Below are 288358 nucleotides of genomic sequence, written 5' to 3'. Positions count from 1 at the left end.
CCATTTGTAATATACCCTCATTGTGGATTATTTATGGCATACTTTAATTTCAAGGTTAACTTCCTGAAAGTTAATATACATACTTCCTCAAAAGAATGCAAATTCTAATTTTAAACAAAATGTTGATGTTAGCCAGGGTGTGTTTCAGATAGTTCAAAGACAAAGAGTTAATGGGGAAGTTACACTCATTAAATAATATCTTAATGTTAGCCTAGAAATCCAAGCTGTGTTTTGTCAAAGACCCTTGTATAACACTCTAAACCCAGACATACCTCTAAATTTGGATCATGTTTAATTTCATTTGTCTCTATAAAAAAACATTATGTTTGAATCTGTATGAGAACTGCAAAAACCACATTGAACTGGCTATCACTGGCAGCCTCCATTACACTGACTGCCTGTTTTTACATAACTGATTTAACCCTAAATTCTTTTTACAGTATCTGGAAGAGAAATATTAAAAGAAGTTATTCATTTGTTTAAAAAAAATACTTATTGAGCATGTTTTTGTACTTCTTAAAGTCAGAGATGTAGACAAATTAATTTTTGTGTAGCTCAAAAAGATAAGAGTATCAATGAGAAAGTTACAGCAAAGTAGCTTTTAGTTCAATACTAAAAATAAAATTAGGCCCTGGCCAGTTGGCTTAGTGGTAGAGCGTCAGCTCAGCGTGTAGAAGTACTGGGTTCAATTCCCGGTCAGGGTACATAGGAGAAACAACCATCTGTTTCTCCACCCCTCCACTCCACCCCTCTGTTTCTCTCTCTCTCTCCACCACTCCCACAGCCATGGCTCGAATAGTTTGGAGCAAGTTGGCCTGGGCACTGAGGATGGCTCCATGGCTTTGCCTCAGGTGCTGAAATAGCTCAGTTGCTGAGCAACAGGGCAGTGGCCCCAGATAGAGTATTGCCCTATAGGGGTTTGCCAGATGGATCCTGGTCAGGGAGCATGTGGGAGCCTGTCTCTCTGCTTCCCTGCCTCTCACTTAATAAAAATTTTTTAAAATAAATAAATATAAATAAAATTATTAGCCCTGGTTAGACAGCTTGGTTGGTTAGAGCATCATTCTGAAGCACAGAGGATGCTGGTTTGATCCCTGATCAGGGCACATACAGGAACAGATCAATGTTCTGGTCTCTCTTCCTCTCTCACTAAAATCAGTAAATTAAAATAAAAAAAATTAAAAAATAAAACATTAGTGTTATTTCCAAAACAGAACAGACAGTGAGGGAATGATTTCCATATCATGAAGATGATCAATTGATGCACAAATGGATGTTGACAAAGGGACATATGCACTAACAATCATCCCTAAATCTCTCAGCTCTAAGATTCCCTGAAACACCTCAGTAGCAAGCATTTCCCACATCAAGTATTGAGAATTTAAATAATTAGCATTAAAAGTAATTAATACTCCTATTAATACAAGTACTGTCCTCTTTTTCTGCTCTGTAGTCCCACCTTTTCCAGGTTTAATCAAAAGCTAAAACTCAACTTAATCTATAGACATCAATTACCATTTCAGTTTCCATGTTTTCATTTAAGCAGCATTTTCTGCGTGCTCCACTATATATGTAGCCCTATGTAAGATACTTGAAGGAGACAGAGTAGCAAGAAGAGATATTAGATGACCAATGATGTAGTTGTTTTTACTAGGTTGTTTTAGAAAGTGGCCTCTTGGTTTAGGCCTTTATTCTTAAGGACATCTTTGGATAAATTTCTCCCAGACTACATCAGTGGCCCTACTTATAATTTTAGGTTATAGAATATTCAAAATACCAAGCTAAACAGAAAGTCTATTCTTCTACAAGGAAGGAAAGGACCTATCCTTAAACTTGTACTTAAAGCAGTCCTCCATTAAAGAGTGACTCTTATTTAATAACTCCTCTGCTGGACAGACTTTATATCCATTTATTTAATAATTCCCTAAACTCTTTCTCCTTTCATTAGAGGTACAAGTCCGAAGTCATGTACTAGGTATTAAAAGATTTCTAGAAACACCTTTTACAGTAAGAGAATACTTAGTATCTCAAATCTCCCAAAGATGCACATAACCTTATTCCTAGTTATTGAAATACATTGTATGCAAAGGGTACTATCAATATATTCCAGGGAATCTATGCATGGGTTCCATCAATCTGTCATACATATTGAGAAATGTTTCGTTTTCTCCATTTCCAATTATAGCATAAGCTCCTTAAAAAAGAAATGCTTAAGTAAAATTTTGTGAATTTCATATCTTTTGTAAAGTGTCATGAGGAGAGAAAAAAAATCTTGTATCTATAGGTTTTATTGTGTACAAAGCGATTTTGCATGTACTACATCATTCCTAAAGTGGCCTTGTGAGTTAGGCAGGGTAAATCATATAGATAAAAGCCTGATGCTCAAGGTGGCTAAGTACCTCAACCAAGATCTTTCCACATTATGCAGCCATGTATCTCATTATCAATCCTTAAATAAAGGCCTAGTGTGAACTTGGAAAGTCTGTTTAAGACATTCTGTTATATAGTAGTTTTATAATGGTCTACAGGCTGGTATTCAACAGTCTTCAGTACATCAATTGACTTAACTCTATAATTTTTATAAATTTACCTCAAATTTTACTTTTTTTTAAGATTTTTTTAAAAATTGGATTTTACTGGAAGCAGCCCAAGTGTCCACCAATAGATGAGTGGATAAAAAAGCTGGACTACTACTCAGCCATAAAAAAGGAAATCTTACCCTAAATTTTAAAAATGAGAAATTTTTTCTTCTCCAATATAAGGGACATGCAATTAAAGCTACTGTGAGTAAAATTTCAAACATATGCTTTCTCCAAATGGTCTGGGAAGTCTGATTATAGCACTGATTACTCAAAGCATTTTTCTAAGATAGTTTATAATCTTAACACAGTAACAGAGGTTGTTCAAGGAATTAAGCACGAAGGGAACTAAACTTGAACCAGCTATACTTTATTCTAAATTGAGACTAGAGCAGTTCAAACTATAAAGCATAATCTTCTTCAATAAACCTTCAGTTAATAAATAATGATACAAGAATAAATTGTTTCACATATTCACAACTGTAAACCTACTCCCACACTGTTGTATTAAAACTAAGATTGATTGTATTGGGTCATGATTGTACTCTGCAGACCATTTAATCCATTTTAAGTGAAAGGTAAGTAAGGTAGTTTACCCATTTAAATTTCTGGGTAAGTAATTATTATATGTGAGAGTGACAGATACTTGGGAAAAATAAAAGGGCTTTGTGAGTGAATAGTTATCTGACTGAGTTACCATATATGAAGTGGCCAGTACTTAGTAGGCACTCAAGTATGTACCCTGTCTTTTCTTAACATTGCTTAATTCAATAAACAACCTATTAAGAAGATTCACTGAAACTCTGAATGAGGTATGGTTTGGGACCCTTGATGAACCAGGCTATAATCTGTACATAAAAAATAAAAAGTGGCAGGTAAGGAAAAATCAAAATCACTCTTCAGACCTGGAGTCTCTTGTGTTCTGACAGTCTTCTTTTGAGACTGGCTTAAAACAGTTTGCAGAGATGGTTCATATTCTAAATGGATATGACAATTGTCAAAAATAAAAATTTATGATCTGAGTAGAGATTATGCATATAAACATCAATACAGGGTGAGGCAAAAGTAGGTTTACACTTGTGAGTATGTGAGTTTATTCTTGTATTATTATTCATTAACTATTGTACTTAATTTTACAGAAGAACAACTGTTTTGAGTGACTACACCCTGGAGTAACTTACATATCTTTAACATAAAGTTTCCAAAATCAATATATCTTCAAATATATCAGTTCTTCATGTATGTACAGGTAAACGTGCCGGCTATTACTCTGCTCTAAGCTGAAAATCCACGTCCTCTTCATACCCATCAATGGTCTATGTAATCCCACTGTGATTCAAACCCCCTGGTTCTTACCTCCATAAGTACCTTACATGGGGCTAACGTGAAACACCACTTGTGGGAGAGGATGGATTAAGGGAATTGATTCACCTGTGACTCACGTAAAACTATAAAAACTCCCTTTGTCCACATCCTTTTGGCCCATTTAGATGAAAACTAAGAGTTCTGCTTTGTCAGGCTACTACTCAACCACTGAGATTACACTGAGGACTTCCAACGTGGCGAATTTCTTGCACAGGCCACCACCACAGTAGAGAAAGAGCAATGGGCTCTATTCTATCAAACACAGGGGGCTTCAAGTTCAGGATAACTGACTTATGCTATTTCGGTGTATGTACTTGGTTGGGGTCTCAAGACCATTCACCAACTACGCTAACCCGCAAAACACCCACTCACAAATTTCCTGCCTCTCTCCCCACGTGGAGAGTGATGGGAAAATGGGAAGGTTGGATTAGAACAATCCTTCGCAGCTGGGGACTGCAGCCTCTAAGAATTAAAGGAGGAAATGGAAGTGGCTTCAGTAGAAACAGCCTCAAGGCAGAGGAAGCCGAAATGAAACCGAGCCTGTCGCCACGCGGTGCCCCGCTTGCCGCCTAGCTCGCGGTCCTCCGCGGGGGCCTGCAGCAAGAGACGATGCGTGCACCGCTAAAGTGACGCCCAGTGATGCGCGGGGCTCCCCAGCGCTCGCTGCTCGCTGCCCCGCACGACTGCCTTCCCGGTCCTCCCAACCGTGCGTCTTCCCGGCCGCGGTCAGGGGGCCCCGACGGGCGCACGCAACCCTGCAGGGGCGGAGGAGCCACCTGAGCCCCGGTGGGGACGTCCACCCTCCCGCTCCCGGGCTTGCAGGACTGTTACCTCCATCCGCCTTAACCTCGGACGCATGAGAGTCCCGCGGCAGAACCGGTGACGGCGTCCGTAACAGAGGCTGCTGCGAATCCTGCTGCTGGCTTCGCGCAGCACTTCGCGTCTTCATCTCCCCAGCGTCCCGGAGCCGCGGCTGCCTCCGCCGCCGAGACCGAAGGTAGTAAGCGCTTTCTCTTACTTCCTCTGTCGCAGAATGGGGCCGGAACTCTTCTAGCTGAACGCGTTTTCCCATCGGAGACTTTTCTTTTGCCACCTGGGGATCGAAGTCGCCGTACACTTCCGGCGGCTCTTCCGAAAACCTCACTTCCCGCCGGTTGTGGCGCGACGGCGAGGGGTTTCCGTCGCTGCTGCCGCCGCCATTTTGAGGGGCGAGCTGACGCCGTCCTTCACGCAGGGGGGGCCTGGGTGTGACGTTTACCCACCACCATCCTTCCATCATCGGCTCCGCCCTCCGCCCCTCTCCCGCCATAGTTGTTGACGTAGCTTGAGTCTATCGCGAAGATGATTTGGGAAACCCAAGATTCACTTGCCAGCTGGTGGTGATGGCTTTTCGGGGTGCTGGGCGGTGGTCGCGGTGGTCAGGGAGGCAGTTGAGAATCGCCAGGGATGCCGCCTGCGTCGTCGCTGCTGTGCTCCAAACCCGCCTCTGGGCCCATGGTGTGTCCGAGGGCTTTGAGAGAGGCAGTGCCTGTGCTGGGTCAGCTGCTGCGGGTCACTCCCGCCTCCTGGCTGAAGGCACCAAAGAGGAGGAGAAGAGGGAGGAGGACGTCGCTGCCCTTGGCCTTGGGGGACAGGGAGGGAGGGGACGACGGAGAAGGGACAACTGGCTGGGCAAATTGCATGTCCTAAACCAGGGGAAACACCACCCATCTGCCAAAGAGTTACCCTGATGTATGAAGATTACAGACCCAATGAGTATAGATTCTATAATGTTCATACAACATCAGGATGCTTAACTCTTTCGCCACCGGCAGTTGAAAAACAACTGTCCTAAACCCCGCTGCTCCTGGCAACCATTGCGAACACAGACTGCTGGCTCCCAGCACCGAGTGTGGAAACGGGGAGTGAGACGGGGATGGAGAGGTTTTGGTTCCCATTCCCAGGTTGTTGCGCAGTTTTTCTGGGACCTTTATGATCGACTGCTACCTTAGCCATACCTGGAAATGTCCCCAGCAGGAGTGAGGATGATAAAGATACTTTCGCAGGTGTCATCTTTCCTTATGAGAGCAGTTAACCAGTTTTAGATTTTAAGTCACCTGTTGAGAAGTGTACGACAGCGAAACTACAGGCATAGTCGGGTGGACTTCCACTTGCAAAATATATGCACAGCAAACGTAGTCATCCCTGGCTTTTGTGTAAAAGCTCTATTCCAGCAGCACTGTTCAGGAAGGTCATTAGTGCTGTATTATGGACAAAGAGAAAAGAGCAAATACATGGATTAAAGATAGCTGTAATTTTAATTTGTGGTCCGTTATTTTTACTTTGATACAGAGTATGACTTGGTATTAAGCATTTGATTTAGGGTTTTCTGCGTTTAGTCTACTTAATAAAAAGCAAGAATAAAAAGCAGTTTTAAGTTAGTGTAAAGTATGACTACTTATTGACAGAAAGATTAATGTGCACTTGGAGGGTTTTTTAATTTAAAAATATTTATTGATTGGTTTTAGGGAACAAGGACAGGAGGGAGGGAGAGACAGACAGGAATATCAATCTGTTCCATATGTGCCCTGACCGGGGATCTAATCAGCAACCTCTGCACTTTGGCAGGATGCTCAATGGAGCTATCCGGCCAGGGCTGAAGGGTTTTTTATAATTGATTTTAGTGAATAGATGTAAACAAATGAATTGGAATATGACTTATAATGAATGAAAATTTTGAAGGTATGTTTTATTTCATGTATTTTAAGTCATCTTAATATGCTTTTGAGCAATTCGTTTATTCAAACTGGGCACAAATTTCAATTTAATGTAATCTTAACATGCACTGTTTTCACTAAATATATATTTGGTCACAGACACAAGGACACGCATGCTAGTCACCTAGGTTTTTGCCTTTTAGTTTAGCTTTGTTTACTATATACAACATAGCCAATGAAACTGTAGGGATAGTCACAAGGGAAATGCTTTTAAAAAAATGTTCTAAGGGAAAATTAAAAACATGTTCTCCCTTGTCAGCTTGGGTTAGATAGTATGTTTGGAAAATTTGTTGGACTTCTTTAACAACAAAATGCTGAAAATTATGGGCACTTGATTAATACTTGGCTTTTATTTAAGTAATGCTTTTTCTATAAGGTACCTATTACATTACTCACTAAAATATAAAGTTCTGTAATATAATTTTTAAAGGATATAAAACTTTATAATATTGTTCATATTATGAAAATTACTGCATATATTAAAAACCTCTTTGAAACATTTACCAGGACAGGTGGCTATACAGAAACTTGGATATAGACCTGTAAAACTTAGGTATGGGGAACATTAAAAAAGAAAGGATAAGAGGTTCTGCATATTATTAACTAATCAGTCCCTGTTTTATTTTGTAATTAAAAATGCTTGTAAAGGCTTAGGAATGGCTTCCCAGAGAAACAAATCATGAGACTCTTATTAAAGTAAAATTAGAGACATGGTAACTAACATGAGCACATATTTGCTTAGGATTTTCCCTATTTTGTCTAAGTAATATGAATACATACATAATCCTAGTTCTGCCATACCTGCCTCTACACCTAGCAACCTGACAAATACCAACTTTGATCATGACTGTGAGGTGAAGCTAAACCCTAGACAAACCAGATACTCTGCTGTAGGTGTTTTCTAAACTGCAGTTGTCCAAAGGGAATTGGTGGGCCACCAATACCAAGAGGAGGCGTGAACTCTGGATGTTAAGACAGTTACTTTGGAAATTTGAAATATGTGGAGAAACTCAGTGGATCAAAGGAGAAGACAGGTAATAGAAAATTAGAACATACAGAAGTGGGGGAAAAAGTTTCCAGTTGTTCATATGGAGAAAAGATTCAGGTTATGATTATATAACAACCCAAAAGAATGTCACATTGGTACAGTACACTTAGGTACACTCTTGTGGGTGTTCAGATTGCTGGCCTTTATTATTTACACATTCTTGTAGTCTTTGAAATTCGGTAAACAAACCTGAATTTTAGGACCTGCTTGGGTTAGCCTCACTACCTCCTGTGGTGGTTGTATCTAAACCTACTTTTGCTCACCCCTTACTCATTGATTCATATATTTATTAAATGTCTATGTTGGCACATGATGTTTAATAAATACATGAATTAAATTAATGTATCTATTCTTTATCCTTAGGGAATTTGCCTTGTATTAGGGAAGACATATAAAAAATTATAATTCAGATAAAATATCTGGCATTAATATATGTACTTAGGTGTTAGTTCTAGGTCTAGAAATCCAATGTCAAGAAAATGTTTTAAATGAAACATTTTATCTTAAAATTAGAATTTTTGTACATGAGTTTTTTATAGGGTAAGCAGAAATCTAGTTTTGTACTGAGAAAGCCTCTATCCATTTGTGCATGATGTTCACATTTGTGCTCAGGCAAATAACTTTAAGGTTATATCTTGGTAGAAAGAAGCAACATTGTTATTTTTAATAAGGAAATAGTGATTAAAATATTAAGAGGAAGGGAATTAAAGACATAGTAGCTGGTTCCATTTATTCCCCATTCTCACAATAGACAAAATATTTTAAAGACTGTAATACAAATGAAAATGTCTAGCTGGAAATGTTATACAGTGTACCTTGAGATATGAACAGACCAACATACGAATTTTTTTTAAAGATATAAGCTGTGACTTGGTTCGTATTTTTGTTTGCGATCCAAGGGAAATTCTGAGATATGAGTTGTGATTTGGGAAGCTGCTGCTAGTTGGCGCGTTGGCACACTGGTCCAGTATCAGCAGTTTGATATATGAGTTGACTGACTTATGAGCTCCGGTACAGAACAAATTAAATTGATATCTCAAGGTACCACTGTACTGAAATTAAAATTTAAACCCAGTGAAGTGAATAGAATATTCTTTCATTTATTCTTTGTTGATTTAGAAATTATAGTCAATTATTAAACAGCATATACATGTGTTTCTTTTATTTACTGATGTTTTTAGAGAGAGATAGAAACATTGGCCTGTTCTTCCTGTATGTGCCCTGAGCAGGGATTAAACCCACAACCTCTGCATATCAGGACAATGTTCCAACCAACTAAATCATCTAGCCAGGGCTAAGACAGTTCTTTTTTTAAAAAATTCATTAATTTTTTGTGGCAGAGACCGAGAGAGTCAGAGAGAGGAACAGATTGGGACAGACAGGCAGGAAGGGAGAGAGATGAGAAACATCAATTCTTCGTTGAGGCTCCTCAGTTCATTGATTGATTTCTCATATGTGCCTTGACCGGGGGCTACAGCAGACCGAGTGACACCCCCCCACACACTCGAGCCAGCAACCTTGGGCTCAAGCTGGTGAGCCTTGCCCAAACCAGATGAGGCCACACTCAAGCTGGCGACCTCGGGGTTTCCAACCTGGGTCCTCCACATCCTAGTCCGACGCTCTATTCACTGCACCACCGCCTGGTCTGGCAGGGCTAAAACTGTTCTTTTTTTTTTTTTTTTGTATTTTTCTGAAGCTGGAAATGGGGAGAGACAGACAGACTTCCGCATGCGCCCAACTGGGATCCACCCGGCACGCCCACCAAGGGGCGATGCTCTGCCCCTCTCGGGCGTCGCTCTGCCCCAACCAGAGCCACTCTAGCGCCTGGGGCAGAGGCCAAGGAGCCATCCCCAGCGCCCGGGCCATCTTTGCTCCAATGGAGCCTTGCTGCGGGAGGGGAAGAGAGACAGAGAGGAAGGAGAGGGGGAGGGGTGGAGAAGCAAATGGGCGCTTTTCCTATGTGCCCTGGCCGGGAATCGAACCTGGTCCCCCGCACGCCAGGCCGACGCTCTACCGCTGAGCCAGCCAGCCAGGGCTAAAACTGTTCTTTAATCCTGTGACTTCTGCCAAAAGAGGATGATTGACAGATGAAGACACAAAAATCACTTCCTCTAAGTATCATTGAGCCAATAAGTATTTGAGCCTCTGTGTACTAGCTGGATCCTGTTCAAGGTGGTGGGAGGGGATGTAACAGTGAAAGAATAGACAAAAAGGCAACCCTCCCTGCCTACTTAGAGTGTATATTCTTTGGAAGTCAGATAAAAATAAAAATAACTAAAATAGGATGTTTTGGGGGGAAATGAGACATGGAGAAGTGAGATTTACCTGAGTCGATTTCTTCTGTTATCTTGAATTGGTGGTGTAGGTCAGGAACAGTTGTCCCTTGAACAAGGCTGGGGTTAGAGACCCTGACCCTAGCCCAGTGGAAAAAGTTAACTACAAACTTTCCTCCATATGTAAGGGGAGTTGTTTGCAGGACCACTGCCAATGTCAAAATCCACACATGTGCAAGTTCATTCCTCTGTGTGTGTGGATTCCCAACTGCAAATGGGAAGTCCTGTTTTCCACTTGTGGTTGGTTGAATCTGCAGAGGCCAAACTCCTGTAGGGAGAGTCAGACTGTATATTTATTGGGGGTGGGGGGGGGGAAAAGAACCCAGGTATCAGTGGACAGGCACAGTTCAAACTTGTGTTGTTCTAGTCAACTGTGCTCGACTTTGCCCCTAGCCAATTATGTGTGTCTTGGATTAATTGCTTTCCATGAAAAAATTTTCATATTTATAAAATTAATAGGTCCAAGGATAGCTATTTTTATTCATCACTTTCTGACCATCTAGCAGACACCATTACTACCTTCCCTCTTTTACTCACAACCAACCCCATTGGACATGAGCAAACTGAATTTGAAGAGATGCATCTTGTAATGACAAAGACTGGCTCCAAGTCACCTCTTACTGGTGCTGGCCCTCATCATTGGGGTAGTGCCTCTCACTGTGTTGGCTCAATGGGTTCTTCTTGCCTATGAATTGGGGGTCATTATGAGTGTTAGGGTCGTCTTGCGGAGAAGCCCGCCTTCTCGGTCACCTAAGCAGCGGGAGAACACGGGGAATGTCTGCGCTTCTGTTGCGCGCAGTCACCACTGCCTGGCGCTGGCGGCTCGCTGGGCGGTGGAGAGGAGGTGGGGATTATGGGGGGGGGGGGGGCGGAGGGGCAGGGCTGCAGACTGCGGGGGAGGGGCAGGGCGACTACCAGTCCCAGCATTCCGCGGGCCCTCCCCTCCCGGCCGAGGTCACCATCACGTGGACCAGGACCGGGCGACATTCTCTTCGGCCGTGTGTGTTGGAGAGGTGCAGCCCGTTTTCGCAGACCAGAACAACAAAGAGGCCCCCGACCTTGACCATAGACCATTTAAAACGCCTCTGGAATTTGTAAGTAAATAGAATGTGTATACAACTTTTTCATGTTTTAATTTTGATCTGATGTCTTTATGAAAGCTCTTTCAGAAACGATCCCTCCCCGCCCCCACCTGCCTACCACAAAAACCTTAAAATGAATCAAGTAGGGGGTATTTTTGTTTTGGAGTGAAAAAGAGAAGCAACCTTACAAATATTAACTAGGGAAAGGTAGGGATAAATGTTTACTTTGAACTTGGAGACGAGAAGCAGGATTTCTGTAAGGCTCAAAAGGAAGATGGGAAATTACCTGTGGTGGGCGATTACTCCCTCTCCTTCCGCGGGCGGGGTCCCGCTATTTGTCATCTTCCTCCTTATGAGATAGTGACCCCCCACTCTTCTTTTTTGTAACCTTACTGATGCTAAAAAAAGAGCAAAGTTTGAAGTTTTAGTGAGACCTGACAGTTACCATTCTGCTTACATATTATACCTATTTTCCCAATTGTATTCCCTAGCGGATGAGGAAGTTTACTCTTTTTCCATCCTTCGAGAAAGTATATAGTATCCTCTATTCTATCAGCAGTACTTAATTACTCGACTTCATACAAAAACACAGAAATGAGTTATCTTAACCTGAATCAGTTTACTTGCATTTTATTGAATCTATGAGAGATCCTTCCCTTGTCCCTTCTTTAAGAATTAGGGCTGTGGCAGTTAAGCAGTATGATGATCGGTATGAATATCAATGGACAGTTGAAAATCATTTAATTTAAAAAGAGACTTTATGGTGGAGGGACTAAAAACGTTCTGGGCAGTCTTTGTGGGAGTTAGAACAGTTTGAAAAACTGATAATTTGCTGTGAAAACCTTGAGAGCCTCTCTCCTCACTAACGTTTATGGTGCTGAAAACAGAGTCCATAACTTGATAACCAGTGTTGCTGCTGGTTTATCATGGAACTGTAAATGACTCATTTAAGCCCCGTTTCACTTATTTTCCTTTCTACTGTAGAGATGCTAATACTAGGCTGAGAGCTTCTATAACTCTCAAATAAAGTTACTTAAAAATTTGCTTAATTATTTGAGGATTATAGGGTACTTTAATAATGTATTGTGTCTCATATATAAAATTTATTTTTGCCTATGAGGTCATTTTAAACTGCATTCCTTGGAAATCCCCATTTCCACCTGAGTTTTCTGAAGACAAGTAGGCTCAGAGAGGGCCTCATCTGCTTTATGCGGTTTTTCATTTTGAATTTCAGTTGTGTTAAAACTTTATCACTATTCTACATCTTATGACTACTACTGTGTCCTACAAGAGAGAATTCAATATAGTGACTATACTTCATCCTCACTTTTGCATGGCAAATCCAGCATTTCCTGAGTAAAGAAGAATGATTCTAACATTGATTTTGAGCTTAGACCTGAGTTGGATTCCTGTTCTATCTCTGTGTGGCTTGGGCAGGCGGCTTTAGCAGTCAGAGTCCCTTTCCTCATCTGTGAAGTGGAGATGTGGCAGGTTATTTCTAGTATTAAATGAGCTAGACTCAATAAATGGAAACTTAATTACTAATTGGGCTACTTTCCTCTTTACTAATATGAAAGGAGTTGTTGCCACATGATTCTGATAAAGTAGAAAGGAGGAGAGTTCACCCATAATTCTATTACCTTAACAGATCAAATTGTTTTAATTTTTTATACTCTCCTTTAGCCCTTGACCATAAGTATACATAATGTGAATGTCATAACCTCTTTACAAAATATCAAATTTAAAACATTGGTTTGTTAACTTCTGAGGGTTTTGTTTTAATGATATAAGAAGAGCTCTGGTCCTGTCTTTATTCTGATCTACTGGTGAAGATACAGCAGGACTTCCTCGTGGCACAATTTCCTTGCTTTCCCTGTTCCAAAAAAGAAAACCTCCCATTGCATTCTTATTTGATAATTCAAATAATAATAAGTTTTTGAGGACTTCTTCTGTACCCCATTGTGGTAAATGCTGTACATTATCTGCTTAACTTTCGCAATGCCTCTTTCATCTAGGTAGTATTATTCCATTTTGTGGTTAAGAAAACCAAGGCATAGAGAAGAGGTCAGCAGGTCACGTGCTGGAGCAAGTCAGTCGGTCCCAGGCAGTCTGACCTTAGAGGACAGTGCTGCCAAGAGTTATGTTTGTACATTCACTGTGACTGTTAGGTCATACCTAGAGGCAGGAGTTGACTGGGGCTAACTTATAACTTCTTTGTATAAAAGTAACAGGGAACCAGGATTTTTTTCTTTTTCTTTTCTTTTTTTTTGAGTAGTTGATTCCAGGGCTGGAGCAGGGAAAGTATAAGATCAGACTGGCACACCTGTGGTGCTTGAAATGAAGTATATGCTCAAAAAACATTTGGGGGCTTGTTGGAAAGACTCTGGAGCCAACCTAAAGGAGCTCCTCACGGCCAAGGTTGAAACAATTTGAGCAACAAATGAAAACGATAGTATTGAATTTTAATGCATAGAGTAAAAGCAAGTGTCCATGAGTCCATACTGATATAGATAATTAAACAAATAGGGGAGAAGAGTCAACCCTTTCTTAGGAAAGAATTCCAATGAATAACCGTGGAAGGCAGGAAATAGAAACTCACCATTAGGCAAACAATACTGTAATTACTGCAGACAAATCCATTTCTGGTGCCAAGGGGAAAATCAGGACATTTGCTTAGTCTCAAATGTCTCCCCCAAGACAATTAATTATTAGCTACAAAGGAAAAATGTAACTTAACAGTGGAGGTGCCATGTTAACCAGCTGATGGAGATTAACATCACCAGTGGACTTCAGGAACCCAGTGATAGAATGCAGTTAGAAGGACACATAATTTCTGTGGTGTTATTCTTTTCAAAAATGTATAACCTCTTTTTGTAATAATCAGGAAACATAATACAAACCCAAATTGAAGGATATTCTACAAAATAATTGACCAGTGCTTTAAAAAATGGCAAGGTGACAGACACCAGGGGAAGCCACAAAAGACCAAAAAACCAGAAACTCAGATTGCAGACTCAGGAGAATTAACAACTAACTGGAATGTGGGATCCCGCATTGGACCCTGGAACAAAAAAAGACATTAGTGGAGAAACAGGTGAAATTTGAACAGTCTGTAGTTAATTGTACTCTTGTACCAATGTTAATTTCTTGGTTTTTTTTTTTTTTGGTTTTTTTTTTTATAATTGTACTTTAATGAAACGTTGACTTTAGGAGAAACTGGATAAAGGTATAAGGGAACTCTGCCCTATTTTTGCAACTTTTCAGATTACAGTCATGCGTCACTTAAGAACAGAGATATGTTCTGAGAACTTTGTCATTAGGCGTTTTGTTGTGCGAATACCATAGAGTGCACTTACACAAACCTACATGGCACAGCCTGCTACACCTAGGCTACACGGTCTAGCCTATTGCTTCTAGGCTACAAGCCCGGATAGTACGTTACTTACCCAAAGCAATCTGAGATTAAATCAAGCACGAGAAAATGATGCAATCAAGAGATTTGGTAAACACGAGAATGTTTTACAGCAAACTTTTTTTTTATGAGTAGAATGATTACACTCTAAAGATGAAATAAAGATGAAAAGCGTAGTATAGTAAATACATAAATCAGTAACATAGTATTATGTACTGTACATAAGTGTATGTGTTGTACTTTTACACAGTTGGCAGTGCAGTAGGTTTGTTTACACCAGCTCACCATAGACATATGACCGTTGTGTTGGGCTATGATGTCACTAGGTGAAAGGAATTTTTCAACTCTTGTTTATAACCTTATGGAACCATAGGCCTATATGTGGTCCTGTATGCCTTCCGTAGTTGACCTAAATATCGTTATGCAGCCCATGGCTGTAGTTCAAAATAAAAAGTTTAATAAAAATGTATTGGCGTGATGTAGATAATAAAGGTGATTAGGGGAGTTGAGCTAAAACTGGAAATCAGTTATGCCTCCCATTATTGAAAATCTTAGCAAACTCTTTGATCCTTCGTTCATTGCTTTGTGCCTCTACTGGTCAACCTAAACCTGAGATGTAAGTCAAGGGAGTTGGGAGGGAGTAAGAGGGTAAGAAGGAAAGACTTTCCTTACTCAGAAAATATATAAAGTATCTGGAAAATTGTGAAAATAATAATAGTGGCATCTTATGACAGTGATATGGCAAGAGGAAGAGGGCCAGACTTAGGGACTAGTTGTAGACACAGACACAAACAGCTGGTACAAGTCTAAGCCGGCACCACGGCTCACTGTGGAAAGCTACATATTAACAAAAGGTTTAGCTGCAGGTATTTTAAATCGAAACTGTGGACAGAATTTGAACCCTGGACTTTTGAACCTATCAGGGCAAGGTAGATGGCAGTGTATCAGTCACACACACACACACACACACACACACACACACACACCTGTTTTGTCAGTTCCTGGGGTGAGGGGTGAGGGGAGAACATTCTGCAGCTGTTGTCTGAGTCAGGGTCATATTTTTCCTTTGGCTTATCTGTTCTTCAGAAGAGGGAACAGTGTGCGTACTAAATAGTGCTGAAGATTGTCATTCGTGTACCTTCTCTTGGTGACCTCAAGATTTGGCCAAATTAAAAGTAATGCTTCAGAAAACTTAGGCTGAAGACTTTTTCAGGAGCATTTATTTTCATAATATATTTTTAAAAAAACATTTAGTTTATGTGAATGTAAAAAGAAGACTGTTTGAGCCCTTTTCTTTCAATACTCCCTAATCTCCCATCATTTAAATTCCAAACTGGTTGTGAAATATGAAACTAAAGATTTCACTTTAGAGTTTTAGAAACTTAGAGAAACTGTCTTGTACAAAAAGAAATGTAGTTTTGATTATTGATGTGGAAGAAAATATTTTAAATGGGAACTCAAGATGGTTTGAAGCATTTACATTCTTTTTATGTGCCTGTCTTTTGATTTTATATATAGCATGCAAGGAGTTGGCTGAGATTAAAGTCTAAGGGATATATTTGTCCGAAGACACCTAATCCTGATTCATTCTGAAACTTTTATTAACTGACCACCAAAAAGAACAAAGGAATAGCATTTGTCAAGGGCAGATTTGAGTTTGCTTATTAACATCCATTCAGGAAATAGCAAAGAGTGAAATATCAGAATACTTAGAGAAGGTAATTATTTAATTTGTTTTAAAATGCCATCATTAGTATATATGTAAATTTCAGTGGATTAAATAAAACTGCATTTTCTATTTTGGTGTTAAAGTACTGTTTTCTAATCTATAAAGTTTCAGGAAGACTCTTAAATTGACTTTAGTTCTCACACAAAAACCTGACTTGTGGTGGGGGTTTTTTGTGTGTGTAGTGTAGTATTTTTGCAGTAGGTAAGTTCTTTAGACTTTGGGTTTTGTCCACTGTTGTTGGTTAGATTTGTTGGAAAATAAAGGCATTCCAGGTTCTCATATGGGCTTCTGAATTTCCGAGGATCTTTGTAGGCAGTCTTTTTATATCCATCTAAAAGCCTTGAGCCTTTACCTAAAATGGCTTCCAATCTGGGTTCCCTTGTCACCTGAAGTCCTATAAGATTTTTCTCTATAGCCATAGAACTTGACATTGGGCCTAGTACATGATGGTTTTCTTAATAATTTAAACCATTGTGTTTAATAATCACGAGACTAATGGTGGTCCTCTCGGTGTTGTTGGTATTTCTACAAGCCTGATAGTAATTATATATTTACCTCAAGTCAACCTCTTTTGACTTAAGCTAATAGAATTGATGAAGGAAGCAACACCTAATGGTTCTCTTTCAATTCCTTTGGGATCTAAAAGTATGTAGTACTCTACCTTCCCGAAAAAAAAAATGTGTATGTATGCATATAAAATTTTATATGTAATTTCAGAGGGTTCAGGATTCCCTGAAACCTATCCTCAGTCTTTTTGTGTGGAAGTGAAAATGATGAAAGATAATTTCCCCCCACGTCCACCTCAATCAATTGTATACATACAATTGAAGAGTATCCTTTTAACTGCAAATAGTTTATGAAGGCTTTTTGAGCTCAACTGTCATTGCTTCAGAAAGGTGATATTTCATAGTGGCTGAGTGTACAGGCTCTGGAGCCAGTCTGCCTGGATTCAACTACTAGTTACTCTTTGACCCGTGTGACCTTGGGCAAGTTGCTCAACCTTTATGTTTCTTCAAATGGATTATCGTAAAGATTACATGAGTTAATACATGTGAAGTACTCAGAGCAGATAGTGGTACTCAATAAATGTTAGCTATTGTTACTAAGTATCATTGTCTCACAGACAGGATTACTGTTGAATATCTGGCCAGGTGAGGTTCTCTGGGCTTTTACCTGAATAGAGGATGCCTTTTTCTGATTTGCACGAAAACACCGTGTGTGCTGGTATCCTCCCTGCCAACAGATGCATGCCTTTATGGAGCATGCGAAAATAAACTGTCTTTTCCTTGTTGGTATTATATAGGTAGGCCTGTTTTACCTTATTTCTATGAACGTAGTTGCTTACAATTCTGTGAGAAAAGCAAAGAGCCAAACCCTCCTATAGGACTCCTCTTTCCCTAAGAACTCTCAACCACCCAGCCGCTTCTCCGAGCCGAGCCCCTGCTGCTGACCCTGCCCACGGTGCGAGAGTTCGGTTTTGTCTGTTCATTTCATTTTTTAGCCCATGACTATTTCCACTTTTTTTTTTAATTAAAAAAGTTTGAATAGAGATTATGTAAGCTGTTAGGATTTATGGTGAACCTCCATTGCATTCCCTTCTCTCTCGTTAAAAGTAATAGTTATTCTTGTACTTATCTCTTTTTTTTAACATTGTATATCTATTCCTAAACAATAACATTATAATTGCAACCTTATGTAAATGGAAACTGTGTGTGTGTGTATTTTACTTGCTTTTTATTTTTCAGCTCAATGTCACATTCTTGAGTTTCATCTCTGTCTGCATGCACAGTATTCCATGGTATGGCAGTGCTCCAGTTTACGTATTCATTCTACTGTTCATGGACAGTTGGCTGTTATTTGGTACTATTCACAATACTATCATGAATAAATATTTTTATTCATGTTTTTCAGTGCACATGTGCAAATTCCTCTAGGGTATAAAAGCTATAAGTGGAATTACTGAAATGTGTGTGAGAAATGCACATCTTCAGCTTTATTAGATAACGCTCAATTAATTCCAAAAGTAGTTACACTAATTTATGCCCCTGTGTTAGGGTGTAAGGATTCAAGTTGCTATTTATTCACTCAAGAAATGTTAATTGGGCATGTACAGCAGCAAATAAAAAGACAAAGAGTCCTAATCTCAAGGAGTTAATATTTTATCAGGGACTAAATAGCCAAAATATTTAAGATATATCAAAATGGCCCATGTTTTATGGGGAACAATTGACAAAGCAAGGGGAGAGGATGATTCCCTCGCTGCGCTTGGCGTCGGGATCAGAGATGAAGGAGATGAACTGCGACCAGGAAGCCCTGGGCTCTGTGCAGAGATGACATTAAAAGATACAGGGGTGATGGGATTGCTTGGTCCTGATGCTTTCCAGCAGATAATGGTGGTGAAGTCATGGGTGTGGGGTCACTGGAGTTTGCAGATCTTGCCAGGAGCATTTTCTGAGGCCCTCTTGACTCAGCCAGTAGTGATAAGGCTAAGGAATGAGCCCGGAGGCTGGTGATCTGGTGATGGGTGATCTGATTCTGAGCACTACGTGCTTTGGGGCCCACTTTTGACTCTTGCTCATAGTTTAAAGCACAAGGGGAGGGTGGCTTGTCTGAGCTTATGGAACACTAGTGTTCTCTCTTTTTTGTGTGTGTGTGTGAGAGAGAGAGAGAGAGAGAGGGACAGATAGTGACAGACAGTCAGGTAGGGAGAGAGATGAGAAGCATCAGTTCTTCGTTCCGGCACCTTAGTTGTTTATTGACTGCTTTCTCATGTGTGCCTTGACTGAGGGGCTACAGCAGAGTGAGTGAGCTTCCCTTGCTCAGGGAAGCTACCTTGGGCTTCAGGCCAGCGAACTCAGGGTTTCAGACCTGGGTCCTCAGCATCCCAGGCCAATGCTCTATCCACTGCGCCACCACCTGGTCAGGCAGGAACACTAGTGTTCTCTTGACTCAGGAATACTTGGAGCTCTAGTGCTTGCTTGACTGTGAAGTTGGGGAAATATAGGTTGGGGTAAGGTAGATTTATTCTGAGCATTTGGAGCTTTAGGGCTTGCTCTTGACCCTGCCAATGGAGATACCCTGTGGAAGGGGTGTGGTTTTGTCTAGAGTCTGTAGAGCCCCCATTGTCAAACTTGTTAATTATTGCCAGTCTGGTGGATGTGAAATAGGATCTTGTGATATTCATTGCATTTCCCCTTTTCACTCTAAAAATTCAAAATTCTCTCTTTTCAATGTCAGGCGTGGTTGTATAATTTTACTGCTAACTTCTAAGTTAACCCCGTGATTTGTGGGTTCGGCACCATGTATGTGTTGCAAGTACTCTACACCCCACGTTTCCCAGTACACAGCTGAACTTTCTACTTGGTGGCTCTTGTCAGTAGACCCTCAGGGAAATCCATTATGCTCTGTGCTGTCCCACAGAGGTCCTTGAGCCAGGAACCCTACCCCTCTCTTCACTCTGCCCGAGGAGTTGAATTGGTAGCTCTCACCCATACATTGTTACCTAACCTCAGAAAACACATCCCTGTATCTACACTGATGCTTTCTGTACCTCACCTGGGCTTCTGTCAAAATACTGGCCTGTGTGACTGTGCTTCAGTTGCCTTTTAAATTTGCCATTTTAAAACCTGAGAATCATAGCTGCTGTAGAGAAGATGCTTTGGCTACCACTTCCCAGGTTGTAACCTCCCCTGCTTTTTAGGCCAGCTCTTTATATGGTTTGAGTGTTCATCCCTCGCTGTGTCCCTCAGTGCTCTGACTGCATCAAGCCTCAAAATGCATGAAAACCCCAGAGAAAGTCAGGGTGTACATTGTACTCTGATCCTGGTGGCTTTCTGGTTGTTCCATGCACCCTCCTGCCCTGCCTAGTTTACTTGTTACAGTCATGCCATGAAGGATTGCAAAGATGATAGCATCTGCAAATTCCAACTGGTTTACTATACATTTCCTAAGAATAGCTCAGGATCTTCGCTCAGGACCATGCCTTACTTACCTTCTTAAATTTACAGGGCACACAACCCTATGAACACTGAGGTGGGCACTGATACATACCCCTCTTGGTTTCTTTTTCAGCCTTCAAAGGATTTCACCCAACTTATTATTGTTTGTTATTAAGAATATTATTTAATAATTTGGTAAACTTTTTCCTGGGTGGAATGAAGTCTGTTATAGAAAGGCTGTCACCATCGGTAATGTTCTCACACATTATGGGGATACCATATATGGCACCCAGTTCACAAAAGAGATATACAAGAAGTCTCCAAGTTCTAGCAGGTTAAACATGATTATACCGACCTTATTCCCAAAGAGCAAAAGGAGAAGAAAAAGAAAACATAGTCCTAAAAGAAGTTAAGTAGTACAGGCCCTGGCCGGTTGGCTCAGCGGTAGAGCGTCGGCCTGGTGTGCAGGGGACCTGGGTTCGATTCCCGGCCAGGGCACATAGGAGAAGCGCCCATTTGCTTCTCCACCCCCACCCCCTCCTTCCTCTCTGTCTCTCTCTTCCCCTCCCGCAGCCAAGGCTCCATTGGAGCAAAGATGGCCCGGGCGCTGGGGATGGCTCCTTGGCCTCTGCCCCAGGCGCTAGAGTGGCTCTGGTCTCGGCAGAGCGACGCCCCGGAGGGGCAGAGCATCGCCCCTGGTGGGCGTGCCGGGTGGATCCCGGTCGGGCGCATGCGGGAGTCTGTCTGACTGTCTCTCCCCGTTTCCAGCTTCAGAAAAATACAAAAAAAAAAGCAGAAAAAAAAAAAGAAAAAAGAAATTAAGTAGTACAAATCTTAAATGAACCAAAACCCTTCCTAGTACCCAAATAAGCAGATGTATAATTTCCAACAGATAAATTGGTTTGAACCCAGATGAAATTATTATGGGGAAACCCGTGAGGCAATACTCCATCGCCTTGACTGATCCACATGATTTCCTAATGCATGTTTCTAATAATATTGTGAGCCACTCAAAACCCATTATGAGTCGTCTGAAGTATTATCATTTACAGGTATATGAAGCATTCCCAGACCCTCCAACCAACTCACCATCAGCTCCTTCTCTGACGGGGTCCTGGTTAAGGTCCTCCCAAGAAAGACTTCATTGGATCCACGCTCAAGAGGACTCCCCAGGTCTTCCTGACCCCCCTACACCACTGTAAAGTGCCAAGACCTTAGGACTTGGGTACGTGTATCACAACGGCAAGAGTGCCAGCACCCACAAAGAGCCATTGGACCTGTCAGCTCCTCTCTTTGGCCAAGCAGACATACTAGCTAACCAGCAAAGCAGAGTAAGCCAAGCACCTCTGCATGAGAACATCATCTGATTAACACACAAGAGAAAAATAACTAATTTAGACCAGAGCCCTCTCTTTTCTTGAGAAGCTGGGATTTGAAGGAACTATTCTGAGACCTGTGCTCCTAGCAAGTGACTGATAACAATAGAGACTGGGTCGGTCACTGAGTTGAGACTGAGTTGCAAGTGAGTGAAAAATAGACAACGAAATCTTGAAGAATTGCACGGAGGTGCAAGCCAAATTTAACTCTGTCCAAGTAGTATTGGTCGGACTGAGAAATTGCTAAGCCAGACCTGTGATAGGACTGGTTATTTGGCTGTCTCTCTTTTGTCACTGTTTTCTCTTCCTGTTAAGTTTCTTTCTGTGTTCCCCCTGGAGTCCGAGGAGTTCTCCCTGGAGGCCGATATGTTCTCAGATAATTCGCATTGCCCTGACTGTGGGCAACAGTGGTTCCCTAGTTTAGAACTGGGCCACTGGTTGTACCAGACTGAACTTATTGAAAACGAATGTTACCAAGTATTCTTAGACCGGATTAATAGAGCTGATTATTGTCCCGAGTGCTATCCTGATAATCCTGCCAATAGAAGCCTTGTTCTTCCTTGGTCTTTCCCACTTGAGTGGGCTCCCCAAAATCTTACCAGGTGGACCTTTGAAAAAGCTTGCCACCCATTTCTGCTGGGTCCTCCACTGGTTAGAAAAAGGATACATGACTCTCGAGTAGCTGGTTTTAACCCTGCGTTACAGTTAATCTTGACCAGAACAGACATAACCTTAAACAAAAAACTTGGCCAAAGCAAATAACTTCTTAAACAGTCAGAATCATGGAGCCTCTAGGGGGTTTTGTACTAGTAACCCAAGGAAGATGGAAAAATGACTCTTTTTAATCTGATCCAGATTGTCATCACTTTGGGAAACTGCTTAAGGTTGTTGAATCTGCTACCATGGTCAACACCTGTAAGGTTCAGTATTAATTTAATCAGTATTCCAGCCAGACTGTTTACCTAGAACCAAACTATTTCATGTTCCCTGTGTTTTGGAATTAGCTTACCCCTCCTAAAAAGCTCCACAGCCTAATAATTGACCTATGACAAGGTAGTCCTGGAGGAGATGCCCACACTGTGTATACCACAATGATATTTCTGGTGATAACTTTTGTGGGAGGGCATCTTCATTGGAGCTGGAATCTTGTTTATTTTGGTAAAAGAACTAGCCATTAATAAGACACTACATTGCTCTAAATTCCACCTCTTATTCATTAATCTGTGAATTTATATATGTATATAATTTATTCGTATATAATCAGTTATTCCTCATTGTCTCTACTGGGCCTCAGTGTGGGTTTGACATTATCCGTAACTGGTCACTGTCAGAGAAATCATATTCTATCAGGCAACACCTGCCTAGGTTACATGAAAACATGCAGAGATACCACTGTCCACACTTATGTGGCGCTACATAAACAGACTGTCCTGTCCGTGTGGTGACTGAACTTAGAATGTCCTACCTAGGAGATGGAAAAGTGCCTGTATGAAATAGGTGACGAAAGGAATTATCAAGCTTGACTCCTTATGTGTTTGAACAGTCAAAGGGAAGCATCTTTGTAGGTCTTGCTGGACACGAGCCACATTCTGGTCTTCATGTATTCGTGAGAATCATGGAACCAGAGTCCAGGTTAAGAAACGCAGAAAAAACTGTTGAAAACATCTCAAAGGCTACTGAACAAGTTTGAAATTCCACTTAAGATGCTAGATAATCTCGTGCTTGTGTAGCAACTCAACAATTTCTCAAGGTCCCAGGTTCTTTCTGTTTTCCCCCTCTGGGATCCTTATCACATTGGCCTTTGTCCTCATAGTGTCAGTGATTACAATGTGACCTGTTGGCTGCTCCAGACATTTCCGTCCCAAAGGTTGGAAGTAGTGAGCAAAAAGCTTTCTCCTTTCAAAACTGTCTTATTTGGAAAGAAAATCTTTCTCTAAAGGCCCTGACCAATTTCTTCTTACACCTCATTAGAAGGCACTGGTTCCCGAGGGAGCCTGGGAAGCCGGGCAGAGGGGTAAGGCTGGCAGTGTCTGAGTGGGCACCTTGTCTCCCCTGATACAACCAGGGCTCTTTTGGGAAGGAAGAAGTGAGGAATGAATAGCTGTTTTTATGTGAGGACTCATGCCTGCCACATGTTGTGAAAGCTCAAGTTATTTGTTCATCTGTATAAAGAATGTTCCCCAGAGATCTATCCTGTATCTGCCTTATGTCTGTCATGGTGGAAGTTCTCTCCTGTTATATTGCTGAATAAACTATATGGACTCCCAAACCGAGTGAAGACTAGCAGTTTATCATTAACCCTTGGTTAATAACTCCTTCACAGTCCTAAAGCCCACCCCAAAGAGTGAACATTTACTGTGAGGTATTGCTTTTTTAAGAATATGGAATGCTTCATGAATTTGCGTGTTGTCCTTGTGCAGGGGCCGGGCTGTGCTGCCGAAGCCAGCACGAGGCATTGCTTTTGAGTGCTGTTATGATCAATATTATTGGCCCCTAAATTTTTTCAGGTATATGCTAAGAAACACTACATATGTGCAATTTTAATTATCAGCAAAATAGAGAAAAGGTCTTTTGTTTCTGTTTTAACCAATCTCTCCTTTCAGTAGTAAAGACAACTTAAATGGATTTATACCATTGATTTTCAAATCAGTGCCTGGATGAACCTATCAAAATTTGCAGATTTCTTGAGCTTACAGAAATATTGACTCCTTAAGTTGCTCACGGGGCCCAGGAATCTGCATTTTATAAATAATGCCATGAGGACTTGTGCAAGTACTCTAGGGCAGTGGTCCCCAAACTTTTTTGGGCCATGGACTGGTTTAATGTCAGAAAATATTTTCACGGACCTGCCTGTAGGGCCGGACGGATAAATGTATCACGTGACCGAGACAAGCGTCAAGAGTGAGTCTTAAACAGATGTAACAGAGGGAATATGATCATTTTAAAAAAATAAAACATCGCCTGACCAGGTGGTGGCACAGTGGATGGAGCATCGGTCTGGGATGCGGAGGACCCAGGTTCGAGACCCCGAGGTCGCCAGCTTGAGCACGGGCTCATCTGGCTTAAGCAAATAGCTCACCAGCTTGGACCCAAGGTCACTGGCTCGAGCAGGGGTTGCTCGGTCCGCTGAAGTTCCGCGGTCAACGCACATATGAGAGGGCAATCGATGAACAACTAGGGTATTGCAACAAAAGGCTGATGATTGATGCTTCTCATCTCTCTCCATTCCTGTCTGTCCCTATCTGTCCCTCTCTCTGATTCTCTCTCTGTCCCTGAAAGAAAAATAAATAAATAAATAAAACATCGTTCAGACTTAAATATAAATAAAACGGGAAATAATGTAAGTTATTTATTCTTTCTCTGTGGACCGGTACCAAATGGCCCACGGAACTGTACCGGCCCGGGGGTTGGGGACCACTGCTCTAGGGGCCCTACTTGGAGACATAAAATAGTAGCATATCCATGGTGTTTAGTTATCTGGCTTAAAAGGATAGAACTGGGTACCCAGAATGCTGCATGGTAGTAATAGTGATTGTGTTTTGCTAATGACATAGAGATTTCCCGTCTGAAGGTCACTTGATATTTTAGGTTACAACTCAAGTCACATTTTTCTCATTAATTAAAATGATTGCACTATTGTAGTCCTCCTCACAAACAGTTCTGTATGATGTCATTATAAGCCATGTGAGAATATGGGCAAAAGAATCAAAACTATTCATTTTAATATTACATTAAGAAGGGTACTTTGCCCTCAGACACGATTATCACATACCTGTTACACGGGTCACTCTCATAAATGACATCATGTGGGAGAGGTCATAAAATTGAGCAAGGGAGAAAATTTAGAATAAAAGCTTTTTTTGCCTAGGTCATTTCAGTACGACTACATCTGGCCTGAAGAAGTGTCAATTATTCTAGATTGCTCTACTTCAGGTTTGTGAATAATGAATTTTAAAGTGCAAGTATATTCCTAAAATTAATTTTCATCACACATGATCTGGAAGGTTAGCCACACTATTTTGGATTATGTGAGCCATATCAGTCTCTGCTTCTACACTGTAGAGGATTTGATAATACTACTTACACAAAATGGTGGCCATTTAAAAAATGACTTTTCTGACTACTTCCTGTTATGTTAATTTTATGGCAGACCTGGGAACTGAAGGTTAATGGAAACATACTGAGGCAGACAAGGAAGGAATGTCTCCTCAAGAGAGAGCCGTCCCCAGTGGTGGGTGCACTGTGTTAAGATTCATCTCTAAGTCATAGGAGAAGGAACCCCAGGCAAGCGGCAAACCCAGGCAAAAAAAGAACTCGGTGGCATTCAAATAGTATGTGGCCATTAGCATGTTATAGATAATGCATGAGTCATACCCCTTCCGGGTCTTCAGTTTCCCCAGCAACCCTTGAGTGTCCGTGGAATCTTGGGAATACAACTTGAAAACAGCTTGTTATAGAGGAAAAGGATGTCCTTGTGGCAAGCTGACTTGGGTTTGCCTCCACACTGGCTACTGAATGACCTTGGGCGGCTGAACCTCTGTATCCACTTTCTTTATCTGGAAAATAGAAGGAACCGTCATAGTCCATACATCATAAGAGTGTTGTGACGACCAAATGAGTTAATACACAACGTGCTTTGAAGGCTGCCTGGCCCGAAGAACATGCTTAATAAATGTTAGCTATTGTGTGTGTGTGTTTTACGTTATTTGTCTTCACAGCAGGATTGTAAATTGTTTGAGGGCTTTTTATCTCTAGAGCCTAAAACAACAGCCTTCACTAAAATAAGCGCTTAAAAATAGAAAAAAAGATACATACTTTTTGGGCCCTGACTGCCAAACATTTGTCATGATGGCGTTTATATCTAAACCGCCATCCTGGATTGACTGATTCTCTTAACTCTTCTTAATTGCAAACTTCTAATCCCTCTCTCCTTTTTAAAAGAAATATTTATAGCTCAATTACCATTACAGGTCTTTTCTTTTAATTCTTTTCCCCCACAGAAGCTGATTTATTTTATCATTCACTTAAAAAATTATTAACTTACAGCCAACAAATAGAAAAGTGCAGAAAATAAGTCACCTGTGTACCCAGATTGTATTAACATTTTGCCACATTTATCTCTGTTCTTTCTTTTAAAAGATACTTTACAAATACAGTTGAATCCCATGCTTATTCTCAGCCTATTCTTGTCCTTCCTTCCATAGAAGCAAACACTAAATGGAAGTTGATGTCTGTCCTCTCTATTCATGTGTTTTTTATTTTATACCTATTTAAACAATGTACAGAACAGTTAAAAGAACTGGTTACTTTCAAAATTTAATTCACAGCATTTACATACAAATATGTAACATGCATCAATTTGTAGAGTTGACCTTACAGCATTTCATTTTGTATGTTGGAGTCTGCTAAACTTGCTTGTGTTACTGCAGGCAAAGGCCAGTCGGTGTATCAGACGGTGAACACCTACCAGGTCGTCGAAGCATTGCCAGTGGTACCCGGAGATGGAACACGAAGGCTAGCCACATCTGCAGAGGAAGCCGTGAGGCAAATTTGTGGACCTCTTTAGAGAAGTCCCAGGATACTGAAATGTAGGAAGGCATTCCTCATTCTACCACCTGGTGCATTCTCTGTACATGGAGAATAAGACCTTACTGCTTTAACCTGTCCAGGCCCTTCTGGAAACAAATCAAAATGATAAAAGTTTTGCTGTAGATTTCAGGGTCTCAGGGAACTGGGGATATCTCCCAGTGATGAGCCCAAGTTTACTTAAGTGGGAGAATGAATCATCACCTCCACACATAGGGCACTGAAAACCAACATTTCATGATTGAACTTGAAAAGATTTCAGTAAATGTAAATGTTTTTATGCCGTATGAAGCACATGGAGTTTTCATCAGTTCATTTTTGCTAAAGATCCCTTCAAAGGCATCTTTTTTGGGCATAATTACAGAACGGTTTTTTCTGCAGCTGCAGAAGGTTGGCCACCATCCCCATTTCCATCAGGATAAGGCTCAGCCTCCCTTCCATTGTGCAGTCTAGAGGTTCCTAATGCGCCCTCCTCCTGGTTTGGATTGGACACGTTGAAAAGATTGACCTGCTTAGTGGATTAGTGGCCACCACATCTCCCAGATACCCCAGCACGTGACTTCTTGAGAGGATGTACCAGGAACCTCCATGTTTGTACCACTTCTAGCTTGTAGCCTTAAGGAGGGAATACCATTTCAGTTAAGAACAAACACATGATACATTACAAAAGGCCGGGATGCAGTGGGCTACAGGAGTGGCGAGGGCCTTGAGACAAGAAAGGTGGTTATTGAGCATTTGTAAGATTATAGAAATACTTGTCATCAATCCTTTGCAGATTGTTTATTGGCTGCAACCTAGTAATACATTTTGTTACCAAGTAATAACATTTTGAAAGCATTCCATTATAAAGTTTATTGAGGATATTCTATATACAATAAAACGTACAGATTTAAAATTTGCTGACAATTGGAACCACCACCTAAATAAAAAGAGGAAACACTGTTTTGACCCGCTAGATGTTTTCTCATGCCCTCTTCCAGTGAGTGCTTCCTCCAGCAGGAACCGCTGATCTGATCTTATCACATAGTCTGTAGGTCCGCACCCGCAGAAAGGGGGGCCTTTCCCTAACCTAACACCTCCCTTCTCTTCCAGTTTATGATTGGCACCACTCTTCATTCACTCATTCATTCATATTTTTTTTTCAATTAAAATATGGAGGTCTTACTCTATACCAAGCACTATGCTAGGCATTTGGGATTAAAATTATAATTTTTAAAATAGAATTTTACAAAATTGTGCTATGAGAAAGATGCAAAAAGACTAGTCTCTCAAAATGGAACACTTTACAAAGCTCTTTCACATATATTTATAGGTTATCTTTTTTAGTTAAACTTGGTATAAAAACATAAATTCCAGGTGTACAACATTATAATTCAACATCTATATATACTACAAAGTGATCACCACCAAAAGTCTCATTACCATCCTTCACTGTATAATTGACCCCATGCCCCTCTGAAAACCACCAACTTGTTCTCTGTATCTGTGAGTTTTGTTTTGTTCATTTGTTTTGGTTTTCTTTTTGTTTTTTAGATTCCACATATAAGTGAAATCATACAGTATTTGTCTTTCTCCATCTGACTTATTTCACTTAGGTCCATCCATGTTGTCACAAATGGCAAGATCTCATTCTTTTTTTTTTTAGGCTGGACAGTATTCCATTGTATATATGTACCACATCTTGATCCACTCAACCATTGATGGACATGTAGGTTGCTTCCATATCTTAGCTATTGTAAATAATGCTACAATGAACATAGGGGTGCATATATCTTTTTGAGTTAGTTTTTTCTTATTCTCTTTCTATTCTTCCATATTCTTTTGAGTTAGTGTTTTCTATAACCAGAAGTGGAATGGTTGAAGCACATGGTAGTTCTATTAATTTTTTGAGGATCATATATATTTTATGTATTCAATCCTCATAGTAATCTTTAATCATTTTTACAGATAATGAAGGTTAAATAACTTTGGATAGTATTGATTTTTAACAAAAACTAAGATTTATTTATAAAATGATACAATTCTTTTTATTGCTTATAAATTGCCTCTACTTTTGATTACTTTTGTTTACAGTTTATAATAAATAATTTACTTATTAGTCTTCTTTGACTACTGCCTACAAAGGCATTGTCTAAAGATACTTCTCTATATCTTACAAAAGAATACCACTAAGGAGGCAGTAACAAAACTCCAAAAGTATATTTCCTACTCGAAATAAGGCAGCCATCTTAGTTTGTTGGTAGCCACTATGCATTGTTCCTTTTAAGGGCAAGCTCCTGACAGGTGAATTCTGAGTTTATATGGGACAGAAATTGGAGACATAAAGAAAATCTACAATGAGTAGCTCAGCAGTAACTTAAATTTCTACTCTTAGAATTACTTTTTATTTCAATTTCATAGATGTTCTCTTTAAAATTTTGGTCACATGGTCTTACTTTTTATGTCCTTTAAACTGCGCTAGAATGCACTAAGAGGTTATGGCATTCTTAGTTAATAATCTGAAGCTTTTTTCTCTTTGTGGTCCAGAATATGGAAATATGATTCTTAAGAAAGGCAGAAAACATTTTTTTCTTCACTAGAAAAAATTTCAGAGAGGAACTATTACTCAGATTTAATCTGTAAAGCTGAAATGGGCATTTCTGCCAGGCATGAATAAAAAGTCATTTAATTATCTTCCATTTTATTTTAGTGACCGTATAAATGCCTTGTTTCCTGTGTCCACGGGAAGCATGAGTCTGCTGGGACTTGGGACAAAAAGAAAACGAGACATCTTCACAAGGAAAACCAGACACTAACAAAAAGTATCCCAAAGTCTGCAGAGACAGACGCAAACATGGCGGATGGAGGACTAGGGGACCCTCCCGAGGGTAAGACGAGCTGGCACGGCGCTGGGCTTGGCGTGCAGGAGGCTGGGGCTGTGCTGAGAGCAAGTCTCTTAAGTCTCTTGTGGCTGAAACCTGAAGTTTGCAAGTTAAAAAACACATTAACTTAATTGATTAGTTTGTTGTGGTTCTTATTCTTTCATATTTACTGAATGTTACCATAATACCAGACCTTAATTATAAATAAGATTAATGTTTTAGAGACTCTAATCGTATTGGGAAAATGCAATGAAACTTAAAAAAAGATGCTAGACAAATCTTTATTAATTTAAAAAGATCAAGATGTTTTTAAAAATTAAGAAAGCAGGGTTGTGCTATATATTTAGAGGGGATCTTTCAGTGATAGGGAAAGATTAAATTTAAATTCATCCTTCCTATGTGTATATAAAGGAAAGACAAAATAGGTAAAATATGAATAGATTTTCTAGTAGAGAAGAAAGGCATATTTATTAAATCTTTTACTAAGGATGTTTGTAAAAAAAAGATACAAGTAGAACAGTATAATGAACCCCCATGTACTCAACATCTACCTTCAACTCTTAGCTGCATAATGCTGAACTTGTGGCCTGTTGGGATATTTAAATGTGAATCCAAGGCATTACACATTTTATTTATAAATCATTTTTATCTCTTAAAAATAGATTAAAAAATAACCCAAATAGCCTTATCACACCTAAAATATAAATTAATAGATATTTCTTAATATCACCATATATCCAGTGAGTGTTCACATTCACCCCGTTGTCTCAAGCCCTGTTGGGTTTTCTTTCTCCTCTTTACAGGGGGTCACATACTGTATTTGATTGATAGGTCTTTTAGAGTGCTTAATTTTTTTAAGCTTTTTTTTTTTTTTAAGGATTTTATTTATTAATTTTACAGATGAGGGAGCAAGAAGTATCAACTCATAGTTGCTTCACTTTAGTTGTTCACTGCTTGCTTGTCGTATGTGCCTTGTCTGGGCAAGCCCAGGGTTTTGAACCAGCGACCTTAGTGTTCCAAGTCAACACTCTATCCACTGTACGACCACAGGCCAGGCTTTAAAGTTTTATTATAGAAAATTTCAAACATTTAAAAGTAGAAAGAGAGAAGAAATAATCCCATGGACCCATCAAACAGCTTCATCTGCTGTCAACATATGACTAATATTGTTTCCTCCACACTTTCCTTTCCCCCATATCATTTAATCGAAGCAAATTCTAGACATATAATTTTAGCCATAAATACTTGAAGACTTATCTCTGTAAGATAAGTAAGGATTCTTTCTTAAAAACATCAGTATCCTGATACTTTTATTGTTGTAAAAGATGAACAAAAATTTCTTCATATCATCAAACATCAGGCATTCAGATTTACCTGACTGTATCATAAACACTTCCATTACAGTTGATTTTTTTTGACACTGGGTCTAAACCAGGGGTCCCCAAACTATGGCCCGTGGGCCACATGCGGCCCCCAGAGGCCATTTATCCGGCCCCCTGCCACACTTCCGGAAGGGGCACCTCTTTCATTGGTGGTCAGTGAGAGGAGCACATTGACCATCTCATTAACTAAAAGCAGGCTCATAGATCCCATTGAAATACTGGTCAGTTTGTTGATTTAAATTTTCTTGTTCTTTATTTTAAATATTATATTTGTTCCCATTTTGTTTTTTTACTTTAAAATAAGATATGTGCAGTGTGCATAGGGATTTGTTCATAGTTTTTTTTATAGTCCGGCCCTCCAACAGTCTGAGGGACAGGGAAGTGGCCCCCTGTGTAAAAAGTTTGGGGACCCCTGGTCTAAACAGTGTGGTCCACACATTGCATTTGGTTGATATGTCTCTAAAGTCTCCCTTTATCAGTAGGTCACCCTTCCTTTTCTTTTTCTTCTTGCTATTTATTTTTATTTCTTGCTGTTACTAAAGAAACAGAGTCTTTTGTCCCTTGGAATGCTCCACATTCTGGGTTTTATTGATTACATTTCTGAGGCATAATTTACTACATTCCTCTGTCCCTGTATTTCTTGGAGCCTGGTAGGTAGCTCCAGAAGCATGATTAGATACAGGTTCAGCTGTTTTGCAGGCAGACTTCCTCGGTGGTACAGTGCACTTCCCATTGCATTGAATCAGGAGGTTAGGATGTTGGGTGTTCCATCTTTATGTGATTGATCAGCTGGTTCAGCAGTTGTCCGTCTGGTCATCCATTAGAAAATTCTGCCCTGGCCGGTTGGCTCAGCGGTAGAGCGTCGGCCTAGCGTGCGGAGGACCCGGGTTCGATTCCCGGCCAGGGCACACAGGAGAAGCGCCCATTTGCTTCTCCACCCCTCCGCCGCGCTTTCCTCTCTGTCTCTCTCTTCCCCTCCCGCAGCCAAGGCTCCATTGGAGCAAAGATGGCCCGGGCGCTGGGGATGGCTCTGTGGCCTCTGCCTCAGGCGCTAGAGTGGCTCTGGTCGCAACATGGCGACGCCCAGGATGGGCAGAGCATCGCCCCCTGGTGGGCAGAGCGTCGCCCCTGGTGGGCGTGCCGGGTGGATCCCGGTCGGGCGCATGCGGGAGTCTGTCTGACTATCTCTCCCTGTTTCCAGCTTCAGAAAAATGAAAAGGAAAAAAAAAAAAAAAAAAAAAAAAAAAGAAAATTCCTCATCAGTTCTTTGCTTAGTGGTTTTAGTTGCTATTGATGATGCTTGCCTAGGTCCATTATTTCATTAGGGAAGAGGATGTGTTTAATTCAACCAAAAGTTGCTCCTGTCATTCAGAATAGTTTTACATTAATATTATTTATTAACTTCATTAACATGATGATAAATTTGTTTTGTCTTAATCTCCTTCAGTGGCTGTCAAGAGAAATAATGTTTAGGAAGAATGCCTTGTAAACTATAAAAATCTATATAGGTACTTATTAATTAGAGACCTTGTTAAAAATATAAAAAGGGAAATTTTTTTTCAATAAACTGATACATTTTTATCTCCATAGACTCTCAAAAGGATTTGGAAAGTGAACCATCAGTAAATTCTCAGGCAGAGGAGACCACTGTCACAGCAAGTACCACCGAAGCCACGCAGACCATAGGCCCTGCCTCTGGTCTCAGCAAAGACCACCAAGAAGTAGAAACAGTAGATTCAGGAAGTGCAGACATAGCTGACCAATCAGAAAGTCCAGATGAAACAAATTTTGGGAAACACCTGAAGAATAAAACAGAATGTGAGACCATTTTTATCTCCATTCAAAAGGATTTGGAAAGTGACCCATCAGTAAATTCTCAGGCAGAGGAGACCACTGTCACAGCAAGTACCTCCGAAGCCACGCAGACCCTAGGCCCTGCCTCTGGTCTCAGCAAAGACCACCAAAAAGTAGAAACGGTAGATTCAGGAAGTGCAGACACAGCTAACCCATTAGAAAGTCCAGATGAAACAAATTTTGGGAAACACCCGAAGGATAAGATGGAACGTGAGACCAACCAGAGTTTTCAGGATGGCGAACAAGGGCTCCAACTCTCTTCAGCCAGTCTGGGCGAGGAACCCTCACACCCGGAACCCGGCCCTGATCCCAGTGACCAGGCAGGAGGAGCAGGTGCACAGTTAGGGGGCAGCCCTGCGGATCTCCCTGAGGGGGCGAGCGACAGACCCAGAGCTTCACAGGAGCCACCTGCTGCAGAGCCTGTGGGGGCCCCGAGCCCTGGTTGTCCCGGTGAGGGGCTGAAGAGCCAGGGCGTGCTGAGGAAGCGGCGGGGGGAGCCAGGTGAGAGAGCCCTCCGCCCCCTGTCCTGTCCGCTTTGCTCTGTCACTGAGAACACAGCAGAGGTCAGAGTCTTTATCAGGGACACGGCTCTCCTTGGGCCTTACCCAAGGTCACAGAAAGAGATACAACCGAGCTGAGATTAGAATGAGGTTTCTTATCTCTTAAACTTGCTCATTCTATTACATTAAATAAACTGCATTTTTATACAGTGTTTTCATTAATTTACTGTTTGTATTTAATGCAGTGTGATGAAAAAAATAAAGGGGGTGTGACTTTTAAAAAATTCACCTCTGGCTTTTTATTTCTCACAGGCATATTTTCACTCACATTTTTTAAAATCTTTTCTTTTTTGGGAAACTGAATGCTACAGAAATCAAGAAATGGGAAATCTAAAAAACGAAGATCAAGGTACAGCGCCCATTAATGCAGTCATTTCAGTTTTCTAGGCATCTGAACAAATTAGTTCATTTCTCTTTCTGATTTCCCCCTGCTTGTATATTAAGGAGAACAAGCATCATGTCTTCCTTTATGAAGGTGATGGGGACAGTGTGCTAAGTCCTTACTGGAACTCAAGGGCCATGGGTTCCAGTTGTGACCCTCTCGCTTGGGTGGTGGTGCGCAGGCCTCTTAACTCCCAGTATTTCCTGTTTGCAGAATGAAGAAGCCAGACAAGATGACATCCAGCCGGTCTCTTGCAGCTCTCAGCTTCTGTGGTTGTGTGTGTGCATTTGTATTTGATAGCCCTCTGAAGAGTTCAGTCTGAAATGCCTGTTTGTCAGTGCAAAGTTATATAAAATACAAGCCACTCTGTTCATCAGGGACTTGACTGAGGGCTAGAAATTCAGGTTTCACTGTAGATCAATGACATCTCAAATGCACGTTTCATTCATGAATCATTAGCGCAGTCTGTAACTTCAGTGAAGGCAGGGAACTATGTCTCGCTCAGTCATTATGTCTCTGTGGCACCTGGCCCAGAGGAGCCACTTTATGAATATTTGTTCACTGAAGAAATGAATGGGAGTTAGATGGACCATTATGTACCATCAGAATTTCACCGGTATGCAGGTTCACTGAGTCAAGGAAGAAAATATTTGTTTTAAAACATAGTTCATTTGTGGGAAGCAACTTAATATAATGGAATGAGCTCATCTAGGAGATGAGAAACCTTATTCTAATCTCAGCTCAGCCACATCTCTTTATGTGGCCGTGGGCAAAGCCCGTACCGTCCTTCCACCTTGTGCCGCAATACATAAGATTGGGGGCTGGAGCGTAGTAATCATTATAGATCCTTTCAGTTCTTAAATTCTGTGATATATTTTTTAAACTTAGGCGTTTTTTCTTTTTGGTGTGATATGACTAAACAAACTATCCTTTGCAGGTGAAGATGATTCTTCTTTATGGTAATACAGAATGATTGAGTTATTTTTCCAGTAAGCATTCTCAGCTTTTACTGTTAGAGTGCTACAAAATACTGCCCTCTTTCTTACCCACACGTTTTAAGATTGGTACAGTGATTTCTGCTGGCTCTAAACTTAGTGTGTCTGTTACTGATATACCTGGGGGCCTGAGGAGCCATGTGGGACTTGAACACTGGAATTCGAGCATCACTGTCCTGTGATGTTGAGTCATGTGTTCAGCTGACATTTCTTAAATCACTTCGTAATTTTGTACATTTCTGGTTGAGTCACATACCTGGGTTTGGCTACAATATCTGGCTACTTGTTTCTTTGTCCTTGATGTACAGGCCAGTGAGGAATTGTGAATGTAGCAACAGTATCCTTAAATGATTTCGTAGCGTTACATTTTATTCTTCTAAGTAGAATAAAAATAATAGTGAACCTTCAGGAAAAGACAGGAGAAAAGCCTTGTATAAAACAAAATTTTACAAAGTTAGAAATCCTCTCAAATAAATCTTTGGTTTGGTAAGAGATGTACATCCTCTCATTAGTGTCCAGTCTAAAAAAGAATGTTCTTTTTTTTCCCCCAGAAGCTGAAAGTCATCAACAAGAAACACAAACATTGAAAGAAAACAAAGAGAATGCACCGGATACCAGAAGAAAGATCAATAAAATTGATTTTGTGAGATATGGTGAGAACAAAACTGGTACAGTTGATTCATATTCAGAATTCTCAAAGAAAATACCTAGAAAACCTGCAGATTTAAATAGTTTAACCATGTTTTTATAAAAATGTTTGAAAGCAGGTAACAGTAAAATAGAGCTTAAGGAGTTTTAGGGATTTTTCTTTAGAGGTGCTGGCTGATATTTTGTGATCCTTAATGAAATGGGAAATCCTATAGGAGGAAAGACATTTCATGATCAAGACACTAAAATAGCCTTTTCAGTCAGAGTGTGTTAACCTCGCAGGCAGAGTTTTTGCTCTTTGACCTTAAAAAAACAAACAAAAAACCAGCCTGTAACCTGTACTGTAGGTATTTGGAGAAGGTGGAATATCTGGATAGTTCATTTCTAAATCACATCTTTTTTTTTTTTTTTTTTTTTTTATTTATTTTTTAGTGAGGATGGGAGGCAGAGACAGACTCCTGCATGCACCCCAACTGGAATCCACCCAGAAAGCCCACTAGGGAGTGATGTTCTGCCCATCTGGGGCCCTTGCTCCATTGCAACCTGAGCCATTTTTTTAGCACCTGAGGTGGAGGCCATGGAGCCATCCTCAGCACCTGGGCCAACTCGCTCTAATCAAACCATGGCTTCAGGAGGGGAGGAGAAGAGAGACAGAGAAGCTAGAGGGGGAGGGTGGAGAAGCAGAAGGGCACTTCTCCTGTGTGCCCTGACCAGGAATCGAACCCGATACTTCCACACACCAGGCCAATGCTCTACCACTGAGCCAACCGGCCAGGGCCCCCTACATCACATCTTTCTATTATAATGTAACAACATGTTATAGCAACAAGCACATACACTTAGCTTTGCCCTTTTAACAAAGTAATTGCACCTTCATAAAATTCAATCTAAGAAGTCAGAGAAGAGGTATCTCTCTGGTAGATTTTTAAGAGCAAGAAGTAGAAGGGATTTTGGACAGACACTTACCACCACCAGTGAAGTCTGACAGCATCTCTGCCCCATGTCAGGTGACCACGGGCTGTTTCTGACTCACGTCTCTCATTTTGTCGTTATTCTTTCCCGTTCTCTGACAGGCTTCATCCTTGGCTTGCTGGTTGTGGCTGTTGCTAGTCTAGGCTGTGCTCATAAGTACTATTCCTCTTCAGCACAGAAAGTGTCCCCAAATCCAGCCTTGGAGGCCTTCTTGGCTCAGTTCAGCCAGTTGAAGGATGCATTTCCAGGGCAGAGTCCCTTTCTGTGGCAGAGGGGACGGAAGTTCCTCCAGAAGCACCTCAATGCTTCCAAGCCCACCGAGCCGGCCACCATCATATTCACGGCGGCTCGCCGGGGAAGGGAGACCCTGAAGTGCCTGAGCCTCCGCGTGGCGGATGCATACACCTCCTACCAGCAAGTCTCCGCCATTCAGATCGACGGGGCTGGCCGGGCCTTGCAAGACAGCGACACGGTCAAGCTGTTGGTGGACATGGCCCTGAGCTCCGGCTTTGAGAACGGCCAGAAGGCCGCCGTGGTGCACCGCTTCGAGTCGCTGCCCGCGGGCTCCACCTTGATCTTCTACAAGTACTGTGACCATGAGAACGCGGCCTTCAAAGACGTGGCCCTGGTCCTGACCGTGCTGTTGGAGGAGGAGACGCTGGAAGCCGGTGTCGGCCCACGGGAGACGGAGGAGAAAGTGAGAGATCTGCTCTGGGCCCGCTTCACCGACTCGGACACGCCCCGCTCCTTCAACCGCATGGACTCGGACAAGCTGAGCGGGCTGTGGAGCCGGATCTCGCACCTGGTGCTGCCCGTGCAGCCCGTGGGGGACATCGAGGAGCAGGGCTGCCGCCTGTGAGTGCCGCAGGCATCGTGGGGCCGTCAGGGTCGGTTTCAGGGCCGCCGCTTCTCTGCCGGGAGGGCGATGAATATGAGGAAAGCCCCCGAAAACCACAAGTGACCTTATTTTTGGAAGAAAAAACAACTTTTATTTTTTACTTTTTGTAAAATTTTTTTAATCTAAGCTTGATAAACCTAAAAGCTGACCCGACTTTATTTTTCCTTGCCTTTCAGTCAAATCAAGTTTGAAATAGAGGATGGTTTATAACTGAATATATATTTTTAAAATCTAAAAATGTATATAGCAGCAGAATTATTGCACAGAAACAATCCTCTCAGAGTAACAACAGAATGGCTTTTGTTTTCTTGAGACACAAAGTATTTGGACTAAAGCAATTACAATTATGAAACAATGATAATTAAAAAATTTTTTTCTATCCTATATTATATATTTAAAATACATTTTAATAGCCTTAGTATGGGATTACATTTTATACTGACTTGCACTTCTGAATATAGTAGTAGGAAAAAAGGAAGTTTGTATTCAAATACCTAAATACTATATATATAAGACACTGTCCTCTTTTTTTGTTTTGTTTTGTTAATGAGCTGAGGTAAAAGCAGTTTTACTGAGCTGATATGCCAAGGTTGCAGGTTCGATCCCCAGTCAGGGCATGTACAAGAATCAACCAATGAATGCATAGATAAGTGAACAAGTTGATGTTTCTCTATCTCTTTAAAAATCAATAAAAATAATGCACTGGCTCGTTGGCTCAGCAGTAGAGCATTGTCGGCCTGGTGTGTGGAAGTCCCAGGTTCGATTACCGGTCAGGGCACATAAGAGAAGCGCCCATCTGCTTCTCCACCCTTCCCCCTCTCCTTTCTCTGTATCTCTCTCTTCCCCTCCCGCAGCCAAGACTCCATTGCAGCAAAGTTGGCCCGGTTGTTGAGGACAGTTCCATGGCCTCTTCCTCAGGTGCTAGAATGGCTCTGATTGCAGCAGAGCAATGCACCAGATGGGCAGAACCTCAGCCCCTGTTGGTCATGCCGGGTGGATCCTGGTCGGGCACATGTGGGAGTCTGTCTGACTGTCTCCCCACTTCTAACTTCAGAAAAATACCCCCCCAAAATCAATAAAGTTAAAAAATTTAAAAAGCAGCTGTACTAAAAAAATTCCTAAAAATTGGGAACATTGGAAAAATTGTTTATAATCATTGGGAATAAAGACATTCTAATTGGCTGTATCTTTACCTCAGCTTTTTGGAATTATTTAGAGCAGTGATTTCACAGCATGTCTACCGCGTGCCCTCTGCCTTAATATTAGAGCAGTCCTGCTTTGACTGTTTCACTGGGATTTTTCATAAAATTTAATTGGAAGAGTTCTGCTGATACTAAAGTTTAAAAACCACTAAATGAGAAAACATCTTAGAAAACAGAAATGGGTAGAAAAAAATGAATATTAAAGTTCATGAATAGGAAGAGGACAAAATATAAATTTTATTGTATACACATGCTTTTTATGAAAGTTAAAGATCTATAGGTGAATGGCAGAATGCTTAAAGTAGTGTTTACTATTAATAGTATATTTCTGATGCTTTTGTTAATTTCTGTTAATTTCTGTCTCTGGAGTGGAATTTTATAATTGACTAGGATGAGAGTGTGAGTATCTTAAGAAGAAAAGATTTTAATAACCAATTGATTTTATGTAGGTACATTAGCATAACTTTACCATACTCTACTTGTTAAGTACCTCGTTTCTTTATCTGCTAGTTAGAAGTACCATTAGGTTATCAATTAGAGAAATGCAAGAGGTGTATACTTAGTGAGAGGAAGCAAAAATGGAAGTTTCTAAGAGGTTCTAGAGGTCAGTATTAATTGTTGGACCATGTTCTGTGTTTGTAAGAAAGATTGAGACAGTGGTTATGGAGACTAGTTGTGATTTGTGTTTACATCTCAGCTCGGAAAGCAGAACTCTGGTAAATGACTCTGACCTCCTGAAGGATCTGTCCCATTACATGGCAGTCCTAGAACTGTCGCCATGCTCCTGGACTACTTCAGCTACTCTTAGAGTCTATCAACTAGGTTGTGGCCTCTCTGCTGCTATGAGAGCAGAGAAGTTGCGTGATTCAAGTATGGAATGAGTTTCAGAAATAATAAGAAGGCCCTGCTGGTGGCTGAGGGGATAGAGTATCAGCCTGGCATGTAGATGTCCCAGGTTTTTTTAAAAAATTTTTTTTTAAGATTTTATTTATTCATTTTAGAGAGAGGAGACAGAGAGAGAGAGAGAAGGGAGGGAGGAGCAGAAAGCATCAACTCCCATATGTGCCTTGACCAGGGAAGCCTGGAGTTTCGAACCAGAGACCTCAGTGTTCCAGGTCGACGCTTTTATCCACTGCGCCACCGCAGGTCAGGCGACGTCCCAGGTTTGATTCCCAGTCGGCACACAGGAGACGTGACCATCTGCTTCTCCCCTCCTCCCTCTCCCCCTGCTCTCCCTCTTACCCTCCCACAGCCAGTGGCTTGATTGGTTTGAATGTGGCCCCAGTCACTGAGGATGGCTTTGTCAGAGCTCAACAGCCTCAGGTGCTAAAAATAGCTCAGTACTTGAGCCTTGGCCCTAGTTGGGGTTGCCACCCAGTCGAGTGCATGTGGGAGTCTGCCTCACTATTTCCCTTCCTCTCATAAAAAACAAAAAAAACAAACCAGTAAGAAGATACAGATATCTTTATTGATACCTAAAAAGTCATCATAGAGGAGGAAGAATCTATTTGGAAACATCAGTCATAGGAAAAACAAGGTTCTAACCAAGGTCTTATTTGTGCTCAGTTGAGGTATACCTAAAGGAACTATTTTCATTTGGGACTTTCTGAAGCAATCTTCCAACAGAGTTGAGGAGAGATCTACCCACGTAACATGTTAAAGCATAGTGAATGTAGTATCAATCCAGTGTACACTCAGGGAACTGAAGAAAAATCTTAATACCATATTCAACTTCTGTTCTGTACTTCTAGATCTCAGCTGCTAGCATTACGTTGCACAAACCGATGTGCCTTGTAGAACTTAGTTGGCCTGCGGACCTGCACACCTAGATCTGTAAAGGATCAGTGTGAAGTGTGTGTCTGATGTCGGAGACTCGGGTCACGGTTAAAACAAAGATTCTTGTTTTTCCCTCAGTCAAATATAGTTTTTCATCATTTTCTTTCGACATAATTTAGAAAAGGAAACTTCAAAAAGTAACTTTTTCTTTTTTTTTACTGTTTAGCCTTTGTTGAAAAACACTTTCTTCCATGTGTAAGTGCAATCAACCAGAACTATTGTCAGTTTTCTGTCTGCTGCTCAGAAATCACTTTGAAAAGCAGTAGGATTATTAGCTCTGGGTGTTCTCATAAAAAATATATCTATTTTTAAACAATTTATTATCTAATAGTCTCTTAGGTTAATGTGTACTCAACTATTTCTATTTTTTACATTTTTTAAGTCTCCAAACTTTCTTTTGTGTGTCTAATAGTTCATCTTCCATTACTATAATAGATGTTTTGCTTATTTGACTTAGAACAATGACATTTGTGGGCATGTGACACCATACATAATACCCAAACATCACCATTTGATTATTATCACAGAACAACTCTTATCACATCTATTAACATAAATTAGTTTTTGATTGATACCAGAGTTCTAGAAGCAACTGGTGAAATCAGAAATTGTCTCTAGACTTGAGATTTCTTTTTCCCTGTGGGATAAATTTTAGCTTTCCCTGTTGGTTTCTAAGGCTTGGCAGAGAAATTTCAGGGGATTTATATCATCACTAAAGATAGTAATGTTATTGTTTCTATTTTTTCAATCAATAAAATAATTTAAACATGTTTCATTGGAAAGCCTCCAAGCTCACAGCGAAGGCTCATATGCCAGTGGCCCTCCATACCCTAGCTGAGGGCCCTGTGTGACAATGCCAGCTGCTGCGGTGGCTTTGACCCTTTCATAGTGTTTGCGTGTCTGGTTTATACTTTCACCTGTTAAAGACAGGCAGCGTAAGGAGCACTGACATTAAAACAATGACAACTACAGCATGTGAAAGTGATAATTCAGCAACATGATCTTCACCAGGACCGTATTGATTGATCTCTGACCAAAATTTTTATGCAGCTTCTATAGGTTCTAGCACTTCAAAAACTAATATTAAATGGAAAATACAATGATCATATGATTAGGGTGATCATTCATCTAATGGGAATAAAATTTATATCCATGCATCTTATTTGTAAAGATGTACTTTCAAATAGCGACATGAGAACTATTTTACCATTTGAAAATAAAACAACAATTAGAAAAATAAACCAGTACTTCTTTGTAAAGTGCTCAACATAGCATTTTATAAAAACTGTTTTAAATCTGTTTTTCAAATTGAATATGTAGTTAAATATTGGTATTCATTTTAATACTTTGTTTAACAATCTGAGCATAATATATTTCATTTTAAAATTTGTTGAGATGTTATAGTGGTTTTGTTTTTTCAAAATTAAAGTACCTTGAACACTGTGTATCACTGTTGATATTTGTCTTTATATATATTTTGAATATTAGTGATTACAAATCCTTTCATAATCCAAGAAAATACAAACTGATTATTTTAAAACTTTTCTAAAGGTCTCTAGTAAATGATCAAATACTGAGCCTTAAGAGTCACATACTTGTGAATAATAATATATTTTCAAATTGATGTTACCAATTCTAGAGAGAACTATATTGATTTCCATGTAAAACAGTTTCTCCAGATAACTTTAAAATGTGCCTATTCCAACTTATTAACAGTTTGGTGTTAGGTTGTGGTCTAAATTTGCCTCACTGAGACTGAGATTGGGCTGTTGAAACTTATTTCTAACTAATAAAGTGCTCTACCCAAACGGTGGCCTTGCTTCTCTGTTTTTAAATTATATATATATATTATGAAAGAGCACTAGCCAAATGGCCTGAGAATGTAACCAGCACCCCTTAATCTGAAAATAATCTGTTAAGATAAATAATTTAGTCTTCAATGCTTTCCCTTCCAGTAATACATGTGATATCTATTTCAGTTTGTTCTGATGTCTTTAAAAATCCAGAGATTGGTTCCTGTCCTGGGAAATGATCTCCCACTTTTCCGCAATGGGGCTCATAAACTAACTCTGCCCTTGGCTAAGAGCACTTACCTGAATTAAAAAGAACATTTTGGACTTGGGAAGCCGCAGACTGAGTAACGTCGCGGTAGGGTCGAGTTGGCAAGCTGTCAGGCCCCAGCAATCGCGGCCTTCCTTCCCCTGGGCCCAAACTGGGCCTCAACGTCATCGTCATCGACACAGAGCTCCAGGCAGCTGCTCCCAGATCCTCCGATTACACATGTGCAAATCTATTTGCCACCCCTGTCAGAGAGAGAGGCATCACACTGACTTTCAAACAACTGCATTTTGCTTTTTTTTCCTACTGAACAAGAATGAATGGCCCTGCCAGCACCTGTGTCAACGTTCTTGGCATTCCCCTTCATTCCCCGCTGTGACTGCATCTGTCCCTCATGGGTGTTGAAGAATGTGCCTTATAGTAATGCGTTGTCTGGGTTTACCAAAAATAAATCTCCTTAATTCTTCTCAGTTGACTGATTCTTGATTATATTTCCCAAAAATGTATAGAGATGGGCAGGTGGTCATCAATGGTGGGAAAGAAAACGGCCCTCCCTTGGCAAATTCAAGAGCCAAAGGACGCTGTGTGGGTCAGGTGGCTTGGTGGCCGTAAGTGAAGTCACATGTGCAGATTCTGGGTATAAAACCTACTGTTCTCATTGAGCCTTCTTCTGGTGCTGGTCCTACTTAACGAGGCCTTTGGGGTTGGAGAGAATGGGGTTGTAAGTAGAGCCTTGGGGATTGCTCCTACTCTGGGGTGTGCAGATAGGAAATGTGTTCTTAAGCGTGGACATTGTTCAGTTGTGGGGTGAAAATGGGAGGGTCCAGACAGTGTTAATTTCTGCCTCAGAATGTTGCCAAATGAGACTCAGCAGCAGAAGCCCCCAAGCACCCATCTCAGCCCCTTCTCCTGGCTTTCTGCCTCCTATATGCTATCCTCAGCTAAAAACAACCACCTACTGACATAGTTCATAGAACAGTTTTCTACCACATCTGAATGCAGTGTTGAAAGTCTGATTTGTTTCTTGCAGATTAGATAAATGGGAATTCTTGGGAGTCTGCATGTCTAAAAAGAACGAGCTTTCGGTGAGACAGGCTCACATCCGAGGGATAAGATGAACGTGAGGAAGAGGAACCAAGATTTTCCCGATGCTCACGGCCAGCAGCCACCTCGTTTGCAGCAGCAGCTGCTTCCTTTGCAGGCCAGCTGGCGGCAAACCGCAGGGCCCTGTGCTGGGGCTGGGCAGGGCAGTAGTGAGCCACCCTCCACAGACAGCCTGTCTACCCACGAGGATGGGGGACTCTCCAAACACCAGGGACCCAACCCAGAACTCCACGGACAGGTGGGAAGAGGATGCTCTGGTTATCCAGAAAGGGGAGTGGTCACTTCTAGGAGGTGGCCAAGGAACAAATCAGTGTGTTGGTCAAATAAGTTTGTAAATATGATATATAGGTTTGCTCGCTTATAGTTTGCATTGGGTGTGGGGGACAGGCTGTAAGCAGGCAGGGTCATTATAGCCTAAGGCTTAATTTTAAGATTAAGCCTTTCCCACCCTAAGTGACTTTGTATCAGAGACTTCCATGTTTGTATATTGGGTTAAAGGTTTTGATTTCTATACTATAAAATGGGGCAGACCGGGAGCTTGCTCTCTCTTGGTTCCTGAGATTAGCATTAGAGAGGAGAGCCCGTGGAGGAGAGGAGAAGCAGCCAAGATGGTGGAGAGCTGAAGTAGAAGCCAGTTTGTGCAGAGAGAAGGGGATGGGGAACAGAGGTGAATAAGGCTGGTGAGGTACAAACCTTTGATTCTAGGAAACTCAGGTAAGTCAGTGGCTTTGGGAGCCCTGAATGGAAAGGGAAGTGTTTTCCCATTGTGTGTATTTCTTGCCTGCTGGGTGCAAGCTAGGATTAAAAGGTAATGGCCCAGCAGTTCTAGGCTCTGTTGTTTCATTACCGTCTGTCCGAATCAAGTGTAAACCTGCACAGGCCAGGCGGCTGTCCTTTTGGCCGTGGCTACTGAGGCCCTACACAGTGAATCAGGGAGCAGGTTTCAAGAGCATGCTAAATTTGGGTTGGTGAAGATTGGTGTGGGGGAGTCAGAGTTGTAATTGAAAAGTCATCCCAGGTGGGATGAATAGGATCAGGAAAATTCCTATTTTTTTAAAAACTTTATTCCTTTTTTGACAGGGAGGAGGCATGGGCCCACTCTGGATATCTGATACACGTGCATTTACACTGTGGGTTCACAGACCTGGGCGCATTCCAACATCAGTTTGGTTGAAGTCCTTGTGCAGACTCTGGGGTGCAGCTGGCTGGCTCTCCTTCTGCTCCCTCCCTCTTCCCTCTCTGTGGCCAGTGCTCCCCCACTGTGGCAGGCTGGGGATGGTGAGGGGACGGTGGCTGCTCAGTGGAGCAGGCCCAGTGCAGGGAAGTCTGCCACTGAGACGGCTCCCGGGCTGCCCTAGAGGATGGCTTCTGCCTGGGGAAGCTTGAGTGTCTGCCCAAGCTTCGGCCATCCATCCTGTTGACTGGCACGGCCAGGACCTGACCATGCTGACAGCCAGGGAAGTAGGACCCCTGGCTCCATGCTGCCCACCCCCACTCTCACCCCCACTGGGAGCAGGCCCAGAGAGCCTGGTACCTCCCAGTTGGTTCATTCTATTGTCCAAATCCTCTCCCTTTTGTTTTCAAATACGTGCCTTCCCAGGCCTCCCTCTCCCTCCCCCTCAGGACAGGCTGCAAGGCTACATTCCAACCCTGTTATCTGTGGAGTTTGCCTGACGCCAGTCTTGGCTTGAGAAATTTCGTCAGGGGAGAAGGGGAGAGGTCCCAGCTCCCAGCCTCCCTGCACATGAGCCCCTCCTGCCGGCTCACGGCACACTGGCAGGGTGAGTCTCCCTCAAAATGTTGTTTTTATACAAAATTAAAACATAGCTGTTAAAAATAATCCAAGCATAAATGGTTACAGAGTTTGTTTGGAGTGATGGAAAAGCTTTGGAAACAGCTAGTGGTGATGGTTATACAACATTGTGACTGAAACTAATGTCAACTCAAAATGGTTAAAATTGTAAATTTTATGTTATATATATATATATATGTTGGGGGGGAGATGAGAAGCATCAACTCGTAGTTGCGGCACCTTAGTTGTTCATTGATTTCTTTCTCATACATGCCTTGACGGGTGGGGGAGGGCTCCAGCTGAGCCAGTGACCCCTTGCTCAGGCCACTGACCTTGGGCTCAAGTCAGCGATCTTGGGCTCAAGCCAGAGAGAATGGGCTTCAAGCCAGTGACCTTTGGGCTCAAGTCAGTAACCTTGGGATCCAGTCAATGATACTGCGCTCAAGCCAGAGACCCCGCACTCAAGCTGGCAAGCCCATGCTCAAGTTGGCGATCTTGGGGTTTCAAACCAGGGCCCTCAGTGTCCTGGGCCGACACTTAATCCACTGCCACCATGGGTCATGCATATGTTATGTATTTTTTAGCACAACAACAAAAAATTGTTTTTTTACATTTATATAATATGAACCCATGTTGGCTGACACTGTCTTTCCCTCTAGTCTTCTGCCTTGTGGGGAAGAAAACTGCTCACATGTGTATCCCAGAAGACCCTTCACCTGTGGAGAATCCCCTGAGAGCCCCATAGCAGCTGTGTCCAGGCCTCAGAGCTGGAAGGATTCAAATGTGGCCGCACTCAAGGGCTTGTGACATGCCCGGGCAGCCGCTCTCAGACAAACCGGCGTCTCTTCGAGTTAAGGATCAGAGCCCAGGCCTCCGCAGGCATCCCCCAAGGGCCTGCTCACAGCCGGGCATGTGTACCTCATATGACCTCTGGAATGCGCTCTGTACCCTCAGGTGCAGGTTTGGTATAACTTGACTCAGAAAAATATCTCTTTGAAATGTAGAGTCGTAGACAACAAAATAACATAACCAGGCATACACTGATACGCTTGGTTTCTGCCCCCAGCTTATCGACCACCCGCCTCTTCCTCAGAGGAAACCATTTTCCCCTGTGTTTTATGTATCCGTCCAATGCCTCTCTCAGGCACATTTTATATTACCACTTTCTACCCTTAATTAAGATGATCGATCCTTAATTATTTTCTTTTGGTTTCCTCCTTATTCACTGTCACCAGCTCGTGACTCAGATAGGGTCCTAGGGCATGGGAGGGTGGAGGGAGGCAAGGAAGGGGAGGGCGAGGGGCTTGTGAGACCCTCAGCACGCAGGGGCCTGGGGTTTGGAGTCGCCCAGTCACTCTGATCCCTTTGGTCAGGATCCTAATGTTGGGGAAAAAGAATTCAGAGGATGCTGTCAGGAGGGTCAGGCCTGTGTTTTAATTTTATATTTAATTAGACCCAGAACACACATCCTCTCAAGGGAGTGGTCCTTTGTTAGGATGCGATTCCCAATGGATAGGAAGTCTCTGGCCCAAGGCGGAACTCAGCCCAGGAGGGTACCCTGGTGTCAGGATGGTTCAGAGCGGAGCCAGGACGTGGCTTTACCTGCAGGTTAGCGCTGGAGCCTCGCATTCCTCCTGGTGGTCAGGTGTCTGTGTCAGGGCCCATGAGCCTTGTCGCTTCTCTGCAGACCTGGAGGGAAGATCTCTCAGATGCCCGGTGTGGCCAGCCACCAAACCTCTGAACATTGCTTCCTTTGATGACCCAAACTGGACTGTCCCCCAGGTAGAGCAGGCCTGGAGGCCAGTGAGTCAGGGGTAGAGGGCTGCACCCCCTGCCCTCTAAGTCCCAGCTGTGGCTGGGGCTCCTTGCTGGTGGTGGTGGTGGTGGTGTGTGTGTGTGTGTAGAACAGGGACAGGTGCCAGGGTGATCAATGACAGGATAGATGGGAAGCACGGGAACCAAGTGTTTCCCCTGCGGCCTGGACAAATCCTCCCCGAGGACTAGCCGCCTCGAAAAAGGCCTTCCCAGGGGAGAGCTCACCTGTGACTGTGAGGGGTCTTCTGCACAGAGGGGTGCGGACGGTGTAGGCCAGCTGCCCACTGCCCGCAGTCAGTCAGGGCTCTCGGTGGCCCTGAGCTGGGCAGACAGCGTCCCTCTCTCACACATACTCCCAGGCACACATGGACTCACATGCCCCTCCCCCTCCCCGAGTCCCCCCACAAACAAACTCGTTTCTGGCTCCCTGGCCTGCACCCCACACTGCTCCTGCTCTTGCAGTCTCTGCTGGGGGCAGAGCTGAGGATCTGGTCCCCCTCTTCTCTTCCCTTCCTCCCCAACATGCAAGGGCTGGTCATGTGACACTCTGGGGCTCCTCAGACTCCGTGAGTGAACCCAGAGCTACAGGTGGGGACACCACGGGCCTGGGCACTGAGGGTGGGGCTGACGCCTCGGTTGCCCCGGGTGAGGGGCCCAGTCATTGGTAGGGCCACTCGACCCCAGGGGACAGCAGCTACATTTCAAGTCCCCTTTCCCACAAACAATAGAGCTCCCTGGATGTGAGCGAGGACCGAGGCAGTGGTGGCTGGGCAAGGGCAGGCGCCCTGGGCAGGGGACCCAGTGTGGAGGCGGGAGGGGAGAGGAAGGTGGTAGGGGACTTTGGGGTTGAACGTGGACATTCTGCGAGATGGAAAGGAGTACCCACGGTTAAATCCATGCCCGGCTGCCCTCCCCGGGCGAAGAACGGAGGACCCTGTGGGATTTCTATTTCAAACTCCTCATTTATTGACATTCACTTGGCCATGACTCCAAGTGACCAGAGATGCCGGAGAGAAATCTGCAGCAGGAGCAGTGAGGCGACGATTGAGACTGGGGGGCGGGGAGGACGGAGTGTTCCCAGCCTCTCTTCCCACTTAGGGTGCAGTTTGGGAGATGTCCAGGTAGTGTCCCACGGCTAAAAGTGCAGTGCAGCGGAGTGGGCGGAGCTTCCTCGTGCAGCGTGAGGCCCCCGTGGCCATGGGGCCGGGAGGTGGGCAGTCCCCAGCCTGTGCCCTGAGCGGCGCCGGGGCTGTGTGCCGGACAGCCGCACCCGCCATCCCTCCAGCGCCTCCGACAGGTCTGCATGTGTGGGTGGGCAGGACTGAGGCTGGGAGAGCTAAGGAGACAGGGCTGCACAAGGTGTCTCTCATGTAGGGACCCCAACAGATCAGAGGTAAGAAGCGGGTGACAGTTGACCAGGTTGTCCTGACTTCTGCAAAGGCAAGAGGTACAATGACACTATTACCTGGGGGTGGGGGCGGGGGACACAGCCCTTGCTGGGGTTGGTGGCTATGGGATTCCAGGGCAGCAAGGCACTGGGCTGGTCATCCGGAAGCGAGGGCTGCCAGGCCCAGCAACTCCTGTCCAGGGGGTGCACTTGGCCCCATCTGGGCTGGTGGTGGCATGGGCTATATTAAAGCTGCTGTCCTATGCTGGTCCCTCTGGACGTGGAGACAGGTCTCACTGTACCCTCCTAGAGCTGCCTCCTGGTATAAGAGAAGTGTTACTAGTTGAGGTCCCTCATAGGAGGCTCAGATGAACATGTGCTTTTCATGGACAATTAACACTGTTATGTCTGCTAATCCTCTGTTTGGCAGTGGTCTCTCGTCCCTCAGCACGCAGCCCTGAGCACAGGGGTCGGCTGCCTCAGCCAGGACTGGGCACAGGAGCGCGGCTTTGCTGGCAGAGCTTGTCAGCAAGCCCCGGCTCCAGGAAGCGCTCTGGAGCCCAAGAGTCCATCTGGGCAAGTCGCTGTTCCCTAGAGAAAATAGGGTCTCAGAGAAGACAAGTGACTGGTCCTAGCACTAATGAGTGACCAGAGAGTGACCAGACCAAAGCCTCTGACTCTCAACCTAGTGTGCCTTAATTACAGAGCGAGATGCAAGGTGCCACACGTTGGAACAGAATGGATTGACACAAATGCAGGATCAGTATTTCAGCAGAGGGGCCAGCCCCGCCTCCCTCCCCGCCCCTCCCGCAGCATTCGGTGACTCAGGTGGGGATGGGGGTAAGCTCTGCCCTTAAGAGGAGGTGCAGCCATGCCCTTACTGCAGAGGTGGCTGAAAACTCATCAGATGCATTCACTCAAATGGCGAAAGGCCACACAGCTGAGTTTCAGGTGGGAAGTGGGAGCCGGACTTGGGTCTGGGCTAGATGGCAATGAACAGGCACTCACTGGAGCCTGGGAGGAGGGAAGTGGAGGGAGGGCAGTAAGCAGAATCCAGCTGCTAAGTCAGGACCCTGCAGTCCTCAGGGTTGAGGGTCGCTGTCCCTGGTGCAATCAGTGGTCTGGCTCCACTGTGTCATGGTGTGCTAGAGTAGGCTTACACCGACTAGGATGCACTAGAAGGGCTTACACGGCAGCATTGTCCCATAGGAGACTCCTCAGCCTGTTCCTGTACCACATCTATTGCTGGGGGGATAGGTCACCTTAATCACCTTTTGCTCGTGCCGTCTGAGGGTCAGACTTTCCTTTCTAGTTGCTACATCGGAGACCCTCCAACTCTGCAGCTCCTGAAGGCAGCAAAGCCTGTGTGCCAGTGCTGACAGATGTGCATGTGCACAGCTGAGAACGCACACACTCTTGCAGGACTACATCCGTGCACACTGCTCAGTGTGGGGGACCATGGCCCTAGAGACCATCAGCAGGACTCCACTCGCTAAGTGACTTGCACTATAGTAGCAAAACTTGAAAAAGGTTCTCAGCTAGGCAGCTGGTTCCCAAAGCAAAGAAAGGATCTAAGGTTTTAGGCTTTCCTAAAATCACACAAGCAGCATCTGCCTTCTGTGTACCCAGTACCTCTTGCTAAGTGACCACAGGCCTAGTACTAGTGGCAGCCCCCCTTGGTTCACAGCTTGGCCTCTCCTGGGCACCTCCAAGCCCAGCACAAGTAGCAGTCACCTGCAGATCGTTCTATAGCTCACGCCAGGTGGCCCCACGCAGGGCACAGGCAGTGGTTGACCTTGCACCCCCCAGGGGGCCCCAGAGCCAGTGCACCCAGTGGACAGCTTCAGACCATGCTGGAGTACAGCCCTGCCATCTCCATGAGCAACACACTCCAGGGGCAGACGCGGTGAGCACCAGAGCCCCCCTGTAGCAAGTCCTGCTCTGCAGCGTCGACTCCTGGACAGCATCTCCTCAGCTACAGTCACAGCTGCCTGGCCTGTGATGCCAACAGCAATCAAGGCTCAACTACAGCAGACAGCCCACACAAGGGTGCACCTGGAGCACCCAGCTCAGGCGACTGGGGAGGCTGTGCCACTGGGCCCCACAGGACACCTACTACACAAGGCCATTCTACCAAGTCTGGGAGACACAGCAGGTCTACCTAATACATAGAAACAAACACAGGGAAGCAGCTAAAATGTGGAGACAAAGAAACAGGTCCTAAATGAACAAACAGGAGAAACCACCAGAAAAAGAACTAAAGGAAATGGAGGCAAGCAAGCTACTAGATACAGAGTTTTTTTAAAAAATGGTTATAAAGATGCTCAAGGAACTTAGAACTTTAAAAGCATGAAAAAGGACATAGAAATCATAAAAAAAAGAGCCAGTCAGAAATGATAGCTACACTGATGGAAACGAAGAATAATTTATAGGGAATCAATAGTAGAGTGGATGAAGCCAAGAATCAGATCAGTGATTCGGAATACAAGGAAGCAAAAAACACCCAATTAGATAGTAAAAAGAAAAAAAATCCCCCCAAATGAAGATAGTGTAAGGAGCCTCTGGGACAGCATCAAGCATACCAACATTTGCAACATGGGGGGGGCCCGGAAGGAGAAGAGAATAGAGCAAGAAATTGAAAACCTATATGGAAAAAATAATGACAGAAAGCTTCCCTAACCTGGTAAAGGAAACAGACATACAAGTCCAAGAAATGCAGGGAATCCCAAACAAGAGGAACCCAAAGAGACCCACACCAAGACGCATCACAATTAAAATGCAAAAGGTTAAAGGCAAAGAGAATCTTAAAAGCAACAAGAGAAATGCAGTTACCTACAAGAGAGCTCCCATAAGACTGTCAGCAGATTTCCCAATGGAAACTTTACAGGCCAGAGGGAGTGGAAAGAAATAGTCAAAGTGATGAAAAGCGAGGAGCTACAACCAAGATTACTCTACCCAACAAGGCTATCATTTAAAATCAAAGACACATTAAGAGCTTCCCAGGCAAGTAAAAGCTAAAGGAATTTATCAAATCCAAACCAATATTACATGAAATGTTAAAGAGTTTTCTTGAAGAAGAAGAAGAAAAAACGATAAGAAGTATGAACAATAAAGCGGCAATGAATACATATCCAAACAATGATTAAATCCAAAAATCAAAATAAATGAACACGCAGAACAGAAACAGACGCGTAGATACAGAGAACATCTTCATGGCTGCCAGGTGGGAGGTGGGTTGGGGGACGGGTGAAAAGGTAAAGAGATGAAGAAGTACAAATTGGGTCCTGGCCAGTTAGCTCAGTTAGTTAGAGCATTGTCTCAATACGCAAAGGTTGAGGGTTCGATCCCAGGTCAGGACACACACATAGGAACAGATCTACATTTCCGTGTCTCTGTCTCCCTTCCTTTCTCTAAATCAATAAACTTTAAAAAAGTACAAATCGGCTGTTACAGAACAGTCATGGAGATAAAAAGTACAACATAGGGAATAGAAAATAGAAAACAAGAAACAACTAGATTGTGAACTGACTTTTGGATTCATTTTAGCAAGCAAGTCCAGAAGTGGCCCCTTTAACACCCCCTTCTGCCTTCTCAAATTCTGCGGTATCTTAGTTGCTCCCTGGCCCCCAGCCCTGCGCTCCCTTCCTTCTTTCACCTCTAGGCCTTTGCATAGCTTCCCTCTTCTCACAATCCGGCAAAGCAGCGGGTGGGGAGCGAGGGGAGTGAAAGGGGCCCCGGGTGCGGAAGCTGGCCAGAGGAATGTTCCAGCAGAGAAGCTGGCAGAGCTGCCAGCTCCACCTGTGGCACCCACCTCTGGGCCAGGGGGCCAGGCCTGCCCTGGTTCTCAATGCGCTCAGTGGCTTTAATCCTGGTGAACCTTCCACTGTGGGGCGGGAAGAGACAAGGAAACGGAGACGGTCCTCGTGGGGTGCTGGAGGGGTCAGCTGCCGGCCCAGCGCTCCTGCAGGGCAGCAGTGTCAGTGTGCACGGGGTCGGGGGTGAGAGGGGTTACACGTCTGTACTAATAGCCCTTGGATTGGTGAAGGCCTCGTGCGCTGAGCCGGGCCATGTCACCGGGTAACTCTGGGGTGCTGCCATTTGGAGGGACGGGGGTCCCCCCTCCTTGTAGTACGTGGGAGCGAAGGAGAGCCTCTCTCCTCCACCCCCATTGGGCACCATGTCAGCCGTCCGTATGTAGAAGGGAGAGCTGTAGGGAGAGCAGGTGGCGCAGTGGCGGGCGGCTGCCCCGCACGGCGCGCTGCAGGGCTCGCTGCTGAGAGGCGCCAGGCCGCCTCTGCCATCCCGGGCTTGGGAGCTGCAGGCATTGCAGGGGGGGCGCCCGGGGGGCGTGGGCAGGCCGCGCTCCTCCTCCTCCTCATCTGCCTCCTCCTCTTCGCTCTTCTTGCAGCAGTAATACTGAGGGGAGAGTGCGCAGGGCCCCCTTTGAGTGACGCGGGCACCCACATGCCGGCTCTGGCTCATCCAAATCGACCCCAGAGGCCAAGCTCCACAGGTACAGATAGATTCCCAGCCTTGCAAGCCTTTCCCTTCTCCTTCCCTACTCTCTGTGTGTGAACTCCAGCCGTGGCTGGGAGGCAGGAAGGCAGAGAGCGAGGGACGTACAAGCACATTGGGGACAGGGCTGCGTGGCTGGGAGCGGTTTTAGAGGTGCTGCAGAACGGGGCCCTTCCTGCCACTTCTGAAATCACAGCTGTGCAGGAGACATACCACCGTGAGCCGGCACCTTCCCAACACGCTATCTCTGTGTCCCCTGAAGTGTGCAGAGTGTGGTGGGGGGGTGGGGTTGGGGTAGAGGGTGCAGAGCCCCCTTCTGACCGTCTCCAACCTCCAGCCCCCTTGACTTGCACCTCCCCCATGCCATGGCTTTGGGCTGTGTCAGCCCAGAGTGGGACTCCAGTGTCGGTGCCCACTTGTGGAAGCGGTTTGCTGTCGGCTTCTGGCCACGGCGCAGGGGACTGACCTGGAGCCTACAGTAGCACAGGACCGCAATGATGCAGAGGAGGATGACCGCAGCTAGGATTCCGCCGGTGATCACAACCGTTCCCGCTGTCATCCGCCCGGCGCCCCATCCAACTCTGCAGAGAGAGGCGTGCAGAGGTGAGGGGTGGCGGGCGGGGCACAGCTGGAGGCAGGGAGGGCCCTAGGCCCTGGGCCACTTGGGGCCTCCTGAGGACAGAGGGTGGCAGGGGGCTGGCCAGCCTCGTAAGCGGGCTTACAGCTGACTGGGGACAGAGAGGAGGCAGAATGCCAGCTGAAGGCACAATGCTGCTTTCTGTTTCCACCCAGTTTCAAAGCTTCTTGCTGTCTTTCTCCTTGAATTCTCTTCTCCCTCTCCTGTCCTCTCTCACACCCTGCTTCAACTATACCCCCCCCCCAACTCTGTGGCTCCAAGACACAAAGAATGACAGCTTCCCGTTACAGAGAGCTTCCTCTGCGTGTGGCAGCACCCTAAGCACTAACCTTTGGCCTGGTCTTGATCCTTATTTCACGTGTGATGAATAAAGCCTTTATTGATTTGGTTGAGATGCCACCCGTCCTAGTTCCCCCAATGGGCCATGCTCTCACTGCCTTCTAGAGTTCAAACACCCAGGGGTCCCTGAGCCCTCGACCCCAGGTGGAGGGGACAGGGTCAGAATCTTAAAAGTTCTGCCTAATTCTCCCCTGGCTCAAACCCACACTCCTTTTGGGGGCATCTCTCCTCTCTTTCCAACTCTGGTGGAAAATGAGGGCCAGGCGGGCCCAGGGGAAGCCGCTCTGGCTCTGGGAGCCTGGTGCTGGCTAACGGGGGCTCACAGGACAGAACCCTGCTCAGGGTGCGAGGCTGTCTGAGCTCAGGCCAACTCCCCTTGCAGGCCACTGAGTGGCATTTCTGGGCATCCTGGGCTCGTGGGGACCAAAGATGGTTGTGCGAACAGAGCTGAGGATGGGAAGAGCCTCGGCATTTTGGGAATGGAAGAACGACCGTGAGCACTTACGTTCAGTGAGGGAACAGTGACCTGCAAGACAACAAAAGGGCCCACAGGTTAATGAGTCCCTGCACTCCGTGTCACCTCATCCTCCTTCCCTCACTGTGCGCTTCGTTGTCAGTAAGCCTCCAAGTCCCAAAGCTGGGTCTCCGGCTCTGCCTCCAACTGCTAGTGGACACGCATTCCACTCGGTGTCTCCCGGGCAGCTCAAACTCAGGCTAGGTCATCACCCCCTCTCCACAGGGGCTCCCCCACCTCCGGCATCCGTCTGGTCGAGGTTCCACCAGAGCTGCCGTAAAGGGTTTGCAGCTTGTTCGGTTACTCAAAGGGCAAGTGGGTGCGGGAGCACCAGTTGCGTTCTCACAAAGCCACGCGCCCTGCTGTGTCCACTTGGCAGAAGGGGCACCTTCTCCTTCACCCAGGGACATCATCTGCCCCTCACCATGTGCTCCTAGAGCTCAGCATGAACCTGGCCCCGCTTCTAACAGTGCAGTCCGTAGACCACAGCGTGGTCAGCGCCTTGGCAGCCGGGTAGAGAAGCAGCCCCTCAGGCCCTGCCACAGGCCCGATGAGTCAGAATCTGCATTTTCACAAGGTCCCGGATGATTAATCTGCAGAGTGGCGTTTGACAAGCCCACAGGAGGTTCCTCTAGTGGCCCAGATGGTCCAATCCTCAAATTATTCTTTGTTTCCCCACATCTTCCGTTCTCCGCATCGGGAAGAGACTTCACCTGCTGTGCCCGCCCCATGCAATGGTTTCCCAGTCGGGCTCACTGGCTCGTGTCCGAGCACCACTGACACCTGGGTTAGACTTGTCACGCCCCAGTGCCCCTCCGTCCCTCCAGAGTCTTCCCAGCGTCCCACAGCCTGTAGGACGCACCAATCTGGGCACAGACTTCAGACCAAACTTCAGAAAGCGTTGCCTGACCCACTTCCTGGCGCGCCCATCACCGATTTGTTTCCCCTCCTCAGCCCTCCTCGTGCCCCCATACAAGCCCCCTGCCCATCAAGCAGGTCCAGCTCTTAGAAGGTGTACAGCCTTGTGATGAAGAGACACTCAATGCATCTCCTGCCCCGTGTGGGACGCACAGCCAGAGACACACAGACCAGGGCTGTGGGAACACCGAGGAGGGACAATTGAGGCTGGGGGAGAGGTTCCAGGGAAGATGCTGCGTGTGGGCAGGACCGGAGAAGCTGAGCGGGAGCTTGTCAAGCAGACATGGCGGAGAGAACAGCAGCGGGAGAGAACATGGGGTTCCAGGACCTGCAAGGGATCGGAAGAGGCCTGTACAGGGCCGGGGAGGTGCAGAGCTGGGCGGCTGTAGGCCAGGCAAGGGATTTAACTCTCCTGACGATGACGTGGCTCCCAAAGGGCTTTGCAGAGGGGCGTGCATGATCTCACTTTCCCCATCGACTTAAATCCTGCCCAGCTTTCGGGGCTCTGAGAAGCCTCCCTGACTGTCCACCATAATGCACCCTCTCTTTCTGGGCTCCTTCTGCTATACCTTTTCATGTGTCCTTTTCAAACCCTGACTTACCAAGTCAACATGCGTGTGTGAACAAAGGGATGCTTGTCAACATTTATATGTGAACATCGTTTTTTTTTGGTATTTTTGCGAAGCTGGAAACAGGGAGGCAGTCAGACAGACTCCCGCATGCGCCCGACCAGGATCCACCCGGCATGCCCACCAGGGGGCGATGCTCTGCCCATCCGGGGCATTGCTCTGTTGCAACCAGAGCCATTCTAGCACCTGAGGCAGAGGCCACAGAGCCATCCTCAGTGCCCAGGCCAACTCTGCTCCAATGGAGCCTTGGCTGCGGGAGGGGAAGAGAGAGACAGAGAGGAAGGAGAGGGGGAGGGGTGGAGAAGCAGACGGGCGCTTCTTCTGTGTGCCCTGGCTGGGAATCGAACCCTGGACTCCTGCATGCCAGGCCGATGCTCTACCACTGAGCCAACTGGCCAGGGTGATATGTGAACATCTTGACTCCTCCTCTTAATTATGAGTCCTTTGGGATTAGAAGTTGTGTTTTATACTCTTTCTTATTTCCCTGCAGCATTATGCACAGAGCCTGGCACATAGCAGGTACTTAATTAAAGTCTGGTCATCGTCTCCTGGTATATAGCATTTCTTTCACAGGCATGGCAATTATGACTCTGATATACCACCAGGGGGCAGCAAGTCGCATCTCTCAGCTCACATCCTACCTGCGGACGTCAGCATCCTTGGTTAAGACCAGTAAGACTTGGCCCAGAGAGGTTTATGTACCTTCACTGAAACACTACTCTACCTTCCCCGCATGCTCACCACTGAGGGCTGCTTAAGAGACAGAGAGGCCCGTGGAGTGACCTGAACTTGGGGCAGGCAGCAGTGACCCACTCTGCTGCAGTCCTGGCCTAGTCCCCTGGGGTGTGCCCAGCCGCTGTAGGAGACAGGGAATTGTGAAGCCATGTCAGAACAGTGCCCTGCCTCCTCCTGCCCTTCATGCCTGGCCTCCCTCGCTCAGTACCGTGAAGGTTGTAGGGCAGAGATGGCCTGGACATTGTGGGGGGTGGGAGAGATGGCAGTGCAGGCGGTCAAGGGTCCAAGGGCCCATTTGAGGCCCAGTCATACCACTTACCAGACACCCCAGCTTGGAAACTGACCACCTTTCTCACTTGTAAAAGAGAGATTAGTCAAAAACTCCATTTACAGGTGTGATTGTGAGCAAAAAGTGAGATTTAAGTATGCAAGGGCCCCTTGTAAACTCAAAGGTCCTTCAAACACAGTTATTTGTGGGGCAAAGGGAGACCCAGACATTTTGTGGCTGCTAAAGCCTGGCCTTAGAATCAATAAACCGAGAAGGCTGTGTCAAGGCAGGCAGTGAGCTGGCCAGTCCCAGCCGGCCTCCCTGGGGGCCCAGAGCGCATGGCACAATTCAGCATTTAAATTCCCATGGCGTGTGGGTCTCTGACTTCAGGTGGGCTCCTTTTCTCTTTGCAACTAGAAGCAAATGGTAACAATGACTCAGTACATCTAAGCAGCACTCTATAGCTTCCAACATGCTTCCCTTTGCATCCCTGTCTGTGATGGGCAGGCTCTCAGAAGGCCCCAAACGAGCCCTGTGTGCTGGCAGCCGTGCCTGGGTACCCCCTCCCCTTGAGGCCAGGTGCGACCTGTGACCGGCTCCCACCCAAAAGCACACAGCTAAGGCGATGGGCTGTCACTTCTGGGAATAGATTATATAAGATTCTGGTTCCCTCTTGCTGGCCAACTTTCTCCCTTGCTGGTCTTGATGCAGCAAGTTGCCATGTTGGGGAGGTCTGTGTGACAAGGAACCCCCAGGTGACAAGGAGCTGAAAGTGGTTCCGTCCTGCAGTCCACTGGACAGCAGGAGGGCAGGCCCTCACTTTAGTGGCCCAAAGGAACTGAAAAATCACACAAGTGAGAGGGGAAGTGGACCCTTACCCAGTTGGGTTTTCAATGCAACTCCAGTGGACGCCTTGAATGCAACCTCATGTGAGTCCCTGAAGCAGTGCGTGCGGCTAGCCACACCTGGAGTCCTGACCCACAGGACTGTGAGGTCATCAGTGTGTGTTGTCTTAAGCTACCCAGTTGGTGGTAGCTTGTTGTGTAGCAGAAGAGAACTAACACCTCCTTTAAACTGCACAAACCCCACACACACGAGGGGAAGCCAGACCATTAAGTGATCTCCCTGGTCACACGACAGCAAGAGTCTGTTAGGACCCAAGTGCCAGTGCCGTGGAGTTCCCATCACACCGCCTCCTCCTGACTCTCCCTGAGGACAGGAGGAAGAGGTCCCCGTGCTGCCTCCCAGAGCCAGCAGATCTGGACAGAATGGACTCAGTGCTGGCCCACTCAGGGACTGAGGGCAGCCAAAGAGTACAAATCTGTAGCCAACTAAACACTCCCAGGGCCTGCCCTCTGTGACCAGGACTCCCTGGAGCTCCCCCCCACACACACCTTCCCCTTCCTTTGGCTGGGGTGGGGGGTTGGCCTGAGCCTCACACTTACGTGAAACAGCTGGGGCAGTGATGACTCAGTCACACAGGCCGAGCCGGAGCAGACAGCAGGGGAGAGTGTGTCATGGCCAAGGTCATCGGTCCCTGCCGAGGAAGAAAGGAGAGGTTGGTGAGAGCTAGAGGGGAGGCCAAGAGGCTAGACACTCATGCTGGCACCAGGATGTGACCCCAAGACTCTGGAGTGGATGTCACCAAAAGGTTTCTTTCTTGACCTCCGCAGCTGCCTTGGTTTCTGAGATCTTTGTCTAAGAACCTGAGGACAGACTCTGAGGTCACATCCTACCTCATCCTTGCGTCCTATTTTCAGTGTCATTGTCTGGAACCCTGTGCCCAAAGCAGCAGCAGACGCTGGGCAAGGGCCTCTGTCCGTTCTGGGAAGTGAGGCTCAGTGGGGGAGGGGAGTCTGGCTGCTTCTCTCGTGCTCCCCTGGAGAATTGTGCCCTGTGCCCTGGAGACGTGTCCTTGTTACCTGCACACAGATGCCTCTCTCAATGGCCCTGCGTCCCTTCTCCCATTCGTTCCCATTCCTCCCGGGCCTGTCCACATTCCCGGCGCCCAGAGCTGCAACCCCGTTCCCTTTCTCCGACACCCCAACTCCTCTCAGGCCAGCATGGCAGCTGGACAGTCGGATGAACAAGTTCGACAAGATGACAAGATCATTGTGTGATGATCATGTTGGTGTGCTCATGGAGGACGGGAGGCAGGACCCAGCCGAAACATTTAGAAACCCAGTGTGGGCCAATTAGTGGGGGTCCCTTCAGACCAAAATTCCATATCCACCCAATGTTATTTAGAAGAGTGTGAGCCTTACACTGGGAATGGGGTGTGGGGAGAGGAAGGACACCCCTGGGGGCGATGCCCACCCTGCTCATCGTTCTAAGGAGGGCAGGCCCCACTAGGTGTGTGTTTGGTTGGGGAAGGAACCCAACCATTAACGGGATCTATCAAGCTGCCCTCTGTGGGGACAGAGCTGAGGACAGAGCCTGCCTCAGGGACTGGGGGCTCGCCTGAGTTCAGCAGGTCTCAGGAGCAGAGCTCCAGGAGAAGTTGAGAAGGCAGAGGGTCCCCTACAGAGTGGTCCCATGCCCACCGCCCTGATCCGGGACTTAGTCTTATCTCCAGCCCCTGCCGTGGGTGCTGGGCATTCGGGCCTTCTTTTCTCAAAGAGGCTCTCACTGTCATTAAGACGGAAGTCAGAGTACCTGGTTGTCAGAGCAGGACTCTTCCTCCCTAAGTTCTGACTGAGATGGGAGTTTGGGTCAGGTTGCTCTTCCCAGGCCATGTGCGGAGACTGTACACAGAAAGGTCAGAGCATCTGTTTCAGGATCCATGAACCCTTCCCTTCAAGTCTGCAAAATACAGAGGGGTCAATAACCTGGAGAAGATTTGGTAAGGAAGGGTTGCTTGGCAAGAGCTGCTGCTGAGCCGTGAATGCCTGACTCCAGTCCTCAAGGGAGGAGGCTATGTGGCCGGCCCCGTGGTCCGGTTGAATCCTGTCCAACAGCGCCACCTGGAGGCCTGAGTCATCCCCCCCTCCTCCCGACCCCCAGTCCAGGAGGCTGGAGGTGGCCTCCAGACACCCAGGGGCTGAGCAAGGAGTCGCAGGGGCTCCTGGGATAAGGGATCTGCAGGAGAAAGGCGGCCCCGCAGACAGCCTCAAAAGAGCCCACAAAAACGTTCACAACAGCAAGAGCCAGCCTGAAGCTTCTCCCTGGTCTCTAAGAATTTCCCACTTCAACCCTGGCACTTAGTGACACAGCAGCTCTTGGGGGTGGTGGGAGGGAGGGTAAGAGTCAGGGTGTGCAGACAGCAGAGGAACAGGGCCCACCACCTCGCCAGCTTCCAGACTGAAGCAGACCTAGCTGGAGGACAGGAGAAGCACATCGCAGCCAGATTGGGAGTGTTTGACTCTAATTCTGAGTTGAGATTACATCTGTAATTTAGCGTGACTATAACACCAACTGATTGTGGATGAAAAAGCAATGGACTGGCCCAAGTATTTAATCTAGGGGCGGGGGAGGATTTCTCCCACTGGATATAGTTTGAAGTAAAGGAATGCTTGAAGAAAAAAAATAATCAAAGAGCTTTTTGAGGACAAACCATGCAATATGCTTGTTTAACATGCCAATGACTTATAAAAAAAAAGTGATCCCTGGAAACGGAAGAACTCTAAGAGATCTGGACCAATATCTTTCTTTCCCAGATGAGGAAATGAAGTTCAGAGATCTCAGGGGACTTGCCCAACCGCACGCAGCCAGACAGAGCAGGGAAGCTGCTGGGCGTGGAGCCTCCTGGCCCCCGGGGCCCAGCCACTGGGATGCTGCCTCTCCTTCCATGAAGGTCTGCTCGTATTTCTCTGGGAACTAAGGCGTCCTCTGGAGTAGGGTTTCGCAAGCTGGCTTGATGGAAACAATCTCCTGAGCACATGTTAAGAAACAGAGACTCCAGACTTCTTAAAGCAGCGTCTCCGGGCAGGGACCCCAAAATCTGTTTTTAACCGGGTTGAGCCTTACTATCTGGCCCTTTGGGGAAATGATGTGGGAATGAAGGTCTTTGGGGAGGATTTCAGGCTTAGAGGCGCAGGGGTCGGGGTACCTTGCAGAGCCCACTGCCCATAGTAAGACTGGCTTTGGATTCTGCGTCCATCCGTCCGTGGAGCAAATGGGCCAGAGAGCAGCAGGAGGAGGGGAGTGTGGAGAAGAACAAAGATACAGGGGTCCCTGTGCAGGATGGAGCCAATAAAGAGGCCACTATGGGGACCCTGAAGGCCATTCTTCTAGTAGAGGCTGGGGTGCAGTAACACTTTCCCTGAGGGAAAGTGTTGGGAAGTTGGTTCCCCACTCTACACAAGCCAGGGGGCAGTGCCCTCTCTGAAGGGTCCCCGCCCCCGTGACCTCACTGCACTGAGGCAGGGTCACCTCCTTCACTGTCTGGGTGAGTGCTGGAAGGCGGTGTCTGCCCCAGCTGGCGCCAGCATGTGTAATCAATGACGGCTGTCCCCTCCTCCCTGCTCGGCCCCCGTAGGAGCACAGGTAACTGAGTGGGGTGTAAGCTCCTGCTCATCGCCATTTCCTCTGAGACGATAAAGCCTTCTCCAATCATTTATTAACTCATGAAATTGACACAGGGTGTGAACAGCCCCCGGGAAGAGAGACAGGTCTTTTCCTTGGTACCTGTCTTCCCTGACAGCAAGCCTCAGGCAAGGCTGGCAGAGGGGCTGGGAGCAAGAGCTCCCTTTACTTTGACTGGACTTATGGCCATTCACACCCTGACCCCCAGGATGAGGATGTGAGGAGCGGTGGTCAAATCGGTTCCCTTGCCCCAGATGAGCAACTATAGCAGCAGAGAGGCCTGTGCCATTTGCAAAGAGGCTTCTCTATGAGAACAAGGAACCTCTGCCAATCATCAAGGGGGGAGAAAAAGAACCTCACTATAATAGTGGGCAGGGGACAGGTAGGTTAGGAAAGAGGAAACCCAGATACTAACAAGAAAATGAAGAGATGCCCAAACTCATCAGCAATCTGAGAAACGCAAATTGAAACCACAGTGAGCTATCACTGTACATAGGCAGGACTTACAAAAGTTAGGAAGCTGGATAATACCAAGTTTGATGCAGATGTGGGAATTTAGGGGCATGGCCGGTAGGGGGCTAGCTAGGGCAGCTGTTGAGGGAGACACCAGGTCCTGCTTGGTCATATTAAGTTCACACATACCCGAAGGAACAGCAGTTCTGCTCCTGCATCCGTGTCCCCCAGATTGCTCCACACACCTGAAGAATGTCCACCACTGTATATTCTATGGTGTCAGGGCGTGGAAGCAAGCTCAGTGACCATCAATAGAAGTGCAGGGGTACAACCAGGGAGATGCACATCTCAGAGGATAACACAACTGCTGAAAACAGCAAACCAGGTGGACCACAGCAACACATAGCAACAAGGTTAACCTTAGCCCAGTGCTAAGTGAAAAAACCCAACCCAACCCAGAATGAGAGGTATAATACTCCCTACATAAACTTAAATACAGCATACAGATCAACAATTCATATTTTCAAGAACACATACCAAAACTAAACTCTGCCTAAACTCATAAGTACAGTAGATTTTTGGTTGCCTGAGACAAAGAGTGGGGGTGGCAGAAATGAGCAAAGGGGGACAAAATCCCAGTTATAAAATAAACAAGTCCTGGGGAGTAATGGCTAGCATGGTGGCTTCAGTTAATAATACTGCATTGCAGCTTTGAAAGTTGCTAAGAGAGTAGATCTTAAAAGTTTTCAACACCAGAAAAAAATTTTTTTTGTAACTATGTAAGATGACAAGCATTAACTAGACTTATTGTTGGTGATCACATCCCAATGCATACAAATATCAAATCAATATGTCACACACCTGAAATATAATATTATATGTCAACTGTCCCTCAATATATAAAACAAAACAAAAACACAGACCCCCAAAAAAAAAAAAAAAAAAAAAAAAAGGATGCAGGCCATGACCGGTTGGCTCAGTGGTAGAGCATCAGCCCGGCATGTGGAAGTCCTGGGTTCGATTCTTGGCCAGGGTACACAGGAGAAACGCCCATCAGCTTCTCCACCCTTCCTCCTCTCCTTCCTCTCTGTCTCTCTCTTCCTCTCCAACAGCCAAGGCTCCATTGGAGCAAAGTTGGCCCAGACTCTGAAGACGGCTCCATGGCCTCCTCCTCAGGCACTAAAATGGCTCCGGTGGCAGCAGAGCAAAGCCCCAGATGGGCAGAGCATCGCCCCCTGGTGGGCATGCCGAGTGGATCCTGGTCGGGCAAATGCAGGAGTCTGACTGACTGACTCCCTGCTTCTCACTTCGGAAAAAAAAGAAAAAAGGATACACATGAAATATGTTAGAATGGCTGAGTAGGAACGGGGGAGTAGGAGAACAAGAGTAAGAAGAGGAAAAATAAGCAAAACAAGAGAGAGGACTTGCACAGACTAATGATGAATAACAGCGTGGAGAACCTGAGAAGTAATACTGGGGAGTTTAACTAACCTAAACTTCTGCATCTGAGGTTCAATTCAAAGGGAAAGAAGTGGGCTCTCATTTCCCCATGGAACTCCCCATCACTGACTTAATGCGGCAGTTTCATTTGACCTTCCTCTTTGTCCTCAGGTAACTCTGTTGATATGCCGCTGTCCTGTGGGTGTACTGTGCTTCCTTCATTAGATTACAGGCTGGTTGAGGGTGCACAGACCTGGCACCCTGTGCTTTGTAAGGCTCCACTCCACCTACCTGGGTGTCTGCACATTAGACCCTGGATGGCGGGTCTGACGGGGAGGGTGCTTTGTGTGCATGCTGTCCCAACATATAGGCTTTCATTATGGTCTCTTCTGCTTTGTGTAGTGGAGAGAGCACTGGGCTAGGGCACAAGATTTGAGTTTAAATGCTAATTTTTATACTCATTACTTGGGTGACTTTGGACAATTAGTGATTTCCTTGAGGTTTGTCTGCAAAACAAAGGTTAATGATATATCCTCCCTTTCAGGGTGAGAATAATAGGTAGGGAAAGGCATTATTTAAAACTAAGAGTCCTATTAATCCCTGGACAGATATCTTGGTTGATTGGAGCATTGTCCCAAAGCACAGAGGTTGCTGGTTCAATCACTGGTCAGGGCACATACAGAAATAACTTGACAGTCTTGTCTCTCTGTCTCTCTCTCCCTGCCTCTTTCTAAATTTAAAAAAAAGAGCCTGACCTGTCATGGCGCAGCAGATAAAGTGTCAACCTGGAATGCTGAGGTTGCTGGTTTGAATCCTGGGGCTTGCCCAGTCAGGGCACATATAGGAAGTAACTACTATGAGTAGATGTTTCCTGCTTCTCTCCTCTCCTCTATCTAGCTATCTTTCTCCCCCCCTCTCTCCAAAAATCAATAAATAAAATAAAAAATTAAACAAAACAAAACAGAAAAGAATTAAACACCTGTTCCAAGGACTCAGGGTCCCTGCAGTCCTCTGCACAGCAAATAGAAGAAATGGCCTCATGCTCACTCGTTCCTTGATGAGTTGTTTCTGCCCGGGTTTGGTAGCAGACCTGGTAAGAGCTGGATCAGTAGGCGGAATAGAGTGAGAAGAGTTTATCGGAGTGTAGGGTGGCAGGCATCTGGGAGGATGAGGGAGGAAGAGAGAAAAGCCAGAAAAAGTGGCCGAGGCTGGGGGCTCTGTGGAGTCCCCTAGCAGTTAGTCGGTATAAAGGGCTTTTAAGAAGATTTGGGAGGTTGCCGAGTTTTTGTGTTGTCCCATACAAAAGAACAGGACTAGAACAAGTAATTCTAGAAAGTATATGGAACTACAAATGACCGTGAATAGCCAAAACAATCTTGGGAAAGAATAACAAAGAAAGTTGGAGAAATCGAGCTACATGATATCAAACGATGCTACAAAGCTATAGTAATCAAAACAGCACGGCACTGGTGTAAAAAGAGACATATATACCAGTGGTACAGAATAGAGCCCAGAAATCAATCCATGGAAAATTAATCTATGACAAAGGAGGCAAGGATATACAATGGGGTGAAGACAGTCTCTTTGATAAACAGTGTTGGGAAAATGGACGCATCCTCCTGACCCCACAGACTTGCTCTCACAGGGGAGGTCACGGCCCGAGCAGAACCAGGGCAGGGGCTCGCTTGCCTGTGTTTCAGGGCTGCTTCCAACACGAAAGTTCCACGATGTTAAGTTCCTCGGGTTTTCCTTTCTTTGGGTGTTTATGTTACAAAGAGATAATACATTACCTGGTGAAAAGGTCAAAATCCTCTGTCTGGGACAAAGATATCCAGGCTGAGATGGGCATTAGGGGAGCTTTGCTGGGCTGTTAGACTCTGGGTGCAGTGGCCTAAAAAGGAATATTGCCGGAAAAACCCCGACTAACTAACTGGTGGGGATTCTAATTCACTTCCCTTTGTTTTCTGCTCATCGCTCCCTGCTGGTTGCCCACACACATGATGTTGGACAAAATTACTTTTACAGAAGAAAATCCTGAGAAACACATCACTTACATTTGCACAGCGTTTTGGAGCTTACAAACCCTATACATTAATTAATAAATCCCATTGCCTTCTAGAATCTCTGATCTGGAGGACACGTGGGCCAGGAGTTCCCAGGCTGGCACCAGGGTCATCTGGGGGTTTTTGTTCCTGTCCAGGTCCCCAGAGTCCATCCAGACCAATGGACCCAGAATCTCGGCAGGGGCGAAGCTGCACGGCTAAATGGTCCCGTGGGGCTCCCACAGGGAGCCGGATCTGGGCCCTGCTGATCTCAACCAGGGCAGCAACCACTGCCTCCCACGGCCCTGCTCCTGTTCCTGCCGTGGGCTCCTGCATCCAGTCCTTCTCTGCCCAGCCCCGTCAATCTGCCGCCAGACCAAGTTCCCTAAAATGCATCTCTTCAGGTCCCTCCCCTGCCTCCCTCCCTAACTCCTTTCAGCCTGGCACTTTGGGGGCTCTGTAGAGTGAATGTTGAGACCTCATTCTTACCCCCCACCACCATTTCACCCCAGACCTGTAACAGGCACTGTGCATCTTCTATTAGCACTGCTCTCAGATACGTAGTTATTTCATTACAGACACATTTAACTACAACAAAACATGAGGAAGGGAGCCTTCGGACACGGGGCTGCCTGGTCAGGGACCAGCAGCTGCTAGGGGGCTCTATAAACACCGAATGAATGAATGAACGAACGAATGAATGGATGCAGACACACATGCATGCAGGTACCCCAAGCTGTCATTCATGTTCCCTTCAAGTCTTGAGAACAGATGTGTTTAGGGTGAGCGCTCCTTGCTCAAAAGCCTAACAGCCGACTACGTGGCTCACTGTATTTACCACAAATGAAGAGGAGCCTTGGGCTAAAGAGACTGCCTAGGAGCTGGAAGACTCTGCTTTGGGTTTGATACCACTTATTCCACGGCTACTTAATGTTTCTGAAATAATCTCATTTCCAGTGTTATTAATAATACTGCTTTGTAAGTCAAAGGATGTCAAGGTTCGCCTAATGGGCTTTATCGAATTCACCCTCCCATATTGCTGATGGTCAGGGAGGTCTCGCTCCCTTTTTCTGGCAGCAGGCCTCGCGTGGCCAGCGTGCAGGCAGAGCGGGTGGCAGGGTTCCAGTGTGGGCACCGGAAGACAGCCGGCCCATCCACTTCAGGCCCTGGACAGGGACCCGGCAGCCAACCTGTGCCTGGTTCTGGATGTACCCCCTGGGGGACCCCTCGATGCTGTCTCCACCACCCTCCTGAGGGTGCGGATCTCAGAGGGGCCTAGCTGAGGGCGGGGGAAGGAGCATCCACCCAGGCTGCACTCCTGGTGGTCCTGGGAGCCTTCTGTGTGCTGTGAGGAGGTACAAGGTGGCGATTTAGATGAAAACATGACATCTTTTTTTCTTAATCCACCAAATTGGTAGACAGTTTTTGCAAGGGTGTGGGGAAATGGTCACAAGCATGAACCAGTGAGGTGTTACTAGGTCCAGCCGTCTAGAGGGCAGTGTGTCAACACATACCAGTCTGAAAAAGGACCCATCACAACCACTTCGCATAGTTACCCCAAAAAGTAATTAAGGCTATCTGCAAACTTTAAGTCAACAGTGTTTGCTGCAGCATCCTACGATTGACAGTTTGGAAGCAATGTAAATAGTTACCAGCAAGGGAAAAGTGAACAACATTATGGTACCTCCAGAACACTATGGGAAAGCAATATTAACATAAATACTGCTGAGCAAACAGGCTGCTGCAGAACAGCATTGCTAAATCACACTCTTTAAACATGTTTTTGTAAAGAAAAACAAATATGTTTACATACAGCCTGGGGTGCAGGGGGGTGACGAGGCCTGGAATAATATACAGGGGGTCCTTGGGTTACGACACAGTTCTGTTCCTATGACAGTGACATAACCTGAATTGTGGTTGAAGTCGAAACACACTCTAGCCTAAGTCACTTACCTATCCTAACACAGTCATAGAATCATAATCTAGATTCTAGACCATAAAAACACAACTAAGCCACAGAAAAAGGAAAAGAACCTAAATATACTGTACTGTCCACTGTACTGTAGTAACAGAAAAAAATGACAAAGATTGAGTAAGCCAAAACACTCATGTCTCAATTTTTTAAAAGTTTTTATGGAAGTGAGTGTTGTAGACTTGAAATGTCCTATGTCGAGACTGTGTAACCCAAGGACTCCCTGTATCCTAAAATGCTAAAAGATATATGTTTTTAAGGGGTGGGACTATATGCTCTTTCTCCCTTTTGCTTTTCGATGCGTTCCAAGTTTTTACCTTGGCCTCATATACCTTTTACACATTGTGAGAACTAACTGCTGTGAAGATATACAGAACAAAACCTGAGGCTGGGCCGGGTGTCTAAGGCACACAGCCCCCCCAGAGGCCCCAACGGCAGGCTGCATGCAGCCTGATCCTCTCAGGCCTCCAGCTGCTGGCTCTCTTATCTCACCAGAGGAAGACCTCAGCTGGAAGACGTGGGTGCGAAGGAGGGAGTGTGCTACGGGCTTCCACTCATGCTTTAGAGACGCCTTTATTAATAGCCTGTGCAGTGACCTTTCTAGTCCGCGGCAATTTATGGTTTCTTAATTGGTTTTCTTGAAATGGGCAGGGGTAAGTTATGTCCCAGGCGAGGGAAGAGCAAATCCCATCAGAGGCCTGGTGAGGGTTGGGGGTGGACGGGGAGGGGATGTGGACTTGGGGTGGGAATGGGATTCGCGGGTGGGGGGTAGGAAGAGGGGTTGGACCCTCCTCTTCACAGCCTCCCTGACACACTGAATTAGGGTGCCTGTAACCGATCTGGTAAATCACAGCAAGGAGATGTTGGCGAGGCTGGGCTCTAAGTGAATAATCTCTTGATGTTCTATATTTATTTGTCCTCCTGCAGTGACGTCCGTGGCCAATTTCTAAGGTTAGGCAGCTTTATTCCCCCCATTTGGGGCCACCTGCCTGGCAGCCAGGCAACAGAAGAGTCCAGCTTACCAGGCAGCATTAAAGGGACAGGGATGGGGAGGATTCAAGTCACTTGTTAAGTCTCTAAAAGAAAATAATCACAGGAAGGGGACTGGAAGGAATGCCCACAGCCCAGGCTCCAGCTTTTGCACACTGCAATGTGTCTCGATTCTGGGCCATCTCCTACATAAAAGAAATGAGAGGCAGCATCTTTTTTCTTTCTCTGGCATATAACAGGAATCTAGCAAACGTTAGTCTATTTTTCTTTCTGATTTTGTGTTTTATGTGTGCAGGGTTTTTGCCTTCACAGGATAAACCCCCCTAGGAACAATGCCAGATCCTGATTCCTCTGGGCTTGGGTTTGGAGGTACAGTTGACCCCTGAACAACACAGTCTGAACTGCACAGGTCCCCTTATATGCAGATTGTTTTCAATAAATACAAAGAGAACTGTAAATGTATTTCTCTTCCTTATGGTTTTCTTTTTTCTTTCTCTTTTATTGATAATTTTTAGAGTGACAGAGAGAAAGAGAGACTGAGAAAGACACAGAGAGAGAGAGAGAAGTACATATTTTTTGTTCCATTTAGTTGTGCATTAATAGGTCACTTCCCGTATGCACCCTGACCAGGGATCAAACTCACAACCTTGGTGCTATGGGACAATATTCTAGCTGACTGAGCTAACCAGCCAGGGCCCAATGTTCTTTCCTTTAGCTTACTTTATTCTAAGAATATAGTATATTACACATATAACACGAGAAACTATGTGTTCATTGACTTTGTTACTGATAAGGCTTCCTTCGGTCAACAGTAGGTTCTTACAAATTAAGTTTTGTGGAGTCAAAATCTAAGCATGGATCTTTGACTGTGCAGGGTTGGGGGGGTGGGGCTTCTAACCCTGTGCTGTTCAAGCATCACTGCATTTAGGACAATACTGCACTCAGAGAACGAAGGGAAGTGCAGGAGGTTACCCCAGAGGAATACCGTCAACACGCCAGGTACTGTGTTAACTGCAAATTGAGTTCATCCTCACGACAAAGTCTGTAACACAATTGTCTTTCTTTTCAGACAAGACAAGAGTTTCAGAGAGACCACAGTGACACGCTCAGGTCACCAACGTAAGGAGCCTGGCTTTGGGTCCCCACTCTTAGCCCCTCCACCCCTGCTCTCACAGAGGAGAGAGACATAGGCCCTAGTGGGGCACAGGGACAAGTGTAGCTGTGGCCAGGTCATTCTTAGAGAGGACAGGAGGTTCTGGAAGGCTTACGCTCTGGCAGGTGTAGGGCAGGCTGCCCAACCCTGAACTGCCCCAGCCTTCCAGAAATCCTGCAGCTCGGTCACTACAGAGCAGGGCCAGCCCTGTGCAGAGGGGCAGGCCTCTTGGGGGCCTGTAAGTGTCAGGAAGCTCACTTGTACATCTATCCTTAGGAATGTCTTCCAAATGTGCCCCCAAGGATGAAGATGGCCAGGGTTCAAACAAACTCCCGAGCCAGGAGGAATAATCAGGGAAATGTTCCTTACAGCCTCCTAGCCTCGCCCATCAGGAAGTACAATCAGGTTTTCTATGTGCTCAGTTGTAGAAAATTTGGAAAATATAGGGAAGTGGTTGTCCCACATAGTGATTAAGAGTTCACACAGACTTAGTGTCTATGTGACCTTGGGGAAAAAATTTAAACTTCTTTGTGTCCTGCTTTCCTCATAGATAAAATAAAATTATCTTTTCCTATTTCTTCTGTTACAGTATTTGAATGTAATGCTGGGGGGTGTAGAAAACATAGACATAGAGGTCCGGATTGCAACCCTGACACGGCCTCTAATAAGCTGAGTGGTCTCAGACAAGTTTCTAAATTCATTTGCAAAACAAAGATGTGGCCTCAAGACATTTAAGGATCACTCTGGCCCTAATGTTCTTCAGTTTCAAACCAGGAGGGCTGCCCGGAGGCGTAGGCCTAAAACTGTGGCTTCTAGAAAGGGGAGGAAACAGCAGTAGCTTCAAGGACATTGGGAAGGCAGATGGACACAAGAAACTGTCCAGAAACCTGGCGACGGCCCTTAAGAATCTAGGTGTCCACAAGCAAAGCCCCCCAGGCAGCCTGTCCAGGATGAAAGGAGGCTCTGCCCCACACCTGCTTGCCACGCTCCTAGGACAAATGAGAAGACATTCAAAGGCGGCCCCCTGACCACATCGCCGGGCCTCACTGTGTCCCTGCTGACAGATGCCTACCGGGCCCCCTTTGCCCCAGTCCATCTCTGCCTCAGCACCCCTCACATTAGTGCCCTTCTCGTCCCCGCTGCATTTGCTAATTCAATGAGGCCAGGGTCTGTTGAATTAAGCCCACTGCTGCCCTGCCAGAATCCTCTAACAGCCCTAATTGGAAAAACAGCCTCAACCTCTGCCCATCACAGCTGATTAGATCTGCAAGCAGAGGGGCCTGGTCCTCATCTAGGCTGCCTGCTCCACCCAGGCCCATGAGGTCATCCTGCCCGGCTCCCTGGGGCTGTCTGTGGCTGCGGGAGTCAGCCTGCAGAGGCGCCTTCTCCACACCGAGGGGCAGCCGCTGGCCTCCAGGGCTTCGCCTCTGATGGCATAAACCAATCTGTGTTCATCCCGGGGCACTGGAAGCAAGTCGTTCTCAAAGCAGCAAGTCTTTCTTCTCTGACCTGTGTTCACGCCTGCCCATCCACAATCCCAGTGGGATCCCGAACTACAGGGGAGACTTTACTCCAACAAAAGGTACCCTGGCCTCAGGGAGCCATCCTGAGGGACCGCAGTTCCAGCATGTCCTAGTTGCTGGGTGCCTGCTCATTTGAGCCCTTTTCTCCGGGTTCAGTGCAATTATCTGTTACACACCCAGCTGTACCACAGCTGGATCTGAGAGGAGGACACAGAAGTATAATCACTTCTCCTAATGAAAACACCGTTTTAAAAAACTTTCTGAGATATTCATATAACACAAAATTCAAAATTTAACCATTTAAAGGTGTACAATTCAGTGGTATTGTAGCATACTCACAATGTTGTGCAACTATCACTACCTAATTCCAAAATATTTCCATCACCCCAGAAGAAACCTGTATCCATTGAGCAGTCACTCTCCACACTCCCCCCTTCCCCGGGCCCTGGAAGACCACTAACCTCCTTTCTGCTTCTATTAAATCACAGAGTTTAAGAGTCATCCTGCATACCTACTTCCCTCCTTCCCATCCCGATCTCTTCATAACTGGGTACCAAGAGACCTTTGCTAAAGTGCATCTGATGCTCTTATTTTCAAGATTTCAAAGCCCTTAGAAATGGCAGAGTCCTCGGTCTTTGCCACACACTGTGATTGACAGGTGCCCTCAGTTCCTGCATCACCGAGATGCTGAGAAGCACACTCCTGGTTCTTTGGTTTAAGTCTGGAACTTAGCTCTAGTCTAGCTGATGTGATTAGATAGCATTACATGTTTAACCAGTGTCAGGAACTTTAGCTATTATTCAGTGAAGAATAAGGCGTTTTAAATAAACACGAGTAACCACAAAGATAGTTAATGCAAACAGTTTGGGGGCAGGTACTTGAATAGGAATCGTAAACTCTTCAGTGAGCACCAGAATCCCTTTGAGGGCCTGTTACAATGCACTGCTGGCCCCAGCCACAGAATTTCTGATTCAGCAGGTCTGGGATGGGGAGGGGTGGGGGTGCATTTCTACCAGGTCCCAGCACCACACTTGAAGAAGCACTGACACTGTGTGTGCATGGGTCCCACCCCTGAATGGACTAATGGCCACAGCACGGAAGAACAGTTACATCTCACGCATTTGGCTTTGTTTATACATCACTTCTTCAAGTAAACTGATTACAGTCATTGGTAAATAAATTGCTTGCATTTTCATAAGTATGTTTTACATTAAAATTTTTCCATTCTGCTCCAGGAGGTCAAGCTCAGCAACTCCTTAGTGTGCTTGCAAAGGGCATAATCAAATGGTCAATAATTCTCTTTCTGAAAAGGACTGTGACTATAAATTTACAGATTATATTCTACTAGTTATGGTCCCCTTTGAGATCTTTACCCATAACACAAAAATACATTTGCATAGTCCACCATTGATAGGACTCTCCTCAGAATGAGTGTGTCATGTCTTGTCTCATAATATCCGCATGAACCTGCTTGGTCCCAGCCCCCGGTGTATTGCTCCAGGGATGGAACCAAGATCAGACTCTGGGTCATGGCTAGACATTCTTCAGGGCATGCACACTTTGCAAAAACACTGTATCACTTCTGAAAAGAAATGATAATATTCACGACAGTAATTTCACACACACACACACACTCTCACACAGACACACACACTTACACATACAAATGCATATGCCTCTTTATCATTTATATAGTATTTTCATATCATCTAAAATAAAGCTCAAATCAACCCTAGGATATAAGGTGGGATGGTATTATTATTCTACTTAACACATATATCAACTGAGGCTCAGTTTGTTGAGGTGATTTTCCCAAGATCTCCCAGCCAGTGGCAGCCAGGCCTCTAACCAAGGCCACGGCCGTATATCACCACTTTATCATTCACGTGGTTCCCAGAGTTAATCCTCCCCGCCTCACCCCCATGATTCTGGAGGCCTTGGGACCTCTGCTTGAAAACAACGTAAATCTATCAGTTTACCTACAGCGGGATAAGCAAAAACCAATGAGAGGAGATAAGTAGGAAATGTGAATTCACATTAGTATTCAGTTTTTAGTCTCAAATTCCAAAATGCAAAACCACGTTTCCTGGAACATTTCAGTCTATTCATTTAGCTGGAACATCATCTTGCCGCTGCCTGGGCTCCTTCGCAGAGACCCCCTAACCAGGTCCTGCTGGGGCTCTTAACCTTGGGAGGAAGCAGCTCTCTGTGCCAGCTAAGAGCCACCCACGTCAACCAACCTCACTCGTTTTCATTCAAGTCCTGGGAGATCAGGACTGATGGGCCAGGGCACTGGGCTCTCCTGGGGCTGCTTTATCCTGAAGGAAAGGCATAACCCCACCCCTCCGTACCGCTCGGCCTAGGCTAACTCCTTCTGCAGAAAGGCTCAAACCCAATCCCTTCTTTCTACTTCTGCCTCCAGTACCCTGGGTCAGAGCCTTGTGACCCCTCGTGGACTACCAACAGTATAAAACATTTTAAATGCTTATTTTGATATGACTTTTATTGTCTCCTTCTTTAGTAACATAGACATGGCGAAGCTTTTTAAAAAAAGTCTAAGGACGATAAAAAACCACCCAATTCATTACCTAGGATAATCACTATTAATATTTTCTATTGTTTTCTAATACATGAGTGCATATATTGAAATATTTAGGTCTTTATCTCAGAGATAAAGACCTAAATATTCCTTGTGTCTCTGGATCAGTTTTATCTCTGCCTACGACCTTCCTTCCCAAGCCCTGTAATTCTAGCTTGGAAGCCTGCACACACACAGCTTTATAGGTGTATGTGTTTTACTTTTATTGTTATTGAGAGATAGAGAGAGAGAAACATCAATCTGTTGTTCCACTTATTTATGCATTCATTGGTAGATTCTTGTGTGTGCCCTGATCGGGGATCGAACTATATTGGGACGATGCTCTAAACCAGTGGTCCCCAACCCCCAGGTCGCAGACCGGTACCAGTCCATGGGCCATTTGGTACCAGTCCGCAGAGAAAGAATAAATAACTTACATTATTTCTGTTTTATTTATATTTAAGTCTGAACAATGTTTTTTATTTTTAAAAAATGACCAGATTCCCTTTGTTACATCCGTCTAAGACTCACTCTTGACGCTTGTCTCAGTCACGTGATACATTTATCTGTCCCACCCTAAAGGCTGGTCCGTGAAAATATTTTCTGACATTAAACCGGACCGTGGCCCAAAAAAGGTTGGGGACTACTGCAAACAACTGAGCGACCCAGCCAGAGTGTATGTATAGTCACAACCTCACAACCGCCAAGAAGAGAAATGTATCTTTATTTCTTACCTCAACCCACAAAGGACTGTAGGTGCTTAAGAAACACATACATTCAGTAGAATAAAAGTTAAACAGATAAAGATGTCAAGGACGGTAGCACAGCAATGCAAGGCCAGCCACAAAGCTGGTGCACAGGATGGCTGGCCATGGGCCTTGTATCTAACTCTGAGCTTCTTGGCAAGCAAAGCAAAAAGGGAAATACAGCCAGTTAGAACAGAGCCCCGTTTGGGAGGAGCTCAGTGTTGCTCTCTACTAAGCCCTGACAGGACCTCTTCCTGAGTCTCTTGAAGGGGACACTGATTTACAGAGCAAGCTTACTGCTCACAAAAATCAGGGGATATTTCAAAATGAACATGAATTGATAAAGAAAAGAAGCATTTGATTTTTTTTTATCAAATAACAACATCAGAAAAGCAAACGACAACTCAAAGAAAGTTGTTTGATTATGCAAATGAAATGTAAAACCAACTTTTATTTCATTGGTGAAAAGGCACTATACAAAAGGCTGAAAGTACTGGAGTATCTGCACGGTCCCTGGTCCCCTAATTTTTGTGAGCAGTGTACCATGTCATCACAAACGTAAAAAGGTAGCTCCTTATTGTGCCTCCCGGGGCAGCCTGAGGCCCTAACAACCAAGCACAGCTCTCTGGGAGGGAGAAGCTGTGTTCAAACCCACAGCTCTCTGACTCAGAGCTTGATCTGAAGCTTAGGGCATCTGCAGTGGTTCTGACAGCTGCTGCCTGGAGCCCAGGAGGTCTAGGGAGCTTCCTGGAGTCTTCGGGGGTAGGTTGCAGAGTGGGTGATGGTGCGGGCAGGTGGACTGCACAGAGCTTCTCGCCCAGAGCATCTCTGCTTTTCCATCTTACATATTAGAGTGTGGGGTCAGCTATTTGACAAAAGGGTTTTGCATCAAGAAACTGAAGTTCAAAAACCTGTCATGAGTAATATTCCTCTTCACTGACCTTTTGACAAGCATTTGCCAGCAGAACTTAAATTCATGTTTAAATTTTGGGGCAAAAACCTTAGGTTTCCATTACCCAGTACAGGCATGGCCAATAGTTTTTGCCCCCTGGACCAGATTAAAAAGAAAACTTTTTTCACAGGCCAGACAAAATATTAAAATTAAAAATTTTAAATACAAAAATGATTTAAGTAAGCAAAATTTTATTATGTAATTTGTTTATGAGTAAATGTGAGTGAAAAAATTTTAATATACAATATTATTTTAATAAAAATATATTTTAATAAAAATATAATTACATACCTTATAAATATCCAAACTGTATCACAATCAATCGGAACAATATTTAATTAATAAAATGAGCTTGAAGGGGTTATATCAGAAATAAAACAATTATTTCGTTTTACAAACAGCCTGGACATGTTTTCTGTTATCAACTGCAGCTATTGTCTATGTTAGAATGCCACTTGATTCAGCACACTTAGTCACAAAAATAACAAATTGTTTGACCTTGAGTGTGCACTGGCAAACTCCGCCTAAAAGAATGTGGGTTTCACATCGCTGCTAAATGTCAAACAGTTCATATTGAAGTACATAGATGAGTACAAAAGTTGTAAATCTTTATCATGGAATTTTTTTAAAAAATAAAGAAGTATCGCAAATCCATTTGACCAATTATTAGAAGTTAACCTTAGATTAGTCACATGCGGAATTCTTTTCTACGTATCACTATCTTCTTAAATATCTCGATTTCCAATAATCAAAGATGCTTGCACTTCTGAGTAGCTAAGATTTTAAAGTAGTGGAGAATACTAAAAATTTAATCGTAGGCTGCATAAACTCATTATGCGGGCTGGATCTGGCCCGCGGGCCGTGTGTTGGCCATGCTTGACCCAGTATATACCCAGAAGAACTGAAAATGGGTGCTCAAACAAGTACACACACACACACACACACGTGTTCATGGACGTATTATTCACAACAGCCAAGAGGTGGGAACACCTCACATGTTCAACAATGAATGAGTGGATCAACAATGGTGGTATATACATACAACGAAATATTATTCAACCACGAAAAGGAATGACATTCTGAAACATGCTACGACATGGATGAACCTCAACAACATTGAGTCAGACACAAAAGTTCCCATATTGCACGCTTTCATTTATACGAAATTTTCAGAATAGGCAGACTCAGAGGGACAGAACGCAGACTGGGGAGAAACTACTTACTGAGAATGGGGTTTTGTTTTGGAGAGGTGGGAATATAAAACTGGACAGAGGTGGCGACTGAACAGTGCTGTGAGTGCAGTAAAGGCCACTGTATTGTACACTTCAAAATGGTTATTTGATGCTATGTGAATAAATTAAACAGAAAAATCTGGAGGGCAAACCATCAATGTAGCCGATGAAAGGTTATGTGACAATCTGACAGTCAGCCGAGCTGAGCGTAGGGCTGACCCCCTCCTGGAAATGAAAGAGCACCATCTGGGCCATCACACACACTCCTCCTCGCAGAGCACGGCCAAGGGGCAAGCGGCCAGTAGTGGATGTTAGGGTGGGAAAGTGGGAGGCTGCATCCCTTTCATGTGATCCCTGCCAAAGACTCACATTGCTCTTACCTCTTCGGCACCTGGCCCACCATACGTGCTCCTCCAATGCTGTCTGGCTGACCAGATCACAAATAAGTGTGGGTTTCTGGCTGACCAGATCACAAATAAGTGTGGGTCTCTGTAACTTGGAATCCGTAACTCACCTGTTTCACTTGCCCTCATATGGAGCTATTTCCCTATCATTCTTCACCCCCACCAATTCATTTGGCCTCATCTGCTTTTGAATTTATAGCAAAGAATTAATGAGAATAAATCTTTCCTGCCAGGGACTCCACAGAATGCACATGGTGGGTAGGATTAGGCTTTACCTCAAAGGAGATACTCACAAAACCAGACTCACCTTTCTCCTGTTCTTTCCTGTGGATTCAAGGTCAGCCTCGGCTGCTTTTCTCAGGGGCCTCAAACTACCTATTCCCTGGGTGTGATGTGCTCACCCATAAGACAACATACTCTTTCATGTTTTCATCCATCCATCCATCATCCACGCATCCACCCATCCATTCAGTTGATATTTACTGAACAGTGAGTGTCTATCACCTGCCAGGCTCTGCACAAGCCTATTACTGGAGCTGCAACTGTGGACAAGACAGGCAGGCTCCCTGAAGAGGCAAGTGTGGACCCAAGCCACAATGACAAGTGTGCTGGGCTTTGACAGGGAAGTGCAGGGGACTATGAGTGTGTTTTCCAGTGGACCAGACAGGTGTGGGGGCTCTGAGCTTGAGGGGTTCACTAAGCTGAGATCAAGGATTAGATCAGTAGAAGCCAACATGGAGATGGGGTCCTCCAGGACCCGGGAGGGGAAATAGGCTGTCCTGGCTACCCTGGCCATGACTTCGGCCCAGTCTGAGAGCAGGTCAGGACATGGAATCCCGCAGGGAACTGGGACAGCTCATCCTACAAACCACAGCTGAGTACTTCCCCACCCACTTTTCTACTTGGGCCCTTTACCTACAGCTCCCTCCCAATCCTCTGTGTCATCAGGTACCAATCTCAGCTTTTAGGGGCCCCTTTGAGAATCTGATGTAAGCTGTGGACATTCTCCCTGAAAATTAAACCCATCCTCACAGAATTCTGCTCACAAACTCAGGGAATCCATGGAACCCCCCTGGAGCGCATCCCTGGCCCGAGCCCCGCCCCCCCCCCCCCCCCCCCCCCGGGAGTTCATGGGCTCAGGGTTGAGAGGCCTCGAGCCACCCACCCCAGGAGGGCTCTCCCACTGCACTGTCCTGGCTGGTGGCCCCTGCCCCTTAACGTGCTTGTCACCCAGGGCCCAGGGGAGCTCTGCGGGGCGGGGGAGGGGGCTGATTCTGTGCCTCCTCCTCACTCTCCCGGGTCTGTGCTTGAACCCCTTTTTCTTTCTCTAGACGCCTGTCCCTCTCTCTCTTTTGATCCTTTCTGCCCCTGAAAGGGCCTTTAGCATGGTTGAGGCTCCGCTCCAGGCCCTCAGTACCCCCCACCCAGCCCACCACAGGACCTCCCCTGCCCCTTCTGGGCCAGCTCAGCACGCTGCTGCTGGGAAGAGCCTCAGAGATAATTTGGTCCGGCAGAAGCTCCTGACAAGCAACTGACTTCCCTCCCATGGGGACACAGTCAAGTTCAGCCATGCTGCCCAGGGCTGAGGAGCAGCTGGTGCTGGGTAATGCCCCGAGGAAGGAGCACCAGGACCTGGAGGGAGATGATGGACCAGATTCTTTAAAAGTCACTTTAAAATATGCAAGGGAGAGGGAAAGGGGGAGGGGGAGGGGCACAAAGAAAACTAGATAGAAGGTGACAGAGGACAATCTGACTTTGGGTGATGGGTATGCAACATAATTGAACGACAAGATAACCTGGACTTGTTATCTTTGAATATATGTATCCTGATTTATTGATGTCGCCCCATTAAAAAAATAAAATTATTTAAAAAATTAAAAAAAAAAAAGAAAAAACAATATGCTTCAGTACTTCCTGCTAGTTGCTCATGACATCTCACCCTCCTCATTAGTAATAGGACCTTGTTTTGTTTCTTCAATTCTTTTTGGGAGAAATGTAGATTAACATGAAGTTTGTAAGAAATAATAGAGGTTCCCAGACACCCTTCACCCAGTTTCCCCCAATGGTTGCATCTTGCAGCGCTACATTGCGGTCTCACACCAGTGTCCAGCGTCCAGCGACATTCAGGTTTCACCAATTTTACAGGAGCACATGCATGTTTATGTTTTTGTATTTCGTTCTATGCAATTTTATCACATGTACAGATTTGCACGAGCACCACCATAGTCAGGATACAGAATAGTTCCGTCACAAGGATCCCCGTGGCTACCCTTTGAGAGTCACAGTCGCCTCCCTCCCCACGCCCCTAACTCTGGCATCCAGTCCTCTGTTATCCATTTCTATGATTCTGCCATTTGGAGAATGTTATATAAAATGGAATCATAGGCCCTGGCCGGTTGGTTCAGTGGTAGAGCGTCGGCCTGGAGTGCAGAAGTCCCGGGTTCGATTCCCGGCCAGGGCACACAGGAGAAGCGCCCATCTGCTTCTCCACCCCTCCCCCTCTCCTTCCTCTCTGTCTCTCTCTTCCCCTCCCGCAGCCGAGGCTCCAATGGAGCAAAGATGGCCCGGGCGCTGGGGATGGCTCCTTGGCCTCTGCCCCAGGCGCTGGAGTGGCTCTGGTCGCGACAGAGCGACGCCCCGGAAGGGCAGAGCATCGCCCCCTGGTGGGCAGAGCATCGCCCCCTGGTGGGCGTGCCGGGTGGATCCCGGTCGGGCGCATGCGGGAGTCTGTCTGACTGTCTCTCCCCGTTTCTAGCTTCAGAAAAATACCAAAAAAAAAAAAAAAAAAAAAAAAAAAAGGAATCATATTGGATGTATGGTAGTCTCTTGAGAGAACCTCAATTTTCAGCTGGGCATTTTGCCACTCCGAACAAAAAACTGTATTTCCCAGACTCCTTTGAATCTAGCGTGGCCATGTGACCAAATTCTGACCAACTGGATTTACGTAGAAGTGTTATCTGGTCTCTTAAGTAGCCTTACTTAAAGAGATCTGACTCAGAGGGAATAGTCCCCCTTTTGGCTCTTCTGCTTTTCTTCCTGGTCTATCAGGATATGATGGCTAGAGCTGCAGCAGCCATTCTGAACCATGAGGTAAACTTGATGACTGAGAGTTGCTAAGTTCTAGGAGCTGAAACAGAAATCTAGAAGCCTGTGTTCTTGATGACACCACAGAGCTGCTATATCTGCCCTGCAGGCTTCTTTTAAGTGAGAGAGAAATAGAGTTCTATCTTGTCTAAGCCACTTTTTCAGTTGTTATATCCAAATAACCTAATCCTAACTACACAGAGTGTTTTAAGTTTTTAAGCAGAGGAGAAACTTGCTTAATGCAGTGAGGTTTAGCAGAGACCAGAAGTAAGAGTTATCCAGACAAACGGTCAGGTGAACAGTATCCTAGGCAGAGGGAACAGCATGTGCAAAGGCCCGGAAACCGGAAAGCACACATGTATTTTGGGGAACCTAAAGGGTTCCAGGGTGACCAGGGCACAGGGAAAGAAAGGGGTGGGGTGCAAAATGAGTCTGGAGAAGCAAGTAGAGTCAGGTCCCCAAGGACTCTGAAGGGCACCACCGGAGCTGGGACTTCATTCCAAGGGCAGAGGGACTTTCTGGATATAATTAAGCAGGGCTGAGTGACATGGTCAGAAGAATGGATGGGAAGTAGCAGGGCGTGGTAAGAGTGGTGAGAAGGAGAGCAATTAGGAGGCACTGCAGTGACCTAAGCAAGAGACGACAGTGACTTGGCCTAGAAAAGTGATTATGACCATGGGTTAAAGTGGGTAGATATGGAGTTTTTAGAGGCGAATTCAGTCACAGTGTTGCTTGGATATGGGTGGTTAAAAAAAAAAAGGAATTAGGGATGAGTGAATGAAAAAATACATAAATAAATGAATAAACTAACATATTTACTTCATACAGTGGCCAAATGTTTGGTAAATTGAAAGTTGCTGACTTCAGACAGGAAGGTCTGGTGGATAAGTTGTCCAGGCTCAGGAAGGAAGGCCTGAGCCCAGAGCCTGTGATGCTCCCGGGAAGAAGTCTGAGCCCTCACGCCACTGACACAGGGCGACCCGCAGTCTGCAGGGCCTTTGTTTGTTTGTTTTTGCATTGTTAGCCAATGATGGCGGCATTTTATTCTCTATACCTTACAATCGATAATGGCCCAATCTGTTCTGATTTCAGGAATAATCTGCTAAATTCCTGAAGTGTGGAGATGGTGTGTGTGTGTGTGTGGGGGACACAAGTGTGGCCCTATCCAGATGTAACCTTTCAAATCTGTTTTAATTAAAACTTTTTTATTATGGAAAATTTCAAACATACAGAAAAGTAGAGAGAAGGGTATAATGAGCTCCTAGCCCTGTTTCATCCAAACCTTCTACTGATTACTGTGAAACACATTCTAGACATCACACATGAAATTTATAAACATTTTGGTATATGTTTCTAAGTTATTCTTTGTAAAAACATATAACACAATAGCCTGACTGGTGGTGGTGCAATGGCGTCTATAGCATCAACCTGGGATGCTGAGGTCCCAGGTTTGAAACCCCAAGGTCACCTGCATTAGCATGGAGTTGACACAGCTTGAGTGTGGGGTCATCAGCTTGAGCATGGGATGATCAAGATGACCTCATGGTCACTGGCTTGAACCTTAAGGTCGCTGGCTTCAGGCCAAGGTTGCTGGCTTGAGCAAAAAGTCACTGTCTCGGCTTAAGTTCCCTGGTCAAGGCATGTCTGAGAAGCAATCAATGAACAACTAAAGTGACTAACTATGAGTTGATGCTTCTAATGTCTCTCCCTTATGGTCTATCTCTCTCTCTGTCTCTCTTTTTTGCATATATATATATATATATATATGCAAGTATATATATGCAAATATATATATATAAATAAATAAAACACAATACCACTAGCACACCTCCAGAAAACAAACAGCAATTTCCTAATATAAAAAAGCCAGTGTGCATACATGTAGGACATTTGACCAACCAAAGCCAAAGTGGGATGTTCTCACAGGCAGACAGTCATCAGGACCTGCCTGGATCCTGTCCTCTGCCTTGTGGCCTGTAGAAATCTTGGTGGGCCTATCCTAGTAACTTTAGGTCAGACCAGCGCCCCCAAACGCTGATGCTGGAAATCAGAAGACAACAATAAAAATTCTGAACAAAGAGACATTTGATTGGCTCTGTGGTCTGGGGCCAGTCGCTTTGTTAATGTGGGTGACCAGCTGTGAAATAAAGGGTTAAAGAAACTGAGGAAGCAACTGCAAAGTCCATCAACAGACGAATGAATAAAGAAAATGTATGTACCACATGGAATATTATGCAGCCTTAAAATGGAAATCTTGCCACATACCATAACATCGAGGAACCTCACGGTTCATTATTATGCCAAGCAAAATAAGCCAGTCACAAAAGGACAAACACTGCATGATTCCACTCACATGAAGTACCTAAAGTAGTCAAAGTCAGAGAAACATAAGAAGAAAGGTGGTTGCTCAGGGCTGGGGGGGCAGGGGAAATTGTGTTGAGTGGATAAGAGTTTCACTGTTGCAAGATGAAAACGTTCTAGAGGTCTGTTGCACAACAATGTGAATATACTGAAAACTACTGAACTGTACGCTTAAAGTGGTTAAGACGATAATTTTGATGTTGTTTATCATCAGGTCTGTTCTAGCTGTAGGAATTGTAGGGACATAATAAAATTCTGGGATGCTGGTACTTTGATTTGTGTTAAGAGGTGCATCAGAACACCATTACTTTCCTTCAGGGAAGTGGGGCGGGAGGGAAGTTGTATTTGGAACCTTCTCCACTTTTACGGATTTCATCAGGAAGTATGAGGCTGCATACCCGCGGACTGCAGGAAGGGGGCGCCAGGGGGCTGGGCAGGCTCTCTAAGGTGGGATTTGGGGGTTGGGGCTGGGGTTCATCAAGTCAGAGAAACAAAAGAAAGTGGAAGCCTTTATCACCGCTGGGCTGTCCCCTGGGGAGCATTCTGGGAAGAAAGGAGAAGGCCCCGCTGGCCGAGCGCAGCCATGTGGGGGATCCGAAGTGACAGATACAAATGTGTAGTACACTGGGCAGACATGTGGGAGGTTCGAGTGTGCGCAGCTGACCGCGGATGTGGACGGGAGGATACTGGAAAGACTGCTCGGAATCTCTTCCCGGGGCTGCACTGGGGTCTGCAGAGTGCTTTTAGCACTCGTTATCATAAGGGCGTTTTTTCAAATGAGCAGGAGGAGCCTGGCCTAGGGGAATCCAGGCAGCAGTGGTCAGAACTGGTCCTCTGGTTCCACTTCCCTGACCCCTCCTGGGAAGGAGCCTCTTAATCTGCACCAGCTAGAGGGCCGAGAACGCGCACACTACACGGACGGGCAGTATTATTTTAGTGCCCAGGAGAGGGACAGCAAGCGAACTTGATGGTTCAAGGTTTCTACAAAGGAGTAAAGACGCCTCAAATGTGAGGGTTCTGCTGTTCATGCTTATTTGGGTACTCAGTTTGTTTGTTTGGGAGCGTTGGGTCCCTCCATCCAAAGAGGGGGGCATAAGGTCCAGACCCATGTTCTGAAGTTGCTGAGGAAGGATGAGGTCTCTCCCAGGCCCGGGCACTATGGGGAGTTAGGGGTGGGGAGTCTGGAGGCCCAGCTATGGGGCTTTTGTCCCTGCCGGCCATCTGTTCTGGCCCTTTCCACAGTCACCCTCTGGGCCGTCACGCTCACCATGTGTGATTGCTGAGCACTAGTGGGAGCACTCCACTCCACTGTCTACCACAGACACAAGTGAGCGAGAAGGGTCTGTCTGACTGAAGCAATAGTCTGGAACCAGCTCTGAAATTTAAGATAAACTGTAACACTCCTCACCACAGATCTCAACACCCACCTGGAGTCCTGGAGCCTGCTGGCTCCTCCAGGCTCTGAGCAGCTCCCCTCTAAGACTCTGAGCGACTCCCACCCTGCCCCCCAGCACTGATGCTCTAATCGAAAGAACTTCAGTTGGATATGAACTTCATACCTTTTGCTCAGACTCACACGGGCTGATACCCAGTGTGGCCTTGCTCTGAGCGTAGTCCCTGGACCAGCAGCACGGACATCACCCAGACGCTTGTCAGAAATGCAGAATCTCGGGCCCCACCCAGACCTGCTGAATCAGAACCCACTTTTAACAAGGTCCCCAGGGGAACTGGGTGCACATTCAAGTCTGAGAGGTACTCAGACATCACACCCGACCTGTCCTGCCACCAGGGGCAGTGGCATCCCCTCAGAGGCGATCAAACCACCAGCTGCAGCCGTTATCACTGGGGGAGGGGGGGGGGCAACAGGGAGCAGGAGGTGGACAAGGAAGCAGAGGTCACTATAATACGTGAAGTGCATTTAAATTTGGGGGCACTGAGATGAAATCTGTGAAGACATCCCATTTATTCTGAGATCCTGTGATCTTGTAATTCATTAACAGTCACACGCCAACAAAATAACAATCACACCTAACATTACTGAGCTCTTGTTATGAGACAGGCACTGTTTTAAATAGAAGAGCTTTAGATATGTTGATTTATATGATTTCACATAGCAACCTCTTGAGGAATAGATTATAATTATTCTTATTTTACAGATGAGGCAACTGAGGCTCAGAGGTCAAGCGACTTGTCTGCGGGTTCAGCATGGATGTGCGCCAGAGCCAGGCTCTGCATCCTGCCAGGTGCCCAAACCATGTCAGACCACCTCCAGAAGGGAAACACTCCCCACACGAGTATCTTTCAAAGCTAGGACATACCTATCGGGTGGCCAACCACCTTGGTTTGCCTGGAACTCAGAGGGTTCCTTGGATGTGAGACTTTCAGTGTTAAGACTGGAAAAATCTTAAGCAAGTTTGTTGCCCTGCAGAGACCTGACACCTTACCTCCCATGTAGAGCAAGGAAAGAAGTAGAAGGGAAGGAAATGAAATGTAATAGGAAATCCTTGGGATTACAAAATTGTACTGAATCAGAGACTGGGCAACCTGTTTCTATTTGAAGAACCGAGAACCTATCCACAGGACTTTAATGACGCTATTCTATACCTGTGGCTCAGTTTCCCTGCTCCTCGAATGCGTACACTTCTACCTGCCTCGCTGTCTTCTCTCCCTTCTGTCCCAATGTCACGAGAATAAACGGGAGCCTGTTGCTGGTGCACACAACAGCATGATGTCCAGACAGAGCCAGATAAAAATACTGGCCTGTGTTCCCCTCATCAAGGTCACCCCGCACAGGGGCCTCTTCCATCAGCTCATTTTTCTGCAGTATTGCCCGCCAGTTCTGTGCACCTTGTTTCTTTTGAGCCCCTGGGAAAATGATTTGATTGGCTTAGGTTTCATTCAGCTTGAGAGTCATTTATAATTTCCCAAATAAAATACAAAGAGATCATTATGTGTGTGTGTGTGAGATCTTTTGGAAATAATTTTAAAAGAAGCTCCCCAAACAAAATTGGATGGGGCTGGTGAGCAAGCACCAAGGGCGAAGTGTGAGGGAAGGTCGAGGAGAGGGACCCAGACGCCTTCGCACACCTGGCTAAGGCTCCTGGGAAAGGACCGCTTCTCAAGACAGTGAAAGCGGTTGTCCTGCAGCCACTGGCGGCAAGCATTAGGATTTCCCTGCTACTTGGAAAAGGAGAAGGGTCTGGCCCTCAGTCTCCACATCTGTGAAATGGGACTTGCTACACCAGAGACCATGAGTCTCCTCTCAGGCTGAGATACAGTTCTCCCAAGTGTCCCGTGACCTTTCTCAGAAGTCAGCTTCTTCAGACCTTCCCTAACTTTATTAGGCTTGTGATTAAAGAATCACACATTTTTAGAGTAGAAGGAGAATAGAAAAAAAGCGGAGAACCCAACTGCCTTCACTTTTCAGAAGGAGAAAGTAGCCAGACCAGGGTCCTGCAGCCTCTTTGCTCACAAGTTTCTCATAATTACGTCAATGGCATGATACTGCAATCTAAAGCTTGGGTCCATTCTCTTTCCAAGGAAGCTGTGAACTCCTGGAAGACAGGGAACATCATGTTGCCCCAAATATGTCTCTTCTAGGCTCCCACAGTGGTCTGGACACAATGGCCTTCATTCTTCTCGCTGGCTGACTAAGGTAGAGCTGCAAAAAGGGATAGGTGAGCTCCTCATAAGCACAGCGAGGAAGAGGGATAGGAGATAAGACATGACAACCAAAGCTTCCCTCCCTCTACTAGCTGACCCAATAACCAACCCGGAGCATTCCTAAAGCTGACAGCATGCACATGGAGAAGAACAGCTCTCCATTCGAGCTGAGAAAAGGCCATTACTTTGATGCAACCATGAAAAATAAAGCATTTCTCTCACAAGTGGCCCAGGAATTCACTGTTTGGGTCTCCCTGCTGCTTTGTGTCCCTAGACCATGGGGGTAGAGCCATGCAGGTAAAGTGTTCTAACACCTGGTAACTGATATGCGAGTGAAAATGGCAGACATCTAGCTCTGTGCTTGGGGAACAGGTTCACAAGTCTATTCCCCCAAACAGTGAGGACTGACCCACATACCCAGCAGGATCCCAGTTCTCTCCAGCACTTGAAAAGTGACTCTTCTGATGTTTATTTCCATTAAAGGCATATACTTGTAAATCTTGGGTAGGGAACAGAAAGAACTATTGGATCCTGGTCATATCCATTTGTAGCAATTATCTAGGAGATAGGTTAGTAACGTGATTATCTCTCTGTCTTTATATGATTATATGACCTTTTAAAAATCATTCTTTCTTTTGTTCATTCTTTCTCTCATTCATTCATCCATCCCTACCTCTACTTAACAATTGCATTTGGCATCTTCTCCATGATGTGTAACTTCTTAGCGAAAATTAATAAGACATTTTCCAAGCTTTAAAATTCCCTGCCTTTAAGCAGTATACCTTAAATAGGGAGGTGAGGGAGGCTGTTCAGGGAAGGAACAGCTAAGTTAAATCCTAAGCTCTGGTACTAACTAGTTATTCATGCTCTCTGAGCCTCAGTTTCAATAGCTCTAAAATAGGAATAATTCCTCATAGAACTGTTATGAGGTTTAAAAGGGGAAAAGTGTATAAAGAACAATACTCAATGCTTGGCATGAAAAAGGCCTTCTATAATTGTTAGCTTAAAGAAAGTGACCCTAGATGGAATCTAATGAACAAAATGAACTAAAAGAACAAAATAGAAATAGACTCATAGATATAGAGAACAGACTGACAGCTGTCAGAGAGAATGAGGTGGGGCTGGGTGAGAAATGTGAAGGGATTGAGCAAAGGAAAAAAACGTATAAACACAGAACACAGTGTGGGGATTGTAGGAAGGAAAGGGGATGAGCGGAAGATGAGGAGGGTAGAGTGGGGAAGAGATGGTGATGGAGGGAGACTTGACTTGGGGTGGTGAGCACACAATGCTGTATACAGATGATGTATTCTAGAACTGAACACCTGAAACCTGTATAATTTTATTAACAATGTCACCCCAATAAACTCAATAAAAAAACTAATAAAAAAGAAAGTGACCCTAGAATCCAGTTTGCTCCTCAGCCCTCTATTCATCTGACCCCTCACCCACCCCAGTCAATATTGTTTCAAGCTCATTCTGCTCCCTTGGACGGTGCTCTTGCTGCTTTAATCCTCCAGCGAGCTGGCCCTGACTTGATTCTGACCTGTTTGAGAACGTGATCTGTATCAGAGTCGCCTGCAATGGCCCTGCAGCTGCGGGAGAGCGGATACACAAAGTCTGTTCATAAATAAACACACAGACATCAAGGCTACTGGCTGTCGTAGTAACAAGACTTTATGCTTTCCTGGCTCCTGTCATCTTCAGCACTGAAGGCACTTAATGAATTAGTCTCGCTTGCAGTCCTGGAGAAAAATACTGCTGCATCTACAAGGAGCAGTCCGGGCAGCCATGCAGAAGCCCATCACTCTGGGGAGCGCGGTCAACCAGACAGGTCTCTAGAGCAGCTCTGTTTGCCACATGTTTCTTGTCATAAACATAATCATTGTATGTTAGAAAAATGTTAAAGTACAGAAGTCAAAAGATAAAGATTGAAATTCCCTGTAACTCCGTCCACTTGCTGACAAGCACTGTTAACATTCTGCTGCACTCTCGCACACATACACACACTTCCAGGGATTACGCTGTGTGCATGCCGGTTTATAATTTAACAACGGATCACAAGTATCATTTCGTGTAAAACATGTTTCTAGAGCATTTTAAGTGGCTGCTGGTTTACTAGCAAAATCCCCCATTTTTAAACATTTCAGTGGATAGTTATTTTAACCGTGAGAACAATCCTGTGATTTCTCTCTCTGGGATTTCCTTTTAGGATTTAGGGAACAGTGTGAGCGAGGACACATGGCATGGAGGAGAGGGCTGCGTCTGTGAAAGTAAATGTCGCTGGGTGTGCCAGGAGTGGAGAGGGCTGAGGACAGTCAGGGGCCAAGGTGGGGAACGTCATGGGACATACGAGAGGAACACTGAGTGGTCTTAGGCAGCTCTAGACTTTAGAAAGAACTTTGTGTTAGCAAGAGGAGGGATGCCCTGGAGAAGACCAGACTAGGAGCTCAGAGACTCCACACCTCTCCTCTGTACCTGTTTCCACAATGCTGTCACTTGCCCCTTGACACCCAAAGGTCACATCTGTTGTCATGATCGTCTTGTCTTTGCCAACCCTTTCTTCCTTTGTCCCAGCCCCAGATTTCATGCTTCTGCCCTGCACTGCTGTTGGCTCCTCTGGGTCTTTGCAGGGTCCTGCTGGGTCTGGTATGCCTGTCCGTTCTCCTTCACATCACTTGGTCAACTGATTTTTCACCTCCTCCAGTTTTCCCCTCCTCCTCTCCTCCCCCCAGGCCAGCTTAGCTCCTCTCCACGGCCTTCCACAGCATCTTGTGCTGGAGATTCATATACCTCCACACCATGCTGTTTGGTGTCTGTCTTCCTCCTAGACTTTGAGCTGCTTGCGTCAGTGTCTTACACATCAGGCATACATTGAGCACTCAATATATGCTATTGAATAAAGTAAAGGTGGTCCCAGAATCACTACTGTCAACCCTTGGGTAGGAAAGCACGCTAGGCATCAGGAACAAGGAGGCAACTCCCGAGTTCATCCACATCCCAGCTCAAACACTGCCCCTTATGAGAAGGCTTCCTTGTCTAGTCTGGGCACATCTAGGGGCTCTTCCTCTGTGTTCCCCAGCATGTGATATAGTCAGCACAACATTTATATGATCAGATTTATGTCTGAGGGCAGGAACCATTCCTTTCATCTCTGTATCTCAGCCTAGGTGCTTCAATAGACATTATGAGGAGAATAAAGGAATGAATCCCATGGATGCTCGTTCTCGATATATGAATGAGGTCAGAAGAGATTGGGCTTTTGAATTAATTGAACTTCTCTCTTCATCCTGGCCCAGTGCCCTACCCGTATGATTAAATTCCCTAATAGAATCTGTCCTGGCTGAGCACCACATACAAATCCTTCAGCACTAAATAATGGAAAAGCATCCAAGTGCTTAGAGAAGAAAGAGAAGGGTGCCTTGGTGATGGGACGCGAGACAAGTATGGATAGAGAGATGTTCATTTACTTCTTGGGTACGGACAGTCTGGGAGCATTGACGGCTACTTCATACCAAAACCAATTATGTGTTAGGCACAGTGCTGACCGTGAGGAAGGAAGTTAAAACAGCAGCCTGTGTTTGCTGATCATTTGCTGTGGGCCAGGCACAACCTGGTGGAGAAGGCGACATCGTCACCACTCCCATTTCACAGGTAAGAAAAGAGGCTCAATGCCACATAGCTAATAAGTGCTCTAATATTATCACCTTTCTCTAGTTTCTTCACCCTTTCTCTTCACTGTCCTTATCACTCCCATTAAATAAACTTCTTCCCCAACCCTGTCTCCCAGCTGTCCACCCCTTCCCTTCAATGGCTATACCCTCATCTCCCGACTGCCACATACAAACATGCTGACATCTGCCCTTATCCTGTCCTCTTTCTCTCCAGTTGGCCCAAAGAGCGGTCCCTCCACCTGCACAGGTGATGCTGTTCACATGTCTCAGGAATCTTATGTTATGAATTATCCTTCCTTTAACCTATAACTTTTCCTTCCGCTCAACTGGATCCTTTCCACTGGCATTTAAATGTGCTCAATTGCCTCCCATTGAAACATAGTGAAACCACCCTAACTTTACAACTATCACAGCCAACACTCCGGAAAGGCTTGTTTGTAGTGCAGTATCTTTTTCCTCCCACCCACTCTCTCCTCCACCCACTACAATCTCACTTTGCCTGTCACATTGCTGGAGCTCTTCCCTAAGTCACCAATGGACTTTTATTGGGCCTCATTTTCACTGACTTCTCAGCAGAACCTATGTTTTCTCTTCTCTTCAGGAAATACCCTGCTCTTGGCATTCACGTTTCCACTTCCTGTTTATTTTATTTTATTTTCCTATCTCTCATGGCCATCCTTGTCTCTTTACATCTCAGGCTTATCCTCCTCTACTCAAAGGTAACCCCGGCCTCCTCTTCTAAGCCTGTTCTCTCTCCCTAGGCAGGGTCATCCATGTCATGGTTTCAATTTCCCCTTGACATCGATGATGTACCAAGGTACATTTCCTGCCAAACCTCTTCTCCAAACATCTGTTTATATACCCACCTGCCCTCTTGACTTCCCGACTCAGACGGTTCAAAGACTCCTCAGGTACAACATGGCTGACGTTAAACTCATGATGTCTACCCCAAAGGCTGCTTCTCTCACTGTGTCCTGTCTCACAGAATGGTACCACCATCCACTGCTGCAAAGCTGGACACCTAGGATGCATCCTCAAACTTCCCGCTCAACTCGCACATCCAAACCATCACTTCCTGTCCATTGCACACTTAAAACCTTTTGAATCTACTTCTTTTCATCTCCACTACAAATGCCCCAGTCTGAACACTGTCATCTTTCACCTGGACTTCTTCAAGAGTCTCTTAATAGGTCTCCCTGGACGTACTCATGACCAACTCAAACATAAAGTTCACACTACAGAGCCAGGATCATCTTTCTGAAATGGAAAAATCTGTAGCCCTCCTGCCTAAGTACTTCAGTGACTACCCATTGCTTTGGAATCAACATCAAAATCTTTACTGTGACTGGTAAGATTCTGCAGGTTCTAACTCCTTCCCATCTTTCCTGCTCATCTCATATTCCTCCTTCTCTCTGTCTCTATGCACCACCAAATGCCATATTCTCTCTAGCCATGGCCTTTGCCTGGACTATCCTCTCCCAGCTCCCCAACCCCCTCACCTCCTTAGCTCCTACTTTCTCCAGTTTTTAGCTCAATCATCACTTCTTCAGGATGACTTCCCAAGTCCTTCTTGCATGGCCCCAGACCGCTAATTACATAGTCTTCTAGTACTGTTTATCTCTAATATATAGCTTTTATCACCACGCCACCTTCCATTTACTTTGTGACAAATCTGTTTCCCCTGAATGACTTCAAGCCCCATGAGGGCTGGGGCTTTGACTGTTTTGGTCCCCCCCCCGCCTCAATACTGTATCCCCCCTGACATTTCATAAATGTTTGTTGACATCTTGAAAAAGCAAGCCTTACTTTTCAACTCAACTCTATCTAGGTTCTGGCCTCATTACTCCTCTGAAGTTGCCCTTGCTAGAGTCATCAATGACCTGCCAATGCTGTGCTCCTACGGAGCCCTGGTGTTCCACCAGCTGGACTGTGGGTTTCCTGCACTGAAATAGAATCTTGGCAGTCTCTCCCCAATTCATAGAAAAATGAGCTGACAGAATATTCTCAATTGAAAGCTTTTGTTCTAGAAAGTTTTCTTTCTTAAAACTTGGTGCCTGCTATTCTATGTGTGTGGTAGACTCCAGTATAAAATGCTCTCCCATTTCAAAATTATTATCTATTCAGCCATTTTAATTTGTAACTATTTCATAGTGTCCTCCAGAGAACACCACGATTTCCATGGATTTCAGGACATGAACAAGTGTTTGATACTGGCCAAATCCAAAGAAATAATTTTTGGTTCTTTTATTTGTCTTTTGGGGGGTATCTGGGACTGTTTATCGTGTTATCTGTTTATTTTAGCAACCAGCACTTATTGAACACATGTTGTCCCTCAGCCCTGTGTCCACTATGGCGTTTATCTGTCCTCCTGTGATCTCTTCCGTGACAGCCATTCCTTGTTTTCTGGGGCTTCACAGATGTTGCGTTCTTTAAAAACTGAAGGTTTGTGGCAACTCTGTGTTGGGAAATGGATGCCAACTCTATTGGTCCCCATTTCCCCACAGCATTTGCTCACTCTATGTCTTTACGTCACATTTTGCTAATTCTCATAATATGTCAGGGTTTTTCATTATTAATATGTTTATTATGGTGACCAGTGATCGTTGACCTTTGGTATTGCCAGCGCGAAACCTTCCACCAGCAGAAAGAGCACAACTCACTGAAGGCTCAGATAATAATTAGCAATTTTTAGCAATAAAGTATTTTTACTTGAAGTATGTAAAATTTTTAGACATAATGGTATTGCACATTTAATAGACGAGAGTACAAATGTAACTTTTTTTTTTTATGTGCCTTGACCGCGGGCCTTCAGCAGACCAACTAACCCCTAGCTTGGGCCAGCGACATTGGGCTCAAGCTGGTGAGCTTTGCTCAAACCAGATGAGCCCGCACTCAAGCTGGCGACCTCGGGGTCTCGAACCTGGGTCTTCTGCATCCCAGTCCAATGCTCTATCTACTGCACCACTGTGCACTGGGAAACCAAACAATCTGTGTGGCTCGCTCTACTGCAGTGGTCTAGAACGGAACCTGCCAGGTCTCTGAGGGATGCCTGAGGTCCCAGGGACACAGGGTCTGTGGCTTTTCCTTTTATCTCTCCGTAGTCAGCCGAGCACTTGGCCCAGACACACGGGTCATGGTTGTTGAATGCAGGAATAAATGAGTCAGTGAATAAACAAGAATGAAATGGTGAGGCGGGTCTTGAATCCTTATCTCCAGGGCTCTACCTCCGATGCCCTGCTGTCTCCCTACTGAGAAACTCACGGTGACACAGTGGTTTGACACAAAGAAGTGTTGATTTCACATCTGTAAAGTATCATCTGTTCTTTTTTAAAAAGTAAAATGAATCTGATATAAATTTATCCTAGTTTTATACATCATGTACTTGTAGGTTACGCTTTTAAAATCTAATGTATGGTCAAACCCTGATGATTTTACCACCAAAAAAAAAAAAAAAAAAATCAAATCATAGTGATTGACTATTTTACAGGGCTATACACAGTTTCATTCTGTAAGTACCTAAAAAATACCATGTGTTATGTCTATGGCAGAAGTTGGGTAAATAATGACATTATTGATACTAATTTACCTTTAAACACTCCGTAGTCTATCATAACGTCATGCCTTTGCCCGAGCTGTTCTCTCAGCCACTTCTACCGAGCTTGTTATCAAAATCATACTTAACCTTCAAAGGCCAATGAAAAAACTCACTTCCTCCAAAAAGACCTTAATAGTCTACCAGAGTTACTTGGGCCAGCCTTTGATTCACTTTAGCCCTCCACATGTGACAGCATGGTGCTTGTACCTCTCCTACTGTGTTCTCCGGTCTGCAGAGCCCTGCTGGTGACATGAATGTCCCTCTCCCACTCCGCCTTGTGGGCAACTCAAGTCCAGGGACCATGCCATGCACACTTTTCTCTCCCCAGTGCCTTGAACAATAGATATTTCTAAATTGAAGCAGTTAAACTGATCATTCACTACTAGAATGCTATGGAAACATTTTTTGTGTGTCATTAGGTGACTTAAAAAAAAGTGTTGGGCACCTCCCTTCCCCCTCCTGGCTAGGCTCTGCAGCCGTGGCTGAGAGCCCGGTCCAGCCTCGTGCTATCGCCCCTGTGGGCAACAGCAGCACAGAAGCAGCTGCCTGTGTGCTCCAGAATTTATTTGGGGAAAGAATCAAATCTCTCTGAAGTGGAATGGGAGTCAGAGGTGAGCACTAACTGGTGCGCAGCGTAGGAGGAGGAAGTTTTGCAGTGAGCCAGACTCTCAGCTCTCAGGCTGTTCTTTCTACACAGCAGACAGACTCCAACACAGGCCTGGAGCTCAGGGGCCGCCCTGTGCACCTTCCTCCTTGGGTGCAGACCCAGGGCCTCATGAGCACATCTTCACCACCCTCCATACCGCTAGCATCTGGACCAAAGCAGAAACCATCACTCTTTGTCCTCTCTCGGTCCCCGGGGAACATCACACGCACAGTTCACTCAGCCCAGCCCAATACACACAGAGAAACAAGAGAGACGGAAATCCAAACCAAGAATGCTGCTGTGTCCCTGTGCCTTTATGAACCTATCCAGACTACAAAGGTTACAGATCATCCATCAGAGCATGAAATGCCCAGCCACCCACTGGCATAGCCCAAACTGCGCAGGTCTGTGAGCACCTGTGTGGTGCCATTGTGCCCATGTTACAGGATCCTGTGCAGAGAACGAAAAAGTCACTGAAGGGAGAGCAGAAAGGTGCTGCTTGATGGTAATGTGCCTGGGCTCTCACACATACCTGATCACAAGTGTAGATGACATAAGGCAGGCAGAGTGCCTGGCAGAATGACTGGGACATAGGAAGCTCCCAGTGAAGGCTAACCACCCATCTCGTGTGGCTGGAGCAAGTCTTTCTTCCACTGCTTTTGCTGTTCATCAGCCTGGGCTACCGAAGGAGGGAAGACAGTCCCTGATACCTGTCTGTATTCCTTTAGTACATCCGTTGGCCTCCAGGGTGATCAACAGAAGGGAAGTCTTGGGGTGGGGGACTCTTGAGGGTGGGCAGACAACTGAGTTGAGCATCTGTGCTAATAAAAAGCACCCAAAGAGGCATTCAGGGACCCATTGATTGATAGCATGACAACTCCCACAATAAATCTTCCCTCCTCCTCTGGGGCAATAGAGCCCTAGACTTTAGAATAATTTCCAAACCTTTTCTTTCAAGTGTATGATTCTTCCTCTCCAAATACAACACCAGAAATAAACCGACACACCTTTTGCCCTCTCGGATGACCGGCCACAGTGTTCCTCCGGTGCCCTTACTAAGGCCATCAAGTCACTGATGCTTTTCCCTGTGTGGGAAATACTGGGCACTGAAAAGAGGGGTAGTTTCTATTTCTCCATTTTGCTTTCAAAGCTGGAGGGTCAGATCATGCCTACCCAGCTCAGAGAGGTCTAAAAATACCGCCCCACATCCCACCCCAGTTTTCCAAGTACAACCTGCATACTGAAGTAAATTTTGGATGGCCAGATACAATGGGCTCTGTGGGGTCTCACAGCCCCGTTGGCTTTTATTCCAACGGGAACCTCTCAAGCAACCTGAGTGTGTGTTTCTGTGTGTATATGTGTGTGTGTGTGTGTGTGGGGGGGTATAGCCCCATACCACTCAGTTGGAGAAGAGCTTGAGAGAATATCAGGAACAGATCAAGAAAGGGATATTAAAAAAATAGTTAATACAATCACATGGTTCAAAATTAAAAAGATACGAAGGGTTTATAGGTCCACTCTGCCTAGAGGCAACAGATATATCATCATCAGGGTTTGTGTATATGGTTATGAACTGACCAGCAAATAGCTTGCACACTCCTCCTTCCTCCTCTTTCATAACATGAATAGTAGCATATTATAAACACTCTGCATGTTTTGCACTTAGCCATACATCTTGGAAATTACTCCATGTCAGTTTAGAGTAAGCTTCTCCTACTTTTTTTATGGATGAATAGGACAGTACTTGACTATCTGGAAGTACCACAAGGTATTTAACTGCCCCGTGACTAGCAGGTAAGTTGTTCTTTCAGAGCTCAAACAATGCTATGATGTACATATGTCTTTGTGCCCAGAGACAAGTACAACAGGAAGTTAAATTCCCAAAAACAGAAATATTGCGTCAATGTCACGGGCCCTTCGAATTTTGAGAGATGTTTCTAAGATGTCCTCCAAAGAAGTTGTACCAATTTATTCTCCCATCAACAATATACGAAAGTGCCTGGTTTTCCAGAATCTCATCAGCAGTTTACCGATCTTTCTAAAGTTTGCTAACCGAATGGTAAATAAGTATGTCATTGTAGTTTGCATTTTACATGTTAAAGAATTAAGCTTTGTCTATGAATTACACCCCCGAGTCCTGGGAGCAATGAGGAGCATGCATTTACGAGGCCAGATCTGTCCCGGAAGTCTAAGGGGGTCATAAACATCTCCTGTAACGACAGATAATGGTCTTTACTCACAATGGCTCTGGATTTTCAGCTACTGCTTGTGTGTCTGGTTCTTCGTGGGAGGAGAGTGGCCCTGTGGAGGGAACAGGGACTTGGGAACCTGATTCCAAGCACAGCTCTGACACTTACTTACTAGCTTAATGATCTTAGCATGCTATTTAACCTTCCCAAACTCAGTCTCCTCACATGAAATATGGGGATAATAATATTGATTTCACAAAGCCTTGTGTCTGGCACATAGAAGGTACTTAATGAATGGCAGCAACTTTCATTAGTGTTAATAACCATCAGGCCAGATCCTCAACCTCAGGATACTTTTCACAACTGACAAGACCTGGAACCAACCAGCCAGGGCCAAAATGCTCTTTTGTTAAGTAGCTATCCAGAGGATCCCCAACTCCTCCTCTGGACCACCCCAGCCTCCTTCCAAAGTTAGCAGGAGATATCACTAACACTCAGCCTCTGGGTGGTACGGGGGCTGCTCCTGCCAGGCTCCCTTGTTAGTAGATGATGTCTGTATTCAGACAGAGGTGCCAGAGGCACTCTCCGGACTAAGCAGAGCTCATTTCCAATTACAGACGGCAGGCTAAGACAAAACAGAGATTCCTGGGCAAAACCTGAGGGACTTGCCCTCATGAGGACCAGAGCCTCTCCTGAGCACACTTTTCCATGAGGTCATAAAATGCAGATTTCTAGATCTGGCAGGAATTCCAGTGATGCTTTGAATCTAAAGTTTCTATGGCCTCCCCACCCCACCCCAAAGGACGTCAGAAGCTTTTCCCGTTCTTGTTCCATCTTGTTCCAGGCTGGAGAAATTGTAGCCATCCATGCCCCTTATGTGAGAGGGAATCTGTGCTGCTGACTCAGCTAACGTCACAGCTGAACCCTGGGGGGCACAGTTAGGGTCCTGCCTGGATGCTAACATGACCCCCTATCTCTGCATGCTGGTTTAGGTCTTCTCAGGCACGGGAGCTGGGACCTTGGGAGAGAGCTCTGAGAAATTATAACTGTTTTCAGAGAATATTCCTTTGTTCTCTCTTCCCTTGAAGGAAAGGAGCAGGATCTGTCCTCACGAGTACTTCACTGGTACACAAAGGAAACTGCCTTTCCCTCTGAGGACTCGGAATCCCCGCCAATCTCGTGCAGAGTGAACATGCGGGGATCTACAGTGCCCCCATCCCTGTTGTCTCTTACCGCATAAAAGGCGGTCTGGCTCAGGCGCTAGAGGACGTGGCAGGGCACAGAGATCTGACCGCACAGACGTCAGTCCCTGCCAGTTACATTGCCGCCGCCTCAGAAGCCCCTAGCCTAGCAGATGCGCCCTCCCCCCAAACCGTGTCCTCCGGCCAGGCCTGAGTGTGGGCATCTCAGCCGCCTGCTGGCCCAGACTCCCGGTTGGACTCGTCCACCCAACCCCCCAAAGTTGCTAGAACAGCAAACTTCCAGCCCCCCACAAATCCACCCAGAGAAAAAGAATGTCTAAGTGTGGCAGAAAAACATGGGTGGTGTATGTAGCACAAGGCGCTGACGGGGAAGGCAGATCTCCACCCCTGCCTCCCTCTCTGCCTTGGGCCACCGTGGGCGGTCTGCGGGAGCCCCGCACTCGGTCCGCTCCACCCCGGCCATGCTTGGGCGAAGAGGACGTGAGCAGCAGAACTCGGGGGTGATCCCCACGCTTTCTGCTTGTCCCCTGGTCTCTCTACTGGGCCAACCTCCTCCAAGGCCACCGAGCCAGGGCTTGGCTGTGGTCGGCGCCTCGAGCCCAGCCGGCCCTGCGGGATGGCAGTGCGGGCTGCCGGCCCTGGGGCCTCAGTAGGACGTGCCCGGTGGCCCGCGAGAGAGGCCGGTGTCTCCGTCCCTGAGTCAGGCGGCCCGCTGCTGGCTGTTCTGGACCCGAACGCACGGACAGAGAACGTTGACCCTGCGCCGCTAATGCACATCCCCCCTCCTTATTTTGTACAACTTCAGGAGAATCACCCACAAACCGAGCCAGCCTGGCCAGGAGGGCTCAGAGGCACCCCACACTCTAGGACCAACCCCGCCCCACAGACGGACGGAGCTGCTCGCCCGACCCGAGTCCCCGCGCCTCTCACTCACACGCGCCCAGCGGTGGTGCTCCGGCCACCGCATGGTCCTTGGGTGGTGGCGGACACCGAGGCGCAGCAGCCGTGTCCGCGGGGTCCCGCCGGAGGAAGGTGCCACAGGGCAGATCTGCGAGGCGGGGCAGAAGCACGCGATAGCGGCGCACTCTGGGGCAGGCACTCCGGCGAGTCCTGCCAGGAGGCGGGGACATCGCGACCCGCAGCCTGACCACCGGCCGGAATCACCCACCTCCCCCAACGCGGCCGCGCCTCTCGCTAAGGTCCAGACCGAGATGGGCAGTGGGAGGCGGTCCCGGACGCGCTTACCCGGGTATGGCGGCACCCTCGAAACTGCTCCCTGGCCAGGCACATCCACTCGCTCGGAGCCGGCGCCCCGCGGGGACCTGGGACCGCCCCGGGCCCAGGCCCCGCCCCCCTTCTGTTCCCCTTTCTTTGGGGAACGTGTGTGCCTAGGAGAGCGCCCTGACCCCTTACCCAAGCTGAGTGGTTCTGCGCTAGTGGCGACTCCCACTGGGTCTGCGCTCGTACTTCTGGGCGTTGGGGGCTGGGTGGCGCTCCGAGTACTGGACCTGCACAGAGCCAGAACCTCGTCGCCCCTCCAGGTGGCAGGGGCTGGGGGCAGGTACTGAGCAACCTGATTGGCGCTGGCCGGGGTCCTGGGGGAATCTCCCAAGAAAGAGGCTGTTTGCACGAGGGCGAAGGGAAGGGGTAAAACAGCGTAGGCTGGTGATTTCCAAAGAGTTATCCTTTTAGCTCCACGGCTTTTGCGTAAGAAATGTCAACTCGGGAGTCAGACGCCCTAGGACGCCTCGGACAGGGAATGTGGCGTGCTATAGATCGGGTCCCCCACGGAAAATCCTGAGAGAATGAGTCTTAAGGACCAGGGTGTCGCTGTCCACTGGACTTTGCATAGTGACCGCTTGAAAGGCTCATATGTTTTCCTGTTTCTGACCCGCATGGTCCCTGGAAGTCCAGTAACACCTGATGTCCTCACCTTTGAGGGTTGCCCCATCCTGGTTGCGGGGCACATAGTGTGTAATTAGAGTCAGGATGGAGAGATCTGACAGAAAGGAGAAGCAAAGCTCCCCCGACCCCCACATCCCACACCGCCAGTTAATAGTGCTCTAGATTTCTTGTCTAAAATCAACCTTTTGTAATGTTTTAAATGTCTACCAGGTATTTCTGTGCTGTACCCCTAACGACAATTTCCGACATCAGTCTGCTCCCAGAACATGACCTGATGAGATGGAAAGAAATGGTCACTTTTTAGCACTTCCAAAGCATCTCGACATCTCAATATGGAACTTTTTCCCTGCTCTGGTCTGTTCATCTTTCTCTGACTGCTCTCCCATCCCAGCTGGACTGAAGACAGGGGAGAGGGAGGGATGGGGTCGCCCAGGTTAATGCTCAAACAGGGAAGGGAGTGTACCTCTCACATCAAATGTTTTCCTCCTCATACCCTGGACAGTCTGGGAGTATGGAGGATTCACGTCAACGGTGAATAATGCATCAATAAAAAAGTTTTAATTAAAACAGAACAAAACAAAACAAAAAACCCCTTGGTCCCTCAGCCCAGGCCCAACTGGTAAGATAGGAGGACTTGGAGCAATCTGTATTATTCCTAAGGCACTATTCTAAAAACCAACCAACCAACAAACAAACAAACCACCATCCCAAGGCAAGCCACCCACCTCATCCAAATGGAGACTCCAACACTCCATTTGTTTGCTCTCTCTCATCACAAGTTTTTAATTTGGACCTCGGGTTCTCATGTGCTGCCTTTTCTCACACAGTCAAACTTCGCACCTCCATTCCTCTTTCATCTCATTTCTTCTCAAAGGCAAAACTGAAATATGAAGAGGGGTGTTATTTGGTTACAAACAATTACACAGAAAGCAAAGACAAGGTACATGTGTAGCCTCAAGAGTCATCATAAACCAAAGCTCTGTAATCAGCACCCAGGTCATTGCCATTATCTCTTGTCTCCCAATTTCCTTTCATAGCCGTTCCCTTCCTCCCAAAGCAACAGCTATCCTTACTTTATATTAATTAGCTCCTTTATATCCTTATAGTTTTATAAAATTGTCACACATTCCTAAACATGACAGTTTAGTTTTACTTCATATATAGCATGAATTCGTGTGTGTTTTTGGTCTCCTTTCACTTAGCTACGTCTGTGAGGTCATCCATTTTTGTTACATGTAGTTATAGTTGGAGACATTACAAATAATACTGCTAATAAAGTTCTTGTGTATATCTCCAGGTGTGCAAATGTAAACTTCTTAGGGTATATACCTTGAAGTAAAATTGCTGGGCTATAGGGTATATTTATATAACTTTATTAGGTAATATCAAATTGTTTCCAAGGTGGTCATAAAATTGAAACTCTTATCAAAGATGTATGGTAGTTCCAGTTGCTTCACACCCTTGCCAAAACCTAATGGCTCTATAATGGTACCAAAATTGCAATCCTTATTTCATATCCCTAATTTCTAATAAGGTTGTGCACTTCTACATGTGTTTATAGCTTATTTGAACTTTATTTTGTGAAGTGTCTGTTCAAATCTTTACCCACTTTCCCACTGAGATGTCTCATTTTTTCTTGATCCTTAAAAGCTGTTTGTATATTCTGGTTATATGCCTTTGTCAGTTATAGGCTACAAGTATATTTTTCTACTCAATAATCTTGATCAGTTGATCAAGAATAATTTTTTAAGTCGGAATGTTTGCTTTGAGATAACTATGGATTTATAGGCAGTTTTAAGAAATAAGACAGATACCCTTCACCCAGTTTTTCCCATCCTTAACATCTTGCAAAACTTTAGTCCAGTATCACAACCAGGATATTGACATTGACACACTTAACTCACAGACCATTTCTGTCACCACAAGCATACCTCATATTTCCCTTTGACATCCCTCTCTATCTCTAACCCCTATAAACCACTTATGTGCGTATCATTTCTAAAATTGTGGAATTTTTAAAAATGTTATATTAATGAAATCATATAGTATGTAACCTTTTGGTTTTTTCTATGCAGTGTAATTTTTTTTCTTTATTCAGTGAGAGGAGGGGAGGCAGAGAGACAGACTCCCGCATACACCCTGATACAGATCCACCTGGCAAGCCCACTAGGTGGCGATGCTCTGCCAATATATATAGGGCTTTGCTTTGTTGCTCAGCCACTGAGCTCTTCTTAGCACCTGAGGTGGAGGCCATGGAGCCATCCTCAGCACCTGGGGTCAACTCGCTCTAATCGAGCCATCGTTTTAGGAGGAGGGATGGAGGGAGAGAGAGAGAGAGAGAGAGAGAGAGAGAGAGAGAAGTGAAAGGAGGAAGGATGGAGAAGCAGGTAGGCACTTCTCTTGTGTGCCCTGACCAGGAATCAAACCTGGGACATCCACCACTGAGCCAACTGGCCAGGGCCATGCAGTGTAATTTTTTGGTGATTCATCCAGGTTTATTTATTGGTTTATTAAGCCACTCACTCATCCATTAAAAGACATTTTGTTATTGTCCCCCCCCCCCCCCCCCCCCCCCCCCCCCCCACGGCTTGAGCTATCACTAATAAACCTGTTATAAACATCTGTGTACAAGTTTTGTGTAAACATGAGTTTCATATCTCTGGGATAAATGTCCGGGAGTAAAATTGCTGAATCATGTGGTAGTTGCATGCTTAGATTTTTTAAGAGACTGCCAACCTGTTTTACAAGTTAGCCTTACCATTTTGCATTCCCACACACAATGTTTCTCTACCTCCTTGCCAGCGGATGGTGTTGTCACTATTTTTTAGATTGTAACCATTTTGACAGGTGTGTTGTGATATCTCATTTTGGTTTTAATTTCCATTCCCCAATGGTTAATGATGTTGAACAACTTTTCATTTATTTATTTGGTGTCTATATTTCCATCTATATGTTCTCTTTGGTGAACTGTTTATGTCTTTTGGCCATTTTCTAATTAGATTTTTTTTTTAACTGTTGAATTTTGAGACTTTTTCATTCCAGATCCTAGTCTTTTTCAAGGTAAGTGGTTGGAAGGTGAAGGGGATTAAAAAATAAAACAACCATATATATATATATATATATAGACACAGACAACCATGTGGTGACAGCCAGAGGGAAAGGGGGCTGGAAGTAGATGTAGGTGGGCAAAGGGGGGGGGATAGGAAAGGAAAGAGACTTTGCTTGTGGCCATGGGCGCTTAATGTGGTATACAGATGATGTTTTATCGATCTGTGCACTTGAAACCTTACCCCAATAAATTCAATTTAAAAAGGGAAAAATGTTTTCTCTCAGCTTGTAACTTGTCTTTTTAGCCCTTTTACATGAACTCTGCAGAGAAAGTTTTTAATTTTAATAAGGTCAAATTTTCACTTTTTCCTACGATCCATCAAGCTTTTGGTACAAGTGTAAAAAACCCTTAGCCTAGCCCTATATCTCAAAGATTTAGCTGTTGGTATCAAGTTGAAACTTTTTCTTCTATTCCTATTTTTTTTGTGAAAGCTTCTGTCATAAATGGGTGTTGCATTTTGTTGAATGCTTTTACACCAGGTTATATAATCATGTCATTTTTCTTTTTTAGCCTGTTAATGTGGTAGATTACTGTCACTAAAAACTGAACCAGCCTTGCATTCCTGCAATAAATCCCTCTTGGTCTTGACATTTAATTATTTTTATGTATTTCTTGATATAATATGTGCTAATATATTTTAAAGCATGTTTGCATCTATATTATGAAAGATACAGTCTATAGTTTTCTTTTTGTCTAGTTTTGGTATCAGGATAACACTAGTATCATAAAATGAGTTGTGGTATGTTCCCTCATCCTATTGATGGAAGAGTTTGTGAGGGACTGGTGTTAATTCATCTTTAAACAATGTAATTCATCAGCTACCTGGGCTGGGTTTTTCTTTGTGAGTAGTTTTAAAATTACCAGTTCAATCTCTGTACTTGCTATAGATGTATTCAGAATTTTCTATTTCTTCTTGAGTCAGTTTCAGTACTTTGTATTTTTGTAGGAATTTGTCCACTGTATCTAGGTTACCTAATTTGTTGGCATAAAATTGCTTACAGTATTCCTTTAACATCCACTTTATTTCTGTATGGTTGATAGGGATTACCTCTCTTTCATTCTTAAATTTAGTAATTTGAGTATTCTCTTATTTTCTTGATTAGTCTAGCCAAAGGTTTGTCGATTTTGTTCATCTTTTCCAAGAAGCAGTTTTAGTTTCATTGATTGTCTACTGGCTTTCTAGTTTCTGTTGTACTTAGTTCTACCCTAATCTTTATTTCTGACCTTCTTGTTTTGGGTTTAGCTTGTTCTTTTTTTCTAGTTTACTATGGTAAAAGTTTAGGTAATTGAATTGAGGGTTTTCTTATTTTTTAATATTGATGTTTACAGGTATAAATTTCTCCGTAAGCATTGCTTTTGATACATTTTATAAGTTTTGGTGTGTTGTGTTTTTACTTTCATTCTCTCAAATTTTCTATTTTTCCATGTGATTTCTTCTTTGACCCAATGGTTATTTAAGGGTATGCTATTTTATTTATTCGTATTTGTGAATTTCTCAAATTTATGTTACTATGATCTAACTTTATTCCATTCTAGTAAGAGAAGATGCTTTCTATAATCCAAACCTTTAGAAATTATTGAGGCTTATTTTATGGTCTAACATATGGTCTACCCTAGAGAATGTTTCATGTTTTATTGTTGGGTAGAGTATTCTATAGCTATATATTTAGTTGTTTTATAGTGCTGTTTAATTCTTCTATATCCTTATTGATCTTCCATCTAGTATTCTACCATTGGAAGTCTCTAATTTTGTTTGTTAAATTGTCTATTTTTGTTTCATTTATTTTTGAGTTATAATGCCATTTTCAGATATGAATAGATGAATATACAAGCACAATTTTTAAAATCTTACTATAAGTATACTATCTATAGGTTTTTGTAGATGCTCTTTACATAGAAGGGAATGTCTCTCATTCCACTAGCCATGACATTTTGCCATATGACTTTGTTCTCCCATGAAGAGGTGGGTCTCTTTCTTTATTCTCTTGACTCTGTCTTTGGGACTTACCAAGAGAATATGGTGGCATATTATGCAAGTAATATCGCAAGAGTTCCAAAACCGAAGCCTCAAGAGGCATTGCAACATCCGCCATTGTCATCTTGGAGCCCTGAGACCACCTTGGTATAAAGAAACTCAGGATGAAAAACCATGTAGAGAAAGAGCATCCACCGCTTTGCCGTATACTGTTCAATAAGAGTGAGTCACTAAATCCAGCTCCCGCCCAGGTACAGGTGCTATTCCCCTTCCCGCTCATCCAGCCTGGAGCAGGGGGTGGTTTAGCAGCATCCATACCTTTGGTGACCACGGACTCCAACTTTTGACTCTAAGTAGGATCACCAAATGCTCCTCCATGGTCCCAATTGTAAGACTTATCACTTTGTACTTCTATCTTCTCTTAGGGCTTAAAGCCAGTAATTCTTAATGAATTTGTTAGCTCTTTGGTGTTTTTAAGATTTTAAACATACTTTAGTTTAACAAACAGACCTTTCACCCACCGTTTAGTTATCTTCAGCTTCTGCTTCAGGAGGATGGGTCTGAGCACTTCATCCGCCACTGTCAGAAGCATGTTCTCCAGTCGCATGTGTTCCTGTGTTGTTTTGATCTGGGAGGACATATTTGGGGTAAAATCTGCCCTTTTGCTAAAGATACCTAGGACTACATCAAGGAAAAAAGTAATTGCCCGTATCCCTTCCTCTCTTAGGTGCTTTCTAGTAAAGTAACTTGTCTATTGACTTTCATTATAAAACCAAAGGACCCTTTAGACAGCGGGCACATCACTTCACAAGAGTGAGAACATATTCAGACCTCACTCTCATCTCCTTGGCCAGTGGAAGCATCTCTTCCTCCTTTATCTGAGGAAGCTGCTTGTCTTTTTTCAAAGCAGATTTGGTGTTGTCAGTATAGCTGGGAAAAAATTATTTTGATCTAAAGCCAGGTTCTTCTGGTGAAAGTTTTCTGAGATGTCAAAAATGAGTGTTAGTATAATTTCTTCCATATTACCAACTCTGACATCTGACACTCAAGCCGTGTATTAAATCAGAGCTAGGATTTAAGTTCTTTCTTTTTAAAGATGTCAAGTACTGTTTAATCAGTAATGAAGGCCATAGACTTCTCTAGAGAGAGACCAGATTATACAGCCTAAACCACTGGTTTTCTCTTATACAGGTGTACAATCTCTTACTCACAATTTGAAATTAAAGAATCTCCAAAAGTCAGTTTCTTTCTATGGCACTGTTTTCTACTTTCAAATGTCAAGAAAGGGAATATCACCAGAGGGCATTTCTCCTTCCCAGAGGCAAGAGTTTAAGTGCTGCTTTGATCCACCAAAGCCACATCTGAGACCAAAGGTGAAGGCTGTCAGGCTGTGTCCGTTGCCGTGACCACCAGGATTGTTTGGAATGACTTGGCCTACTTTGGTGGAGTGGGGGTTTTCCTCAAGAACTGTTCCATGTTCCCCAAAAGAGGAAACCCGTCTTTTCTAAAAGTACACGAGGGTTACAGAGGCTTAGCCCTAATTCTCCACCAATGTTTTACAATCCTTTTGTGGATGCTAGCACATGGCCTTCTGCTGGCTGCCCTCATGCAGTCAGTGCCCGCGAGTGGGAGGATGCATGCTCCCCTGACTTAGGGAAGGTGTCTGGGCTGTAAGGATGGTGGGTAAAGGCTCTTTGCAATACCCATCCTGCCTTTCTTCTTGATTACTGATCACAAACACCGTCCTCATTTCTGCAGGGCTGACTGGAGGTCAGGCCCCAAAGGTAGGAGGCTGATGTTCAAATCTCCTAATGGAGCTTGACAGCGGCAGGATTAAAAGCACAAATGCAGCACCCAGAAAGCAGCGCTGGAAAGCATGTGCACCCTCTCTCCACCCGGCCTCCTGCTATCAGCTCTTTCTTTTAGAGAGCTGAACCATAAGATAAATCTTTTCATAGAAATAGAGGGGATTTTTTTTTTTTAAAGATTAGTGAGAGAGCTTGGATAGTGGGAAAAGAAGACAGAATTAAACTATGCTGTGAGATTTCTAGGGGCCAGGATCTGGGAATGTCTGTAGAATAAATTCCTGTTGGGAAGCAGAGAGATCCGTGTACAAAGGACAAAATGACAGTGGCAGTAATGCTATTATGCTAGTAAGATGCATTTGTCAAACCAACCTAACTCTGAAAGTAACTACTGACTTCTTCTCCCAGGGCAAAGTGACAACTGTTACAGGCAAAGCAGACACTTGCAGTTGGGCACTGATTTGTTGCCTTGCCCTGTTACCAAACTATTTCCTCTGGGCATCCATTGCCCATCAAGTGAGATTCTAAGGTACCTGAGGGTAAAGCGATGCATTAAAACTAACTCAAAAGTATTTATAGAATGTCTATACTCAGCTGAAAGGACTTCAAATAAATTTAAGGGGCTCATAGTTAGAGTTGGAAAAATAAGACCCACACAAAATGACTATATGTCAATACTAGGCAATGGTTGATTGAAGTCACAAATATAGGGGGTGATATCATGAGCATACACCATACTGCTTTGGGAAAAGAGACTGCTAGAGTGACAAGGGAGGGCTTTCAGAAGCAACAACTCCAGGAGGAGCAGCTGCAGGATGTTGCCTTTCAGCGGGCCAGAGGAGAAACAGAAGGGTCTATTCTGACTCTGTCAACCACAAAGATGAGGAGAAATGTTCCTCTCTTCCCAGAACAACAGTTATCCAGCTGGGAACCTGGGATTAACTAACCGATTCTTCAACAGGACTTACGTGGTGCACAGATGCCCAGGTGTTGAAACAAGTCTGGATCTACTTCTTGGGAAGTGAGCTGGGGCCTTGAAGAACAGCACTACTGTGACTTTAAGGAGGGACACCATTAGCCGGCTTTCGCTTGTGCAGGTTGCTTTGTCTGTTTATCCCTGTGGATAGTCTTTGGCCATTTAAGTGATCATAAATAGTGATCACTGGGGAAATGTGTCTTTTTGGCAGGCACTTAGGAAACAAAAGACCGAAATCAAATAAACCACAAACCTGCCAACACCACCCCTCCCAATCTGTCACAGGAAAATACGGAAATGCCAGAAAACCTGTGTAGAGACAACGAATTCCCTGGGTGCTCTCACATCTGTCCTATGATCAAGTTGAAGGTGGGACAGAGCAGTGGAGAAAAAAAGGAGAAAGATCACTTCCTGCCTGAAACCCAGTACTTCACACTATTTCAAGCTAAGATGAGCTGTTACCCAGCCTCATCCTGTCAGCACCAAATGCACTCTGACAGGCCACTTAAAACATAAAGCCCTTCCATTTACAATTTCTGGGAAGATAATTTTTGTCTACAGTGCCAGAGATACAATCATTCAAAACTTGAAATGAGCCTGACCAGGTGGTGGTGCAGTGGAAAGAGCATTGGCCTGGGATGCTGAGGACCCAGGTTTGAAACCCTGAGGTCGCCGTCTTGGGCATGAGATCTTAGACATGACCCCACTGTCGCTGGCTTGAGCCCAAAGGTCACTGGCTTGAGACCAAGTTGCTGGCTTGAGCAAGGGATCACTGGCTTGGCTGGAGCCCCCTAGTCAAGGCACATATGAGAAAGCATCAATGAACAACTAAGGTGCTGCAACAAAGAATTGATGCTTCTCATCTCTCTCCCTTCTTGTCTGTCTATCCCTGTCTGTCTCTCTGTCCCTCTCTCTCTCTCTCTCTCTCGCTAAAAACAACAACAACAAAAAAAACTCAGAATGACTCTTGAGTCACTGTACATTCCCAGGACTTAAATAAGACAATCATAAATGGAAAACATTTTTTAGGAAAAAATTAATTTTATATAGATGTAGAAAGGAGTAGGGGGGGGGGAATAGAATACTGAGAACACCTATGCACATGCACCCACTCTGCACCAAGAGCTGGGCTCAGTACTTTATTTATTTTTTAAGTGAGAGGAAGGGAGATAGCCTCCCGTATGTGTCCTGACCAGGATCCACCTGGCAACCCCCATCTGGGACCAATGCTCAGACCAACCGAGCTATCCTCAGCACTGGGGCAAACGCTCGAACCAGTTGAGCCACCAGCTGCAAGAGGGGCAGAAAAAGGGAAGGGGGAGAGGGAGGGGAAGAGAAGCAGATGGTCGCTTCTCATGTGTGCCCTGAGCGGGGATAGAGCCTGGGATGTCCATATGCTGGACCGATGCTCTATCCTCTGAGCCAACCAGCTGAGGCCTGGGCTTAGCACCTTCTGTGCACCACTTCATTAACCTGCACCAACATCCTGGCGGCTGCCCCATTGCTCAGCCCACTCACAGCAGCCCTCTCGCAGAGTCTCAACGGTCTCACTTCCTGTTCAGTCTCCGGCCCATAGAATCAAGCTCCTTTCACTGCCCTTTCACCGTCAAGGTCACCAACCATCTTCATGCTGGGAAATCTAGTGATCTAGTGGACATGTCACTACATCTTACTCCATACTTGACCTTTCGGCAGCATGTCACAGAGTCAACCATGGTTTCCTTGAGAACCTCAAAGCCTGGTCCCTCTCAGGCTATTTCATTTTTCTCATAGGATTTACTAGTACCTACAGCTCTTTTGTGTCTCTCCATACTAGAATGTAAGTTCACTGATGACAGGGCCTCTGGTTCGCTCACTGCTCTATTCCCAGGACTTAGAACAATATCTGGCACCATTGTTCCTAGGACAACACACTGGATGGTTAAGGGAAATAGATGGGAGGGAGACATTTTTCTATAGCTACTTTTGAATCTTCTCAGTTTTATACAACATGTATGCTAGTAGCAATAAAAATAATACTTGCACAAAATTTCCCAAACACTGGATTTTATACTATGGATGATTAAAGATTCTTGAGAAGTCATTCATCCCTCTCTCCCACCTTTTACAGGGCCATACCAAAAAGCCCTACATATTGTTTTAGAGGAAGAGGAATGAAGACAGATGGGAAGCAATATTCGTAGGTCACCTTAGTAGCTAAGTTTTTTTTTTTTTTGTCATCTCACTCAAACCCAGCTGTATCGGCATGTTTTATTAGACATTGTTAGTAGCCATTAATGAACCTGAGGAAACATTATACTTGGGAAGACTGGCATTCTTTTTTTTTTTTTTTTTTTGTATTTTTCTGAAGCTGGAAACGGGGAGAGACAGACAGACTCCCGCATGCGCCCAACCGGGATCCACCCGGCACGCCCACCAGGGGTGATGCTCTGCCCACCAGGGGGCGATGCTCTGCCCACCAGGGGGCGATGCTCTGCCCCTCTGAGGCATCGCTCTGCCGCGACCAGAGCCACTCTAGCGCCTGGGGCAGAGGCCAAGGAGCCATCCCCAGTGCCCGGGCCATCTTTGCTCCAATGGAGCCTTGGCTGCGGGAGGGGAAGAGAGAGACAGAGAGGAAGGAGGGGGGGGGGGGAGAAGCAAATGGGCGCTTCTCCTATGTGCCCTGGCCGGGAATCGAACCTGGGTCCCCCGCATGCCAGGCCAACGCTCTACCGCTGAGCCAAACGGCCAGGGCCAAGACTGGCATTCTTCATCAACCCCATAGTCCTGGGAAAGTTTGCAGTAGAATTCCTTGATGTTGCTTGTCCTTGGAAACTGGGAGCCAATTCGGGTTTTATCAAACCTGGTCCTGGTTTCTGGCCACAGACGCAAACTTCTCATCTGTAATTAAGCAGATGATAGCTTCACAGGGAAGAAAGGTGATTCCTGAGCCCAAGGTTGATTCAAGATGGTACATGCCCCTCTCTGTGCCAAAATGTCAGACATGACCGCTGTAGGTCTGGACCAAATTGTGGGAGTCATCACTGAGGTAAGGGGATCATCAATCATGGAAACAGATTTAGGAGCTCTGCAGGGTTCTTGTCATGAGTCATTCTTCCCTTTCTGGAACCCACTGTGTTTGGGATAACGCTAGAGAGTACGTGTTCTAATACTTGCCAAGAATGAGGTCGTGAGCAACAGACTTACATAATGCCATTTAGTGATGGCGATTTCTAATTTTTCACTAGAATTCATATTTACTTTTAAACAAAATTAATCCTTATGCAAATTATTTTTATTCCAAAGATACTCCAAGTATTATAGAAGCTATTATTCCAAATCCCACTAGGGAAAAAGCTATTCATTCCTAAAGATTTAGGGGCTCAGACATAAGTTGACATAAAGAAGAGAAAATAAATTTCATTTGAGAACCTCCAACATGGCTGAATTGGCATGAATTTGGAAAGGAAGTATCAGTGACCAATATACTTTGTAAATATTCTTCATAAAATATGAGGGGTGGACAGCAATTGCTGTTAAGAGTGTAGAACAGAAACCTTGGTATAGAACCAAAACGGCTTACAGTGACAGGCATCTGAAAGTCCAGATTCTGACTTCTAATGTTGTCCTCAAATAACTGGGCAGTCTTCAACATCTAATCCAGGAATATATAAAACCCACATTTCAGGGACAGGGTGGAGGTGGGGCATGGAAACACTGGTGTTCCCATCACAGAACCACTGAATCAGAAGACTTTAAGGTGGGCTTGTTGTCTGTACATTCTAATAGCTCTGTAGGTGATTCTGATCCATGCCTCTGTTTAAGTTCCATTATCATATAGCACTTTGTCTCACGCCTCCTCTGGAGTCTGTGAAGTCAACAGCTCCCATCCTGCTTGATCAGTTACAAGCTTTGCTCCTAACAAAATATTGGTTTTTAACTGTTTTAAAAACTGAGATATAATTCATGTCATAGAAATTCACCCTTTTTTTTTGTTTGTTTGTTTTTTTGTATTTTTCTGAAGCTGGAAACGGGGAGAGACAGTCAGACAGACTCCCGCATGCGCCCGACCGGGATCCACCCAGCACGCTCACCAGGGGCGATGCTCTGCCCACCAGGGGCGATGCTCTGCCCCTCGGGGGGGGGGGTGTCGCTCTGCCGCGACCAGAGCCACTCCAGCGCCTGGGGCAGAGGCCAAGGAGCCATCCCCAGCGCCCGGGCCATCTTTGCTCCAATGGAGCCTTGGCTGCGGGAGGGGAAGAGAGAGACAGAGTGGAAGGAGGGGGTGGGAGGAGGGGGTGGGGGTGGAGAAGCAAATGGGCGCTTCTCCTATGTGCCCTGGCCAGGAATCGAACCTGGGTCCCCCGCACGCCAGGCCGACGCTCTACTGCTGAGCCAACCGGCCAGGTCAAAAATTCACCCTTTTAAAGTGTACAATTCAGTGGATTTTAGTTTAGTCATAAAGTTGTGAAATCATTGCCATTATCTAATTCCAGAATATTTTCATTAATCCAAAAAGAAACTTCATACCCATTAGCAGTTACTCCCTGTTCCACCCTCCCCCAGGCCACTGGCAATCACTAATCTACTTCCTGTCTCTATGGATTTGCCTATTCCAGAAAGTTTATATTTGTATCATGAATCATTACTCCATTCCCTTTAAAGGCTGAATATTCCATTTATGGATACACTAGACTGTGTTTATCCACTTATCAGTAGTCATGATGCATTTGGGTTGTTTTCAGTTTTGTGGTGGTTTTTTTTTTTTTTTTTTTTGGCTATTATGAATCATGCTTCTATGAACATTCATGTCCAAGTTTTTGTAAGAACATAACTTCATTTCTCTTGGGTAAAATCTGAGAGTGAAATTGCTGGGTCATCTGGTAATTCTGTCTTTAGCCAGACTGATTTTCAATGCAGCTACATCATTTTATATTCTCACTAGAAATGTAGGAGGTTTCCAATTGCTCCACATTCTCACCAACACTTGCTATTATCTGTCTTTTTTATTCTAGTCATGATAATGAATGTGAAGGATTATATTGTGGTGTTCCTTCATATTTCCCTGATCGTTAATGATGTTTAACACCTTTTAATATGTTTATTGGCCATTTGATTGTCTTCCTTGGAGAAATGTCAACTAAGCTTCTTTGCCCATTTCTTTTTCTTCTTTTCCAAGTGAGAGGACAGGAGATAGACAGACTCCCACACACGCTTCAATGGGGATTCACCCAGCAACCCCCATCTGGGTCCGATACTCTGCCCATTTGGGCCATGCTTGCAACTAAGCTATTTTTAGCACCTGAGGTGGAGGCTCCACTTAGTCATTCTTAGTGCCCAGGCCAACGCTCAAACCAGTTGAGCCACTGGCTGTAGGAGGGGAAGAAGTAGAGGAGGAGGAGAGGAAGGGGGAAAGAAACAGATGGTTGTTTCTCCTGTGTACCTTGACTGGGAATTGAACCCAGAATGTCCATACACTAGGCTGACGCTCTATCAACTGAGCAAACTGGCCAGGGCCTATATGTGTCTTTTCAATTAGAAAGAAGAAAAATAGTTACATACAAAAAGCATATTTACCATTTTATATATTTACCTAAGTCATCACCATTTCTGGTGTTCTTTACTTTTTCAAGTGGATTTCAGTTACTGTCTACTGTCCTTTTAGCATGAAGGACTCACTATATTATTTCTTAAAGAGTAAGTCTGCTAGAATAAATTTTCTCCATTTTTAGTTTTGGAATGTCATCATTTCTCACTCATTTTTGAAGGACATTTTTTGCTGGCTATAGGATTTTGGGTTGACAGCGTTTTTCTTTCAGCAGTTTGAATATGTCATTGCACTGCCTTCTGACACCAATAGTTTCTGATGAGAAATAAGCTTTTTGAGGATTCCTTGTATGTGATGAATTAATTCTGTTGCTTTCAATATTATTTGTCTTTGGATAGTATTATGATGTGTCTAGGCGTGGATGTGTTTGGGCATATTTTATTAGAGACAATTTGGTTTTTGTTTTCTATCAAATTTGTGAAGATTTTGGACATTATTTCTATAAATATTCCTCTTAGAGCCTATTTCTCAGGTTAAAATGGGTCCTTTGACATTAGTATAGGTGTTTTTGTGAATCTGACTCCAGAGGTAAGATAAACAAAAATAAATAAATAAATAAATAAATAAATAAATAAATAAATAAATAAATGGAGCCCTGGCTGGCTGGCTCAGTAGTAGAGTATCAGGTTGGCATGTGGATGTCCCAGGTTCGATTCCTGGTCAGGGCACACAGGAGAAGTGCACTCTTGCTTCTCTCTCTCTCTTCTCATCTCCTGCAGGAATGGCTCATTTGGAGCGAGTTGGCCCAGGTGCTGAGGATGGCTCCATGGCCTCTGCCTCAGGTGCTAAAGAATGGCTCCAGTTGCAATAGAGCAAGGGCCCCAGATGGGCAGAGCATCGCCCCCTAGTGGGCTTTCCAGGTGGATCCCTGTTGGGGTGCATGCAGGAGTTTGTCTCTACCTCCTCTCCTTTCACTAAAAAAAAATAATAATAAAATAAAATAAATAAACAGAACTACATCAAACTAAAAGTTTTGCACAGCAAAGGAAACCATCAGCAAAACAAAAACGGCGACCAACTGAATGGGAGAAGATATTTACATGTTTCTAATAAGGTGTTAATAACCAAAATATATAAAGAACTCATATAAATCAACAATAAAAAACAACCAACCTGATTAAAAAATTGTCAGAGGATATGAATAGATATTTTTCCAAAAAAGACATACAACAGCCAAAATATAGAAACAACCTAAGTCGTCATCAATGGATAAATGAATAAAGATGAGGTACATGTATACAATGGAATACTACTCAGCCATAAAAAGGATGCAATATTGCCATTTGAGACAACATGAATGGATCTTGAGGGTATTATATTAAGTGGAATAAGTCAAACAGCAAAGGACAAAAATCATATGAAATCACCCATGGACTATAAAACAAAAAGGTGACAAATGAACAAACAAAATCATAGATACAGAGCAGAGGAATTCTGTGGCCAGACATGGTATACCGTGAGCACAGGTCACAAGGAGAAGAGCCAAAACTGAAAATCAAAGAATGCTGAGAATAAATACAATTCCCTTCTAGTTTTGCTGAGCTAGTCCTGCCTGACAAGAACTTCCAGGGCTAGGATTTCCCTGTGGAACCCTGAGCTGTCATTGAAGGTGCCTGAGACATCTGGTCACTTTTACAAGTTCTTGCTACTGGCATTAGTTGATCCCAAGGCCTACTTTTTACCCACGCTATACCTGGTCAGTTGCAACAGGCACCGTCTTCTTTTAGTAAAGAATGAACTCTTTTAGTGAATTTAATACCATGGAAATAAGAAGTTACACAGCTTACGTCAAATAGGCCCATAGTAAATGTTCATTGAATCAAAAGATGACAGCCCTCTCATTTAGCGCCTAGTACATGCTGAAGGTTCATCTAGAGTGAAAGGGAAAAGGGAGAAGAGAAAGCCATCTGCCACCAAAGATACTTCTCCCTCCATCTTCCAGCTTCTGCCTTTTAGCCATGTTACTACTACACTTCTGTAACCTGCCCTAGATTTTCCTGCTTAGCAAATGCATAGGAAGATGGTTAATTTCTCAAATCAGGAATTCAGGATCATAGTAGTCCAGAAATAAGGTGGATCAAAAATTTATACAAAGATATTGAGTAAACATCAACATCCCAGGCATAACAATTTTTCCCCCTCCTGGGACGTTGCAGGGAAAAATGATTTTCCGCAGCAAATCTGCTTCTCTGTAACCATGGGTACGCTCACGCATCCTCCCTCTCCCACTCCACCTTCCTGTTGGCGTCATTCGAGACTGACGCCAACAGGCTTCCTGCGCTCGCTTTAATTTATCTCTGCGGAGCTACTGCACTGGGGTCACAGGGAGGTTAGAGCAGATGTTCTTCTCACTGCCCCTGCTGAATATCCCCTTCGTTTTTCCCTTGGGGATGATCAGAGTAGGGAAAAACCTAGGGGAGATGACAAGATATAAAGGGGACTTGGAAGCTGTAGTGCTTTCTTTGGAAAGGGCAAATGTGACTAGTGAGGTCCAATCCCCTTTCATTGTGTCGCACAGGAAGTTCAACCTCACGGTGAGGTCTTTCTACGCAGTCATTATCTTGTTTATTCTTATATCCTTGGAGTCTTGCATAGGACCTGACATAAAGAAAATAAACAGTGCTGAGAGTGTGGGGACATGGTAACTGCCTGGGCAGAGAGGCATGGACAGTTCAGTGCCTTGACCCAGAATGTCCCATATGGACCCAGAAGGACCATAACAGCTTGGAGGTAAATGCACTCCCCACTGTGGCCAATACTCTCCCCCCTCCCTGGGCTATAATTCTAAGGTTCTTTACACATTTGTGATAAGACAAGTTGAAACAGAGGGAATACAACACAGTGAAAAAGAGCACAGGCTTTTGAATTCATTCATTCATTCAACAACTACTCATCAGGTACCAATGTGATAATGAACAAAATGGACAAAAATACCTGCCTTGTGGCATTTATATTCTGGTTGCTGGAGACAGGCAATAACAGTAGAAAGTTATTTTGTAGCTTAGAAGGGAGGGGCTATGGGGAAAAGTTAGAGGAGGGTGAGAGGGCTCAGGATGAGCAGTAATTTTTAAAATGGCCTCTTTGAGAGTATCATCCTGGATACTGGAAAGAGAACAGCCAAGGCAAAGCCCAAAAGTGGCAGTTGGCTGTTGGGACTCAGGGAAAGCAAGGTCAGTGTGGGTGGGAAAACTGGGCAAAGGGGAGACTTTGGGAGGTGAGCTCCGAAAGATAATGGGGGCACACGTCATTGTAGGGCCTGTAGGCAGGGTTGAAAATACAAAATCTCAGTTAAATGTGAATTTCAGATCATGAATATTTTAAAAGTATAACTGTGTCCCAAGTATTGCATGAGATATACTAAAATATTGTTTGCTGTTTATCTGAAATCTGCATTTAACTTGGCATCTTGCATTTCATCTGGCACCGGCACCTGGGGCCACGGTGGGGGCTCTGAGTAAAACCGGGAGCCCTTGGCGGGTCTGGAGCAGAGGAGGGATTTCACCTGACATAGGGATTGCTTTGGGGAAAAGAGTGAAAGAGCAATGTAGGAAGCAGAAAAACCAGATGAGGGCGCTCACGTCACCCAGGCTCAACACTGTGATTCCAACTAGGTGGCAGGAGTCAGGTGTGAAATACATTTTGAAGGTACAGCCAATAGGATGTCCTGGCTGACTGGATGCAGGGTACGAGAGAAAGAGAAGAGTTGGTAATAACTCTGAGGATTCTGGGCTGTGTAGTTAGATGCAGGGAGTTGCAATCAACTGTGTGTTGCCAAAGACCATAGATGGTGTGGTTTGGGGTGCAGAGAGGACGAGGACAATGAGTTCCATTTTGGACCTGCTAAGACAGGGGTTGGGAACCTATGGCTCTCGAGCCAGATGTGGCTCTTTTGATGGCTGCATCAGGCTCACAGACAAATCTTTAATAAAAAAATGTTAAAAATATAAAACATTCTCATGTATTACAACCCATTCATTTCCTACTGCTCATGTTCATGGTTCCGGGTGGCTGAAGCCAATCAGAGCTGTCCTCCGGGACAACACCAAATTTTTATTGGATAATGTGTAACGTACACGGGTCATTGGGGGGTCAGGAAGTAAACTTCCCTCCTTTTAATCAAGTATCAGCTAGCTAATTGCAGAAATCCTTTTGATGAAGAAGATGGCTAAAAGAAAAAAAGATGAGTATCATACCTTTCAGCAGGAATGGACAGAGGAATTTGCCTTTGTGGAGAGAGCAGTGTGTCTAATATGCAATGGTAAATTTGCATTGATGAAATGGTCAAATATAATGCGGCACTTCGACACTCGCCATACTACATTTGCATCGAAATATCCAGTGGGGGACAGCAGGAAGAAAGTATGTCAAGAGCTACTGTGCAGAGTGCAAGCTAGTCAGCAGCAACTCTGTGTTTGGACCCAACAAGGTGACTGGAATTCGGCTAGCTTTGCTGGTGCTTTAGCAATTGTGAGAAATGGAAAGCCATTAACAGATGGGGAGTATGCCAAAACATTCATGCTTGATGTTGCCAATGAACTTTTTGACGACTTTTCAGATAAAGACAAGATAATCAAATGAATAAAAGACATGCTTCTGTTGGCAAGAACTGTTCATGATCGTACCATCATGATGGCAAATCAAATTGAGGCAACACAAGTGAAGGACATAAATGCAGCATCATTCTTTTCTCTCACTTTGGATGAGTCAACAGACGTAAGTCATATATCCCAGTTCAGCGTGATTGCAAGGTATTCTGTCGGTGACACACACTATGTGAGGAAGGAAAGTTGTTGTTTTGCCTATGAAAGAGACAACAAGAGGGGAGGATTTATTCAAGTCTTTCACTGAGTTCACTAAAGAAAAAAAATCTACTGATGGATAAACTTATTTTGGTGTGTACTGATGGTGCTCCATGCATGGTGGGGAAAAACAGAGGATTCGTAGCACTTCTTCATGAACATGAAAAGAAACCCATCCTAAGTTTTCTTTTTTTTTTCATTTTTCCGAAGCTGGAAACAGGGAGAGACAGTCAGACTCCCGCATGCGACCGACCGGGATCCACCCGGCACGCACACCATGGGGCGACGCTCTGCCCACCAGGGGGCGATGCTCTGCCCATCCTGGGCGTCACCATGTTGCAACCAGAGCCACTCTAGTGCCTGAGGCAGAGGCCACAGAGCCATCCCCAGTGCCCGGGCCATCTTTGCTCCAATGGAGCCTCGGCTGCGGGAGGGGAAGAGAGAGACAGAGAGGAAAGCGCGGCGGAGGGGTGGAGAAGCAAATGGGCGCTTCTCCTGTGTGCCCTGGCCGGGAATCGAACCCGGGTCCTCCACACGCTAGGCCGACGCTCTACCGCTGAGCCAACCGGCCAGGGCCCATCCTAAGTTTTCACTGCATCCTATATCAGGAGGCGCTCTGTGCTCAGTTGTGTGGCAAGCAGCTTGGTGAGGTGATGTCGCTGGTCATTTGGGTGGTTAACTTTATTGTTGCTCGAGCTTAAATGATCGCCAGTTTAAAACACTGCTGGACGAAGTTGGGAATAATTATCATGGTCTGCTTCTGCACAGCAGTGTGCATTGGTTGTCAAGAGGGAAGGTGCTCAGCTGTTTCATGGCTTATCTGAGCGAAATCTGAACTTTTCTTGAAATGAAAACGTCCAGCATCCTGAGTTAGCTAACATTGAGTGGCTCCTGAAGTTCTACTATCTTGTGGACATGACTGAACATCTGAACCAGCTCAATGTGAAAATGCAAGGCGTTGGAAATACAGTCTTATCCCTTCAACAAGCAGTGTTTGCATTTGAAAACAAGCTGGAACTCTTCATTGCGGACATTGAAACAGATCGTTTACTACACTTTAAAAAACTGGGAGAGTTTAAAGATGCAGGCACAGCAAGTGACCCTGCTCAACATCTTGATCTCCAGCAGCTAGCGGGCTTCACATCTAAACTCCTGCAGTCATTCAAAGTACACTTTGGAGAATTTCATGAGCACACTCATCTTTTTAAGTTCATCACCCATCCACAGTAGTGTGCAGTGGACAGCACCAACCTGAGTTACATCCCCGGTGTCTCCGCCAGAGATTTTGAGCTACAAGCTGCTGACCTGAAGGCCTCAGACATGTGCGTGAATAAATTCAAGTCACTGAATGAAGATTTGGAAAGACTTGCACGACAGCAAGCAGAGTTGGTGAACAAACACAAGTGGGGAGAAATGAAAAAACTTCAACCCGCAGACCAGCTGATTGTCAAAACTTGGAATGTGCTTCCCATCACATACTACACACTGCAGTGTGAGAGTATTGCTGTACTGACAATGTTTGGCTCTATGTATGCATGTGAGCAGCCTTTCTTACATCTAAAGAACGTTAAGACCAACCTATGATCACATTTAACGGATGGAAGTCTCAATGCCTGCATGAAGCTTAACCTCACCACATATCAATCAGACTACAAAGCCATCAGCAAAACCATGCAGCCCCAGAAGTCGCATTAATGGTAAGAAGTACTTTATTCATCATTGGTTAGCAACAGCATAACAATGTTATTAAAAAAAATTCAGAAACTTATTGTACTTTAAAAGTGTTGGTCTTATGGCCCTGGCCGGTTGGCTCAGTGGTAGAACGTCGGCCTGGCATGCAGAAGTCCCAGGTTCGATTCCCGGCCAGGGCACACAGGAGAAGCGCCCATCTGCTTCTCCACCCCTCCACCCTTCCTCTCTGTCTCTCTCTTCCCCTCCCGCAGCGAGGCTCCATTGGAGCAAAGATGGCCCCGGGCGCTGGGGATGGCTCCTCGGCCTCTGCCCCAGGCACTAGAGTGGCTCTGGTTGCAACAGAGCAATGCCCAGAGGGGCAGAGCATCGCCCCGCCCCCTGGTGGGCGTGCCAGGTGGAGCCCAGTCGGGCACATGCGGGAGTCTGTCTGACTGTCTCTCCCCGTTTCCAGCTTCAGAAAAATACAGAAAAAAAAAAGTGTTGGTCTTACATAAAATACACACATTTACTTATATTGAGTGTTAAACATATTGTATGGCTCTCACGGAATTACATTTTAAAATATGTGGTGTTCATGGCTCTCTCAGCCAAAAAGGTTCCCGATCCCTGTGCTAAGACGCCAGTTAGACATCTGAGTGAAGAGATCAAATAGATATTTGAGTATGGAGTTGAGGAGCGAGGTCTGCACCGGAGATATAAATGCAGAAATCTTCAGCACAGAGATGGCAATGAAAGCCGTGAGACTGGAGAAACTTGGTGATGACACCCACTGCCCTCCAGCACTAAGGTCAGAGAAAGAGGAGGAGCCGGAAAAGGAGATGCGAAACACTGACCAACAAGTAGGAGGGAACCTTGGACCACGTGATGTCCCTGAAGGGGAGAAAGGGCAGCCCAATGCTACTGAGGTCAGGTGGGATGAAGACTCGGGGCTATTGGATTCAGTGACAAAGAGGTCACGGGAGACTCAACAGGACTGCTCTTGGTAGAGTGGAGTTGGTGAAATTGGAGTGTGTTTAAGAGGAACAGAAGCAGCAAAATGGGACACAATACAGACAACCCTTTGGAGGAAGCAGACATATTTAGTAATTTACTTCGGGTAAATCACTCAATTTTTTCATCCTTGAGTTGCTCCTCTTATAAAAAAAGGAATAGTAATAGAGATGCTATGAGAATTATATATATAAAGGGTGTTGCATCACATATAATGTATACTTGGTAAGTTGATACTATTAACAATACAAATTTGTCACAGTGTGAGCAAGATACTTAACCTTTCTGTGCCTCAATTTTCTTATCTGTAAAATGGGAGTAATAATAGTACCTACCCGACAGTGTTGTCAAGATTAAGTGAGATAATCTGCATGAAGCACTTGGAACAAGCCACTTGTGGCACATTAACTCAATAAAGCTCTTAGTATCCAAACAATTCTCTGTGAATGCCGGTCTACCTCTTTTGTAAATGCCTTGCTGCCCAGAAATCAACAGGGTACTGAGCCTACAAAATATCTTCCCATCTTAGATACTATCCTTGTGTTAATGTAATCTAAGCTAATTAACTTGTTTTTTTAACATGCTGTGTTTTCTGCTGATTGAGTTTGCATTTTCTTCTTTTAAATGGTATTTATTGGGGTGCAGGTTCCAGGTGTGCAACTCAACAAAACATCATCTGCATAAACGCATTAACTTTTGATGGCAGTGTCTCTGCTTCTTTGCAATGTGTAAAGCCTGCACAAGTGATGGTTATTGCAACTGACTTGATCTTGTTGTGAGCTAAGCCCATTGTCTGAATCACAGAAGTTGCCCGTCTTCACTTTAAAGTGAAGTCACAAAGGTTAGCAGTTTTTTTCTACCTCCCTGGGGAACCTGGGGAACATAGTTTTATCAACCCAGGATGCAGATTTCCTGCAGGCAGTCTGAATCATTTTTAAGATTCTGAGGAAGCTCATGACCAGGGGTCCCCAAACTACGGCCCGCGGGCCACATGCAGCCCCCTGAGGCCATTTATCCGACCCCCGCTGCACTTCCGGAAGAGGCACCTCTTTCATTGGTGGTCAGTGAGAGGAGCACATTGACCATCTCATTAGCCAAAAGCAGGCCTATTGTTCCCATTGAAATACTGGTCAGTTTGTTGACTTAAATTTACTTGTTCTTTATTTTAAATATTGTATTTGTTTCTGTTTTTTGTTTTTTTGTTTTTTTTTTTACTTTAAAATAAGATATGTGCAGTGTGCATAGGGATTTGTTCATAGTTTTTTTTATAGTCCGGCCCTCCAACGGTCTGAGGGACAGTGAACTGGCCCCCTGTGTAAAAAGTTTGGGGATCCCTGCTCATGACCTTACTCTAGAAAACATACAATCACAAAATTTAACACCTGGGATAAGAAAAATCCTTCTAAAGACTCAAAATATGCATACACTGTAAGAATTTCGCATTTTTTTCGACAACAAAAATTTATAAAGAAGGTCAAAACATATCTACTTGGAAAGTCTAAAAGAAAGATAAAAAGGTGATTTTTTCCCTTTGATCTTTTTCAATGGAACAAGATAGAATTAGTCGTCTTAGCTTCGAAATATGAGTGTTTCCCACTGCCTTAGGTAATATAGACAGACATACCGTGTTCAAGCCTAAGTTCTGTAAAAACAGAGAGCTCTGTGATCCTGTAGGATCACATTAGGAGAAACTTTAAATTCTCATCCTGTGAGAATTACTCTGAGACTTTTACTCCCCAGAGAATTCACTTATGTTACGTAACTTGTTCTTTTCAAGTAAAGAGAGGTTGGATGAAGTGAGTTCCGAGCTCCATTTCCAAATCTGAAACTAGTGCTATGCAACCAAGTATTTCAAAGAAAGAAATTCTAGCACAGGACTGGGCACTAGAACTCCCGTCCTAGAGCGCCACCTAGCAGTGAGGAGAGAGCAAAACCTGAACTCCAAAGAAAAACAATTTGACTTTCACATTGTGTGTGTATCTGTACTTGAAAATCTGTTTAGTGGGTAGATCTCAAGTTATATTTTATTACTACAACTAAATAAAAATTTAAACATCAGTTGCCACAGTCTATCACTACTGTTTCATTTCTTTAAAATAAAAATGACTTTCTAACACACCAGTTCTCAACTTCTTGCTCCATGCCAGTGTTTGTGAGGGATGACACGCTCCATTTGTCACAGTGGCTCAGAGACTGTGGGGTGGCCGTGGCTCTATCCAAACAGGCAGGCAGAAAGGGACAGCATGGGTACTTTGAAAAAGTTCTCCCTTCATCCAACCAGTACATTCCTCTAACCCCTCCTTGAGAATAACCAGTCTGATGTTTAAAGTTTATAGTAAGAAATGTCTAGACATGTGTGGGGTGGGAGTTTCTTGTAATTGACACAGTCCCTCCCCTCCCCCGCACCATAGTTCTTGGCCCTTGCTGCTCACTGAAACACACAGGACCAATTACATCAGAACCTTTTTAGAGGATGACAAGGTCCAAGCTGCAAGAGGTTTTGAAAGCTCCTCCAGGTCATTAAAATGCAAGACCAGGCTTGCAAATCACTTCCCCCACCTGCGGCCTCCTAAATGCTTGGTGATTGTTGGTCATAGACATTTTGTGTTTCCACTGTGAATCTGTAACTTAACCCTTGCCACTGAACAAATTTAAAGCTGGTGGTAGTTTCCCTGCTCATTTCTTTTTTTTTCTCATTTTTTAAATTAATTAATTTAATTTTTAAATAAATTAATTTTAATGAAGTGACATTGATCAATCAGGGTACATAGGTTTAGAGAAAACATCTCCAGGTTATTTTGACATTTGATTATGTTGCATACCCATCACCCTCCCTGTTCATTTCTTTAGTTACATTAGTGATTTTTTTTGAAACCACATTTCCTCACACCACACAGAATTCAAACCAGAACAACAAAAAAACCCCTCACAATATGAATCTTCAGAATAAACATATTCTTTATAAGTACAAACGGCAGAGAACTCACCAAAAAATAATAATGTGTTCCTTGGTAAGGAAAGCAAATTCTTTGCTTTCTTTCATTTTGCTTTCTGCCACTGGAGTCCATTATTTGACACCAGTCTACCTCTCAACTGAGCCCCTGACAGAGAGACCAGAACAGTTCACACCCAAAAAACCATTAAGCCTGACCTGTGGTGGCGCAGTGAATAAAGCGTCAACCTGGAAACACTGAGGTTGCCGGTTCAAAACCCTGGCTTGCCTGGTCAAGGCACATATGGGAGTTGATGCTTCCTGCTCCCCCCCCTCTGTTTCTCTCTCTCTCCCCCCTCCTCTCTAAAATGAATTAAAACAAATAAATAAATAAAATCAAAAAACCATTAACACTCAAGAGCAGCTTTTTAATGAATTTCCTCTGCTTGCCCACATACCTGGAGTCGGTAGTACTAAAAGGATTTTGGGGGAAAATAAATGGGAAGGTCAGAGGTGTGCCTCCAAGAATCAAGAATGACAAACAAACTAAAAGGAGCCAATTTGGTAAATCAAACTTTTCTAAAAGGAGGCTGAGAGGCTGACTGCTTAGAACCTACAAATACCAAGTTGCTTTGTGTGTGTGTTTGTGTGTGGCAATTTCTTTTACAAACCAAACCAGAAAAATAATCATATGCGGTTTGTGCAGAATAATAACGTTCTAGTTATGCTTCCAGTCTTTCTACTCAGTTATCTGGAGCACATACTCTTTAATTCTCAGTGCAAAGTGTAAATGGGATGTTTGCTTGTGTTTGATTATACTTTTCCCAACAAGCCTTCTGCCTTACAAACATTCAGAACATGGCATTGTAGAAAGGAGATCAATACTTCTATGGACCTTTATTTGTATCTTATTCTCTTTCTTGTTTACTCATTCATTTGCTTAATTAAGACCAAAATTCTACTACGTGCCAGAAGAGACATGAAGGTAGCTGGGCCTAAGGTGGTGGCAGCAGATCCACAAAGGAACAGGTGGACTAGTGAGGTCCTCAGGAGGTAGAACATGACAGGCCTTCAACATGGGGGTGAAGGGCAGGGAGCAGTCAAGGATTATTCTACTCCTAGGTTTCTATCTGAGGCAACTAGTTGGTGGTTGCAGGGAACACAGAGGATAGAGTTAAGGCAGGTGGAGGAGGGAAATTTTTCTGTTCAAGAAAGTGTAGGGTACGTTTCAGAAGTCATGGACTCCTAAGATTAGGGAACAATTTGCAAGAACGTGTGCTTTCTGGAAGACAGTCCTCAGTGTTTGACATTGGTTTAAAATAAAGTCAACAATCCCACAAAAGGTTAGAGATCATTCATCCATAGCATATAGAACTTTGAAATTCTTACACATTACACTGATGTCAAACAGATGGTTCTACTAAGTTGCTCAAGCACATGGTCTTTAATATTAAAGGCTCTGTCTCAAGAATGTCCTATGATAATGACTTGGTCCAAGGACTAGGTAGTACCACTGGGTGTATATTTCTTTCAACTTAGCTGAGAGACTTGACAAAAATTACACAGAACTCTAGGTTTGATACCACAAATTGATTTCTACAATATGTCGAATGACTGTAAATCTAAAAAGATACTAAGCTAAGCCAGCACAGAATGCAAGTTTACTGATAATCACATGATGTTTGCTACAACTGATTTGGCTTTTATTGTAAATGCATCTTTTTTTTTTCATTTTTCCAAAGCTGGAAACGGGGAGGCAGTCAGACAGACTCCCGCATGCGCCCAACCGGGATCCACCCGGCATGCCCACCAGGGGGCGATGCTTTGCCCCTCTGGGATGTCGCTCTGTTGCGTCCAGAGCCATTCTAGCGCCTGAGGCAGAGGCCACAGAGCCATCCCCAGCACCCGGGCCATCTTTGCTCCAATGGAGCCTCGCTGCAGGAGGAGAAGAGAGAGACAGAGAAGAAGGAGAGGGGGAGGGGTGGAGAAGCAAATGGGCACCTTCTCCTGTGTGCCCTGGCCAGGAATCGAACCCGGGACTCCTGCATGCCAAGCCGACGCTCTACCGCTGAGCCAACCGGCCAGGGCCTCATTTTTTTCTTAAGTCAGGTTTTGGAGGCAACTCTGCAGAGCCTCATGAGTCCCGATCAAGTCAACTATTGGACCAATTCCAAGTAGAAACTGGATAAAGACCAAAAATTTTGATGTTTCTGAAATTAAAAAGTTTAGCAAATACAAATCTGCATCAACTGCGGAAAGTTGTTGAAAAACCATTCTGTCTACCTGATCATGACAAATGTTCCACTGCCTAAAACATGAAATGTATAAAGGATATTATCACTTAATTAAAACCAAATGGTCTGCCCCTCTACTTGCAATGTGTTCAACTTCCCTACTCCATCAGCATAGGAATGTCATTACTCTTACAATTCAGAAAAGAAAGGCTAAGCCTTTCGCACTGGCCCATATCATATACATTTGCTTAATCCTCACCCTGCTAAGCAAAGGGGAAACAGGTATCCATTATGTGGAAGTTATCAGGAGGAGGAAACATAGAACACCCTGTGGGGATATGCTTTATCTAATAGTACCTTAAATAGTACACACAGAGTCTTATTCAACCAACAGGTATTTTCATGTGTACAGTATAAGAGGTTTTCCATCAGAACACGAGTAACAACATGACAGTAACAGGATGCTTTGTCAAGTAACTGTTCTAGTAAGAAACGAACCAAGCCATTTTTGGTTTCTACTTGAGAGTCCATTGGAAAGACAGATTAAGGGGAAGTCTGTACCACACATCACTTCAGAGGAGTCTGAGAACCACCTGGAAATAATCTGCATCAGGCAGAACCACCGCAACAAAGTCTCTGAATGTGGAGGCATCAGAAAACCCAGTCTGCGTCACCCCAAGGTGTGGCAGAACAGTCTCAAGAGAGAATTTAAGAATGGAAGATGAGTTATAAGGGGTTGATGTTTCTATAAACATGAGAAAGAAAACAAGTCTTGTGTCTGTCAGATACTTAAGAAGTGGTTCTACTGCAAATTAATTTCCAATTTCATGGAATAAAAGTATTTATAGCAAAGATTTACAAAGGCAAAAAGTACTTTAAGAATAAAGAGGTCATGCCAAAAATGAAGACAGATATTTTAGTCGAGAACATCAAATCTGTTTTCTTTACTACACAAGGTAATGGATTTTTCAAATTCTTTCAGTCACATATTTAAGTGAAATTTTAATTCTGACAGAATCATCACAACAAAAACTAATTTTAAAAAATCTATACATTTTTGACAAAACAAATTCCAACTTCCTAAGTATTTAAATAAATTAAACAAAATGTTGTTACAGCCCTGGCTGGTTGGCTCGGCTGTAGAGCATCGGCCTGGCGTGTGGAAGTCCCGGGTTTGATTCCCGGCCAGGGCACACAGGAGAAGCGCCCATCTGCTTCTCCACCCTTCCCCCTCTTCTTTCTCTCCGTCTCTCTTTTCCCCTCCCACAGCCAAGGCTCCACTGGAGCAAAGTTGTCCCGGGCGCTGAGGACGGCTCCATGGCCTCTGCCTCAGGCGCTAGAATGGCTCTGGCTGCAACGGAGCAATGCCCTAGATGGGCAGAGCATCACCCCCTGGTGGGCATGCTGGGTGGATCCCAGTTGGGCACATGTGGGAGTCTGTCTAACTGCCTCCCCGCTTCTAGTTTCAAAAAAATACAAAGAGAAAAAAAATAAAATAAAATAAAATGCAGTTACAAATTTCAAAGATTAGGCTAACCCCAATAACTACCTGTTCATTCTGTAATAAAAGTTTAGAGGGTAGAGAATCATAAATTTGGTTTCCTCATCAAATTATTTATCTAAATTACACCAAGAATGATCAGGTCAACACTTATTCATACCATCTTTTCATAAATTAAAAAAAAAACATTTAAAATATTTTCACAGAGATATAAAACAAAACAGAAAGCTAAAAGCATTTCCTGAAAACTGTTTGTAACCAAGAAAATTTAGCTATAAATAAAATACTCAGTTTTGAGGTAGATCAAAGAATTTCTTGTGAAAAGTACCCCACAACTCATCTGTGGTTCTAAATATCAGAGTAGTCCTTGACTGAGAAGCTAAAATGATTTGTCTATGTGGTTATAACAGAAAAGGCTAAGCATTCTGGTTCTGTTAGGCTGACATAAAAAACTTAGTAGGTTGACTGGTGACTGACTATATGAGACATACGAATAGGGCTAAGTGTAAAGTAAGTAGACAGATTTAATTAATATGCACCTTGGTCGGCATGTTGGAAAACATCAAGATCTGAATAGGCTACAGGAAATGAAACCTTTAAATGTCTTAGTTGTGGGTCCCACAAAATTATGAATGATGCAGTCCATGGCACTATATATTATAAATAAGATGAATTTAAATCTGAAAAGACATCGGAAGCTTGTTAGAAAAGTCTTCCTACACAAATGTAAGTAGGAAGCTTCAGGAAGATGGCTCTGTAAGATGTTACAATGTCCCATTTCGGGTTCTTCAGCAGAACTGGCCCACAGCTATTTACTTTGTGTTCAGGAATACGAGCTCTTAGTAAATCAATCCCCTTTCCCTCCAAAACCAAGGGTATGCTCAGCTATAAAGACCACCTTTCTCCTGGATGTATGTACCACACACTATGTCTTCTGGCATCAGATCATGTAAACCTGACAAGAGAGAACTGCAATATTTTCCCATGGAAAGAGCAGACATGGGAATTTAAGCTATGTGACTTAATTTCAGGCAAGTCAGTCTTTCTAGGCTTCAAATTTCCTTATCTATAGTCCATGTTGGATCAAATTTCTGTAATTCTAAGTCTCTAGGTCAGAAGTAGCCTGTCTCACATATGCTATTTATCTGTCATAATTGACTGTTTATTGACCCTCCTTATAACTCTTCAAATGTCTTCTCCAACATCAATGTCTGATTTTAAAAAAGTGACAAAAACCCAAATGAGAAACTGTTCTTTCTGTTGGGTCAACCATCTGTGACGTTTCCAGATCACATTTTTTGTTTTTGTCAATTGGTTTATCTTTATTAGAGATAAATGAAATTAAAAGTAAATCTAGATTTTTACATTTTATTCCATTACATGTTTTCTCTACGGTTTTTCCTCCCTTCTTTTCCAAGTGAGAGGAGGGGAAATAGAGACACAGACTCCCACAGGTGCCCCCCCCCACTGGGATTCATCTATCAACCCCTGTCTGGAGCCATGCTCAACTGAACTATTTTTAGTGCCTGAGGCAGAGGCTCCAAGGAGCCATCTTCAGGGCCCAGGGCTGATGTGCTAGAACCAATCAAGCCATGGCTGTGGGAGAAAAAGAGAAGTGGGGGGAGAGTGAAGAAGCAGATGGTCGCTTCTCCTGTGTACCCTGACCTGGAATTGAACCGGGAAATCCACACACTGGGCCAACGTTCTACCATTAAGCCAACCAGCCAGGGCCTTCTCTAAGTTTTTAAACCAAAAACTACTAGTATTTAAAGACTTTGGGTTTAACTTTGATTCATGATTACCTATTACTAAGAAAAAAGTTTCAGGCAGTAAGATTCTAAATTTAAATGCACCTTTAGCCCTGGCTGGGTAGGTCAGTTCATTAGAGCATTGTCTCAAAGTACAGAGGTTGCTGGTACAATCCCTGGTCAGGGCACATGCAAGAACAGATTGATGTTCCTGTCTTTTTCCCTTCCTCTCTTGCTAAAATCAACAAATAAAAAATTTTAATGTATTTTTATATCTGCTCTCATCTCACTCCCTTCCTCAGTGGACATTTTGCTGATTAAGTAGTTGAGAAGGAAAGAGGGAAGACTCCCTATTGTAGAGAAGAAAGAAAAGAACTAAGGACTAGCTATGCCTATTTATGCCAAACCAGGAGGTTGTAGGAGACAGGCTAGTAAAGTGAGAACCTAGCTACCAGCAGCACACCAGTAATCCATACCTTTCTCTGGTTTTATGTCTGAGAAATGCTTCTGTACAGGTTTTTACATTTGGGAATAAGTCTGGTATTTTACCACAAGAAACTTAATGTCACTCACAATTCTTTAATTTTACCTTTCAGGCTTTTCTTTTCTCTTGACGGTTTATACTATGAGCTTAAAAGAATGTTGTATATCTCACACAGAGACTCAGAGAACATAATGTCACATGACTGCCTAAGTACCACTGTTGAGCTACTGCTGCATTAAGCTCCTGGCACGGTGATGACTACAGAGATGGCTCATCCAAGTTCCAACAATCTGTAATTTTGTCATTAATCTCCAAGGAGTTGATGATATGAGAGACAGCTTAATTTTCTCAAATGTAGAAGTATTTATAGGACCAAAGCTTCAGGTATGGATTTTCTTATTGATCCTTGTACTTCAAAGAAATAATGATGGTAAGAATTCAGTCCCTGAATTCTTTCTCTGATATAGATGATTTCAAATGAAATAGAAAAAGCCACTTTTAAAATTCAGACTTCCGCTTTCTGGAGCTAGGGATGTGAGATACTTTTTGTCTTACTAAATACGGATCACAAAACATTCGTTTTTCAGTTTCCATTTATCGGTCATGATATGTACAAGAAACACATCTATAGTAACATAAAAAAAAGAAAATAAAACTTCATTAAACATTACATAAAGGTGAACAAAACAATACAGAATAAAAAACATCAATAAAAATTTAAAAATTAACATGAGATACCAATACTTACACAACAGAGTGGACTGCTAGCACAATAAAGGTAACATACAGTCACAAAGAAAGATAGAGGCCTCCACTACCAGAACACTATTTTTTCTGCATATGTACTCACTTTGGCCTGGGAAGTCACCAAGCCCTAAGCGGTGGGTTTTTTTCTCCCAGGCCCTCAGGCCTCCATCCTTTTCACACTGGGGTACCAGTGTAGGAAGCTCCTGGATGTGGCTAAGCGGGCAGCAGCTCCTAAGGCGGCAGTGGCTGTGCTTCGAGGAATGTAGAATTTCTGAGAAATCTGGTGCTCAGGAGACAAGATCAAAGAGAGCTGGTCCATGGTTCCAGGGCCCTCATCTTTGAACACTGTGAAAGCATGGCTACTAGAAAAATCTTCGTTCTGTATGCTCTTTGGAGAGCCTTCCACTGAAAAAGAAAGAAAGCACAGTCTTTTCAAGGAGTTCTCACACTCACTGCCATCTCTCTCCTAGTCTAGGTCTCTACGGCCATTGGTTACAACCATCTTCTGTTAGGTGGTGACAGTTACCAATGGCAAATCAGAGAAGATGAAACTAGCAACCAATCAACAAATGGAAAGGAAATGAGGATGAGGAGTCATGCCTTGAGATAAAATAAATGATTGTCTATATAAGGGGGGAAAAAAGAGAGAAAATGCACTCTGAACAAGGAAGGGAAGCTTTCTAGGACATCATAAAATGACTGGATAGAATTCCAGTTCCAGGAGAGAGCCCTTAAGTTCCCCTACTTCTTTTCCTGGGCATTCTCTACTGCCAAAGTGGGCCCAACTCCAAGCCTGTGCCAGTGTAAAAGAAAAAACAAACAAAAAAATCTGACTAAGACTGGTTGCTAAAAAGTTCTAAAAATCAGTTATCAAACATAACATGAATTCTTTAGGAATCAGTTTCAACTAAGAGAAAGAACCTTTTAGGTGATGGGAGTAGGCAGTACACATTCATAGTTGCAGGAGAGCCACAGAGATGTGGATTTCAGATGGGGAATATATAGTCAATAATGTCAAGATAACGGGTACAGGGCCAGGAGGGTGCTTGGGGCACTGGAGGAACCACTCTGTAGAGTGCATGGATTTCTGGCCACTTTGCTGTACATCTGAAATGGATGTGGCACTGAACGTAAACTGTGGTTGAAATAAGTAAGTTAAACAAAAAGAAGTTAAAATAAAAAAGGTAAAAGAACCTTTTAAGTGAAATAAATTCCTGGGAACTCATACATCTCGGAGTTCCAAACAGCCAAAGGAATGCTAGGCGTTCCCACATGTGTGCTCACAGTTCTACTAAAAGCAGCTGGTCTGGGAAGTGTTTTACTACCTGCCTACAACATGAGAATGAGAGCACACGGTTTCCTTTAAGAAAGCCTTGCTTTAGAGAAAAAACCTAGGTGAGTTAAACAATGTGCTACTGTGCTGTCCACCATCATAAACACTTCACAGACTGGCACCAGTACGTTGACTACATTTTGAAAAGCACTGCTCCGTACCTTAAAAACACAGATTTTTTAATTCAGAGAAAAAGGCATAATCCAGTATTTTCTTCATCTCTAGCACTAGCTCCTAGAGTAGAATGCATGTATATTCCACACATTTGTGATAAATTATGTTCAAGGAGATTTTAAAATTTTTTCATTGATTGAGAGAAAGGGAGAGAGGGAAATAGGGAAGGGGGAGGAGAGAAAGACAGAGGGAGAGAAGCATCAACTCGTTGCTCCCTTTAGTTGTGCACTCATTGTTTCTCACATGTGCCCTGACCGGGGATCAAACCTGTGACCTCAGTGCACAGGGACAACGCTTTATCCACTGAGTCACCTGGCTAAGGACTGTTCAAGGAGGATTTGACAGGTTATTCTAAAAAGTTAAACTCCAATCACAACACTTTAATTAATGCCCACTAGGGAGGAAAGGAGATGGTGAATTGTAATGCAATAATGTGGTTTGAAGGGAAGTCTTCAGTGAGCTCAGATTTTAAAAGGTATAAAAATACAAAAGTAGAGTCACATGATCAAAAGATTTAAAAGAGTAGCAAAACTTCTGCTTCCGGACATGATGTTAGCAAGGATTGAAAAACAATCTCTCCTGCTTTAAACAACTAGAGAGGACTGAACAAAACAGATGAAACAACAGCTTTCAGATCTGAACAAGAAGTGTGCAGGACAGAGACCCCTGAGGGGAGTGAACGACAAAGTGAGCCCCACCAGTGCCTTAGCTCCCAGGAGATCATTTCCAGGCTGCAGAACAGGAGGCAGAACCCAAATGAGCCTGGAGGTCTTCCTGGGCTCAGAAGACCAAGTCTGGACCTTGTGGGCAAGGCAGCTGCGGAGAGGGAAGGAGCAGGAGACCTGTGGAGAGGTCCTTCTGAGTCTTAGGGCTGAGGAGTCATCTAGCCAGCACTAAAACTCATACTGTCTGCCATCCAATAAAATACCAGATATGCAAAGATGCAGAAAAACACAACCTATTATCAGAAGAAAAATCAATCAATACAGGCTTATTCCAAAAATGACACAGATGGCAGAATGCAGAAACGATACATAGGCTAGAATCATAAGACGAGGGTACTATAACAGCTGTAATGAGAATACTCCAGGTTTTCAAGAGGGCAGAGGAAAAAAACATGGCTATAATGAGAAAAGAAATGGAAGACATAAAAAAGACCCAAACTGAACCTTTAGAGATGAAAAATATAGTTTCTGAGATGAAAAATAGACCGGATGGGAAAAGAACATATTACACACTGAATGAGAAAGGTTGGTATACTTAAGAGACTATAAACTACCCAAAATGAAACACTGACCACAAGGACTGGGAAAAAGAAAGTGTATTAGTGAGCGGTGGAACACCACCAAGTGGTCTCTCACATGTGTAATGTGAAATTGAAGTGAAAAGGGGAGAGGGTGACTAAAAAACCATTTAAAAGAAATTACGATGAAAATTTTCCCAAATTTAATGGTAGCTATAAATTCATAGATCCAAAAGCTCAATGAATCCCAGGCAGAACAAAAATGAAGAGAACCACACCAAGGCACCTTATAATCACATTGCTGCAAACCAGTAATGAGAAAATCTTAAAAGCATCCAGAGAATATACCATATCATAACAGTGCCTCCTTATCCACAAGGGATATGTGCCAAGACCCCCCAGTGGATGCCTGAAACCATGGATAGTACTGAACACATACTAAATATACTATTTTCCCTAAACATATATACATATCTATGATAAAGTTTGATTTATAAACTAGGCACAGTAAGAGATGAACAATAAGTTTTAATAAAGTAGAACAATCATAACCATATACTGTAATAAAGTTCTGTGACTCTGGTGTGTGTGTGTGTGTGTGTGTGTGTGTGTGTGTGTGTGTGTGTGTGTGTCCCTCTCTCAGAACCGGTCTGATAACTGGGACCACTAAAAAGTGATGGAAGGGTGGTTACTGCAGACAGCAGGATGTGCTGGACAAAGATGATTCGTATCTTGGGCTGGCGAAGCAGGATGGCACGGGTTCATCACGCTACTCAGAACAGCATGCAATTTAAAACTTATAAGTTATTTCTGCAATTTCCATTTAATATTTTCAGGCATGGTTGACCCCAGGTAACTGAAATCATAGAAAGCAAAACCACCAATGAGGGAGCACTCCTATATAGAGGAACAAAAATGAGAATGACAACAAACTTCTCGTTAGAAACAGTGACAGCAGAGTGACATCTTTTAATGCAGTGAAAAATCTGTCTACCTATAACTTTGTAGCCAGAAAAATAATCTTAAAGACTTTTTGCAATGTATGAAAGCTGACAGAATACACCAGTACCAGACCAGCACTGCAAGAAAATTTAAAGTTCTTCAAGCAAAAAGAAAATAACATTAGATGGAAAGCTAGATTTACAACAGGCACTGGCAAACTACAGCCTGTGGACCAACTCCAGCCTACAACCTGCTTTTTAAATAAAATTTTATTAGAAAAGAGCTATGCTCATTCATTTGTGTATTATCTATGGCTGCCTTGACCATATGGACTGCAAAGCTGAAAGTATTTACTTTTCTGACTCTTTTATTTTTTAAATTAATTGTGTTTACATATATTCTAGGGTCACCCTGAATGCATCCCCCCTCCCTCCTATTCCCCTCAACATCTCCCTTGCCCCCTCTCCCCTTCCCTTGAGGTTTATCCCATCCTATCATCCCCTTTCCCTCTGTCCTCTTTTCCTCTGGTCCCTTTGATCCCTCCTCTGTCTCAATTCCGTTCCTCAGTTCTCATTATTCCTTGGATTCCTCAAATGAGTGAGGTCATATGATATTTTTCTTTCTCTGCCTGGCTTATTTCAGTCAACATAATAGTTTCCAGGTCCCTCCATGTTGTTGCAAAAGGTAATATTTCCTTCTTTTTCATAGTATTTCATTGTATATATGTACCACAGCTTTTTAATTCACTCGTTCACTGACAGACACTTGGGCTGTTTGCAGATCTTCGCTATTGTGAACAATGCTGCCATAAACATGGGGGTGCATTTCTTTTTTTCAGTCGGTGATATGGTGTACTTGGGATATATTCCTATAAGTGGGATGGCTGGGTCAAAAGGCAGTTCCATTTCTAATTTTTTGAGGAATCTCCATACTGTTTTCCACAGTGGCTGCACCAGTCTGTATTCCCACCAGCAGTGCAGGAGGGTTCCCTTTTCTCCACATCCTCGCCAGCACGTATAGCGTGTTGTTTTGTCAATGAGCGCCATTCTGACTGGTGTGAGGTGGTATCTTATTGTGGTTTTAATTTGCATTTCTCTAATGATTAGTGATGTTGAACATTTTTTCATTTGTCTATTGGCCATCTGTATGTCCTCTTTGGAGAAGTGTCTATTCATTTCTTGTGCCCATTTTTTGATTGGATTGTCTGTCTTCCTGGTGTTGAGTTTTACAAGTTCTTTATAAATTTGGGTTATTAATCTCTTACCAGATGTATTGTCGAATATGTTCTCCCATTGTGTAGTTTGTCTTTTTATTCTGTTCATATTGTCTTTAGCTGTGCAAAAGCTTTTTAGTTTGATATAGTCCCATTTGTTTATCCTGTCTTTTATTTCATTTGCCTGTGGAGATAATTCAGCAAAGACATTGCTGCAATAGATGTCGGTGAGTTTACTGCCTAAGTTTTCTTCTAGGATGCTTATGGTTTCATGATTTACATTTAAGTTTTGAGTTTATTTTTGTGCATGGTGTAAGTTGGTGGTCTAGTTTCATTTTTTTGCAGGTAGCTGTCCAGTTTTCCCAACACCATTTGTTAAAGAGATTGTCTTTACTCCACTGTATGCTCTTACCTCCTTTGTCAAATATCAATTGTCCATAAAGGTGTGGGTTTATTTCTGGGTTCTCTGTTCTGTTCCATTGATCTATATGTCTGTTCTTATGCCAGTACCAAGCTGTTTTGAGTACAATGGCCTTGTAGTATAACTTGATATCAGGAAGTGTGATACCTCCCACTTTATTCTTCTTTTTCAAGATTGCTGAGGCTATTCATGTTCTTTTTTGGTTCCATATAAATTTTTGGAATATGTGTTCTATATCTTTGAAGTATATCATTGGTATTTTAATTGGTATTGCATTGCATTTATAAATTGCTTTGGGTAATATAGACATTTTAATTATGTTTATTCTTCCTAACCATGAGCACGGTATATGCTTCCACTTGTATCTTCCTTGATTTCTTTTATCAATGTTTTATAATTTTCTGAGTACAAGTCTTTAACCTCCTTGGTTAAATTTACTCCTAGGTACTTTATTTTTTGTTGTTGCAATAGTGAAGGGGATTGTTCCCTTAATTTCTCTGACAGTTCATTGTTCGTGTATAAAAATGCCTCTGATTTCTGTGTATTAATTTTATATCCTGCCACCTTGCTGAATTCGTTTATTAGGTCCAGTAGTTTTTTGACTGAGACTTTAGGGTTTTCTATATACAATATCATATCATCTGCAAATAATGATAGTTTTACTTCCTCTTTTCCAATTTGGATGCCTTTTATTTCTTCTTCTTTTCTGATTGCTGTAGCTAGGACTTCCAGTACTATGTTGAATAAGAGTGGTGAAAGGGGGCACCCCTGCCTTGTTCCTGATTTTAGAAGGGACTTGCTTTTAATTTTTGTCCGTTAATTATAATGTTGGCTGTGGGTTTGTCATAGATGGCCTTTATCATGTTGAGGTATGTTCCCTGTATTCCTACTTTGCTAAGAGTTTTTTTTTATATCATAAATGGGTGCTGGATTTTATCAAATGCTTTTTCTGCATCTATTGAAATTATCATGTGGTTTTTCTCCTTCCTTTTGTTTATGTGGTGAATCACATTAATTGATTTACGAATGTTGTACCAGCCTTGCCTCCCCAGAATAAATCCCACTTGATCATGATGTATGATTTTTTTCATGTATTGCTGGATCCGGTTTGCTAATATTTTGTTGAGGATTTTAGCATCTAAATTCATCAGGGATATTGGCCTATAATTTTCTTTCTTTGTGTTGTTTTTGCCTGGTTTTGGAATCAGAATTATGCTTGCTTCATAAAAGGAACTTGGAAGTGTTCCTTCCTCCTGAATTTTTTGAAATAGCTTGAGAAGGATAGGAATTAGTTCTTTGAATGTTTGGTAGAATTCACCAGTGAAGCCATCGGGCCCAGGAGTTTTGTTTTTTGGGAACTTTATGATAACTGTTTCAATCTCTTTTGTTGTAATCGGTCTGTTTAGGTTTTCTGATTCTTCCAGATTGATTTTTGGAAGATTATATGTTTCAAGGAATTTGTCCATTTCACCTAGGCTGTTTAATTTTTTTGGCATACAGTTCTTCATAGTATTTTCTTACAATATTTTGTATTTCTGTTGTGTCGTTTGTTATTTCTCCACTCTCATTTCTAATTTTATTTGAGTCCTCTCTCTTCTTTTCTTGGTGAGTCTTGTTAAAGGTTCCTCGATCTTGTTTACCCTTTCAAAGAACCAGCTCTTGATTTCATTGATCCTCCGTATTGTTTCTTTAGCTTCTAGATCATTTATTTCCACTCTGATCTTTATTATTTCCTTCCTTCTACTACCTCTGAGCCTTACTTGCTGTTCTCTTTCTAGTTCTTTTAGATGAAGGGTTAGGTTGTTTATTTGAGCTTTTTCAAGCTTCTTAAGGAATGCCTGTAGTGCTATGAACTTTCCTCTCAGGACTGCTTTTGCTGTGTCCCATAAATTTTGAGTTGTTGTTTGCTCAGTATCATTTGTTTCTAGGAATTTTTAAATTTCTTCTTTGATTTCATTGTTAACCCATTCATTATTTAATAACATGCTATTTAGTTTCCATGTGTTTGAGTATTTTTCAGTTTTTCTGTTGTGGTTGATTTCTATAGTTTCATGCCATTGTGATCAGAGAAAATGCTTGATATGATTTCAAACTTCTTAAATTTGTTGAGACTGCTTTTGTGTCCTAACGTGGTCTATCTTAGAGAATATACCATGAGCACTTGAAAAGAATGTATATTCTGCTGCCTTAGGGTGAAAGGTTCTAAAGATATCTATTAAATCAAGTTGATCTAGTGTCCTTTAAGTCTGCTGTTTCTTTGTTAATCTTCTTTCTTGAGGATCGATCTAGTGATGTTAGTGGGGTACTGAAATCTCCTACTATTATAGTATTGCTGTTGATCTTGCCCTTTATATCCATCAAAGTCTGCTTTATATATTTAGGTGCATAGATATTTATGATATCTGTTGGACTGCTCCCTTTATCATTATGTAGTGACCTTCTTTATCTCTTACTATAGTCTTTGTTTTAAAGTCCATTTTGTCTGATATAAATATTGCTACCCCTGGGTTTTTTTTTCATTTCCATTTGCATGAAATATTTTTTTCCATCCTTTTACCTTCAGTCTATGTGCATCTTTTGTTTTAAGGTGTGTCTCTTGTAGACAGCATATGTACGGGTCCTGTTTTCTTATCCAAGCAGCTACCCTATGTCTTTTGATTGGATCATTTAATCCATTTACATTTAAGGTTATTATTGATATGTAGTTGTTTATTGCCATTTTATTCTTTAAAGCTGTATTCTTCTTTTGCTATATTCTTTTCCCACTTTGATCTATTTACAACAGGCCCCTTACACATTTCCTGCAGCAATTGTTTGGTTGTAATGAATTCCTTGAGTTGTTTTTTTTTTGTCTGAGAAACTTTTTATTTCTCCTTCAATTTTAAATGATAGCCTTGCTGGATAAAGTAGTCTTGGTTGTAGGCTCTTGTTCTGCATTACTTTGAATATTTCTTGCCATTTCCTTCTGGCCTCAAGTGTTTCTGTTGAGAAGTGGATGTCATCCATATTATGGGGGTTTCTTTGTAGGTGATAGCCTTCTTTTCTCTAGCAGCTTTTAATATTTTCTCTTTATTGCTTAGCTTTGGTATTTTAATTATGATGTGTCTTGGTGCAGGTCTTTTTGGGTTTCTCTTTAATGGAGTTCTCTGTGCTTCTTGAACTTGTGAGACCCTTCCTTGCATCAATTTAGGGAAGTTTTCAGCTATGATTAGATTAATAAAGTTTCTATTCCTTGTTCTTTCTCTTCTTCTTCAGGAACCCCTATGATGCAGATGTTATTTCTTTTCATGTTGTCACAGAGCATTCTCAGAGTTTCCTCAGACTTTTTGAGTCTCTTTTCTTTTTTCTGTTCTGCTTTCGTGCCTTTGTTCATCTTGTCCTCCAACTCGCTGATTCGATCCTCAGCTTCATCCATCCGGCTTTTAATTCCTTCCATTGTGGTCTTCATTTCTGATATTGTATTTGTCACCTCCGACTGATTCTTTTTTAATATTTCAATGTCCTTTTTTATACTTGCTATCTCTCTATTTAGGTGTTAGTAATGACCATCCATTGTTGTTCTAAGATCTCTAAGCATCCTAACAATCATTATTCTAAACTCTGCATCCAGCAGTTTGGTTATTTCCATATCACTCAGTTCCTTTTCTGGAGATTTCTCTTGTGGTTTCATTTGGATTGCACTTCTCTGTCTCTTCATTATGTCTATGTGTTTGGGTATGTTGTCTGTAGGGCTGGTTGAGTCTAGGTTTGGTGTTGTCTGCCTTCAATTTTCAGTTGTGTTATTTCTAAGTCTTCTTGGGTTGGCATCAGCTGTTATTTGTAATCCACTTTCAGATTTGGGCTGCTTTGAAGTCTTGATTTGTTTGTTTTCTTCCCTGTTGTAGTCTTGTTTACTGATCTCAGCAGGGGATTTATTTGAAACTGTATCCAGGAATGCGGTGGGTGTAACCTGAGACTCTGAAGGCCTGATCTACCAGTTACTCTCTCTGGGGATGGGGTGCTTTCTCCTCTTCAGTAGGGGGAGGTGTATCTCAGATCTCCATGGAGACCTGAGTTACTGCCCCTCCTCCCCACTTCTTGTTTTCAGCTGTGTCTTGTTGCCCTGATTGGAGCTGGAGAGATGTCTGGAGATGTATGATCCCGAAGCACTTTAGTCTTGTGTTATGTGGAAGGATCAACCCCTCCCCCAGCTATGGCTGCCTCCAGCACTGGATGAGTCAGCTTCTCAGGTCCTCCCATGCATTCCTCTGCCAGTCATCCACTGTCTCTCTCGCCCCCCTTTCCTTTTGGAAGATAAGCCAGCCCTTTCAACACACCTCATTCCCAGGTCCCCAAGCAAGTGGCTGTGAGGGATATTTATTACTCTTTTCCTAGGAATGAGAGCCCTTCTGAGCACTCAGCCTCATACCCCCTTTGTTCCTGTAAGCAGGGGAGACTCACCAGTCCTCAGCACTCCCTACCAGGCTCAGTGTGGCTTCTTCTTTGCTCCTTTGTTTTTGAGAGCTGGTCTTGTAGTCCAGAGTTGGTTTTTCACGCTGATTGTTCCTAAATTAATTTGTAATCCATTTTGGTGGTGTGAGCTGGAAGTCTGTGTATCTGCCTACTCTGCTGCCATCTTCCTGCCTCCTCTGCTGCCATCTTCCTGAAGCTACTTTTCTGGCTCTTTACAGAATAGGTTTACTGTAAAAATCAGGTTTCCTAATTTACATAATGAAATAGAGAACACTGACCATGACAAATGAATAAACAAAAATTTTTCTCATTTTTAATTTCTTTGAAAGAAAAGTGTGTAGCAAAAACAATGAATGGACTTTAAGATTTACAACATATGAACAAATGAAATATATAATAGCTTAGAGGCTGGAGTGAGAAAAATGAAAGTGTGCTATTATAAGGTTTTCATAGTGTACATGTGATAATTTGAAGGTACTCACTTAAATATATGGACTAAATCCTAAAGCAATCATTTAAAGAAAAGTAGAAAATGAGATATAACAAGTCAATAAAAGAAATAAAACAGAATTATAAAGAAATTTAAAGAGGAAAAAAGAATAAAAGAAATAAGAATAGGAAAGAGAAAAACAGAAATGGTAGATTTAAACCCAGACACTTGATTATCACACTAAATTATATAACCACTACAACTAAAGAGATTACAAATTGAATAAAACAGAAAGACTATATGCTGCCTACAAGAATTCCCTTTAACTATAAAGATACATATAGGTTAAAAGTAAAATGACAGCAAATAATATATCATGCTAATATGAACAGAAAGAAAGCCAGAGTGGCTATATTAATATCAATAAAATAGATTTCAAAGCAATGAATGGTAATAAATGAATTGATTCATTAATAGGGCATAACAATCCTAATAACAATTCTTAGTCAATAATTGAATAAGCAAGTAAGACAGAAAATTAACAAGGCTATAGAAGACTTAACACTATCCATCAACTTGATCTAATAGGTAGCCATAAAGTACTTAAGCCAATATTAGACTACACACTGTTCTGAAGTATACAAGTAACACTTAGAAAGATAGACCACATTCTCAGCTATATAGTAAGTGTATCCTAATTTAAAAGGATGCAAAGTATATTCCTTAATCATAAAATTAAATTAAAAATCAATAATATAGACATTTAGAAAATCTCCAAGTGTTTGGAAATTACACAACAAACTCCTAGAAGAAAAAACTCGTAAGGGTAATTAGAATATATTCTTACATGAATGAAACAAAAATACAACCCAGCAAAATTCATGGGATGCTGATAAAATAGTGTTTATAGGGAAATTTATAGCATTAAATATTCTAAGGTTTTAATTTGAAAAGCTAATTACAACTAAAGCTAGCAGAAAAAATAATTTCATAAAAAATAACAGTAGAAATCAATGAAATAGAGAACAGAAGCACAACAGAGAAAAATCAATGGAACCAAAAATTAGTTTCTTCAATAAATCTCTAGGCAGACTAAGAAAAAACCCGACACAAATTACCAACATCAGAAATGAGAGGGTAGATATCACTACAGATATTTAAATCCCATAGGAATATTATGAGCCAATACTTGAACAGGTAGGTAATTCACTGCAGGAGACATACAGAGGGCACACAAGCACACGAAAAGATGGTCAACGTCACTGGCAAATAGGGAAATGTAAATTAAAGTCATAATATGATTTCACTGCATACCCACCAGAATAGCAACATTAAAAAAGACTGACAGGGGCCCTGGCCAGTTGGCTCAGCGGTAGAGCGTCGGCCTGGCGTGCGGGGGACCCGGGTTCGATTCCCGGCCAGGGCACATGGGAGAAGCGCCCATTTGCTTCTCCACCCCCCTTCCTTCCTCTCTGTCTCTCTCTTCCCCTCCCGGAGCCGAGGCTCCAGTGGAGCAGGGATGGCCCGGGCACTGGGGATGGCTCCTTGGCCTCTGCCCCAGGTGCTAGAGTAGCTCTGGTCACGGCAGAGCGACGCCCCGGAGGGGGCAGAGCATCGCCCCCTGGTGGGCAGAGCGTGCCCCTGGTGGGCGTGCCAGGTGGATCCCGGTCAGGCGCATGCGGGAGTCTGTCTGACTGTCTCTCCCCGTTTCCACCTTCAGAAAAATACAAAAAAAAAAAAAAAAGAAAAAGAAACCAGTGGTCCTGGCCGGTTGGCTCAGTGGTAGAGCGTCGGCCTGGCATGCAGGAGTCTCAGGTTCGATTCCTGGCCAGGGCACACAGGAAAAGCGCCCATCTGCTTCTCCACGCCTCCCCCTCTCCTTCCTCTCTGTCTCTCTCTTTCCCTCCTGCAGCCAAGGCTCCATTGGAGCAAAGTTGGCCTGGGTCCTGAGGATGGCTCTACGGCCTCTGCCTCAGGCACTAGAATGGCTCTGGTCGCAACAGAGCAACGCCCCAGATGGGCAGAGCATCGCCCCCTGGTGGGCATGCCGGGTGGATCCCGATCAGGTGTATGCGGGAGTCTGTCTGACTCCCTCCCAGTTTCCAATTTCAGAACTGACAGATTAACGATACATGTGTTGGCAAGGATGTGGAGCAATCACAACTTTCACACATTGCTGGTGTAAATATAATTAGGTATAGCCACTATGGAAAACATTTTGGCAGTTCTTTTAAAGTTAAAAAAATGTAAACATGTAGTGACCAGATGACGCAGCAATTCCACTCTTAACCATGTACTGAAAGGAAATAAAAAACATTATGTCTACACAAAGAGCTGGCCATGAATGTTTGCAGCAGCTTTAATCACAAAGGCAGAAATCTTAAAGCAACCCAGATGGTGTCATCTGAGGAACAGACAGACCAACTGTGGTGTATTCATACAACTGGGTACAACTCGGTGATAAATAGGAACACGCTTCTGATCCTGGCAACAACTTGAGTAAATCTGTAAAATATTTTGCTAAGTTAACAAAGTCACTTTCTTCTTCACACATAAAAACTACATACTATATGACTCTCTTAACATAAATTCTCGAAAAGAAACAGTAACACGCCAGAAGCCACAAGCAGAGGAGGGAATGACTGCACAGGAACATGACAAAACTTTCAGACTGAGGGAAACGTCCTAGATCACAACTGTGGTGGTGGTTATAAGGTTGTGTACATTTGTCAAAATTCACAAAATTGGACACTGAAAAACTGGCAAATTTTACTGTATGTAAACCTGACACCTGTCAAACTGCAGAAAAGAAAAAAAAAGAGTTGGTAAAGTGAAAGGGAACAACTGAGCCCTGGACTTGAGACACTTTAATCAGCATTTTTGAAATTACGTTCTGAAAAAGGTAAGGTTTTTAGCAATGTGGTGAGCCACTGCATTTGTCGGTTTTATGTAACCCTACCTGAGCCAGAGTGTTTCTCTGGGGAACCAACCACTGATGGAGTTAAAGCCAGTGCTTCTGCAGAGAGCTGAACCTGACCACTGTCAGGCTCGGACTGGCTCCCTTCTGCCAACTGCTGTGACTGGGTAAGGGAGACGCAGAGCTCTTCCAGCTCGGGCAATGTGTAAGAATCTGGTAGACCGTCTAAGTCTGGTTGCTGTAGAATGGGAAAAATGAGGCAAAAGCATGAAAGTCACTGTCAGTATAACAGGAAGAATTAAGCCTCTTTTGTTTTCTTACATATAAACAAGACATTTTTTTTTATATCATAAAGAAATAAAACTGATTTTTAAGAACCTAGATTCGCCTGACCAGGCGGTAGCGCAGTAGATAGAGCGTTGGACTGGGATGCAGAGGACCCAGGTTCGAGACCCCCGAGGTCGCCAGCTTGAGCACAGGCTCATCTGGTTTGAGCAAAAGCTCACCAGCTTGAACCCAAGGTCGCTGGCTCCAGCAAGGGGTTATTCGGTCTGCTGAAGGCCCGTGGTCAAGGCACATATGCGAAAGCAATCAATGAACAACGAAGGTGTCGCAATATGCAACGAAAAACTAATGATTGATGCTTCTCATCTCTCTCTGTTCCTGTCTGTCTGTCCCTGTCTATCCCTCTCTCTGACTCACTCTTTGTCTCTGTAAAAAAATAAAAAAAAATTAAAAAAAATTAAAAGAACCTAGATTCTCTCTAGATAAAAACAAGTTCACTAACTTAGTGGCCATCAGTTCAATTCATGAAGCATTTACTGAACACATTATGAGTAAACATTACATACCAAGCATGGCCACGCACAGCCAAAGAAGAGCTGCAGGAAATGAGAGACAACGCTCACTGAGCCCTCACAGAGCTCCCTGAGTTGGGCACAGAGCTAGATTATTTGCATGTGTTTCTTCATTAACGTCAGAATGACCGCTTTTTGGTTAGGTGGTATGGTTTCTGTGTTACAGCTTCTTCCACTTAGCATTGTGCTTTTTATAGAGTTGAGTAAGTTATCCAACACCAATCAATAAAAACAGAGATATGACAGAGATGTGAACTCAGACATCTACGTTCTCTGTGTTCAAGCACACAGCTTCTCAGGAAGCAGTGGGCCGGGTCCCTACAGAGCTCATGGTCCTCTCTAGGGACACAGTGCATGTGCTGCTGCCAGCCACGCAGAGAGGTATTAACTGCAACACAAAGGAATTAAATGACAGCTCCGCAGAAGAGGTGACCCAATGGAGTATTAAGGAAATGTTTCAGAGAAAAAGATGAACGTCCCAAACAGAGACTGAATTTGGGCTAAGCAAATGGAATGCCAAATTTTAACACACGCAAGTACAGAAGCCCAGTAGTCAAATTTCATGATTCACACAAATTGTCCTGTTGTTTCCAGGCTTCTCATAATATAGCTGAGAAACAAGAAACAAATGTATTTTGTTCCAGGGTCAGTGCGTCTGCCAAAGCAACATAAAAGAAGAAAACAGGCTTACATGACAGGACGGACAGATACAGAGCTTAAAACTTATAGATAGGTTATACAAAAATACCTGTTTCTCTATTCCTAACATAGACATTTGACTAATCTTTTAAATTTAGACTCAGGATTTTCTTCTGAAGAGATGAATAACTATATTAAGTTCACTTAAATTTTAAAACCAATATACACTGTATGTATACGTATTCCACAGAACACTAAGGGAGTGATCATTAATCAGGTTTTTCCTTTCTAAAAATGAAAGCACTTCCTCACGCAAACCTGTGAAAACATTCATTAGACATTTACCTTCTGAATCCTGCTTGTCCCAGTATGCTCTTCCTGAGCTAGTCCTTCCGGCTTCTGAACTTTTATCTGTACTCCATTCACAAGGCCTAAAGGGTGACATGAATCACCTCTCGTATCTTGTGTAGAAAAACACCAATCCTGCATAGAAACAATAAACTGAGATACAGGCCACCTGATCCAAACAGAGGACAACGTGGGCAAGGTAAAGGCAAGGAGGCAATGTAGATTAAACAAGGAAAGGTATTTATTGACTTTCTGTAGCTTTTTTGACTAGTGTGGCTTTTCCTCCTTGTATTATTCCACATCCCAGTCCGACGTTCTATCCACTGCACCACTGCCTGGTCAGGCTCAATTCCTCCTTGTATTATTGATCCATACCCAGTACTCTGAATTCCTGAATACACAGAGCTTAAAAAGAAAAAGACTTATATGCAGCATTTTCTTCAATACCATTTTCATATCTAGATGATTTTTTTCATGATCATCTAGTATTAAATTGGCAAAGACAATAAGGAGTAACTTAACTGCAGATGCTTCTTTCTTTTCATAACCAGTGGGAAATAAATATAATGTAAATATAAATATATAGTTAGAACCAATATTAGCAAATGTTCTCACTGCAGAGATCCAAAGTTATATTACAAGACTAAAGCAACACAAAACAGGGAGAACAGTTTACTTAGAGATCCAAAGGCCCTGACCAGGTGCCAGCGAGGGGGCAATCACGATGACTGACAGTACCGATGGGCACAGTAACCCACGGCTCATTCGTCCCCACCTCCTCCTGTCCCCTATCTCCCACGACTACCTTTGAAAGAAAAATTGCATTTTTTCTGAATTATCTTCTGATAAATCATTTGGAGTTCCAGAATGTATAGTGTTCTCGAGGCATGGACAAGTTTACACTTCCGTTTTCAGCAGTGACTCGCTCCGTTTGCTCAAGGGTCTAACCTTCTCCGGCGTTTCTTTACACGACAGGCACGGCTCCTCTCCACCAGGGCTGGGGGTAAATGAGCGCAAGGCAGCATCACCTCCGTTGCCCATTTTAGCTTGCAAAGGTAACCAGTTCTCATCCCAAATGTCATCACCTATGCTCACTGACTCCAGGCATGGCATTCCAGTGGGGATCTCCTCCTAGAATGTACCAAAGGAAGATTTTAAAAAAATATAACAGCTTTATTGAGGTATAATTTGCATAACGTAAAATTCTCTAAGTATACAACTGAGTGATTTTTAGTAACTTTACAATTGTGCAACCATCTCCACATCCACTTTTAGAATAGTTTTATCTCCCCACAAAGATCCCTCATGCCCATCTGCAATCTCCGCACCCACCCCTGCTCCAGACAATTAGTAATCTACTTTCTCTCAGTTTGCCTCTTTTGGACATTTTCATATCAGTGGAATTATGCAACATGTGGTCTCTTGCACCTGGCTTCTTTCACTTAGCATGGTGCTCACATTCACCCATGTTGTAGCATGTATCAGCAGTTAGTTGGTTTTTATTGCTGAACAGTGTTTCACTGTATGGATATACAGCTGAAGGTAAACCATCTTCTACTTTTAGCTTATTATGAATCATGCTGCTTTGAACATTCACGCACGTGTCTTTTTGTGGACTTATTCCGTAGATATCTAGAAATGGAACTGCTGTGCCATATGATAAATTTATGTTTTACATTTTTAGAAACTGCCATACTATTATCCACATTTTGCCATTGTGGGATATTTGTTATAATCTATGAGCCTACACTGATACATCATTATCACCCAAAGTCCATACTTAATATTAGGGTTCACCTTCAGTGTTACATATTCTATGGGTTCTGACAAATGTGTAATGACAGTTATCCATTATCACACAGAATAGTCTCACTGCTCTAAAATCCTCTGAATGATTTCAGTTCCACCTATTCACTGTAGTACATTTTAAAATTTAGGTTTAGGCCCTGACCAAGTTGGCTCAGTGGTAGAGCGTCGGCCCAGCATATGGATGTCCTGGGTTTGATTCCCGGTCAGGGCACATAGGAGAAGTGCCCATCTGCTTCTCCACTCCTCCCTCACACCTCTCTCTCCCTCTCTCTCTCTCTCTTTCTCTCTCTCTCCCTCCCTCCCTTCCCCTTCCCTCCTACAGCCATGACTCAAGTAGAGCAAGTTGGCCCCAGGCACTGAGTATGGCTCTATGGCCTCTGTCTCAGGTACAAAAATGGCTCCGGTTGCAATTGAGCAAGGGCCCCAGATGGGCAGAGTGTCACCCCCTGGTGGACTTGCTGGGTGGATCCCAGTCAGGGCACATGTGGGAGTCTGTCTCTGCCTCCCTTCCTCACTAAATAAATAAGAATAAAAAAATATTAAAATTTAGGTTTATAATTCTTTTTCCCTGACTCCAGGTAAAGATTGCAGGTTGAATACACAATTTATTACTCCCTCCCTCTTGAAAATAAAATAAAAAGATTTAAGGTATAACTCATAGTCAAAGAGAAGAGAAGAGGAGAAAACACCATCTACATTCTGGACACAGGAAAGCAGACATGTGAGCACTGAATCAGCAGTGCTAAGGAGGTGGAATCCTCAACCTGTGGTAGGAAAACTAAGAAGGACCCCAATTTGTACCACCACTGACACCACAAAAGTGCAAGAATTGGTACACATTGTTTTTGGAAGTGAAGGAGTAAAGTGGAAAAAAAAAGCACTGGTTGAAAGTCTGAGTAAGAAGTAGTTGGAACCAAACAAAATTGAAACAGATTCTTAGACACAGAGAACCAACTGGTGGCTGCCAGAAGGGAGAGGAGTGGGGGGCTGGGTGAGAAAGGTGAATGGATTAGGGTATACGAATTGGTAGTTCCAAAACAGTCATGGAGACGTAAAGTACGGCATTGGAAATATAAGTCAATATTATTGCAAGAACTCTGTATGGTGCCAGGTGAGTACTAGAAATATCAGGGGAAAACTTGTAAAGCATATAGCTGTCTAACCACTATGCTGTACACCTGAAACCAATATAAAACAATATGGAAAGTAAAGTGTAATTGAAAAATAAAAATAAAAACCACACACACACACACACACACACACACACACACAAAGCAGCAACAGTTAGGTTACCAGCTCCCCATCCCCCCACCGCCTGCATCTGGAGGACCCGAGAAACCACACGTCTCCCTTCTTCTGGCAGACCAGAAGTCTCCTCGAGAATAAAACAGATGGTGGAGCACAAAACTATAGTGTTAAAACCGACAGGACGCTACATCTAAAGAAAGTCAATTTTACTGTATGCCAACTTAAAAAGAAACATTAATACAAAAGAAAAGAAAAGATACGCAGAGAAGGAAAAGCTGCCATGGCATACTCCTTAGCTGTGAATAGCATTTATAGAGTCATAAAATAACATACATATTGAATGGTGAGCTAATGGAAAGTTTGATAACTATATTAGTGAGATGGTAGGGGGAGACAAAAAGGATATGTTTGGATGGTGTGGGGGGAGTCCATACATAAAACTGAAAAATCATGAGTTTGTTATTTAATAAAAGAAATAGAGGTTAAATTCCAAAACCAGTAGCTAAAAGATGAAAATAATTGCTTTGTGGAACAGGAAATGCAGGAAAAGAAGTTATAAGGGACTCCAAGATATGTGTACATAAATATTTGATTAAAATAAAAACATGTCCTCCAAAAAAGTGAACATTTTTTCTGATGGATATTCATAATTGGTTTCCCAGTACTAGTTCCTAGTCTCTGCATAATTCTTGAAGCCTGCCCAAGTAACTGACACACCAACGCCAGATAATGCCCTCTCTCTTCCGTGGTCAAGGCCATGTTACTTGGCCTTTGGGCCCGGAGACTGCTGAAGGGGGATCCATAACTCATCTGTGGGAGCTGCCCTGACCCACTGAAAGGAGCAGAGTTTGAAGAGCAATTTTATTCCAGCCCCCCTCACTTATGGACTATCTATATTTACCTCACACACAATCTTTCCTTTGCCTACCTCACTGTCTTCCTTCAGACCCTTCTGCTCTGGGATGGAGCACTTCACAGCTTTGTCACAGCTGTTATTTTGGGTTTTCAAAGCGCTCAATTCAGAATCCTGTAGTGGCTTCTTTGACTCATATTTAAGGTGAACGACAGCCTTCTCACCATTAATATCTTTCTAGGATATATGAAAGATAAATTATTTAACTTTTTTATACTAATGCTGTTTCCAAAATCTACATGCCTATATTCTGCGGGGCAAGGGGGAGGAAGTTTGGCCATGGCTCACACAAACACAATGTTATTTTCTAACTTTATCCACAACCCTCCGTCTTCCCATCCTGTTAAACTAGTTCAGGCCTACAAACATTTATTCAGAACATATTATGAAATGTGTACAGGGTAGTTTTGTGAATTTAAAGATGAGTGCAACAGGTCCCAGCTCTGAAAGACTCAAATATAGCAGGAAGTTAGTGTAGAGCACTCGCAGAGACAGGACCCAAGTGTTATCAGGGAACGAGGATGTTCTGAGAAGATGCAATGAAGGATTTTATATAAACTATTGGGATGCTTAAAGAAAAGTAGGAATTACAAGGAACTATGTGTAGAGAGGTCGGTGTACGTGTATGTGCTGTGTGAGTAGCATATGGGAGTCTTGTTATATTAAAATATAGGCTAGATGAAATAGGGGAGTTTTAAGACTTATCTCTTTAGCAGAAAAGCTAGCCTTATTTCATTTTTTAGGACAGAACTATGATTATTTGAAGACATTAACAGAGTGATGACAGGCTATTCTAAAATTTTTAAAGGTTGAATTCAATTCACTATTTAAGGATTAGGAAATATAACTGTTCTGATCAAGTAATATTGACTAAGAAAAATTCAGGCTTTAGAAAACCAAACAAGCCAAATTAATTTTAACGTAAACCAGAAATTTAAAATCTTTAGACTGCTTAATTCAAACATGCAGCAGTGAACATTCACACACATTTTTCAGAGCCTGTCAGTCTCCCAGTAGTCAGATGGCCTTTCCTTTTTTTTCCCCAATGACTAGTAAATGCCCACTAAAAAATACAATCATATCAATAATTTTTAAAGTCACATATAGAAAACATAAACAAAATAATATTTTCACATTTTATTCAAAGAACATAAGCCTTTCTGTGTCCAAAACCACCACTTTTTTGGTGCTTCAACTGAACACACCCTATATTCTTAGCCCAGTTCTTGCTGCCAGGAGGCATATAAAACTCAAAGGACATGTTTACTTGTTAATTGGTTGAAAAATCATTTAAGTTCTTACTATTTGCTTTACTTTGCTTATATATAAAGTGGGGACATGAAAGTACCAACCTGGTAAAGTGGTTGTGAAAAAAAATTAACTAGTACACACAAGTACTTATAGCAGTACCTGTCACATAGTATGAGTTCAATAAATGTCGCTGTTATCTTAATTTTATTATCGCTACTGAAATACCAATAATATTTTTATGGTTATGAGTGGGAGCTGTGAAAAGGTTCACAGAGAAAGGAAAGAAGGAGAGCACTGGAAGACTGAGGAGCGACAGCATTTGGACCGGTGTGAGGGAGGCCACATCTGCCGTGAGTATGTGCGAGATTCGTACAGGAAGACACACAACGAAGCAAAGGTCCAACTCAGCAATTAATGGAAACAAAGGGAACTGTGAGGATCATTTCCTAGGTCTGAAAAGCCCCAGTTTCCCATCTATAAAATAGATTATTATAGTAACTATATGTCACAGGGATTTTATGAATATTAAACTTCAAGTTCTATTTACAGTGCTTGGCATGTATTAAGTACTAATTAAACATTAACAATAAAAATAATTATGATAATATTTGCAAAAACCTATTACCGGAGTAAACAAATCACTCTCTTTTGACTGTGGACTTATCTCTCGGTCTTCATCAAAATAGCGGTGCTGGCAAGGGTAACCCAGCTCTGTCAAGACAACGTCCTCTGGGCCTGCACTGGAGTTAGTGTACAAGGCTAAAGGATTGAATTCGCTGAAACCCTAGGATTAAACAAAGAAGGAAGGGTTTAATTACTCAGAGAAAAGTGAAAAAGTTAGCACTTCATAGTTTTCAAATGTGGAAATGTATTCTCTTCTAAAATTTAATAATTAAAAAATTTCTATATTAAAATGTTTTCTTAGTTACAAAAATTATCAACATCAATACTAACAGGGATGCAGACACTGCTATCAGTAATTGCAATTCTCTAAGAACACCTGAGAAAATTAAATACTTTGGCGTAAATTCTCAATTATTTAAAATATAAGTATTCACAGTCTAAAAAACAGTAAGCCAAATGCAGTTTTTTGTGGTCATCTGAAAATGAGAGTGCTCTACATTAAGAAGTCAAGAATCTCACAAGTATTGCTAAGAGTCAAGAAGAAATCACATAACCTTCTGTATAAAATTCTCATATCTAAAGCGTTGAGATGAAATAAAAATATTACAAAATACACCCAAACTCCACCTTAGAAGGGACATTTTCTCGGCATACAATAGCATAGCCCTCTGTTCTCAAGACATGATGAAAATAGATGTCTTCATTTGATGATGTATCACACAGAAAAATGTTAAGAATTCCATTTATGTATTCATCCACTACCCCCACTAATGGCTTCAAACCACACAATTTCTGGAACTGCAAAACAGCTCTGGATGTCCAATATTCCTGAAATATAATCAAGATAGGAGATTCATATTATAAATTCAAATATGAATTACAGTAACCAAATGCAAAAATGAATTACTGATGAACTAGAGATTTTAGTGGGAAAAGTAAAACCATAATAATACTAAAACAACACACTGAAGGATGTTTACAATTTGTGAATGAGAAAAGTCAGAATAAAGAAAAAATAATAAAAAATGTGATTGTAGAAAAAACTATTATTTATGCGGTGAAAAATCATTTTCAGAAACAACTCAGTAAGAATCCGGGGCCAATCCTCTTAAAGAAATAGCTAAAAATTCTAGATAAAATATTTTTGAAATGTGTCCAAAACTGGTAGGAGAGTAACAAATTATCAAGCCAAAATAAAAGGGGAAGTGGGAGCTATTTTTGCCTTAAGAGTACCTGCTAACCCAGGCTAATTTGAACTCACAGGTTCTGATGCTCTCACAGGTCAAAGGGAACAGAAATCAAACCAGTATCCACTCATAGTGGGGAATGGAAATCAGAACTCTCCTTCACTAAGCTGAGTCCCTGTTGGGGTGCACACTCAGGATAAGGGGGAAAAGAAAAATAGCCTTCTTCACGTGGACATGCAGCTCAGTTTTCACATCACCTGGGTGGTACACAGATCCTCAAATTGTTTAAATTAACTAGGTTCCAAACTGGTAGTATTCCTAGATGTCTGGCTGAGTGACTAAATCTCTTTTGAGGAAGGCAATCTTAGCCTGTATTATTCAACCATGCTTATTAATAATTTTTCATTCTTTTTAAAATTTTATTTTTTGAGAGAGAGAGAGAAAAAAAAAGAAATATCGATTAATTGTTCCACTTATTTATGCATTCTTTGGTTGATGCTTGTATGTGTCCTGTCCGGGGATTAAACCCACAACCTTGGTGTATTGGGATAATGCTCTAACCAACTGAGCTACCCAGCCAGGGCTGAATAATTTTTCAAAGGCAATGAGCAGTACATAGGCAAAGATAAAAAACATACAATGAAATAACAAGTCACAAGAAAAAAGAAGAAATGACAATAAGTGAAACAAACTCTCAAAAACTTTAGATATTTGAATTTCTAGATGAATTATAAAACAATCTGTATAAAGAAAAAACAAAAAAGCCCCATTATTTTGATAGCTTCTGCAAATATCAGCAATTTATAACAACTGATCTATCAGAATTAAAGAACTAAGAGAGCTTTAAAAATACAATAACTGGCCCTAGTCGGTTGGCTCAGCGGTAGAGCGTCGGCCTGGTGTGCAGGAGTCCCGGGTTTGATTCCCGGCCAGGGCACACAGGAGAAGCGCCCATCTGCTTCTCCACCCCTCCCCCTCTCCTTCCTCTCTCTCTCTTCCCCTCCCACAGCGAGGCTCCACTGGAGCAAATATGGCCCGGGCACTAAGGATAGCTCTGTGGCCTCTGCCTCAGGTGCTAGAATGGCTCTGGATGCAACAGAGTGACGCCCCAGAAGGGCAGAGCATCGCCCCCTAGTGGGCGTGCCAGGTGGATCCCGGTCGGGTACATGCGGGAGTCTAACTGCCTCCCCGTTTCCAGCTTTGGAAAAATGGAAAAAAAAATACAATAACCAAAATTAATAATGCATTATGTTGATTTAATAGATTAGGAAGAATTAAAAAATAAATCAGCCTGACCAGGCAGTGGCGCAGTAGATAGAGCCTGGGATGCTGAGGACCCAAATTTGAAACACTGAGGTCTTCAGCTTGAGCATGGGTTGCCAGGTTGAGCATGGGACCATAAACAACCCCATGGTCATTGGCTTAAGCCCAAAGATTGCTGGCTTGAAGTCAAAGGTCACTGGCTTGAGCCCAAGGTCGCTAGCTCAAGCAAGGGGTCATGGCTCAGCTGGAGGCACCTCCTCACCCAAGGCACAAATGAGAAAGCAATCAATGAACAACTAAAGTGTCACAACTACGAGTTAATGCTTCTCTTCTCTCTTCCTTCCTGTCTGTCTGTCCCTGTCTGTCCCCTCTCTTTCTCTCTCTCAAAAAAAAATCAGTTAAGTGGAAGATAATTTGAAAGAAATTAGCCAGAATATAGCATGCAAAAAACAGAAATATATAGAAAACAGAAGAGAGGTTAATGATATGGAAGTAAATTGAGAAGTTTCACATACTTAATACTCAGAAAGAGAGGCAGAAATAGAAACAAAGGGAATACAAGTATATGAATTAATATATGAACATGTAAAAAATAATTGAAAGGATAATGGCTGGAAATTTTCCAAATTTAATGAAACTAAGGCACAGATAAAAGAAGTCCAGTGAACCACAAACAGAATAAGAATAAAGCTACACATAAACATACTAAAACGGAAAAGCACAAACAACAAATAGGAAATCTTAAAAACACCTACAAAAGGACACTGCCTACAAGAGAACATCCATTGGGCTGACAGCTGACTTCTCAAATATGACAGGGAAACCAGAAACCAGTTCAATGACATCTCCAAGGTTGTAAAGATACTAACTACCAAGTCTAGAATTCTATACCTAGTGAATATAGCTTTCAAGAATAAGCACAAAATTATATTTTCAAGTAAACATAACTAAGTTTGCCATCCACAAACCCTCAAAAATGAAGTCTTAAAGGATACAGTTCAAATGGAAGGAACATGTTCCCAAAGGAAAGTCACGTCCTTTGGAAATAAAGACCTAAGAAACTGAGAAATATGTAACTAAATCTACATGGACATCTTTATTATATGCGGCTTAAGTGTCTGTTTGTCACCGATAGCTTATTGGTTGCTTGCGTAACTGTACTAGCCAATGGGGTGAAGTTGCCACGGCTGAACGCAAATTGAGCAGGTTAGGGGGAAGGTGAACATTTGTTTGCATTGGCAATCATCTGTTTTACATAAAAACTATGTCTTAACGTAATTTCTTTTAAGAATGCCTCCTAGAAAATACAGCACTGAAGAGGAGAGAAAAGGAGCTAAAGCTGCACAAAAACGGCTTTCTCGACAAAAAGAAACCACTGAGCAGAGAAAGACAAGGCTTGCTTAAATAATGTCATAATAGCTAAGTCTTTGACTGGCTCCTCTAAAGGTGAAATACATGTCATTCCAAGAATTGATTTGGCTCCATCTCAAACAGGGTTGCCGTTTCAATTGAGACGTAGACAATTTCCTGTAAAACTTGCCTTTGCTATGACCATCAATAAGTCTCAGGGCCAAACGCTTAAGTGTGCTGGCATTTTTTTTACCTGAGCCTGTATTTGGACACGGTCAATTTTTTTTTTTTTTTTTGTATTTTTTCTGAAGCTGGAAACAGGGAGAGACAGCCAGACAGACTCCTGCATGCGCCCGACCGGGATCCACCCGGCACGCCCACCAGGGGTGATGCTCTGCCCAGCAGGGGGCGATGCTCTGCCCCTCCGAGGCGTCGCTCTGCCGCGACCAGAGCCACTCCAGCGCCTGGGGCAGAGGCCAAGGAGCCATCCCCAGCGCCCGGGCCATCTTTGCTCCAATGGAGCCTTGGCTGCGGGAGGGGAAGAGAGAGACAGAGAGGAAGGGGGGGTGGAGAAGCAAATGGGCACCTCTCCTATGTGCCCTGGCCGGGAATCGAACCCGGGTCCCCCGCACGCCAGGCCGACGCTCTACCGCTGAGCCAACCAGCCAGGGCCTGGACACGGTCAATTTTATGTTGCCTGTTCAAGAGTTCGTGAAAGAACGGACGTAAATTAAAAATAATTGATGGTCCTCTGCAAGGCGAGCTTAAAAATGATGGAAACATCTACACAAGAAATGTTGTGTACAAAGAGATCTTTGACATGTGAATTAACATTTTATTATTTAAATCACCTTTATTTATTGAGCTAGCGGTGGCTCTTAAGAAATGTACTGCCAGTGGTTTCCTTCATTGCACTCTACTTTAAGCAATTAAGCAAGTAGAAGGGGAAAACCTCATGGGGCAGTAAGCAAAGGGGCGTCCTTGCCGCCTGCCCTGGGTAATTCAGTTTGAATTAGCAGACACCTTTGCACAAATCATTTTAATTAAAATTTATAATATCTAGAACAGCGGTCATTTCGTATGACCGCTGGGCTTTCTAGTTATCATTTTATGTGGTCAATTTCTTGAAGGGTTAAAAACTATAACATTAATTACACAACAAAAATGGATCAGAAAATAAGGTTAGGGAAATTAAAGTGTTCTAATGTTCCTGCATTGTTACACACATGTATGTTGTATTTCTTAGAGAAATCAATAAAAATAAGTTAATTAGTGCAATGATTTTTAAAATCTCTTCAAAATAACACATGCAAGGTGAGAAAAAGGACTAGGTGAGCCAGTGATTTTTCACTAGGGCCTGGGTTCTCACCAGTGTTTGCAAAGTCTGTCACTTAATGATCTGGGTAGACTGTATATATGGATTGTGGAACTTGTCTAGTTTGTGGCTCCCTCCATCTATCCCCCTAGCTTCTAGCGGTTCTACCAGTTCAAACAATGTCCTCTAACTCTTCAAACCATCAAGGCTGTAGACTGAAGAGTGACCTCAGAAAAGAAGCTGAAAAATTCATCTTACTAACTGCAAGCGTAGACTTCTACTTTTCTGCCTCCTTTGGATTTGGTCTCTGGGAGTTAGTCTCACCATGCTATTTTACTGCTACTCTGCCATTTCCAATTGCATTAACTTTTTTCAAAACCATAAAAAGATAAAAATAAAATGAAATATATTAATTTAGTTAAAAATATTTACTGAGCACCTACCATGTACCAGCATTGATCTATGCAATGGCGATCTAGCAAACAAGGCCATGTCCCTGGTCTCAGGAGTTTATGCTTTTGTATGTGAACAAATAATTAAGATAATACCAGATAGTGCTGTGAAGATAAAGTAACAATGAATATAGAAGTACAAGGGCACACTTTAAACTAGCTGGTCAAGGAAGCCCTTCTTGGGGAAATAATATTTGAGCTTAAAACTGAATGACAAGAAGGAGCCAACCTTGAGATGTCTTTGTTTAATTATCGATCAGAAAGGGCAAAGCCCTATGCCAAAAGCAATTTGGGAAAAAAATAAGAAAACAAAGCAAAGAGAACCAATAATGGAACCAATCTGGCTGATGTGAGAACAATGGACATTGGCTACAAGTGTGTCACAAATTTAGCCCTTTGAACTTAGCAGTGTAAGTAGCTTAAAAAAAATCTAGTCAGGGCTAACATGCACCCTAGAAAATAATACTGAATACTGACTTGCACAAAAACCATACCCTGCATACATTACTTACAATACTCAAAAATCAGAAGCAGGTTGAATGTCTAATAATAAAGGGATAAAAAGGATATAATGCACATTTACCTAATAGATTACTATGAATTTATTAAAATTGAGAACTATGATAATATGAATATATTTATGCTGTAATACTGAGTGAAAATGCAAAATATGAAATAGGATTACTATTTTATGAAACCATCAAGAGCCTACAAAAATCGTCACCCCCAACAACCAATAAGCTAAACTGAAAGAAACACAATTCAAATTTCTATATTTAATGTGTTTGAGTGGTAGAATTATAGGTAATGTTTTTTTCTTTCCTCTTTACTGTGCTTTTCAGATTAAAAATTTTTTTTCTAAAAAAAAAAAATCTATGTATATATAAGGAACTGATACGTTAGGTTAAGCAGACAAATAGGGTATAATAAATGTGTATGACATGTATAATTAAGAGCCCTGAGGGAAAAACATAAAATTAGGTGCCTAACTACATAAATAAAATGCCTCCTACTTCATCCCACTATAGTCATCCCCCACAATGATGTTACTAAAAAATTCTTTAAAAAACACAGATTGATAGTGGCAGTTCCCTGTGTACACCCTATAGCTGCTCCCCAGCATCTAAAAGACAACGTCCAGATTCTTGAACATGAATGTGGATCTCACCTTACATTCCTGACTATTTCCCTGACATCATTTCCATGCACCAACTCCAGTTCATCTTTATTATATAGCCAAACAGAACCACTTCAAACTTATCAGATTTGAGATGTTTTCTGCTACTTTCATTCTGCCTGGGATATCTTCTCTTTTTTGTCCAGTTACAGTCTCAATCTTCCTTCAAAGTTCCACTCAAATGCAACCTCTATTATGGGGCCTTTGCCAACTACCTTGAACAGAGATGTGCATTCTTCTTTGTATACCTCTATTATACACAGCAAAAATCTCTATAGCAAATATGAAATAGTACAATTATTTTTGTCTATATGTCTGTCTTTCATACCATCTACTATGATTTCTTTGAGGGCTCATTCCATGTTTTGTTTTTCTTTCTATCCTGATAACCTAGAACTGTTACTGGCATCAAGTGTTTCTGATAAAGTGGGAAAGAAGCAAACATACCTCTGCTGGTCTCACCCAAGCCAAAGAACAAGGGATAGCCTGAGCTGGAAGCTTTGTGTAGCAGCACCTGCAATAGATAATCAAATATGTGAGTATTTAATCATTTTAAACTGATTGTTATGAAATTTCTAATCCATTTCTTGATTTTAGCTATTCACATCATTTCAAAGTATTTTATTTATGCATTTTCTATTTATTGATTTTTTTTAGAGAGAGAGGAAGGGGTAGGGGAGAGAGAGAGAGAGAGAAACATCAATTTGTTGTTCCATTTATTTATGCATTCATTGTATGTGCCCTGACTGGGGATCGAACCCACAACCTTGGTGTATCAGGACAACGCTCTAACAACTGAGCTATCCCGCCAGGACTATTCATACATTTTTAAATTAATGTCTTACACTTTAAAGCAATCTAAGAAATAAAATGATAAAATACAGTTGTTTTTGAAAACCATGCAGTTAAAATATAGGTAGGAAGAACATAAGCTTCATGCTATATAAATGCAACTTTTAGCATAACCCAAAGAAGCATTTTCTTAATAAGAGGTTGAAATTTAGTCTCATGGTCCATTCAGATTCACACTCATGTCAAAGGACAGACAAGAGATTATAACACTACTCTGAAACTAGTTTTTGCCAAGTCTGCACTAAGAAAAAAGAGGGATGATGGTAAAGAGAGAAGGACAGAGGGAAGAAAGCAAGAGAAAACAAAGAGAGATCCTAACCCCGTAGGGCCTCAGCTCTATGATCCAAAACTTAAGTTGTCTTTATTAAATCTGTTAACTCACTTGAGGAACCTGAGGGAGGACTTCTGAACAGTTCCAATGTTCCCGAAGTCTGGGTAGAACACTTCAACTTCCTGTTTCCCGAGAACTCGATGGATAATGACCCGATACCACCACTTATCCTCTGAAATCCTTACACAACAGAGATGTCCTGGTTGGATAAAATATTCTGGCATGGCATATCGATCAGAAACTAGCTGATTAGAGTAACAGCGCCTGTGGAGAAAAAGTAAAGTGTGCATGATTAAGATGGTGAATTAATGTATATTTTACCACAATTTTTTTTTTAAGTATGAAAATTCCACCTTACGTCTTTCAAAGGAAAGGGGATGCTTCTGACTCCCTCCCCTACTTTATTTTTTTCCCTTTTTCACTGGCTGGAATGAAGACCTTGTGAATCTGGTGGTGAACTAAATCCTGGACCATGTGGATGGCCAATACTTTGTCTGGGGCAGCAAAACAGAAAACACCTCTGTCCCTAAAACCTAGAGCTACCCTATCAGTGTGTGTTGCTTATCCATGGACTGTTATGGGAAGAAGAAATAAACTTTTATCTTTATGCTACCATGGCTAAGTTATGTCTTTGTAACAGTGGCTAAACTAATCCTAATGTTATCCACTCAACACTGCCAATTCACTATTTCATTGTACTTAGATGCACTAAGTACAAACTTCTAACTTCCAACCCACCTCAAACCTACCTAATCTCTAAAGTCAGTATAGTTTTCATATTTTCCTTTACTCTTTATCCTTCTCAACTCCAATCTTGTCACCAAGACCTGAAAATTATACTTTGCTCATTTCTATCCACTTTTGCTCTTCCGATCCACTCTCACTCTAACACCAACCTATTAATAGAACTTCTCCCTTAATTCCATCCATCCTCCACACTGCAACTAGGGTTATCCTTCTAAAATACAAACTTGTTGATGTTCTTTCTTTCTTAAAACCTTCAGATGTTCCTCACTGTCTACAGAACAAGTCAAAATCCCTTCCCACAGTGTTCACACTCTAGCTCTTCCCAAGTCTCCCAGTTCCACACCAAGTCACTGCCCTCCCAACCTCACCCAGTGGTGACATTACTTCCCTATTTGTTGGTGGACCAGTATTTTTACATGGAGGACAAACTAGACATTATTTTCATGGAACATTATTTTTGCCTGGAAGGACCACTTAATAACTATGATTATTCAGACATGGGCATTTGACAAACAGTTTTTCAAAAATAAAGTGAGCTTCTCACTTCAAGGAAAACATTGACAGTATCTGCTGTCAATGATAAAATCCAAAGCTTTAGAATTTTGGCAATGGTGTACCCACCACCATGAGCTTGAGATTAGTGAGATATTAATGAATGCATTTTTTATACTGTATTATGTGATAAAATGTGTCAACATTTGGAGGATCTACATAACTCAATGAACCAGCATTTTCCAAATGAGCAATGCATGATGTTTTAAAATCATAGATGGCGTAAAAGATTCACTCAGGGTTCATTTCATTGAGTCCACGCGGAGCCCTGTGACTACTTTAGTATTCTGCCATTACTGTCTTGAGCCTCTTAATAATTTTTAAACCAAGAGCCTTGCATAATTTTGCACTGGAGCATTTCCACAGCCAGTCCTGGATCCATTCAAAGTGCAAAGACAGACCACACAGTTGAATATAAAAAGTTCAAATTCCACAGTGCAATTAATCTCAACAAGCTATCACCTTATCAAGTTTGGTTTTACTATCGGAGAATATTCACAATTTTTAAAAAGGCCATTAAAATACTCATTCTCCCAACTATGTACTTGGGTGAGAGCAGATATATTCATATACTTCAACCAAAACAACTTATCTTAAGACACTAAAGACAGAAGCAGATATTAAAATCCAACTTGCTCCTATTAAGTCAGATATTAAAAAGATCTGCAAAAATGTAAAAAAGAGCCAGGTTCTAATTCCCAAAAAAGGTTATTTTCATAAAAACATTATTGATATTCACACAAATGGGTTTACCATTATTTTTAACTAAATGACATTTAAATTTTTCAGTTTTAATTTCTATATGATAAATATCAATAAACAAAAGCTCTCTTGGGTCCTCAATTTTTAAGAGTCCTTAAAGAGATCAGTGCTTGGCTGAGGAGCCAATGGAGCGAAGCTACCATCTGTGGGATTATGACTGAACGCCTCCAAGTCAGAATCTCGCCCAGGCCGAACGATACGGCAGCGCAGCGGAGCCTCGGTTGGCCTCGGATAGCGCGTCCCCGCCGTCCCCGCCAGTGGGCCGCCACACGCGCTCCTGTGTGGTGCGGCGTACCCCGCCGTGCGTAGGGACTGGGGCCCAGTGCGGAGAGCCCCTCGTCCTGGGAAACGGGGTGCGGCTGGAAAGGGGGCCGCCTCCTCGCTTCTCAGGCTACGCATGTTCGTGGAAAACTTGGTGCTAAACCATTCGTAGACAACGTGCTTCTGGGTAGGGGTTTCGTATGTAGCAGAGCAGCTCCCTCGCTGCAATCTATTAAGAGCCCTTGACACAAGTTAAAAAGAAAAAAAAAAAAGAGTCCTGAGATCAAAATGTTTGAGACCTGATTTTAGAATGAGTTACATGAAAAATACATTGAAAACAGACTCCTACCACTTGACCTGTGGTGGCGCAGTGGATAAGGCGTTGACCTGGAACGCTGAGGTCGCTGGATCAAAACCCTGGACTTGCCTGGTCAAGGTACATATGGGAGTTGATGCTTTCTGCTCCCCCCTCCCACTTCTTTCTCTAAAAATGAATAAATAAAATCTAAAACCAAAAAGAAACTCCTACCGCATTTCAATCATCATGTCTTCAAGTAACTCTGATGAATCTCTGCTATAAATGCGGATGTAGAATTGGCTAGGAGAGATGATGTATTCCACAAAGACTCCCACAAGGGTACTGGTATCTAATGGTGGCAGTCTGCATAATTTCTTGTCCTGTACAGCATCTGGTGGGATATCATAATTTGCCATTGCCAGGTTGAGCTGTGATTTGTCAATTTCTACTTGCTACAAATTAAAAAATCAAAGAAGCCATCATAAACTTTTGGGTGACATTTCACAATCTATGTCAACATTTTTTAAAGTATATTTCATGAGTCACCTTTATCAGAATCACCTAGGAAATTATAAAAATAAAGATTCTCAAGCATTATTCCACATTTACTAATTCAGAATACCTGGAAGTGGGCCATAAATATGTATTTTAAAAATCCCCTAGCTGATCCTTACCTATGTTAAAACATTAAACTACTGCTTTATGATATTAGGTAATGAGTTAAAAATGTGTTATATACCTACCCAATGAAAAACATGGTACTTCAAACAGGCTGAACTGAGATATAGTCTCACCCTAATCAACCTTACTGACAAAGGCAACTTGAGAGAATGGATTAAATTTCAGACTAGTCTTGCAATAAAGAATAGGGTTTCTCAAACACTGATTCTAAAATACAGTGTGTCCTTAAAGTCATGGTGCACTTTAGACCAGTCACAGGAAAGCAACAAAAGACAACAGAAATGTGAAATCTGCACCAAATAAAAGGAAAACCCTCCCAGTTTCTGTAGGATGAGGTGGCAGCATGTGTGCAGATGATGACGTAATACCATGTGTACAGCGGAGCAGCCCACGGCCATGCCAGTCGAGATGTGGATGGTACAGAGGAAAGTTCAGTGTGTTCTGTGGCTCGCTAAATTCGAATCCGTGACCAAAGTGCAACGTGAATATCGGTGCGTTTATAACGAAGCACTACCACATAGGAATAACATACTCGGTGGGATAAGCAGTTGAAGGAAACGGGCAATTTGGTGGAGAAACCTCGTTCTGGTAGGCCATCAGTCAGTGACGAGTCTGTAGAGGCTATATACCTAAGGAGCCCTAAAAAATCTGTGCATGAGTCCATATCGAACTGCACTGAATAGGTATGAAACTAGAAGAGTTTTTCTTTTATTTGATGCAGATTTCACATTTCTATCATCTTTTGTTGCTTTCCTGTGACCGGTCAAAAGTGCACCATGACTTTACGGACACACTGTATATTATTTTCCTTTATGACTTCCTACTGTCTCTAGAAAATACAGCATGCTCTCCTAAAAAACTGTTTTCCTTCCATGAAAGCAGGTATAAAGGGTAGAAGAGTAAGCAATTAATTTCTTATTAACAACACCTAATAGGAGAGGAGAACAAAAAAGGGTAAATAGTGTGCAGAGATAAAGGGGAAAAATGAAAGCAGCCTATTAGTGTGGATTGGGGGCGGGGGTAGGGGGTGGGGCAATGGGGTTCCAGGGGAGGGAGGATGGGGTGCTGGGCAGTGGCATGCCAGGGGGTGGGGTGTGGGGGTGGCTTGCTGGGAGGGGGATACGGGGGGGGGATGGGTGTGAAGAGGGTGTGGGGGGTGGAGTGGGGTGCAGGGCAGTGGGCTGCAGCTGCTGAGCCACACAGCTAACAACAAGCTCCTCAGGTCTTTGGTCTAAAGCAGTCCAGGGTTTTAAGCCCACATCATGGACAGAGAATCAGAGGTGTTATCTGGAGAGAACTGTCAAATCTCGAAAGCCATCTGAAAACTTTAAATGAGACTTGAAAGCCAGTTATAATAATAAAAAAAAAAAGATTGAAAATCAGAATAATGCTGCATAAGGAGACTTCAGACCAAAACTCTGGGTTCTTCCAAGAAATCAATTACCCAGAAATAAGACTTTTCTAAACCAGAATTTTGGTTTAAGGAAACACTCATTCAGTGCCTCCCCATAACACTGAACCTCCAGTGCACAAGTCTGTAAACCTTACTCACCAGCTGTAAAGGCTTCACCACCAGATTAGGCTTCTTGTAAATCTTCTGTTCTGGTTCTTTCTGATTTTTAAAAGACCAAACCCAAGTGGTCTCCTTATTAGCAGCAGTAGACAATGAATGTCTAGGGGGACCGGACACACAAGTTTTGGCCTCTAGTTTCTTCTCTGATTGAACTAAATATGAATTTCTGACTGATGAAACAGCTCCATCTGAAATGACCAATAGAGTAGCCTAAGTATATCTGTTAACATGTTTTTATAACTGTTACTAAGCACATTTTATGTACCAGCCACTAGGAAAACAACAAGAGATACAAGCCAGTCTGTGCAGAGCTTTTCAATTTGGAGACATATAAAAGAAGTTCTAGATGAGAGTAAATCTTAATTATGTTGGGAAAAAGGGTAATTCTGGTAAGGCTTCTTAAACTTTGGTGAAAGGTTTTTTTATTGCTCAACATTCTTTTTTAATTATTATTAATTTTAGAGGAGAAAGAGAAAAACATTGATTTGTTGTTCTGCTTATTTATACATACATTAATCAATTCATTCTTGTATGTGCCTAGACCAGGGTTCAAATCTGCAACCTTGATATTTTGGGATGATGCTCTAACCAACTGAGCTACTCAACCAGGGCCTATTTTTCAACATTCTGATTTCAATTTATTTCTTCTTCAATTTTAGCAGTGACAATTCATTGGTACTTAATGTAGCGTGTATATGACTACTAAGTAGTCCATAATACAATGCCTGAATTTTTAGGAATTCCCAAACCAATCACATATTTTGTTCAAATTTACATGTGTATAATTATTACACAAGTTTGGCACTTTAGAACAGAACCCAGATGAGATACCAAGATGGCAGTGGAGTAGGCAGATGCAGACTCCCAGCTCGCACCACCAAACTGGATTACAAATTAATTTAGGAACAACCAGTGTGAAAAACCAACTTTGGATTACAAGAACAGGTCTCAAAAACCAAGGAGCAAAGAAGAAGCCACACTGAGCCTGGTAGGGTGTGCAGAGACCCGGTGGGGCTCCCCTGCTTCCAGGAGCGAAGGGGAGGGGGGTGAGGCTGAGAGCCCAGAAGGGCTCTCATTACAAGGAAAAGAGCAGAAAATATTGCTCACAGCCACTTGCCTGGGGACCTGGGAACGAGGTGTGTTGAGAGGGCTGGCTTGTCTTCCAAAAGGAAAGTGGGGAGAGAGAAACAAATGGTGAGGGGCAGAGGAATGCATGGGATAACCTGAGAAGCTGACTCATCCAGTTGTGGAGGTGGCCATAGCTGGGGGAGGGATTGATCCTTCCACAGAGCACAAGCCTAAAGTGGTTCCGGGTGACCCACCTCCAGAAAGCTCTCCAGCTCCAATCAGAGCAACAAGACACAGCTGAAAACAGGAAGTGGGGAGGAGGGGCAGTAACTCATGTTTCCATGGAGATCTGAGATACATCTCCCCCTACTGAAGCAAAAAAAGCACCTTGCCCCCAGGGAGAAGCTGGCAGATCATACCTTCAGAGTCCCAGGTTACACCCACCACATTCCTGGATATAGTTTCAAATAAGCCCCTTGTTGAGATCAACAAACAAGATTACCACCAAATTAAGAAAACTTAGAAGAAAACAAACAAAATCAAGACTTCAAAGCCGCTCTACTAGGTAAGGAGACCACAACTGCAAGATAATGGGAAGGCAGAGAAGCATAAGTCATATGCTTCAACAAGATAAATCCTCTGAAAAAGTCTTAGACAAATCGGAAGTAATCAAATTACCAGATGCAGGGTATAAAATAATGATTGTTAGGATGCTTAAGGATCTCAAAGCTACCATGGATGGACTTAATGAACACCTCAATAAAGAAATTGTAAGCATCAAAAAGGACACAGAAAGAAAAAAGGACACGGAAATCATAAAGAAGAACAAGACAGAAATGACAAACACGATATCAGAAATGAGGACTACACTAGAAGGAATTAAAAGCATGCTGGATGAAGCAGAGGATCGAATCAGCGACTTAAGAGGACAAGATAAGTGAAAGCACAGAAGCAGAAAAGCAAAAAGAAAAGAGGATTAAAAAGTCTGAGGAAACTCTAAGAGAGCTCTGTGACAACATGAAGAGATATAACATCTGCATCATAGGGGTTCCTGAAGGAGAAGAGAAAGAAAAAGGACTTAAGAAGCTCTTTGAGAAATTATAGCTAAAAATTTCCCTAAATTGATGCAGGAAAGAGTCACACAAGTTCAAGAAGCAGAGAGAACCCCATTAAAAAAGAACCCAAAGAGACCCACACCAAGACATATTATAATCAAAATACCAAAGCTAAGAGATAAAGAAAGAATATTAAAAGTTGTAAGAGAAAAACAGTCAATCACCTACAAAGGAACACCCATAGGATGACATCCAACTTCTCAACAGAAACACTTGAAGCCAGAAGGGACTGGCAAGAAATATTCAAAGTAATGCAGAACAAGAACCTACAACCAAGACTTCTTTATCCAGCAAGACTATTGTTTAAAATTGGAGAAATAAAAAACTTCCCAGACAAAAAAAATTCAAGAATTCATCACAACCAAACCAATGCTGCAAGAAATGTTGAGGGGCCTGGTGTAGACAGAACAAAGCAGGAGGGAAAATATATATATATATATATGGTCTACCGGAAAGTTCTGTCCGTTTCTATCATAACAAGTTACAACATGTAAGTACATGTTTATTTGGCACATGTGTAACTCTCTATTTTTATCACTTAATGTATACATACTGATGTAGCAAATTAAAACAAAGTTGATTCACGTTAGTCTTATGTGTGAAGCGATAGTGTACCCATGGCTACTAATAAAGTTCATTTACGCCACTGTAATTTTTACGAATTTCAACAAGGAAGAAATGCTACAGAAGCATGTCTGTCACATCCACCATATTCCCCAGACTTAGCACCCTCTGACTATCACTTGTTTTTGTCCTTACAAAATTTTTTGAAGGGCAAAAAATTCAAAAATGAAGAAGATATCAAACAAGCACTGGTTCAATTTTTCGCATCAAAAGATAAAACATTTTTCAAAAATGGGATATATAAATTGCCCTCAAGCTGGCAAGAAATCATTACTAATAATGGCAATTATATTATTTAATAAAGTTTATTGACAGTAAGAAAAATTTGTATTTTGTTTTATTCCAAAAACGGACAGAACTTTCCAGTAGACCTTATATATTAAAAGAGGAATATAGATTTAAAGAAAAAAAAATGGCAATAAACAACTACATATCAATAACCTTAAATGTAAATGGATTAAATGCTCCAATCAAAAGATATAGGTTAGCTGAATAGATAAGGAAAATAAGACCCGTACATATGCTGTCTACAGGAGATGCACCTCAAAACAAAAAATACACATAGACTGAAAGTAAAAGGATGGAAAAAAATATTTCATGCAAATGGAAATTTAAAAAAAACTGGGGTAGCAATACTTACATCTGACAAAATAGACTTTAAAACAAAGACTATAGTAAGGGATAAAGAAAGTCACTACATAATGATAAAGGGAGCAATCCAACAGTAAGAGATAACCATTATAAATATCTATGCACCTAATATAGAAGCACCTAAATATATAAAGCAGATTTTGATGGATGTAAAGGGAGAGATCAACAGCAATATTATAATAGTAGGGGATTTCAATACCCCACTAACATCAATGGATAGATCCTCAAGAAAGAAAATTAACAAAGACATAGCAGAATTAAGGGACACACTAGATCAACTGGATTTAACAGATATCTTCAAAACCTTTCACCCTAAAGCAGCAGAAGATACATTGTTCACTTTCAACTTTCTATTCATTGTGCTGTTTGACGTTGTTAGAATAAATGTGGTTATTTTAATCAGAAAAATCAACAGATACATTTCTACTTTGGGGAAAATAGCTGTCCATTATAAGCATTTGCAAGAAATTATAAAAATATAAGCACGGTATTGCACTATTGGTTGGCAAAACACTGCCATTGAGGTAACTGAGGAGAGTACACAGGATCTCTCTGTTATTAGTTCTTTTTTTGTGTGTATGTGACAGAGACAAAGAGAGACAGACAGGAAGGGAGATGAGAAGCATCTATTCTTTGTTGCAGCACCTTAGTTGTTCACTGATTGCTTTCTCATATGTGCCTTGACCGGGGGGCTATAGCAGAGTGAGTAACCCCTTGTTCAAGCCAGTGACACTGGGTTTGAGCTGGAGAGCTTTGCTCAACTAGACAAGCCCAACTCAAACTGGCAACCTCGGAGTTTCAAACCTGGGTCCTCTGAGTCCCAATCCAAAACTCTATCCAGTGTGCCACCACCTGGTCAGGCTCTGTATTAGTTCTTAATAACTGTATGTGAATCTACAATAATCTCAATAATTTTTTTTCTTTTTTTTTTTACAGGACACAGAGTCAGAAAGAGGGATAGATAGGGACAGACAGACAGGAACGAAAAGAGATGAGAAGCATCAATCATCAGTTTTTCATTGCGACACCTTAGTTGTGATTGCTTTCTCACATGTGCCTTGACCATGGGCCTTCGGCAGACTGAGTAACCCCTTGCTCGAGCCAGCGACCTTGAGTCCAAGCTAGTAAGCTTTTTGCTCAAGCCAGATGAGCCCACGCTCAAGCTGGCGAGCTCGGGGTCTCGAACCTGGGTCCTCCGCATCCCAGTCCGATGCTCTATCCACTGCATCACCGCCTGTTCAGGTTCAATAAGAATTTCAAAAGGAAAAAATAAGCCACCCCTCCCCCCCAAATCAAGTGCCCTAATTTTATTGTGGTATCCTAGAGTGGATTCAGAAACAGAAAAAGAGCAATACTGGTAAAATCAGAATAAAATCTGGAGTGTAGTTAATAGTAATGAACCAATGTTAATGCTTAGTTTTAATAAATAATATGTGAGATGTTACTATTAGGAGAAATTGGATGAAGGGTATTATAGGAACTCTGTAATATCTCTGCAACATTTCTGTAAACCTAAAATTATCCCAAAATAAAAAGTGTATTTAAAAAAGAATCGTAAGTGCTGGAACCCAATACACACCCTTTTATTCTGAATCTCCATGTGTTTCTAAACAGCTTTAGATGCAGAGTTAAGGCCTAACTAGTGCTTCCCCCATCAGATCACCATTTCAGAAAACTGACTTTCTCAGAATCATCCAAAAATCTGGACAGTGAAGAACGTGAATTTAAAAAATTCGTATGGTCTTTAATAATAACACAGGTTTAGTCTTATTACAACAAATATCACCAGGAATAAGGTCATTACATATAAAACATTTTCAAGGTTAATGTGTGTGATCTGTTTGGTTAAAACAAAGACTCTTACATAACCAAATGCTTTCTTTTTCCGTCCTTACAAAAATCAGGTTTGCTTCATACTGTAATTCAACTTACCACGTGGTGGAGATTTCCTGTCAGCATCAAACACCAGTAAGTCTTGCTCTCCTTCTCTGAACTCCACATGGAGAATGTCACTAAGAGCTCCAACAAGTTCTATCACATTTAAGAAGCCTAATTTTTTTGGTGAAAGTTGCTCTTTAAAAATTACCTGTCCAAAAAAACCCCCGCCCAGGAATAACATTAAACAGCAATGTTAGATAACAGAAATAGAATAGATACAGATACCCTTGGACAGTGCTTTAAATTGGACTTAGCCAGGCTGAATTTGTAAGGACCAGTGAATGCAGGTATTACAGTACAAGTATAATATAAACCAAGAGAACTATCAACCCTCACTATAAATCTTGTAGGCCAATGTTCAAGTCCTTTCAGGTCACATGGTGAATTCAAGTAAAAATTAGAACTTTTTATCTCTCATTTTTAACACTGGGCTGGTGGTGTCTTTGCAAGAGGATGGGTGGCAGACAGGAAAGGCTCAGGGAGGGTGGCTGCAGTGTCCCCTCCACGCTGCTGCACCAGGACCAGAGGCCCAAGCCTGGACACAAGAGAAAGGATCACTCCCTTACACCATATGGGCTTGAAGGCAGATGGTCCGTGCTCTGGATCCCTGTCTTGGTGTTGGGATTTCACTTCAGAAAAGTTTGTCAAACTTCCTTTTTCCTTTCTTGCACTGGCTGAGAGCCATCAGCATGGTCTCATTGGTACAGGGGTCAGGGCGGGTGGACATGTGTAGAGGCTCATTCTACTCTGAGGAGCACAATTTTGATAGTCATGGGGCTCTGGATGCATAGGGGGATGTGAGCATTCGCTTCCGCTCTTATTGGATATAGAGTATCTTCAGGACACTCTTCTGATGACCAGAAACATCCCGCCCCGTGCAAGTGTAGCTGGCTGGGGAAGCACCTCCAAGCTTGGGGCATCACTGCCCTCCAGTCTCTGGCACAGTCCCGGCCAGGCGGTATGGTGGGAGGGGGTTGAGTCCGTACACAGCGCTTCAGCTGGGTGTCAGGGATTCGGCACTGGTCCCTAGTCTGCTGGTGAAGGGCGAGTGGGAACCTGCACATCTGGGTGGATGGCTGTAGCCATTGGCTTTGCTTTGGTACCAGCCCAGGTAGTTGCCCATGGCTGAGGTGTGGTTGGGTCGAATTGCCCAGGGGCAGTTCAACTCATTCCTGCTCTTTGGAGACCCCAAGCTGGACAACCTTTGCAATACCTCTGAGAGCCGCAAGACTACACCCTGGACAGGGCACGCCCTCCTGTTCACCCACACCATGTTTGGTTTAAGCTGCATAGTGAATTGGTAAGTTTGCTCTTGTTAATCAGACCTCCCATTAAAATGTCCAAATTCTTAATGAGACTTCTGTCTCCCTAGCCAAGGTTAAAGCAGTTGAGCTCATCATAATTACTGCTCTCTTCCTCTGCCTAGGTGTTAGTAGGAAATCCTTGCTTCAACTGATTACCTTGAAGAATATGGACAGGAACACAGAAGGCACACTCTAAAAGAAATGATCCCTAGCCTGAGCTGTGGTGGCGCAGTGGATAAAACGCTGACCTGGAATGCTGAGGTTGCCAGTTCAAACCCCTGGGCTTGCCAGGTCAAGGTACATATAGGAAGCAACTATTACGAGTAGATACTTCCTGCTTCTCCCCCATCTTCTTCTCTCTCTCCCCTCTTTCCATAAATAAATAAATAGAATCTTTAAAAAAAAGTTTAAAAAGGCTGATCCCTGATCGAGGACAGGACTGTTATAGTGCGTACCTCATTGTTTGTGTGATATTCTGAGAATCCACTAATTACGACTTTTTCCAGGACATCTGTAAAACTAGGGGCCTACTATCAGCCAGATCATGATTTAAAAGGGTCATCAATATTATATCTACAGCCAATTATGAATATCCCAAGAGATAAAGAGTTGGTAGAGGACACGGGAAGGGTGGTGGTGAGTTAGACTTACTACCTCTACTTTTTTGGACATTACATATGTACATACTATGGTTTCTTTCCCTTTTATGTTCTTCAGTTACTTTAATGGTTTCTCTACCTTGTCTGTAAGTGACTAGTACTATGAATATGCAATCCCATTGAATAAAAGGCTAGTTTTCAAAGGTCTTTTAAAATATAAATTATTATTTGAATAAGTGATACTCAGAAGTCTCAAAAGTCTCTAAAATAATATTATAATATTATAACAAAAGGTATACAGCAAAAACAGTCTCCATCCCACTCTCATCCGCTAGATCACGTCCCTGGAGGTAATCGTTATCACCAGTTTCTTGTGCAATTTATATTACTTAATTGTATCATAAATATTGTCTGTGGATTTCTGGTTTTGCTATCTGGTTTCTCTGGTGTCAGAGCTGTAAGAGGTTGATTTTACCTATATATTTTGTGATAATTAAATCATATTCTATTACAGACTTTATTCTGTAATTTCATTATTAGACAAGTGACCCTACTTGTTAACCCAAAAAACATCAAGGGCCTTTGTTTTAACTTCTCCCATGGGTCTACTTTGTGGCTCTAAAATATACATTTCTTTAAAACAATGTGAATTTAAATCTTCTCCATCACTTTCTGAGGTATGATGCATATTTTCCCTAAGTTTTCTTCTTTTAACATTCATTGAACAACTAGTATGTGGCAGGCACTGTTCTAAATACTTTATTTCTAAGTCATTTAAACTTCACAAAGTTCTATAAAATTAGTTAATGTTATCATGACTTTACATATCATCCATAAAATAGCAAAGAAGTAGTGTATCTTAACCATTATGCTATAGCATCATGTAATATCTGTGTTTATATCTGCAAATATATGGCCATTTTATGGCATGGTAGTTAAGAGGTAGGATTCTGAAGCCAGGCTGCTTGGGGTTCAAATCCTGATTCCATCCATACTAGCTATCTGACCCTGAGGCAAGTTACTTCTCCATGCCTCAGTCTATTGTGAAAATCAGCCTGACCAGGTGGTGGCACAGTGAGTGGCTAGAGCATTGGACTGGGATGCCGAGGACCCAGGTCAGAGACCCCGAGGTCGCCAGCTTGAGCGCGGGCTCATCTGGTTTGAGCAAAAGCTCACCAGCTTGGACCCAAGGTCACTGGCTCGAGCAAGGGGTTTCTCGGTCTGCTGAAGGCCCGCAGTCAAGGCACATATGAGAAAGCAATCAATGAACAACTAAGGTGTTGCAATGCGCAACGAGAAACTAATGATTGATGCTTCTCATCTCTCCGTTCTTGTCTGTCTGTCCCTGTCTATCCCTCTCTCTGAAAAAAAAAAAGGAAAAAAAAAGGAAATCAAATGGATTACTATATGCAAGATATTCAGAACAGAGTGTGGCATACAGCTAACATATGGATAAATCTTAGCCATTTTAAAAAATTGGAGATATGGCCGTATCTGAATTATCATTCTGCCAACTTGACTTTTTTCACTATACATTTTTTTCACCAAACATGATGGTTCCAAAAATGATGTTTCAGAACAAATCTAGTTAAACTATTTTGTCTACCACATATTATTCCACTGTGTAAATGTCAATTCCAATCTATCCATTCTCCTATTGATGACCATGTAACGTGTTTCCATGTTTCCAGTTTTTTACTATGCTGCAATGTGCACATGTGTCAGTTTCACTAAGTGCATGCGTAGAAGTGGAGCTGTGGATCAGTGGGGTGCATTATCTCCTGCTTTACTTGGTACAAATGCTCTCCAAAAGTGTTTTGTCCCACAAGCAGTGTAGAAGTACTGTTGTTTCTCACATCCACTCTTGACACTTGGTATTATCAGACATTAAAAATAACTTTTATTCTAATAATATAACAATAAGTGGTAAGAATATCTTTTCTATCCATCATGAAGTATTTATTTAGGATTATTTAGTAAAGAAAAGATGGCCCTAGCCAGCTGGCTCAGTGGCAGAGTGTTGGCCTGGCGTGTATAGATGTCCTGGGTTTGATTCCCAGTCAGGGCACACAGGAGAAGCGATCATCTGCCTCTCCATCCTCCTCCCCTTCTCTCCTCCTTTTTTCTCTCCACCCCCCACATCCTGTAGCCATGGCTCCATTGGCTCAAGTGAGTCAGCCCTAGGTGCTGAGGATGGCTCCATAGCCTCTGCCTCAAGCGCTAAAAAACGGCTTCAGTTGCAACAGAGCAATGGCCCCAGATGGGCAGAACATCGCCCCTTACTGAGCTTCCGGGGTGGATCCCAGTCAGGGCTCATGTCTCTCAGCCTCCCCTCCTCTCACTAAAAAAGAAGAAAAGACAAGACTTCAAAATGCAAAACAAGATGTTTAAGTCCTAGAGCAAAGGCTTGGAGGATCCAAGGAACAGTAACAAAATATCTATTATGGCCCTGGCCGGTTGGCTCAGTGGTATAGCATTGGCCTGGCGTGCAGGAGTCCTGGGTTTGACTCCTGGCCAGGGCACACAGGAGAAGCGCCCATCTGTTTCTCCATCCCTCCCCCTCTCCTTCCTCTCTGTCTCTCTCTTCCCCTCCAGCAGCCAAGGCTCCATTGGAGCAAGGTTGGCCTAGGCGCTGAGGATGGCTTTGTGGCCTCTGCCTCAGGCGCTAGAATGGCTCTGGTTGCAACAGAGCGACACTCCAGATGGGCAGAGCATCGCCCCTGGTGGGCATGCCAGGTGGATCCCGATCGGGCACATGCAGGAGTCTGACTGCCTCTCCCGTTTCCAACTTCAGAAAAATACAAAAAAAAAAAAATCTATTATGGAAAACATAAGTCATAAAAAAGAACATGGTTGGTGAAAAAGGAAACACTTACTTCAAACTCCCTAAGCAGCTGAGAAATAAGCAAACCCTCTGGAAACTTGGACACAACCTAACAAATAGAAAGTGAAATAGAATATAAATAGATACCACTGGAATGCTGGGTGATAAGATATCAAAATAGGACAGTATAAACTTAAATAGTAACAAAGATAAAAACAATGGTATTGAGTGAATGAAGTCACAATATTTTTAAATCTGTTTCCAGTTTTAAAAAACATAGAAGCCGTGACTTCCAACATTTCCAGAGTTGAGAAATCATTCTTTAACAACACCGCAATGCCACAGCTCCCTAGAAATTCCTATAGTTCTTCAGTTCTGCTAACAAATTTAGCTTTATCTCACATTTTAAAAAATGCTAAAAAAAATATATAGCATAATTTCAAGCATTTTCAATGGTAAAAAAGAAATATAATGGACAGTGTAGAAAACTTTGGAAAATACAGTTAAGCACAGAGAAAATACCCCGTTAGTAGCCATTGTGGTCCACGTACATATAAAACTACTATATTTAATATAAAAATACATAATTATTTAACCAGTTTTTAAATATATCATAGACACCCTACCATGTCAGCAAATATGGATTAACATGTTTACTAACTGAAGTTTTCAAATATTGAATATACTTCAATTTGTTTACTCAGTTCCCTAGGGCTATTTCCTATTTTTCATCATCACAAACATTGCAATGATTACCCTCAAACTTACATCTTGCATACTGTCCAATTATTTCTTAGGATAAATTCCTAGAAGTGGATTCACATTACCGCAATAAAGTATAAAAAGCTTTGCATTTTCCTAGATTTGTCAAGATATTATATATTTTATTTAGAATTCTAATTCAAGTTTCAGAAAAATATAAAGTAAAAAAATATTCCAAAATTTCATGACCCTGAGAGTTGTTGCTGCATTCCAGAAACCAATTTAAGCCCCGGCTAGTTGGCTCAGTGATAGAGCATCGGCCCAGTGTGTAGAAGTCCCAGGTTCGATTACCAGGCAGGACACACAGGAGAAAGACCATCTGCTTCTTCACTCCTCCTTCTTCTCTTTCTCCCCTCCCCCACTGCATCCATGGCTGGAATGGTTCCAGCAAATTTGGTCCCAGGCACTGAGAATGGCTCCATCACCTCACCTCAGGCACTAAAATAGCTCGGATGCCGAGCAACAGAGCAGTGGTCCCAGATAGGCAGAGCATCACCCCAGTAGGGGGCTTGCTGGGTGAATCCTGGTTGAGGTGCATGCAGGAAGGAGTCTGTCTTTCTGCCTCCCTGCCTCTCACTTAATTAAAAAAAAAAAAGAAACTAATTTATGCACAAACATATTCACATTATTCATGATTTTACATGAAAGAACACTGAATATGTCACACTCTATATAATCTGGGTTTTTTTGTTTGTTTGTTTGTTTGTATTTTTCTGAAGCTGGAAACGGGGAGAGACAGTCAGACAGACTCCCGCATGCACCCGACCAGGATCCACCTGGCACGCCCACCAGGGGCGAGGCTCTGCCCACCAGGGGGCGATGCTCTGCCCCTCCGGGGCGTCACTCTGCCGCGACCAGAGCCACTCTAGCACCTGGGGCAGAGGCCAAGGAGCCATCCCCAGCGCCCGGGCCATCTTTGCTCCAATGGAGCCTTGGCTGCGGGAGGGGAAGAGAGAGACAGAGAGGAAGGAGGAGGGGGGTGGAGAAGCAAATGGGCGCTTCTCCTATGTGCCCTGGCCGGGAATCGAACCTCAGTCTCCCGCACGCCAGTCCGACGCTCTACCGCTGAGCCAACCAGCCAGGGCCTCTATATAATCTGTTTTTAAAGTCCAAACAGTATGTCAAGAAAATACTTCCATGTAAATTTATTGAGATATAAATAAAGTTTCTAATGAGCCACATGTTATTCTCCAGTTTGGGTAGATAATTTAACCAATCCATTACCAATGAATGCTTAATATTTCTCTAATATTTTGTTACCATAGAAAAGTCATATTGAACAAAATGTCTAAACAAGAAGACAGGGTCCGAATGCACAAACATTTCTGTGTTTCTCCCAGTAAAAACACAACATACATAAATATTATATAAAGCAGTCAGCCATAATGGCACTCTAATTATTCAAATTACAATTAACAGCTCCCACCAAAATTTTAAGTTTACCTGTCCTTTGGCCCTATGCATAAAAGTCCAAGAGCTTTTACAAATTAATAAGGAGAAACAGTAAAGCAGGCCAAGGACATAAAGAAGTAGTTCACATAAATATAAATGGCTTCTAAGCATATGGAAAAATGCTCAATTTAAAAACCAAGAGCTATAAGTTAAAACAACATAATTGGATAGTAACATTTCACTGTCAAAAGTAGGAATGAAAATCTGTTCAAACCTTTTAGAGGGCAATTTACTAGTATTTATCAAAACAACACCTCTGTCAATTCCACGTCTAATGTTCAAAGACCAGAGTATTTTTTAATAGCAAGGCTAGAAATAATGTAAATGTTAATCAATAATAAATCTCGTAAGTGAAATATTGTTCATTGATACAGTGGGATACCATACACAATTTAAAATATTACTTGACATAAATATACAGTGTGTCTGTAAAGTCATGGTGCACTTTAGACCAGTCACAGGAAAGCAACAAAAGACAACAGAAATGTGAAATCTGCACCAAATAAAAGGAAAACCCTCCCAGTTTCGGTAGGATGATGTGGCAGTATGTGCGCATGCACAGATGATGACGTAACACCGTGTATACAGTGGAGCAGCCCACGGCCATGCCAGTCGAGATGTGGATGGTACAGAGGAAAGTTCAGTGTGTTCTGTGGCTCGCTAAATTCGAATCCGTGACCAAAGTGCAACGTGAATATCGGCGCGTTTATAACAAAGCGCCACCACATAGGAATAACATTACTCGGTGGGATAAGCAGTTGAAGGAAACCTGCAGTTTGGTGGAGAAACCCCGTTCTGGTAGGCCATCAGTCAGTGACGAGTCTGTAGAGGCTATACGGGATAGCTACCTAAGGAGCACTAAAAAATATGTGCGTGAGCCCACATTGAACTGCACTGAATAGGTATGAAACTGGGAGAGTTTTCCTTTTATTTGGTGCAGATTTCACATTTCTATTGTCTTTTGTTGCTTTCCTGTGACCAGTCAAAAGTGCACCATGACTTTATGGACACACTGTATATAAAACTGATATTGGAAATATCTTGACAGTAAATTATTGGGGTGAGGGGAAAAAAAAGAGCACATTTATGAAGGAACTTACATGTTCTAAATAATTTAAAAAAATTTTAAGTGTGTTATTTATTTACTGTTTTTTCTGATCTGAAAGGAATAGTCACTCCATTTGTAATATGTTTGAAAAGATAGGGCATAAATATAAAACTAATAAATATCACAGGCAGATTAAATTTAACCACAAATGATACCTAAATGTATAATCAAGTATTATTTGATTTCCCAGAAACAGAAAATACTTACAAATTTTATCTTATGTTTCAGTTCTGGATTGATAGTCCCACCAGGCCCAACTTGTGAAATAACTGACTTAAAGGTGTTCTCCAACTAGTAAAAAAAAAAAAAAAAAGTTACAGTCCAAAAAAGAAAATTAAAGATAAATCTGAAGAGTATGCAAAGAAAATATCCAAGGAAATGTATCTCAATCAAATGGATAATAAACTGTTCTCAGTGGGCACTGTAACAATTCATACATATAAAATACAATTAGGCCCTGGCCAGTTGGCTCAGTGGTAGAGCATCGGCCTGGCGTGCGGAAGTCCCAGGTTCAATTCCCGGCCAGGACACACAGGAGAAGCGCCCATCTGCTTCTCCACCCCTCCCCCTCTCCTGTCTCTCTCTTCCCCTCCCGCAGCTGAGGCTCCATTGGAGCAAAGATGGCCGGGGCACTGGGGATGGCTCCATGGCCTCTGCCTCAGGCGCTAGAATGGCTCTGGTCGTAACAGAGCGACGCCCCGGAGGGGCAGAGCATCGCCCCCTGGTGGGCGTGCCGGGTGGATCCCGGTCGGGCACATGTGGGAGTCTGTCTGACTGCCTCCCCGTTTCCAGCTTCAGAAAGATACAAAAAAAAAAATACAATTAGAATACTGTAAAAGAAATCTTTATAACACATTCTGAAATTTTCCAGGACAATTGACATTCTCTATAACAATTATATTCTAAAGTCTTCAATTGCTCAATCCCATAATCTTACCTAGAAAGAAATCTGGATACTAATTTTCTTCCCTTTATAAAAATGTTTATCAAACATTTTTTTTTTTTTACAGAGACAGAGAGGCAGAGAGAGGATTAGACAGGGACAGACAGACAGGAATGGAGAGATGAGAAGCATCAATCATTAGTTTTTCGTTGCGCACTGCAACACCTTAATTGTTCATTGATTGCTTTCTCATACGTGCCTTGACCGCGGGCCTTCAGCAGACCGAGTAACCCCTTGCTAGAGCCAGCAACCTTGGCTCAAGCTGGTGAGCTTTTGCTCAAACCAGATGAGCCCTCACTCAAGCTAGCGACCTCGGGGTCTTGAACCTGGGTCTTCCGCATGCCAGTCCAACGCTCTATCCACTGTGCCACCGCCCGGTCAGGCTATCAAACACATATTTAGTGAGCACCTAATGCAGGGAAGAGGTGGGGTGGTGGAAGGTCCCAGGAGGCAGAATTCAGTGTGAGCCAGGGCTCTGGTGGAAGGCGTGGCTCTCAAGGGCAGAAAGGAAAAGCTCTTCTGCTGAAAAAGCAATGGAGGAAGGACCAGTGGAGATACAGAAAGGCTCTGTGAATGTGGGGTCAGAAAGTGGAGAGAGTTGCTATCTGATGCATTCCAAGTTCAGAAGCAAGGTCCACGCCTAAAAATAGAGGGAAAGGGGAGAGAGCTCACATAGCAACACCCCAGGTGGGCAGAGCATCACCCCCTAGTGGGCTTTCCAGGTAGATCCCTGTTGGTGCACATGCGGGAGTCTGTGTCTGCCTCCCCTCCTCTCACTGAATTAAAAAAAAAATGTTAACAAAGATGCAGTGCAGCTCATGAGAAAGTAAAACTGTACAGCCAATTTGGAAAATAGTTTAGCAATTTCTTCTATACTTAAACATGTGCTTAATGTATGCCTCAGCAATCCTACTCCTAGGTATTTACCCAAGAGAAACAAAGTCTACCTTCATACAAAAGGTATGCAAATGTTCATAGCAGATTTATTCAGAATACCACAAACAGGAAACAACCCAAATATCATCTAATGGGGAATGGATAACAAACTGAGGTATATCCATAGTGTCATGACACTCAGCAGAAAAAGGAACATACAACTGATACATACTGGATGAGTCTCAAAAGCATCATGCTAAGTTAGAGAAACTACACACAAAAGGCTAGATGTTATTTAATTCCACTTTTATGAAAGTCTTGGAACGTTAAAACATAAAAAGCAGTGGTTGTCTGTGGCTGTAGCTGGGGAAAGAGATCCACTACAAAGTGGCATGAAGAAACTTTTGGGGGATGATGAAACTGTACTATTTCTTGATTTTGATGCTTATTACATGACTAGATTACATTTTATCAAAACTCAAACTGGCCATTCAAAATGGGCAGATTTTATTGTATGTAAACTAAGTTACTAAAGCTATTTTTTTTTTACACTTGATTTTAGTCAAAGGGCCAAGAAGTGATAAAAAAGCTAATTTTTTTTAAGTTATAGAAATAAGGTACTTTTATGTCTTGAATTTAATATCTATATGCTTATTCTCAGCTCTAATTAGGTTGTTATCTTGCAAACTTGCCCAGGCCTTTGTTGGTTATATTCTAGTACTTTATATTCAAAGTCATTCAGCATTAAAGTCGCAGAAAAAATACCAGGATTGTAGTGCTCAGGACCAGCCACTCTGGTGAAGATATTTATGAGGTAAACAGCAAAGATTCTTCTAAAACTTCGGTGAGAAGCTGGAACTAGAGATACAGATTTGGGAGTCCTCTGCAGAAAACAGTAGAAACCATGGAGTTGACAAAATTTGTCCTCTTTTTTCCTCACGATACCTGCACTTCTTACTAATTCACAGAACCATACAAAATGCTTAATTTAAGTTAAATCTGAAATCAGTGAATGACTTGAATTTTAAAAGATCAGCTTTTCTATTATCAGATCTAAGTAATAATCACTGAATTTAAACACATTTTCAGTGTATTTGTATCTCCAAACTCCAATACCTCACCTGGTTTAATTTTTGAGTGTGGGTCAGCCTTGAAGTCTCCACCACATCGGACTTAGAAATCTTTTCCATGTTCACTATTTGCTTCAGTTGTTCCGTGTTTGATGTGGGTCGTGAAAAGTGTGACTTTGCAACTGGGGGGTTCAACCCTTCTTGTTTCATTCTAAAAGGCTGGGTAAAAATTTTACCTTTTGTGAATAAAAAGAGAAAAAAAAATGTCACTAGAAATTTCTTTTTCTGGTGGTTATATACAGAGGCTACTGTGAGCTAAATTGCCCTCAGCTCACAACTAAAAATTATTAAAAGTTAAGTTTACATTTTCTTTCTTTCTTTTTTTTTTTTTTTTTTTTTTTTTTTGCGACAGAGAGTCAGATAGGGACAGACAGGAAGGGAGAGAGATGAGAAGTATCCACTCTTGGTTGCGGCTCCTTAGTCTCTCATTGATTGCTTTCTCTTACGTGCCTTGACTAGGGGGCTACAGCAGACTGAGTGACCCTTGCTCAAGCCAGTGACTTTGGGCTCAAGCTGGTGAGCCTTGCTCAAACCAGATGAGCCCGCACTCAAGCCAGCGACCTTGGGGTCTCGAACCTGGGTCCTCCGCGTTCCAATCCTACACTCTATCCACTGTGCCACTGCCTGATCAGGCTAAAGCTTACATTTTCAATATTAAGTCAATAAAATTTACACATAATGAAAGTGATTAGTCATCTATAAAAAAAACTAGAGAGATCCTAAGTGTGCCACTGAGAAAGATGGGACTACCTAAATTCTGCGTAAGGTCACCTGAATATAACTACAGAAAGGCAGGATTCAATAGATAAATATTTAAAAAACTGTATCTTGTTTAGGAGACCAAGACGTCTCCAAACAAAAAGTCTACTTAGAACTATGCTTCTCAGACTTGATATCCACCTAGCAGTATAGCAGTATCCATCTAGTAAGGGAGGAAAGAATGAAAAGCTATAGAATAGATATTATTCTAGAGTATAGATTCTTTTCTTCAAAATTTGTAGTAAGGGGAATAGCACTGGAGAGGTATATTCTGTTGTACAACATGAACTGGATCTCACTGCTTTCTTTATCCCAGGGATCAAACTTACCAAAAAAAATTAATTACTCCCAAGATATCTTAATGATAGAAAGAAGGGCCACGGATTGAGAACATAAACCTCTTAAAAGTTTAACAGCATGAGTTAGTCTCCTTAATTTGAGCACCTCAAGAATACTGATACAGTTGAGGGCTAAACTCTATAAACACTCAGTGGCCCCCAAAGCCTTCCCTGACCAGACCATGTAAACACTCTGGCATTTCCTTGACCAATTACATTACCCACTGCTGTTTAAGTATTGGTTTGTAAACTCATAACATTCTCATGGCTCACCTACATTAATCTAAACACAGATTGTGGATAAGTAAAACCACTGACATAGGCATAGAACTCCCACCCCAAAAGGCTCAGTATATAGACTCTATATTGTCAAGAGTCTAGAGAAACACAACAGAAATGACCATATTGCCCTTCTGAGCCTTTTGAGGAGAGAGATTGGGAAGGAGAACTACTGGGTGAGCAGTAATAAGAGCTGGGTGTCTAATCTGGCCAGTACCACTTTTCCAACCATGTGACTTTGGGAAAGTTATTTAGCTTTCCTGAGTTCTGGTATACTTACCTATAAGACAGGGTTACTCACCCTCCTTGTCTATAGTATAGCAATATGAACCTAAGATAAACAATATACCAATAAGATGGTTATCAATACACTACATAAATTAATGCAGTGCCTGCTATGACATCAAAGATCAGTGACGGCAAAGACTGGATGGCAAATGCTACTAACTAGCACTATTTTAAAATTTCATTGTCCTTGTTTTATCTTCTTTACATGAACACACATGTTCATTTACAGTGCTCTGATCTTGTGTTTTTATAAGATACTACTTACTTACTTTGAGCTTACTAAAGGCCACTTACTTTACAGACCTCATCTCATTTCACCCTCTGTACAATTTCAAGAAGTAGTATCATGTCTATTCTAAAGATGAGGAAAGTAACACTTAAGACATTTTCAGTAACTTGTCTGACATCGCTCAGCCAGTAAGTGGTACAACTGGTGGGGCACAGTCATGACATACCTGTGTCACGACTGCTCCAATATTTGCTCATCCACAATACAGTTACCCGGGCTAACGTGCTTACCTGCCGGCCATCCGCTCTGCTTTTCCTCTGATACGCTCTTCTTTAGCATCAACAAAGAACCTGCTCTGGTCTGCTCTACAGAAATGACATCTGAAGCAGCATTCAGAACTTCAAACATAGACAAGAACCCATACTGCATGTACTGGAATGGTCGTCCAAATCGCTTGGCAAATGCCTTTTCAAAATCAGAAAGGAGAACAGGAGATAACGCCAGGAGGTCCTTCAGCTCGCTCTTCACAACAGCTGGAAGAACAGGGGGCACCCTTCCTCTGTATGGTATCCGCGGATGAAAGCCTGGCTCAGAGCAAACAGCGAACTTCCCCTTCTGCACTGGGTTTCGAACCTTATGACTGCTCCTCTGTTTTGCAACTAAACTTGCTATTCCTTTGGTGGATTCATCTGGAATGGCTAAAGAGATGTGAAAAAAAGAAAACGTATGTAGGTAAAAACTTACTCCCTTCTTTATCCTTTGTATCTGTGGTTATATTGACATATTTTAACATTCAAAAGAGCTGTGTTTCCAGGTAGCATGATAAATATGAACCCTTGTTTCTTTCATTTTTTGCATTTTAGGTAACAGTTTATTAGCTCATTTACCAGAGGACAGAGAAAGATAAAATCACATATATCATTACTGCTAATTGGCTCCTGAAAAGGTTTGAAACTCTTGAACAAATTTCCCTATGATTGTGTGTGTGTGTGTGTGTGTGTGTGTGTGTGTGTGTTTCATGGAATTAAAAAAAAAATCTTATAAAAAGTCCCATTGTTGTTTCTCCCAACTCAAGGCGCCATAGTCTGAAATCATATGCAAAATGCAGTTTTTGTAAGTGCACATTTTTTTGCAGAAAAGTTTTTTAATTTTGCTAAAGCTCTAACTTGCCCACAACCTCAAAGGTAGGTGGATATGATCACCTCCTCCCCATCATACCCCCAAATTAAAATCTGCTGGCTAAGATGCAGGATAATTGCTAACACCTGACTAAAGTGATTAGTACTACAAAGTATACCTCTCAGTATAACAGTACCGTCCCTACAGGTGCAGACACTGACAACGTCAGGCATGTCCAACACCAGCTCCATCGTGGACTGGTACCCGAGGACTCGGAGTGGTAAATGGCTCCCAACCATCAAAAGGTACTCCTTTTCCAACTGCTGCGGGGTCAGACCATATTTGCTGGAAATGAGAAGCGACCTTATTTCCTTCCTCAGGCATTCCTGTATGCGCTCTTGCTCCGACATGGTACCCTATGGGACTGAAGACAGAAACACTGCCCATCAGGAGAGGAGCAGGCAAACCCGAGATGAAAAAAAGAAAGTTTAAAACGGCCGACAGTTAACTAGAAACGACTGAGACGCGGGTTTGAAGCGTTCAGACAGAAGCTGCGCCATCAGGAGCCTCTGAAACTTGCGTTTCGCAAAGCACCCCCCCCCCCCCATGACCCAAACTCTGGATCTCACCCCGTGTTTACTAACCCACGTGTGGGCCGAGAAATCCCCGCCACTGGCCGTGGGGCGAGAAGGCCAAGCCCCGCAGCGCTGATTCGGCCTTGTCTGGGGTCTTGCTAGCCGTCTGTCGGCTCGGACTCGACTCTGGGCAGCGGGAGCCGGGAAGGGGGCCCACGCCTCGTGGTCCACGTCCCAGGAATGTCCCCCTTCCCCCCTGTGCAGGGGGAGCAGCCTGCCCCGCCCCGAAGCCTCCCGGCCCCTGGGGGAGTGGAGGGCCGGCCGGCCGCCGGCACCGCCACCTCAGGGTCTGCGCACACTGGGCGTGGCCGAGGCCTAGGGGAGAGGGCGCGGGGAGCAACCCCTGAGGCCCAGCCCTGGCCCTGCGTGGGCCGCCCCTCACCCGTCTCGTTTCGACCTGACCCGACCCGGCGCCGGTGCTGCCGTTGTGGACCCGGGAGAGGCAGAGTCTCTCAGGTTCGGACCAACCGGCAGCGGAGTTCGAGTGCGGTGGGCGCCGCCTGCGCGCTGCACCGTTGCCTGGCGTCGGGGCGTCGCGTTCCAGCCCGAGGGCGCGCGGCCCGCCCGGCGGTTGGGCAGCGCTGGCCGCTCGGGGTCCAGGCTGCGGGCTTTCCCCGTCGCCTGGCCGCTTGGGCCGGCTCTCAGGCAGCGTTGGCTGCCTTCGGGGGTCGCGGACGCCTACCTCCTCGGAAGAGGCTGGAAGACGCCACGTGCGGTTCCGGCTTGAGATCCTCTGCGGCCGCCTCGCGCAGGGTAGGTGGGCCGCCCCGCCCTCAGCACGCAGCAGCGGGGAGGGCGAGCGCTTCTTCGTCTGGCGTGCCTTGGGGTCACCTGTGGAGCTTATTTAAGGAGCGCGGAGCGGGGGAGAAGATGCCCCGGGCTGCTGAGCAGAGATGTTGACTCGGGAGGTCTGTGTCTGTCGGGGTAACTACAGGCAGTTCTGACGTTTGGGAGAGTCACTGCAGAGCTAGAGAAATGCGTCGACTCAGGAGGGCTTCCTGAACGAGTGGACATTCAGGTGCCGCTGGAGATAAGAGCTGGGAAACTAAGCTGGGGATGTATTTACTGCATGGGTGGAATGAGAGATTTAGAAAGTCCTTGAAAACCAGAGAACAGTAGTTTAAGAGGTAGAATAGACAAGCATTAATATGTTACCTTAAAAATGTGCAAACTATTAAAGGAGCAAGGCAAACCAAAATATAACCAAGGAATTTCAATCAAGAGGGAAACCTGAACACACATATCTACCTTATGTCTAAAATTTCAGGGCATAATAACTCAAAGAAAAAAAAAAGAGAAGAAAAAGCAAGCTGCAGAGAACAAAATGTTCCACAAATGAGCAAGGAAGATTGAGGAATCGCTTAAAGACAGGAAAAAAAATTATGAGCTGGTATATAGCAGATGGATAGGACTAAATAGCAAATTAACAAAAAGGAAAATGATGAAATGTGGAGTGGATCCAGGCATCCCAACATCTGAATGACAGTTGTTATAGAAACAACAAAGAACGGTAGTGAGGGATAGGTTTTAAAAGAAGAAAATGTCCCAGATTTGAAGAAAAACACAAATTTTCAGGTTAAAAGGACCCATTGAGTCCTAGGAATCACTTATGAAATAGGTTACCTATAAAGCAACAGAAGTTAGATTGCCACTGGACTTCTCAATGGAGCATTGTTTTCAAAGCTGAAACTGAAATCCTTTATCCAGTCAGTTCAACATTCAAGTGAGAGAAAAGACATTTTTCAGACAGAATTCACCAAGTTTATCATCTCACTGGAAAAGTATTCCTGCAAAATAAATTGAAAATAAAATTATCCCAGATTCTCATCTCTAATTATCTGAGATAATAGGTAACACATATTGATCATTTACTACATATTCTTTTCTGTATATAGATTATTTAATTTTCTCCCATTACACTGAGAAAGGTATACTTATGATCCCTATTTGAAAGCAAAGAGATGGCTTGACCTGTGGTGGAGCAGTGGATAAAGCATTGACCTGGAACACGAGGTCCTTGGTTTGAAACCCTGGGTTTGCCTGGTCAGGGCATATATGGGAGTTGATGCTTCCTGCTCCTCCCTCTCTCTCTCTCTCTCTCTCTCTCTCTCTAAAAATGAATAAATAAAATCTAAAAAGAAAACAGACTGATATGCAGACTAGACAAACAGACTAGACAAGGATGTAACAAAAAATGTTAAGCAATAAAAACAAAACTTATTGGATCTCAAAAGTTATTGGCATATAATGTGAAAAAAAAAGATTTTCAAAAACATTCTGATTTAGTCATGGGAATGGGATGACAAGTCATGCCTCTCACTCATGAAATGCCTCTGTCCCCCAGACCTAGAATTGTGGGTTTTTCTTTTTATGTTTTTTGTTGTTACACAAATCAAAAAGACTTACCAGGTTGTTTGTTGAGCTCATTCTTTGGGTCCTACAATTACTTAACCATAACCAGAGAGGTCTGTGAGTCAAGACCAACGTGTTTAACATTCTGCTTCCTATTACAGTGACCAGAGCCCATTTTCTTCTGGTAATTAACTGTCTCCACCGGGTCTCCTCCCAACCCTGCTTGCATTTGGGAGTGTATTTCAATTGTGGCTGCTCCTTTCAGCATTCCTGCCTTAGGAAACAGCCAGTAAGGAATGTGTGAATATATGTGTGTGTGTGTGTGTGTGTGTGTTTTAAGCATCTGAAGCCTTAATATACTGCTCACAAAAATTAGGGGATATTTCAAAATGAACATGAAGCGATATAAAAACAAGCATTTGATATTTTTTATTAAACAAGAACATCAGAAAAGCAAATGACAAGTCAAAGAAAGTTGTTTGATTATGCAAATGAGATGCAAAACCAGCTTTTATTTCATTAGTAAAAATACACTATACAGAAGGCTGAAAGTACTGGAGTATCTGCATATTCCCTGATCCCCTAATTTTTGTGAGCAGTGTATATGCCTTGTGGCATGAATGAGGGAATCTTTTGAAAAACATATTTGGGGATAGGTGAGTTAGAAGCTCATGATAGAACCAATACAGAATTTCTGCCTCCCATAGTTTTTTTTTTAACATTATGCCCCATTGGGGGTCCATTTGATGCCACTGTTCAATTGTTTCCCACAGCAATTATTCTTGAGCGTTCGCCTTCCCTTTGACACTTCTTACCTGCTCCTGCCTCACTGCTAGAAAATGACCGCTCTGACTTCCAGAGGAAAGGGAGGCTCTCACCTGTGAAACAGCTCAACTTCTAGACCTGACCTTTGGTTACTATTCCACAGTCTTATACATTCAACATCTCTTTACAGACTCCTTTCCTAAAACATAAAACTATGCTCTAATCCTTTTCATAATACGCAGCACCGACAGAGAAAGAAGAATAGAGAAAAACAAACTCTTTTGAACTACATATCTCTCTAGCCATTCCTTCATGGCCAAATCCTTGAATAAACAATTCGTACTTCTTCCCCTTACTTTTTCATCCACCATTCAATACTCAATCCAAAGCAATGAGCCTGCTACAATAAGAGACACAGACAGACAGACAGGAAGGGAAAGAGATGAGAAGCATCAACCTGTAGTTGCGGCACCTTAGTTGTTCATTGATTGCTTTCTCATATGTGCCTTGACTGGGGGGCTCCAGCTGAGCCAATGATCCCTTGCTTAAGCCAGCGACCTTTGGGCTCAAGGCCGCGACCATAGGGTCATGTCTATGATCCTGCACTCAAGCTGGTGAGCCTGCACTCAAGCCAGCAACCTCCAGGTTTTGAGCCTGGGTCCTCAGCATTTCAGGCTGATGCTCTATCCACTCTGCCACCACCTGGTGAGGCTGGACATCTTTCTTAAGTTAGTTTTACCAAAATCAGTGACAAATCTGACAAACCTTAAGGACTTTTCAATCTTTTTACCTTCGATGATCTCTGTTGTTAACTCTTGGTGTCCCCTCCCTTTCTGAAAAATCTCTCTTCTGTGGATTTCTATGTCACTGCTGCATGGAGCTTGGCTCCTAGCTTTCTTTATTTCTTATTATTGTTATTCCATTAAATGTTCGTGTACCCTAGGAGTCTGCTTTGGCCCTTCTTTTTATTCTTTCCTCCTCTTTCTGAGTGACCTTTATCACTCTCACAATTTCAACTTTGGCTGATGCCTTCCAAAAGGCACATTCATTCAAACAACAAACATCTTTTAGCTCTTACTATAGTAGGCAGTTCCATAGGCTTGTGCAGAGCAGGAACGAGGGGTCAGGTGCAGATGGTGACCAGGGCAAAGAGCCCGGGGTGCCTAGCAATGGGAAAAACTACAAGCCCCTGTAGACGACCCTCTTGCGCATTAAGCCCTGGAAGGTGAGATATAGGGGTGCAAGAGGGGGGAGGGGGGATGAGGTCAGCTGGGCGTGTTCCCTGGCCCTTCAGGCAGCTTCCACTCTAGCTGCACTGGGACTGCTCTCAGTAAGGCCCAGCTAGGCTCCCTAAAGTGTCATCATTATTTGGAAATACTCTTTATGAAAAAGTTTGATTGTGTCTGAAATCCATTTGCATCATCACAAGAAGTACCAAATAACATTTGCTGCTGATAGAAAAGATCGTCAATTCTTAAGTTCAGCTACTATATATTTTTAAATGGTTGTAAAAATGGTTTAAAATTTTTTTAAATCATTTCACAATATATATCAAATCGTCGTATCGTAGACCTTAAATATATACAATTTTTATTTGTCATCTATACCTCAGTAAAGCTGGGAAATAAATAAGCTTAAAAATTTTTAATTTGTGTGAACACATTTCTCATCAACAGTAACAAAAATTAAAAGAGCGCATCATTAAAAAGCCTTGATTAAGAATTTCATGTAACCACATGACCTGTGGTGGCACAGTGGGTAAAAGCATTGACCTGGGATACTGAAGTTGCTGGTTCAAAACTCCTGGGGTTGCCTGGTCAAGGCACATACGAGAAGCAACTACTACAAGTTGATGCTTCCTGCCCCCCCCCATTCCCACTTTCTCTCTCTCCTCTCTCTAAAATAAATAAATAAATCTTTTTTAAAAAAGAAGAATTTCATGTAGCCAATTCAAACATAAAATTTATTTTTGTGGAATCTCAAGATTCTTTTCTTCTCTCTTAAAGTATACTTTAATCTTCTGTTTCTTTTCCCTTTTTTTTGTTTTTTTGTACTTAATTTTTTTTTTTTTTTGTATTTTTCTGAAGTTGGAAACGGGGAGGCAGACAGACTCTCGCATGCGCCCAACCGGGATCCACACAGCATGCCCACCAGGGGGCGATGCTCTGCCCATCTGGGGCGTTGCTCTGTTGTGACCAGAGCCATTCTAGTGCCTGAGGCAGAGGCCATGGAGCCATCCTCAGCGCCTGGGCCAACTTTGCTCCAATGGAGCCTTGGCTGTGGGAGGGGAAGAGAGAGGAAGGAGAGGGGGAGGGGTGGAGAAGCAGATGGGCACTTCTTCTGTGTGCCCTGGCCGGGAATCGAACCTGGGACTCCTGCACGCCAGGCCAACGCTCTACCACTGAGCCAACTGGCACGGCTGTACTTAATTTTTTAAATTGAGGTATACTTGACATATATAACAGTTTCAGGTGTATATGTTGATTTGATATTTGCATATACTGCAAAATAATCACCATCATAAGAATCTAGTTAACATCCATCCCATGCATAGTAACAAAAGTTATTTTTCTTGTAATGAGGTCTTTTAAGATCTACTCTCTTAGCAACTTTTAAATATGCAGCACAGATGCCGGAGGTCAGTATAGTTAGGGAAGGTGTCCCTTCCAGAGCTGCCCGCAGTCATACCCAGCTGCTCAGCCTATAAAGGTTGAAACCTCCATCTTTCTCACGTCCTCACTGCCCTCCTCCATAATTCCATGAAGTCACCAAATTCTATTGATTCTCTACCTCAGAAACATTTCCCAAATCCAGGACATCGCCACTGCCAAAGCCTCGGACCCAGCTCTCATCAGCCTCAATTTCCCGGACCACTTCTGTTGGTCTAGGTCTCCCGGTCAGTCTCTCCGCCATCTACAAATTGAGAAAGTCAAATTCAAGTCCCCGTAGTTTCTTATAGCTTTAACATAAGATCTATGATTTAATCTAGTGACAATGAATTCCAGCTTTTCCATTAAATAATTTACATAAATCAAGATTTATTCCTTTGTTTATCCAAAGGATATGAAATTTCAAAATAGTAAAATAAGGGTAATATTTTAAAAATCCTTGAAACTTTAAATGACCTTTTTGTCTTGGAAACAAACTCAAAAGTCAGCAACTTTAAATGTTCCTCCCCTTCATCTAGCAACCCCATTTCCACAGACGTCAATCTCTTAACAAGTCCAAACAAAGAGGAAACTATTAATGGTTTCTAAGTGTTTACATATAATACTTTCAATAAAGGAATGACCAACATCAATTAAAAAGGAATCTGAGAGAAAACAGCAGCATCATTAGAAGAGTCAATAGATGAGGTCAGCCAGCCAGAGACTCCCCACCTCCTCTGCCTTTTTGCTGTGTTGTTGCTTTGGAATGAGATGCACTTTCTACAGACACCATCACTGTGATTTATAACGCTGTGGGGAAAATGACTGGGTCAGACTTGCTCGCAGGTTTACTGGTTTGCAAGCACTTTGCCTGATTGGTGTGTGGGTGTGTGGGTGCATGGCAGCAGCACGTGTGTGTGGTCTATCTAAAGCTGCGGGTGCTTCCCGGGGTTGATGATTTTCCCAGATTGTTCTCCCGCCACCACCACTGCCACTGTGAGGTGCAGGATTCCCTGCTCCCTTGCCCTTCAATTTGCTCACCTGTCTCTGCTAGCCTCCAATAAACAGGTATGGCCTGATGCTTTCTGACTCCACAGTTCCTCTACCGCAGGGGTCGGGAACCATTTTTGAGAGAGCCATGAACGCCACATATTTTAAAATGTAATTCCGTGAGAGCCATACAATGACCCGTGTACGTTACACATTATCCAATAAAAATTTGGTGTTGTCCCGGACGACAGCTGTGATTGGCTCCAGCCACCCACAACCATGAACATGGGTGGTAGGAAATGAATGGATTGTAATACATGAGAATGTTTTATATTTTTAACATTTTTTTTATTAAAAATTTGTCTGCCAGCCAGATGCAGCCATCAAAAGAGCCACATCTGGCTCACGAGACGTAGGTTCCCAACCCCTGCTCTACCATCTGCCCAAATTCAGTGAGAACTTGCCTGGCCTTGGCCACCAATATTACACACCCCAACTGGCCCATGTTCTAAGTAGGCACTTGTTTCTCTTGCTGTTATATATGGATATTAAAAAATGAAGTAATGCTTATGTACCTTTTCAGGGGTCCTACAGCAGAAGAGACAGAGAATGAGCATCCCACACAACTGCCAACACCACGTCAGGCCTTTTCTCATTGGTTTTTATTCTACAAGAAATCCCTTGATCTTGAGAACATCATTTCCCCAGATATCCTGCCAATTCTTGGATTAAAAAATAAGTAAAAAATTTTAGTTTAAGAGTCTAGTTTAGGACTCTAGGTCAAATTACTTTGTGACAGAAGCAAAGGCTAAGGGGGAAAAATCTATAGGTGCTACCAACAGTTTCATACTTTTTCAGACAGGGAAATCTTTACAGAATGATAAACTAGCTATGTTTAATAGCAACTGTTAGTTTGAGTGAATTCTAAATAATTATGATAGCTTGTTGTAGACTACAAGTGGCAAAAAGCCTTTGTAAATTCGAGGCTTAGCAAAGGCTAAGTTCTCCCCCCTCCACCACCATATTGGCTATGATGCTGAGTATTTGCATCCACTTCACTTGCTTGCTTAAGTTGCTGGAAGCAATTTACATGCCCTTCCTCTCACCCTTTGTTCAGATGTTGGTTGATTTTGCTTATGCATGAGGGGGATTCCTGTTTATGCCTTAGGAGAGTCCTGTTTCTGCCTCAGATGTGTAACTTTGTATCAAAGACTTCTTTATTTGAATATGGCTATATAATAAAGCAAACTGGGGCTATGGGGCATTCAGATATTGCCATCAGAATTGAAGAGGCCTCCTTTTTTCTCAATGAGTCTGTTTTCTTAATTCCGCACCATTCTCCCTCAAGACTCAGAATTAGGAGCCGCGCTGGCCTGCAGCAATAGCTTTCCCTCTATGGGCCAAATGCAGCTTCAGAATTTCTCTCACTGTATTGCTCTAGACAGTAACTGTTCATCCGGGAAGGCACTTAAGAGCTAAAATCTGTCCTCACTTAGGGAACCCATACAACAGTCAGGTTTAGAGAGTGAAAACCAATCTATTTAAATTGCTTTATTCCTAATCTTTTAATTACTTTATTCCTATTGACCTGATTTGGAATACAGTATGTCGAAGAAAGTAATAAGCTGGTTTTTCCAGACCCATTGGCATTACTGCAAGTCCTCATTTTTTAATAAGATTTTCAAGGGGGTTGGGGGGAGCTACTGCTGTGTGAACTCAAATATTGAAAAATATAAAATAAGTGAACATTATTTATACTATCATGTAATCTGAGCTATTTGAGTAAAATCCTAAAGCACGTTTGTACGGTTACCTAGGCCAACCTTGCATTCAGGGCAAAACAAATTTCTAACAGGGAGTAAGAGAGAAACCTAGTCATTGTTTCAGCCCCTCCACAGAGAATGGGGCGGCCGCTGTCACCCCAGTCCGCTGCTAGATGGAGTGTTGCCAGGGGACCTTGGAAACGCAGAACTCCTGCCTTCGTCAAGGGCAAAAGTGGCCCTTCTCTAAAAAACGAAGTCAAATCAGATCCCTTCCCTTCTGTGACTCTTAAGCATCCCATCATTGACAGGCTCAAGCACTAGTTAAAATAATAAATTAATAAAAATAAAGATGTGTGTGTGAGAGAGAGGATGGAGGTCTGAAACAGTTTTTCTTCCTCCTTTTAAAACCCAAATCCTCCCAGGAGTAGCACCAACACCATTACCAGTCACTGTAATGGTGCTTTAACTTTGTTAAAGCATTGGCAAGAAGAGCAGGGCCAGGATAGGAAACAAATCAGGGCGAGTGGGGAGAAGTTTCTAATTTCCCCTTAAAGTGACCCTAATTGGACGGCTTTTCTGTTCCCGCGAGCTCCCCAGCAGTGCAGAAGGACCACGGTGGCAGCGTGCCGGGTCACAGCCAGCCGCGGTGGCATTGAGGTACATAGTGTAGAAAACACATTATTGAACACCGTGACCTGGCACACGGGCTTTCCCACAAACTCACTGTTGAAAGTCACACCCGGTTTGGGGGTTGGAAGGCCCTGTCTAAAGCTCCGCTGAGAAGCAGCTGTCCCTTGTCACCTTAAGCAAAGGTGCCGCCCGGGGCCCCACCCCAGGCCCCGCCCCCACCCACCTTCTTTACGGTCCCCCAAGACACACCCTGCAGAAGACGCTGCAGAGACCGCGTTCCTGGCCTTGCCGCCCTCAGGATGGAGAGGAGGGCTCGGAGTTCCTCCAGGGAGGCCCCCGGGAGAGGCGGCGGGTCCCCCCACAGGGAAAACAAGAGGGCGAAGGCGGAGAAGGAGGGTGGACGCCGCGGGCGCCGGGATGCGGGGCGTGAGCAGCGGGACTCCGGGCGGGCAGGGAGCCCCAGGGAGCCCCGAGCGCCGGCGGCCACCGTTGTGGATGTGGATGAGGTCCGGGGGCCAGGCGAGGAGGGCACCGAGGTGGTGGCGCTGCTGGAGAGCGAGCGGCCCGAGGAAGGTACGGCGGGCAGGTTGGGGACCAGTCCACACGGCAAACAAACCACTGGGTTTGTGGCTGCTGGGTTTTGTGGCCGTGGGAGAGTACATGGGCACCTAACTTAAGTAAAGACACGGATGAACTGGTGGCTCTTGGGCAGCTCTGCAGCTTAGTCTTCCCGCGGAGTCCCCACACTTCAGTCCTGCCTCAAAACATGTTAAGACTTCTTTGGGATGAGCATTTTTCCTAAAAGTAAAGGCAGCAGATCTGAGTAGGGAAGAGCCGGACCTGAGTTTAAGTCTCAGCTCAGCCACTTGCTAGCCATGTGCTCATTCACAGCCAGGGCCTTAACCACCTGGAACCCGGGATTACACCAGTACCGGGCTCAGAGGGAAGCTGTGACGATAAGAGGAGACAAGGCATCCAAAGCGGTGTGCGCAAAGCCTGGGGCAGGAACTCGCTCAGTTAAATCCCTGCAAGCTGAAAGAGAGGCAGGTTAGACCCAAGGAGGAACTCACAGGGAAAGGCGGCTCTGGCTTCTCCAGGTGAAGCAACCCTTAGGAACAAGTGTATTTGTTCCCAATCTTTTTTATAATGACTGAAAGGGAAACAATTTATTATATCTTAAGTGTAGGATGAAGCTTAAAGGGAATTCAGCAAGGAATAGTTGCATGATATTGCTTTCTGCTGGCTATGAAATTTTAACATCTATCTACAGCCCTAACTACTGTATGAAGGAATTTTGAGGCCCTTCTTCACTTTTGAAATGTAATTTTGTCAGTACGTGCATTTATTTGTTTTTACTCACTAGGGCTACCACTAGCAGGTGAAATATTTTTATCAACTAAGGAAACATGACGATAACACTGTTCTGGCCCTTAAGGAAGATTGTTATAAAAAATATCATGTTGATGGAGCAGCATTTCCCAAAGTAGATTACATGAGAACTAAATTGCAGAGAACAGGAACTTCCTTGGGGAAAAACACTGGCTGGTCAAATGTTTGGAAATATACTCCTGCCTTTTCAGGGGTCTGCTCTGCCATCCATAGGCCCACATAGCCCTTCACACAGATAATACAGACCATAATACCAAGGACTGGACCAACATGTACTAGTCAGTGAAGGTGGTAAAGTTTCAATATATTTATTCTCTCTTTTTTTTTTCTTTTTCAAGGTACCAAGTCTTCTGGTTTAGGGGCCTGTGAGTGGCTTCTTGTCATCACATCCTTGATCTTCATCATTGTGACCTTCCCTTTTTCTATCTGGTTCTGCATAAAGGTAAGATCCCATGAGGACCCAATAAATAATTTCCTGAAGCCTCTTACAAACCACAACATGTCCGCTCATACGTCTGTGTTTCGATATGGGCTGTAGGCTCTGCATGGAATGCCCTCCCCACTCACCCACCAGGATAGTGCTTCTTCCTCGAAGACCTTGCCCAGATGTGACTGAGACGCCCTCCGTGGCTCCCCCAGACTGTCGTTCCCTTCCCTGTACTCTCATGTCACTCTGCTTTCACATCCATCCCAGCACTTAGTGCATGTATAATATTTGTTGACACCCAATCTCTCCCTTCAGGACAGGGGCTACGCTCAGGTCATCTGCACTCTGGGACACAAAGACCGGCCCAGAAGAGATCATGATGTCCACTTCTGACTCTTCCAGAAAATTTCCAAGTCAGCATCCATTGACCATGAATGACAATTATCTCTGGCCCCGAGGTGGTTACACTTGCCTGTCCCTGAAGTAATGGATACCTGTGTCAGTTTGGGAAGCACATGCCAAGACAGAATTAGAAGTGCAAGGGATTTACTGGGTTGCATTATGAAATAATCAAGGGGAGACAGAACAAGAGCAGGTAGACAAAGCCATCAGACAGTGACGCAGGTCTGACACCTGTGCCAGGAGAAGAGGAAGGAAGGACTGGACCGAAATAGCCTCAGACTGTGGTGTAGCTCTAAGAAAGTCTTGGCCAGCTTGAAAGGGAACTCTGGGGCAAAGTCTGCTTCATAGAGGAGTCCCATAATGGGCAGAAATGGCCAGGCCCTGGTACCCCTGCCATTATTAGACATTGTCTAGACTAGAGCATGTCTTTGACGAGGACTATCGATGCTGCCAGGGCCAATGCTGATTGCTCTTTCTCTCTTCCTTTTCCTCCTCTTCTTATTCTTCTTCATGAAAGGGTGTTGGCTTTTGTCAAATGCCTTTTCTACTGAGATGTCAACAGAGGCGGGTTTAACGGTGGGTGCACCAGGCATGTGCCCTGGACCCTGACTTCTGAAGGGCCCCGCGAAACCCAGACTTTACACTTTTTTCTAATGTAAGGGGCCCAATATTTTTTTCTGTGCCCAGGGCCTCAACCAACCTTAATCCACCTCTGGATGTCAAATGCATCTATTGAGATAATTGCATGGTATTTGTCCTTTATTCTATTGATATGTATTACATTCACTGAATTTGGGATGTTAAACCAACTACACATTCCTAGGATAAGTCCCGTTTGGTTGTGGTGTGTAGTTTGTTGAGAAATTTTGTATCTGTTTCTACAACAGATGTCCTTCTTGTTTTGTATCAGGGTAATACTGGCCTCAGAAAATGAGTTGGGAAGATTTCTTCCTTTTTTTTTTTTTTGTTTTTTTTTTTTAGAGAGAGAGAATTTGTGACTAACTGGTATTACTTTCTCTTTAAATGTTTGGCAGAATTTACCAGTGAAGCCATCTAATTCTGTATTTCTGTTAGTGGGAAATTCTTAAACTACTAATTTAATCTCTTCTAGTTCTCTTCAGTTTTTCTTTTTCTTCTTGACCCAGTTTTGGTAGTTTGTGTACCTGTAGGACTTTGTCCATTTCATCTACGTTATCTAATTTGTTTGTGTGTAGTTCATAGTATTTTCTCTTATATAATATTTTTAATTTTCATAAAGACAGTGGTGATGTCCCTGTCATCATTACTCTTTGAAATCAGGAGAGTTAGCAATTTGAGTTTTCTCTCTTTTTTCTTGGTCAGTCTAGCAAAATATTTGTCATTTTTGCTTATCTTTTCAAAGAACCAACTTTTGGTTCTGTTGATTTTCTCTATTTTCTATTGCATTTATTTCCACTCTCTATTTTCTTCTTTCTGCTTGCTTTAGGCTTAGTTTGCTCTTCTATTTCCAGTGTCATAAGGTAGAAGATTAGAGTGTTATTTTGAGGTATTTCTTGCAGTTTAAAATAAAATATAAAAAGTGGTATTAAACCTGACCAGGCCATGGCACAATGGATAGAGTGTTGGCCTAGGATACTGAGGACCCAAGGTTCAAAACCCTGAGGTTGCTGGCTTGAACACGGGCTCACCAGCTTGAGTGTGGGGTCACTGGCTTGAGCCCAAAGGTCACTGGCTCGGCTGTAGCCTTCCCAATCAAGGCACATATGAGAAAGCAACTAATGAAAAACTAAGTTGCCACAATGAAGAATTGATGCTTCTCATCTCTCTCCCTTCCTGTCTGTCTGTCCCTATCTGTCCCCTCTCTGTAACTGAAAAAAAAAAAAAGAATATTAAAATGTACTTTCTTGCCTGACCTGTGGTGGCACAGTTGATAAAGCATCTGAAATGCTGAGGTTGCTGGTTCAAATTCCTTGGCTTGCCCGGTCAAGGCATATAGAGGAAGCAACTACAGCAAGTAGGTGCTTCCTGCTTCTCCTCCCTCTTTTTTTTCTCTCTCTCTCCCGTCTCTCCAAAAATCAAGATATAAAATCTAAAAATAAATAAAATAAAATGTACTTCCTCTTTCTGTTAAATAACTAATAACTGGCCCTGGCCGGTTGGCTCAGTGGTAGAGCGTCGGCCTGGCATGCGGAAGTCCCGGGTTCGATTACCGGCCAGGGTACACAGGAGAGGCGCCCATCTGCTTCTCCACCCCTCCCCCTCTCCTTCCTCTCTGTCTCTCTTCCCCTCCCGCAGCTGAGGCTCCATTGGAGCAAAGATGGCCTGGGCGCTGGGGATGGTTCTGTGGCCTTTGCCTCGGGCGCTAGAGTGGCTCTGGTCGCAACAGAGCAACGCCCCAGATGGGCAGAGCATTGCCCCCTGGTGGGCATGCCGGGTGGATCCCAGTTGGGTGCATGCGGGAGTCTGTCTGACTGCCTCCCCGTATACAAAAAAAACAAAACAAAACAAAAAAACCTAATAACTGATACATACAGAAGCTAATAATGCAGAAGTCACCGAAAAATACCAGACTGAGCCTACTATGATAAATATTCTGCAATTTTTTATTTTCTTAAGGAATGTTGGACATTAGTGGAAGCATTATTTTTTTTTTAGATAATCATGACTCTTTAATAAAAATTCTTCTGTTTACAGGTTCAAAAAATTTAACATAGCCAGTATACTTTTTCATTGGTCTCTAAATTCTACACTTACTAAATGTTGATTTTGGAAACCTAAGTTCTTTCTTGGTTCTCAAAACAGAAGGTTCCTGATACCTAGGATTACTCTCATGTGAAGGCCTTTTGAAGACTTTTCTTTCTTGGAGTGATTCAAAAGGATTAAATTTTTTTAGGTTGTACAGGAATATGAGAGAGTAATTATATTCCGACTAGGACATCTGCTTCCTGGAAGAGCCAAAGGCCCTGGTAAGAAACACTTTTTAAACTCCATATAGACTTGGCAGTTCCTTCAATCCATGCATATTTGTCACATGGACCTCAGATTACCTGAAGTAACTTGATTCATGATATCATCTTTTCCTATCTGTTACTTGTGACATGGGTTATTAAGAAATTCTTCGTATCGTGTTACTACCAGGTCACGATGACCAAGAGAGAGGGCAATTGCAGAGAGCTAAATGCCAGGGCCAGGCTGGCTGCAGTAACTAGGAGGCTTAGAAGCCATAGCTAGGCACTGGTTTGGGTAGAATGTGTATATAGTCAGAGTTCTATGAATTCTCAGAGCAAAGCTGTGCTAAATCAGAGTCCAGGGGGTCAGACCAAACCATGAGAGACATATAAAGTTCAGCATCCAAGTAACAAATTGGTCTTTAGTTGGCGGAGTTTAAGAAACATAGATTGAACACTTCCTGTATTTCAGATACTGTATAACCACCAGAGATATAAAGATGGACAAATGAGATGTGGTTTTCAACCTCTAGGACCGTAAAGTCTAGTGGGGTTGATATTCAGAGGCCCATGCTGGTAGAAATATGGTGAGCCAGAAAAGTCTAGTAGTGCTATTTGGAGATCCAAGTGAGCCAGGAAGGCATGAGCAAGAGCAAAATCCCATTGTGCATGCATTGGAAATGGTCCAAGTTCTAAGCCAGCTCCACAGAAACAGGTAGAGAATAGAGACCAGACTAGAAGATACAAGTCAGAATTTAAAAATTCATAACTACTAGATGTGTCTACACAAAAGTAGAGCCAGACCCTGTAGTTCTAGAACAGGGACTGTCTTGTCCTATTTCTCGTTTTTGCATCCTTCCTGATTGGAGCTAGAAAGGATTAGTAGCTGGGCTGTTCCTCAGAGGGAAACTGGGCTCTGTGAGGTGCTGCTGCTTCCAACAGGGCTTTGGTTCTAAAGGAGCCCAGCGTGCCCAATGGGATCTCAGAAAAACCTCTGAAAATATTTATTGCACATCAGTCCTGTTCATTACATTGGGTGGATGAGGAATAACTAACAAGAAGGCTGGTACCATGATAATGCTATTCTGATTACCTCTGGGGCTTACCTTTTAGGAAATACCACATGGAGGTTGCTGGCTCTAAAGTTTGTCACCTTGGTACATGCATGGATACAAAAATAATTTTATAGAGTACCTAAAAGGCACTAAGTCAGGCACTAAAGCTAACAAGAATGTTTTATTCATTATTGTGCATACGACACTCTTGTTAGGGAGTTCAAATCTAGTGAAGGAGATAGATATATAATCCAAGATGTGGAGCATATTTTTCTGGGGATAATCCTGGTTTATGGCTGTTGTCCCTGGAGTATGTTGTGACAGTTCTTTTCACCCTCAAAAGTGTCCCAGATTGAACAATAAGTTATATGGTAACTTTAGCAAAAACACACACACTAGAGGGGTAGTAGTCGGACCAGCCAATGACTTGTGTGTAGTTGCAGGTTAAGAAAAGCAATGCATTATACAACCTGACCCCCAAAAAGTGAACCCCAACAGTCTCATGCTCAGCATTCACCTGTCACTTCCTCCTCCTGCTTTTCTAGGCCTCTGCTTCTTTTTGCCCTGCCTGGATATTTATCACAAGGTTGACCTTCGCCTCCAGACCCTGGAGATACCCTTTCATGAAGTAAGCCAAAGGATGAATTTTGCTTTCTTGCCACATTTTACCTGGCTCAGCTGCTAATTCTGGTCCAGGGAAAAATGACTATTTAAGATCAAAAGTAGAAAAGGGAAATAGAGATAGGGACTACATCAAGATTTAAAACTGCTGTACAACAAAGGACACAGTCAGTGGAGTGAACAGATAACCTATGGAATGGAAGAAAATATATGTCTTGATCAAGGGTTAATATCCAGCACATATAAACAGAACAACTCAACAAGAAAACAAACAAAAAAAAAGGACTCATGATTGTTAATTTTATATATCAACTTGGCTAAGCCATGGTACCCAGATATTTGGAAAGAAATATCTGGATGTTGCTGTGAAAGTATTTTTTAGATAAGATCAATATTTAAATCAGTAGACTTTGAGTAAAGCAGATTACACTCCATAATGTGGCTGGGCCTCACCCAATCAGTTGAAGGTGTTAAGAGAAAGATTAACCTCCCCTTGATGAGGAGGGAATTCTGCCAATAGTTTCCTCTCAGACTTGAGCCGCAACATCAACTCTTCCTTGGGTATCCTGTTGACATACCCAGATGACTTTGGACTTGTCAGTCCCTATAATTATGTAAGTCAGTTCCTTAAAATCTCTTTCTCTTTCTACATGCACACACATGCAAATGCACACACGCACATACATACACACACACACAACCACACACATGATTCTATTTTTCTGGAGAGACCTGGCTAATATAGACTTGAATAACATTTCTCTAAAGAAAATATACAGTGAACAAACACATGAACAATGTTCAACATCACTAATCATTAGAGAAATATAAATCAAAACCACAATGAGATACTACCTCACACCTATAAGGATGGCTACCAAAGAGAAACAAACATAAAATAACAAGCGCAGGGATTGAAACCCTTGTATACTGTTGGTGTGTAAAATGGTGCAGCTGCTGTAGAAAACAATACAGCAATTCCTCAAGAAATTAAAAATAGAATTACCATCTGGTCCAGCAATTCCACTTCAGGGTATATACCCCAAGGAACTGAATGCAAAATGTTGAAGAGGTATTCATATACCTATGTTCATAGCAACATTATTCATGATAGCCAAAAGGTGAAAGCACCTCAAGTGTCCATCAGTGGCTGGATCGATAAACAAAATGGGAATATACCTACCATGGAATATTATGCAGCCACATAAAGGAAGGAAATTACATATATGCCACATCATAATGAATTGTGAGAATATTAAGCTTAGTAAAATAAGCCAGTCACAAAAAGGTACATACTATACGATTCCACTTGTGTGAGGTACCTAGAGTGGCCAAATATTATATATAGGGACAGAAAGTACAATGGTAGCCCTGGCCGGTTGGCTCAGTGGTAGAGTATCGGCCTGTCGTGCAGAAGTCCCGGGTTTGATTCCCAGCCAGGGCACACAGGAGAAGCGCCCATCTGCTTCTCCACCCCTCCCCCTCTCCTTCCTCTCTGTCTCTCTCTTCCCCTCCTGCAGCCGAGGCTCCATTGGAGCAAAGATGGCCCCCGGCGCTGGGGATGGCTCCTTGGCCCCTGCCCCAGGTGCTAGAGTGGCTCTGGTCGCAACAGAGCGACGCCCCGGAGGGGCAGAGCATTGCCCCCTGGTGGGCAGAGCGTCGCCCCCTGGTGGGTAGAGCGTCGCCCCCTGGTGGGCGTGCCGGGTGGATCCCGGTCAGGCGCATGTGGGAGTCTGTCTGACTGTCTCTCCCCGTTTCTAGCTTCAGAAAAATACAAAAAAAAAAAAAAAAAAGTACAGTGGTGATTACAGTGGTTGGAGGAGGAATGGAGAGTCGTTGCTTAATGGATTTTAGCTTTACAAGATGAAAAGAGTTCTGGAGATTGGTTGCACAACAGTGTGAATGTACTTAACACTACTGACCTGTACACTTAACAATGGTTAAGATGGCATATTTGATGTTTATGTGTATTTTACCACAATAAGGAATTAAAAATAGAGATAACACCTAGATTTTTCTATTAGTAATTTAGATTTGTAAGTTTTTCCTAAATTGTCCCCTACTTGAAATTTTTTCTCATTCTTTCTTTTGTTAAATAAAACTATATATATATATATTTATTTATTTTACAGAGACAGAGCAAGAGTCAAGAGTCAGAGGGATAGATAGGGACAGACAGACAGGAACGGAGAGAGATGAGAGGCATCAATCATCAGTTTTTTGTTGTGGCACTTTAGTTGTTTATTGATTGCTTTCTCATACGTGCCTTGACCAGTGGACTACAGCATACCGAGTAACCCCTTGCTCAAGTCAGTGACCTTGGGTTCAAGCTGGTGAGCTTTTGCTCAAACCACATGAGCCCGTGCTCAAGCTGGCGACCTCGGGGTCTCAAACCTGGGTCCTTTGCATCCCGGTCCGACGCTCTATCCACTGCGCCACCGCCTGGTCAGGGAGAAATTACATATTTTTAAAAGCTTATTTTAGATAATTAAATGTAAAAAAGGAAGAAATTAAACTTGCCCCTAATCCTATCACTTACAGATAGATGTCAACATTTTGGAGTGTATCCCTATACATTCTATTTTGTGGCATGAACTTTTTCACCCAACAGTTTTTGTGATCATCTTTTCATAATTAACTATGTTTCTACCCTTTTATTGCAAATGGACACATCACATTCTATTGTATGGATGTATGTGTAACAATTTACAATTCCCTACTGTTGACATTAAGTTGTTTCCAATTTTCTATTACAACAAGCAAGTATTGTTGAGAGGATGAGAATAACATCCTCACTACTAAATCCTTATGTGCATGTGATAAGTGTTTGAACATGGAAATGCTGAGAATGTGCATCCTTTAGACGTTTGGTGTCTCCCAGTGTGCTCTCCCCAGACTGCCCTCTAGTGTACACAAGTGTGCAGAACATTCGAGTGCTTGTTTCCAGATGTTGTTCCTCTTTGAGCACACTTTTTTAGCATCAGTTTTTTTTGTTTGTTTTTTTTGCATCAGTTTTGAAAGCCCTGATAAACAACTGATTTTTTTTCATATAAGAAAATTCTTCCTGATTATTTTACAAAAGGATTTACAACAGGACTCCTTTAAATTATGAGTTCTTTGATGTAGTTAAATAAAAACTCCATGGTCTTCAAAAACATGTCTATTTTGAATAAAGGGAAGGCCAACTGTTCTTTTGCATCCTTGCTATAATCTTACTCAGATAAAATCCCCTGAACACATTTAGATTAACCCTGCGTGGGAAAGGAGCCCCAGAATTAGGCTTGTCATCCACCCTTTTTTTTTCTGCCTAGGTTGTGACCAAAGACATGCTTGTCATGGAGATAGATGCCATCTGCTACTACCGAATCGAAAATGCCTCTCTTCTCCTAAGCAGTCTTGCTCACGTGTCCAAAGCTGTCCAGTCCCTTGTGCAGACCACCATGAAGCGTCTGCTGGCTCATCGCTCCCTCACTGAAATTCTTCTGGAGAGGAAGAGCATTGCCCAAGATGTCAAGGTACTTCGGTACATTTAACACAGAATGTGTTGAAATGTCTCTTTCTCTTATTCATGTTTTTCAGTGGTCATTTATTGAGTCTTCCGTGTACCAGGTATTCACTGTTGAAGGTGACACCCTTTAAAAGCCAATAACCACTAAGAAATCATCAGAAATAATAAAAAAGGGAAAGAATGTGAGCCCACATGTGGAGCTCCATGCCTCGCCCCTTTTCCTCCAGAACCTACAGTTCATTTTTTCCCACCTCTGGAGACTGGGACCTGGGGGAAATAGATGCCTCCACTGGAAAGAATAGGCACGCTCCTGTAATTAAAAGCCACTTGGGAGAGAGACTACCGACTCTTGTTTACAAATAAATGTATATTAAAATAGATTTAACAAATAGGCCATCTGTATGCTTTCCTATTGCCCTTATAACAAATTACCACAAACTTCGTGGCTTCAAACAACATCCATTTAATCTTGAACAGTTTTGAAAGCCAGAAGTCCAAAATCAGGTTCACTGGGTGAAAGTCAGAGTGTCAGCGCGCTGGTTCCTAATGGGGGTTATGAAAGGAGAATCCGTCCCCTTGCCTTTTCAGCCTCTAGCGATGGCCTGCATTTCTTAGCTCACAGCCCTTCCATCTCCAAAGTGCATCACTCCACCATCCACTTCCACTTCCTTCATCACACTGCATCCATCACACCGCCTCCATCACACCCCCTTCATCACACCACTGTCATCACACCCTCATGACACCACCTCCATCACACCCTCTTCTTCACACCACCTTATCACACCCCCTCATCACACTGCCCTCATCACACACCTCCTTCATCACACCCCCTTCTCTTCTGTAGTCAGACTCCCTCTGTGTCCCTCCTGTAAGGACACTAACAAGAACTACCTGGAAGTTGTCACTGACATTTCAACTCTTCCCTCCACAGGTCGCCTTGGATTCAGTGACATGTATTTGGGGAATCAAAGTGGAGAGAACAGAAATGTGGGTAGGAAATTAATTGGAAAGAACAATATGATAAATGGAAATATTTCTGTTTCATTACAAGTTTTATATTTGATGTTACAGTGGTACCTTGAGATACAAACAGACCTATATACGAATTTTTTAAGATACGAGCTGCAACTCGGTCCGTATTTTTGTTCAAGATCTGAGCGAAATTCTGAGATACAAGTCGTGATTCAGGAAGCTGCTGCTAGTTGGCGCGTTGGCGCACGGGTCCAGTATTGGCAGTTTGATATACGAGTTGACTGACTTACGAGCTCGGTTACAGAATGAATTAAATTCGTATCTCAAGGTACCACTGTATTTTCATTGCATCTATATGACTCTAGCCATATTAGCATAAATTGGGGAAGAGAAAATACTGATTATCTCATAATCACTGTGACATTTGGGCAAATTACTTTCACATTTTCTATAGATTAAAAAACTTTTTTCTTCGATAAAATTCATTTAAAACTCACCCTTAAACCATTTTAAAGTAAAATTTAGTGTTTTTAGTATATTCACAAAGTGGTGCAACCATCACAACCATCTAATTCTAGAACATTTTCACCACCCAAAAAGAAAGCCTGAACCCATTAAGCAGAAACTTCTCATTTCCCCTCAACCCCTAGCCCCTGAGAACCACTAATGTACTCTCTCTGGATTTGCCTTTTCTGGCCATTTCATATAAATGCAGTTATACAACATGTGGCCTTTGTGTCTGGCTTCTCCACTTAATGTTTCCAAGGTTCATCCGCGTTGTAGCATGAATCAGTGCGTCATTCCTTTATATGGACGAGTATTATCCCGCGTGCATGTGCAGGTTTCTGTGAACACGTTTTCAGTTCTCATGGGTAGATCCTAGGGGTGGAGTTACTGGGTCATATGCTAACTTGATATTGAACTTTTTGAGGAACTGCTTTCTATCTATGTATTTTTCATAGTTACATTCAGGGTAAAATATTTTTTATCTTTTAGGCAATGCATTAAGTACTGTTCCTGTTAGTTTAGTTCTACCCTTTTTCAAAGTCAATTCTCTTGTATAAACTTAAATGACTTCCCTTATTAATAGTGTGATTCTTTAAGGCCTTTTTTCATTGTTCAAATTTAATAGCTGGGATTTAGATTAAACCAAGTGGGGGGAAATCAACATACTCCATCAGCACAATTTGTTTTACATGGAAAGAGAAAACCACAGCTGTGCTGTCGCATCAGCGACAATAGCAATCTACACTGAGGCACTGACCCTGGAGACACTCCACCCGGAGGTCTAGGGGCGCACACCTACCAGGCCACCTTCTCTCTTTGCAGTAAGGACGTGAGGCTGCCGGCCGGGCTCCAGCACTCCCTGGCCGTGGAGGCCGAAGCACAGAGACAGGCCAGAGTGCGGGTGAGCAGTGCCCCCGAGGCCAGTCTGTGGGAGCACCGGGGACCCCAGGACTGCTTGGGCAGAGCGTTTCCCTTGGCTCCCTCCCCTCCCATCCATCCAGGTGCTGGGAGGAATCTGGCGTGGGCCCCCCACTCCGACCACTTCTATTAAAATCGCTCTATTAGTAGCTCCCACCTGACTAATGTGACATCTCTTCCCTGCCCCACCCACCCTCTCTCTGAGGCCACTGCTAAGAGTGACCATCTCCTCCATCCCAAAGGCATCTCACCACACTTCATCCTTTTCCTGGGTAATATTCGTCACCTGGCACCTCTGGTTAATGACAGCCAGACCTGTCTCCCTAGCTCTGCACACGCCCTGGAGGGACAGCCAGGATCAGGGAGGGCCCAGTTCCCCCAACGCCAGAGCCAAGAGAAGGCTGTGGACCCACAGCCCCTACTCAGGCAGGCCAGCGAAGAACCCCGACTGTGAGGATGGGCGGGGTGCTAGGAGGAGGTAAAGGAGGACTGCAGCGGAGGCGGATTTCTCTGAAGAACAGGAAGTAGGTGACAGATGAACCCTAACCACATAGAAGGTTGATAACCAAGGGGAAGCAGAGGAGCAAGGGGAGGAAGATGGTCCTCGGGCCAGAGTTGTGTCCCGTCCTCTGCCCACTTTCAGGGGCTTTCGGTGTTGAGACTGGTGCTTTGTCCTCTGAAACGTTTACCCATTCACTTTGCAGGAGTGGGGCGTCTCCCTTTCAGAATTCCATGCTTTCTCCTGGAACATTGGCCAATCTTTTCTCCATATGGCAAAATCCTACTAATCTTTATTGGTCCACTAGACAAAATAACTCCCCAGACATGTCACTATACTTGTCAAGGCCCTTAACAGAGTCTGCCCCGACTTACAAGTAATAGCGTAATCTGTCTCCCCTAGAGCAAGATCCTTGACAACTAAAGAGTTTGTTCTATGCTTAACAGCACCTGCCACATAATAGATGCTCAGTGTTTGCTGAATAGTGATTAAAACTTTCAAGAAATGAAGAAAATCCCGTTGCTTTTCTTCACATCTGTTCTCTAGATGATCGCTGCCGAGGGGGAGAAGGCGGCCTCCGAGTCCCTGAGGGTGGCAGCTGAGATCCTGTCGGGCACTCCAGCTGCTGTCCAGCTGCGCTACCTCCACACTCTCCAATCCCTGTCCACAGAGAAACCTTCCACTGTGGTTTTACCGCTGCCGTTTGACATGCTGAGTGTCTTGTCTTCTCCCAGCAGTAGAACTCAAGGAAGCATCCCCTTCCCAAGCCATTCCAAACCTGTTGAACCCCTGAATCCTAAAAAGAAAGACTCTCCCATGTTATAAGAGGAGCGAAGGACAATGTGACCATGTAGGGGCCTGCCGTATGACAGCCACATCTGTGTTCTCACTCCTGCCCCCCCCTTTAAATTGATTGATTTTAGAGAAAAAGGGAGAAGGAGGGAGAGAGAGAGAGAGAGGGAAACATCTATTTCTTGTTTCACTTATTTATGCATTCATTGGTTGAGTCTTGTATGTGCCCTTACCAGGGATCAAACCTGCAACCTTGGCCTATTGGGACAGTGCCCTTTCTTTGGTCTCCAGATAGAATGCCCGTGGAATGTATGAGGTCACAATGCAGCAACCTACATGAGAAGATAGTGAAATCATGTAATGACCAAGAAGCGATATAACAAGTTTCAATAGATCATCTCATCAGAGTAAGGGAAAGAGCTTTAGCCATCATTCTACTTTGAAAAGGATTTTGAGTCTATAGATGGCTAAACTTAGACTTCTGAAGATGCAGTTCAGATGTCCTTTTCTGCTGTGCACCCTCCGGCCCCTTTGGCAAGGTCTTTGTTGCTCCTGCCGCCCTTCCTACGCGCCCCCGTCACTGCGCCTATCACGTGGTATTATATAATCCTGTACTTAAGATGCAGCCTTCTCTCCAGCTATACTAAGATGTACCTCCTCAAAGGTACCTTTTAGTCATCTCCCCTCAACCACTCAGTCTTGTACACTCTGATACCTGCACCACAGTGACACTTAAACATTCCTGAGTGAATAAAAGTAAAGAGATATACTTGGGCTGAATATAAATAAAAGATTTAAAAGGAATTCTTTTTATGGAGACTCCCTTTTTAGATAGAGAAACTGCCATGAACCAGCGCGGCTAATAATTCCAGGTCCTGAGTGGGAATGGCACAGAATTAAGAAAATAGACTTAAAGAGAAATAGGGTGGGCTCGGGAGGACTCTGCAATGCAAATGATAGCTTGCAAAAGGGCGAGTTTCCACCCCTCTACTGCTTTATTTATAAGGCAAAGTGAAGTCATTAAATCAAAGAGATCATTAAAACAGTCACATTTCCAAGGCAACCCCAGAATTGTCCCAAGTGCAGAAAACCCCCACCATATATAACTTTTTTTTTTATAATTTTATTTTTTTAATGGGGCGACATCAATAAATCAGGATACATATATTCAAAGATCAACAAGTCCAGGTTATCTTGTCTTTCAATTATGTTGCATACCCATCACCTAAAGTCAGATTGTCCTCTGTCACCTTCTATCTAGTTTTCTTTGTGCCCCTCCCCCTCCCCCTTTCCCTCTCCCTCTCCCCCCTTCCCCCGTAACCACCACACTCTTATCCATGTCTCTTAGTTTCACTTTTAAGTCCCATCTACGTATGGAATAATGCAGTTCCTGTTTTTTTCTGATTTACTTATTTCACTTCGTATCATGTTATCAAGATCCCACCATTTTGCTGTAAATGATCCGATGTCCTCATTTCTTATGGCTGAGTAGTATTCCATAGTGTATATGTGCCACATCTTCTTTATCCAGTCATCTATTGACAGGCTTTTTGGTTGTTTCCATGTCCTGGCCACTGTGAACAATGCTGCAATGAACATGGGGCTGCATGTGTCTTTACGTATCAATGTTTCTGAGTTTTTGGGGTATATACCCAGTAGAGGGATTGCTGGGTCATAAGATAGTTCTATTTTCAGTTTTTTGAGGAACCACCATACTTTCTTCCATAATGGTTGTACTACTTTACATTCCCACCAACAGTGTATGAGGGTTCCTTTTTCTCCACAGCCTCTCCAACATTTGCTATTACCTGTCTTGTTAATAATAGCTAATCTAACAGGTGTGAGGTGGTATCTCATTGTAGTTTTGATTTGCATTTCTCTAATAACTAAAGAAGATGAGCATCTTTTCATATATCTGTTGGCCATTTGTACTTCCTCCTGGGAGAAGTGTCTGTTCATGTCCTCTTCCCATTTTTTTATTGGATTGTTTGTTTGTTTGTTGTTGAGTTTTATGAGTTCTTTGTATATTTTGGATATTAGGCCCTTATCTGAGCTGTTGTTTGAAAATATCATTTCCCATTTAGTTGGTTTTCTGTTTATTTTGTTATCAGTTTCTCTTGCTGAGCAAAAACTTCTTAGTCTGATGTAGTCCCATTCATTAATTTTTGCCTTCACTTCTCTTGCCATTGGAGTCAAATTCATAAAATGCTCTTTAAAACCCAGGTCCACGAGTTTAGTACCTATGTCTTCTTCTATGTACTTTATTGTTTCAGGTCTTATGTTTAGATCTTTATCCATTTTGAGTTAATTTTAGTACAGGGGGACAAACTGTAGTCCAGTTTCATTCTTTTGCATGTGGCTTTCCAGTTTTCCCAGCACCATTTATTGAAGAGGCTTTCTTTTCTCCATTGTGTGTTGTTGGCCCCTTTATCAAAACTTATTTGACTATATATATGTGGTTTTATTTCTGGACTTTCTATTCTGTTCCATTGGTCTGAGTGTCTACTTTTCTGCCAATACCATGCTGTTTTGATTGTCGTGGCCCTATAATATAGTTTGAAGTCAGGTATTGTAATGCCCCCAGCTTCATTCTTTTTCTTTAGGAATGCTTTGGCTATTTGGGGTTTTTTATAGTTCCATATAAATCTGATGATTTTTTGCTCTATTTCTTTAAAAAATGTCATTGGAATTTTGATGGGAATTGCATTAAATTTGTATATTGCTTTGGGTAATATAGCCATCTTGATTATATTTATTCTTCCTAACCAAGAACAAGGAATATTCTTCCATCTCATTATATCTTTTTCGATTTCTCTTAACAATGGTTTATAGTTTTCATTATATAAGTCCTTTACATTCTTTGTTATGTTTATTCCTAAGTATTTTATTTTTTTTGTTGCAATTGTGAAGGGGATTATTCTTTTGAGTTCCTTCTCAGTTGTTTCATTGTTGGCATATAGAAAGGCTATTGACGCCTGACCTGTGGTGGCAGCAGTGGATAAAGCGTCGACCTGGAAATGCTGAGGTCGCCGGTTCGGAACCCTAGGCTTGCCTGGTCAAGGCACATATGGGAGTTGATGCTTCTAGCTCCTCCTCCCCTTCTCTCTCTCTCTGTCTCTCCTCTCTCTCTCTCTCTGTCTCTCCCTCTCCTCTCTAAAATGAATAAATAAATAAAAAATTAAAAAAAAAAAAAAGAAAGGCTATTGACTTCTGTATGTTAATTTTGTATCCTGCAACCTTACTGTATTGGCTTATTGTTTCTAGTAGTCTTTTTGTGGATTCTTTGGGTTTTTCGATGTATAGGATCATATCATCTGCAAAAAGTGATACCTTTACTTCTTTTCCGATATGGATGCCTTTTATTTCTTTGTCTTGTCTGATTGCTCTGGCTAGAACCTCTAGTACCACATTAAATAAGAGTGGAGAGAGTGGACAACCCTGTCTTGTTCCTGATTTAAGGGGGAAAGCCTTCAGTTTAGTGCCATTTAATATGATGTTAGCTGATGGTTTATCATATATGGCCTTTATCATGTTGAGATATTTTCCTTCTATACCCATTTTGTTGAGAGTCTTAAACATAAAATTGTGTTGTATTTTATCAAAAGCCTTTTCTGCATCTATTGATAAGATCATGTGGTTTTTGTTCTTTGTTTTGTTGATATGGTGTATTATGTTAACCGTTTTACGTATGTTGAACCGTCCTTGAGATTCTGGGATGAATCCCACTTGATCATGATGTATTATTTTTTTAATATGTTGTTGTATTTGATTTGCTAGTATTTTGTTTAGTATTTTAGCATCTGTATTCATTAGAGATATTGGTCTGTAGTTTTCTTTTTTTGTGCCATCCTTGCCTGGTTTTGGTATGAGGGTTATGTTGGCCTCATAAAATGTGTTTGGAAGTATTGCTTCTTCTTCAATTTTTTGGAAGACTTTCAGTAGAATAGGAACCAAGTCTTCTTTGAATGTTTGATAAAACTCGCTGGTATAGCCGTCAGGGCCTGGACTTTTATTTTTGGGGAGGTTTTTAATGGTTTTTTCTATTTCTTCTCTACTAATAGGTCTGTTTAGGCTTTCTGCTTCTTCTTGACTCAGTCTAGGAAGGTTGTATTGTTCTAGGAATTTATCCATTTCTTCTAGGTTGTTGAATTTAGTGGCATAAAGTTTTTCATAGTATTCTACAATAATTCTTTGTATATCTACAGTGTCCGTGGTGATTTCTCCTCTTTCATTTTGGATTTTGTTTATATGAGTTCTTTCTCTTTTTTCCTTGGTAAGTCTTGCCAAGGGTTTGTCAATTTTGTTGATCTTTTCAAAGAACCAGCTCCTTGTTCTATTAATTTTTTCTATAGTTTTTCTGTTCTCTATTTCATTTATTTCTGCTCTGATTTTTATTATCTCCTTTCTTCGGCTGGTTTTGGGTTGTCTTTGTTCTTCTTTTTCTAGTTCCTTAAGGTGTGAAGTTAAGTGGTTCACTTGGGCTCTCTCTTGTTTGTTCATATATGCCTGAAGTGATATGAACTTCCCTCTTATCACTGCTTTTGCTGCATCCCATAGATTCTGATATGTCGTATTGTCATTTTCATTAGTCTGTATATATCTTTTGATCTCTGCACTTATTTATTCTTTGACCCATTCATTTTTTAAAAGTATGTTGTTTAGTTTCCACATTTTTGTGGGATTTTTTTCCTCCTTTTTGCAGTTGAATTCTAGTTTCAAGGCTTTATGATCAGAAAATATGCTTGGTACAACTTCGATTTTTCTGAATTTGCTGATGTTGTTTTTGTGGCCCAACATATGGTCAATTCTTGAGAATGATCCATGTATACTGGAGAAAAATGTATACTCAGTCGCCTTGGGATGAAATGTCCTGTAGATGTCTATCATATCCAGGTGCTCTAGTGTTTTGTTTAAGGCCACTATATCTTTGTTGATTCTCTGTTTGGATGACCGATCTAGAGCCGTCAGCAGTGTATTGAGGTCTCTAAGTATGATTGTATTTTTGTCAGTTTTTGTTTTTAGGTCAATAAGTAGCTGTCTTATATATTTTGGTGCTCCTTGGTTTGGTGCATATATATTAAGAATTGTTATGTCTTCTTGATTCAGTGTCCCCTTAGCCATTATGAAATGGCCATTTTTGTCTCTGAGTACTTTTGTTGTCTTGTAGTCAGCATTATCAGCTATGAGTATTGCTACGCCTGCTTTTTTTTGGATGTTATTTGCTTAGAATATTGTTTTCCAGCCTTTCACTTTGAATTTGTTTTTATCCTTGTTACTTAGATGAGTTTCCTGTAGGCAGCATACAGTTGGATTTTCTTTTTTAATCCATTCTGCTACTCTGTGTCTTTTTATTGGTGAGTTTAATCCATTTACATTTAGTGTAATTATTGACACTTGTGAGTTCCCTATTGCCATTTTATAGATTGCTTTCTGTTAGTTTTGTGTCTTGTTTGATCCTTTTGTTTCGCCTTTCTATCTTTTGTTTTTATTTGGTTGTATTCCATACATCTTTCCTCTGTTGCTATCTTTTTTATCTCATGTGCTTCTGTGGTGGTTTTTTCAATGGTGGTTACCTTTAAGTAATGAAAAGGGTTCCTACCCTGTTCATTGTAGCACACTATTTTGTGAGTACTTTTGCACTCCATCGTCCTTTGCTACTGTTAATCTCCATCCTCTCCCCCCTTTCTTTTTGTTGTTGTCACAGTTTAAATTTGGTTTTATTGTGTTCTTCTTGGAGCTTTTACTTGTGGCTTTATTTTTTTTTGTTCTTTGTATCTGATTGGAGAACCCCCTTTAGTAATTCCTGGAGTGGGGGTTTTCTGATGATAAATTTCCTCATCTTTTCTATATCTGTGAATGTTTTTATTTCTCCTTCATATTTGAAGGATATCTTTGATGGGCATAGTATTCGTGGCTGAAAGTTCCTCTCTTTCAGGACTTTAAATATTGGGGTCCACTCTCTTCTAGCTTGTAGAGTTTCTGCTGAGAAATCTGATGATAATCTAATGGGCCTTCCTTTATATGTTGTATTCTTCTTTTCCCTGGCTGCCTTGAGAATTTTTTCTTTGCCATTGGTTTGTGCCAATTTCATTATGATGTGCCTTGGAGTAGGTTTGTTGGGGTTAAGAAAACTCGGAGTTCTGTTTGCTTCATGAATTTGAGGCTTTAGTTCTTTCCACAGGCTTGGGAAGTTCTCATCTATTATTTGTTTATGTTCTCCATTCCATTTTCTCTCTTTTCTCCCTCTGATATACCTATTATTCTTATGTTATTCTTTCTGATGGAGTCAGATAATTCTTGTAGGGCTATCTCATTTTTTTAAATTTTTGAGTCTCTTTCTTCTTCTCTCTGTTGTGCCTCAAGTTGCTTCTCTTTTATTTCACTAATCCTCTCTTCTATCTGGCCTGTTCTATTAGCTAAGCTTGTTACCTCGTTTTTCAGCTCGTGAATTGAGTTTTTCATCTCTGTTTGATTTGTTTTTATAGTTTCAATTTCCTTGGACATATATTCTTTGGGTTCATTGAGTTGTTTTCTGAGCTCCCTAAATTGCCTTTCTGTGTTTTCTTGTATATCTCTGAGTATTTTTAGGATTTCTATCTTGAATTCTCTGTCATTTAGCTCCAAGGTTTCCAATATATTAAATTTTTTCTCCATAGATGTTTCCTCATCTATCTGTGTTACCTCTCTTTCTTTTGTATCCATGATATTCGATTTTCTCTTCCTTAATGGCATCTGAGGGTGGTTTTGTTGATAGTATTAATGAGATTTAATAAAGAATAAAAAGTAAAAAAAAAGAAAATCGAAAAAAGTTTTTTTAAAATTAATAATGAAATAAAGAAAAATAAAATAAAATTAAAATTTTAAAAAAGGAAATTATTCCCCCCCCTCCTTTTTTTCTCTCCTCTCCTCTCCTCTCCCCTCTTTCTTGAGAAAATCTTGTGGTGAACTGTGAATTATATTGTATTTAATAGAACAAACAATGCCTGTAATAGAGGGCCTGAATTGGGGAAAAGTAATAAAGGGGCAAGAAAAAAAAATAAAATAAAATAAAAAATAAAAAAAGGTGGGGTATGGACCCACAAAAAGCAAATAATGAAAAAATTTGGATCAAGAATAAAATGATTTGCGTTTAGGTGTTGGTTGACTAAGAGTTATGATGAGAGGAATAAGAGAGAAACAGGAAAATGGGGGGACAAATTAAAAAATTACTATTGTATTTAGTGGAACAAGAGCTTGATAAAATGGAGAGCCAGGGATGGGAGCACTGCTAGTGAGTTAAAAAGGTGAAGTAAAAACCCCCCAAAATGCCACAAACATAAGTTTGAGTCCCAGATAAGATCATTTGTTTGTTATTGAGGTTTGAATGAGAGGAGACATAAAGGAGAAAGGAAGAAACTAATATAGAGGGAGAAAAGAAAGAGAGAGAGAAAAAAAAGAGGGAACCACTAAAAGAAGAAAAAAGAAAAGAGAGAGAGAGAGAGTTAAGGGTTTTGGAGTGCAACCCTCACAGAGAGAAAGGAAGAGGAAAGAAAAGATAATGGGAGATGTAACACTTATGGGTAGTGTAGTTCAAGGAGAGGAGAGAGTAAGACCAGTAGAGAGTTAAACGACCAAATTGGAGGAGGAAAAAAAAAAATCAAGGATGAAGATAAGAGAAACAAACGAACAAATATAATAAAATGGGATAGGTTATAAAGTCTGCGGATTATTCTTGATTTTGAGAGGTTATCTTTTTGCTTTTTCTTTTCTCTCCCTCTTCCTGGTCGGTGACTCTGTACCCCGGGTTCTGCCCCTTTGGCACGCTCAGGTAGAGGTTTGCAGTTGATAAGTCTCTATGGCGATGTCATGTATTGTGCTTCAGTCTCTTTGGCAGTCGAGGCTCATTAGCATTTATAGGCTCCGACAGTGAGAGAGTCCGTGTTCCTGGAGCCTCTTTCCTAGTCTTTCCTTCCTCAATTAGTAGCCTGATAATCCAGCTATGGGGTTGCTGCTGCCTCTGCCTGGATAGTAAGAGGCTCAAAAAGCTGGCAGCTCCCCACTCTATTCCCACTCAGCGCAGGGCTCTGGGTAAGGCTCAGTCAGTCAGAGCTGCTAGCATAATCAGGCGGGGCTTCCGCCCACTCAAAGACCTCTGGCTCTGCCACTCTGTCCGGTAACACGGGCGGGCACCCACTCCTGGGGCGCTTGGAGTAAACTCTCGCTCACTATCTGCGCGTGCAGACCAGGATGTCAGGCCGGAAGTCTCGCCCTCTGAGTGAAACCCCCCACCCGCACTGAAAAGTTCCAGCGTTGGAATTGGCTCTCGCTCCGTCCCTGTGTGCGGCTTTTTCAAGGCGCTGGGGCGGCCTGAGATTCCGCTTTCGGCCCCCACAAAGGCCCCTGACTCTGCCCTTCTGTGGGATAACACGGGCTCCCACTCCTGAGGTGCTGGGAGGAGTCTCTTGCCCACTCTCTGTGCATGCAGACCAGGATGTCAGGCTGTAAGTCTCGCCCTCTGAGTGAAACCCCCCGCCCGCACTGAAAAGTTCCAGCATTGGAATTAGCTCTCACTCCCTTCCAGTGTGCGGATCCCTCAGGGCACTGGGGCGGCCCGAGATTCTGCTTTTTGGCCCACACAAAGGCCCCTGACTCTGCCCCTCTGTGGGATAACACGGGCAGGCACTGCCGAGGCACTCGGAGGAATCTCTCGCTCACTATCTGCACGCGCAGACCAGGATATCAGACCAGTGGCCTCACCCTCTGAGTGAAACCCCCGCCCGTACGGAAAAGTTCCAGCGTTGGAATTAGTTCTCACTCCCTCCCTGTGTGCGGCTCTCCCAGGGCGCTGGGGTGGCCCAGAGGCTTTCAGCCCACACAAAGGCCTCTGACTCTGCCTCTCTGTGGGGTAACACGGGCGCACCCTCCCAGGGCTTTGGAAGGAATCTCTCACCCACTATCTGCACGTGCCAACCAGGAGATCGAGTAAAATGGCTGCCCCGCTTGTCTTTCTTTGTCTGGGTTTGGCGCGAGTGTTAGCTGTATTGCCTGGGTTGTCACAGGAACAGTTTTTCCTCGGCTTGGATCTCCGTGCCACAGCCTGGCTCAGCCGTTTGTGCCGCGGCCTGGATCTATTCACCCCCTTTGCCCGCCTTAGTTTCTATATTCTCAGTTTCCAGTGAAAGCTGCCCTGTTTAGGTTAGTGAGGAAGGTGGAGCATTTCTTACTCCCTATTTCCTTCGGGGTTTGATTATATATTTAGCCAATTTTTCGCTCGATCATACCTTTGGATGTATTGCGAAACATCTGGAGGCTCCAAGGATAGGTTTTTCTGTTTCTGGTTGAAGATCTTGTTGTGTTTTGGGGGAGATTTATCGGTATCACTTCCTACCCCGCCATTACTCTGACGTCATCTCCATATATAACATTTTAACTTCACGAAACAAATAATAAAAAGGAAACTGCCTCTAGTCTCTCGAGGGATGTGGAGGATAGGACTAGTACAAACAATCCAGCATCACAGCTAAGATGGATGTGTGGAGAAAAACCTGGCCTTTAGCAACTTAACCAAGCAAATGAGGTGGGGGGTTGGGATGAGTTCAAATACTCAGCTTTATAGACAATATAGAGGAGTAGGGGTGAGAACTTAGCCTTTTGTTAAGCCTCGAACTTACAAAGGCTTTGCCACTTGCAGTCTCCCACAAGAAATAAAAGGACAAAAACATTTATCTGACACACGTTGCTTAAAATCTGAGGATGCATCACTTCAAATATGGGGTCAATGTGCAGTGGTACCTTGAGATACGAATTTAATTAGTTCTGTAGCCGAGCTCATATATCAGTCAGTCAACTTGTATACCAAACTGCCGATACTGGACCCGTGCACCAATGCGCCAATTAGCGGCAGCTTCCCGAATCACGACTCGTATCTCAGAATTTCGCTTGGATCTTGAACAAAAATATGGACCGAATCACAGCTTGTATCTTTAAAAATTCGTATGTTGGTCTGTTCGTATCTCAAGGTACCACTGTATTTTCAGTATAAAATTGACCAGTTGGCTTATTTTTCAAACAGTAATAACATTATGTAATCTACACATACCCTGAAGTATTTTCTTGTATAGATATTTCCTAATATTAATACATTTCTATAATATAATTGGCCTTACTTTCTTTTTTTTTTTTTACGTTTTTCTGAAGCTGGAAACAGGGAGAGACAGTCAGACAGACTCCCGCATGCGCCCGACCGGGATCCACCCGGCACGCCCACCATGGGGCGACACTCTGCCCACCAGGGGGCGATGCTCTGCCCATCCTGGGCATCGCCATGTTGCGACCAGAGCTACTCTAGCGCCTGGGGCAGAGGCCACAGAGCCATCCCCAGCACCCGGGCCATCTTTGCTCCAATGGAGCCTTGGCTGCGGGAGGGGAAGAGAGAGACAGAGAGGAAAGTGCGGCGGAGGGGTGGAGAAGCAAATGGGCGCTTCTCCTATGTGCCCTGGCCGGGAATCGAACCCGGGTCCTCCGCACGCTAGACCGACGCTCTACCGCTGAGCCAACCGGCCAGGGCGGCCTTACTTTCCATTAACTTGACTTATACAATTAGAAAAATACAGCTACAGAAAAAATTAGCCAAGTAAATAAGAGTAGTGATATACAGTGAATCCTCTTATAAACTTTTAAAAAATTGATAACATTATGAACATTAGTAGCATTACAAAAGTATGACTAAAACTCATTGTTAGTAAAATGGGAATTCCCACGTTGCTGCAATAGAAATGGTGGTCACTACCTCCAGTGCTCACCAGTTGGGGATTTTTCTCCTTCAAAGCGCCTCTTGACTCTGTTATCCGAGGTTATTATTGGAGATGTTCCCTAGTGAGAACTTTAAATATTCTACATAAAAACACCCATAAAGGATTTCTGTTTATGAATGTTCTCCCATAAAACCCTGCTGAACATTATTTCAGAAAAAAATGTACTCTCTCTGCTAATAATGGACCTGCTAACAATGGACCTAGAACTTTTTGTAGCACCTTGTCTGAGAGGCTGTTTTCTCACTATGTTTAAACAATAGAAACAAGGCCCAAACCAGGAGTGCTTTTCCTAGACTGTAACCTCTCAGTCATTTCAATGCTTCTTCCCTCTGCCACCCCTACTGACCTCTAAAAAAAGAAAATTCCCAACAGTCTAATGTAGCAGTACGTCACGATGCCAACTTCAGAGTCACCTGTCATATGTTCAGGCCACCTCTTTACCTCCATCCACAGCTAGGAAAATCACACATTCTGCCTAGCTTAGCTGTGCCCTTTGATGTTACCCAAGCAACGAATCTTCCCAGGGATATCAGATGATTTTAAAACCTACATATTCATGCAACCATGCCAAATTTATTTGTCATTTGTGACTTACTTTTGCAGGCCAGTCCAACTCTAGTGCCTAGAAGGATCCAAGATCATAAATAGAGCAGACAAATGAAGCAATAAAAACAAAAACTGAAAATTCTGGGTGAATTTTCAGCAATACCGGCCCTGTGAAGGAAACCATTTGAGCAGTGGTCTGATGGCCCATGGCCACTGTCCAACAATCCAGACACGGGTCCAGAAAGCTGGGGGCTCTGACATCGATCAGTTTGGTGACCTTGGGGGCATCTTATAACCATTTTGATCCTTAGTTTCATCTTCCAAGAAATGGGGATAACAGAATCTCCCTCATCTACTTTGTAGGGTTATAGTGAAAATCAGATAAATTATAAGAATGTCTAAAATCGGCCCTGGCCGGTTGGCTCAGTGGTAGAGCGTCGGCCTGGCATGCAGAAGTCCCGGGTTCGATTCCTGGCCAGGGCACACAGGAGAAGCGCCCATCTGCTTCTCCACCCCTCCCCCTCTCCTTCCTCTCTGTCTCTCTCTTCCCCTCCCACAGCCAAGGCTCCATTGGAGCAAAGTTTGCCCAGGCGCTGGGGATGGCTCCTTGGCCTCTGCCCCAGGCGCTAGAGTGGCTCTGGTCGCAACAGAGCAACGCCCCGGAGGGGCAGAGCATCGCCCCCTGGTGGGCATGCCGGGTGGATCCCAGTCGGGCGCATGCGGGAGTCTGTCTGACTGTCTCTCCCCGTTTCCGGCTTCAGAAAAATACAGAAAAAAAAAAGAATGCCTAAAATCACAGAAAATTTGAAAATGCAGCAGAAATCCAAAAACAATATCCAGATCCTCTCTTTTAAATTGCTACATTTTGGTCCTGGCCGGTTGGCTTAGTGGTACAGTGTCAGCCCGCTGTGTGGACGTCCTGGGCTTGATTCCTGGTCAGGGCATACAGGAGAAGTGCCCGTCTACTTCTCCACCCCTCCCCCTCTCGCTTCTCTCTCTTTTCCCCTCCTGCAGCCATGGTTCAATTAGAGTGAGTTGGCCCCAGGTGCTAAGGATGACTCCATGTCCTCCTCCTCAGGCACTAAGAAGAATTCGGTTGCTGAGCAATGGAGCAATGCCCAGAGGGGCAGAATATCACAGTGGGCTTGCTGTGTGGATCCAGGTCAAGGCACATGCGGGAGTCTGTCTCTCTGCCTCCCCTCTTCTCACCAATAAAAACAAAGATACTATAAAAGAAAAAAACTGACACATTTATTTGTCAATTTTCTCCACATAGTGCAGTCTTCAAAAAGCATTATTTCCTCAATTGAAACCAACACTTCACAAACCTTTGTTAGGAAAAATCAATAGAAGGGGCTAGCAAACTTTTGCACAAGTTATTTTTAATTTGGTAAATAAGCTTATATACTGATTCCCTACAGCCATCACTGTGACTTTAAAAGAAAATATTCTTGGGTTGTATGTTGTGGCTTTTCTAATAGCTGTTGCAAAGGGAGGCCCTCCAATTGAGTCAGCTCAATAGCACAGAGATATCCAGGGTATGGCAACCATGGCAACACCCAGCATCCTATGGATACTGCTTGGATTTCATCTTGTGATTGGATTTCATCCGGATTCGGGATTTGCTGTGAAGAATACCCTCCTTGCGCTGTACTGTTGAAAAGACAAAAACTATTAGAATGTTGTAGTAACACTATCTCATATGAACAAGACTTTTAACTTGACAAGTCTTTTTTTTTTTTTTTTTAGGCGAGAGGAGGAGAGATTGTGAGGCAGACTCCCACATGCACCCAGACCAGGATCCACCTGGCAACCCCATCTGGGGATGATACTCAAATACCAAGCTATTTTTAGCACCTGAGGCTGATGCACTCTGACTAAACAAGCCATTCTCAGTGCCTGGGGCCATGCTCGAACCAACAGAGCCACTGGTTGCAGGAGAAGAGGGAGAGAAGAGGGAGAGGAAGAGGGGAAGAAGTAGATGCTTGCTTCTTCTGTGTGCCCTCACTAGGAATCAAACCCAGGATGTCCATACACCAGGCTGATGCTCTACCAGGCGTCCCCAAACTATGGCCCGCGGGCTGCATGCAGCCCCCTGAGGCCATTTATCCGGCCCCCTGCCGCACTTCCGGAAGGGGCACCTCTTTCATTGGTGGTCGGTGAGAGGCGCACTGTATGTGGCGCCCCTCCAACGGTCTGAGGGACAGTGAACTGGCTCCCTGTGTAAAAAGTTTGGGGACCCCTGCCTATCCACTGAGTGACTGGCAAAGGCCGAAAAAGCATTTAAAAAATACTATGCTGCCTGAGTAACTGCTAAGCTACAAACAGGTGCTGTGCCCAATATTTGACTCTAAATTTGTTCCTGGGATTCAATATGCATTTTGCCAAAGCTTAAGTGTAGTCAGTTAAACTGAGTTCTGGGTCCTGGAAAAGGGGACCATGTGGTCAAGAAGAGAAGAGAACAGAAGAAGAACAATTCCTCCTTCCATCTTGTACATACTGCAAGGTTGGTCAGAAAAAAAAAATCAAAATAGAATTAGTGCCCAGAATCCTTCCAGGTCCACCCCTGCACCCCTGCTCTGCCTCTAGTCCCTCTCTCCAGCACACGGGCCCTACACAAGCCCCACCCTTGGGATGGGTGCAAGAGGACCTGGCTGCACATGGCACTAAACATCGCAGTCTAAATCCTTCTGACTGGCTACTGCCACCTCCATCCCACACTTGGTCACCTTGTTCACACCCTTGTCTTGCTTTTAATTGTATCCCCTCACTCCTAATCGTGGGCCTCAACGATATCAGCTTCATCTTTGTCAACGCCTGTCTCACATCCTTTCTTCATTCATGGCTCAGAGCACAGTGATTTGCTAATTATTAAAAATACTGGATAAAAAAAAAAATCTCCCTACTCTGTCCAGATCTTCTTTCTCCTCGGCATTCATGAGGCTCCTTCCTTTACAGCAGGGGTAGTCAACCTTTTTATACCTACCACCCACTTTTGTATCTCTGTTAGTAGTAAAATTTTCTAACCACCCACCGGTTCCACAGTAATGGTGATTTATAAAGAAGTAACTTTACTTTATAAAATTTATAAAGCAGAGTTACAGCAAGTTAAAGCATATAATAATAATTTCTTACCAAGTACTTTATGTCGGATTTTCGCTAAGTTTGGCAGAATAAATCTTTATAAAACAACTTACTATAGTTAAATCTATCTTTTTATTTTTACTTTGGTTGCTCTGCTACCGCCCACCATGAAAGCTGGAACGCCCACTAGTGGGCGGTAGGGACCAGGTTGACTATCACTGGTCTACAGCATAGTCTTCCGTTCCTTCACTACACAGCAATCACGAGAAGAGGGATCTCCCTGCACTAACTCCTGTGAACATGACACTGGCTGTGCCATATGAATGTCACATTGTACCAGAGGTGTCTGCATTTTTAAAAGGAGCCGCCTGCTAAGCCAAAGGAATGTCTAACTTATGGATTTTCCAGAGAAAATGTTCCAGTTGCCTGCACAGCACAGGGACTGCCTGGCATAGTCCTTCTAAACTTTGCAGGACCTCCGATCCTGCAGTTTTCAGCACCCTGTCAATGACACTGACAGGTGTCTAGAAGGCAGAGGAGGGAGCCTATGTGATTGTGTCAGTTATTATTTGAGACAGAGGACTAACTGTACATAGTTGTCCTCTAGCTATAATTACTAAAACTTTTAAATTTGAGTTTAACCTAATCCCCGAGACCTTTATGGAAATGAACAAAACTAAAGTCACTCATTTCATATTGAGGCGACCTCTCCAGTTTAACACACAGGCATTTTGTATGGTTTACATATGTGTTTATCTGTAATCAAGAAAAGGTTGTTTTCAAATTATCAGGATGATGTTGAAGCACAATATGAGAAGATAAATTTTTTTTTTAAGTGAGAAGAGGGAAGATAGTTAGACAGACTCTTGCATGTACCCTGACCGGGATCTACCCGGCAACCCCTATCTGGTACTGATGCTTGAATCAACCAAGCTATTTTTTAGCATCTGAGGCTGATGGCTTGGACCAATGGAGCTATCCTCCATGCCCAGGCTGATGCTCAAACCAATCAAGCCACTGTCTGTAGGAGGGGAAGAGTAGAAAACGGGGAAGGCGGGGGGAGAAGCAGATGGTCGCTTCTCCTGTGTGCCCTGACCAGGAATTGAACCTGGGACATTCTTACACCAGGTTGACTTAGCCAACTGGCCAGTGCTGAAGTTTTTTTTTATTCATGAGCATTATTCCACATATATTTAAACCTAAAGGCCTGTCACCTTAGGAATAATTAATGTTTTATCATTCAGCATTAACAGGAGAGAAAAGGTGCCCAGACTCCTTCTCCAGCAGTGCTGGTAACACAACATCCAGGGCTGTAGACTGGGGGGGGGGGGGGAGGGAACGGGACCAGCTACCTTACTTCTGTCACTGAGGGTGCAGGGGAAGATAAGGGTGACAGCAGAACAAAAAGTAGGTATCGGCCCTGGCCGGTTGGCTCAGTGGTAGAGCGTCGGCCTGGCATGCAGGAGTCCCGGGTTCGATTCCCGGCCAAGGCACACAGGAGAAGCGCCCATCTGCTTCTCCACCCCTCTCCCTCTCCTTCCTCTCTGTCTCTCTCTTCCCCTCCCACAGTCGAGGCTCCATTGGAGCAAAGTTGACCCGGGCGCTGAGGATGGCTCCATGGCCTCTGCCTCAGGCGCTAGAATGGCTCTGGTCGCAACAGAGCAACACCCCAAATGGGCAGAGCATTGCCCTCTGGTGGGCATGCCGTGTGGATCCCGGTCAGGCGCATGCGGGAGTCTGTCTGACTGCCTCCCCGTTTCAAACTTCAAAAAAATACAAAAAAAAAAAAAAGTAGGTATCTTCCCAGTACTACCCCTTGTACCTGGAGTTGTTCTGGGAATAGACCATAGGTTGAAGATGATAGCAAAAAGGAAAAAATAGCCCCATATTGAGGATACTGAGAACTGCTTGAGCGACTATTATAGCACTAATTAGAGATAAGAAAATAAAGAATTAAATGACTTTTCCTATAAAATAAAGGAGGTTATTTTCATCACAGAAAATCCAGTAAGTGTCAAAAAATACACAATTCCAGATAAAATTCCATCAACCAGAGACAATGTCTGTCAATATTTGGGCATATTTACTTCTGAACTTTTTTCCAGCTTTAAAAAATAGTATCCTAGGCCCTGGCTGGTTAGCTCAGTGGTAGAGCATCAGCCTGGCATGTGAAAGTCCTGGGTTCAATTCCTGGCCAGGGCACACAGGAGAAGTGCCCATCTGCTTCTCCACCCTTCCCCCTCTCCTTTCTCTCTATTTCTCTCTTCCTCTCCCACAGCCAAAGCTCCATTGAAGCAAGGTTGGCCGAGGCGCTGAGGATGGCTCCATGGCCTCTGCCTCAGGCACTAGAATGGCTCTGGTTGCAATGGAGCAACAGCCCAGATGGGCAGAGCATCACCCCCTGGTGGGCATGCTGGGTGGATCCCAGTCAGGCGCATGCAGGAATCTGTCTCTCTGCCTCCTCGCTTCTCACTTCAGAAAAAAAAAAGTATCCTACCTTATTTCTTGCATTTGATATGTTAACACAAGAATTTCCTATGTCATTATAAACACCTTGTAAACACCATTTTAATAGTTGTATAATATTCAACTATTTAATAGTTGTATAATATTCAGGTATATGAATGTAGTATAATTTATTTAAGCTTTCTTCCATGATTGGAAAAAGAGAGTGTTTCTATTTTTTCCTATTAAATATAATACACTGAACATCTTTGTGCATTAATTGTTTTTGGTATTTAGAATTATTACCTTAGATTCTCAAAAGTAAATATTTTAGGTCAAAGTATATGCCTGCTTTTAAGGCCTATTTGCATGTACACTCAAGATGTTTTGGGGAAGGGTTATATCTGTCTGTCCACCCACTTTTCTGTAAAATTAACTGCTTTGTCCCTCTGACCAGTATAGTATTGTTTTGTTTTAAACAACCTTTGCCAGTTTTACAGGTCAACATTTCATCTCGTGCTAGTTTACTCGTCTACAGTTGTCAGTCATTTGCTTTTCCTTTTTGTGAGTTGTCTGAATTAGATATAGTTAAATGTATGTGCAAGCCTATGAGAAGCATGAACTAGGGGGTCAACACTATATTTACTGGTACTCTTAAAATGTCTGTGACCCAATCATGTTTTCTTTCATAAATACAACCTAACTAATGCAAATTATAAAGCAAGCCTCACCTTTCTTTGAACGTTTTGAGGAACTTTCTGGTCTCCTGGTTTCTTCTTTTTCTTCCTCTTCTTCCCCTTCTTCCCCTTCTTCTTCTTCTTCTTCTTTATTTTCTTCTCCTTCAGCATCCTTCTCCCTAGACTTTGATATTTCATTCAGTTCTTCTTCCAGTTCTTTATTTCTTATCAGGGTAAAATTAAGTTTCTCATTTACATCATCAAACTTCTCCTCTGCTCGTCTGGCTCGGTTTTCAACCTCTCTGATGTGGACAAAGTCCAGAGAAACATAACAAAGTGGAAAGGTTCAAAAAAATATTCAGATATAAAAACTCATTGTCTAAGAAAGGCCGTGGGATTAGATGAGTGTATCTAATCATGAAGGGTACAGGTAAGGGAAGCAGCAGAATCAGTAGTGACCCGAGCATGGGGCCTGGGAGCTACTCTGGGTGGGAATGTCAGAGTTGCAGTCATGCTGTCATTTAAGAATAAGCACATTTATTGCTTCTTAGTGAAATCTGAGTCTTGGGTATTGGGAAGTCTCCATCAATAGCCAAGGAACCCCTTGTAAGAAGTTAATTTTAGGGCTCCTCTTCATTGATGTGATCTAACAAACTAAATCTAATAATATTCCTTTTTGTAAAAAAAAAAAAAAAAAATGCTGTCCTGGATGAATAGCTCGGTTGGTTAGAGTATCATCCCGAAGAGCAAAGGTTGCTGGTTTGATCCCCAGTCAGGGCACATATAGGAACAGCTCAATGTCCCTGTCTGTCTGTCTCTCTCTCCCTTCCTCTCTTGCCAAATAAATTAAAAATTAAAATAAATAAATAAATAATGCTGATCATAAATGCCTAAAAACAGTCTTTTTTCTTTTTTTGGATTTTTCTTAAGGGAGAAGTGGGGAGGCAGTGAGACAGACTGCCACATGCACCTGACCAGGATCCACCCGGCATGCCCGCTAGGGGGTGATGCTCTGCCCATCTGGGGCCATTGCTCCGTTGCAACCAGAGCCATTTTAGCACCTCAGGCGAGGCAATGGAGCCATCCTCAATGCCTGGGCCAACTCGCTCCACTGGAGCCTTGGCTGTGGGAGGGGAAGAGAAAAAGATAAGGGAGAGGGGAGGGGTAGAGAAGCAGATGGGCGCTTCTTCTGTGTGCCCTGGCCGGGAATTGAACCTGGGACATCTACACCCCAGGCTGAAGCTCTACCACTGAGCCAACTGACCAGTGGAAATAGTCTTTTTTCCATTCCCTTCTTTTCCAGCACCTTTAAAAACAGATTTACAATCAAGAAACCCAGTTTGAGATGTGCTTCATAACTGCTATAGCACATGTCTACATGTCTTGGCCCTCTTAGCCATCTTAACTATATTGCTCCTCCTCCTTTTGGGTTATATAACATTCTTGCACACAGTAGTTTCTCATTGTTCCATCGATTTCTCTAGTTCATGTCTTAGAAACATACAGAATTGAATCTTTCTAACACCTTATCCCCATACACATGCACTTTGACGTCATCTCCACCGTGGATGAGGACAGGACAGATGTTCCTACTATGGCAGTATAGGTCACTGACTCGAGCAGATTTGGAGGTAGTCATCCCACCAGTGAGGATGAAAGAGCAGAACCAAAGGTCAGCCAAGAAGTGTGGATTTCTCAGCCAAACCTGGCCAACATCTTCAGGTCTTCTTTTTTTTTTAATTTTAGTTACTGTTTTCATTTTAGAAAGAGAGAGGGAGTAAGGGAGATAGACAAAGAGAGAGAGAGAGAGAGAGAGAGAAATACCGATTCATTATTCCACCTATTCATGCTGTCATTGGTTGATTCCTGTATATGCCCTGACTGGGTATCAAACCCACAACCTCAGTATGTTGGGACAATGCTCTAACTAACTGAGCTACCCGGTTAGGGCCCATCTTTGTCTTCTTACCATTGTGGTGCCTCATACTTACATTAACTTCTCTTGTGTGCGTTCAATTATAGCCATTGCTTCAAGATACTTTGGGGCCAGTGTACCTCGATTAGCTGATTCTCTCTGACAAAGGACATATGCACAATGAATAAATTGGAAGTCCCAACGGTCAATACTGTAAGATGTCTGGACTAAGTCTTCCAGAATATTTTTTCTACTACTCATATTTATATAGTAGATAATTGAGCTCAGTCTCAACAACAAAAGAGAATATGGATTCCCTGTGGCCAACTAGCATACCAGCTTCCAAATTATTCATGCTGAAGGTGGTCATAGATACGATTAGAGTTAGAAAGAAACAGGGAAAACAATATCAACAAAAGAAACAGGGAAGGAAGAAAAGGTTTAAAAATAAACAGAAGTTCATTAGGAAACTTCATAAGTATCAAAGCAGTAAAAATATGGGGGGAAAATACCTCTACCAATGTTCTATAACTGTCTATAGTGGAATTTTAAATCTGTTTTCCCACTGAGTTTCCATAGCCACTGTGTAGAGGTTTCCAATTTCCCAATAATTCTTGTGGTTGGTGGTATGTGCTCATCCAGTTCCCAACAGAATCTGCTGAATAAATATATTTTAAAATAGGCCATATTTCCTTATTGTTAAATTAATGAAAGGGATGAGATGCTAACTTTAAAATAAGGTTTACAGAAGAGAATAAAAAGTGTTTGATGCTGTGTTGTTGGAATAAAAGTTTTCCAGGGATGATATGAGGAGAAAAAAAATCCGGAAAATATATTATATGGCAGCCCTTGGTCCTCTTAGAAGAAATAAAAGTTATGTTAGATTGGTATCATTTTTCCATAATGTTAAAGTTCCTAGCTTTTCTCTCTAGTTTTGAATTTCCTAGTTGTGTCTTAGATACATACCCAGGAAGATAACACATCTGTTTCAAACAGAGGTTTGGAATGAATATTTTCATCTTCGCCAATGAATCGAATGAGTTTTCCATCCTCTGTGGATGTTGGAGGTGGCTAGGGCACAGAAATACCAAAGACACGTCAGTGAGGTGATGTGTGACACAGTGGCACGGCAGGTTGCCTGGCGCCATGTCTGCCTTCGTTTTCTATTTGCTTTAATCATTTAAGGAGCATTTTTGAAGCCTCCCAGCAAACACTGTGTGATAAGTTAGTGTGGACGGGGAAGTGGGGACAAGCAGAGATAACTGTGAGAAAACCAAGCAGATCTCTTCCAGACCTCGGGAGCTCCAGGACAGCAGGAGAGAGGCATTACAACAACGATGGTCAGCGTGATTGCCGCTGGCAGAGAGGCATGCTCTGAGAGCTGTGTGTGCCCAGAAAAACGCTCAGGGAAGTTTCTACAGAAAAACAATGTTTGGAGGCTGACCCGGAGTTTGTAAAATACAGAGGAAATAGCCTGATCTAAGGCCACAGAAGGAGGAAAAGAGGCAATGCATTACAGATTTAAAAGGTATGACAGGACTTGGTGACCAAATAATATTTTATGCCTTCTATATGCAAGCACTGTATCATAAATAAAACAGAAAATGCTGGTCCAAAGAGGCTTGGGTGTTGTACAATATTCTTGTTCCCTTGTCTTGCATGTACAGTGAATAGAAGACCTAGGTCAGAGCCTGGGATCATGCCAACATTTAAACTATTTGCACAGAAGAAACATTAGGGAAGTAAATTAAGACACTATAGTGTCAGGTGATCATGAGTTCTGAAAGCCATATTCATTCTAGAAATTAACAAGGGCTCTTTTGCCAGACTTATATGGGTTTGAATGTTGGTTCTGCTACTTATAGTTACATGATTTTGGATAAGGCAGTCAAATTTCCTGATATTCAGTTTTCTTATCTGTAAAATGAGGTGGTAATATTTACCTTGAAACCATGTTGTGTAGATGAGAGATATCATGTCTGAGGCATATTGCTCATGGTAGACACTCAGTTATTGGTAATTATCATTGTGTTTTTGTTATTATTACAAGCACCCAGGTAAGGTTATTACCACTAATGCCCCAACATGGTTGGAGACAGGGTAAGGAAAAGGGGGATGTGGAGATAGGACTGGGAGGAGGGTGGGGAGGGCAGCTCAGATGGGAGCTGAAGAAGTGGAAACAGAGTGTATACTACTGTTTAAAGAATGTAGCTATGAAGGGATAAAGAAAAAGCATCAGGGAGAGAGGCTGATTATGTCAGTAACAGGAGTATAGGTGTGAATGAGGGTAACAGAAATAGCTGGATTTAGAAAGGAAAGAGGACACTCCTTCCTCAGAAAATTAAGAGGTAAGTGTGTCTTCAGACATGGTTAAATCTATATGAGGAAAGGCATTTTGTTGAAGTTAAAGAGTTTACTACAGATGATCTATTCTTATTTTCAACAGTACATACATAAATTCTTTAAAAAATAGTACTAAATAATCTTACTTCTGCCCTCTCTTCTTTCCATTCCTTCTCAACTTTCTTATCTTCCTTTCTTTTTTGTTTATCCTCTTTAAAAAGCATGTATATTTCAGACTCATCAAATTCTATTACAAAGTTCTGTAAGATAAAACAATACTATAATTATAGCTTAGTGTATATACAAGTACTATGTTAGCAATATTCACTCAAGAATATTTAAAGAGCCTTGGCTGGTTGGCTCAGCAGTAGAGTGTCAGCCTGGCATGTGGATGTTCCAGTTTCGATTCCTGGTCAGGGTACACAGGGGAAGTGATCATCAGCTTCATTACCCTGTCCCCTCCCGCTTCTCTCTCTCTTCTTCTCCCACAACCATGGCTCAATTGGTTTGAGCACATCGGCCCTGGGTGCTAAAAATAGCTTGGTTGCAAGCATGGCCCCAGATGGGCAGAGCATCAGCCCCAAACAAGGGTTGCTGGGTGAATTTTGGTCAGGGCACATATGGGCATCTGTCTATCACTCCTCCTCTCACTTGGGAAAGAAGAAAAAGAAAAAAAAAAATTTAAAGAGCACTAAACCTACAACTGAGCCCCATGCTAGTGACAAGGATACAAAGATTAAGAAGAATGGTCCCTGTCTGCCCTGGCCAGACAGCTCAGGTGGTTAGAGTGTTGTTCCAAAGTACAGAGATTGCCTGTTCAAACTCCAGGCAGAGCACATTCAATATTTCTCTCTCTCCCTCAGAGGACACATATGAGAAGTAATCAATGAGTACACAACTACATGAAACAACTAAGTAACAAGTTGACACTTCTCTCTCTCTGGAAAAAGAAAAAGGAATGATCCTTGCCCTTAAGAAGCTTACAATTTAGTGGACACTTGATCTAGTAGTAGACAGGTAAAAGATTTCCTGAGTAAAAGAAAGACTGATGGTACAAGGGAGAGGATACTGTATGCACATGATTGGCTCTGAGAACAGAAGTTCAATGGGACAGAAACTTAGGGGAAGAAAGATAAGAACACAATCATAGAAGGTCATACCAGGAAGATTGGATTTCATCCTAAAGCCATGAGATATCAACAAATTGATTTATCTGTTTTACATTTTAAACAACCACTCTAGCAACAGAAGATTATATTTAAAGAGGAGGAAGAAGGGACAGAGGAAAGAGAGAGAGAGAGAAGAAGAGAGGAACAGGAGAGAAGAAAAAGATAATAGGAGGCAAAGAACAACACAGGGTTTCAGAAATGAAGAGATTGAAGAATCAAGAGATATTTAGAAGGTAACTCTTAGTGGTTGATTGATTGGATGGCTATTTTATATTTAAGTCCCACAAATGTGTAGATAGAACCTTTCCTCTCAGACCCAAGAGCATTGACATGTATGCTGTCAGATCATACCTGTATGGCTCTAAGATCAATAGGAACTTCTTCAGAACTTACTGGAGGTAAACTCTCTCAAAGAGATGGAAGTAAAAATAAATGTTTGTGACTGCCTGTAAGAAGATGATCTTCATTGATTTGGGATTGTCAGTAAACGGGTGGAAGTTAAAACCACAGGATTAACACAGTGATGTGCAGGGTGTGTAGACAGTTTATATGTTGATAAAATGGAACCATTAGAGAGGAAGATGTTAAGATACAAAAGGGGAGGACAACAAGCATGGGATTAAGTGTTCAAAGGAAGAAGTAGGGTTGGATGGGAAGACCGAGACTGCAGGGGAGGAGGGAGGGTACGTGCAGAAACAGGGAGGCAAGTGGCAGGCTGCTCCCCTCGGAAAGCCACCCTTTCCTTTATGAATGTGGAGACAAAATATTTACCAAGAAAGTGAGGAGAGATGTTTGGGTGGATGACTGTCTTCCGGAGAAGGAAAAAGAGCTACCATATTCTTGGTCAGAGATGAAATTCTCTCCTGATAGAATAAGTGAATGAGGATTCAGAACATTGATTGGGAAAAGTCACTGGACCCTTATCTATTAAAATACAGGAAGAATATGAATAATGACCAGTGCTAGCACATGGCAAATACCTCTTTTCCAAATAGCTTTTCCTTTTCTTCATATGTCAATAACTTTACTCTTCTGCCTTTTATCCCAGAAAGAAGGTGAGAGCATGTGGTGATCCACTCATAACATTCTTTCTGAGAAGAGATAAAAAGAACATTACTAAGCAGGAGAAATCAGATTACACCAAGTCGTTTATTCACTCACTCCCAATGATGAGCTGCTAAATACAATTCCCCTAAATGTAACTTCATTCAATTAACATCGTATCACTTCAGTTCACAGATTTGGACAGAAGTGATTTTCCATGAATATAGACCAAAACTCCTATCATTGCTTATCAACATCGCATAGGTCCATTTTTTTCTTTTGATGAAAACTTTTAAGATCTACTCTCTTAGCAACATTCAAATGTACATTTCACCAAAGGAGATACAGATGACTAATGAGCACATGAAAAGATATTCAACGTCATTGGTCACTGAGGAACTGCAAATTAAAACCACAACAGCATACCATTACCCACCAATTAGAATGTCTAAAATTGAAAAGACTGATCATTATCAAGTGCTGGTGAGAATGTGAAGCAACTGGAACACTCATACACTGGCAGGAGTGTAAAATGGCTTACCCATTCATTAGAGAGTTTGACAGTTTCTTTAAAAGTTAAACATACACATACCATATGAGTCAGCCATTCCACTCTACTTAAGAGAAAGGAAAACAATGCACACGTGCATAAATATGCACTGAGACTGTATTATAATTGAAAACTGGGAACAATTCAAATGCCTGTCAACATAAATTGTGTATATCCATACAAGGAAATACTACTCAGCACTAAAAAGCATAAAGGTCGCTGGCTTGATCAAGGGGCCACTGGCTCGGCTGGAGCCCCCCGGAGCTCCTTGGTCAAAGCACATATGAGAAAGCAATCAATGAACAACTAAGGTGCTATAACAAAGAATTGATGCTTCTCATCTATCTCCCTTCCTGTATGTCCCTGTCTGTCTCTCTCTCTCTCTCTCTTGCTAATAATAATAATAATAATAATAATAATTATACATTTTATACAATTCCATTTATATAAATTTTAGTATATGAAAAATAATCTTTGTTAGAAGGTAGATCATACATTGTCTGGAATGAGGACAAAAGGAGAGATTACAAAGGCGTACAAGGAAACTTTGAGTGTGTTGGATGTATTTCTTTTCTTACCATAGTAATCAGTAATCATTTTACGGGTGTATGCACATTTTAGAAATTACTAAATTGTACCCTTTAAGTATGTGTAGTTTGTTGTAAATCAATTAAAGCTAAAATGTCTGCTCAAAACAAACAAAACAAAAGTAAGGGGAAAACAAGGTTATTACCTTCATCTCATTTAGATTATAGAGTTCCTTAGTTGGGTTTTTTTGTAAGCTGCCCGCTAGACTCAGAGCCATAGCTGTTACCATCCCTTTGCAACAACTGGAAAAAAAGCAAACACACACACAGCATGGTCCATTATTGTTGTTTTCTCTCCTAAATGTTTCAAATCCAGATACAGTGGAAGTTTACCATAATAATTAAGCTACTGACTCACCAAACAGTATAATTTGTCTCTCTCTCAGTTTCTCACCCCTTTTCTCTTCCCCTCCCTTCCTCATACTCTTGACCATTGGTAACACTGAATGGAAACAAAGAGGGAAATTGGCTAGATAATAAAAGCTGCTTCCAAATTTAAAGTAAATCATAGTGACAGTATGCTTACTAGTTAATATTTTATAACTTTTCAGACCATCTTTATTTGGTGGAAATCGTTATTTGGTGGGAATCCCCTAGCTTTCCAGATACCAGGTTTTGCTTTGTTTTTTATTTCTCATTTTTAAAGACACGTTTTGGTTGATGTTTACTGAAATATGTCATATAAAAGTGTACATTCAGCTTTGCATGGAATTGCATAGAAAACTATAAGCTTCTTCATAAAACTCCCAGCCTGTGCAAAAGCGTGGGACTTTTCTCACTTATCCAAGTTAAGTGGGCCTTTTTGTTTTTATAGTAATTCTCACTCCCACATCTTTACACACTTCCCCTCCTGCCCATGTTAAGATTGTTTTCAAAAGAATTCTAAAGCCATTGGGAAACCACCAAAATCTCATATTCCAATGGGGCAGTGTTGAAGCTACTATAGTTTAAAAATTGAACTAGAGCTTCTTTCAAGGTTTTAGTATAATTCTTTATTGCAGCTACTTGACTGCCCTTTTCTCCTCTGCTTTATGTCACAATAATCTCCAAAGGGGCAGGAATAAAATAATCCAGATAGTTTTACCTGTTCAAATGATCGGAGTATAGGGACAACTTTTTGGCCAGTGCAACTGCATCGAGCTCTAACTTTGCAACTCCTATGTCATGTTTGTCAGCACTTTCCTCCTCCAACTTTGGGGGAGTGTCTTGGTCAGTCAAGTCAGGTACCATTAATAGCAGCAAATTTACCATCCACCGGATCATAGATATATGCAATTCATCTATCTGTTAAAAAAGGATCATAATACAAATAAATCAAACAGTAAAAACCATGCCAAATTAACAATAGAAATGATCATACCTATGTCCAATTTCCGACAACACAATCATTCTTAGTGAAGTTAAATCATCACTACTCAGCTGGAATATATAGTCTTACACCTCTTTGTTCACTATACTACATTAAACTCTTCCTTAGTTTGGCCAAGGGTATTAAAGCTGCAGTTCCCACACTGTGCATAAAGGCATCCCAGGACTCCTCAGTGAACTCTCAAGGATGCCACGGGATTTTAAATTCTTGAGGGAAATAGTGCTATGTAACACCTGTCAGACACAGCATGAACCGGACACAGTTCACAGTTTCACCATTAGAGGCACTATATCACTTTTTTTTTTTTCTTTACAGAGAGAGATCGACAGGGACAGACAGACAGGAACGGAGAGATGAGAAGCATCAATCATTAGTTTTTTGTTGCACGTTGCAACACCTTAGTTGTTCATTGATTGCTTTCTCATATGTGCCTTGACTGCAGGTCTTCAGCAGGCCAAGTAACCTCTTGCTTGAGCCAGCAACCTTGGGCTCAAGCTGGTGAGCTTTTGCTCAAACCAGATGAGCCCGCGCTCAAGCTGGCGACCTTGGGGTCTCAAACCTGGGTCTTCTGCATGCCAGTCCAACGCTCTATCCACTGCGCCACTGCCTGGTCAGGCCACTATATCACTTTTGATGACATATCTTTACAAAGCTGGTTTTATTGGTGACTGTGTGTTAAAAACAAATACTGTGTGAAAATCTAAGTGAAATAAGGCAATGAGGGTGGCAACATTCAATCTGATTTCAAGGTTACAGAAGTTGTACAGTGCCCAGGTACATACAGCCCTTAGTAATTTTGATTGATAATAAAAGCTTTTTTCCCAGTTTGTATTGTTAACCCTATGAGTAGTAAGTTTTTGGTTAACCCTTTGAGTGAGGACGTACATGAACGTGCATACTACTCAAAGGGTTAAAAGGTAAACTGAGAAATTAAATTTTCAAGGTTTTTTGTTTGTTTGTTTGTTTTTTTAGCAAACAACAATTCTAACTGGGCGATGCCAAAACTGAGAAATGGTTAGGGACGCTCTGTGGGCAGCAGGCAGGACGGAGATTTTTATAGAGAAGACGAAAGCAAAGCAAAGCAATTCTTTAATTGCTTGTAATTGCTTAAATGTTTGCCTTATTTGGGAAAACTGAGTTATTTGGTTATGATCATTGTTCTTGAGTTGCGTTTTTTCATATTTAAGAAAACCTAGTTGACCGCTTCTGATGAGTTGTTCTTGAGTTTCATGTTCTCAGACGCAGGTGCACAGTCTCCGCTTTGCTTTGTTTACATAGGCTACCAAAGGCCTCGCCTACCTTAGTCCAATGGCCTCCTTGTTTTAACTATTCTAATATTCTTTGTTTTTCCAAACAGCTACTAAGTTATTAGGATATAAATACTTAGTAAGTTGTTTGAACCTACCTACTTAATAAATTGAACTGGGTGGTATTTCTTCTGGCTGAGGAGTAAGAAAATTCTGGGGGGCCAATGGTACTGGGAACTGAGAATGTTTGGGAGCCTGCGCATTAGGGCGCTTGCTGAGGCTGGTGCCAGAGATAAAGCACAAAACCTTTATGAAATGCAAACGTCAAGCACACCCTTCTCTTCAAATGCCCAGCCCTGTTCTCTGTTTGGTGAGTTCCTAAGTATCTTCTAGGCTTAACTATGATCTATTCTAAAAAGACTTAACTCTTTCTGGCTTTAATTTGCTCCTTTTCCTGTATTTCTATAGTACTTTGTACTTTATTACAATTGTTTGCACATCTGGAATGCTCTTACTTCGTTCAACAAATATTTATTGAGTCCCCCTATGTGACAGGTGTGCTCTGTTTCCTTTTAAAAATTAATTTATTGTCTTCCAAATCATAGACATTTCTGCCAACCCTGAAGCCATACTTCCAGTATTAATATATTTGCTTCTCAACTTTTGGTGTCTATATATTTATAACATGCTCACAGACTGTGATATAATGCTCTATAAAGTGTTATATATCAATAGTATTATATATAATTATATATAAATAGTATTATATCAATATATAATTATATATAATAGTATTATAATTATATTATATATATAATTATTATATATAATTATATTATATACAATTATATAATACTATAAATAGTATTCATATACTATGAATAGTTCATTCATATAACTGATGAACTCTGCCTTCAAATTCCTAATTTAAGCAATATTAAAACAAATTAAATTTATTTTATCATATTAAGTTTACTTATAAAAAATTTTTTTCTTGTGTAAATTTATATTATAATTAAGACCAGGAGGTGGGAGTAAATGTAATAAATTAAGACATCTTTTGGAAATTATTTCATGTGGTGTTGGTTAAGAAGTACATCATAGTTTCAATTTTTCCGAACTGCAGAACAACTGTATTTGTTCTAATAATTATAGACCAATAGTATTGTGGCATTTTGTCTTTCTCTAGTAGCACGTCTCTGTCAGTCAGGGGTACCAGTATAAATCCTTAAAATGGTCACATCTCTATTAAGGGGGAAATTTTTTCAGTATAGCAAGTAAAGATAACAATTAGAACTAAAAAATTTGTAATCATCTCTGAAACTTCATTCCGGAGGCAAGAACATATTGCAATAAAACATCCATTAAAAATCATTTGAGTAATAATATAAGTTCCCATTCTTCCCTCCCAACCTCTGATTGATTTTCCTTTAGAGAAAATTCCCAGCCAAGGCAAAATTAATCTCACAATTCCCTACAAGTACATACATGGCGCTGAAGTTCAATGTTACCATTGTTAATCTCACTGTCTATCTTCAAATGCCATTGTTGAATCATGTTAAATATATATGCTTCAAGTGCCCTGAAGGAAAAAATTAAGTAAAATAAAGATAAGTGACTTACTTAGATAATAAGTAACTATCAGTTAAAAGAAAGAGTTTCATTTGGGTGGGCCTCGTAAACTTAGTGTTGACAGTTATTTGAGAACTCAAGGAAAGGTGAATGAAAGCCCTGTGTATTGGCTAACTCGCTGGCATGGCCTTCCTAACACCAATACCAGCCTGCAGGATGCACTCCGAACAACATAGGCCTCACCTTCAGTGTTAGCTCTCCACTGTAAAAACTCACTCAGACCTGTTATATTCACTTCTGGACCAGTGAGACCATAAAGTGAGAAGAATGAATTTTTAAATTCTCTCAAGATCAACTTCCAGTATGACAGTGCAAGGAGCAAAGCTGACTCATTCCTCAGTGAAACTCTTGAGAATTAGTTCTTTTAATAAAAACAAAAACAAAAACACTGAAGGCCTCTGAAAATGGTCCTACAAATAAATAGCAACTGAAGAAACATCTATTCAAGACAATCTATGAAGATTCAGTAAAAAAGGTAAAGGTCTTTGGTATCTGAACCAAGACTACCCACTCTCCCCCTCCCCAGTTCAGTGAGGCAGAAACTCCACTGTGGACTACTGAAGTCATGAGCTCAGGTCTCGCCCACCCAGCCCACCAGCTCCCAGTCAGATGGTCTTCTTCCTGGGAAGAACAGGACTTCAAGGTTTCTCATCTGCCCCCAGCTACCTGTTGCTGAGGCTAGGTACTGGGACAATGAATTTGAGAATGCACTCTGCCCACCAGAGAGCTATGGGAACTTACAGGCCAGACTCTGTGTCTAAGGACTGTGGAACAGTACCAATAATGTTTAACAATATATCCAACTGAGGTTTCATTTCATTAATTTTTTCATTAAATCCCTCCCATTCTTCAAGAAGAATTTCAGGAAACTCCAGGAAGTTTTCCAACTTGAAAGAACAGAATTCAAAAACACTAATCAAATGTGTAAGAATTTTAGAGACACCTAGAAAAATGAGAAAAGCATTCATTATTACAAGTATTTGTAAGTCTACTATTACAATAATAAATTATAAAATAACTGGGGGTATATCTTTTTTCATCTTTTTATTATCCTACAGCTTGTTTAGCAAAAAGACCTTGTAAAGAGTAGTTTTTAAATATATGTTTAGTGAATAAACACTATATAATTGGTGCTTTTTTGACTAATGCACTATTACATTGATGACAGGTTACACTCTAAGTTTCTTGTCTTCTCAGCTGAGAACCAAATGCATTAAACCCAGAAACTATATGAAGTACAGTTTTCTATAAAAAGCATTGATTCACTGAATCTTTCTGTTAAAGAGACAATGATAATGAACAAGTTCTTCATGATTATAGGATAGTTAATAAGAAGAATGAGAATATAGTTCTTGAGTTATTCTTTGCATCATTGTTCAGGTTTTCATGAAGTTTACAGTTTTAGTCTGAGCCAGGATTAAATACGAATTCTAATCTTTGAATGATTCACTGTGAGATTGTGGCAAAATAACCTCTCTATATCTTTGTTTTATCTCATTTGCAAAATAAGAAATAAAAATACTCCCATCTCAGAAATATATAAAAAGAAATCATTTAAAAGCAAACTTTCTTATCCTTGATGAAAATATTTTCACTGTCTTCATCAGTATACATTGATCTCTTGGAAATATTCAAAATGATCATCATTTTTTACTCATTATTTTAAACAGTTTACTAACTCATTTTCCTCCCTGCCTACTATATGTATAGTCTTGTGGGTAAGTAGTGACATTTTATCTGTAACTATGTTACTGCTGCTACAGATAATTAAGATTGTGTTTCTCCACCTTGAATAGTTTGATGTTGAATGACAGCAGCAGTCAATGCATCAAGATGGCCTGGGACACTTGGGTGAGAATGATTGGTTCTTAAGTAACATATAACACAGGGACTAAAAGTGCTTTGATGGGTTTTTAATGTCTCTCATGGGTTTTGGAAAGTGAATTCTCAATATCTCTCGTGGCAAACTGGAATATTTGGTCATCCACCTGGGGAAATAAAATTGAAGTTCAAAGTCTGCCAAAGAGTACAGGCCTTGATAAACATGCCAGGCTTTGACTTGAGCCCCCTGAACCCCTGAAGGGCTATACCTTAGATAAAAGGGTGGAACAAATAAACCAGCCCTCACAAAGCCTAAAGTCACACTGCATTTCAGCTCAGTCTCTGTTTGGATTAAAATTACCTGTCCCCACCCTAAATACCTCAGTCAGAATAAAAACATTCTTTTGAACTGTAGCATCATCCAGAGTCTTAAATTTTCTCTAAAGTTTCTCACACATGTCCAACATCAATCAAAAACAGCCAAGACTATGAAACAAATGGACTAAAAACCAAGACAAAATACAGACAATAAAAAAGAACTAGTCCATCTGAAACTAAGATAATACTATATGTCAACTGTTAATTGAAAAAACGGGAAAAAAAGACCTATAGGAGAACGAGATACCATCCAATTCTCTAAAACTGACTTTAGTGAGGGTTGCACACATCTGTGAATACACTAAAAATCATCGAATTGTATACTTTAAATAGGTGAGTTGTATTGTACATGAATTACACAGCAATAAGGTGATGCTCAATGGTGCATTTTGCTTTTTATTTCTAAGACTATATTCACGTTATCTTGATTTTAAATATTAATTTATTGAAAATAATTACTATTAAAATCCTTTATGTCCAGCAATCTAATTACCATCACTTTTTCCTTACCGTTATCCCCATTTATTCTCATTTCATATTCTTTGTAGAGTCTTCCTGCACTCTTCACAATTTCCTCCATCTGTTGTTGCTCTGGGGGCATCTCGCCCTCCATACTCTTGTGGCGACGTAATATCCCAAACCCAATATCCACCCAGTTTTCCTGTAAACGTTTAATAATCTTGATAGAATCAAATTTTGACACTAGTACATCCCCAGTAAACTTGTCTTTATCTTCATTCAGTATCTAGAGAGTAAAGGGGAGGTAAGGAAATTAGCACATTATCCATTAATAAGGTCATCAAAATTGACCCAGATCTTTCTTTCAATTATTTTGGAGTTAAATATACAATTATTATTTGTTCATGCCATTTATTCATATGACATACACTTTATTTTGGAAATTAAAGGGAATTTAAGTTAAGTTGATACCCTAAGATAATCAATCCATAGTTTACCAGGGTGAAAATAGTTATATTAAACCCTACATGAGTACAAAGATAGTGATAGGCAATCATGTTCCAGAGAGCTAAGCATGTTTATTTTATTTATTTATTTATTTATTTATTCATTCATTTTAGAGAGGAGAGGGAGAGACAGAGAGAGAGAGACAGAGAGAGGAGAGACAGAGAGAGAGAAGGGGGGAGGGAGCTGGAAGCATCAACTCCCATATGTGCCTTGACCAGGCAAGCCCAGGGTTTCGAACCGGCGACCTCAGCATTTCCAGGTTGACGCTTTATCCACTGCACCACCACAGGTCTAAGCATGTTTAATTATTATATGCTTTGGTAAAGATATAATACCTCTGTTTACATGATCCCTACTGAACTGGGAGAGCTCCTAGAATAGAATGGTTGTGTTTTATTCATGCTTTATTTGTCTGTCTAACCCCAAGTCCAATACATGAGATATCAATAAATACTTGTAGAAAAATATGAAGTACAATTTATAGATAAAGTTGACCATTATCTGTGACTCAGATAATGGCATCAATCCACAGTTCAATAAGAGTGACCATTACAGGAAGCCATGTTGCAGAGGATTAAGGGTAGGATTTTTAGAGTTGGCGAGACATGAACTCAAATTCTGATTCAGCCACTTACCATTTATAGATAACTTAGGCAAGTTATGTAACATTTCTAAGCTTCAATGCCCACACTGGGAGACGGGGGTTATAAAACCTGCATCCCGTGGCTGCCATGAAGAGTGAGATGATGTACGAAAAGCACCCTTAGCCTAACGAATGTTTAATGAATGTTATTATTTTTCCTACTAAATAAAGAAGCACAATTTCTTTCAACTTTATCTAAGTAATGTTAAAATTGCCAGATAAGCAGTAAGAAAACAGAAAAAAGTCACTGAACTAGCTTTATTGAGTATAGGACAACAGATATCTTTAATTCAAGTCACTCCAAAAGAAAAAAAAATGGCCTCTGGGATTGGGATGAGATTTCATCAGGTTATATGTTTGATATTCACTGTAGAGGAATTTCAGTATCTTACATATTTTCCTTTGTCAGACTTCTATAACATGATAGTAATTAGAATTGATAAAACCTATTTTCACATCTCAAACACTTAAAAGATGTCATTAATAAACAAAATGTAGTACATACATACAACAGAACATTACTCAGTCTTGAAAAGGAAGGAAAATTTGACACGTACTGCAACATGGATGGACCTAGAGGATATTATGTTAAGTGAAATAAGGCAGTCACAAAAGGACTAATACTGCATGGTTCTATTTATATGATGTGCCTAGAGCGGTCAAATTCAGGGGGACAGAAAGTAGAGTGGCAGTTGCTAGGGAGTAGGGGGAAGAGGAAATGGGGAGTTAGTGTTTAATGGCGAGAGTTTCAGTTCAGGAAGATAAGAAAGTTTTGAATGCGGATGGTTGTGATGGTTACACAACAATGTAAATGTGCTTAATGCCACTGAATTATACATAATGGTAAATTTTATGTTATGCATATTTTACCATAATTTTTAAAAAGATGTTATTAATTTTAGAAGTTCAATTTGTCCTTTAAAAAAAAAGCCAGGTGTAGGAGAGGCACAAATGTTCCTATACCTGCTGGTTAGAGGGAGAATCAGAACTACCTGCTTACCACCTACGTATCTTTCCCCAGTTTCTTTTCTGGCAGCCTAACTTTATTTACCCAGAAGTCTACAACAGAACTGAAAATAAAACATTTAAGCATATTTTTATAAGTTCCTGTAGTCTTGCCTGTTTTCTTTAGTATGGCATTTTGTAAAGATTGAGATGTGACTTAGTTGGAGGTGAGGAGTGGCAAGGATTTTGATTACCATGCTGTTTATTAGAAAGTCGCACCTTTAGCCACTGCTTGAAGTCTGGAAGAACCGATTCAATTATGTTTTCTTTATTAGAGGATAAAATGTCTTTTGCCCTGACAGGAGGAAAAAGACAAAGAGTAGGGTCTCAGAACAGGATATAAAGAAAGAAAATCATAAATACATACACTATATGACAATTAATATTATATTTCTCCTTAATGTTTTCAAGCACGCCTTCCAGGTTTGGCCCTCCTTCTACAAATAAAAATATAAACGCAGACTCGACACAGGCGTGAGTAACCAAGTTACAGGGTCAGAGGCCAAAATAGTATTAAAAGGGTGGTCAAACAAAATAGAAACAGAGGCATGGATGCATGGAACAGACTGACAGCCGTCAGGGGGGAGGGAGGTGGGGGGACTGGATGAAAGGTGAAGGGATTAACCCCAAAACATACATACATAACACACAAACAGGGACAGCAGTGTGTTGACAGCCAGAGGGAAAGGGGAGTGGGGGTTGGTGGAGGTGGGCAAAGGGGTGGGGGGATAAATAGGAACAGAAAGAGACTTTGCTCGGGGCAATGGGCACACAATGCAGTGTGCAGATGATGTTTTATTGAGTTACATACTTTAAACTTGCATGGTTTTGCGAACCAATGTTACCCCGATCAAGGGAGAAGAGAACCATTGTGGTCTGTGCTTCCCTTCCCGCTAAGAGTCAATAAACAGAAATGACAACAGCATCCAGCCTGCTGCATCAGCTTCAGTTTCCAGAACTTCCCAACCCACTAACTGGGACACCTCTTAGAGGATATGAAAAATTGAAACCGCTGTTCTCAAGTTGAAATGGAAATGGTACCTAAAGGTGTTGAGTAGCATTCAGTTCCCACTAACCTGGGCTGTGATTTGGTCATCCAGCCTAGACTTAACCACTTTATAGGAAGCCTCTTCCACTGTCAGATTTCTGGAATTGTTACATGGTATGAGAGCCAATCAAAACTAGTCCCCTTGGCCCTGGCCGGTTGGCTCAGTGGTAGAGCGTTGGCCTGGTGTGCGGGAGTCCTGGGTTCGATTCCCGGCCAGGGCACACAGGAGAAGCGCCCATCTGCTTCTCCACCCCTCCCCCTCTCCTTCCTCTCTGTCTCTCTCTTCCCCTCCCACAGCCAAGGCTCCATTGGAGCAAAGATGGCCCAGGTGCTGAGGATGGCTCTGTGGCCTCTGCCTCGGGGCGCTGGGATGGCTCTGGATGCAACTGAGTGATGCCCCAGAGGGGCAGAGCATCGCCCCCTGGTGGGCGTGCCGGGTGGATCCTGGTTGGGCGCATGCGGGAGTCTGTCTGACTGCCTCCCCGTTTCCAGCTTTGGAAAGGTGCAAAATAAATAAATTAAATAAATAAATACTAGTGCCCTTAGAACTGCCACCCATTGATTCCACTTCTCAGCATATGCACTATGCTACAGAATTTGCAGGTAGATCCAGATATTCAAGTTTGTCAACAGTAAAGAGAGAAATTTTTTTTAAAAGTTCGACGTTAAACACAAGTAGCAGCAGACGGAAAGAAGGATCAGGATGGACTACCAAGATGATTAGCATTAGAAAGCCTAAGACCATTCAAACTCCTAGAAGGATTGTGCCCTTGCAAGGGTTGCTGGTTACCTCACCAAAACCAATGTTAGAATAACTAACTACAAGGTGAGAGACAGAAAAAGAGAGAAGAAGAATTGAACTGAGTTATAAAACATGACACAATATAATCAGAAAAACAAGATTCTTGGAGGCTCACTTATTATTTATGAAAAACTGGTGCCATTTGGTAAGGCCATCCTTAACAATTTGCAATTTCTCCCTTGAAGACTCTTCATTTTCTTCTATTTCTTTTTTAAGTTTAGTCACTAAGTCTCTCCATTTCTGTGTCAACTTTTTCAACAATGCAAGGTCTGAAGTGTCCTGGATAAAAATGCATGAAATCAAACCACTTATTCATTTATTCATATAACAAATAGTTATTAGCACACACCAGACCATTATTAATATTGTAATGCTAGAGAAATACATAGATTGTAAAATTAAAAAGATATCTCTTTCAAAATGTCACCAGTGACACTACTACACAGTCCCCTTTTCCATGGCACAGAGATTTAAAGACAAGATTTTTTCCTTTGCAATTTAAAGACAAGATTTTTTCCTTTGCAATAAGAGCTCAATTTCCCCATTAAACTTGCATGGGAGGCAGTGCAGTCCATTGAAAAGAACAGAAATTTCAAAGCCAAACAGAACCATATGTGAATCCCAAACATCAACTGGCTGTATAACCTCAGGGAATGTTATTTAATCTATTTGAGATTAATTTTTCTTATCTATAAAATAAAGATATTAATTAATATACATATATAAATTATAATATATAAATACAAGTTCTAATATATACATCATAGGATTGTTATAAAAATTAAATAAAGTGACCAGGGTAAATGGTTTGACTCTAGACAAACTAAAAAACTAAATGCCACTTTCTTCCTTTGCAACCTAAAGTACTCACTAAATTTTCCCATTGAATTGCACAGAAAGCATCAATAATACAACTACTTTTTTTTTTTTTTTTTTTTTTTACAGAGAGAGAGGGATAGATAGGGACGACAGACAGGAACGGAGAGATGGGCAGCATCAATCATTAGTTTTTCGTTATGCGTTGCAACACTTTAATTGTTCATTGATTGCTTTCTCATAGGTGCCTTGACTGTGGGCCTTCAGCAGACCGAGTAACCCCTTGCTCGAGCCAGCGACCTTGGGTCCAAGCTGGTGAGCTTTGCTCAAACCAGATGAGCCCGTGCTCAAGCTGGCGACCTCAGGGTCTCGAACCTGGGTCCTCTGCATCCCAGTCTGACGTTCTATCCACTGCGCCACCGCCTGGTCAGGCAATAATACAACTACTTCAATAAACACAGCTACTTACAGTTTTTTTAGTTTAAACACTAATGAATAGAATAACTATATAAATAAGTGTTATTAACTTAGATATATTGCTTAAATTGCTTTAATTAGGATACAAGATAAATATAAAAAAGAGCCCTTATTCACCTTTCCTTCAGTTTTTCATTTTGCCCACAATAAAGCACAAATATAAAACTATGTTTAAAAAAAATTTTTTTTTAATTTTATTTATTCTTTTTTTTTTTAGAGAAGAAAGACAGAGGGAGAGAGAGAGACAGAGGAGAGGGAGACAGAGAGAGAGAATGGGGGAGGAGCTAGAAGCATCAACTCCCATATGTGCCTTGACCAGGCAAGCCCAGGGTTTTGAACCGGCAACCTCAGCATTTCCAGGTCGATGCTTTATCCACTGCGCCACCACAGGTCAGGCTATGTTTAAATTTTAATCTATAAATTTAGCAAAGGCTTCTGAGAGTCTCAACCCTCCACAGCTGGAGTCTCCTTTCCCGTAACTTAAGTGAACTGAGGTTTACCTTGGTTGACAGCAGTATGATGAAATGCTTAGCATATTTACTCCAGCCTTTTTCATTGATGTAAAGTCTTTTAGCCAATATGACTCCATTTCTCTCAATTACCTATTTTAAAAAAGGATTAAAATTAAGAACCTAAATTATTTACAAATCACTGTAATTTATTAAATCCAAACCAATTTCATATCAATTTTTCATTGACTCATTAACTTGATCACAATTTCTTATATAAATCATGAACTAGTTTGAATCATAAATTCATATTTTTTAAAACTACTAAACTGGACCCAAATTGAGGTAGAGTATATAGCAGAGGTTCTCACACAATTTGACCTCAAAAACCCTTTATGCTCTTAAAATTATTGAGAACTCCAAAGAGCTTTGGTGTATATCAGTGGTTCTCAACCTTTCTAATGCCGTGACCCCGCAATACAGTTCTCATGTTGCGTGACCCCAAACCAAAAAATAATTTTGGTGGCTACTTCATAACTGTAATTTTGCTACAGTTATGATTCGGAATGTAAATACCTAGTATGCATTATGTATTTTCCGATGGCTTTAGGCAACCCCGCCGGGGTCGCGACCCACAGGTTGAGAACCGCTGGTGTATATGATTATATTGACTGACTGAAAATTAAAACTAAAACTATTTAAAATCTATATTTGTTAATTCACTTAAATGTAACATTAATATACATATGTTAACATAAATATTACATTTATGAAAATATAACTTTATTTTCCAAAACAAGAAACCACTAATAAAAAGAACACCACAGTTTTATATTGACAAATCTCTTTGATGTCTGCCTGAATAAAATAGAGCTGAGTTCTCTTATTTGCTTCTGCATTCAATCTGTTGCAATATCCCATATTATAATATATAGCTTAAAAAAATCCACTGTACACTCATGTGAGAATGAAATTGGAAAAGGCAAATAACATCTTAGTATTATGATAAAACTAGCTTTGACCTCATGAAAAGTTCTCATAGACTCCCTCGAAGGTGCTGGACCATACTTTGAGAATCACTGATACACTGAATCAATTATATGGTCATTTGATGAATGACTGTTCTAGACACTGTGGATATAGTTCTAAACAGAGAAATAAAGTCCTTATTTTCAGTGAGTTGACATGCTAGCTGTCATTTCCTGTTGAAATGGACTTTAGGGGTGATCTAACACAAGGTCCCATCAATTCAAGATATTCTTTTACAGAACTCTCTGCCAGGGGTCAGTTCTCTACTGTTTAAATACTTCTGGAGTGAGGGGACTCACTTGTCTTCTTTATTTCTCCTACTGAACATTTTAGCTCCCAAATTTGTTTTTTGTGAGTTGTTTGTTTGTGTGTATGTGTGTGAGAGAAAGCGCAAGAGAGACAGGAAGGGAGAGAGATGAGAAGCATCAACTCGTAGTTGCAGCACTTTAGTTATCCACTGAATGCTTCCCATACATGCCCTGACTGGGGTGGAGGGGGGACTCCAGACAAGCCAGAGACCCCTTGCTCAAGCCAGTGACCTTGGGCCCAAGCCAGTGATCTTGGGCCCAAGCCAGAGACCTTGGGTTTCAAGCCAGCAACCATGGGATCATGTCAGTGATCCCACGCTCAAGCAGGAGACCTCAGCGTTTCAAACCTGGGACCTTGGCCTCCCAGGTTAAAGTTCTATCCACTGCACCACCACCAACAGTCAGACTAAGATTTCTTTTTTTTTTTAACTTATTGTTTTTAATTTTTATTTATTCATTTTAGAGAGGAGAGAGAGATAAAGAGAGAGGGAAGGGGGGAGGAGCAGGAAGCATCAACTCCCATATGTGCCTTGACCAGGCATGCCCAGGGTTTCGAACTGGCGACCTCAGCATTTCCAGGTCAACGCTTTATCCACTGAGCAACCACAGGCCAGGCCCAAGATTTCTTATATTATATATTTATTGTCATAATTACTTCCTTTGGACATGATGATGTCCCTTTTAAAATTCTGGATCAGGATGGAACATTGTGTCCTAGATGAGGTCTGACCTTTCCAGAGGAAAATGGGACAAAATTCTGAATCTGTTCTGTGTCATAATTTGCTAGTAATACTGTAAGTTCCAGATGTGAGAATAGGCAACTAAACAGCAACCATTTTAAAAGACAGAATATTGTGGGACTTCACTATTTCTCTAAAGCATTCCTGTACTAGTCCACGGGCTGCCATATTTCAATTCATTTGTCATCCTGAGTATCAAAGTAAAAGAACCAAAGTGAGGTATCCAGGGAGCCTAATGCAGTTACATTATGTGAAAAAATAAAAACCACTCTTCCTAGTTTATTACTAGTATAAATTAAAGCTGAAATTTTTGACATGTTCATAAACAACAGAAAAAGAATCTTGATCATATTTTCTTAGGTTCTGGTGGAAGAAAAAAAGAGCACTTAATTGGGCCATCGTCAGGTACACCCGATAGTGAAGAAGCAAACAAAACAACATAACTTTCTCTTTTGAAGGTCTATAATATCTACACTATTCATCAATTAAATATGTACCTTAATTTTAACTTTTTGTCTAACTGAAATTTATAAAATGAAATTTTATGTAGACAAAGGAAAAGTTTTAGTTATGATTCCAGATGAACCAACCTTTAGGGACAATTCATATGTGGCTGAGCTCCAGATATCTCTTTCTGCCATTAACTTTTTAATATCATTCTCCATCCTTCCTCTTTGTAATGTATATAAGTCATGATATTCTTCTATAATTCTAAAAGAAAAATTAAGAAACAGCTATATAGGACACTTTTTTTTTTAAAAGAACAACTTTGTCTTTAAAAAGGCAGGTTGTCCCTTAAAACTCATTATAAGGGCCCTGGACAGATAGCTCGGTTGGTTAGAGCACTGTCCCAAGTGTAGAGGTTGCCAGTTCAATCGCCGGATTCAGAGCACAGACATGAACAGGTCGATGTTCCTGTCCCTCTCTCTCTCTCTGTCTCTCCTTTTCTTTCTTACTAAAATCAATCATTAAAAAAAAACTTTAAAAAACTAGTTATTAGATAATTATCGCATATTGTTGAACATATTAATAACACTAATATACAGTAGAAATAGAAGAAAATATTCACATTTCATTTATAAATCTTACAAAAAAGTCTTAAAGTAAAAGTTCAGTATATTGTTCCCTGCTCTAAATACTCTTCTAGAAATTTTATGACATGATATTCAATAGTATAACAACACTATATCTAATGAAAAATTCAGAATACAAATAGCAATAATACAGTAGTGTTATTGTTAAGTTTTTATTTCTCATAGAATTAGGATTTTTTTACTAGAGGCACAAAGCCCAATCATTGTGAGCCACTATATTTTAAAATTATATATAATTAGTGTAAGATTAAAAGAAATTCTCTGCTGATTGATCAAAAGCTTAAGTATAATTAAGTAACATTTTCTTAACTACTTTTTCTTTATGTTTATCAGAACATACCTTTTCCTTCTAACCTACACTGAAGCTTCTCATTATTAAAAGCCCTTCTAAGACTCAATACAAAGAAAAAAGTAGTAAATTCAATAGAAGCATTTGATGAGCTTGTCTAAACACATCCTCCTAAAGAATATTAACTTTGCTACAAGAATTAAAAGCCAGCAAAGCAGAATTCTTTCAATTTTGCTGAAAGCCAGGAACTGCCAGCCATCAGTTCCTGAAGCCTTCTTTTTGAAAGCTTCCATTTGTTCAATTAACTGAGAAAAAAATGAGTTTCCCTAGGTGTCACACACATGAATACAAATATAAAAATTCTACAAACTGTACCCTTAAGATTGGTGTACTTTACTGTCTGAAAGTTAGACCTTGATTTTAAAAAGAGAATTAGTGACCCTTGTTTAAAATAGCAAAAGAAAAAATTGAGAAATGACCTAAAGTCAGCCCTGACCAGTTGGCTCAGTCGATAAAGTGTTGTCGTGGCACACTGAGGTTGCAGGTTTGATCCCCCCCACCCTGGTCAGGGCATGTAGGAGAAGCAATCAATGAGTACACAACAAAATGGAACAACAAAGTGGAGCAATGAGTTGATGCTTCTCTCTCTCTCTCAATCAATCAATGGAAAAATTAAAAAATAAAAAATACCTCAAAGGTCCACAATGAGGGCATGGCCAAATAAAATATATGATTGTAGTTCTATGATAAAAAATACTCTGCACCCTGGCTGGTTGGCTCAGTGGCAGAGCATTGGCCTGGCGTGCGGAAGTCCCGGGTTCGATTCCCGACCAGGGCACACAGGAGAAGCGCCCATCTGCTTCTCCACCCCTCCCCCTCTCCTTCCTCTCTGTTTCTCTCTTCCCCTCCCGCAGCCAAGGCTCCATTGGAGCAAAGTTGGCCCGGGCACTGAGGATGGCTCCATGGCCTCTGCCTCAGGCGCTAGACTGGCTCTGGTCGTAACAGAGCGACGCCCTGGATGGGCAGAGCATTGCCCCCTGGTGGGCATGCCGGGTGGATCCCAGTCGGGCGCATGCGGGAGTCTGTCTGACTGCCTCCCTGTTTCCAGCTTCAGAAAAATACAAAAAAAAAAAATACTCTGCAGTTAATTCAAGATCATGTTCTTAATACTTTGGTACGTAGAAAATTTTTTCGTGTTATAAAATGAGAAAACCAAGGCCCTGGCTGGGTATCTCAGTTGGCTAGAGCATCAGTCAGGGTCAGACATGCCAGTGTTGTGAGATCAACCCCTGGTCAGGCTACATTCAAGAATCAATCAATGACAGCATGAATAAGTGGAACAACAAATCTAAGTTTCTCTCTTTTTCTCTCTCCTTTCTTCTCTTTCCAAAAATCAATTAAAAAAATTTTAAGTCTTTCATTAAAAATAAAATGAGAAAACCCAAATGATAAAATTATATATTTTGATATATATAAAAAGTATATATTTCTTTCTTTCCTTTCCCTTCTTTCTAATTTTAGAAGATGTTTGGTTCTTATAATGGCCATTAGCACAAAAGAAGTTCTAGGTTTTGTTTTGTTTTTAATTCATTCAGCACATTTCTATTTAATACATGCCAGGAAGTGTTCAAAACAAAACACAACAAAAAACCTTGCCCTTATAAAGTTTATTTTGAAGAGATAATAAACCAATAAAAAAGCAAAACATAATATATTAAACCATGATAATTTTATGGATAAAAGTAAGTCAGGGAAAGGGGACAGAGAGTATGAATTGTGTTGCAATTTTAAATAGGGGGACCAGGAAGGACCTTACTGAGAAAACATTTGAGCAAAGGTCTGAAGGAAGGAGGAAGGAAGCTACAAAGCAATACGCAGGGAGAGGGTTCCAGGCCCTACAGCAGAGTCTGTCTGGCATGTTCCAGGTAGAGCTCAAAGGCAAGCATGTCTACAATGAAGTAGGTAACGGAGAAATTCTGGTAGGATGCTTTTATAAACCATTAAAAAAAATAGCCTTTTTTTTTTTTTTCTTTTTTCTGAAGCTGGAAACAGGGAGAGACAGTCAGACAGACTCCAGCATGCGCCCGACCGGGATCCACCCAGCACGCCCACCAGGGGCGGTGCTCTGCCCCCCAGGGGGCGATGCTCTGCCCATCCTGGGCGTCGCCATATTGCGACCAGAGCCACTCTAGCGCCTGAGGCAGAGGCCACAGAGCCATGCCCAGCGCCCGGGCCATCTTTGCTCCAATGGAGCCTTGGCTGCGGGAGGGGAAGAGAGAGACAGAGAGGACGGAGGGGGTGGGGGGTGGAGAAGCAAATGGGCGCTTCTCCTATGTGCCCTGGCCGGGAATCGAACCCGGGTCCTCCGCACGCTAGGCCGATGCTCTACCGCTGAGCCAACCGGCCAGGGCCTAGCCTTTTTTTTTTTAAGGTGTGGAGGTACTGAAGAATTTTTTTTTATTTTTTTTTGTATTTTTCTGAAGCTGGAAACGGGGAGAGACAGGCAGACAGACTCCCGCATGCACCCGACCGGGATCCACCCAGCACGCCCACCAGGGGCGACACTCTGCCCACCAGGGGTCGATGCTCTGCCCCTCCGGGGAGTCGCTGTGTTGCAACCAGAGCCACTCCAGCGCCTGGGGCAGAGGCCAAGGAGCCATCCCCAGCGCCCGGGCCATCTTTGCTCCAATGGAGCCTCAGCTGAGGGAGGGGAAGAGAGAGACAGAGAGGACGGAGGGGGTGGGGGGTGGAGAAGCAAATGGACGCCTCTCCTATGTGCCCTGGCCGGGAATCGAACCCGGGTCCCCCACACGCCAGGCCGACGCTCTACCGCTGAGCCAACCAGCCAGGGCAGTACTGAAGAATTTTGAGCAGAGAGAAATCAGTTGATTTGAGTCGAATTTTAAGAGATCACACTGGCTGGTATGTGAAGAACAGACAATAGCAGAGCAAAGGCAGAAGAGGCCATTGAGAGGTTACGGCAGGACCCCAGGCAAGAGAGACAGACGGCGGTAGGAAGGAGAGCTGTAGAATTTGCTTATGAAGAGATGTGAGATGTGAGAGAAAGAAAGGAATCGAGAATGTCGCCAGAACTTTTGGCCAGAAAGACTGGAGGAACGAAGTTGAAAGGGGAACAGAGTACGAGAGGAGTATAGATTTGGGGGAAGAACAAGAATTCAGTGTGGGAATATTAGGCATTTCAGTAGAGATGTTAAAGCAATTGAATATGTAAGTCTGGAACTCAGTGAGAAGCTTGAAGCTGGAGACACAAATTTGTGGACAGTGCTAAAGCTGGAAATACAAATGTGTGAGTTGAGAGTATACAGATGTTGGCATTGAAAGCCAGGAAACCAAATGGGTTCACTTAAGAAGTGAGTATAGAGAAGAAAAATCCAAGATATGAGCACACCATTTTAGAAACAGTGAGATGAAAGGGAACCTACGAGAAGTATCAGTAAGAAGAAGCTGACAATAAAGCAGACGGAGAGTGTAATACCACCAAAGGACATTGCTCCCAGTAAAGCAACTGCTCAAGTACGACCAATGCTGTTGGTAAGACAAGTGAAAGGAGAACTGACCTTTGGATTTAACAATACGAAAGCATTGGTGACTCTGACAAGTGCATTTTGGTGGAGTGGTGGGGGTGAGGGCCTGGCTGGAGTGGGTTCAAGTGAAAATGGGAGGACAGGAAATGGAGATAATGAATATGGCCACGTTTTGAAGTTTATTGTAAGGGGAGCAGAGAAATGAGGCCCTAACTAGAAGGGTATATGTGGCCCTAAGAGACTCGAGTCTTTGTGCTTTTATTGGGGGGGGGTTGTTTTTAAGGGGGGAGCAATTATAGATTTGTATCTGATGAAAAATGATCAGGTAAAGAGGGAAAAATTAATGACACAAGAGAAAAAAAGAACATTTGCTGAAAATATCTCATGTAGATAAGAGGGAATATAATAGTACACAAATGGAGAGATGCCTTGGAAAGGAGGAGAAAGCTCATCCGCAGTTATGAGAAGGGAAGATAGAATGTATAAGCACTAATGCAGGTGGGGGGAGATGTAGGGGTGAGAGCTTGAGTTATCTTCTGTTTGCTTCTACTTTTTTTCAAATTACAGTTTACATTCAGTATTGTATTAGTTTCAGGTGTACAGCAGTCATTAAAAAATGCATGTACTTTACAAAGTGTTCTCCCTGATATTTCCAGTACCCACTTAGTTGCTTCTATTTTCATCAGCTTAGAAAGAGGATATAGTATTAGAGGGATGAGGATAGAAGAAAAGTATTGAACAGTTATCTACTAAGATAAGAAGAGTGAATCAGCTATAGAAATTAGTAGTACATTCAGTGGGCAAAAAATGATCAAGGTACCCCCTCTCATTCTAGTAAAAAATAAAATAGAATAAAAGTCAGAATCTATTTTTTAATTTGGATTTTGTACATATTTGTGTCTTTTCTGACATTTAAAAAATATAACCACTCTTCAATAAGTTTTAAAAAATCAGAGGAATACGCTAGATTAAAATGGACATAAAACAAGGTATAATGTGTGGTCCCAGATTGAACACAGGTTTGGACAACTGAATGCAAAATACATTTTGGGAATAATAAGAAGAATTTCAATATGACCTGGGTAATTAATGAAGTGAAAATTTATTGAAATAGGTACACTATTGACTTAAAAAATAGGGTCTGGCCTGACCTATGGTGGCACAGTGGATAAAGCGTTGACCTGGAATGCTGAGGTTGCCGGTTCAAAACCCTGGGCCTGCCCGGTCAAGGCACATATGGGAGTTGATGCTTCCTGCTCCTCCCACCCTTCTTTCTCTCTCTCTCTCTCTTCTCTAAAATGAATAAATAAAAATAAATAAAATAGGGTCTGTAATCATATATACAATACTATTTTGATTTAAAAAAATACATTTATTCACATGTATGTAGAAAAATATCCACAAATATACATACTAAGATATTTACAGAAGTAATCTATGGGTGGTAAGACTGAGATTTTTTGTCCATTTTTGCATTTTCTTATGTGTTTATAAGGTATATGCTTTTATCCTATAGTATTTTAGTCAACTTAAAAATTAATAATGTGATCAGATATATCTTTTGATACATACATACCCATGAGCATCTAGTAATCACAATTCTTTTTTTTTTTTTCACAATTCTAACAGAAAATGAAATAGAGGCCAGCAATCTGGCCTGTGGGTTAAATCTGGCCCTCACATGTATAGTACGTGAGCTAAGAATTTTACATTTTAAATTTTTTACATATTTTACTTTTTATATTTTTCAATAGTTGAAAAAAACAATAGAAGAATAATATTTTTTTTCTTCTTTTCCAAGTGAGAGGAAGGGACATAGAGAGACAGACTCCCACATGCACCGCGACCAGGATCCACCCAGCAATCTCCATCTGGGGCTGATGCTCTACTCATCTGGGGCCATGCTTGCAACCGAGCTTTTTAGTGCCTGAGGCGGAGGCTTCATGGAGCCATCCTCAGTGCCCAGGGTCGATGTGCTTGAATCAATCGAGCCATGGTTGAGGGAGGAAAAAAGAGAGAGAGAGAGAGAGAAGGGGGAGAAGGAGGAGTAGAGAAGCACATGGTTGCTTCTCCTGTGTGCCCTAACTAGGAATCAAACCTAGTCATCCACATGCTGGATGACGCCCTACCACTGAGAACTGGCCAGGGCCAATATTTCATTGATACATGAAAATGTTATAAATTCAAATAAAGTTTTATTGGAACACAGCTATGTTTTGGAATTGCCCTTGGTTGCTTTTGCATTACAATGGCATATGTTACAAAGACAGAGTTGATTGAATAGTTGCATCAGAAATATCTTACCATTTAACCCTTTATAGAAAATATTTGCTAACACCAAGAATAGAATAAAACATTAAGACCATAGCAGAGTCACTAAAATACCCCCAAAAAGCTAGACTCACTCTACTAATTAGGAAACTGCAAACAAAAACTTTCCATACCCATCCAATTAAGAAATGAGCAAAGGGAATTCTCATATACTGCTGAGAGGATACATACCAGTACAACTACTTTGTGAGATACTTGGCAACATCTAGCAAGACAAGGCTATACATACGAAAGACCTAGTAATTCTATACTTCTAGGTATACACCCCCAGAAAACTTTCACCCAAGAAGACATTTACAAGATGTGCATTACAACAGTGTCTGGAGGAGTTAATGAACTTTACACTGTTGTAATAGTAACAATAAAAAAAAAAATCTTCAAATGTCTCTATAGCATTTTGAAATAAAGTGTGAAGCAAGTATGACATAAAGGCTAACATTTGATGACTCACTTGGCATTCTTTTCAGCATCTAAAAGAGCTTGTGCCAAATCCCTGTGGGCCTTCTCTGCTTCCTTTATTAATTTCATATCATGTGCCCGAACCAAACACAGCTCCCTGAAATAAAAATAATTTGTAGTCATAATTGAAGATTTCCAAAAAGTTTCTACCCAGGAAATCAGATTGATACTTGGGAATTTTCTCAGTTACCATGTGTACATCTCCTCCTTGTTTTTCACTTACAAACCAAATCAATAAACCTAGTGTACATTTGGAACAAATCTTGCCGGGTTTGGCAATGGAATCGGGCAGACTGGAAAAGGCAGAAAGAAGTGGGGGATCTTCCAGAAGGGAACGGAGGCGGGCAAGGCCTCCAGGCTGCTCCACCCCACCCTTAGACGGGCCTCTTCTATCCTCTTCATTCTTGCCACTAATGATCTTGCTACAAGTTTAGATGATCATTAACCTTGACTGCTATTTAAAGATTCTCTTTGTCATTTGAACCTTAACATCCATAATCAAGGCCTTGCTTTGTAAAACTGATTAAGATAAACATCTCTTAAAAGGAAGAACAAGAACTTTCCCCTATTGAATCTACACAGAGCCCTAGTTTTGTGTAACCTGTATCTCTATATCTATATCTACATCTATATGCAGTCCTTTCTGTTCTCTTGCTAAACATAACAAGGGAATAAGAGAGTCCTCAATTTTAACCATCCCACTTTCACTAAATATTTTTTTACTCTCTTTAGAGACATGGCTTTGACTTTTGATCTGTGTTTAAGATAATCAGTTTTTACCTGGTCAGTTCCTGAATAACATTCTTAAAGTTGTACAATTCTTGTAAAATGCGCTGGTCCATCACTCGCTGAGTTACCAAATCTTTGTAGAAATCAATCATCTGTTGGGCAATTTGGTCAAGCATTTCTACATACCGCTCTCTGCATGAGAAAGAAAGAAAACAAGACATCATGCAGAAGAAAAGGAAAAGGAGCAAAAATATATGAGAGAGAAAATAATGTAAGAGCCTGAGCAGCAGTGGTGCAGTGGATAGAGTGTCGATTTGGGATGCCCAGGTCTCAGATTCGAAACCCCAAGGTCGCAGGCTTCAGTGCAGGGTGGCTGGCTTGAGCATGGGATCAGACATGACCCCATGGTCACTGGCTTGAAGTCCAAGGGGTCACTAGCTCAGCAGGAGTTCCCTGGTCAAGGCATGTCTGAGAAAGCAATCAATGAACAACTAAAGTGCCACAACAAGTTGATGCTTCTCATCTCTCTCCCTTTCTGTCTGTCCCTGTCTCTCTCTCTCTCTCTCTCTCTCTCTAAAATAAAAAAAAATAAAATAAAAAAAGCCCAAGTTGAGCTTCTAGAGATGAAAACTAGTGTCTGAGATGAAAACATCACTGAATGTGATTAAAATCAGATTATATATTTCAAAAGAAAAAATTAGTAAAATTGAAGATATAGCAATAGAAACTATCTAAAATGAAGAGAAGAAAAAAATACACAATAAAAAATGTTCAAAGCCTCAGTGATCTGTGAAAAAACTTCAATATTAGTGGCCTGATATATGTATAAATGAACTCCAAAAAAGGAGGGAGAACAGAAAAAAATAGTTCAAGGAGAATTAGCCAAAAAATGTTCACATTCAATGAAATATATAAACTCACAGGTCCAAAAAGATCAATAAACACCAAGCACAAAAACCATGACGGAAACTACACCAAAGCACATCATAATTAAATTGCTCAGAAGCAAAGTAACGGTCAGGAAATGTTTCAGCAACTTAAAGCTCAGCTGAATGTAAAGAAAGCAGTCTGAAAAGACTAGACTATATGATCCCAACTGTATGACACCTGGACAAGAAAAAAGTATAGAGACAGTAAAAAGATCAGTGGGTACAGAGGGTCCCTGGGGATGAGAATGGAGGAAGGATGAATGAATAGGATAGGTACAGGAGGTTTTTTAGAGCCATGAAACTTCTGCATGATGCTGCATGGTGGTGATACCATATTTTGAAGTCAACACTGACTAATTTGTGTGGTTCCCATGTTTAGATTTCATTAGAAAACTTGAAATAAAGGATGATGAACTTATTCTAAGTATTTCCAGAGCACAAACTTAGAATTAGCAAGTGCAAGTTATAAGAAGGCATATTATACTTATATAAATGAGGTGTTTAGATTTTTTATTATATGAAATTCAATACACAAAGGAAAATGTACAATTTTTGAGGAATCATGATGAAATGACTATCTGAAAATACTTTATAATTCTTACTGAGATATAACTTATATGCCATAAAATTCCCCCTTAATAGTGTATAATACTGTTCAGTAAATTCATAGAGTTGTGCAACCATCTAATTTCAGAGTATTTTCATCACCCCCCAAATGGTAACCAGTAGTAGTCATTCCCCATTCCTCCTTTTTCCAAGTTCCTGGCAGCTACCAACCTACTTTCTGTCTGGATTGGCCTCTTCTGGACATTTCATATAAGTGGAATCAAACAATATATAACCTTTTGTGACTAGCTTCTCTCACTTAGCTTAATGTTATCAAAGTTCATCCATATTATCTCACAATAAGTACTTTATTCCTTTATATGGTCAAAAATATGTATTTATGAAAACCCATAGAACTTGACAACACAGAGAATAAACCTTAATATAAACTTTAGTTAATACTATATCAATATTGGTTCATTAATTATAACAAATACACATTAGTACAAGATTTTAATAATGAGGAAAACTATGTGGAGGGAAAAGGGTGTATAGAAACTCTCTGCATTATCTGCTCAATTCCTCTATAAATCTAAAACTATTATAAACACAATAAATTTAAAATAAAAAAGTAATAAGAAAAATTACTCTAAAATTTTTTTATCTTTTTTTTTTCAAATTTTTATTTATTTTTTACAGGGACAGAGAGAGAGTCAGAGAGAGGGATAGATAGGGACAGACAGGAACGGAGAGAGATGAGAAGCATCAGTGATTAGTTTCATTGCGACACCTTCGTTGTTCATTGATTGCTTTCTCATATGTGCCTTGACCGTGGGCCTTCAGCAGACTGAGTAACCCCTTGCTCAAGCTGGCAACCTCAGGGTCTCGAACCTGGGTCTTCTGCATCCCAGTCCGACACTCTATCCACTGCGCCACTGCCTGGTCAGGCTTTTTTTTTATCTTTTAAAAGTAAGTCAGGTAACCACATTTTAAAAAAATGAATAGACAAGTATCTAAGGAAATATTATGTGTATATTTAAATACATTAAAAATATAAATGTAAAATGAAATTTTATATAAATGACAAAAGACTAGTTTCTAGGGTACATAAAAAACTCCTACACTCAATAATAAAAAGACAATTTAAAAATAGGCCTGCCCTGGCCAGCGGCTCAGTGGATAGAGTGTTGGTTCAGTATATGGACGTCCTGGGTTGGATTCCCAGTTAGGGCACACAAGAGAAGCGACCATCTGCTTCTCCCTCTCTCCCTCTCCCCCTTCTTTCCCTCTTTCCCTTCTGCAGCCAGTAGCTCAGTTGGTTCAAGTGTGGCCCCAGGTGCTGAGGACAGCTTGGTTGATCCAAGTGTGTCAGCCTAAGGTGCTAAAAATAGCTCAGTATACCAAGCACTGGCCTCCGATGAGGGTTCCCAGATGGATCCTGGTTGGGGCACATGTGGAAGTCTACCTCACTATCTCCCTTCCTCTTACCTAAAATAAAAAATAAAAAAAGACAGGCACTGGTCAGATAGCTCAGTGGATGGAGCATGGGCCTAGTGTAGGGACATCCTGGGTTCAATTCCTGGTCTGGGCACACAAAACAAGCAACCATCTGCTTCTCCCCCCCCCTTCTGTCCCTCTTCCCCTCCCGCAGGCAGTGGCTCAATTGGTTTGAGCATTGGCCCTGGAGCTAAAAATGGGTTAGCTGTTTTGAGTATCAGCCCCAAATAGGGGTTACCAGATGGATCACGGTCGGGGCACATGCGGGAGTCTGTCTCCCTACCTCTCCTCCTCTCACTTAAAAAAATAAAATAGGCAAAATATTTGAAAAGACATTTTTACAAAAAGAATATATGGTCAATAAGCTCATGAAAAGTGCTCAACATAATTAGTTAGCAGGGAATTATAAGTTAAAATTATAATGACACACTCACCAGAACAATCCAAAATGAAAAGAACTTGGAACACTAAATGTGAGCAAAAGTATGGAGCAACCAGAACACTTCTACATTGTCAGTGGAAATAGATAATGGTACAGCCACTTTGGGAAAAGGTATGACAATTTCCTATACAAATAAAACACAAATCTACCTCATAAGCCAGCAATCCCACTCCTATATAATTATCCAATTCAAACAATTATGTTCATCTTTTTTTTCCCAAAAATAGTCCCAAACTGGAAACAACCCAGTGTTCATCAAAAGGATGAACAGATAAACAAACATTTTTGTCCCATTCATAAAATGGAACAAACCACCAATACATGCAACAACATGGATGGATCTCAAAATATACTATGTGAAATAAGCCTTACATATAAGAGTAGATACTCTATGATCTCATTTATATGAAGTTCCTAAATAGGTAAAACTAATCAAAGATGGAAAGAAAAGGAAACCTCTGGAGAAGTGGGGTGGGTATTTACTGGGAGAGGGCATTAGGGCACTTTGTGGGGTGATGGTAATACTCTATAAGGGACTGGTCTATACAAGTGTATGTATTTGTCAAAAGTCAATGAATGCAAGATCTGTACATTTCAGCATAACGGGTTGAGCAAAAGTAGGCTTACAGTTCATATGGAAAATAATAAAACAAGAATAAACTGTTTCACATTCTCACAACTGTAAGCCTACTTTTGTTTCATCTTATATGCAAATTTTACTCAAAAAGGAAAGGCCTCAGAACACATTAGCTAATCAGATGAAAGGCACTCAATGAGACAAAGCACAAAGCAACAGTAACATGCAAACAGACAAAGGAGGTTAGAGGCTGGTATCAATTATTTCAAGGACACGCATGGTGTTACCATTTACTGGGGACTTCTGTTGGATCCTCATAACAAACTTGTGAAGCAGGGAGGACTCTATAAGAGACCAGGCTCAGGACAACAGAAGAATACTTTCTCACTGAAGGTTTCCCTAAAGTCTAGGGCCTAGACCTTTAAAAGAGCTCCTGCCACATAAAATGCTGGCCACTAGATTATTCTGGAACTACTGAGAGTTTCACCATTCCACATCACATCATGAATGTCTGCAACAATCACCCTGAAACCTCATTGCCTAACCTCACCTACTTGAATTCTTAACTCCAACTTTACCCTATTCTAAATCCTTGGCTTTGAAGACTTACTCTGATCCTATCGCTGGGACTTTGGAGTTAATATTTTTGTCTTCCTCGTTGTCTGCCTCAGCTTTTCTTAAAAAATTTTGGCTTTGACTTGCCTGCCTATCTCTTTCTGTTTAGACTTCTTGGGATAGGACCCCACCCTAATTGGCCCCTAGAAGCTAAGTCCTGAAATCAGCTAGAAGATTCTCATTTACAACTACTCCTCACAAGGGAAAGTTTTGGATACACTGTAGGTCATCTGGTTCCTTTGCCATGATTCCTTATCTGTCCTCCTGGCTTTGTTCTCAGACTGACAACTCAGACTTTAGTTGTCCCTATCCTCATTCTAATTTGGCATTCTCCAGGTTTTGATAGTGTTCCAGCAACTTACTCCTTAGTATCTAATACTAACTAGTCTCATTAATGGCTTTGTTCCTAGTTTCTCAGTACTGTCAGACAGTGCAGCTCAGCTTCCGTAAATCAGATAGTGGACAAAGAGGGCAAATTTATATTGTTAATGCCCATTCAGGAGAAACAGATATTTAAAGAGGTCTTATGATATGCCTATGGGTTCTATGGCAAGTAGGCTGCATAGAACTGTAATAGAACCCAGTGTTCTAATTCTATTATTTCTTTCAGCTTTTGAAAAGTAGAAGTGTCACAAGAAGAATCACAGTAATAATAGTATTTATCATCATCATCTATAACAATTATATGTATTAAGTCCCTAATTCTGTGCTCTCATTTAAAACTCACCATAATCCTATGAAGCATCTTAATACTTAACAGAGTAGACACTCAATAATTACTGACTGGTTAATGACCAAATAGACAAATGACGATTTTTCACAGTAGCTACTACCTTCATTTACAGATGAGAAAAACAAGGCTCAGGCTTTTACCTAGGTTGCACCAGATGATAATTTGACAGCAGATCAGTCTGTCTTCAGAGTCTATACTTTTTCCACCATTTCACATAGCAGTTCACTCCCAATCATAAAAGAATATGGTATCAAACATCTCAAAGAAATAACCTTAAAGAAGTTCTCAACTATTATATATTTATAATACAAAATATAATAAAAATGCAATTAGGCTCCTTATTATCAATGAGACAGAGGAGTGCACTGTTGTAATTATCCCAGGAGCAGAGATAGATAAAAACAGAATTCAAATATAAAATTCAAAAGGAAACTGCAACAGTCCAGCAAGAGCTCGCACCTGATTCTGGACAGTAGCTCTCCTCTCTCCGCACAGTCCACACTGACTTGTCGAATAAGCTCATGAAACACTGTGTTATAAATGGTCTGTTCCTTCTTCAGTAGATGTAGCAGCTTGTGCATCTGGCAGAAGATACATTAATTATCATTTATTATTACATTTGTGTCAGTAAAAACCATTTTAGGAGTTAATCACTCTGCATATAAATTAAATGTTAGAAACATTTAACGCCATGATTAATTTATTTTACTGACATTTTCTACTATAAATATATACACAAGAATGATATCTTATTTTTAAAAACCTGTGTCCAATCACGGCACCTCTTTCTATGATGCACTGAGAAGGTTGCGATCCCACTTTTTTTTTTTTTTTACAGAGACAGAAAGAGAGTCAGAGAGAGGGAGGGATAGATAGGGACAGACAGACTGGAACAGAGAGAGATGAGAAGCATCAATCATCAGTTTTTCATTGTGACATCTTAGTTGTTCATTGATTGCTTTCTCATACATGCCTTGACCGTGGGCCTTCAGCAGACCAAGTAACCCCTTGCTCGAGCCAGCGACCTTGGGTCCAAGCTGGTGAGCTTTTTGCTAAAACCAGATGAGCCCACGCTCAAGCTGGCAACCTCGGGGTCTCGAACCTGGGTCCTCAGCTTCCCAGTCCGATGCTCTATCTACTGCGCCACCGCCTGGTCAGGCACGATCCCACTTATAAGTCATTCCTGCCAAAACACCAAACCTGAATCCATTCATGACTACACATCAGACAAACCAAAACTGAGGAACATTCTACAGAATAACTGGCCTGTGCTCTCCGAAATATCAAGGTAAATAAGACAAAGAACTGCTTCAGATTATAGTTGTCTAAAAAAAAAGTGACAAATAAAAGCACTGTGTGGTCCGGGATCCTGACAGGGAGGGGAAAATATCTATAAAAGCCATTACAGGGACAACTGATAAATTTGAAATTTGACTTTAAATTTCCTGGTTTTGAAAACTGCATTATGGATATATAAGAGAATGCCCTCATCTATAGGAAATAGACCCTGAAATGTTTGCTGGTAAAGAGGCATGATGTCTCCCGCTTACTCTAAAATGGTTCAGAAAAATCTATACTTACTCAGATATGCAGAGGGGGAGAGAGAATGCTAAAGCAAATAGGCACAATATAAGCAACTGGTGAATCTGGGTAAAGGTCGCACAGCAGTGCCTTATATTGATCTTATATATATGGCTCAAATTCTATAGAAGTAAAAGTTTACAAAACAAAAAAGAAATAGCCTTCGTAAAAAATATCTATACCTATGTAAGATGGAAAGGGCCCTTTCATTTAATGCAAAATAAAAATTACACGTGGTAAGAAAGCACAAGTTAATTGGCAGTGTTTTTTATTGGTATGTAAAATAATACAGGTCTTATCATCTATGGTGCCTGATATTCAATGAAATATGGTAATAATACAGTTGACCCTGAACAACACAGGGATAACCAGTGCCAACACACATGCAATTGAAAATCTATGTATATCTTTTGACTCCCCTAAAACTTAACACTGTACTCAGGGTCTATTGTTGACCAGAAGCCTTGCCAATAACATAGTCGATTAGCACATATTTTGTACTTAATATGTATTATATACTATATTCTTACAATAAAGTAAGCTAGAGAAAAGAAAATGTTATTAAGAAGAGCATAAGGAAGAGAAAATACATTTACAGTATTTACTGAAAAAAATTCACATATAAATGGACTGCATAGTTCAAACCTGTGTTGCTCAAGGGTCAACAGTACTAACAATTAATTACAGAGTTTTTTTGTTTTGTTTTGTTTTTTTCATTTTTCTGAAGCTGGAAACAGGGAGAGACAGACAGACTCCCGCATGCGCCCGACTGGGATCCACCCGGCATGCCCACCATGGGGCGACACTCTGCCCACCAGGGGGCGATGCTCTGCCCATCCTGGGCGTCGCCATGTTGCGACCAGAGCCACTCTAGCGCCTGAGGCAGAGGCCACAGAGCCATCCCCAGTGCCTGAGCCATCTTTGCTCCAATGGAGCCTTGGCTGCGGGAGGGGAAGAGAGAGACAGAGAGGAAAGCGTGGCGGAGGGGTGGAGAAGCAAATGGGCGCTTCTCCTGTGTGCCCTGGCCGGGAATCGAACCTGGGTCCTCCGCACGCTAGGCCGACGCTCTACCGCTGAGCCAACCGGCCAGGGCAATTACAGAGTTTTTATCACATGCCATGCACTGTTTTCAGCCCTTTACATTCATTAGGGCATTTAATCACCACAACAATCCTATGAAGTAAATATTATCATCTCTAATTTACAGATGAGGAAATTGAGGCACAAATACATTAAACGACTTGCCCAGGATTACCAGCTAATAAACGGCAGGGCCAGGAGTCCAATCCAGATATTCTGCCATCCACAGTGTATGCTCATAACCACCAACTGGTTATGCTGATATTTATGATTACCTTGGTTGGCCCTGTGTAGTCCTGATTTTCCACACCAGCCCTCTCTAGCATAGTGTCCATCACATCACTCAGCTGGATCACTTCTACTCTTTTGTTAGGTTTCCTAAAAGATTTAGATTGCAGACTTAGCAACTAGTGTTACAATAGGTCATCCTCAAACCACAAAAAGAATATGTATAAAGAAAATGCATAACTATGGAATATTAATGGTATCTTAAAGCATTAGACCTGTAAGTACTGATCTAGTGGGATATTAATAATAGTTTTTTAAAAAAGAAAAAAATGATGGCCCTGGCTGGTGGCTCAGTGGATAAAGCATTGGCCCAGCTTATAGATGTCCTGGGTTTGATTCCCAGTCAGGACACAAAGGAGAAGCAACCATCTGCTTCTTCCTGTTCCCTCTCCCCTTTCTATCCCTCTTCCCCTCCTGCAGCCAGTGACTTGATTATGTTCGAGCATGGCCCCAGGCATGAGGATGGCTCTGCTAGTCCGAGTGTATCAGCCCTAGGTGCTAAAAATAGCTTGGTACTCAAGCATTGGCCCAGACGGGGTTGCCAGCTGGATCCTGGTTGGGCACATGCAGGAGTCTGCCTATCTCCCCTCCTCTCACCTAAAAAAAAAAAAAGAAAAAGAAAAAGAAAAAGGAAAAATGCAAATATTATGACCCTCTCTTTCATAAAAGAAAATAACGTTCCCTCCCCAAAACATTCTATTCACCTATTGCATATGATTATAAGAACATTCGGAAAAAATATGGAGATAAACACCAAGCTATTAATATCCACAATGTAAGAGAGGAAAAGGACAAAGAAGAATAAAAAATAGACTGTAGCAAAGTAGCAAAATACTAATGAATAAATGTAGCATATAAAAATATTTTATGGCCTGACCTGGTGGTGGAGCAGTGGATAGAGCGATGGACTAGGACACGGAGGACCCAGGTTCTAGGCCCCAAGGTCACTGGCTCAAGTGTAGGATCATCTAGTTTGAGCAAGGCTCACCAGTTTGAGCCCAGGGTCGTTGGCTTGAGCAAGGGGTCACTGGGTCTGCTGTAGCCCCCCAGTTAAGGCACATTTGAGAAAGCAATCAATGAACAACTAGGGTGCCACAATGAAGAGTTGACTCTTCTCATCTCTTTCCCTTCCTGTCTGTCTCTCCCTATCTGTCCCTCTCTCTGTCGCTCTCTATCATCCAAAAGAATTAAAATCAAGATCTCAAAGAGATTATTAGCCAATGCCCTGTATTTAGTGCAGCACTAGTCACAATATGTGGAAACAACACAGATATCTATTGATGAATGAATGGATAGAAAATATGTGGTGCATACAGACACTGGAATATTATTCAGCCTTAAAAAAGAAGGAAATTCTGCCACATACAACAACATGAACGAACCTGGAAGGTATCACACCAAATGATATAAGGCAGCTACAGGAAAACAATATGGCATGATTCCACTTACACAAGGCATCTAAAATAGTCAAACTCATAGAAGCCCAGAGTGAAATTGTGGTTTCCAGCGGCTGGCAGGAGCAGGAAATGAAAAATTGCTAATCAACAGACATAAAGTTTCAGTAACACAAGGTAAGTTCTACAGGTCTCCTGTGCAACATTGTACCTACAGTTACCAGTGTATTGCACACTTAATATTTTGTTAAGAGAGTAGATCTTATGTTGTGATCTTCCCACAATAAAATTAAAAAAAATTAAAGCTGTTTAAAAAACATTTTGTAATAAATATTATAAATATGTAAAAATTGAAAATGCAATTGGACAAATGAAAACACTGATTAGATGATAAAACTGTGGGCAACTGTCTTGGTTTCTGCTGTCATTTTAATATTTATTTTAATATAATAAAGTATCAAGAAAAAATAATATATATGTACATAGTTCTTCTTTCTATGAAACACTTTAAAAAATAAACTATACTTACATGGATGGGAAGAGCAATAGCCTGTTTTCACTATCTTTGAGGAGAGTAGTATATTTGCTGCAATAAATAAGACAGGTAAATGTTACTGTGAGAAAATTATCTAGCCTGTTTATCACATATCACAACATGATCAACTTAGGACCTCATGGAATGGGAAGTTTGAAGGTAAATAGAAAGTTCCACCATTTTGCACACATTCATACCTAGACTGTCTAAGACATTTACAGATACAGGTGTAATGGTATACAGTATATCATATTTGGAACTTTTTTTGGTAAAGGAGGTTTAATTACATCCCTTAATATGTCACAATATGAAAATTTCCTTAATTCATTTAAAAACAGCCTTTTCAAAGGTGGAAGGATTTTCTAAGAACACTGAAGTCAACAAAGTTAAGTGACTTAAACAGGTTACAGAATAAGAAGCAAAGACTAAACTAGAACCTAGTTCTCCTAACTCCCAGCCTTACTTGTCCTTTGGAAGGGCTTGTTTGCACCTGAATGAGTATCACAATGAGAATGACATAGTAATTCCTTAAATTCATTATTATTTACATATCATTATTCTTCCCCCAGTTAATAAGCATTTCATTTGGTTCTTCCTCCTACTGGAACACTCTTAGTTAATAAGGTCCATTTTCAGAATTTAGATCAGTGAAAAATCTCCAGGGAAAATGAGTGTGTGAGAAGGACTAGAAGCAATGATATCCCAGGAGCAATGAGCACACCTAGCACCCAGATCTTGCTTTCTAAGTATCATTCTCCACTAAAAGGAACCAGTACTGCTTGGAGAAGTGATGCAGAACTCATTCCAGAGCTGGAGTTGGGAAATACAAGATAAATCTAGATATCTTACTGAGCAAAAAAACAGAACATTCAAAGAATTATGGGGACATGCCTAAAGAACACAAGAGCCAGGTCAAAGGAACTGGCATTGGCCAAATCTGAAAACTTCTGACCATCAAAATAAATTATCATAGTAAAGAATTATATCCCACTGGAAACAAAAAGAAATCCATGGGTCCATATGATAAAATGTGAACTAATAAATACAGCAGAAATGATGGAGCTCTAAAAGTCATCAAAAAGATCTGGAACTAGTGGGTTGCTAGGAAATATAAACTAAAGTATTTGTTGGTAAGGGGTCATGATGTCTCCAACTTACTCTTGCTAGTTTAAGTGTGTTTATGTGTGTTAAATGAAACACTCAATGAGTCAGGATAGAAGGTAGAGGGAGATCCTTGTCCTATTTTTGTAACTTTTTAATAATTTTAAAATTACATAAAAATTAAAAGTTACTCCCCAAATCAGTTTTATTTAGTTCTATGGCAAAATATTGTTCTGAAACCCACCATCATAAGGAAATGCCATATAACACAGGTACTAGATCAGGTAAGAAGAGTGACAGCTTTTGGATATTTTATTATAAAACCTTAGCCCAAAGTTCTGGACTAATTGTATTCGGATAGTAGACCAAATGTTTCCTCATTTCGGTGGAGATATTGCCTTGGAACATGAATGAACTGTTTTCAGATTCCTCTGTGTCTGGGAAGGAGGAAGCAGTTCAATCTGCCAGATAGTCGGTCTATACCGTAGTACTCACTCATTGTAACACTCCAAACAGGAAACTCTTGTGATTGACACAATATGTTAAACTGTGAAACAGTCAAGTGTTGTTTCAGAAAATAAAAACAAGATCCCATTTTCAATTCCATAAACAAGAAAATTGTGGAGCTAAGCCCTAGGATCGGGCATTATGAGAATCCTGTTTAGAAGGCTACTTTCCTTTTGTCTCCGCAGTCATTGCTCAAAACCATTCTTAAAGAAGCATAGTCTAGCATTCAAAACAAAGATCCGTTTTTTCAAGTCAAAGTTAAACACTGGGCAAGGACAGAGAACAATTTCATCACTAAAATCCCAAACTCTTTCAGGACTTTTTCATTACTTTCTTTCAATGATTTCTTTCTGAAATTGTATTCAGATGGTAGACCAAATGTTTCCTCATTTCGGTGGAGATATTGCCTTGGAACATGAATGAACTGTTTTCAGATTCCTCTGTGTCTGGGAAGGAGGAAGCAGTTCAATCTGCCAGATAGTAGGTCTATACCGTAGTACTCACTCATCGTAACACTCCAAACCGGAAACTCCTGTGTTTGACACAATATGGAATTCTTCAGGAATCAAAGTATCTGTTAGTTTCTTTGGCTTAAAAAGAATAAGAAGAATAAAAAACGTTAGATGAAAAAAAATGAATTGTACAAATCCTAATTCCTGCCCCAACGAGGTGCTCTTTACTATGAAATTTTAGTAACAGTATTAGTAATATGGGACATGGCAAGTAGTAAAAAATTCTTAGCAGAGCATACATTTTTTAAAAACATGAATTACATAATAATCTTAGTTTTAATGATAGTTATACCATTACCATAGCTTATACCATATACTCTTCAGAAATCCATTAACTCTTTAAAATTCAATAGGAATTTAAAATTCACCTTAGCAATATCCCCAAAATAAGGATCCTATACCTTTAAACTATGGGGTTCTAAAAAAAATACCCTTTCCTAGAAATAATTAAAAGTGCTATGAAAACTAATAAACAATGCAAGTTGTTATGGTACAACACTGCTTTACATTTTGGGAGAACATTTTTTTTAAGAGCAGAAGATGAAGTTATTTATCAAATACTTTACTTACCTTATGAGGCACAATGACACCATCCTGTGACTGTATTAAATGATCTGAACGTGGGGGACAAAGTGCATTCTCCCTAGTCTCTCCTTTGACATATTTAACATCGTACAGAAAAGAAATATCCCTATAAAGAAAGAGAAATATATTTATGAAATCAATTTTATGTCTGGCAGCTGGATAAGAGTGGGTGAGGGTCACACATATCCTTCTTGTGGGTAAAGAAGCACAGAACTGGTCTCCCTACCTCATCCTTTACCAAGGCTGAGGCTGACATGAGTCCCCTCCTCTATATTTATCCCTCCTTCACCTCAAATTTCTTATTCACATAATAAATCATTTCCTTTCTTCAATCTCAGGTTAAGATCTATTCTCTTCCTCAGGGTTATTTCTTCCCACTCATGTCCTTGATTTCATCTTTGCCCACATCCTTGGGGATCTCATTTCATCACCTCTGTGTATCTCCCCCTCTGTTGTTCTTCCCCTACACTTTCTCCCTTGGCAATGTCATCAACTCTCACCTTACCACATTTGTTACCTCCAGACAGCTGATAGCTCCCTCCATTCTAACTTTCCATCCTCCTATATTCACTAATTCTGTCAGTTAGCACTACCACTCAAATTGTCAAAATCTCAGCCTCCAAGATTGATCACTTCCCATCCTTAGCCCTCAATACCCACCTGTCATTAACACATTAACTTGACAGCTACCTCTTATCATTCCAGTGGTTGGTTCTCTTGGTTTCTGCCAATGCCAAAATCACTAGTCCGAGTTGTCATTACAACTGGATTCTCCAGTCTCTCTGGTATATTCTACACACTTCTGCCAGATTTATCCCCCTATAGAGGGTATAATCTTAGCACTGACTACACATAGTTTTCAGATGTTTCTGTTCCTCCCCCAATTTTAATTTGTATAGCCATTATGGTATGCAGTTCCTCAAAAGAATTAAAACTAGAACTACCATATGATCCAGCAATCCCACTTCTGAATATACAGTATATCCAAAATAAAATGAAATCTGGATCTCAAAAAGGTATTTGCACTTGCAGCAGGATTCACAGTAGCAAAGACATGGAAACAAATGTCTGTCAACAAATGAATAGATAAAGAAAATGTGGACTATATATGTGATTCAGCTTTTAAAAAGAAGGAAATCCTGCCATTTGTGACAACATGGATGAACTAGAGGACATTATGCCAAATGAAATAAGCCAGACTGAATGACTTCCTGTATGAGAAGAGGGAGTGGGGGAGGGGGAAGCAATGAGGCGATGTTGGTCAAAGTTTATATGAAGTTTCAGTCCTGCAGGATAAATGCGTCCCGGAGTTCTGACGTACAGCTTGGCTCTGCCAGCAACATCACAGAAAAGGGGTTTTCCTGAAGCAGCATTCCAGAACCCATCCTCCTGCTGCCCAAGGCCAGGGAGGCAGGGCAGTAGCAGCAGCGGCCGCAGCTCCTTGATTTCAGCTTCCTGATCCTTGGATCACAGTAAAGGGGGGATTTTTTTATTGTGATAAAACTTATATACCATAAAATTCACCCTTTCAAAGAGTACAACTTGCAGGTTTTTAGCATAGCAACATGTTTTTAGTATGATCACAATTTACAAGTGTTCAGCATATTCACAAAGTTGTAAAGTTGCATAACTATTACTAGTACCTAATTCCCCAGGATTTCCATCACCTCCAAAAGAAAGCCCTTCCCCGTGGGCAGTAATTCGCCCACTCTCCTCTCCCCGTCCATTCTGTCCCTATGAATTTGCCTCTATGTGCGAACGGCCTCTTTCACTCAGTATGTCTTGAAGGTTCATCAATGTTGTGGCATGTATCAGTACTTCATTCCTTTTTATGGCTGAATATTCCAGTGCATGCGTACGCATTTTGTTTATTCTTTTAACAGTGGATGGACAGCTAGGTTGTTTCCACTTTTTGGCTATATGAACAATGCTGCCATGAATAGTCAGGTAAAGTTTTTGTGTTGCTGGATATTTTCAATTCTCTTGGGTATATACCAGGAGTAGAATCACTGGGTCATATGGTAACTCTATGTCTAACTCTCGGAGGAACTGTCGGACTGTTTCTTTCTTTCTTTTTTATTTATTTATTTATTTATTTAATTTATTTATTTTTTTAAATAAATTTTTATTAATGGTAATGGGATGACATTAATAAATCAGGGTACATATATTCAAAGAAAACATGTCTAGGTTACCTTGTCATTAAATTATGTTGCATACCCCTCGCCCAAAGTCAGATTGTCCTTCGCCACCCTCTATCTAGTTCTCTGTGCCCCTCCCCCTCCCCCTAACTCTCCCCCTGTCCTCCCTCCCCCCACCCCTGGTAACCACCACACACTTGTCCATGTCTCTTAGTCTCATTTTTATGTTCCACCAATGTATGGAATCATGTAGTTCTTGTTTTTTTCTGATTTACTTATTTCACTCCTTATAATGTTATCAAGATCCCACCATTTTGCTGTAAATGATCTGATGTCATCATTTCTTATGGCTGAGTAGTATTCCATAGTGTATATGTGCCACATCTTCTTTATCCAGTCTTCTATTGAAGGGCTTTTTGGTTGTTTCCATGTCTTGGCCACTGTGAACAGTGCTGCAATGAACATGGGGCTACATGTGTCTTCACGTATCAATGTTTCTGAGGTTTTGGGGTATATACCCAGTAGAGGGATTGCTGGGTCATAAGGTAGTTCTATTTGCAGTTTTTTGAGGAACCACCATACTTTCCTCCATAATGGTTGTACTACTTTACAGTCCCACCAACAGTGAATGAGGGTTCCTTTTTCTCCACAGCCTCTCCAACATTTGCTATTACCCGTCTTGTTGATAATAGCTAATCTAACAGGGGTGAGGTGGTATCTCATTGTAGTTTTGATTTGCATTTCCCTAATAACTAATAAAGCTGAGCATCTTTTCATATATCTGTTGGCCATTTGTATCTCTTCCTGGGAGAAGTGTCTATTCATGTCTTCTTCCCATTTTTTTATTGGATTGTTTGTTTGTTGTTGAGTTTTATGAGTTCTTTGTAAATTTTGGAAATTAGGCCCTTATCTGAGCTGTTGTTTGAAAATATCATTTCCCATTTAGTTGGCTGTCTGTTTATTTTTATATCAGTTTCTCTTGCTGAGCAAAAACTTTTTATTCTGATGTAGTCCCATTCATTTATCTTTGCCTTCACTTCTCTTGCCATTGGAGTCAAGTTCATAAAATGTTCTTTAAAACCCAGGTCCATGAATTTAGTACCTATGTCTTCTTCTATGTACTTTATTGTTTCAGGTCTTATATTTAGGTCTTTGATCCATTTTGAATTAATTTTAGTACACGGGGACAGGCTGTAGTCGAGTTTCATTCTTTTGCATGTGGCTTTCCAGTTTTCCCAACACCATTTGTTGAAGAGGCTTTCTTTTCTCCATTGTGTGTTGTTGGCCCCTTTATCAAAGATTATTTGACCATATATATGTGGTTTTATTTCTGGGCTTTCTATTCTGTTCCATTGGTCTGAGTGTCTATTTTTCTGCCAATACCATGCTGTTTTGATTATTGTGGCCCTATAATATAGTTTAAAGTCAGGTATTGTAATGCCCCCAGCTTCATTCTTTTTCCTTAGGATTGTTTTGGCTATTCGGGGTTTTTTATAGTTCCATATAAATCTGATGACTTTTTGTTCTATTTCTTTAAAAAATCTCATAGGGATTTTGATGGGAATTGCATTGAATTTGTATATTGCTTTGGGTAATATGGCCATTTTGATTATATTTATTCTTCCTATCCAAGAACAAGGAATATTTTTCCATCTCATTGTATCTTTTTCGATTTCCCTTAACAATGCTTTGTAATTTTCATTATATAGGTCCTTTACATTCTTTGTTATGTTTATTCCTCGGTATTTTATTTTTTTTGTTGCAATCGTGAAGGGGATTATTTTTTTGAGTTCGTTTTCTAATATTTCATTGTTGGCATAGAGAAAGGCTATGGACTTCTGTATGTTAATTTTGTATCCTGCGACCTTACTGTATTGGTTTATTGTTTCTAATAATCTTTTTGTGGAGTCCTTCGGGTTTTCGATGTATAGGATCATATCATCAGCAAAAAGTGATACCTTTACTTCTTCTTTTCCAATATGGATGCCTTTTATTTCTTTGTCTTGTCTGATTGCTCTGGCCAGAACTTCTAGCACCACGTTAAATAAGAGTGGAGAGAGTGGACAACCCTGTCTTGTTCCTGATTTAAGGTAGAAAGTCCTCAGTTTTATGCCGTTTAAAATGATGTTGGCTGATGGTTTATCATATATGGCCTTTATCATGTTGAGATATTTTCCTTCTATACCCATTTTGTTGAGAGTCTTAAACATAAAATTGTGTTGTATTTTATCAAAAGCCTTTTCTGCATCTATTGATAAGATCATGTGGTTTTTGTTCTTTGTTTTGTTGATATGGTGTATTACGTTAACCGTTTTGCGTATGTTGAACCATCCTTGAGATTCTGGGATGAATCCCACTTGATCATGATGTATTATTTTTTTAATATGTTGTTGTATTCGGTTTGCCAGTATTTTGTTTAGAATTTTAGCATCTGTATTCATTAGAGATATTGGTCTGTAGTTTTCTTTCTTTGTGCCATCCTTGCCAGGTTTTGGTATGAGGGTTATGTTGGCCTCATAAAATGTGTTTGGAAGTATTGCTTCTTCTTCAATTTTTTGGAAGACTTTGAGTAGAATAGGAACCAAGTCTTCTTTGAATGTTTGATAGAATTCACTAGTATAACCGTCTGGGCCTGGACTTTTATTTTTGGGGAGGTTTTTAATAGTTTTTTCTATTTCCTCCCTGCTGATTGGTCTGTTTAGGCTTTCTGCTTCTTCATGACTCAGTCTAGGAAGGTTGTATTGTTCTAGGAATTTATCCATTTCTTCTAGATTGTTGTATTTGGTGGCATATAATTTTTCATAGTATTCTACAATAATTCTTTGTATATCTATGATATCTGTGGTGATCTCTCCTCTTTCATTTTGGATTTTATTTATTTGAGTCCTGTGCCTTTTTTCCTTGGTGAGTCTTGCCAAGGGTTTGTCAATTTTGTTGATCTTTTCAAAGAACCAGCTCCTTGTTTTATTGATTTTTTCTATAGTTTTTCTGTTCTCTATTTCATTTATTTCTGCTCTGATTTTTATTATCTCCTTTTTTCGGCTGGTTTTGGGTTGTCTTTGTTCTTCTTTTTCTAGTTCCTTAAGGTGTGAAGTTAAGTGGTTTACTTCGGCTCTCTCTTGTTTGTTCATATAGGCCTGAAGTGATATGAACTTTCCTCTTATTACTGCTTTTGCTGCATCCCAGAGATTCTGATATGTCGTATTTTCATTTTCATTTGTCTGTATGTATCTTTTGATCTCTGCGCTTATTTCTTCTTTGACCCATTCATTTTTTAGAAGTATGTTGTTTAGTTTCCACATTTTTGTGGGTTTTTCCCCCTCTTTTTTGCAGTTGAATTCTAGTTTCAAGGCTTTATGATCAGAAAATATGCTTGGTACAATTTCAATTTTTCTAAATTTGCTGATATTGTCTTTGTGGCCCAACATATGGTCAATTCTTGAGAATGTTCCATGTACACTAGAGAAAAATGTATACTCTGTCGCTTTGGGATGAAGTGTCCTGTAGATGTCTATCATATCCAGGTGTTCTAGTATTTCATTTAAGGCCACTATATCTTTATTGATTCTCTGTTTGGATGACCGATCTAGAGCCGTCAGCGGAGTATTGAGGTCTCCAAGTATGATTGTATTTTTGTTAGTTTTTGTTTTAAGGTCAATAAGTAGCTGTCTTATATATTTTGGTGCTCCTTGGTTTGGTGCATATATATTAAGGATTGTTATGTCTTCTTGATTCAGTGTCCCCTTAATCATTATGAAGTGACCATTTTTGTCTCTGAGTACTTTTTCTGTCTTGTAGTCAGCATTATCAGATATGAGTATTGCTACACCTGCTTTTTTTTGGGTGTTGTTTGCTTGGAGTATTGTTTTCCAGCCTTTCACTTTGAATTTGTTTTTATCCTTGTTGCTTAGATGTGTTTCTTGTAGGCAGCATATAGTTGGATTTTCTTTTTTAATCCATTCTGCTACTCTGTGTCTTTTTATTGGTAAGTTTAATCCATTTACATTTAGTGTAATTATTGACACTTGTGGGTTCCCTACTGCCATTTTATAAATTGCTTTCTGTTAGTTTTGTATCTAGTTTGATTCTTCTCTTTTGTTTTTCTATCATTTGTTTCTGTTTGTTTGTGTTCCATACTTCTTTCCTCTGTTGCTACCTTTTTTAAGTCATGTGTTTTTGTGGTGGTTTTTTCTAGGGTGGTTACCATTAAGTAATGAAAAGGGTACCTACCATATTCATTGTAGTACCCTATCTTATAAGTATTTCTGCACTTCATCGTCCTTTGCTACTGTTAATCTCCATTCTCTCCCCCCTTTTTTTTCCTTTGTTGTCACAGTTTAAGTTTGGTTTTATTGTGTTCTTGGTGGAGCTGTTACTTGTGGTGTTGTTTTCTTTTGTTCTTTGAATCTGGTTGGAAAACCCCCTTTAGTATTTCCTGGAGTGGGGGCTTTCTGTTGATAAATTCTCTCATCTTTTCTGTATTTGTGAATGTTTTTATATCTCCTTCATACTTGAAGGATAGCTTTGATGGGTATAGTATTCTTGGCTGAAAGTTCCTCTCTTTCAGGACTTTAAATATTGGGGTCCACTCTCATCTAGCTTGTAGAGTTTCTGCTGAGAAATCTGATGATAATCTAATAGGCCTTCCTTTATATGTTGTACTCTTCTTTTCCCTGGCTGCCTTGAGAATTTTTTCTTTGTCATTGGTTTGTGTCATCTTTATTATGATGTGCCTTGGAGTGGGTTTGTTGGGGTTAAGAAAACTCGGTGTTCTGTTTGCTTCTTGATTTTGAGGCTTTAGTTCTTTCCACAGGCTTGGGAAGTTCTCGTCTATTATTTGTTTGAGTATATTCTCCATTCCATTTTCTTTCTCTTCTCCCTCTGATATACCTATTATTCTTATGTTATTCTTTCTGATGGAGTCAGATAATTCCTGTAGGGCTTTCTCGTTTTTTATTATTTTTGAGTCTCTTTCCTCTTCTCTCTGTTGTGCCTCAAGTTGTTTGTCTTCTATTTCACTAATCCTATCTTCAATCTGGGTTGTTCTGCTAGCTAAGCTTGTTACCTCGTTTTTCAGCTCGTGAATTGAATTTTTCATTTCTGTTTGATTTGTTTTTATAGTTTCAATTTCCTTGGTAATATATTCTTTGTGTTCATTGAGTTGTTTTCTGATCTCCCTATATTGCCTTTCTGTGTTTTCTTGTATATCTCTGAGTATTTTTAAGATTTCTATTTTAAATTCTCTGTCATTTAGCTCCAAGGCTTCCAATATGTTAAGTCTTTTCTCCATAGATTTTTCCACATCTATTTGTGTTACCTCTCTTTCTTTTGTATCCATAATATTCGATTTCCTCTTTCTTATTGGCATCTGAGGGTGGTCTTGTTGATAGCACTAATTAGAATTAATAAAGAGTAAAAAGTAAAAAAAAAAAAAACCAAAGGGTAAAACACCCCACAAAAAAAAGCAGTAATAATTTATTATTTCCCCCCTTTTTTTTCTTTCTTCTCCTTCCCTCCTCTCCGCTCCTCAGGGAAATATCGTGCCTATAATGGAGGGCCTGGTTTGCGGTGAAGAGTTCAAGGGGCAAAAAAAAAAAGGGGAGTAGGGACCTACTAAATGCAAAAAAAAAAAAAAAAAAAAGGAAGAAAATCTTAGACAAGCATAAGTTGATCTGCCTGCGGGTGATGGTCAACTAAAGAGATATAATGAGAGGGATAAGAGGGAACCAGAAAAAAGGACAAAAAAAGGAATAATAAAGAAGAAAAAAATAAAAATAATAAGTAAAAATCTGTTGTATTAAGTGGAGCGAAGACCAAATACAATGGAGACCTTGGGTTGGGAGGACCCAAAATGCCACAAAAATAAACTAACAAGAAAAAAACAAAAACAAAAGCGAAAAAGAAAAATAAAGCCAAAAAAACCTTGAGTCCCAAATTAACTAATTTGTTCGTGATTGAGGATTAAATGGGAGGAAAGTAAAACGAGAAAAGAAAAAACGAATAGAAAGGAAAGAATAAGAAAAAGAGAAAAACGAAGGAAGAAATAAAAAAGGAAGAGAAAAAAACAAAATAAAGCAAAAAACAAACAAAAAAACAAACAAACAAACAAAAAAAAAACAAAAGAGGAGAGAGTGAGAGTTAAGTGTCCTGGAGTATAACCCCAAAGGAGGGTGAGGATGAAGAAGAGAAATAAAATGTAACACTTATGGGTAGTGTAGTTCAAGAAAAGGGAAGCATAAGATGGGCAGAGAATAGAAGGACCGAGGTGGAGGAAATAAAGGCAATAAGATAGAAGAAACAAACAACAACAACAACAACAAAAAAAAAATTAGTGGAACAAGTTGTAAAGTCTGTGGATTTTTCTTGATTTTGAGATGTTAACTTCTTCCTTTTTCTTTTCTCTCCCTCTTCCTGGTCGGTGACTCTGTACCCCAGGCTCTGCCCCTGTGTCACATTTAGGTAGGGATTTGCAGTTGATGGGATTCTATGGCAATGTCATATAATTGGCTTTAGTCTTGCTGGTAGTCAAGGCTTGTTGGCGTTTGCAGGGTCCAACGATGAGAGAGTTTGCTTTCGTGGATTCTCTCTCCTAGTCCCCCCTTCCTGAATTAGCAGCCTGGTGATCCAGCTATAAGGCTGCCACTGCTTCTGCCTGGGGAGTAAGAGGCTCAAAGAGCTGGGAAATCCCCACTCTATCCCCACTCAGTGCAAGGCTTTGGGAAGGGCTCTGGCAGTCAGGGCCTCCAGTGTAATCAGGCGGGGGTGGGAGTCAATTGTTGTCAAGGTGACTGTTCAGCGCCTAGCATTCAGTTGGACCTCTCAACCCAGGCTTTCCCCACTTTGTAGCCTGTTTTAGCTGGTAAGAAGAGGCACTAGTCTCTGCTTGCGACTAGTGTAGTATAGATCTTATTATCTGCCAAGTCCTTCTTGTTAGCGTTTATCCCTGAATATGGAGGCTCTATCAATCAGAAGTTGCCCCCGCCCCTTTAGCGAGAGGCACTAAAAAATATCACGCCTCTTGTCTTGGGTCGGTGAACTGAGAGAGATCTTATCAATTAGAACCAAGGGTGCGCAGATTTCACGGGTTAAGTTAATTTTAGTAATTGGGTCGCAGCTGTGCTCCCGAAGGTATTTCAGGCTGCCTGCGCGCACCCCTCCCCCAACGCTTGATTGTTAGCTTGAATGGCTGGGTGAGGTGCCCCGCCCGCGGAGAGAATCTCCCAAGTAGGGAATACCGCCCTGGGGCCTCTCCCGCTCCCCGTGCGTGGGCCGCTGGGAACGTTAGCGGTGCTCGGTCTGCAATGCTCAGTCTGCAACCAGACCGGGCGCGCGCCAGCAGCTGCTCGCCGCTCTGGAGTGTGGGCGGTGCTCGCTCTGCAACCGACCCGGGTGCTGCTCGCGGCGGCTCGCAGCGGCGGCCAGCGGAGGCGGCTGGCGGCGGCGGCTCGAGGCTGCTGCTCGCGGCTCCCGAGTGCGGGATGACTTACCACAGGCGCACTTCCTCGCGGCTTGAATGAACGTCCCTGCGGTAGCTTCCTCCACACCCTCGTCTCTCAGATTCAAGTGATAACAGTCCTTTTGCTTTCAGTTTGTGTGGAACTCCGTAATGCTCCGAAGATAAATTTTCCTGTTTCTAGTTGATAAATTTGTTGTGGTTTTGGGGAGATCTGTCGGACGCGCTGCTCACGGCACCATTTCCGTGACGTCACTCTGTCGGACTGTTTCAAAGAGGCTGCCCAACTTTACATTCCTAGCACTAAAGTCTAACACTTCCAATTTCTCTACATCCTCACAAACTCTTGTTATTGTCCATTTTTTTTATAGTGGACCACTAGTGGGTGTGAAATCGTATCTCATTGTGGTTTGATTTGCATTTCCATATGGCTAAAGAAGTCGAGCATCTTTTCATGTGCTTATTTGGCCATTTTTATCTTCTTTGGGCAAACGTCTATTCATGGGGCACACTCTTGAACTCTCTGCAGCCTTGGAGGCAGTAGCCTCCATGAGGAGGAGTTCCGGCCTGCTCTGGGAGTTATTCCCAAAGACATTGTTCCACACTTGCTCCTTTACCCCTTCTAACAATTTTGTAAATACTCGACTTCCTGTTTAAAATATCTAGTGTTTTACTTTCTACACTGAATTGTGACTGCAAGAGTTGTCGAAAATATTACTCTGAGGCCATCTGCTTGTTGTTGTTGTTTTTTTTTACTACTTTGCTCTGAATATTTAAGGTTGCTATACAAGTTACCTCTTATTATGAATACTATGAATACTTATTATGAATACTATTGTGCATACTGGTTTTCTACCAATGCCAAAACAAACTACCACAATTTAGCAGCTTAAACTATACCAACTTATTATCTTATAATTCTGTTAAGTCAACAGTCCAATACAGGCCTCATGGGAATGAAATCAAGGTGTTGTCAGGGCCATGTCCCTTTCTAGATGCTCTAGGGGAGCATTTGGTTTTTATGGTCACTTGGGTGTTGACAGAATTCAGTTCTTTTTGGTTCTAGGACTGAGATCCCTGTTTCCTTGATGGTTGTCAGCTGAGGGCCATCCCAGCTTCTAGAGGCCACTGGCAATTCTTAGCTTGTTTTCTTGCTTCCTCTGTCTTCGAAGCTGCATCAGCAGGCTGACTCCCTCTCACACTCCGAATCTGTCCTCCTTCATCTGGTCATCTCTCCAACCCGTTCAACTGCCTTTCTTTTTCACTTTCAAAGATTCAAGCCATTAATTTTGGCCCATCCTGATAATCCAGGATAATCTCTCCAGCCCCAGGGTCTCTGCCCAGTCCCTTTTGCCATGTAAGGTTCCAAGATTACAGAGAGATATTTGGGGGGAGGAGTTTATCCTGCCCACCACAATACAGATCTTCACATTTAAAAAATTCCATGTAAGGCCCTGGCAGGGTAGCACAGTTGGGTGGAGCATCTTCCCGATGCACCAAGGTTGCAGGTTTGATCCCAGTCAGGGCACACACAAGGGACAACCAATGAATGCATAAGTGGGACAACAATGGAACAACACATTGATGTTTCTCTCTCTCTCTCTCTCTCATTCTCCTTCTCTCTCTCTTACTTCTCCTCTCTCTCTAGGATCAGTAAACAATATTTTTTTAAAAAGAATGTTAATTAGCCTGACCAGGGGGTGGCACAGTGGATAAAGCATCGGACTGGGATGTGGAGGACCCAGGTTCAAGACCCTGAGGTCGCCAGCTTGAGTGCGGGCTCATCTGGTTTGAGCAAGGTTCACAAGCTTGGACCCAAGGTCGCTGGCTTGAGCAAGGGGTTACTGGGTCTGCTGAAGGCCGGCGGTCAAGGCACATATGAGGAAGCAATCAATGAACAACTAAGGTGTCACAACGAAAAACTGATGATTGATGCTTCTCATCTCTCTCCATTCCTGTCTATCTGTCCCTATCTATCCCTCTCTCTGACTCTCTATTTCTGTTAAAAAAAAAAAAGAATGTTTTAAAAATATTCCAAATCAGAAGTCATCTGACATTAAAGCTTTAATGTCAGTTAATTGCCACATTAGGACATAATTATTTTTTCAAAGTACTTCAAACATTTCATAACTATTGATTTTGACTATTACTAATTATAGCCATGATCTGAAGGAATAAAATACAGAAAATATGACACATAGGCCCCAGGACACAAATGTCAATGGCCCAATTTTCTGCCACTTTTCTAGCTGAGTAATAACACCTTATATGATATTTAAATAGCTCTGTATAGTTTTACATGTGCTCTCCATTCATTATTTCATTTGTCCCTTTCCCTTCTATATCCCTGGGAGGTACACAAAGTAGAGCAAGTCTATTATCCTTCTTATAAATGAGAAAAAGGAACTTAGAAGGACTGAACAACCTACCCAAGTATAGTAAATTTAAACATTTCTTTTGGATAAAGTGATATTTCAGTAAGAAATGTGCAGGGAGTAAGTTGATAGATGTACCACAGAGAGAAAATGAGCAAGTTACAATCTTCACAGGAAAATGTTGATATTTAGAATATTTTTTGGGAATTATATTAAGGACAAGTATTTATGGATTTGATCTGAAACAGTGCAAAGGTTAGGGTTCACTCTGAGATAAACCAGGGATTAAGCACTTGTTTTTCAAGATTTTCCACATCTTGAAGATATGCTGCTCAGATGTTCAATACAAGAGCCATTAAAGACATTCTACCAGTGTGATCTTGTTCCTTTTACTAGGGTACAAAGAACAGGAGAGTAAGGGACAAGTACAGAAAGGCATGCAGAGAATTTAAACTAAAAGGACAGCCAGCATCTATTACCATACCACTGATAATAAGGTCGTCCCTCTTCAGACTATATTGTGATTCACCAAAGATACTGCAAGCTTTACAATTTTTGATTCTGATTTTTCCAATTCTGCCCCTCCCAAGGAAATCATACACAGTGAAAAAAATGACTATTCATCTACATCTACCCCCTACTATCTTCCTTCTTTACCTTCCAGCTCCTGTTAGGGAAATGGGATGGTCAATCAGATATTTGAACTTATTCCTTCGAATAGGATGATGCCAGACATGATCAACAGGGCGCGGAAGGGTACCCTGGTAAAAAGCAAACATGTAAACACTCAGCAGAGGGCACACTAATCAAATAAAATCTATCGGTAATCATTTTGAGTATTTACATTAAACCATGGATTTATTCTACAGAAAAAAAAGAGCAAAATTCTTATTCAATACTATGGAGAAAGACTGAAACTAGAACAATTCAATATGAAAAAAAATATCAAGAATTAAGAATAGTAGTGATCATTCAGTTGAATCACATAAAAATAAGTTAATGGAAATAAGTATTTCCTCGGAAATATTCATGCAAAAGATTTTAGTTTTCAACATTAAAAATTAATTTAAAAACACTTTTTAAGACAATCTGGAATATATAACATATACTTAATAAATGCCTAAGGAACTGGATATCAAAAAGATAAGTGTTCCTAAGTACTTCATCTATATATATACATATATATATACATATATACACACCTGTGGGGTTTTAACTTTCATGGGAGGCAATAAGTTTTCAGGACAAGGACCAGCATTGGCTGCGTAGGTCAGAGAAAGTAGAACTTCCTCAGGGATGAACTCATTCTGAAGGGAAGTAGGAAGGGGTTTTGAACGATCCACCATACTTTTTTTCTCCCTTCGTTCAGGAAGTCCTAAGAAAGTAAAGGGGTGAAAAAGCTTATTGTGGTTTTTTAGTTAGTTGGAGATTCCCAGGGTGCCTCATCAATCCCATTTATATGTTTCTAACAGAGGAAACACTGCTGCTGGTTGCCAAGAATAGTTAAGAATATTTAAAACACTGATAATCAGAATCAAAAATTGTAAAGCTTGCTGTATCTTTGGTGAATCATAATATAGTCTGAGAGGGACCACCTTCATCATCCAGTCAGGAAAAAGAAACTTATGTTGCTGCTCTGCTTACACTTCCATCAGACACGGGTACAAAAACTCAGACACAAAGATGAACTTCCATTATTCCAAATTCAAAACTGAAAAATAAATTCACTTGACTTGTTTAATTCACTTGGACAACCTTATGATGAGAATGTCTAGTTTCTCTTTGATGTGAAAATAATAAAAGAAACCTCCTGTTCTCAAAACTGTCAAGTTATTTAATATTTATTCCATATATAAGTCCAAAAGGTAAGAAAATTGCATTAAATTGGGGCATTTACAGATTGGAAGGGAACTGTATTGGGTTTTAAAGTAGAATTGGGATAGTTGGAAATGAAGAGTTGGAATAATCTTAGCCAACTGGTAGAGGACGAACAGTACAGTGTTCTACTCAGCTTGTCTAGGGCAGAGGAGTTATAAAGGTAGGGCTAATACAGGAAAGGTCTCCTGTGAAGTCAGTCAAGGAGAATTGGGGTTGTTATTCTTGAAGAACTATCCACTAATCTCTGCCCCTCAGTTAATATGGCTAATGTTAATTTTCCATAAGGAGGTTATCACGCTTTGATCACCATCAAAACCTCCACAGTTCACATTACTAAACCTCTTTCTCTTGAAAGCTTGGAGTGGAATAGGAGAATTAGAAGAAAAAGAAAAAACAAAAGTTTAGGTGGGACCTTAGCAGTCTCCTCTAAAATCAAGATGATGAATTGGAGTAAACTTTAACATAATGGGGGCAGGGATGATTCTTATTCTAGTACAGATCTACATTTATCTGATCTGTATGTAAACTTAAATAAGGACTTACTTTTCATTTAGAATAATTATGGAAACCTGATACAAACTGGTTCCTTACTAGGTACCAAAAAAAAAAAAATACTGCTTCATAAAATTACTGATATTTAAAATAGGGTGAATTTAAAACCATAGTCATCAGCCTTTGGAAAAAAATTACACATTAGTCCTTACGTGTAGTAGTGACACAGGAGTCTAACTCAAAAATACTTCAAAAAGAATGGCTTTTTATTTAATCACAAGTGCATTGGAAAAACTAAGCCAATTAAGGTATCCTGAAATCTCAGGTTAAGGACAACGGTAGCCAGATCATGATTTGTCTACGGCCACGATTATTTATGTCTGCGAGACATGTGAAGAACTTTACCTGTCGCTTCCTTGGGTACAGAGACTTTAAAATTTTTGCCCTCCAGCGACGTGGAGGGGGGTCTCGGGTGAGCCATAATAAACAATGCCTCCAATCACTCTCTTTAGTAATCTGAAATATCCTTGCAGAATGCTAACCTAGAAACAAATCAGCAGCATGTAGGATAGAGCTGCCACAGTGACCTGCAGGCGCGAGAGAGAAATAGACTCGTTAAGAGCTGTTGTTAAACATCGGAGCTGACAATGTCTTTAGCATGGGTTTTCTTTGGGAAGACGTCCGTGTCCCCTCGGGTCGTGAATACGAAGCCTGCGTGTGGGTCGGGGTCCGCGCCCAGGCCGGGAACGACACCGCCGGGCCACCCACCGGCGGCCGGCACCCCCGCCGGCTCGTTCTCCGGAGTTCCCCACAGGCAGCGCCCTCGCACACCAGCTCCACAGACTAGAGTCGGGCACCGTTCGTACCATTTCTGCCTCAGAAGTAATGGGAAACGGACAATTGCAGCCGGACCCGGCAAATCATGTTTCCCGCCAGACAACTTGCGCCTTGCCTTTTCTTGGAACGCCTACGTGTCGTCATAGCAACCCAGGACCCCGCGAGCCTCGGCCGCTCTCAATGGGGACTGCCTTGGGCGGTGCCTGCGGAGGAGGGAGACAACTAAGAAACAATCCCAATCTCTCGGAGACCGGGTGTGTTTTAAATCACAGCATAGATTCAGTAGCAATACAGAATAAAAATGTTGAATCGGGCCGTTTTTATGGAGCCCGAAAGTGTCTTGAACTCGGGGCTTCCGCCCACAGGTCGGCGACAGTGAGCATGCGCGGGCGGTGGACGTGGACATTCTCCCCATCTTTCTAGGACAACTTCTGGGGCTCGACGGCAGGCGCCGCCGAATTTGAGCGAGCACCCCTTAAGTTTTATTTTCCGTTGCTCTACTCCACTTTTTCGCTGTTTTGCATATTTTTCTAAAAGCCAAATTCTGGGGGAAATGGGGTAATTAAAAACTCTATGAGTTGTCATCGGTTGAGGCTTTATTGTGGAGAATGCCCCATCCTTGACATCTCAATCAAGTCTTCCTGGGACACTAAGCACCGCTCTCTGGACCACGCGGAAGACATCCCTTGGTCGGGACATATTTTGTCTGGAGACAGAGAAGGAGATTGCACTTGAGGTTTCGCCAACTGAAGTAAGATCGTTGGGTTTTCTTGCTTAAAAACGTGTTCACAGAAAGGAATGTGATAAACGTCTTTGTCCCGTGAAGTTGAGACCCCGCGCCTTACCACCATCAGGGATCACTTTGTATAACATGATGCTTTAATACCAAATAATGCTGGTGGAATCCCAGTGTCTGGATGGCTTTAATCTAGAAAATAAATTTCAGGAAGAAAGAAAATTTATCTTGTTCAATCGTATTTCTTAGTACCAACCACAGCGCTTGGCACAAACACCTTCAATACGTGATGTTTGAAAACCAAATCGTTCTATTGCTTCTGTGTTAGACTTAAATCTCTTATTTCTGGTCTCTAGGGCAATAGCAATGAAAAACATGAGTAAAATGTTAAAAATAAAAACAATCTCTAAGACCCCTTTCAACTCTCTTCCTCAAACACCTTGGATATTGGAGTATTTTAGCGTTTAGTCCTATCTCTCATCATCCTACATTTTCTCTAGCTTTTCCAAGACTTAACATACACATATAGCACTCATATAGCACATATATAGTTCACCTTTAAAGATTGGCAACCATCAGAACAGGTGGTGCAATGCACAGCAGGTAAAAAGTAATTTTGTCCCAGTGTTTTTGCCTTGCTTGCTCTTCACTTGTGTTGTAACTCCACATTACAGTATGGAACATAACCAAGATACTGAATTTCAGAGGTCCCAAAACTCCAGCATCAGCTTATATGTACATGGTTTGTTTAGCAAGCCTTTAGGTACTGGGGGGGGGGGGGGGGGGAAGACTCATCTTGTATAATCTTAACCTAGTTAAAAAAACAAAACAACAAAAAACTAGGGCACTGAAAGGATAGAGACAAGTGAACAGATTCAAGAGATACATAGTATATAGTCTATAGGATTTGGGAAGTAATTGGATCTGTGAAGACATCATTTCTACCCTGCACAATGCTGTGATTATACCTAGTTTTTTGAGCAAAATTCTTGGTTAAAGTTGCAGAAGTATATGAAGTAGTAAACACAATAGATAAGAATTTAAGAACATTATACTAACATTGCTACTGAAAACTACAATTGTTATTCTTGAGAAACTCCTCACAATTTTCAATTATACCAACAGAACCCTAAAATGGAGTAAGATTAAGATGCAAGATGAGCAGGTAATAATTTTCCTAAATAGATCAAGACATAAGTAAAAGTGACAGTCATAGTTGTAAATGAGGCTAATATGGCTTGTTGGTGTTAGCTGACTTCTGTGGCAGTTTAACAGCATCTCAACAGTGGGGTGCTCCAGGGCTTCAGGTAAACAGAAGAGAGTCAGTCTGTGGGATCACCAAACATGCCCTGAACTGGGAAGAAGCAACAGTGAGTGTGCTTCTGCAGCAATCGCCTCTTTACCAACTCATTTTCCAAGTGTGTGGGCTGGGTTTATATACACACGTGGGCACTTAAACACAGCATGCAAAGCTCTGGGGAGTCTGAGTGGCAAGTAGGCCAGAATTTTAAAATGTAACAAAAAAGGGAAGGTATTAATCAGAAATGTTTAAAAAGAGACACTGAGAGCCTGACCAGGCAGTGGCGCAGTGGATAAAGCGTCGGACTGGGATGCGGAAGACCCAGGTTCGAGACCCCGAGGTCGCCAGCTTGAGCGCGGGGGCTCATCTGGTTTGAGCAAAAAGCTCACCAGCTTGAGCCCAAGCAAGGGGTTACTTGATCTGCTGAAGGCCCGCGGTCAAGGCACATATGAGAAAGCAATCAATGAACAACTAAGGTGTTGCAACGCGCAACGAAAAACTAATGATTAATGCTTCTCATCTCTCCATTCCTGTCTGTCTGTCCCTGTCTATTTCTCTCTCTGACTCTCTCTCTCTCTCTGTCTCTGTAAAAGGGAAAAAAATAATAATAATAAAAAGAGACACTGAGAAATCTAGGAACTGCTCAGCCAAACACTTCCCAGGGGCGGAGCAGCATCTAGTATTCCTTCCACACAAGGACATCACTAGGCTAAATTGTCATAGTTTTGACAGTATTCAATTCATCCAAGTATCCACCTTCTGATTATACATGTGTGTGCCTACAGGAAGTAATATGTTTTTTGTATTACAAGTGTATCTTCACTTAATTAGGAAGCCAAGTATGTTTGGCTATCTTCAGTGCGTGTAGCATGTAGCACTTGGCACATGGTGCCAATGCAGTCTAGAATAAATTCATCTTTCTCATCGTACAGTAAGTTGGGCTTCTACAGAGAGCAGATTCAGTGACCCTGCTAACTGAGCATATCACCTCACGTGCAATTCTTCATGGTATATTTACAAACTGGTGTTCTCCTGCTTAATTAATCAGATCTATGAACCTCGTTAAGTTGGGTCCAAATGCAAGCTGAGTCTAAAAGGACAGGACCCGAATCTTTAGTAAATTCATCAAGGAGGGGAATGTCTGATTTCTGAACAGACTTTACCTTTCCACTCCTCTGCAGAGGCAGGTGGGTAAAGCTACACCATGGAGGGTAATTGAAGAGTATTTTCCTGGCTGTTGCTACCATACAGTGGGCCCTTGGTATCCGCAGGTCCCACATCTGCAGATTCATGTGTACTATGTAGTTAGGCTTATATTTGTGTCACCTGAACGTGTAATTTTTTTCCTTGTCATTATTCCCTAAATATACAGTACAACCATTAACATAGTATTTACAGTATATTACGGGTTATAGTAATTTAGAGATAATTTAAAGTATACAGGAGGATATGTAGGTTATATGCAAACATGCCATTTTATGTAAGAGACTTGAGCATCTGCAGATTTTGGTATCCACGGGGAATCCTAGAACCAAACCCCCTCAGATACAGAGGGATGGTATATGCTTCTATGCACCGAATGTTGCAATGTCAAATCCTACTCAAAATAGGTTCCTATTGTAAGATTCTTTGGGAGTGAAGCAACTTACCTTGCTTCAAAATGAATTCCCCCCCAGTCTTACCTGAAAAGGCACACTTCCTAGCCAACACATTTTCACCTTTTATTAGAAAGCTAAGTCCACTTCTATCCATTAGGGGAGGGTGGGCAGTGCATTTTTAGAAAAACCCATTCACAAGTTTGAAAAGGCCAGCAGCCAAAGGAATCAAGCAACAAATAATGACCAGTGTCAAGAGGAGGCTCAAGAATCAGTGACATGCTTTTCTTGGTGCAAGTAGTCATAACTGGGTCTCATTATTTCTTTATAATCTGATATTCACTATATTCAGTATATAAAGCTGCCTGACATTAGATGTTTATGAACATGAAATATATAGTTAAAATAAAAAAATTAACACTGAATAAACTCGAAGTTACTTTTAAAACAGCCTAGGTTTTTTCCAAATATATTTACCACATTCTTCATATGTGCAATACTCTTTCCTTTTTGTGTAGGTTTACTTTTTAAAGTTTAAAAAATTTTGAAGTTAATATGAATATGATGCATTCTATACCAAGTGATGGTACCAGTGATTAGACACACCAAGGTTTGGAGGAAAGAGTTGGAAAAGGAATTCAGGAAGAGAGAAGACAAGAATTAGAAAAGACATTTTAATTGGAGAAAACCCTTTAAGACAAGTTCAGGTGCCCTGGCCGGTTGGCTCAGCGGTAGAGCGTCGGCCTGGCATGCGGGGGACCCGGGTTCGATTCCTGGCCAGGGCACATAGGAGAAGCGCCCTTTGCTTCCCCCCCCCTTCCTCTTTGTCTCTCTCTTCCCCTCCCGCAGCCAAGGCTCCATTGGAGCAAAGATGGCCCGGGCGCTGGGGATGGCTCTTTGGCCTCTGCCCCAGGCGCTAGAGTGGCTCTGGTCGAGGCAGAGCAATGCCCCGGAGGGGCAGAGCATCGCCCCCTGGTGAGCAGAGCTTTGCCCCTGGTGGGCGTGCTGGGTGGATCCTGGTCGGGCGCATGCGGGAGTCTGTCTGACTGTCTCTCCCCGTTTCCAG

At 42.3% G+C, this 288358-nt stretch overlaps 7 protein-coding genes across 13 annotated transcripts in view; 3 read left to right on the top strand and 4 right to left on the bottom strand.

Moving 5' to 3' along the window:
* TOR1AIP1 (torsin 1A interacting protein 1) overlaps positions 1-6186 on the bottom strand; it is a 26377-nt gene extending 20191 nt beyond the window's left edge. Inside the window, exon 1 of the mRNA XM_066361667.1 lies at positions 4776-6186. Coding sequence (XP_066217764.1) covers positions 4776-5253 — 478 coding nt within the window. The 5' untranslated portion in view covers positions 5254-6186. The remainder of the gene's footprint in view (positions 1-4775) is intronic.
* A 4848-nt stretch (positions 6187-11034) lies between these two features.
* On the top strand, positions 11035-43318 carry LOC136390742 (torsin-1A-interacting protein 2-like). 3 transcript variants are annotated; one of them, XM_066361646.1, is made up of 7 exons: positions 21331-21467; positions 24039-24125; positions 29894-30071; positions 33038-33802; positions 35790-35891; positions 36960-39913; positions 40122-43318. In XM_066361646.1, the coding sequence occupies exons 3-6, from the start codon at positions 30038-30040 to the stop codon at positions 37715-37717; spliced, it is 1659 nt and encodes a 552-aa protein (XP_066217743.1). In that variant the 5' UTR covers positions 21331-21467; positions 24039-24125; positions 29894-30037; the 3' UTR covers positions 37718-39913; positions 40122-43318. The 3 variants fall into 3 exon arrangements, with proteins under 3 accessions (XP_066217744.1, XP_066217743.1, XP_066217742.1); XM_066361647.1 differs by lacking the exons at positions 21331-21467; positions 24039-24125 and adding an exon at positions 11035-11175; XM_066361645.1 differs by lacking the exon at positions 24039-24125.
* On the top strand, positions 21464-23891 carry LOC136390743 (torsin-1A-interacting protein 2). Its single transcript, XM_066361648.1, has one exon. It carries the CDS (start codon positions 21985-21987, stop codon positions 22378-22380), a length of 396 nt encoding a protein of 131 aa, XP_066217745.1. The 5' UTR covers positions 21464-21984; the 3' UTR covers positions 22381-23891.
* A 5212-nt stretch (positions 43319-48530) lies between the features above and the next one.
* FAM163B (family with sequence similarity 163 member B) lies at positions 48531-99406 on the bottom strand. 4 transcript variants are annotated; one of them, XR_010748756.1, is made up of 6 exons: positions 98860-99030; positions 58951-59042; positions 54947-54967; positions 53932-54046; positions 52762-53366; positions 48531-48995 (listed from the first exon to the last, which is right to left on the bottom strand). XR_010748756.1 is itself a non-coding variant. In XM_066361644.1 (5 exons), exons 4-5 carry the CDS (start codon positions 54022-54024, stop codon positions 52959-52961), a joined length of 501 nt encoding a protein of 166 aa, XP_066217741.1. In that variant the 5' UTR covers positions 54025-54046; positions 54947-54967; positions 58951-59042; positions 99339-99406; the 3' UTR covers positions 48531-52958. The 4 variants fall into 4 exon arrangements, 3 of the variants coding, with proteins under 3 accessions (XP_066217741.1, XP_066217740.1, XP_066217739.1); XM_066361644.1 differs by lacking the exon at positions 98860-99030 and adding an exon at positions 99339-99406 and having other exon boundaries at positions 48531-53366; XM_066361643.1 differs by lacking the exon at positions 98860-99030 and adding an exon at positions 99171-99325 and having other exon boundaries at positions 48531-53366.
* Positions 99407-130388: 30982 nt separating this feature from the next.
* TDRD5 (tudor domain containing 5) lies at positions 130389-184871 on the bottom strand. Of its 2 annotated transcripts, none has more exons than XM_066366035.1 (17): positions 184748-184871; positions 183609-183854; positions 182602-183009; positions 180410-180594; positions 177677-177760; positions 174200-174256; positions 169415-169568; positions 164004-164212; positions 162002-162222; positions 159202-159414; positions 158415-158481; positions 151851-152051; positions 151225-151383; positions 146327-146509; positions 145376-145513; positions 143577-143772; positions 130389-130814 (listed from the first exon to the last, which is right to left on the bottom strand). In XM_066366035.1, exons 2-17 carry the CDS (start codon positions 183838-183840, stop codon positions 130567-130569), a joined length of 2955 nt encoding a protein of 984 aa, XP_066222132.1. In that variant the 5' UTR covers positions 183841-183854; positions 184748-184871; the 3' UTR covers positions 130389-130566. The 2 variants fall into 2 exon arrangements, with proteins under 2 accessions (XP_066222132.1, XP_066222133.1); XM_066366036.1 differs by lacking the exon at positions 184748-184871 and adding an exon at positions 184075-184140.
* Positions 184872-193500: 8629 nt separating this feature from the next.
* On the top strand, positions 193501-208019 carry NPHS2 (NPHS2 stomatin family member, podocin). Its single transcript, XM_066366034.1, has 8 exons — positions 193501-193786; positions 194941-195044; positions 198304-198376; positions 199959-200041; positions 203346-203549; positions 204477-204532; positions 205847-205925; positions 206988-208019. The coding sequence occupies exons 1-8, from the start codon at positions 193513-193515 to the stop codon at positions 207264-207266; spliced, it is 1152 nt and encodes a 383-aa protein (XP_066222131.1). The 5' UTR covers positions 193501-193512; the 3' UTR covers positions 207267-208019.
* An 11928-nt stretch (positions 208020-219947) lies between these two features.
* On the bottom strand, positions 219948-283305 carry AXDND1 (axonemal dynein light chain domain containing 1). The gene is made up of 26 exons (XM_066366033.1): positions 283230-283305; positions 281657-281829; positions 281112-281215; positions 268471-268591; positions 267893-267978; positions 265775-265831; positions 263839-263941; positions 261362-261483; positions 255615-255755; positions 254827-254931; positions 247707-247827; positions 245091-245192; positions 243413-243576; positions 241667-241742; positions 239344-239578; positions 237376-237577; positions 236491-236584; positions 233471-233670; positions 232533-232629; positions 231186-231296; positions 229183-229296; positions 227660-227764; positions 226770-226852; positions 224833-225080; positions 224408-224415; positions 219948-220220 (listed from the first exon to the last, which is right to left on the bottom strand). Exons 1-26 carry the CDS (start codon positions 283303-283305, stop codon positions 220140-220142), a joined length of 3129 nt encoding a protein of 1042 aa, XP_066222130.1. The 3' UTR covers positions 219948-220139.
* Between the last annotated feature and the right edge of the window lie 5053 nt (positions 283306-288358).

The sequence above is a fragment of the Saccopteryx leptura genome, chromosome 2, assembly GCF_036850995.1.
Source record: "Saccopteryx leptura isolate mSacLep1 chromosome 2, mSacLep1_pri_phased_curated, whole genome shotgun sequence".
NCBI classification, from domain to species: Eukaryota; Metazoa; Chordata; class Mammalia; order Chiroptera; family Emballonuridae; genus Saccopteryx; species Saccopteryx leptura.
This window is presented reverse-complemented; position numbering and strand designations above follow the sequence as displayed.

Excerpts from the sequence above, each read along its gene's own strand:
- LOC136390743 (XM_066361648.1), top strand. The coding sequence starts at position 21,985 with ATGTTCTCAGATAATTCGCATTGCCCTGACTGTGGGCAACAGTGGTTC.
- LOC136390742 (XM_066361647.1), top strand. The coding sequence starts at position 30,038 with ATGGCGGATGGAGGACTAGGGGACCCTCCCGAGG. Across the intron at positions 30,072-33,037 it reads ACTAGGGGACCCTCCCGAGG|ACTCTCAAAAGGATTTGGAA; the intron begins GTAAGACGAGCT and ends TTATCTCCATAG. Across the intron at positions 33,803-35,789 it reads GAAGCGGCGGGGGGAGCCAG|AAGCTGAAAGTCATCAACAA; the intron begins GTGAGAGAGCCC and ends TTTTTCCCCCAG.
- AXDND1 (XM_066366033.1), bottom strand. The coding sequence starts at position 283,305 with ATGGCTCACCCGAGACCCCCCTCCACGTCGCTGGAGGGCAAAAATTTT. Across the intron at positions 231,297-232,532 it reads ATAATCTAAATGAGATGAAG|AAAGAATGTTATGAGTGGAT; the intron begins GTAATAACCTTG and ends ATCTCTTCTCAG. Across the intron at positions 229,297-231,185 it reads AAAAGCTATTTGGAAAAGAG|AACTTTGTAATAGAATTTGA; the intron begins GTATTTGCCATG and ends TTTATCTTACAG.
- TDRD5 (XM_066366035.1), bottom strand. The coding sequence starts at position 183,840 with ATGTCGGAGCAAGAGCGCATACAGGAATGCCTGAGGAAGGAAATAAGG. Across the intron at positions 183,010-183,608 it reads CGGTACTGTTATACTGAGAG|CCATTCCAGATGAATCCACC; the intron begins GTATACTTTGTA and ends ACATCTCTTTAG. Across the intron at positions 130,815-143,576 it reads AGAGAAACACTCTGGCTCAG|TGGAAGGCTCTCCAAAGAGC; the intron begins GTAGGGTTACAT and ends TTTCTTTTTCAG.
- NPHS2 (XM_066366034.1), top strand. The coding sequence starts at position 193,513 with ATGGAGAGGAGGGCTCGGAGTTCCTCCAGGGAGGCCCCCGGGAGAGGC. Across the intron at positions 204,533-205,846 it reads AAAGTGGAGAGAACAGAAAT|TAAGGACGTGAGGCTGCCGG; the intron begins GTGGGTAGGAAA and ends CTCTCTTTGCAG. Across the intron at positions 205,926-206,987 it reads AGAGACAGGCCAGAGTGCGG|ATGATCGCTGCCGAGGGGGA; the intron begins GTGAGCAGTGCC and ends TCTGTTCTCTAG.
- FAM163B (XM_066361644.1), bottom strand. The coding sequence starts at position 54,024 with ATGACAGCGGGAACGGTTGTGATCACCGGCGGAATCCTAGCTGCGGTC. Across the intron at positions 53,367-53,931 it reads TGTGCTACTGTAGGCTCCAG|TATTACTGCTGCAAGAAGAG; the intron begins GTCAGTCCCCTG and ends CTCTCCCCTCAG.